Below are 288,358 nucleotides of genomic sequence, written 5' to 3' on the forward strand. Positions count from 1 at the left end.
TGAATACATGGTTCGAGTATGAAAATTAATAGACTAAGCAAATGTTGAGTTGACCAAGATAGTCGCTTGGGGAAAGAAACTGTTCCTGTGTCTAGCAGTTCTCACGAGCCACAGGCTGTACAGCCTTCCAGATGGCAGCCGCCGGCACAGGTCATGAGCGGGGTTGGAGTGGTCATCAATGATCCTTTCCACCCGTTTCCTAACCCTAGCCTGGTAGATATCCTCGATTGCCAGAAGATTTGGCCCTATGATTTTTTCAATAAGTCAAATAAAGCTTAGGGCTGCCATAACACAGCTGCCCTGTGACCATGGTCCGGCTCCTGCCACACCAAACAAGAAACTGATTTGACTGAGTCAGTGGGCGGGATTATATGGACGAGCCCGGTGCATTCTGGGAGGCCAGAAAGCTTGTGATCGTTTGGTGCCAATCCGCTGTCGCTCCATCATATCCCAATGTTATCCTGTGGATAACCTGTGGACCCTGCCAGAGAAAAATACATGTATCACGTGGAACGTACCATGTAAAAAATGAAGAGTTACTGAAATGGTGTACATTACCTAAGGTAAATGCCATTTGTTCTGTAGCCTGGATATCACTAATACCTGCACTGTTACTGTGTCTTGAGGACCAAGGTTGGGAATGTCTGTTAGAAGATGGTGCAGCTTTTACATATACCATGGATAAAAGGATGGGGGGAAAAATCACATGTTTCTACTTCTGTATTTTTAAAGTCTGGTGTGGCCATGGCCTCTGTTTTGCGTGCGTTAAAATTGTGGAGTACGACATTGCATACTGATATTGAAGAAAAGATTTCGACGCATAATCTCTTGAGAAATTGAGAAATTATGCAAAAAGCTGTTGTGTATCTTTGTGGGGCTTCTTTGGATGTCGTGATATTTTCAGCAAGATCTATGGCTACAGGGATAGTAGCAAGGAGGGATTATTGGGTACAGTCATGGATGGCTGATGCAAATTCCAAGAATAGATTGGCAACATTACTGTATGAAGGGGAGGCAGTCAATTTGTCGGGATCCCGGTGGTCAGGATACCGATGCCAGAATCTCGACACACTGTGAAATGCCAGTTGGAATACCAACTGCCTCCCGGAATCCCCACCTGAGGGGGAATAGATAAATGTGGTGACCAAAGGTCGCCACCGGGCCCAAAGCGTGGTGAGCGCAGTGGTTTTCTGGCTGTCAGGATTCCAGCGTCGGTCTGCTGATTGCTGGAATCCCAACAACTGGCATATCATACTGATTCCTACGAGGGCTAATTTTTGTTTGGAAGTCATGTATACTCCATGAGACAGAGAATTAATTACTGCAGGTAAAACTTATTGATTACCACAGAATAAGAGGAATAGATACCAGTTTCCTTTCTCAAGACAACAAGATAGAGAGGCTTCAAAGTTACAGGCCTAGCCGTCAATTATAATAGAAGGTATTCATCAGGTATGACAATCTTTTCGGCAGAACTTTTTAAACTCACAACACTAAGCTTCAATGACTACAAGGCCTCTCCCTCTAGACGTACCAGTAGGAGGAATATTATTGCAGTTTGGAAGGAGTTTGTCTTATTGCAGTGGTGTCTAAAGGATACAAAATAGAATTCAGAAAGGAGTCAAATAGAGACATATTTGTACAGTAAACAATACCAACTGCAAGGTTGGAAAGTATTGCAATGAAAGACAGTCTGGAGAAATTAATCAAGTTACAGGATACTTCAGGACTATTCTGAATCTAAAAGATCTGAACAAATATATTTGAACACAAGAATTTCATATGAAAACGTTAAAGTAAATTTTATAAGGCATAATGAAAACTAACTTCCGTGCCTGAATAGATTTAAAGTATGCTTATTTCCACATATCAGTGAACAAAGATTGTCAGAATATCTGAGGTTCTGTGTTGCAAGAAGAAACTTCCAATTTACATGTTTCCCCTTCGGGTTGTCAGTTTCACCAAGGACATTTGCAAAGGTTCTAGTGACAATAATAGCTCTTTTAAGAAAGCAAGAAATAGCGATTTGGCCTTTTTAGATGGCATATTGGTTTCTGGAAAGACTGAAGAAATAGTACAAGACAGTCTGTGTCAAACATTACAATTTCTTCAGGTGAACAGTTGGTTCATAAATTGCAGTAAAAGTCAGTTAAATCCAGTTCAAAAATTCTAATGTCTATGGGTATAAATAAATATATTTTAAGTATGGAGTCAGTCTTTCAAAGGAGAGATGAAAAAATGTACTGAATATGTATAGAAACACAGAAGAATTTAATTATAAACAGGTTTGAAACTATGACAGATGTGGTCCCATGGCCAAGGTAGCACAAGAGACATCCACAATGGAACATGCTAAAATATATTCGGAAAAGTGTGCCTTATCATATACGACTGAGACAAGAGACAAAAATGTCTCTACACTCATAGAAAAGTGTGGAGCTAAAAAACAGGCCACAGTAACTAATACATACACCAGATGCAAGTTCAGTAGGATGGGGAGCACATCTGTTACAACAGGTAACATAACCATGGTGGATCTCACAAGAAAACCAGTTGTCTTCAAATCTATGAGAAATGAGAGCAGTATGGAAGATATGGTACTTCCAAAATGATTTAAGAGTAACTTATCGAAAAACATTTTCAGACAATGACAGTAGTAACATATGTAAATTGTTAGGGTGGCACCAAAAGTTAGACCCTTATGAAAGAGGTTTCAAAGATCATGAAATGGGTGGAAAAACACCTTTCTCTTTCAATACTTCATATGTCAAGAAAAGGAGAATTTTGTAGCAGACTTTCTAAGCAGAGAAAAACTCCCAAGAAAATTAGTAGAAGAGGATTTGGTGGAAAGATTCTGTCAAGCAATTAAAATAATTCACCCACAGCTCAGATCTGTCATAGCTATATGGGACTTGCGTTTAATACTGAAGGCTTTAATAGTGACACCATTTGAACCTCTAGAGGAATCTGCTTTAAAGCATTTAACTTGGAAGATGGTCTTTTTAAGTGCAATAACATCAGCTAGAACAGTGGGAGAACTATAGGCTACGTGAGTGGAAAAAACATATTTAAATATTAGGCTAGACAGAGTAATACTTTGTAGTAATGTGAGGTACCCTGCACTGAAACCAAACAATTTATTTAAGTATTATGAAACCAGCTATCCAATAATTTTCCCATTGATAATTTGGGATTATTCGGCTGGAGGTGCTCCAACAATCATGTTTAAACCTAATAAACAAACAAAGACCGTCAGTGGCCGGAGAAAGACAGGGATTGCCTTTTTGTGGAGCACTCTTTTAAATAATTTAAATTTAAATTGATATGATTAGTATTTTAAAACGTAACTTTTCATATTATTCTTTAGAATAAATGGGGTAGAAATTAATTCATAACCATCCTAAATATTGTCAAATATCCCCCTAAAAAATTTAATAAGTCCATATGTGACTGTCTTAACAATTCATATGATTAACGTTATGGTAAAAAAAAAAAGTTGTTTTATTTAATTGTGAAAAGAAATATTAATTTTACAATTTAATAAAGTACATATGTTGAATAATTCCCTTATCTTGATTGTCTCAGTCAACAGCCTACCATGACATAATCAAATTGTGCAAAGCTCATTAATACCACTAATGTTTTATATAAATCACACTGCTTCCTTCCATAGGACTCAATGTATACAATTCTTTACTGAGTCCAACACTTCATATACACGTGCTGCATAAAGTACTAATCCATTAAACTTGTCTGTATAAAAGACCACGATATCATTAGCCACAATTCATTACACAAACATATCAATTGATACCACACAATAAAACAGTAAATGTATTAGAATTTTCCAGGCATTCATATGGTAAATACAACACCAGACAATTTAACTTATGTCTCTGAATTCATATCAGTGAACAGCAAAGTTGTTACCAGTTATTTGATACTCTATTTATGGTTACAAATAAAGCAACTGTTATCACTCCTCACTGTCTGTGAGTGTAACAACTTTTACATCTGATACAAAAGTTGCCAATCATGTAGCGTTTATGGTAGATAACATAAATGCAGTCAGTTCTTGCTGATTATAAACACGACACTGTGTACAGTTGTCAATCCTCGTCGTGTTAAGCCAGTGGGTGCACTAGAATTTCACATACACCCAAATGACCAGCACTGAATGTTACCAATCTTATAGCACAGAAAGCGGGTGGTCTTCTGTATGCCGAATGTTGGGATCCTGGCGCACAGTATACCGGTGCCGGAATCCCGACACCCGGCATACCGACAACTATTCTCCCTCGTGGGGGTCCACGACCCCCCTGGAGGGAGAATAAAATAGTGTGGCGCGCGTAGCAGGAAAAAAGGGGGTGTATTATCTATTAACCGCTACTATTAGCTTCATCCAAATTTAGTTCTGTAAGTAGCAAGATGTATTAGAGTATCTACTTACGGAACTAAATTTGGATGAAGCTAATAGTAGCCATTAATAGATAATACACCCCCTTTTTTCCTGCTGATCTGAATTCAGAAAACGAAGGTCTTAATTATACGGCGCTGTACTGATTATCTACGTGCCTGTGATACTTTAATATACTTTTCTGTTCACTGATCTGTCCGGCGCTGTGCTGATCATCAGGGTATTTGTGAAACTCTAATATACTCACAAGCTCAGCACGATAAGGATTGACAATTATGCACAGTGCCGCATTTATAATCAGTATAAATGGACTGCTTTCTGGGGTGTCGTACAGTATGCCGGCGCTCGGGCTCCCGGCGCCCAGCATACCGGCGCTGGGAGGCCGACCGCTGGCATACCGACAGCGTGGCAAGCGCAAAGGAGCCCCTTGCGGGCACGTTGGCGCGCTACGCGCGCCATTGTTAGGATCTCCTGCTCTGTGCTGCCACGTCGCCATGGCAACCGGGAGGCAAGTGTTAGCGAAGTAACTTGAGCGCAGCTGATACTCCGGTCCGGGTTTTTACTGTGTATTGGTTACATGCTCTGTGCACGGCAGGGAATCCGGCGCTGGTTTTGTGCTCACAGTCTGTGAGGTCTGAGTAGGGCGTGGACAGCACCTGCTATATAAACCATCCTCTCAGGCTAGGCAAATGCTGCTGAATCTTTGTTTGTTAGTCAGTTCCAGAGAGTTAGCTAGTACTGTGTGACTTTGTATTTACTTGTTGCTTACTGCGAATAGGCCTTGGGATTCGGTACTTCATTCTGCCAATCCGGACCTAGCAGTAAGACTGGAGTCAGTTGTTTGACCTGCTGGGGTTCTTTTGCTATTCTATGAACCCAGCAGGTTTGCGGCTGTACTCTCAGACCTGCTTGCTTAATCCTCCCTCACTGTGCAGGGCGTCCAGGTGTCAGTTTAGTGGCAGTAAGCTGAACCTGTGCCCTGCAAGTGGGGGTTAGGATTGTGGATACTCTCCATGGGGTATATTTACTAAGATTCATAATTTTCGGAAAAAGGTCAAAGTTCAATCACGAATGACATCGACAGTGTAAAATTGCAACTTTTTGAATTTATTACGACTAATTTACTAAGCTGCCGTATTTTGCCTTTTCGGGTTTTCCGATGTCGATGTCATTCGTTTTTTTTTTTCAGTTTTTTACGGCAGTGATTAGCAAAACACTGCCGACTTTTTCAAAATGAATCTCGGCCGGGTCTGTGTGATCCGTGCTGGGGTTCATTTTTTTTTTTCTTTTCAATAAACACTGTAAAACTTAAAAACAAATTGCGTGGGGTCCCCCCTCCTAAGCATAACCAGCCTCGGGCTCTTTGAGCCGATCCTGGTTGCAGAAATATGGGAAAAAAATTGACAGGGGTTCCCCCATATTTAAGCAACCAGCATCGGGCTCTGCGCCTGGTCCTGGTTCCAAAAATACGGGGGACAAAAAGAGTAGGGGTCCCCCGTATTTTTAAAACCAGCACCGGTCTCCACTAGCTGGACGGATAATGCCACAGCCGGGGGTCACTTTTATATAGTGCCCTGCGGCCGTGGCATCAAATATCCAACTAGTCACCCCTGGCCGGGGTACCCTGGGGGAGTGGGGACCCCTTCAATCAAGGGGTCCCCCCCCCCCAGCCACCCAAGGGCCAGGGGTGAAGCCAGAGGCTGTCCCCCCCCATCCAATTGGCTGCGGATGGGGGGCTGATAGCCTTTTGTGAAAATGACAAGATATTGTTTTTAGTAGCAGTACTACAAGGCCCAGCAAGCCTCCCCCGCATGCTGGTACTTGGAGAACCACAAGTACCAGCATGCGACGGAAAAACGGGCCCGCTGGTACCTGTAGTACTACTACTAAAAAAATACCCCAAAAAAGACAAGACACACACACCTTGAAAGTAAAGTTTTATTACATACATCCACACAAACATACATACATACTTACCTTATGTTCACACGAGGGTCGGTCCTCTTCTCCAGTAGAATCCAAGGGGTACCTGTTGAATAAATTCTACTCACCAGATCCAGGGTCCCAGGCTCCTCGGAGAATCCTTTTGTAATCCACGTACTTGATTTAAAAAAAAAAACGGACACCCGAGCCACGCACTGAAAGGGGACCCATGTTTGCACATGGGCCCCCTTTCCCCGAATGCCAGAAACCCACTCTGACTGATGTCTAAGTGGGTTTCTTCAGCCAATCAGGGAGCGCCACGTTGTAGCACCCTCCTGATCGGCTGTGTGCTCCTGTACTGACTGACAGGCAGCACGCGGCAGTGTTACAATGTAGCGCCTATGCGCTCCATTGTAACCAATGGTGGGAACTTTCTGCTCAGCGGTGAGGTCACTTTCGGTCAACCGCAGGGCAGAAAGTTCCCACCATTGGTTACAATGGAGCACATAGGCGCTACATTGTAACACTGCCGCGTGCTGCCTGTCAGTCAGTACAGGAGCACACAGCCGATCAGGAGGGTGCTAAAACGTGGCGCTCCCTGATTGGCTGAAGAAACCCACTTAGACATCAGTCAGAGTGGGTTTCTGGCATTCGGGGAAAGGGGGCCCATGTGCAAACATGGGTCCCCTTTCAGTGCGTGGCTCGGGTGTCCGTTTTTTTTTTTTAATCAAGTACGTGGATTACAAAAGGATTCTCCGAGGAGCCTGGGACCCTGGATCTGGTGAGTAGAATTTATTCAACAGGTACCCCTTGGATTCTACTGGAGAAGAGGACCGACCCTCGTGTGAACATAAGGTAAGTATGTATGTATGTTTGTGTGGATGTATGTAATAAAACTTTACTTTCAAGGTGTGTGTGTCTTGTCTTTTTTTGGGTATTTTTTTAGTAGTAGTACTACAGGTACCAGCGGGCCCGTTTTTCCGTCGCATGCTGGTACTTGTGGTTCTCCAAGTACCAGCATGCGGGGGAGGCTTGCTGGGCCTTGTAGTACTGCTACTAAAAACAATATCTTGTCATTTTCACAAAAGGCTATCAGCCCCCCATCCGCAGCCAATTGGATGGGGGGGACAGCCTCGGGCTTCACCCCTGGCCCTTGGGTGGCTGGGGGGGGGACCCCTTGATTGAAGGGGTCCCCACTCCCCCAGGGTACCCCGGCCAGGGGTGACTAGTTGGATTTTTGATGCCACGGCCGCAGGGCACTATATAAAAGTGACCCCCGGCTGTGGCATTATCCGTCCAGCTAGTGGAGCCCGGTGCTGGTTTTAAAAATACGGGGGACCCCTACTCTTTTTGTCCCCCGTATTTTTGGAACCAGGACCAGGCGCAGAGCCCGATGCTGGTTGCTTAAATATGGGGGAACCCCTGTCAATTTTTTCCCCATATTTCTGCAACCAGGATCGGCTCAAAGAGCCCGAGGCTGGTTATGCTTAGGAGCGGGGACCCCACGCAATTTTTTTAAAGAAAATAACCACTTTCCCACCCCTTCCCACTGATATACATGCACGGATCTCATGGATCCCTGCATGCCTATACAATCACGGATTAAAAAAGCAGGTCTGGTTTTTTTTAGCACTTTTTTACGAGTTGTAATTTTTCACGGCAGTGTTTGTTTGTTTTTTTGCTTTGCACTTCTTAGTAAATTACCGAGATTCATAGTTAAACAGCCGCGTTTTGACCAATGGTGTATTCATTCGTAATTTTTTTGTTGGACTTCCAAAAAATTACGAATGCCCTCATCACTGCCGTGATTATTGCTTAGTAAATTACCGAGATGACACTTTGATGAAAAAACGGCATCTCGGTCAAAATCGGGACCTTAGTAAATATACCCCCTTGTGTCTATATTTCTATCTCTGACCAAGGAGTTTATTCCCACACCCGTTGGTAACCCTTTGGGTTTTTTTCTGTTGCTCTTAGCAACATCATTTCAGGTGCTCCACATGTTAAATCACTATACATCGCTTCATTGTCCGCTCTATTCCATTTGAGCATTCCTGACACTAGGGAGACACCCAATTCCTGAGCCTTTGGGCTTCTCCGTTCACTTTGTGTTTATTAGTTATTCCATCACCTCCTGTGTATGTTATGTTATACTGTCTGTGAGTTCGTTTGCTTCGCTTCCCTCTCTGTTCATACACCGGTATACTCCTGTTAGCACTGGTGTGCGTAACATATTCAGCAGCCCTACTCCTGTTGAAATTTTGTGGGAATATGGAGCATACCCCTCAAAATACTTTGCAACAGGTGGTCGATCAGGTGCAGGTCTTGACTCGACAATTTAATGAGATGTCCATTAAAATGAACACCCCGCAGGCCGCTAGCGGAGCTCCCGCAGCAGCAGCGGCAAGTTCAGGGGTTAAGGAGCCGAAAGTAAATCTCCCGGATCGTTTTTCTGGAGATCGCTCGCAGTTCTTTTGTGTTTCAAGGAGAGCTGTAAGCTATATTTCAGGCTTAGGCCCCAGTCTTCTGGGTCGGAGATTCAGCGGGTGGGCATGGTGATTTCCTTGCTACAAGGAGACTGATAAAGCTAAATATTTATCTTATTTAAAACCCTTTAAGAGGTCTAAGAACACTGTACGCTATTGACGTACAGAGTACCGTAAGGGTACGCACGTTGCGTAACAATCGCTTAGCCGTGGTCGAGTCGCTCGAGCGTCACGTTCGCTCACGGCCAAGAGATCACAGGCAGGCACGCTATTGGCTGCCGACTAACGTAATGGTTCGCTATAGCGTAGCGGACGCTCGGGACCACGAGGAGATCACCAGCGGCGCAGACGCTCACAATGTTAAACCTTTATATCTAAACCATAAACAATGTACTATGCAGTAAAACCTTAGTGTAGAGATAGGGTGTAGATGCAACACAGTGTAACCTTATTAACTTAAAAGCTGTTCGAGCGTCACCGACGCTCTGAGAATACTTAACACTATAAGAAATACACAACTACCGGGCTTAGGGTCTAACGCCTTATATGAATGTTATACTTGCAAAAAGAATAATACAGTACAAGTCATACACTACAATATAACATAGACTAACTAACCAGATAACTACACAGGAAATACAATACAATACTATTACGTTTAAGGGAATACGAGAGAGAAAGAGGAGGAGAGAGAGAGAGAGAGAGAGAGAGAGAGAGATAGAGAGATATGGCTCACAATAACAAGAAAGACAATATGATTGCGGAGAAAAACTTACGCACAAGGGGAACGATCGCATGCGCCTCGATATCCAGCTCCCGATTATCAGCAATGAGAACCGTTGAAGAGAGTGAGCTGGATATGGTCGGCTTGTCTATTTATGCCCCACACACAATACAGTTCAATGGTCCCTACAATCTCATTGTTCATTGGACACAGGAATTCATCTTCGCATTATAACAAAAGGTCATAGGTTGATTCATACAGGTGGGCTGTGACAATTTCCAACTGCTCAGGTGGGTGGGAAACTAGGTTTCCCGCCGCATGGATAAGTAAGTGCAAATAATAGTAAATGGACATAAACTTCTTATGTCCATAACTATTCGCACGAGCGATTAATTCGCTTCAAACCAACACCGGAATATTGCTAATTAAATACTCTTCCGATGGATACTAAACACCACTGTATAATCCTTGTCTGACCCTTTGTATCAGACAAAGAGGGATCTCTCTGTCCATGAACATGCTACATTAACTAAACTTTCAGAATCTATCAAAGGGACCATGATCTACAAAATACATTATATGGTTAAAATATGTAACGATTGAGTCGCACGCTATGCACACATAAACTCTACCATAAATGCACATCCCGTGCGCCTGCGGGTGCACGTAACAGCGGGTATGCGCACGCACGGGAGAGCGTACGCATGCGCAGAGCGGACATGTATGAGGTGCAAATATGGCAGTGTGCATAGTGATATTTTTCTGACTTTGACAGTCCACCCTTTGGCAGTCAACAATAACTGCCACTTCCTAAAACATTTCAAAACGAGAAAAATATATGTCAAGTGTAAATACATTTCCATGATTGGGTGAGGGAGGAGAGGAGAAGGTAGGAAAAAGGGTATGACCTAGTGAGATAGCAGAAGCATGTGTGTATGAATCCATGTTTGGGGGGTCATGTATCATCGTGCCGTACGTGTTTTAAATCAAGCTTCGAGGTATTGCGAAGTATACATTTGAATTCCTTCTTATCCCGTGGTACGGGTCTGTGGATGGGCTGTCAAACTTTACCGAGCTCTTTTCGGCTGTGGTTGTAACAAAATGGGGAAGCACATTTTAGTTGATGATACATGAATGGGGGAATATGTGATTGCTGATATCTGTGCCTGTATTCCCTATCGACTATGTGTGTCATTACCTGAAGGTTGTAGAGATGAAGATAAGACACAATTATGGTAAATGCAGTGGTGTTCTATGTCAGGTTAATGAACATTTGTCGGTTGAAGTCTTGTTCGGTGTCTGTTGAATGCAGTCTTCTTTGGGCTTTTGCCAATAGGTGTGAGCAAAAGCTTTGTCAATGTCCATAGACTTACAAAAGTGTTGGGCTAGCGTAATTTTACATTTTTCTAGGGAAACTGGGGGTCTATGGCATAGTTCATCAAATATCTGTGTATAAGGTTGTCAAAACTTCTTCTTTAATCCATCAGTTGTCTGTATACAGGATCATCAAATTCCTCGTCCTGGTGGGTCTTTTTACCTTGGAGAAAACGGAAAAACAGGTGAAAGAAACGGACCGTATAATCGCATTTTCATCACATCATTGTTTCTACAGTTGGGTCATAAATCAAATCCATTGGAATTATAATTTCCCCACTCCTTAGACTCATTACCCTGGTACGACGTTTTCACTTCATTAAAGCCTGACCGCATCTAAATATCAAGCCAATCGTTATGACAACACCTAAGATACATAGGAGAAACTTCCCTACATCCATTATGACTCCTTGAGCCCATTCTCCTAAACCAGAGAACCAATTTCGCGGGTTCAACCATGACACCCAACCAGTCAGCTCATTACCCACAGCAGCAAGAGTGAGATTGTGTCTCCTGCGAAATTCCCATTTTAATTGGAGAATATCGTCCATCTTTTGGTCTATGACCTCGACCGGGTCCTCGGTGCTATTCGTTATATATGTGCAGCATTTCACGCCGTACTGCGTTGCCAGTGTGACACAATATCCGCCTGTCACTGCTGTGAGATAATTAAGAACCATTCTATGCTGGACCAGTTCTGTTTTATAAGCTTACAGTTCTCTTCAAGTATACCTAAACGTGTCATCATACATTTCTGTGATATTGTCTAACAAATTTGCGAGCGCAGATATGTATTTATAATTCAACACTCCTCTGGCGGTGCGAGTGAAATCTAACGCGATTAGAAACTGAATCCCGGTGGATTCATGGATCATGTCAGAGGCGGATGCTCTGTTCTTTCTATCAGGTGCCGTTTAACTACGTGCTCGTAATGAGTATGAGTATAAGGAGCTTGGGCAACACGGTGTATATCTTTCATTTTGGCATGTGATACAGTCATTACGTCAGGCAGTACTTTTCCAATATAACACAATCCTTCAGAGTTTGGGGCAAGCCACTTATACGCCTTCCTCCCGCATATGAAATATCCATCATCGGGGAGAACATATGGGACGGAGTAGGACATAACCATATTACACATCCTCCATGTGAAATCTCCTACCCCTAATTCTCCCATCTGTCTAGTACACGTATCAGTTTGTACGATATGTGCACAGTATCCTGGTGATACCTCTCCAACTCTCGTAATCCTACTTCCTAGGGTATACCTATATCGGAAAGATTTTTCTCTACTGGCTATGTGGCGTATAAGCTCTGTATCTGTAGGCATTCTATCTGCTCTATATGAAAAGGTCATGGTTTGGTTACTCCATGACACTTCCCAATTTCCCGGCTTTCGGGGATTGGAAATGTTAAAACATATTAGGGATCTATCCACATGATATTGGTGGAGCTTCAAACTAGGAGGACTGGAGATATTAAACCTCCTGTCCACCGGTCTCCCACCCTTTAGCTCAAGTACCTCCCCTACCGTTAAAGGAAATGGTACTAGTCCTGATTTGCTATGACCTTGAGGTACTTGAGAGCATACCCAACAATCTGTTTGATTTAACACACTACCCACTAAGGAGTGATAGTCACTCAATGGATGCCGGTCCATGTGGATATTAAAACTGGATTGGCATTTCTTAATGCACCCATCCTCAACTACGTTGTCACAGAGCCTACAGATACAGTTTTCTTCAGCTAACAATACTTCACAATTCCTTCTATTGTCAATACTATCGGATCGTTTTCTGATACTCGCCTTTACTTGTTGATTAAGTTGTTCTTGGAAAACTACGCCTCCATCTTTGTCATCAGAACCCATTCCAGAACCTCTCTCGACCTCCATGGTACTCTCGCCGGAACAGACTGCTCTGGTCAACATCATGGTCAACAGGAAAATCCGGATCACAGTCTCTTGGGGCAAGTCCATCTTATAGGAGGAAATGAAGAAGAATGAGAAGGGGGAAAAAAAATAATTTGAGGGAGAGGGGATGGGAAGTGGAGAAAAACAATAAAAGGGAACAGGGAATCGACAACTGCTTTTGATCTTGTGATTTCCAATGCTCAGGTGCCGCCTCAGTCCTCCTGGAACAGACACTCCAGTGATACAACTTCCTCTACCGTCTGTTCCTTATCACGGGACCTCTCTGGATCAGCAACCTTCTTACAATGGGACGAATGAACCCAAGTCTCTCTCTCGGCAACCTTCAATGCTGTAGTGCTAGTCAATAAGACTTGGTATGGTCCTTCCCATCTGTCAATAAGGCAACCTGAGCGTAGAAAATTCTGTATCATTACATAATCCCCAGGTTCAATGTCATGACAATTACTATCTGGTAAATCAGGAATCACCAACTTCAAATTATCATTTTGATTCCTTAGCTGTTTACTCATGTTAACCAGGTACTTTACAGTCACTTCATTGTTACACTTCAAATCATCCTGAGGGTTAATCATAACATGCGGTTGTCGACCAAACAAGATTTCAAAGGGAGACAGATTAAGAGGGGACCTGGGAGTGGTTCTGATGCTGTATAGTACAATGGGTAAAGCTTCTGGCCACGTCAATCCTGTTTCTGCCATAACTTTGCTCAGTTTATTTTTAATAGTGCTGTTCACTCTTTCCACCTTCGCACTCGCCTGTGGACGGTATGGAGTGTGCAGCTTGCTATCAATTCCCATCAACTTACACATTCCTTGAAAGACATCACCTGTAAAATGGGTACCCCTATCACTTTCGATTATTCTAGGGATACCATATCTACATACAAATTCCTGCACAATTTTCTTAGCAGTAAACATAGCGGTATTTGTGGCCGCCGGAAATGCTTCGACCCAATTTGAGAACACATCTATACAAACAAGTACATATTTCAAATTTCGACAAGGGGGTAATTGAATAAAATCAATCTGTATTACCTGAAAAGGGCCGCCTGTCGGTGGGATATGAGATGGTTCTGTTGGTATTGCCTTTCCGATATTCTTTCTCAAACAGGTAAGGCATGACATTGCTCTCTTACTCGCATGAGATGAAAATCCTGGGGCGCACCAATATGCTCTTACCAACTTGCACATTCCCTCCTTGCCCAGATGAGTCAGCCCGTGTGCTGCCTCAGCTAAACATGGAAGATATGCTCTGGGGGCCACTGGTTTACCTTGTCCATCCGTCCAGAGTCCTGAGGACTCCTGGCCATATCCCTTTGCCTTCCAGACTGCCTTTTCCTGTGTGGAACACAAATTTTGCATTTCACACAGCTTCTGTGTGTTGATGGTATTAAATACCATCAATTGTGTGGTGTCTGTCTGTCTGGGGGTACCAGCTGCTAACTTAGCTGCTTCGTCTGCTCGGCTGTTACCAAGTGATACTGGGTCCTGGCTATATGTGTGTGCTTTACATTTGATAACAGCCACTCTGTCGGGTTCCTGTATCGCTGTTAGAAGCCTTTTGATGTGAGCTGCATGCGCTACCGGTGTACCAGCTGCCGTCATGAAGTTTCTGAGGCGCCATAGGGCTCCGAAATCATGGACTACCCCGAATGCGTATCTAGAGTCGGTGTAGATATTGGCTGATTTGCCCTTAGCCAATTCACATGCTCTGGTTAGGGCGACCAGTTCAGCAACCTGGGCTGAGTGAGGTGGGCCTAGTGGTTCTGCTTCTATGGTGCCTTGGTCATCTACGACTGCGTATCCAGTACACAAGTCTCCCGAGTCTGACTGTCTGTGACAACTACCGTCCGTGTAGAAAGTTAGATCTACATCTTCCAGTGGGTTGTCACTGATGTCAGGCCTTGCGGTAAAATTTTGGGTCAAATATTCCATACAATCATGTGTGTCCTCCTTTGTATTAAATCCTCCTTCCCCACCACTCTCATCCTCCACCCTTTGTGCCTGTCCAGGCACACCTGGGAGATATGTTGCAGGATTTAATGCACTGCATCTCCTTATGGTGATGTTTACGGGGGCCAGTAGTGCCAATTCCCATCTTGTAAACCGCGCTGATGAGACGTGACTGGTTTGGGCAGAATTTAGCAAGGCTGACACTGCATGTGGTGTATGAATTGTGAGGTTGTGACCTAGCACTACATCTTCGCTTTTCGTTACTAGCAATGCTATCGCAGCAACGCTTCGCAAGCATGTGGGGAGGGATCGCGCTACCGTATCTAGCTGAGCGCTGTAGTATGCTACTGGCCTGCTGGTATCACCGTGCTTTTGGGTTAGGACGCCTGCAGCACAACCAGCACTTTCTGTTCCGTACAGCTCAAAGGGTTTCCCATAGTCTGGCATACCTAATGCTGGCGCCTGCGTTAGGCACTGTTTAAGTCTCTCAAATGCCATCTCGGACTCGTCTGTGTGCGAAATCCGATCAGGTTTGTTTGAGGAAACCATCTCCTGCAAAGGTAATGCCAGAATGGAAAATCCTGGGATCCAGTTACGGCAATACCCACACATTCCTAAAAACGTTCTGATCTGTTGCTGGGTTTGAGGCAGAGTCATGTCTCTAATTGCTTGAATTCTATCAGCGGTCAGGTGTCTCAGTCCTTGTGTTAGACAGTGTCCCAAATATTTTACTTTAGTTTGGCATAATTGCAACTTGTCTTTGGAAACCTTGTGTCCTGTGTCTGAAAGATGACACAGGAGCTGTTTCGTATCCTTCAGGGAGGCTTCCAATGAATCTGAACACAGTAGTAAATCATCCACGTACTGTATCAATACTGATCCACTCCCTGGTTGGAAAGACTGTAAACAATCATGCAAAGCCTGAGAAAATATACTTGGACTGTCTATGAAACCTTGTGGTAATCGAGTCCATGTGTTTTGGACTCCTCTGTATGTAAATGCAAACAAATATTGGCTGTCAGGGTGCAGAGGTACCGAAAAGAAAGCGGAGCAGAGGTCAATAACAGTGAAAAATTTCGCAGTGGGAGGGATTTGCATAAGGATGACAGCTGGATTTGGCACTACGGGGAACTGACTCTCAACTATTTTGTTAATCCCCCTTAGATCCTGCACTAGCCGGTAACCCCTTCCCCCACTCTTTTTCACAGGGAAGATGGGACTATTGGCAGTGCTGGATGTTCTTACCAGGATGCCCTGTTGTAGCAAGCGCTCTATTACTGGGTAAACTCCTAACTCCACCTCTGGCTTCAGAGGGTACTGTGGGATTTTTGGAGCTATCCTACCATCTTTTACTTGTACAACTACCGGAGCTACGTTTGCCATTAATCCAGTGTCCTGTCCATCTTTAGTCCAAAGTGACTCTGGTATCTGGGATGTCATTTCTTCTATTTGGGATGGAATCTTATTTGTCATAATGGTATGTGACATTAATTTTGATGGGGAGTTTAACATGTCTCGCACTTCCTGAGCGTGATTCTCAGGTATGTCCAAGAATACACCTTCAGGAGTACAATAAATGACGCACCCCATTTTACACAATAAATCTCTTCCCAGGAGATTAGTCGGTGCAGATGCAGCCAGCAAAAAGGAATGCTTGGTATGTAAAGGCCCTATTGTAATCTCGGCTGGTTTGCTAACAGGGTAGTGCTGGACTACTCCCGTTACTCCCATGGCTGGAATTGTCTTACCAGTGGTTCTCATGCCCACTGTCGAATTTATCACTGATTTGGCCGCCCCCGTATCTACAAGAAAGTTTAATGTTTTACCAGCTACATTAATTGCAATTTCAGGTTCACTTCCAAGACTTGCAATCAATTTTACTGGCTGCAGATTACAGGTATGGCCACAACCCTATTGGGTATGGTGACCTCCCTGAATCCCGCTGGCAGCAACTACTTGTGAAGGGGTTAAATGGGAACTACCAGAGGCTTGCCAGTCTCTGTTTGGGGGGTATCTTTTTGTTTCCCCTGCATGTGGCTCATAACTCCGTTTCTGCGGACCCTGCTCCCAATGTCGTGTGTCGTGTCGTTGTCTAGGGGGTTGATATGAGTTTTGTGAATTTTTCACTCTACAATCTCGTGCCATGTGTCCCTGTCTATGACAAGAAAAACAAGTTACCACATTTGACTTACCCACAGGGTTTGGTGATTTATACAAAGGCTGCCTTGTGGTCAGGGCCTGTATACTTACGGCCATTAATTTATCACCTTGTGATTCCCTGTGTCTGGTGATATTCCGATCGTGATCAACAGCTGCCTCTCTCAAAGTAGCCACCGACAGACCTCGCCAACATGGTTGCGTGGTCTGCACCCTTGTCTTTAATGTCTCTTTTAAACCATCCATTAGTACAGATACTGCTACTTCTCGATGGTTTATGTTTGTTTTAATGTCCTCTATGCCTGTGTATTTTGCCATTTCTAGTAATGCCCTGTGAAAATATTCTGCAGCAGTTTCTGACTCCTTTTGTTTAATGGAGAAAATCTTGTTCCATTTAACTACGGCTGGAAAATACTCTTTTAACTGTAAACTTATCCTTTTTACATTATCTTTGTTGTACACATCTGTAAGAGGTACATCCTGATCTAATCCACAGTCAGATAAAAATTGAGCTGCGTCGACATTGGAGGGTAAACATGCCCTCAGCAATATCTGCCAGTCTTTGTTATTGGGCTCTAAAGTGTTCCCTAGGTCTCTGATGTATTTCTGGCTAGCAACTAAGTCTTTCCTAGGGTCAGGGAATTCAGACACTATGGTTCTTAATTCCATTCGGGAAAATGGGCTATACATGGCAATGTTCCTAATGGGAGTGACTCCTGTGGTGTCTGTTTTCCCATTTGGAACAGCTATCACCCTAACAGGATTAAGTCTAGCAACATCATTCTGTGTAGATTCTACAGCCTGTGGTGAAATGGTTTCAGCATAGTGTATGGTGCCGTACTTACCCGTAGATACGACCTCACCTGTCCCTCCGCTAGGGGCCTTTGTTACTAATCTTAAGGGTTGGTCCGTGCCTACTGTAGTTTCTGATGTGGTGGCTGCTAGAGAGAGCGCTGATATTGTTGCCGATTCGTCCTCTTGATCACACTCCTGGGGAAAGTTCAAAACAGGGTACAACTTGCACGGGTTAATACTTGCATTGGTTAACTTATTAACATTTACACAGTTGCTAAGTGTTTGTTTGTTACACCCTAGTGCGTCATTCTCCGCAACCAATTTCTCTCCTGATATGTATGGTGGCGGCGGGGCCGTGGCTATCAATTTCTTGATAGGATTAGATCCCGCCGCCAGAGCCAATCCTCTCTGTATTTCACCCTCCTGTTGCCATAACTGCAAATAATCATAATGTTGGATTCGTCTCTTTGTTGATTTAATGAGACATATCCTCCTCCTTAAATTTTGTAACATTTCTGGGCTAAAGCTACCTACTCTTGGGAATTTCTCCCCGTCATGCATTGTCATTCTTTCCCATTCATCACATAAAACCTCTGTGTGTGAACCATATTTTTCACACATTACGTACCTTGCCGACCCGACTGGTCGGTTCACTGAATCAACCCGAACCGAGGTTGGTCGCCCCCTTCCTGAACAATTGGCCCCCATAACTTGCAGGTGTTGCTTTCACCACCTCTGACCTTCAATCAGGGTCTTCAGCGAACCCTTACAAAAACCAAAATGTTCACGATAGGCTGACGGTGGCGGTTTACCGAGTACCCCACTCACTCGCCCACGCCGACCAATACGACCTACACACTGCCTTAGTGCTGGCGTACTCGACCCAGGGCCCCTAGGAACCTCTATTTACTGGAACATGTGAGTGTGTTCCGCAGAGCATTGACCCTTTCCAGTAACTATTGGTTGTTGGACAATTCCTGAGTGACCAGCGAACTTCCCTTCAGAAAAAAAAAAATTACACAAATCACGTCAGAATGTACAAATAGTGTTTATGACCGGTTTCGTACACAAAATGGTACTGGTCAGACTAACTAATGCACACAATTACGTGCGGTACAATCGTTCAGCACATAAGCAACTAATCTTATGTGCAGAGCGACCAGTGGAATCGAAAATTTCGGCTGCGAATTCCTTCAGCCAGAGCTTTATTGGCCTATATGGGTTCTGCACCAACCCCCTGGGTTGTGCTACTTATCTCTATCTATAGCGGACTTCTTTGTCTGCTGTACCTGGACCTCCTGGTCTGTTCTGGACCTCCTGGTCTGTGCTACAGTATGACCTCCTGGTCTGCTATACTCTACTGCTCAAATTTTATATTTAACAAGGGATGCCTCCCTAGCCACCATGTACGACACTTACATGCATGTACCTCTGCGAGAACTCGACTTCTTGTGGTTCAACCTTGAAAATTGTATAAACTTATATATACAAAACACTCACTCATCACATGTACACTTTTGTTTCTATTTCTATTTCTGCGCAGAAATTTTCTTTAAACCAGATGTGTTGTAAATTTGGAGAAGGATCTGTTAGTCTAAATTTCGGACACTAAAATAAACTTGCGCTATTTATCGCGTTGCCACCTTTTCGCCTGGTAAAAATATAACACTAGCGTGTGATTTGAGTTACGTGGGCGTACCCGGACGCTCCGTTGCGTAATTTACGCTGCGTGCGTCGGCCTTTGCGTACGCGAGTCTCAGCCCTTTGTTAGAGACACGTGTACACAAAGCCAATGTCCACCGTAACACAACTAACACATTTATCAATGTAGATGATCCTCGATCATCTACCGAGCACCACACCAATCTCTCCTTGTACCTTTAGGTAGAGCTGCGTGTGCGCTTTACTTTACACCTTAATGCATTACTTTTACACTTTAACTATGAAATAGCGACAAATCTCTCTTAGCACGTTTTATCAATTATAAAATGGCAAACAGGAGAGTGATATGAAAATACACGAATGAAAAAGAAATGCAGATATGTGCGTGCGTACGCAAGACAGAAATAAACAGTTTTAAAAGACACTAGCGTGTTGTTCTTACCTCCGGTTCCGGATTCCCTCAGCACCCTTTACTAAGCGAAGCAGACGCTTATCCAGAAAGCACTACGAGGAATATGATCTCCCGCCCTTTGCTTGATGGATAATGTCTGCTGAAATTACCTAGCAGAGATATGTGAAGGACTGGACGAGCCGCCAATTGATAAAGCTAAATATTTATCTTATTTAAAACCCTTTAAGAGGTCTAAGAACACTGTACACTATTGACGTATAGAGTACCATAAGGGTACGCACGTTGCGTAACAATCGCTTAGCCGTGGTCGAGACGCTCGAGCGTCACGTTCGCTCACGGCCAAGAGATCACAGGCAGGCTCGCTATTGGCTGCCGATTAACGTAATGGTTCGCTATAGCGTAGCGGACGCTCGGGACCACGAGGAGATCACCAGCGGCACAGACGCTCACAATGTTAAACCTTTATATCTAAACCATAAACAATGTACTATGCAGTAAAACCTTAGTGTAGAGATAGGGTGTAGATGCAACACAGTGTAACCTTATTAACTTAAAAGCTGTTCGAGCGTCACCGACGCTCTGAGAATACTTAACACTATAAGAAGTACACAACTACCGGGCTTAGGGTCTAACGCCTTATATGAATGTTATACTTGCAAAAAGAATAATACAGTACAAGTCATACACTACAATATAACATAGACTAACATACCAGATAACTACACAGGAAATACAATACAATACTATTACGTTTAAGGGAATACGAGAGAGAAAGAGGAGGAGAGAGAGAGAGAGAGAGAGAGATATGGCTCACAATAACAAGAAAGACAATATGATTGCGGAGAAAAACGTACGCACAAGGGAAACGATCGCATGCGCCTCGATATCCAGCTCCCGATTATCAGCAATGAGAACCGTTGAAGAGAGTGAGCTGGATATGGTCGGCTTATCTATTTATGCCCCACACACAATACAGTTCAATGGTCCCTACAATCTCATTGCTCATTGGACACAGGAATTCGTCTTCGCATTATAACAAAAGGTCATAGGTTGATTCATACAGGTGGGCTGTGACAATTTCCAACTGCTCAGGTGGGTGGGAAACTAGGTTTCCCGCCGCATGGATAAGTAAGTGCAAATAATAGTAAATGGACATAAACTTCTTATGTCCATAACTATTCGCACGAGCGATTAATTCGCTTCAAACCAACACCGGAATATTGCTAATTAAATACTCTTCCGATGGATACTAAACACCACTGTATAATCCTTGTCTGACCCTTTGTATCAGACAAAGAGGGATCTCTCTGTCCATGAACATGCTACATTAACTAAACTTTCAGAATCTATCAAAGGGACCATGATCTACAAAATACATTATATGGTTAAAATATGTAACGATTGAGTCGCACGCTACGCACACATAAACTCTACCGTAAATGCACATCCCGTGCGCCTGCGGGTGCACGTAACAGCGGGTATGCGCACGCACGGGAGAGCGTACGCATGCGCAGAGCGGACATGTATGAGGTGCAAATATGGCAGTGTGCATAGTGATATTTTTCTGACTTTGACAAGACCCACAGGTCTGGGCATATGGGTTACAGCCTGACTGTCCGTTGCTTGAAAGTGTTGATGCTTTTTTTTACGGCACTGGGCATTTTGTATGATGACCCTGACAAGATGGCTTCAGCCGAGGCTCAGATTACGGTTCTTAAGCAAGGGCGACGGCCAGCTGAGGTTTATAGTACGGAGTTTCGGAGGTTGGCTCATGATACCCAGTGGAATGACCCAGCCCTGAGAAACCAGTACCGAAGGGGCCTTTCTGACCAGATAAAGGACCAACTGGTACAATATCCCTCGCCTGATAGCTTAGATCAGCTCATGCAGTTATCCATCCGGGTGGATAGACGGCTGAGAGAGCTTAGGCTTGAAAGGGAGACCACAGTTTCCTTTTTTCCCAAGGGAACCTCAGACTCTGAGGAATATTCCGAGGAGCCTATGCAGATTGGGGCTACCCGCCTCTCCTCGCGTGAGAAGACGTGGAGGAGATAGCAGGGTTTGTGTTTGTACTGTGGGAATAAAGGTCATGTTGTAGTATCATGCCCAAAAAAACGGAAAACTTCAGGGCCTGAGGGTGATGAGAAATATCCTGTCAGGCCAGAAGTCAGAATTTCCCAAAAAGACTTTTCTCATTCCGGTGACTTTGGAGATCCTCGGTCAAACTGTCAAGACTGAGGCCTTTGTTGACAGTGGGGCCGATGGGGTTTTCATGGACCATCAATTCGCCCTGGAACACTCTATTCCCTCAGTACCTTTGGCATCAGAGATTGAGATATGTGGGTTAAACGGGGAACCATTGTCCCAGGGTAAAATTACCTCCTGCAAAAGCCAAATTCCTTTGTTTATTGGAGCCACACACTCTGAAAAATTGTCTTTTTATGTGACTGTCTGTTCTTTTGCCCCATTGGTTTTGGGGTTACCCTGGTTAAGGGCCCATAACCCTCAATTTGACTGGGTCTCTGGGGAGATTCTTAGTTGGGGTAGTGATTGTTTCAGGAGTTGCTTGAGCCTTCCAGTCAGGCTCTCGCAGCTAAATTTGCCAGGATTGCCAGGATGTTATGCAGATTTTGCGGATGTGTTCTCCAAAAAAGTTGCGGAGGTACTACCTCCCCATCGCCCCTATGACTGTGCCATTGATTTGTTGCCGGATGCTAAGCTTCCCAAGAGCAGGTTGTACTCCCTGTCACGTCCTGAGACTCAGGCTATGGCAGAGTACATTCAGGAGAACTTGGCTAAAGGATTTATCAGACCCTCACAGTCCCCAGTTGGGTCGGGGTTCTTCTTCGTGGGTAAAAAGGACGGTTCGTTGCGACCCTGCATCGACTTCAGGGAATTGAACCGTATCACGATTAAAAACTCGTACCCACTGCCTCTCATTTCGGTTTTGTTTGAGCAGCTTCGTACTGCCACCATTTTTTCTAAGATTGACCTACGCGGTGCTTACAATCTAATCCGAATAAGAGAGGGGGATGAATGGAAGACTGCCTTTAATACCCACTCAGGGCATTATGAATATTTGGTGATGCCTTTTGGGCTCTCTAATGCCCCGGCAGTCTTCCAGGAATTCATGAACGATGTGCTCAGGGAATATTTGGATAGATTCTTAGTTGTTTATCTAGATGACATCCTAATCTTCTCTCATTCCCTGGAGGAACATCGGAAGCATGTACGCTTAGTCCTCCAGAAACTCAGAGACCACCAGCTTGGGGCGAAGCTGGAGAAGTGCGAGTTTGAAGTCCAGCAAATCGCATTTCTAGGGTATATTATCTCCTCAGAAGGTTTCCAAATGGAGGGTTCTAAGGTACAGGCAGTCCTGGATTGGGTGCAGCCCACTAGTTTGAAGGCGCTTCAGCGTTTTCTGGGCTTTGCGAATTTTTATAGACGGTTTATCGCTGGATTTTCGTCTATAGTGGCCCCCTTGGTGGCACTCACTAAGAAAGGGGCGGATGTTGCTCACCGGTCTTGTGAGGCCAAAGCGGCCTTTGCCCGTCTCAAAAGGGCATTTGTCTCGGCCAAGGTGCTGCGACACCCAGATCCAGAGCGTCCTTTTGTGGTAGAAGTGGATGCCTCTGAGATAGGTATTGGGGCAGTGCTCTCTCAGATTGGGGTGTCTGATAATCGCCTTCATCCCTGTGCTTACTTTTCCCGTAAATTTTCGTCTGCCGAGATGAATTATGATGTGGGTAACCGGGAATTGTTGGCTATAAAGGATGCACTCGGGGAGTGGAGACACTGGCTTGAGGGGGCTAAGTTTGTAGTCTCAATTCTCACCGACCATAAGAATCTGGCATATTTAGAGTCAGCGAAGCGGCTCAATGCCAGGCAGGTACGATGGGCTTTGCTTTTTGCTCGCTTTAATTTTTTGATAACATATCGCCCTGGGTCAAAAACATCAAGGCTGATGCGCTCTCGCGGAGTTTTGCTCCAGTTCAAGAGACCACCGAGGAGCCATTGCCCATTGTGTCCCCATCATGTATTAAAGTGGGCATTACCCAGGACCTCTTGTCATTAGTCCTTAGAGCACAGGAGCAGGCTCCTCCAGACCTTCCGGTAGGTCACTTGTTTGTGCCTCCTAGGTTAAGACAGCGAGTGTTCCTGGAATTCCATGCCAAGAGGTCGGCAGGGCATCCGGGTGTTAGGGTCTCCTGCCCTGTGCTGCCACGTCATCATGGCAACCGGGAGACAAGTGCTAGTGGAGTAACCTGAGCGCAGCTGATACTCCGGTTCGGGTCTTTTACTGTGCAGTGGTTATAGGCTCTGTGCACGGCAGGGGATCCGGTGCTGGTTTTTGTGCTCACAGTCTGTGAGGTCTGAGTGGGGCGTGGACAGCACCTGCTTTATAAGGCCTCTTTTCAGGGTAAGCAGATGCTGCTGAATCTTTGTTGGTTAGTCAGTTCATGAAAGTTAGCCAGTACTGTGTAGCTTTGTATTTGTTTGTTGCTTACTGCAAATAGGCCTGGGGATTTGGCATTACACTCTGCCAATCCAGACCTAGCAGTAAGACTGGAATCAGTCGTTTAGCTTGCTGGGGTTCTGTTACTACTCTGTGAACTTAGCAAGTTTGCGGCTGTATTCTAAGACTTGCCTGTCTAATCCTGTCTCACTGTGCTAGGTGTCAGGGGTCAGTTTAGTGGCAGTAAGCTAAAACCTGTGCACTGCAAGTGAGAAATAGGATTGTGGAGACTCTCCTTGTGTCTATCATTCCATCTCTGACCAAGGAGTTTACTGCCACACCCGTTGGTAACCCTTTAGGGTTTTGCTGTTGCCCTTAGCAACAGCATTTCGGGTTCTCTACGTATTAAAACACAACATCTTGCTTTTTACATCTGAGCAGTTCTAATACAAGGGAGATACCCAGTTCCTTAGCCTCTGGGCTTCTCTGTTCACTTTGTGTGTATTTTGTTACCCTATCACCTTCTGTGTACGTTATGTCATATTCCCCAGTTTTTCTGTGAGTCCATTTGTTTTGCATAACAGTTCAAACACCAGTACATTCCTGCAGACATTGGAGTGCATAACAGTTCTGACACCAGTACTTTCCTGCAGGCACTGGTGTGCATAACATATTCAGCAGCCCAATACTCCTGTTGAAATTTTGTGGGAATATGGAGCATACCCCTCAAAATACGTTGCAACAGGTGGTCGATCAGGTGCAGGTCCTGACTCGACAATTTAATGATTTCTCCATTAAAATGCACACCTCCCAGGCTGCTGGCGGAGCTCCCGCAGCAGCAGCACCTGCAGGGGTTAAGGAGCCGAAAGTAAATCTCCCGGATCGTTTTTCTGGAGATCGCTCGCAGTTCTTTTGTTTCAAGGAGAGCTGCAAGCTATACTTCCGGCTTAGGCCTCAGTCTTCTGGGTCGGAGATTCAGCGGGTGGGCATAGTGATTTCCTTGCTACAAGGAGACCCACAGGTCTGGGCATATGGGTTGCAGCCTGACTGTCCGTCGCTTAAAAGTGTTGATGCTTTTTTTACGGCACTGGGCATGTTGTATGATGACCCTGACAAGACGGCCTCAGCCGAGGCTCAGATTTCGATCCTTAAGCAAGGGCGAAGGCCAGTTGAGGTTTACTGTACGGAGTTTCGGAGGTTGGCCCATGATACCCAGTGGAATGACCCAGCCCTGAGACACCAGTACCGAAGAGGTCTTTCAAACCAGATAAAGGACCAACTGGTACAATATCCCTTGCCTGATAGCTTGGATCAGCTCATGCAGTTATCCATCCGGGTGGATAGACGGCTGAGAGAGCGTAGGCTTGAAAGGGAGACTGAGATTTCCTTCCTTCCCAAGGGAACCTCAGACTCTGAGGAATTTTCTGAGGAGCCTATGCAGATTGGGGCTACCCGCCTCTCCTCGCGTGAGAAGACGCGGAGGAGACAGCAGGGGTTGTGTTTGTACTATGGGAATAAAGGTCATGTGGTAGTATCATGCCCAGAAAAGCCTGAAAACTTCAGGGCCTGAGGGTGATGGGAAATATCCTGTCAGGCCAGAAGTCAGAATTTCCCAAGAAGTCTTTTATCATTCCGGTGACCTTGAAGATCCTCGGTCAAACTGTCAAGACTGAGGCCTTTGTGGACAGTGGGGCCGACGGGGTTTTTATGGACCGCCAATTCGCCCTGAAACACTCTGTTCCCTTAGTACCCTTGGCATCGGAAATTGAGATTTGTGGGTTAAACGGGGAACCATTATCCCAAGGTAAAATTACCTCTTGCACTAGCCAGATTTCTTTGTTTATTGGAGCCACACACTCTGAAAAATTGTCCTTTTATGTGACTGTCTGTACTTTTGCCCCATTGGTGTTGGGGTTACCCTGGTTAAGGGCCCACAATCCTCAATTTGACTGGGTTTCTGGGGAGATTCTTAGTTGGGGTACTGATTGTTTCAGGAGTTGCTTGAGCCTTCCAGCCAGGCTCTCGCAGCTAAGTTTGCCAGGATTGCCAGGGTGTTATGCAGATTTTGCGGACGTGTTCTCTAAAAAAGTTGCAGAGGTACTACCTCCCCATCGCCCCTATGACTGTGCAATTGATTTGTTGCCAAATGCTAAGCTTCCCAAGAGCAGGTTGTACTCCCTGTCACGTCCTGAGACTCAGGCTATGGCAGAGTACATTCAGGAGAACTTGGCTAAGGGATTTATCAGACCTTCACAGTCTCCAGTTGGGTCGGGGTTCTTCTTCGTGGGTAAAAAGGACGGTTCGTTGCGACCCTGCATCGACTTCAGGGAATTGAACCGTATCACGATTAAAAACTCATACCCACTGCCTCTCATTTCGGTCTTGTTTGACCAGCTTCGTACTGCCACCATTTTTTCTAAGATTGACCTACGCGGTGCGTACAATCTAATCCGAATAAGAGAGGGGGATGAATGGAAGACTGCCTTTAATACCCACTCAGGGCATTATGAATATTTGGTGATGCCTTTTGGGCTCTGTAATGCCCCGGCAGTCTTCCAGGATTTCATGAATGATGTGCTCAGGGAATATTTGGATAGATTCTTAGTTGTATACTTAGATGACATCCTAATCTTCTCCCATTCCCTGGAGGAACATCGGAAGCATGTACGCTTAGTCCTCCAGAAACTCAGAGACCACCGGCTTGGGGCAAAGCTGGAGAAGTGCGAATTTGAAGTTCAGCAAATCGCATTTCTAGGATATATTATCTCCCCAGAAGGTTTCCAAATGGAGGGTTCCAAGGTACAGGCAGTCCTGGATTGGGTGCAGCCCACTAGTTTGAAGGCGCTTCAGCGTTTCCTGGGCTTTGCGAATTTTTATAGACGATTTATCGCTGGATTTTCGTCTATAGTGGCGCCCTTGGTGGCACTCACTAAGAAAGGGGCGGATGTTGCTCACTGGTCTTGTGAGGCTAAAGCGGCTTTTGCCCGTCTCAAAAGGGCATTTGTTTCGGCCAAGGTGCTGCGACACCCAGATCCAGAGCGTCCTTTTGTGGTGGAGGTGGATGCCTCTGAGATGGGTATTGGGGCAGTGCTTTCTCAGATGGGAGTGTCTGATAATCGCCTTCATCCCTGTGCTTACTTTTCCCGTAAATTTTCGCCTGCCGAGATGAATTATGACGTGGGTAACCGGGAATTGTTGGCTATTAAGGATGCACTGGAGGAGTGGAGACACTGGCTTGAGGGGGCTAAGTTTGTGGTCTCAATTCTCACTGACCATAAGAATCTGGCATATTTAGAGTCAGCGAAGCGTCTCAATGCCAGGCAGGCACGATGGGCTTTGTTTTTTGCTCGCTTTAATTTTTTGATAACATATCGCCCTGGGTCAAAAAACATCAAGGCTGATGCGCTCTCGCGGAGTTTTGCTCCAATCCAGGAGACCACCGAGGAGCCGTTGCCCATTGTTTCCCCATCATGTATTAAAGTGGGCATTACCCAGGACCTCTTATCATTAGTCCTTAGAGCACAGGAGCAGGCTCCTCCAGACCTTCCGGTAGGTCTTTTGTTTGTGCCTCCTAGGTTAAGACAGCGAGTGTTCCTGGAATTCCATGCCAAGAAGTCGGCAGGTCACCCGGGTATTGCCAGAACTCGGGAGTTGCTATCTAGGGCGGTGTGGTGGCCCTCGGTGGCTAAGGATGTGGATCAGTGGGTTCGGGCATGTGACATCTGTGCCCGAAATAAGACTCCTAGAGGGGTTCCTGTTGGCCCATTACATCCACTCTCTATCCCATCTAAGCCATGGACCCACATTTCAATGGATTTTGTGGTGGACTTGCCCAAATCCTCGGGGATGACAGCCATCTGGGTTGTCGTTGACAGGTTTTCGAAGATGGCGCACTTCGTTCCACTGGTTGGGCTGCCATCAGCCAGACGCCTGTCTGAATTATTTATGCTGCATGTTGTGCGTCTCCACGGGTTGCCACTTGATGTGGTCTCTGACCGCGGATCCCAGTTTGTGGCCAAATTCTGGAGGGCATTTTGTTCCGATCTCCAGATTTCTGTCAGCTTGTCGTCAGGCTACCATCCGCAGTCTAATGGGCAGACTGAAAGGGTGAACCAGTCCTTGGAGCAGTTCCTCAGGTGTTATGTCTCCAAGTGTCAGACTGACTGGGTTGCTCATCTGTCCATGGCGGAGTTTGCCTATAACAACGCGGCTCACTCTGCTACAGGGATCTCTCCCTTCCTTTGTGTGTATGGGCATCATCCTAAGGCCAATTCTTTTGACCCCCTGGACTCCACGCCTGGTGGTTCCTCTGTGGTTTCGGTCCTTAGAGGTATTTGGCGGAAAGTGAAGAAAGCCCTTGTGTCTGTGTCATTAGTGACCAAAAGGGTTTTTGATAAGCGGAAAAGACCCTGCAGCTTCAAATTAGGAGACTTCGTCTGGTTGTCTACCAAGAATTTGAAGTTGAGACAGCCATCTCATAAGTTAGGGCCCCGGTTCATCGGCCCTTATAAGATCACCAGGGTTATCAATCCGGTGGCATTTCAGTTAGATCTGCCCCGTTCTTTGGGTATCAATAAAACATTTCATTGTTCCCTTTTAAAACGGGCGATTAGTAATCCTTCTTCCAGTGGAAGACCTTCCCCTCTTCTGATACGTGGCCAGAGGGAGTTTGTTGTTGAAAGGATTCTTGACTCCAAGGTGGTTCGGGGTCGGCTGTCATTTTTGGTGCACTGGAAGGGGTATGGCCCGGAGGAGCGGTCGTGGGTGCGCAGTTGTGATCTTCATGCCCCCAGACTGAACGCTCTTTCTTCTCGCAGTTCCCCGATAAACCCGGTGGTAGGGGTTCTTTGACCCCTCGTCAGAGGGGGGGTACTGTTAGGGTCTCCTGCCCTGTGCTGCCACGTCATCATGGCAACCGGGAGACAAGTGCTAGTGGAGTAACCTGAGCGCAGCTGATACTCCGGTTCGGGTCTTTTGCTGTGCAGTGGTTATAGGCTCTGTGCACGGCAGGGGATCCGGTGCTGGTTTTTGTGCTCACAGTCTGTGAGGTCTGAGTGGGGCGTGGACAGCACCTGCTTTATAAGGCCTCTTTTCAGGGTAAGCAGATGCTGCTGAATCTTTGTTGGTTAGTCAGTTCATGAAAGTTAGCCAGTACTGTGTAGCTTTGTATTTGTTTGTTGCTTACTGCAAATAGGCCTGGGGATTTGGTATTACACTCTGCCAATCCAGACCTAGCAGTAAGACTGGAGTCAGTCGTTTAGCTTGCTGGGGTTCTGTTACTACTCTGTGAACTTAGCAAGTTTGCGGCTGTATTCTAAGACTTGCCTGTCTAATCCTGTCTCACTGTGCTAGGTGTCAGGGGTCAGTTTAGTGGCAGTAAGCTAAAACCTGTGCACTGCAAGTGAGAAATAGGATTGTGGAGACTCTCCTTGTGTCTATCATTCCATCTCTGACCAAGGAGTTTACTGCCACACCCGTTGGTAACCCTTTAGGGTTTTGCTGTTGCCCTTAGCAACAGCATTTCGGGTTCTCTACGTATTAAAACACAACATCTTGCTTTTTACATCTGAGCAGTTCTAATACAAGGGAGATACCCAGTTCCTTAGCCTCTGGGCTTCTCTGTTCACTTTGTGTGTATTTTGTTACCCTATCACCTTCTGTGTACGTTATGTCATATTCCCCAGTTTTTCTGTGAGTCCATTTGTTTTGCATAACAGTTCAAACACCAGTACATTCCTGCAGACACTGGAGTGCATAACAGTTCTGACACCAGTACTTTCCTGCAGGCACTGGTGTGCATAACACCGGGTATTGCCAGAACTCGGGAGTTGCTGTCTAGGGCGGTGTGGTGGCCCTCGGTGGCTAGGGATGTGGATCAGTGGGTTCGGGCATGTGACGTTTGTGCCCGAAATAAAACTCCTAGAGGGGTTCCTGTCGGCCCATTACATCCACTCTCTATTCCGTCTAAGCCATGGACCCACATTTCCATGGATTTTGTGGTGGACTTGCCCAAATCCTCGGGGATGACAGCCATTTGGGTTGTCGTTGACAGGTTTTCGAAGATGGCGCATTTCGTTCCACTGGTTGGGTTGCCATCGGCCAGACGCCTGTCTGAGTTATTTATGCAGCATGTTGTGCGCCTCCACGGGTTGCCACTTGATGTGGTCTCTGACCGTGGATCCCAGTTTGTGGCCAAATTCTGGAGGGCATTTTGTTCTGATCTCCAGATTTCTGTGAGCTTGTCGTCAGGCTACCATCCACAGTCTAATGGGCAGACTGAGAGGGTGAACCAGTCCTTGGAGCAGTTCCTCAGGTGTTATGTCTCCAAGTGTCATACTGACTGGGTTGCTCATCTGTCCATGGCGGAGTTTGCCTATAACAACGCGGCTCACTCTGCTACAGGGATCTCTCCCTTCCTTTTTGTGTATGGGCATCATCCTAAGGCCAATTCTTTTGACCCCCTGGATTCCACGCCTGGTGGTTCCTCTGTTGTTTCGGTCCTTAGGGGTATTTGGAGGAAAGTGAAGAAAGCCCTTGTGTCTGTGTCATTAGTGACCAAAAGGGTTTTTGATAAGCGGAGAAGACCCTGCAGCTTCAAATTAGGAGACTTTGTCTGGTTGTCCACCAAGAATTTGAAGTTGAGACAGCCATCTCATAAGTTAGGCCCCCGGTTCATCGGCCCTTATAAGATCACCAGGGTTATCAATCCGGTGGCATTTCAGTTAGATCTGCCCCGTTCATTGGGTATCAATAAAACATTTCATTGTTCCATTTTAAAACTGGCGGTTAGTAATCCTTCTTCCAGTGGAAGACCTTCTCCTCTTCTGATACGGGGTCAGAGGGAGTTTGTGGTTGAAAGGGTTCTTGACTCCAAGATGGTTCGGGGTCGGCTGTCATTTTTGGTGCACTGGAAGGGGTATGGCCCAGAGGAGCGGTCGTGGGTGCGCAGTTGTGATCTTCATGCCCCCAGACTGATACGCTCTTTCTTCTCGCAGTTCCCCGATAAACCCGGTGGTAGGGGTTCTTTGACCCCTCGTCAGAGGGGGGGGTACTGTTAGGATCTCCTGCTCTGTGCTGCCACGTCGCCATGGCAACCGGGAGGCAAGTGTTAGCGAAGTAACCTGAGCGCAGCTGATACTCTGGTCTGGGTTTTTACTGTGTAGTGGTTACAGGCTCTGTGCACGGCAGGGAATCCGGTGCTGGTTTTGTGCTCACAGTCTGTGAGGTCTGAGTGGGGCGTGGACAGCACCTGCTATATAAACCATCCTCTCAGGCTAGGCAAATGCTGCTGAATCTTTGTTTGTTAGTCAGTTCCAGAGAGTTAGCTAGTACTGTGTGACTTTGTATTTACTTGTTGCTTACTGCGAATAGGCCTTGGGATTCGGTACTTCATTCTGCCAATCCGGACCTAGCAGTAAGACTGGAGTCAGTTGTTTGACCTGCTGGGGTTCTTTTGCTATTCTGTGAACCCAGCAGATTTGCAGCTGTACTCTCAGACCTGCTTGCTTAATCCTCCCTCACTGTGCAGGGCGTCCAGGTGTCAGTTCAGTGGCAGTAAGCTGAACCTGTGCCCTGCAAGTGGGGGTTAGGATTGTGGATACTCTCCTTGTGTCTATATTTCTATCTCTGACCAAGGAGTTTATTCCCACACCCGTTGGTAACCCTTTGGGTTTTTTTCTGTTGCTCTTAGCAACATCATTTCAGGTGCTCCACATGTTAAATCACTACACATCGCTTCATTGTCCGCTCTATTCCATCTGAGCATTCCTGACACTAGGGAGACACCCAATTCCTGAGCCTTTGGGCTTTTCCGTTCACTTTGTGTTTATTAGTTATTCCATCACCTCCTGTGTATGTTATGTTATACTGTCTGTGAGTTCGTTTGCTTCGCTTCCCTCTCTGTTCATACACCGGTATACTCCTGTTAGCACTGGTGTGCGTAACAGCCACACTATTTTATTCTCCCTCCAGTGGGGTCGTGGACCCCCACGAGGGAGAATAGTTGTCGGTATGCCGGGTGTCGGGATTCCGGCGCTGGTATACATGTGCGCCGGGATCCCAACATTCAGCATACAGAAGACCACCCGCTTTCTGTGCTATAAGATTGGTAACATTCAGTGCTGGTCATTTGGGTGTATGTGAAATTCTAGTGCACCCACTGGCTTAACACGACGAGGATTGACTACTGTACACAGTGTCGTGTTTATAATCAGCAAGAACTGACTGCATTTATGTTATCTACCATAAATGCTACATGATTGGCAACTTTTGTATCAGATGTAAAAGTTGTTACACTCACAGACAGTGAGGAGTGATAACAGTTGCTTTATTTGTAACCATAAATAGAGTATCAAATAACTGGTAACAACTTTGCTGTTCACTGATATGAATTCAGAGACATAAGTTAAATTGTCTGGTGTTGTATTGACCATCTGAACGCCTGGAAAATTCTAATACATTTACTGTTTTATTGTGTGGTATCAATTGATATGTTTGTGTAATGAATTGTGGCTAATGATATCGTGGTCTTTTATACAGACAAGTTTAATGGATTAGTACTTTATGCAGCACGTGTATATGAAGTGTTGGACTCAGTAAAGAATTGTATACATTGAGTCCTATGGAAGGAAGCAGTGTGATTTATATAAAACATTAGTGGTATTAATGAGCTTTGCACAATTTGATTATGTCATGATAAGCTGTTGACTGAGACAATCAAGATAAGGGAATTATTCAACATATGTACTTTATTAAATTGTAAAATTAATATTTCTTTTCACACTTAAATAAAACAACTTTTTTTACCATAACGTTAATCATATGAATTGTTAAGACAGTCACATATGGATATGAATTGTGAAGACAGTCACATATGGATTTATTAAATTTTTTAGGGGGATATTTTTACAATATATATGATGGTTATGAATTAATTTCTACCCCATTTATTCTAAAGAATAATATTAAAAGTTACGTTTTAAAATACTAATCATATCAATTTGAATTTAAATTATTTAAAAGAGTGCTCCACAAAAAGGCAATCCCTGTCTTTCTCCGGCCACTGCCGGTCTTTGTTTGTTTATTAGACAGAGTAACATTAAGAACAAATTCAAAATACTGTATGTGCCAAAAGTAGTTTCTGCTTTTCATCTCAATTAGGATATTATACTAGCATTTTCATTCCCAATCTGAAAGATTACAAAGAGGAAGAATTGTATACATAAGACCTCGTAAAGGCAATCTCTATTTATCTATCGAGAGTGGAAGAATTTAGAGGAACAAAACATGTAATTGTTTTAACAGCTAGAATGAGGAGAGATCATGCACCACTAAAAAGACCATTGCTAGATGGTTAAAAGAAGTCATTTTCTTCGTTTATGAAAGAGAAGATCTTAAAGTATCAGAAATCCTTAGAGCACACTCGACAAGAGCAGTAGCAACTTCGTGGACAAAAAAGGTGTGGTCTTCCATCCATACGTTTACAAGCCACTACGCTTTGGATGTATCAGATGCTCATTTTGAAGATAAAGTTCTGTGGAAGCACTTAAATAAACAAATATGGTTATGTAGAAATACTGATTATTACCCTCCAGGTATTTGGCTTTGGTATGTCCCAAGTTGTGGTTGCCATGGAATAACGAAAAAGACAACATCAGATTATACACACAAATAATTCTGTTTCTTTGAGATACTCCATGGCAACCTATAGAATACCCTCCCTTGAGTGTGGTTTTTTTTCTAGGAACCAAAATATGAGTAGACACTCAAAAAGACAAAGGACAAGAAGGAGAGGCTGGAATGTATACAGCAGGAGTGTCAGTCAAGGTAGTCTCTCACGTCTAAGCCTTGTTTGCCAGCACTCGTCAATGATCCATTTGTGGCTGGTTTCCATCAGCTGCTAGAAGGACACTCCAGCGTGGGTTATTGTGACCATGGATGCAAGTATCCACAGGGTGCCTTGACATCACATCTTTGGCTCCAAGTTGGACAATGCCATGGCTGTGGCATATGTCAATCATCAGGGTGGCACCAAAATCATGGGAGCAATGGCAAAGGCGGACCGAATTTTTTCCTGAGTGGAGTTCCTATGCAGAACCACGTTTCCCCCAGGGGAGTGTTCACTCCATCCAGAGGTCTTCCAACAGTTGGTGAACATAATGGCTTCCATGAATTTGTGGGAAATTTGGGGATTCAATGGCTTTCACGGTGGATGCCATTACGGTTTCATGGGGCTTTCATTTAGTGTAGCTCTTTCCTCCAATCCCAATATTGCCTCAGGTACTCAAGTGGAACAAGGATCAATGTGTGACAGTAATCCTAATAGCTCCAGAATGGCTGTGCAGGTCTTCGGACACCAACGTTCTCAAACTGTCAGTATGTCTTGGGTGTCATCTTCCACTACTGCCAGATCTGCTGCTACATGATCTGTTTCTGCACAAAGACCTTCTTCAGTTTGCTTTAATGGATTAGCTTTTAAACCAAGCTTTTAAAGGCTAGAGGTTTTTATCTCTCAGTGGTCTGTACTATGGTGTGAGCCTGAAACTGGCTACCTTAGCCACCCAAAGCATAATCTGGAATAAGCAGCCATTGGAGCCACAATAACACATGTGATTGGGAATTTTTCCCGGATCCCATGTGTCATTGCACAATCTTAGGTCCTTTTTAGGCAGATAAAAATAGTGTATAATTGGATATTGTAGTATTGACCATCGCCCAGTTTTGATGGCTGACAAAGGTTTGCACTTAACCAGCCATAGGCCCCTAAGTAAGATATATTCAAGTTATGTCTATTAAGATGACATAACTGTTAAACCCTGGTTGTAATAAAATGTAATGTAATATGCTGAATTAATAATGTTGTGCAAAATAAGATTATTTTATCATTGAATCCCTTAAATATATATATATATATATATATATATACACAGTATATATATATATATATATATATATAAATAGATAGATAGATAGATAGATAGATATAGATATATAAAATCATATAACTTTTTCTCTGTGATGCTTTAATATGAAAAATGTTTTGCAACATGTATTTTAAGATCTTAAAGTGTTGATTAAATATGCTGTACGCAAATATATTATGTAATTTTTTTAAGTGTATTTCATTCCCTCAGCCCATGCTATTCAATGGATTCAATATCTATTTAGTGATTTGCATCCTTATTCAAACTGGGTTATTTTCAGTTATTGAGGATTATTCTGCAGATTATGGCCCTCATTCCGAGTTGATCACTCGCTAGCTGTTTTTAGCAGCAGTGCACACGCTAGGCCGCCGCCCTCTGGGAGTGTATCTTAGCTTAGCAGAAGTGCGAACAAAAGGTTAGCAGAATTGCTACTAAAAAATTTCATGCAGTTTCTGAGTAGCTCCAGACCTACTCCTATCTTGCGATCACTGCAGTCTGTTTAGTTCCTGGTTTGATGTCACAAACACGCCCTCCGTTCGGTCAGCCACTCCCCCGTTTCTCCAGCCACTCCTGCGTTTTCGTCTGGCATGCCTGCTTTTTTTAGCACACTACCGGAAAACGGTCAGTTACCACCCAGAAACACCCACTTCCTGTCAATCACTCACCGATCAGCACAGCGACTGAAAAGCGTTGCTCGGCCGTGTGTAAAATTGCTTAGATTTGTGTGAAATTACTTAGCGCGTGCGTACTGCGGCCCATACGCATGCGGAAAACTGCCAGTTTTTAGCCTGATCTGCAAAAAACGGCAGCGAGCGAACAACTCAGAATGACAACCTATGAACAAAAGGAAAGCCCTTCCCAAGCTTTGTAGATTGATTTGAAGCTTTGAAATGATTCTTGGATTGCTTAAAGTACAAGATGAGGAGGTCAGAGGTGCTTTAAATTGCATGTATGTAAAACAAAATGCAGTTTTAGGGAGTAAAACAAAAATACAATATTGTAAAACAACTTGAGGGCTGGAAGCGGTAGCAGGGCCAGATTTACTGATAGGCAACCTAGGCACTCGCCTAGGGCCCAGTGGGTCCCCCTGAAATCTGTCCCTGATGGTGAGGTCTCTTGGCTACTAGCTGCACTGGATGATCAGGAGATCCATCATGAACGTGCACAGTGGTGTAAGCAGAAAAAAATTCTTAGTGGTTCTTTGTGCGTGTGCCAAAAAATGGGTGTAGCTACATGTCACATGGGGCGTTGCCAATGAAAATGGGGGCGTGATACACATATGGGAGGCCAGGTACAAATATGCCCTACAGTACCAGATACACACGCCCCACAGTACCAGATACACATGACCCACAGTACCAGATACACATGCCCCACAGTACCAGATACACATGCCCCACAGTACCAGATACACATGCCCCACAGTACCAGATACACATACGCACCCAGTGCCAGGTACAGATACACCCCCCCCCCTTTCCTGATGATGCCGCTGGCTGCTATGTGTGAGGGGAGGACAGCGCAGCGCATGCCTCTCCTGCCTCTTAGTCCAGTCTCTGGTGGCGTGTATCTCCAAACGGGCCCCAGGTCATGAGCCAATCACAGCTCGCGGCCCAGCAGCCAATCGGGAGCCGCAGCTGCCTGTCCGCGAGCTCTGATTTGCTTTTCGAACCAGCAACTCATTAGAAATACACATGCCACCGCCAGAGAAACTGAACACTAAGGGGAGGAGAGGTGTGCACTGATCTCACCTCCCTTCACACACAGCAACGCTCACACACAGGCTGCAAGCATGGAGGTCAGGCCGGTGGTACTGCGTACAGGCTGGCAATTTCTTACCGGTATCGCCATTCACAATCATGCGAAGTATTATGCTGGAATTTTGTCATTGTTTTGCACTATGCACATTAAATTGGATTCAAAATGCATTAACCCTTCTGCTACTAAAGGAGTGGTGTGTTGGTTTATATGTAGGTTTCTGCATATACTATGTTATTAATTAATTACCCGAGCACCCACAAGATTGGATTGGAGGTGTGTCTGATCTTCACTTGCTTATATTATATATATATATATATATATATATATATACAATCAAGCGGTGTGCTTCCAGATGACAATTTTTTGAGTAAAAATTGAAACGTTGAAGACGGACAGATTGTGGTGATCATTTATTCAAATCCTGAGTGCCGCACACCGCTTGATTGTATGTATCCGTTTGGACAGTGAAGGCAACAGGGACATATTACCTTCAGTTATTGGAGTGCCGGACCCACCACAAGCTATATATATATATATATAATTTCCAAAACTAAAATTATTTAGAATCTGCATAATGTTATGATTTTTTTGTTGTGTACTAATAACTTAATGCAGGAGATCTCACAGAAATTTTATGCAGAAGACTAATTTGCTCAAGAAACAGCAGTCCCCTTTATTGTCAATGGGCACTATGATCTGACCCGTATGCACCAAACTCTTAAAAGTGAAGCTTTTCAGAGTTTTGCCTCATTAGTTCCACCATCTTCAGATACAAAATGTTAACAGGTAAATTAATAAAAAAAAATTGGAAAAAAAGTAACTGAATAAAAACTATCTACTTCTGTGCTCTGATTTTTAATTGGGGCCATCTACTGATTATTAAAGTGCATTAAAGAAAACAATTTCATGCTTAAAATTGCTGCTTAAAGGGTAATCAGTGGGTTATTTCAAGAACATAAGAAAATCCAGTCTGTTTTTATCATTGGTTGCGTGGATGTTTCTGTGGGAGAGTTTGTTTACACAAACTCGCAAGCCATAAAGGAAGAGTCTGTTGTACTGTAAGAGGTCCTAATTTGGTAGTCCCTCTCCTCCAAACAAATGGTGATAAAGGACTATTTTATTTATCAAGGATTTTTTTCGTAATATTATGCAGAAACTGTAAAAGTTTATTAGTGCAGCAGATCTCAGTCACCATTATTATTGGCGTATGTATTGGCTCCGCTGGATGGCTTAAATCACATTATGCCTATTTCGGCATTCTTGCAGAAGGGGGATCTAACTATCCCTCTTTCGTAGCTTTTGTTTGGCTCTGGCAACTGTGGAGGCACATTCACAGGAGAGGGATCTTCAGATCCAATGAGGTTCTATTTTCTATACTCCCGTCTAAAACAATTTTTAAAAAGATTACCAACAAAGTCTACCTGGATCAACAAAGTTGCATTCCATATTATAAATTTGTGAGGAAAAAAAAGTTTGAACTGACAAACTTTTTGTTTTCCAATTCCTTTTTTCTCTAAGGTGTTAAAAAAGTAAGCTACATTTGTTTCAAAGGAATCAGTAGGATTTACCGACGACGGGATGCCGGCAGTCAGCATACCGACAACGAAAAATTGTAAGAAGAACTGCTCAAGAACGTTTATGTCTAAGGCTTGAATTCTAAAAATGTAACACTGCTTTATTCACCAATAAAAGGATTTATTATCAGCACTAGATAGACATTTAAATGTGTTACCTCATTTAATAAATAAATGAGTAAACACTGATCCACTTGTTTTAAGTTCCATGTAATATGTTTAAAAAGTGGATACATTTTTAAAGGCTGCATTTTCATTTACTGTCTCTGTTAGCGCAACAGAAAACCCAACCTCCCAAAGCATGCTTGCTACTGTATTTCTCACCACTTCTGGCCTTGTGCAACAAGACTACCACTGCAACCAAACTGATGTGCAATTTTATCGCACCATTAACCCTAGTATGCTGGCTAGTTACAGCATTAAGACTGCAGTATAGTCTATAGTAGAATGTCTGTAGTACATACCGGATTCAGTATGAAAACCCAGCGGTCAGGATGCCTGCGGTCAGTATTCCAACGGCAGCATTCCGATCATGACAATTCCAACACAGGTGATGTCCTAACCTCTAACCCTCCCTGTCCACAGTCTAACCCTAAACCCCCTACCCGCAGCTTAAACCTAACCTCCCCCACCCCGCAGCCTAACCCTATTTCCCCCCCCCCCCCCCCCCCGGAGTTTGCCTAAACCTAACCCCTTCCCCCCAACTCCTCACGCAGCCAAAACTTAACCCAGCCATTAATACTTGCCTTCGGGATCTTGGCTGTCGGGATTCCGTCATCGGGATCTCTTCATCTGTGTTGTAATGTCAGCCGGGATTACAGTGTTGGTATTACGGCTGCCGGGATCCCAACAGCCAGGATCCTGAATGTATACCTTCATACAGTCTTCGCAGGGTATCCAGCAGCTTTACAGTCACGCATAGGTGAGTACTGCTTACAAAGAGGTTAGCATTATGGAGTCTAAGGGCAGGATGTGCTAAAAGCAAAATACATCATTTTCCAAGATCTAGAATGCGATACTTTCTGAAGCATGGACTCATTAGGCAATGCCATCTATAGATGGTGGTGCCTAATAAGACTACGGGCTTCTTTTCACAGTCTTCTCTGAGAACACTATGGATGGTATCAAATTAGTCCAGAGAATTAGTCCAGTGTCCCCAGCGGCATTGAGCGCATGTGTAATAGGTGTAATTTGAATGTTGTTGGTGCGAGTAGTTTTGGTTGTTTATTGGTTATAAGTTTTGGTTATTAGATTGGTTGTTCAGCTGCAAACGTCGATGATGACCTCTTCCGGACCTCACATTACAGGCTTCAGGCAGAAGGATTAAGACCCCCAGGAAACAACCCCCAAAAATCACAACATATAGGACAGTGACTGAATATTTATTTGATGGGAAGAATAACTGGTCACCGCTGTGAGTTAAACTTGGTTAAGCTTTGCAAGAATTGGTGATATAACATTACATATCAAACAGTAACACAATGGGTACATGCACTTTAAATGAACATGACATAACAATAATCACAACAATGCAGGCGAGATATAGTTTCAATAAAAAAATTATGCTGTAGTACTCTAAACTGTCCACAGGGTGGAACACTATGCAATGTTCTAAATGCCCACCAGGTGGCGGCCAGAGCTCTCTATAGCTCAATCCCTATATCTGGGGCCCTTCCAGTGCTCTGTCCACTATTGGCCCTTTAGCAAGTAAGAATAAGACCCTTAAATAATTAAATGTTCCAATTGGCTGTAGTCTGCAGCTTAAGGGGATAACTGTTCTTTCAGCAGGTCTGTATCAAAGACAAAGCGAATTAAGAGGCAGAACAATGCAGTCTAGCTCTTTATAAGTGTGACAGGTATACAGGATGAAGGCGCTCTGGGGACCCGCAGCCACAAACAGAGCCAGAACGGTAAGAATGGCCCCGTTTGCAGGAAGCCGCGACATGGCGGCGATCCCCCCTGCTAGCAGGAGACAGCGGGTGGCAGGTGCAGTGGAGGCCCAGGTAAACTGCGCCTTTTTTCCACTAGACCACCAGGGCATTTGCTACAGGTCAGAGCTGGGTCCCAGGGAGTTTTGCAGCTTGGGGGGGGGGCCGAGGTAAGCCTAGCCTGTAGCCCATCCCTCACCCCTGAAGTTAGGCTTTCTGCCTGGCTCTGGATTACTTCTCTCTATTATTTTGTCCTGCACCTGATAATTAGTGACCTACAGCTACACTCAGTAGCGGATCTTGCCACAGGCAAGCAGGACTGGAAGGTACCGGCGCCATCCGGAGGGCACCACACCATGGCAAGATCCCGCTACCGTGCCTCTCGCTGTGTCCCGCACTGGTCCCCCGCTGTGAAGGGAACTAGACGCTAAGCATCTAGTTTCCCTTTGTGGAGAAGACCTTTGCTGTGCGGTGCACGATGACGTCATCGCGCACCGCACAGCATTGTGGGACTGACACAGACGCTAGGGGTCTTACTTGACCTCTAGTGTCTGTCTATGCTGTGCTATGGGAGAGACGTCATGACGTCTCTCCCATAGATCCGAGGAGAGGAGCGGCGCCGGCGGAGGTCTGAAGCGGTCGGGAATCAGGATCGGGGATTGTAAGTATTATTATTTTTTTCTTTCAGCGGCGCTACAGGGGGCACAAATGGGGGCGTAACTGGCCACGCCCCCATACGAAGCAATGCCTCTATTTTTTGCCTGGGGCGCCACAAGGGCTAGAACCGGCCCTGGCTACACTACACTGCCTTGACCAGTCTCATTTGTTATTGGAAGCTATGCAGTGTTGGGCCTGGTTAGTACTTCAGAATCAGAATCATCTTTATTGCCAAGTGTATCAGTACATATACACAAGGGAATTGTTTCCGATAACCACAGCTCTCAGACAGAAAAGAGAAAAAGAAAACAACGGACATAAACATAGAGAAGGGAATATAATGGATGCTTGAATACATGGTTCGAGTGTGAAAATTAATAGACTAAGCAAGTGTCGAGTTGACCAAGATAGACGCTTGGGGAAAGAAACTGTTCCTATGTCTAGCAGTTCTCATGAGCCGCAGGCTGTACAGTCTTCCAGATGGCAGCCGCCAGAACAGGTCATGAGCGGGGTGGGAGTGGTCATCGATGATCCTTTCCGCCCGTTTCCTAACCCTAGCCTGGTAGATATTCTTTTTTGGCTCCTGTATTATACAAGAACCATACACTTTCCCCAGATATCCCCGATTGCCAGGAGATTTGTCCCTATGATTATTTCCGCTGCCCTTACTATTCGTTGTAGTCTATTCCTGTCGTGAGTTGAGGCCGAGCCAAACCACACTATTATTGAGGTGCAGAGAACAGATTGAAATATTGCCGAGTAGAAGAGGATCAGAAGTTCCTGCGGCAGATTGAGCTTCCTTAGTTGGCGTAGGAAGTACAGTCTTTGCTGGGCTTTTCCCACAATGCGCTCTATGTTAGTCTTCCACCTCAGATCCTTGGTGATCGTGGAGCCTAAAAATCTGAAGGATTCTACCACAGCTACTGCGCTGTCCGCAATTGTGAGTGGGGAAAGTGTAGGGGGAAGCTTCCTAAAATCAACAATCAACAATCATCTCAAACATTTTTGATGTATTTAGCTGAACATTGTTTGTACCGCATTTAAGGAGTTTCACGGAGGTGGACTAATTGAATGGAAGTCCACCTAGGAATGCCAGGTGCTGTAGGTTAAGAACATTACTAGCAGGAGTATTGTGTTGGAGGATTTATACATATTACTACACCAGCACTAAAGAAGAGGGAGGTTTGGGCACTGTCTCCCCTGTACCTTGCTCTTGGAGCCTGTTCCTTACGTCAATCCTTCCTGCTATCTATAGCTGGATAGTTGAGAATAATTGCCCACTAGTTGTGCAGTGAGTTTTTTGTGCCTGTGTAATTTCAGCTGGTGTGCAGTTTGTATGTTCTCCCACTGTTGCGAAGTATGCTTTACTCTCTTGTACTCCTATTTTACTCTCTTGTACTCCTATTTAAGTCAAGATCTTTCTCCTATAGGACTGGTTGTGAGCCCTGTTGTCCAGAAGACGGGCTATCTTCAGTCCTTGGAGAGAGTGTACACAGGAAGGAATCTGTTCAGTTCTGCCCCTGTCCTCTAGCTTGGACCAGATCTCATTGGCACATACAATTTCAAGATCCCGATACTCTCACAAAGGGTTCGCAGGATGGTGTGTCAAGTACGGCCTGGACTATGGTCCCTGTCTTTCAGTATTCAAGACGGGGACTTTATTACCTCTGATGCCAGTCCTCATCACTAGGGTAGAGGTTTCTTATAGTCACAGGTAAACCAGGACACCTCCAGTCCGCTAGCTCACCATTCAGGGCTGGGGGCCATAGGATCATTGCTGAGCGCTTGGCTCAGTCTCTCTACTTGGGGGTCCACTCACGGAGGGGTTTCAACTGTGCGTCGGCCATTGAACTTTTCAGGATTTGACGTGATTCGCTTTCGCAGGTCCTCTAGGAGCCGGGTAACAGTTCCCATGCTGTGATCTTGCACCCTTTCTAGTTTTAAAGACTTACATGAAGTTTCTTCTCTATTCATATCTCAAACAGTAGCCATCCCTCTGTAGGCATGTAGGCATCCACAGGTCCAAACAGATAGAGGACAGGATGTTCAATTGGCTCTGGATTGGCTTCCCTGGTTCACAGGGCCTTGGTCGGCATCCTGGTTAAAACCGTTCTTTTTTTAAAAGGATGGCTATAGTGACCTCCATTCTACAGTCTGGATTTTCTGCAGAGCCTGGTAGACTATCTTCGGCCTGACGTTCTTAGGGCGCTTGGTGATTCTTCTTTGTTTAGGGATCTCCCAAGGGCTTTGTTCTCTGCTCATTCAGTCTTTCAGGCCTGCTGGGTTTTTCCCAGATCATTCTGGACATGGGTCTACAAATTTCATCTTCTAGAATGTTCGGATCTATTGATACTCCCAGTTACTCTGGGGGATGTGTCCCAGGATCCTTGGCCCCTCTACTTGGGTCCTTTTGACCCGTAGGACACAGGACAGCTGACTTTTATCCCCTTGCTACTATTCCTATGGACAGTGCGATTCCTGGCACTGGCTTGAACTTCTTGCTTTGGGTGGTTTACAGGTTCTGGGGTCACCTGGCATGGTCCTTCGGGTCTTTCTGTGACTCCGGTGGTATCCGGATTATCACTGTTTGGTTCACACAGACGGGGCTGGCCAGCTTCTATACAAGGTCCTTTGTACAGTCGAGGAGCATCTCAATCCTTGAGAGGACCGTTTTGGGACATCCCAGTGTAATGAATCCTGTGCCCCCTTGCGGACGAAAAAAGAAAATGGGATTTATGGTCTTACTGGAAGCATCTGTCCTGTGGGAACTTTTTCCTGTATGTGGTGGTGTGTTGCCAGTCATCCTGTGAGTGTATCTTTAGGGGTGATGTGGTTTTCCTGTCATCTCCTTTTCTAGCTCCTGCCCGGGACTTGCTAACTAAAATTGGTAGGCCTTGGGTTGGCGGCGGGATATAGGGGAAAGGAAGGCTTGAGCATGCTGGGATAAATAAGAATTTACTCACCGGTAATTCTATTTCTCGTAGTCCGTAGTGGATGCTGGGACTCCGTAAGGACCATGGGGAATAGCGGCTCCGCAGGAGACTAGGCACAACTAAAAGAAAGCTTTAGACTGACTGGTGTGCACTGGCTCCTCCCACTATGACCCTCCTCCAGACTTCAGTTAGGATACTGTGCCCGGAAGAGCTGACACAATAAGGAAGGATTTTGAATCCCGGGTAAGACTCATACCAGCCACACCAATCACACCGTATAACTCGTGATACAATACCCAGTTAACAGTATGATAACAACTGAGCCTCTCAACAGATGGCTCAACAATAACCCTTTAAGTAAACAATAACTATATACAAGTATTGCAGACAATCCGCACTTGGGATGGGCGCCCAGCATCCACTACGGACTACGAGAAATAGAATTACCGGTGAGTAAATTCTTATTTTCTCTGACGTCCTAAGTGGATGCTGGGACTCCGTAAGGACCATGGGGATTATACCAAAGCTCCCAAACGGGCGGGAGAGTGCGGATGACTCTGCAGCACCGAATGGGCAAACTCTAGGTCCTCCTCAACCAGGGTGTCAAACTTGTAGAATTTAGCAAATGTGTTTGACCCCGACCAAGTAGCTGCTCGGCAAAGTTGTAGAGCCGAGACCCCTCGGGCAGCCGCCCAAGAAGACCCCACCTTCCTCGTGGAATGGGCTTTCACTGATTTAGGATGCAGCAGTCCAGCCGCAGAATGTGCAAGCTGAATCGTGCTACAGATCCAGCGAGCAATAGTCTGCTTTGTAGCAGGTGCACCCAACTTGTTGGGTGCATACAGGATAAATAGCGAGTCAGTCTTTCTGACTCCAGCTGTCCTGGAAACATAAACCTTCAGGGCCCTGACTACGTCCAACAACTTGGAAGCCTCCAAGTCTTTAGTAGCCGCAGGCACCACAATAGGTTGGTTCAGATGAAAGGCTGATACCACCTTAGGGAGAAATTGGGGACGAGTCCTCAATTCTGCCCTATCCATATGGAAAATCAGATAAGGGCTTTTACATGACAAAGCCGCCAATTCTGACACACGCCTGGCCGAAGCCAAGGCCAACAACATGACCACTTTCCACGTGAGATACTTCAATTCCACGGTTTTAAGTGGCTCAAACCAATGTGACTTTAGGAAATCCAACACCACGTTGAGATCCCAAGGTGCCACTGGAGGCACAAAAGGGGGCTGAATATGCAGCACTCCCTTAACAAAAGTTTGAACTTCAGGTAGTGAAGCCAGTTCTCTCTGGAAGAAAATCGATAGAGCCGAAATCTGGACCTTAATGGAACCCAATTTTAGGCCCATAGTCACCCCTGACTGTAGGAAGTGCAGGAAACGGCCCAGCTGAAATTCCTCCGTTGGGGCCTTCCTGGCCTCACACCACGCAACATATTTTCGCCATATGCGGTGATAAGGGTTTGCGGTTACTTCTTTCCTAGCTTTAATCAGCGTAGGAATGACTTCCTCCGGAATGCCCTTTTCCGTCAGGATCCGGTGTTCAACCGCCATGCCGTCAAACGCAGCCGCGGTAAGTCTTGGAACAGACAGGGCCCCTGCTGCAGCAGGTCCTGTCTGAGCGGCAGATGCCATGGGTCCTCTGAGATCATTTCTTGAAGTTCCGGGTACCAAGCTCTTCTTGGCCAATCCGGAACAATGAGTATAGTTCTTACTCCTCTTCTCCTTATTATCCTCAGTACCTTTGGTATGAGAGGAAGAGGAGGGAACACATAAACCGACCGGTATACCCACGGTGTCACTAGAGCGTCCACAGCTATCGCCTGCGGGTCTCTTGACCTGGCGCAATATCTTTCTAGCTTTTTGTTTAGGCGGGACGCCATCATGTCCACCTGTGGCCTTTCCCAACGGTTTACAATCAGTTGGAAGACTTCTGGATGAAGTCCCCACTCTCCCGGGTGGAGGTCGTGCCTGCTGAGGAAGTCTGCTTCCCAGTTGTCCACTCCCGGAATGAACACTGCTGACAGTGCTAACACGTGATTTTCCGCCCATCGGAGAATCCTTGTGGCTTCTGCCATCGCCGTCCTGCTTCTCGTGTCGCCCTGTCGGTTTACATGGGCGACCGCCGTGATGTTGTCTGACTGGATCAGTACCGGCTGGTTTTGAAGCAGGGGTTTTGCCTGACATAGGGCATTGTAAATGGCCCTCAGTTCCAGAATATTTATGTGTAGGGACGTCTCCTGACTTGACCATAGTCCTTGGAAGTTTCTTCCCTGTGTGACTGCCCCCCAGCCTCGAAGGCTGGCATCCGTGGTCACCAGGACCCAGTCCTGTATGCCGAATCTGCGGCCCTCTTGAAGATGAGCACTCTGCAGCCACCACAGCAGAGACACCCTGGTCCTTGGAGACAGGGTTATCAGCCGATGCATCTGAAGATGCGATCCAGACCACTTGTCCAACAGGTCCCACTGAAAGGTTCTTGCATGAAACCTGCCGAATGGAATCGCTTCGTAGGAAGCTACCATTTTTCCCAGGATCCGTGTGCAATGATGCACCGACACCTGTTTTGGTTTTAGGAGGCCTCTGACTAGAGATGACAGCTCCTTGGCCTTCTCCTCCGGGAGAAACACTTTTTTCTGTTCTGTGTCCAGAACCATCCCCAGGAACAGTAGACGTGTCGTAGGGACCAGCTGTGACTTTGGAATATTTAGAATCCAGCCGTGCTGTTGTAGCACCTCCCGAGATAGTGCTACCCCGACCAACAACTGCTCCCTGGACCTCGCCTTTATCAGGAGATCGTCCAAGTACGGGATAATTAAAACTCCCTTCTTTCGAAGGAGTATCATCATTTCGGCCATTACCTTGGTAAAGACCCTCGGAGCCGTGGATAGACCGAACGGCAACGTCTGGAATTGGTAATGACAATCCTGTACCACAAATCTGAGGCACTCCTGGTGAGGATGGTAAATGGGGACATGCATCCTTGATGTCCAGTGATACCATGTAATCCCCTCGTCCAGGCTTGCAATAACCGCCCTGAGCGATTCCATCTTGAACTTGAATTTTTTTATATATGTGTTCAAGGATTTAAAATTTAAAATGGGTCTCACCGAACCGTCCGGTTTCGGTACCACAAACATTGTGGAATAGTAACCCCGTCCTTGTTGAATTAGGGGCACCTTTACTATCACCTGCTGGGAATACAGCTTGTGAATTGCCTCTATCACTGCCTCCCTGCCTGAGGGAGTTGTTGGCAAGGCAGATTTGAGGAAACGGCGGGGGGGAGACGCCTCGAATTCCAGCTTGTACCCCTGAGATACTACTTGAAAGATCCAGGGATCCACCCGTGAGCGAGCCCACTGATCGCTGAAATTTTTGAGACGGGCCCCCACCGTCATGCGGTGGACTTAGAGGAAGCGGGGGAGGACTTTTGCTCCTGGGAACTGGCTGTATGCTGCAGCTTTTTCCCTCTACCTCTGCCTCTGGGCAGAAAGGACGCGCCTTTAACCCGCTTGCCCTTATGGGGCCGAAAGGACTGTACCCGATAATACGGTGCTTTCTTTGGCTGTGAGGGAACATGGGGTAAAAATGCAGACTTCCCAGCAGTTGCTGTGGAAACTAGGTCCGAGAGACCATCCCCGAACAACTCCTCACCTTTATAAGGCAAAACTTCCATGTGCCTTTTTGAGTCTGCATCACCTGTTCACTGCCGAGTCCATAACACTCTCCTGGCAGAAATGGACATTGCACTTATTTTAGATGCCAGCCGGCAAATATCCCTCTGTGCATCTCTCATGTATAAGACTGCGTCTTTAATATGCTCTATGGTTAGCAATATAGTGTCCCTGTCTAGGGTATCAATATTTTCCGACAGGGAATCTGACCACGCAGCTGCAGCACTGCACATCCATGCTGAAGCAATAGCTGGTCTCAGTATAATACCTGTGTGTGTATATACAGACTTCAGGATAACCTCCTGCTTTCTATCAGCAGGTTCCTTTAGGGCGGCCGTATCCGGAGACGGAAGTGCCACCTTCTTTGACAAGCGTGTAAGCGCTTTATTCACCCTAGGGGATGTTTCCCAACGTGACCTATCCTCTGGCGGGAAAGGGTACGTCATTAGTAACCTTTTAGAAATTACTAGTTTCTTATCGGGGGAAGCCCACGCTTCTTCACACACTTCATTTAACTCCTCAGATGGAGGAAAAACTACTGGCAGTTTTCTCTCTCCAAACATAATACCCTTTTTTGTGGTACCGGGGGTAACATCAGAAATGTGCAACACATTTTTCATTGCCTCAATCATGTAACGTGTGGCCCTATTGGAAGTTACATTAGTCTCATCGTCGTCGACACTGGAGTCAGTATCCGTGTCTGCCATCTGAGGTAGCGGGCGTTTTAGAGCCCCTGATGGCTTTTGAGACGCCTGGGCAGGCACAGGCTGAGAAGTCGGCTGTCCCATATTTGGTATGTCGTCAAACCTTTTATGTAAGGAGTCGACACTGTCACGTAGTTCCTTCCACATAACCATCCACTCAGGTGTCGGCCCCGCAGGGGGTGACATCACATTTATAGGCATCTGCTCCGCCTCCACATAAGCCTCCTCATCAAACATGTCGACACAGCCGTACCGACACACCGCATACACACAGGGAATGCTCTGACAGAGGACAGGACCCCACAAAGCCCTTTGGGGAGACAGAGAGAGTATGCCAGCACACACCAGAGCGCTATATAACACAGGGATCCCACTATAAATTAGTGTTTTTTCCCTTATAGCTGCTTATATTATATATATACTGGGCTTAAATTTAGTGCCCCCCCTCTCTTTTTTACCCTTATGTAGCTTGACACTTCAGGGGAGAGCCAGGGAGCTCTAAAATACTTTATTTCTAGGAGCTCAGGAGAGCCCCTAGTGTGTATCCAGCTCAGCCGGGCACAAGATTCTAACTGAAGTCTGGAGGAGGGTCATAGTGGGAGGAGCCAGTGCACACCAGTTAGTCTAAAGCTTTCTTTTAGTTGTGCCCAGTCTCCTGCGGAGCCGCTATTCCCCATAATCCTTACGGAGTCCCAGCATCCACTTAGGACGTCAGAGAAAAGAAAGTAACTTTGGTGCCTGCCTCGACAGTACCAGCCTATACCAGTGTAATGAATCCTGTGCCCCATGGTATCCGTTTGGCAGGTCGACCCTACTTAGGTCGACAGTCACTAGATCAATCACTATTTGTCGACAAGGACAAATTGTCGACACATGAAAATTGACGGCACAGGACATGTCGACATATGTAAAGGTCAATATGGCTTTTTTCTTTTTTCAAATAGATTTTGAACTTTTTCATACTTTACCATCCATGTGGACTACGATTGGGAATAGTAACCTGTGCAGAGCACAGCAGTTTCGTACCGAGGCACCTTGCCCGTTTGCTCGCCATGCAAGGGGACACGGTACACTATTTGGGATTCCTGGTCATGTTACGGAAAAAATTACACCAAAAACAGTTCAAAAATTCCTAGTCGACCTTTCCATGTGTCGACCTGTCCCATGTCAACCATTTTCATGTGTCGACTATTTGTCCATGTCAATGTCGACCAATAGTGGTCTACGTAATAACTGTCGACCGTAACATGGTCAACCATTCATACCGTGCCCCCTATGGACTCAAAGAAAAGAATTTAGCAAGGTAAGACCATAAAACCTTATATAGCCAAATACATGCCTTCATAAAGGTGTGTGAAAATATTAATACAGCTCATGATTTGTAGCTTGTAGAACCACTTTAAGCAGTAATTCATGATTTTTTTTTCTACTTCAGTCTTGTCTCATCTGTAGTTTTGAATCATTTTTTGATATGCCAAGCAAATTGGTGAAAAGGGGGACCTGAGCACTGGTACCAGTACTAAGCAAAAGTATAAAGTAGGGAAATCCACATACTGTAGGAGAACAATCTTACTTTCTGTATATAGGTAAACAAATAGTAATTGCGGAGGTGTACTCTTGAGAGTGATTGGAGTCAGCATATACGAAAAAACAGAAAAATACTCTCTTGTTGGGGCGCTCACCCTGCGACTAGAAAAAAACACCATAACATTTATTGATATGTCAAAATGTGGCATAGGCCAGTATCAAACTAGCAGCAGTAATTTACTGCAGCCTATTAGCCCCAATGCAGTTTTTTTTTCCTGCAATCACAACCCCAAAAATACATAGGTCAGTGACTTTTCAAGGCTCTTATGTATTTTCACACGATAACGGTAAATTTTTTGGGCACAAAAACAATGGACTGATTGGACAAGATGAAAACAACTGGAAATAAAAAAAATTGCCGAAATCCCTCATTTTTTTTTTGCACCCGGTAAGTTTTCTGGACTAATGTGATAGTGTTCTAGACTAGAGATGTGCACTTGAAATTTTTCGGGTTTTGTGTTTTGGTTTTGGGTTCGGTTCCGCGGCCGTGTTTTGGGTTCGACCGCGTTTTGGCAAAACCTCACCGAATTTTTTTTGTCGGATTCGGGTGTGTTTTGGATTCGGTTGTTTTTTCAAAAAACACTAAAAAACAGCTTAAATCATAGAATTTGGGGGTCATTTTGATCCCAAAGTATTATTAACCTCAAAAACCATAATTTCCACTCATTTTCAGTCTATTCTGAAGACCTCACACCTCACAATATTATTTTTAGTCCTAAAATTTGCACCGAGGTCGCTGGATGACTAAGCTAAGCGACCCTAGTGGCCGACACAAACACCTGGCCCATCTAGGAGTGGCACTGCAGTGTCACGCAGGATGGCCCTTCCAAAAAACACTCCCCAAACAGCACATGACACAAAGAAAAAAAGAGGCGCAATGAGGTAGCTGTGTGAGTAAGATAAGCGACCCTAGTGGCCGACACAAACACCTGGCCCATCTAGGAGTGGCACTGCAGTGTCACGCAGGATGGCCCTTCCAAAAAACACTCCCCAAACAGCACATGACGCAAAGAAAAAAAGAGGCGCAATGAGGTAGCTGTGTGAGTAAGCTAAGCGACCCTAGTGGCCGACACAAACACCTGGCCCATCTAGGAGTGGCACTGCAGTGTCACGCAGGATGGCCCTTCCAAAAAACACTCCCCAAACAGCACATGACGCAAAGAAAAAAAGAGGCGCAATGAGGTAGCTGTGTGAGTAAGATAAGCGACCCTAGTGGCCGACACAAACACCTGGCCCATCTAGGAGTGGCACTGCAGTGTCACGCAGGATGGCCCTTCCAAAAAACACTCCCCAAACAGCACATGACGCAAAGAAAAAAAGAGGCGCAATGAGGTAGCTGTGTGAGTAAGATAAGCGACCCTAGTGGCCGACACAAACACCTGGCCCATCTAGGAGTGGCACTGCAGTGTCACGCAGGATGGCCCTTCCAAAAAACACTCCCCAAACAGCACATGACGCAAAGAAAAAAAGAGGCGCAATGAGGTAGCTGTGTGAGTAAGCTAAGCGACCTTAGTGGCCGACACAAACACCTGGCCCATCTAGGAGTGGCACTGCAGTGTCACGCAGGATGGCCCTTCCAAAAAACACTCCCCAAACAGCACATGACGCAAAGAAAAAAAGAGGCGCAATGAGGTAGCTGTGTGAGTAAGATAAGCGACCCTAGTGGCCGACACAAACACCTGGCCCATCTAGGAGTGGCACTGCAGTGTCACGCAGGATGGCCCTTCCAAAAAACACTCCCCAAACAGCACATGACGCAAAGAAAAAAAGAGGCGCAATGAGGTAGCTGTGTGAGTAAGCTAAGCGACCCTAGTGGCCGACACAAACACCTGGCCCATCTAGGAGTGGCACTGCAGTGTCATGCAGGATGGCCCTTCCAAAAAACACTCCCCAAACAGCACATGACGCAAAGTAAAAAAGAGGCACAATGAGGTAGCTGTGTGAGTAAGATAAGCGACCCTAGTGGCCGACACAAACACCTGGCCCATCTAGGAGTGGCACTGCAGTGTCACGCAGGATGGCCCTTCCAAAAAACACTCACCAAACAGCACATGACGCAAAGAAAAAAAGAGGCGCAATGAGGTAGCTGTGTGAGTAAGCTAAGCAACCCTAGTGGCCGACACAAACACCTGGCCCATCTAGGAGTGGCACTGCAGTGTCACGCAGGATGGCCCTTCCAAAAAACACTCCCCAAACAGCACATGACGCAAAGAAAAAAAGAGGCGCAATGAGGTAGCTGTGTGAGTAAGATAAGCGACCCTAGTGGCCGACACAAACACCTGGCCCATCTAGGAGTGGCACTGCAGTGTCACGCAGGATGGCCCTTCCAAAAAACACTCCCCAAACAGCACATGACGCAAAGAAAAAAAGAGGCGCAATGAGGTAGCTGTGTGAGTAAGCTAAGCGACCCTAGTGGCCGACACAAACACCTGGCCCATCTAGGAGTGGCACTGCAGTGTCACGCAGGATGGCCCTTCCAAAAAACACTCCCCAAACAGCACATGACGCAAAGAAAAAAAGAGGCGCAATGAGGTAGCTGTGTGAGTAAGCTAAGCGACTCTAGTGGCCGACACAAACACCTGGCCCATCTAGGAGTGGCACTGCAGTGTCACGCAGGATGGCCCTTCCAAAAAACACTCCCCAAACAGCACATGACGCAAAGAAAAATTAAAGAAAAAAGAGGTGCAAGATGGAATTGTCCTTGGGCCCTCCCAGCCACCCTTATGTTGTATAAACAGGACATGCACACTTTAACCAACCCATCATTTCAGTGACAGGGTCTGCCACACGACTGTGACTGAAATGACGGGTTGGTTTGGACCCCCACCAAAAAAGAAGCAATTAATCTCTCCTTGCACAAACTGGCTCTACAGAGGCAAGATGTCCACCTCATCATCATCCTCCGATATATCACCGTGTACACCCTCCTCACAGATTATCAATTCGTCCCCACTGGAATCCACCATCTCAGCTCCCTGTGTACTTTGTGGAGGCAATTGCTGCTGGTCAATGTCTCCACGGAGGAATTGATTATAATTCATTTTAATGAACATCATCTTCTCCACATTTTCTGGAAGTAACCTCGTACACCGATTGCTGACAAGGTGAGCGGTGGCACTAAACACTCTTTCGGAGTACACACTTGTGGGAGGGCAACTTAGGTAGAATAAAGCCAGTTTGTGCAAGGGCCTCCAAATTGCCTCTTTTTCCTGCCAGTATAAGTACGGACTGTCTGACGTGCCTACTTGGATGCGGTCACTCATATAATCCTCCACCATTCTTTCAATGGGGAGAGAATCATATGCAGTGACAGTAGACGACATGTCCGTAATCGTTGTCAGGTCCTTCAGTCCGGACCAGATGTCAGCATCAGCAGTCACTCCAGACTGCCCTGCATCACCGCCAGCGGGTGGGCTCGGAATTCTGAGCCTTTTCCTCGCACCCCCAGTTGCGGGAGAATGTGAAGGAGGAGATGTTGACAGGTCGCGTTCCGCTTGACTTGACAATTTTCTCACCAGCAGGTCTTTGAACCCCAGCAGACTTGTGTCTGCCGGAAAGAGAGATCCAAGGTAGGTTTTAAATCTAGGATCGAGCACGGTGGCCAAAATGTAGTGATCTGATTTCAACAGATTGACCACCCGTGAATCCTTGTTAAGCGAATTAAGGGCTCCATCCACAAGTCCCACATGCCTAGCGGAATCGCTCCGTGTTAGCTCCTCCTTCAATGTCTCCAGCTTCTTCTGCAAAAGCCTGATGAGGGGAATGACCTGACTCAGGCTGGCAGTGTCTGAACTGACTTCACGTGTGGCAAGTTCAAAGGGCAGCAGAACCTTGCACAACGTTGAAATCATTCTCCACTGCGCTTGAGACAGGTGCATTCCACCTCCTATATCGTGCTCAATTGTATAGGCTTGAATGGCCTTTTGCTGCTCCTCCAACCTCTGAAGCATATATAGGGTTGAATTCCACCTCGTTACCACTTCTTGCTTCAGATGATGGCAGGGCAGGTTCAGGCGTTTTTGGTGTTGCTCCAGTCTTCTGTACGTGGTGCCTGTACGCCGAAAGTGTCCCGCAATTCTTCTGGCCACCGACAGCATCTCTTGCACGCCCCTGTCGTTTTTTAAAAATTCTGCACCACCAAATTCAAGGTATGTGCAAAACATGGGACGTGCTGGAATTTGCCCATATTTAATGCACACACAATATTGCTGGCGTTGTCCGATGCCACAAATCCACAGGAGAGTCCAATTGGGGTAAGCCATTCCGCGATGATCTTCCTCAGTTGCCGTAAGAGGTTTTCAGCTGTGTGCGTATTCTGGAAACCGGTGATACAAAGCGTAGCCTGCCTAGGAAAGAGTTGGCGTTTGCGAGATGCTGCTACTGGTGCCGCCGCTGCTGTTCTTGCGGCGGGAGTCCATACATCTACCCAGTGGGCTGTCACAGTCATATAGTCCTGACCCTGCCCTGCTCCACTTGTCCACATGTCCGTGGTTAAGTGGACATTGGGTACAACTGCATTTTTTTGGACACTGGTGAGTCTTTTTCTGACGTCCGTGTACATTCTCGGTATCGCCTGCCTAGAGAAGTGGAACCTAGATGGTATTTGGTAACGGGGGCACACTACCTCAAGAAATTGTCTAGTTCCCTGTGAACTAACGGCGGATACCGGACGCACGTCTAACACCAACATAGTTGTCAAGGCCTCAGTTATCCGCTTTGCAACAGGATGACTGCTGTGATATTTCATCTTCCTCGCAAAGGACTGTTGGACAGTCAATTGCTTGGTGGAAGTAGTAAAAGTGGGCTTACGACTTCCCCTCTGGGATGACCATCGACTCCCAGCAGCAACAACAGCAGCGCCAGCAGCAGTAGGCGTTACACGCAAGGATGCATCGGAGGAATCCCAGGCAGGAGAGGACTCGTCAGAATTGCCAGTGACATGGCCTGCAGGACTATTGGCATTCCTGGGGAAGGAGGAAATTGACACTGAGGGAGTTGGTGGGGTGGTTTGCGTGAGCTTGGTTACAAGAGGAAGGGATTTACTGGTCAGTGGACTGCTTCCGCTGTCGCCCAAAGTTTTTGAACTTGTCACTGACTTATGATGAATGCGCTGCAGGTGACGTATAAGGGAGGATGTTCCGAGGTGGTTAACGTCCTTACCCCTACTTATTACAGCTTGACAAAGGCAACACACGGCTTGACAAATGTTGTCCGCATTTCTGTTGGAATACTTCCACACCGAAGAGCTGATTTTTTGGGTATTTTCACCAGGCATGTCAATGGCCATATTCCTCCCACGGACAACAGGTGTCTCCCAGGGTGCCTGACTTAAACAAACCACCTCACCATCAGAATCCTCCTTGTCAATTTCCTCCCCAGCGCCAGCAACACCCATATCCTCCTCATCCTGGTGTACTTCAACACTGACATCTTCAATCTGACTATCAGGAACTGGACTGCGAGTGCTCCTTCCAGCACTTGCAGGGGGCGTGCAAATGGTGGAAGGCGCATGCTCTTCACGTCCAGTGTTGGGAAGGTCAGGCATCGCAACCGACACAATTGGACTCTCCTTGTGGATTTGGGATTTCGAAGAACGCACAGTTCTTTGCGGTGCTTTTGCCAGCTTGAGTCTTTTCATTTTTCTAGCGAGAGGCTGAGTGCTTCCATCCTCATGTGAAGCTGAACCACTAGCCATGAACATAGGCCAGGGCCTCAGCCGTTCCTTGCCACTCCGTGTGGTAAATGGCATATTGGCAAGTTTACGCTTCTCTTCCGACAATTTTATTTTAGATTTTTGAGTCCTTTTTTTACTGATATTTGGTGTTTTGGATTTTACATGCTCTGTACTATGACATTGGGCATCGGCCTTGGCAGACGACGTTGCTGGCATTTCATCGTCTCGGCCATGACTAGTGGCAGCAGCTTCAGCACGAGGTGGAAGTCGATCTTGATCTTTCCCTAATTTTGGAACCTCAACATTTTTGTTCTCCATATTTTAATAGGCACAACTAAAAGGCACCTCAGGTAAACAATGGAGATGGATGGATACTAGTATACTTATGGATGGACGAGCGACTGCCGACACAGAGGTAGCTACAGCCGTGGACTACCGTACTGTGTCTGCTGCTAATATAGACTGGATGATAATGAGATAAAATTAAAATATATATATATATCACACTAGTACTGCAGCCGGACAGGTATATATATTATGTAATGACGGACCTGCTGGACACTGTCTGTCAGACTCAGCACTGCAGACTCCTAAAGTAAGCTACTAGTATCAAGAAGATAGAAAAAAAAAAAAAACACGGGTAGGTGGTATACAATTATGGATGGACGAGCGACTGCCGACACAGAGGTAGCTACAGCCGTGGACTACCGTACTGTGTCTGCTGCTAATATAGACTGGATGATAATGAGATAAAATTAAAATATATATATATATCACACTAGTACTGCAGCCGGACAGGTATATATTATGTAATGACGGACCTGCTGGACACTGTCTGTCAGACTCAGCACTGCAGACTCCTAAAGTAAGCTACTAGTATCAAGAAGATAGAAAAAAAAAAAAAACACGGGTAGGTGGTATACAATTATGGATGGACGAGCGACTGCCGACACAGAGGTAGCTACAGCCGTGGACTACCGTACTGTGTCTGCTGCTAATATAGACTGGATGATAATGAGATAAAATTAAAATATATATATATATCACACTAGTACTGCAGCCGGACAGGTATATATTATGTAATGACGGACCTGCTGGACACTGTCTGTCAGACTCAGCACTGCAGACTCCTAAAGTAAGCTACTAGTATCAAGAAGATAGAAAAAAAACAAAAACACGGGTAGGTGGTATACAATTATGGATGGACGAGCGACTGCCGACACAGAGGTAGCTACAGCCGTGGACTACCGTACTGTGTCTGCTGCTAATATAGACTGGATGATAATGAGATAAAATTAAAATATATATATATCACACTAGTACTGCAGCCGGACAGGTATATATATTATGTAATGACGGACCTGCTGGACACTGTCTGTCAGACTCAGCACTGCAGACTCCTAAAGTAAGCTACTAGTATCAAGAAGATAGGGGGGAAAAAAAACCACGGGTAGGTGGTATACAATTATGGATGGATGAGCGACTGCCGACACAGAGGTAGCTACAGCCGTGGACTACCGTACTGTGTCTGCTGCTAATATAGACTGGATGATAATGAGATAAAATTAATATATATATATATATCACACTAGTACTGCAGCCGGACAGGTATATATTATGTAATGACGGACCTGCTGGACACTGTCTGTCAGACTCAGCACTGCAGACTCCTAAAGTAAGCTACTAGTATCAAGAAGATAGAAAAAAAAAACCACGGGTAGGTGGTATACAATTATGGATGGACGAGCGACTGCCAACACAGAGGTAGCTACAGCCGTGGACTACCGTACTGTGTCTGCTGCTAATATAGACTGGATGATAATGAGATAAAATTAAAATATATATATATATATATATATATATATCACACTAGTACTGCAGCCAGACAGGTATATATTATGTAATGACGGACCTGCTGGACACTGTCTGTCAGCACTGCAGACTCCTAAAGTAAGCTACTAGTATCAAGAAGATAGAAGAAAAAAAAACCACGGGTAGGTGGTATACAATTATGGATGGACGAGCGACTGCCGACACAGAGGTAGCTACAGCCGTGGACTACCGTACTGTGTCTGCTGCTAATATAGACTGGATGATAATGAGATAAAATTAAAATATATATATATATCACACTAGTACTGCAGCCGGACAGGTATATATTATGTAATGACGGACCTGCTGGACACTGTCTGCAGAATGCGTTTATAAAAACACCACACAACGAGTGTTTAACTTTTTCAGGCAGACAATCACAATATACTGGTGGTCAGCAGACAATCACAATACTGGTGGTCAGTGGTCACTGGTCAGTCACACTGGCAGTGGCACTCTGGCAGCAAAAGTGTGCACTGTACTTAAGTGCAGTCAGATAATGATATACAGTATATGATGCAGCACACTGGGCTGAGCACAGATATGGTATGTGTGACTGTGTCACACTGTGTATCGTTTTTTTTCAGGCAGAGAACGGATTAATTAAACTGGTGGCACTGGTCACTGGTCACACTATCAGCAGCTAGTAGTACTCCTCCTATATGCTCCCCAAAATTTGTGTCTCTCTCTAGTACTCTAGTCACTCTAAACGGAGAGGACGCCAGCCACGTCCTCTCCCTATCAATCTCAATGCACGTGTGAAAATGGCGGCGACGCGCGGCTCCTTATATAGAATCCGAGTCTCGCGATAGAATCCGAGCCTCGCGAGAATCCGACAGCGGGATGATGACGTTCGGGCGCGCTCGGATTAACCGAGCAAGGCGGGAAGATCAGAGTCGCTCGGTCCCGTGTAAAAAAAACTGAAGTTCGGGCGGGTTCGGATTCCGAGGAACCGAACCCGCTCATCTCTATTCTAGACACACAAATAAAAAATAAAAAAACTAAAATCAAACAGTCAAAAACGGTATATGGTTGTTAGGTCGACAGTCATTAGGTCGACCACTGAAGGTTGACATGCATTAGGTCGACATCGTCGTTAGGTCGACATGGTCATTGGGTCGACAGGTCAAAAGGTCAACATGAGTTTTTCACATTTTTTATTTTTTGTCATCCTTAATAATCTATGTGGACTACGATTGGAACGGTAATCTGCCGAGCGAAGCGAGACACCTTGCCTGAAGCATGGCGAGTGGACACGGTGCACTAATTTGGATTCCCCATCACTTTACAGAGAAAACTACACCAAAAAGAGTAAAAAACCTCATGTCAACCTTTTGACCTGTCGACCTACTACAGTACATGTCAACCTTATGGCAGTGTCGACCCAACGACCCATACCCAATTCATTAATAAACATCTCAAAAATTGAGTAATTTAAGCCTGAACAAACACTATTTTACTCTGTATTTTCACTTATGCTTATTTAAAAAAGGATTGTGTCCTTTTGATATACCCAGCCTATGCTTTATAGGGGGTACTTGACTTCTGGGTCAAATAGACATAGGGAAAACAGAGTAACCAATATTCCTATACTAAAGGGAAGATTTGCCCTATTCTAGCAATTATTGTAATAGAAAGGAATAGGAACGTAATCTGAGCTAATTTATTTTGACTTTAATCCCAGGCTGACAAACACTCATCTTATTTCATGCCTATTATAAAAACATTCTTTTAAACATATGAGAAAAAAAGTTGCGTTTTAATATCATTCACAATACAAAAAAAAGAGTGCGCCACAAATGAAGCCTTCTTAGGCTTGGGCCCACTAGTGGTCTTGCCAAACCCCCTAATTTAGGTGCTGTATTTGTTAGACAAGTAGCAGGTTACTGTATTATGGCCAACATCATGCTGTATGTAATTGTAAGGGTAAATGTAAAAGAACCAAGTTAGATGGGCAAATTATTGCTGCAGATATAGGCACTGTCTTGTTCTGGGAGCTTTTACTTTCCTCTGGAGCAGAAGCCAGCAGCAATGTTAAAGGCAGACTCTGTCTCTCTTGGAAATCAGGAAGGCCTGTTTGTCTTATTCCAGGAAACCTGGGAGCAGGTCTCAAACTGGGGACTGATTTTATCCTCCAGAAATAACAGAACTAGTGCAGACGTTCCTAGTCTCGGCTCAGATTATTTGGGTATATGATAAGTATGCAAAGGTGCCAGTTTCTTCTTACTTATGGTCAACTCCGATGCAGGATAATGCTGGATTTAGGAGCCATTGGCCCAACAACATGTGGCAGTGACTATGGCCAGGCAGGTTCAAATATGCTGGTAAGCTGCCAACTGGGGTGAAGCGGATTTCATTACATGTTAGAGAGCAGCTTCTGTGCATGTATCCTATTTTCAGCAAACTCTGGCGAATTTAGAGGTAGTCAGTCCTTATACACTAGGGTAGAGGTAAGGCTGTAAACATAAACTGTAAAATAAATACTTTGGCACATTTTACACATGAAGGCCGGAATGATCATAGGCAGATAAAACAGCTATTGGCGCTATGCTTATGGGAGATACTTGCCCTTTTATGTAGCACTTGGAGAAAATGGATACAAAACTGATGGAGATTTTAAACTGAGAACTATATGGCATACTGCAGTAGAAGCAGTATGCCATATAGTATATACTTGAAACAGGTCTTGTCATGGAAAATGCTGCAGCAGTTGGGAAAAGGTTAAGATCAGGTGACAAAAAGAAGGACACAATTTAATTGGGTTGGAAGAGGATTGACCCCATCTACTCTGCATTTCCTTCTCCCTTATACTTACCCATTCTCGGCGGGATCTCTTTTCTCCATGGCTGGACTTGGATTGCCATGTAGCATAAATGATTGCTTTGAAATTTAACTTTTATTAATAATTTATAGGCCAGCAAATAAAGTTGCTGTCCACTGTGTAGGTGATTTTTAACTATTCAGATATAAATTGGGTGTAAGAAACTATTGGTTCTGGCAAAGGGAAGGTCATTTCTATCTATTTAAATAGCTTGAGTAATCTTTTGTAAAGAAAACAACCAGAGGAGCCTTTCCTAGCATGTTACTAACCTAATTTGATAAATAATAGCGTTTATGAAGTGGTAATGGATCGCTCATAACTTCTACACATTCATGTTTGTAACCTACCTACACTAACTATGCATTTTAGAAGGGCAACATTTAATCATGTCAGGGGATCATGTGGACTCTGAAAATGAATTGTTGAAAGCACTGAGAGCAAACAGGAAATACACAAATATTTCAAATGGAAACTGCACCATGTACATTTTGTATGATGACTCTTTTAGGAATTGATAATGTAAAATATTATCTTAAAACATAAAGCTATACACTGTTACCGTGGAGCCGCTATGGCCGCTAGACTTATTACACACACTACGGACTAAGTACGCTATTTGCGTACTGAGTACCGTATGGATACACACTTAGCGTATCAGACGCCGTGCCGTGGGTACAACGTACACGCGGCGCGGACGCACACAGAGTAATATACTGTAAACCTTAAGTAATGAAACAATGTAAGGATATGCTTATACTTTAAACCTTAGCAGCCAAGTACTGCAATGATGAAATACCTTTTACCTTAAGTAGCGCTGGCGGTATGAAGTACCCGCAGTGCTTACACCTTATACCGATTAAGATGCTATTAAAGCCCTTTGCAGGAAAGTGAAAACACAACACCGGTTTGTGGTAAACCACTGGGCTCTAACACCGCAGTGGATTATTCAGAGAAAAGGGGTAAACAGATACAAGTTATACACTACAGGCTAACAAGGAAATCTAAACAGAATAATAGAGAATAATGGCTACAGAGAATATACATACGTGGGGAATCGTTCGCAAGCGCGTCCTGGACCAGTCCTCAGCTATCAGGTAGAAAGCCTTCAGAGTCTTTGATAGTGACCTGGCCTGCTGCTCGCTCTTTATTCAGTAGCTCAAGACATAATACAATAGACACTGTGTGCACTTCTTCTATTGGTTAGGGGGTGGGACGTGTCCTGCACCGGGGACCATTAGTTAGTTTAAGAAGTGGGCGATGGCTAGGACTTGGGATGTGGAGTTCCCGCCCCATAATTAGTTTAAATCCATCACATTAAACATAAATCTGGTATTATTAATATCTTAATGAGGTAAGTTTTAACAATGTTCTTATTCCCACCAGATTAATGTTCACGTGACTCTGAACAATATGAACCCACACATGATATTACTATCTATCTCAATCTTCAAGATATTCATATATCCACATATTCATATATATATATATATATATATATATATATATTTATATATATTTATACATATAGAAATAAAGACTACGGCACTTCGGTGCGGCTTTGTGTTGTCTATACCTTAAATTTAAAATCACCTTTTTGTAAAAATATAATTATAGGATAAAAACACTTCTTAAAATATTAAGTGAGTGGCATCTTATAATACATAAAAATGTGCTTGGCATGCACACATAAGGATTTAGAGGAATTGGTGAGAATAAGCGCCCAAGAGTGTGAATTATATAACAAGGTAAATATAAATGAAGGTATCAAGGGTGGGTATATTAGAACCAGTTGAAAAACTTATCTGAAAACCAGAGAAGCTAAATTCAGGCGATGCTTCTTTGATGCTTAATACATGTAGAAAAAAAGAAGAGCGAACATAGTGTGTACTTTTTTTTGTACAATATCAAAATATATCACTGGCTATAAAACATTTAGGCTTAATTAGGGAAATAGCATATTCCCAAGTATGCAATCAATATATAGCATAGGCAGTGTATATATAAAAAATAAATTATTTAATACACAAAATGACATAAAAATACATAAAAATGCATAAAAATATGTGAATAGCTGTATATCATGCGTACAGGATAAAAGATTATATCAAGCTTATCTGTCCATAAATAACTGGAATGCATGCGTACAGAATTCAGAGTGATAAATGTCTTATCTGTCCATAAGAGGAAATGTCAGCACGTAGTCCCAACGCGTTTCGTCCGTCATCAGCAGGACTTCATCAAGGGAATAGAATTCTGTACGCATGCATTCCAGTTATTTATGGACAGATAAGCTTGATATAATCTTTTATCCTGTACGCATGATATACAGCTATTCACATATTTTTATGCATTTTTATGTATTTTTATGTCATTTTGTGTATTAAATAATTTATTTTTTATATATACACTGCCTAGGCTATATATTGATTGCATACTTGGGAATATGCTAAATGTTTTATAGCCAGTGATATATTTTGATATTGTACAAAAAAACAGTACACACTATGTTCGCTCTTCTTTTTTTCTACATGTATTAAGCATCAAAGAAGCATCGCCTGAATTTAGCTTCTCTGGTTTTCAGATAAGTTTTTTAACTGGTTCTAATATACCCACCCTTGATACCTTCATTTATATTTACCTTGTTATATAATTCACACTCTTGGGCGCTTATTCTCACCAATTCCTCTATATATATATACATATATACACACACACTCCTGCTATTACAATTTGTTAGGAATTATATATTTATTCACATACATATATATATATATATATATATATATATATATATAAATGAATACCTCTATCTCCATGGATTTTGGACTAGGAATGTTAGTATTCTAAATTCCTATCTGTCTGGTTTTGTTGTGGTTAGCTATTGTTTCTGATCTTCCAAACATACTCTGCTCCTGGGCATTGTTCACCCTTGTTTGTCCCTTTCTTTCAGTTGAGACAATGACAACTCAGCACTCATTATTCTGGAGAGAAACCTGGCCCTATTCATAAACAAAGGTGTATGCCCTCTTCATAGAATCTCAAAGCTTAGTGTAAACAAGGCCATTGTATCTCAGTCTGTGGGAAATTTATGTGTGACTGAATTCCATTCTCATCCCCTCCCCATTCGTAATATATTTTAAATACACTTTATATCTATTTTCTACTTCTGCGCATAACTATACGCAGGAACATGCGATTCTTTCCTAACTAACACCGGAATGTTACCCTTAAAATACCCTACAGCTGGATACTAGACATCACCTACCAACCTTTATCTGACCCTTCCTATCATGCAAAGAGGAATCTCTCTGTCCAGGAACTGTTTAAACTAATCATTACTCGCTGTCATGGTCTAGGGGAACTATATCTACAAAATGCACTATTTGGGTTAAACATGCTATGTTCGAGTCGCACGCTACACGCTCACAAACTCCGCCGTAAATACACATATCACGTGCAGGGTCGCCGGAGCGACTCCTACGCAAATTGCGTATATGTGCACGCACGGAGGACTGAGTGCACGAGCAGCGGGCATGTGCATGGGGTTAGTGCAAGGCATATGTATAACAATATTTTTCGACTTTGACAGTCCACCCTTTGGCAGTCAACAATAACTGCCACAATCTAAACAATTAAGCAGAAAAATATACAATACAATGAAATACCTATAAATGATTGGGTGGAGGGAGGAGAGGAGTAGGCGGGAAATGTATGACCTAGTGGGATAGTAAAAGCATGTATGTATGAAATTCATGTCTGAGGGGCATGTATCATCGTGCCGTACATGTTCTAGATAAGCTTCGAGGTATTGCGAAGTATACATTAAATCCTTCTTATCCCGTATTAAGGGTCTGTAAGTGGGCCAACAAACACTACCAAGCTCTTTTCGGCTTTTTGTTCCAACAAATGGGGTGCACATTAGTTGATGATACATGGAGGGGGAGAAACATGTGAGTGCTAATATATGTACCTATATCACCTGTCGACTATGTGTGCCACTACCTGAAGGTTGTAGAGATGAAGATAAGAAACATGTCACAAATACATTCACATAATAATGTGTGCAATTGTCCTTGGGTGTCTGTTGAAGTCTTGTCCGGATAGATGTATCCTTGCTGTGGGTGATAATCAAAGTCTTTCAAGTGTCCATAAAAAGTCTTTAAAGTCTCTAAAGTCTTCAAAGTGTCTATCAAAGTCTGTAGAAATGTCCATCAAAGTCTTCTTCCGAATGGATGTGTTTTTGCCTTGGAGAAAAACAAAGGAGAAACGGGTGAAAGAAACGGACCGTGGAATCACGTTTTATCACAGCATTGTCTCAATTGATGGGTCATAAATTAAATCAGTTGTGGTAACAATGCCCCCGCTCCTCAAACTCATCACTTTGGTACTGCGCTTGCACTGCATTAAAATCCGAACACATCTAAATATCAAACCAATCATTATGACAACTCCCAGGATACAAAGGAGAAACTTTCCTACATTCACGATAACATTTTGAGCCCATTCTCCTAAACCTGAGAACCAATTGCGTGGGTTCAACCATGAAACCCAGCCGGTCAGTTCATTACTCACAGCTGTAAGGGTAAGGTTGTGTCTCCTTCGGAACTCCCACTTCAATTGCAAGATATCGTCCATCTTTTGATCTATGACCTCGGTTGGGTCCTCAGTGCTGTTTGTAATATATATACAACACTTCACACCATACTGAGTTGCTAGGGTGACACAATACCCGCCTGTCACCGCTGTGATGTAATTGAGAACCATCCTGTGCTGGATCAGTTCCGTTTTGTAAGCTTGCAATTCCCTCCCAGTATACCTGAAGGTGTCATCATACATCTCTGTGATATTGTCCATCAGGTTCGCTAGCGCATGAATATACCTAAAATTTATAATTCCTCTGGCGGTATGGGTGATATCTAACGCAAGTAGGAATTGAATCCCGGTGGATTCGTGGATCAAATCAGAGGCTGCGTGCTCTGTCCTATCTATAAGGTGTCTCTTAACGATGTGTTCATAGTGAGTGTGAGTGTAAGGAGCTTGAGCATTGCGGTGAACGTCTTTCATCTTATTATGGGTAATGGTCATTACTTCTGGCAACACTCTTCCAATGTAACACAATCCCTCTGAGTTTGGGGCAAGCCACTTATACGCCTTCCTCCCACATATGAAATATGCATCATCGGGGAGAACATATGGGACAGAATATGACATCACCATATTGCAAACCTTCCAAGTGAAAAATCCTATCCCTAACTCTCTCATTTGTTCAGTACACGTATTAGGCTGTATGATATGCGCACAGTACCCTGGAGATACTTCTCCAACCCGCATGGTCCTACTTCCTAGAGTGTACCTGTACCGAAAATACCTCCCACCGTCGGCTATTTGGCGTATAAGTTCTGAGTCTAAGGGCATTCTATCGGCTCTGTGTGAAAATGCCATGGTTTGGTTATTCCATGTCACTTCCCAATTTCCCGGCTTTCGGGGATTGGAAATGTTGAAACATACTAAGGATCTATCCACATGATATTGGTGGAGCTTCAAACTAGGGGGCCTAGAAATATAAAATTTCTTGTCCACCGGACTCCCACCCCTTAATTCAAATACCTCATCTATTGTTAAGGGATACGGTACTAGTCCTGACTTGCTCTGACCTTGAGGTACTTGTGAGCACACCCAGCATTCCGTTTGGTTTAAAACCTTACCCACTAATGAGTGATAGTCACTCAATGGATGACGGTCCATGTTGATATTAAGGCTGGACTGACATCTCTGGATGCACCCATCCCCAACTATGTTTTCACAATTTCTACAGATACAATTTTCTTCAGCCAATAACCCTTCACAATGTCTCCTAGTGTCGTGACTACCAGATCGTTTTCTGATACTCGCCTTTGCTCGGTGAATGTGTTGCTCTTGGAATTCTACTAATCCGTCCCTGTCATCAGAACCCATTCCAGATCCTTTCTCGACCTCTCTGGTACTCTAACCGAAATAGACTGCTCTGGTCAACAACAGGGTCAACAGGAAAACCCGGAATGCAGTCTCTTGGGGTAAGTCCATCTTGCAGGAGGAGAAAGAAAGAGTGGTAATGGGAGGTAAAGAAAATAATAGAAGGGAAAGAAAACTGGTACGATAACCGCCTCTAGTCTTGTTGTTCTTCTTGCTCAGATGCCGTCTCAACAGTGCTGCCTCTCAGTCTTCCCGAAATGGACACTCCAGTGATACGATATTCTTTCCGAATCAGCTACTTTTCTGTAGGGAGCATAAATCTTGCATTACTATTTGTTTAACTGTTGTGTGACATACCATCCGTAGAACATGAAAAAACAAAAAAGAGAGAGAATAATAGAAAAAATTGTCAGATTTCCGTTCACCATCAGGCTATCACACCAACATGTCTATCGGTATCTCTGCACCGTCTTCCCCCACCAGTATTTCCACTCTCCACCCTCTGTGCATGGCCAGGCACAATGATGCTGGTGAGATATACTGGGGTTGGGCAGACCTCTGAATAGACCGAGTAGACATGTGACGTTTGAGCTGTAGTTCTGTCGGTGAACGTCAGAGATGAAGAGGAAACATTTAAAGATAAATCACAGAGTTTACCTGGCCGCCCCTGTATCTACAAGATATGATCTACCAACTATATTCACTGTAACCTCAGGTTCACTTCCAAGGCTATCAATTAACTTCACTGGCTGCAGACTACAGGTGCGGCCCAACATTTTTCCTATATGATCCCTGATTCCAATTACGTGTGTCATAACTTTGATCGTGTTCTGGTCTAGGGGGTCGATATACCTTATGTGGGTCTCTAAAATTACAGTTTCGTGCGTAATGTCCTTCCCTCTGGCAGTTATAACATTTTACCACATACGACTTACCATCAGGGGTCTGGGGTTTAGGCTGATGTGGCTTCGTTGTCAGGACTTTTATACTTACTGTCATCAGCCTATCCCCCTGTGACTCCCTGTGTTTAATGATGTTCCGATCGTGCTTAACAGCGGACTCTCTTAAGGCAGCCACCGAGATACCTCTCCAGTTAGGTTGAGTGGTTTGTACCCTGGTTCTCAACGCTTCCTTTAACCCGTCCATTAATACGGACACAGCTACCTCTCTATGATGCACATTATCCTTAATGTCTTTGATCCCAGTGTATCTAGCCATTTCCTGCAGTGCTCGGTGGAAATAGTCAGAAGCAGTTTCACCTTCTTTTTGTCTAATGGAGAAAATTTTATTCCACTTGACAACAGTTGGGAAATATATTTCTAATTGCAGATTGATTTGTCGTACATTCTCCTGAGTGTATTCCTCAGTGAGAGGTACTTCTGCGTCTAATTTACAATCAGTAATAAATTTTGCAGGGTCAATATTGGAAGGTAGACATACTCGTAGCACTGTTCGCCAATCTTTGTTTGTGGGTTCGGTGGCATTACCTAATTCTTTAATAAACTTCTGGCATGCAACTAGATCTTTCCTGGGATCGGGAAATTCAGACATAATTGTCCTCAATTCTGCCCGGGACCAGGGGCAATGCATAGCAATGTCCTTGACGGGAGTGACTCCCTGAGCGTTAGTCCTCCCATTGGGGACTGCGATCACCCTGACAGGATTTAGTTCAATTACACTATTTTGTGTTGACTCTACAATGTGAGGTGCAATTGTCTGTGCATAATGTACAATACCGTACTTACCTGTGGACACGACCTCACCTGACCCTCCGCTAGGGGGCTTTACTACTGCTCTTACCGATTGGGCCGTGCCCACCTGGGTGTCCTGTATGGTGGCTGCTAGAGAAAGTGCTGACATCGTGCTGGGCTCACTTTCTTGCTTGTAATCCTGAGGGAAGTTTAAAATGGGGTGCAACTTGCACGGGTTAGAATTTATACATTTATCAGTTTTACTCTTATCGTCATTAATACATTTATTAAGTGCACTCTTATCGTCATATATCAGTATGCCATTCTCTGTAGCCATTATCTCTCCTGTAATGTACGGTGGTGGTGCGGTTGCTATCAGTTGCCTGCTAGGGTTGGAACCAGCTGTGTAAGCTAGTTCCCTCTGCATATCAATCTCTCGTTGCCATAAATGTATACAGTTTGTGTGTCTGATCCTCTGTTTTTGGTATTTTATCAGACAGATCCTAAGCCTTAGATTATGCAATACCTCTGAGTCAAAACTACCTATCCCAGGAAATGGTGCTTTATCCCCCCACAGTCATTCGTATCCAGTTATCACAAAAGGTCTCAGTGTGGGGACCATACTTCCCCCACATTACTAACCGAGCTGACCCCCTGGGTCTGAAATCTGCAGTCTGAACCCTGACTGCTGAACGTCCCTGTGTTGTGCACTTGGCTTCCATTGTGGACCTTTTTAACACGGGAAAACTTCCTAAAATGCACCAAACACAGTAGTCTACGGTGGAAATCCTTAAAGCTCTTCCACTGAACTTCTTCTGCTCCGAGTACCACGGATCTGCCTTCTTTAGCAGACACGTGTAGCCGTTGCAGGCCCTACCTCTAGAGATTTTCCTGAGAGACCAACGAAAATTCCCTAAACCTTTACTTTACAAAAATCACGTTTGCATTAGAGATGAGCGGGTTCGGTTCCTCGGAATCCGAACCCGCCCGAACTTCAGTTTTTTTTACACGGGGCCGAGCGACTCGGATCTTCCCGCCTTGCTCGGTTAACCCGAGCGCGCCCGAACGTCATCATCCCGCTGTCGGATTCTCGCGAGGCTCGGATTCTATCGCGAGACTCGGATTCTATATAAGGAGCCGCGCGTCGCCGCCATTTTCACACGTGCATTGAGATTGATAGGGAGAGGACGTGGCTGGCGTCCTCTCCGTTTAGAGTGACTAGAGTACTAGAGAGAGACACAAATTTTGGGGAGCATATAGGAGGAGTACTACTTGCTGCTGATAGTGTGACCAGTGACCAGTGCCACCAGTTTAATTAATCCGTTCTCTGCCTGAAAAAAAACGATACACAGTGTGACACAGTCACACATACCATATCTGTGCTCAGCCCAGTGTGCTGCATCATATACTGTATATCATTATCTGACTGCACTTAAGTACAGTGCACACTTTTGCTGCCAGAGTGCCACTGCCAGTGTGACTGACCAGTGACCACTGACCACCAGTATTGTGATTGTCTGCTGACCACCAGTATATTGTGATTGTCTGCCTGAAAAAGTTAAACACTCGTCGTGTGGTGTTTTTATAAACGCATTCTGCAGACAGTGTCCAGCAGGTCCGTCATTACATAATATATACCTGTCCGGCTGCAGTACTAGTGTGATATATATATATATTTTAATTTTATCTCATTATCATCCAGTCTATATTAGCAGCAGACACAGTACGGTAGTCCACGGCTGTAGCTACCTCTGTGTCGGCAGTCGCTCGTCCATCCATAATTGTATACCACCTACCCGTGGTTTTTTTTTTTTCCCCTATCTTCTTGATACTATTAGCTTACTTTAGGAGTCTGCAGTGCTGAGTCTGACAGACAGTGTCCAGCAGGTCCGTCATTACATAATATATACCTGTCCGGCTGCAGTACTAGTGTGATATATATATATATATATTTTAATTTTATCTCATTATCATCCAGTCTATATTAGCAGCAGACACAGTACGGTAGTCCACGGCTGTAGCTACCTCTGTGTCGGCAGTCGCTCGTCCATCCATAATTGTATACCACCTACCCGTGGTTTTTTTTTTCTATCTTCTTGATACTAGTAGCTTACTTTAGGAGTCTGCAGTGCTGAGTCTGACAGACAGTGTCCAGCAGGTCCGTCATTACATAATATATATACCTGTCCGGCTGCAGTACTAGTGTGATATATATATATATATTTTAATTTTATCTCATTATCATCCAGTCTATATTAGCAGCAGACACAGTACGGTAGTCCACGGCTGTAGCTACCTCTGTGTCGGCAGTCGCTCGTCCATCCATAATTGTATACCACCTACCCGTGGTTTTTTTTTTTCTATCTTCTTGATACTAGTAGCTTACTTTAGGAGTCTGCAGTGCTGAGTCTGACAGACAGTGTCCAGCAGGTCCGTCATTACATTATATATACCTGTCCGGCTGCAGTACTAGTGTGATATATATATATATTTTAATTTTATCTCATTATCATCCAGTCTATATTAGCAGCAGACAGTACGGTAGTCCACGGCTGTAGCTACCTCTGTGTCGGCAGTCGCTCGTCCATCCATAATTGTATACCACCTACCCGTGGTTTTTTTTTCTTTCTATCTTCTTGATACTAGTAGCTTACTTTAGGAGTCTGCAGTGCTGAGTCTGACAGACAGTGTCCAGCAGGTCCGTCATTACATAATATATACCTGTCCGGCTGCAGTACTAGTGTGATATATATATATATTTTAATTTTATCTCATTATCATCCAGTCTATATTAGCAGCAGACACAGTACGGTAGTCCACGGCTGTAGCTACCTCTGTGTCGGCAGTCGCTCGTCCATCCATAAGTATACTAGTATCCATCCATCTCCATTGTTTACCTGAGGTGCCTTTTAGTTGTGCCTATTAAAATATGGAGAACAAAAATGTTGAGGTTCCAAAATTAGGGAAAGATCAAGATCGACTTCCACCTCGTGCTGAAGCTGCTGCCACTAGTCATGGCCGAGACGATGAAATGCCAGCAACGTCGTCTGCCAAGGCCGATGCCCAATGTCATAGTACAGAGCATGTAAAATCCAAAACACCAAATATCAGTAAAAAAAGGACTCAAAAATCTAAAATAAAATTGTCGGAGGAGAAAACTTGCCAATATGCCATTTACCACACGGAGTGGCAAGGAACGGCTGAGGCCCTGGCCTATGTTCATGGCTAGTGGTTCAGCTTCACATGAGGATGGAAGCACTCAGCCTCTCGCTAGAAAAATGAAAAGACTCAAGCTGGCAAAAGCACCGCAAAGAACTGTGCGTTCTTCGAAATCCCAAATCCACAAGGAGAGTCCAATTGTGTCGGTTGCGATGCCTGACCTTCCCAACACTGGACGTGAAGAGCATGCGCCTTCCACCATTTGCACGCCCCCTGCAAGTGCTGGAAGGAGCACCCGCAGTCCAGTTCCTGATAGTCAGATTGAAGATGTCAGTGTTGAAGTACACCAGGATGAGAAGGATATGGGTGTTGCTGGCGCTGGGGAGGAAATTGACAAGGAGGATTCTGATGGTGAGGTGGTTTGTTTAAGTCAGGCACCCGGGGAGACACCTGTTGTCCGTGGGAGGAATATGGCCATTGACATGCCTGGTGAAAATACCAAAAAAATCAGCTCTTCGGTGTGGAAGTATTTCAACAGAAATGCGGACAACATTTGTCAAGCCGTGTGTTGCCTTTGTCAAGCCCACCCCACCAACTCCCTCAGTGTCAATTTCCTCCTTCCCCAGGAATGCCAATAGTCCTGCAGGCCATGTCACTGGCAATTCTGACGAGTCCTCTCCTGCCTGGGATTCCTCCGATGCATCCTTGCGTGTAACGCCTACTGCTGCTGGCGCTGCTGTTGTTGCTGCTGGGAGTCGATGGTCATCCCAGAGGGGAAGTCGTAAGCCCACTTTTACTACTTCCACCAAGCAATTGACTGTCCAACAGTCCTTTGCGAGGAAGATGAAATATCACAGCAGTCATCCTGTTGCAAAGCGGATAACTGAGGCCTTGACAACTATGTTGGTGTTAGACGTGCGTCCGGTATCCGCCGTTAGTTCACAGGGAACTAGACAATTTCTTGAGGTAGTGTGCCCCCGTTACCAAATACCATCTAGGTTCCACTTCTCTAGGCAGGCGATACCGAGAATGTACACGGACGTCAGAAAAAGACTCACCAGTGTCCTAAAAAATGCAGTTGTACCCAATGTCCACTTAACCACGGACATGTGGACAAGTGGAGCAGGGCAGGGTCAGGACTATATGACTGTGACAGCCCACTGGGTAGATGTATGGACTCCCGCCGCAAGAACAGCAGCGGCGGCACCAGTAGCAGCATCTCGCAAATGCCAACTCTTTCCTAGGCAGGCTACGCTTTGTATCACCGGTTTCCAGAATACGCACACAGCTGAAAACCTCTTACGGCAACTGAGGAAGATCATCGCGGAATGGCTTACCCCAATTGGACTCTCCTGTGGATTTGTGGCATCGGACAACGCCAGCAATATTGTGTGTGCATTAAATATGGGCAAATTCCAGCACGTCCCATGTTTTGCACATACCTTGAATTTGGTGGTGCAGAATTTTTTAAAAAAACGACAGGGGCGTGCAAGAGATGCTGTCGGTGGCCAGAAGAATTGCGGGACACTTTCGGCGTACAGGCACCACGTACAGAAGACTGGAGCAACACCAAAAACGCCTGAACCTGCCCTGCCATCATCTGAAGCAAGAAGTGGTAACGAGGTGGAATTCAACCCTATATATGCTTCAGAGGTTGGAGGAGCAGCAAAAGGCCATTCAAGCCTATACAATTGAGCACGATATAGGAGGTGGAATGCACCTGTCTCAAGCGCAGTGGAGAATGATTTCAACGTTGTGCAAGGTTCTGCTGCCCTTTGAACTTGCCACACGTGAAGTCAGTTCAGACACTGCCAGCCTGAGTCAGGTCATTCCCCTCATCAGGCTTTTGCAGAAGAAGCTGGAGACATTGAAGGAGGAGCTAACACGGAGCGATTCCGCTAGGCATGTGGGACTTGTGGATGGAGCCCTTAATTCGCTTAACAAGGATTCACGGGTGGTCAATCTGTTGAAATCAGATCACTACATTTTGGCCACCGTGCTCGATCCTAGATTTAAAACCTACCTTGGATCTCTCTTTCCGGCAGACACAAGTCTGCTGGGGTTCAAAGACCTGCTGGTGAGAAAATTGTCAAGTCAAGCGGAACGCGACCTGTCAACATCTCCTCCTTCACATTCTCCCGCAACTGGGGGTGCGAGGAAAAGGCTCAGAATTCCAAGCCCACCCGCTGGCGGTGATGCAGGGCAGTCTGGAGCGACTGCTGATGCTGACATCTGGTCCGGACTGAAGGACCTGACAACGATTACGGACATGTCGTCTACTGTCACTGCATATGATTCTCTCCCCATTGAAAGAATGGTGGAGGATTATATGAGTGACCGCATCCAAGTAGGCACGTCAGACAGTCCGTACTTATACTGGCAGGAAAAAGAGGCAATTTGGAGGCCCTTGCACAAACTGGCTTTATTCTACCTAAGTTGCCCTCCCACAAGTGTGTACTCCGAAAGAGTGTTTAGTGCCGCCGCTCACCTTGTCAGCAATCGGCGTATGAGGTTACTTCCAGAAAATGTGGAGAAGATGATGTTCATTAAAATGAATTATAATCAATTCCTCCGTGCAGACATTGACCAGCAGCAATTGCCTCCACAAAGTACACAGGGAGCTGAGATGGTGGATTCCAGTGGGGACGAATTGATAATCTGTGAGGAGGGGGATGTACACGGTGATATATCGGAGGATGATGATGAGGTGGACATCTTGCCTCTGTAGAGCCAGTTTGTGCAAGGAGAGATTAATTGCTTCTGTTTTGGTGGGGGTCCAAACCAACCCGTCATTTCAGTCACAGTCGTGTGGCAGACCCTGTCACTGAAATGATGGGTTGGTTAAAGTGTGCATGTCCTGTTTATACAACATAAGGGTGGGTGGGAGGGCCCAAGGACAATTCCATCTTGCACCTCTTTTTTCTTTAATTTTTCTTTGCGTCATGTGCTGTTTGGGGAGTATTTTTTTGAAGGGCCATCCTGCGTGACACTGCAGTGCCACTCCTAGATGGGCCAGGTGTTTGTGTCGGCCACTAGGGTCGCTTATCTTACTCACACAGCTACCTCATTGCGCCTCTTTTTTTCTTTGCGTCATGTGCTGTTTGGGGAGTGTTTTTTGGAAGGGCCATCCTGCGTGACACTGCAGTGCCACTCCTAGATGGGCCAGGTGTTTGTGTCGGCCACTAGGGTCGCTTATCTTACTCACACAGCTACCTCATTGCGCCTCTTTTTTTCTTTGCGTCATGTGCTGTTTGGGGAGTGTTTTTTGGAAGGGCCATCCTGCGTGACACTGCAGTGCCACTCCTAGATGGGCCAGGTGTTTGTGTCGGCCACTAGGGTCGCTTATCTTACTCACACAGCTACCTCATTGCACCTCTTTTTTTCTTTGCGTCATGTGCTGTTTGGGGAGTGTTTTTTGGAAGGGCCATCCTGCGTGACACTGCAGTGCCACTCCTAGATGGGCCAGGTGTTTGTGTCGGCCACTAGGGTCGCTTATCTTACTCACACAGCTACCTCATTGCGCCTCTTTTTTTCTTTGCCTCATGTGCTGTTTGGGGAGTGTTTTTTGGAAGGGCCATCCTGCGTGACACTGCAGTGCCACTCCTAGATGGGCCAGGTGTTTGTGTCGGCCACTAGGGTCGCTTATCTTACTCACACAGCTACCTCATTGCGCCTCTTTTTTTCTTTGCGTCATGTGCTGTTTGGGGAGTGTTTTTTGGAAGGGCCATCCTGCGTGACACTGCAGTGACACTCCTAGATGGGCCAGGTGTTTGTGTCGGCCACTAGGGTCGCTTAGCTTACTCACACAGCTACCTCATTGCGCCTTTTTTTCTTTGCATCATGTGCTGTTTGGGGAGTGTTTTTTGGAAGGGCCATCCTGCGTGACACTGCAGTGCCACTCCTAGATGGGCCAGGTGTTTGTGTCGGCCACTAGGGTCGCTTAGCTTACTCACACAGCTACCTCATTGCGCCTCTTTTTTCTTTGCGTCGTGTGCTGTTTGGGGAGTGTTTTTTGGAAGGGCCATCCTGCATGACACTGCAGTGCCACTCCTAGATGGGCCAGGTGTTTGTGTCGGCCACTAGGGTCGCTTAGCTTAGTCATCCAGCGACCTCGGTGCAAATTTTAGGACTAAAAATAATATTGTGAGGTGTGAGGTGTTCAGAATAGACTGAAAATGAGTGGAAATTATGGTTTTTGAGGTTAATAATACTTTGGGATCAAAATGACCCCCAAATTCTATGATTTAAGCTGTTTTTTAGTGTTTTTTGAAAAAAACACCCGAATCCAAAACACACCCGAATCCGACAAAAAAAATTCGGTGAGGTTTTGCCAAAACGCGGTCGAACCCAAAACACGGCCGCGGAACCGAACCCAAAACCAAAACCCGAAAAATTTCAAGTGCACATCTCTAGTTTGCATGTGCTTCCTACAACGCGTATGATGACCAGATTTACGCACAAATATGCAAAACCTCGTATCACGTTGCGTCACGTGTTGCCCATACAACCGTGCGGTCAAATCATACCGCTTATAGACACTTGTTATCTATAAGTGGTAGGATCACTGGAGTCTCTCTACTGTGCTCCATAACAGCCGGAGCGTAATACCATGAAAACTTTATCACACTCCGTCGCACGTTTTACACCTGACCGTGTTCACCACGTTTTCATCTAGGCCGTGCTTCACCAAGCTTCACCAAGACCACCAAGCGGGGTTCAATATATTCACACCCTATTCAGCCCACACTAACATTCTATAGTTTTCTGATCAGAAAAATCCTTCCCTGTTAACTGATAGCTTTCCCCAGAGGTAATACAGAGAAAAAGGTGTTTTTTTTAAATTAAATATTGGACACTGATCAATTTGTGCTATTATCGCGTGGCTACCGTCTTGCCCAAACTGAAACAATGCTATTGTGTGATTTGTATTTAGTGGGCGCATCTGTTTGCACGTTGCATAAAATACGCCACGTGTGTAGGCCTTTGCGTTGCGTACGCAGTCCCGCACGCTGTCCGAGACACGTGTACAAAGGCCGGATAAGTCCGCAGTAATACAAATACCACACTTCTATAAATGTAAACGATATTTAACTATAATCGCTTACCAAACACCACACAGTATCTCCTGTATAAACCTTTATAACTAGGCCAGGCTGCGTGTGTGTTTTACATGTACTCCATTAAATATTAATCTATATTTTTAACTAAATAGCAACAAATTTCTCAGCACGGGTCAAAATGTATCTAATAATCAATGCTAATGGCAACAAGCGAGTAGATATCCAGAATACACAAATAAAATACAGGTGTGTGCATGTGTTACGTGTGTTGCGTGCGCAGTTGGCACCAAACAGAAATTTAACAGATTTAAAAAACAATAGCATTACGTTCTTACCTTTTCGGATCCCACCAGCATCCCTACAAACCGTGCGGAGCAGACGCTTATCTAATCAGCATCAGTGTATCCACCTGACCATGAGAAGGCTAACAGGGGATACCTTTATACCTTCCCGCCCTTTGCTGATAGATAAAGTCTGCCTTGTCCTGCTAGGCTGCGGATATGAGGAGGACCGGACGATGCCCTCTATTGATAATGTCAAATATTATCTTAAAACATAAAGCTATACACTGTTACCGTGGAGCCGCTATAGCCGCTAGACTTATTACACACACAACGGACTAAGTACGCTATTTGCGTACTGAGTACCGTATGGATACGCACGTAGCGTATCAGACGCCGTGCCGTGGGTACAACGTACACGCGGCGCGGATGCACACAGAGTAATATACTGTGAACCTTAAGTAATGAAACAATGTAAGGATATGCTTATACTTTAAACCTTAGCAGCCAAGTACTGCAATGATGAAATACCTTAAACCTTAAGTAGCGCTGGCGGTATGAAGTACCCACAGTGCTTACACCTTATACCGATTAAGACGCTATTAAAGCCCTTGGAAAATGAAAACACAACACCGGTTTGTGGTAAACCACTGGGCTCTAACACCGCAGTGGATTATTCAGAGAAAAGGGGTAAACAGATACAAGTTATACACTACAGGCTAACAAGGAAATCTAAACAGAATAATAGAGAATATACATACGTGGGGAATCGTTCGCAAGCGCGTCCTGGACCAGTCCTCAGCTATCAGGTAGAAAGCCTTCAGAGTCTTCGATAGTGACGTGGCCTGCTGCTCACACTTTATTCAGTAGCTCAAGACATAATACAATAGACATTGTGTGCTCTTCTTCCATTGGTTAGGGGGTGGGACATGTCCTGCACCGGGGACCATTGGTTAGTTCAAGAAGTGGGCGATGGCTAGGACTTGGGATGTGGAGTTCCCGCCCCATAATCAGTTTAAACCCATCACATTAAACATAAATCTGGTATTATTAATATCTTAATGAGGTAAATTTTAACAATGTTCTTATTCCCACCAGATTAATGTTCACGTGACTCTGAACAATATGAACCCACACATGATATTACTATCTATCTCAATCTTCAAGATATTCATATATCCACATATATATATATATATATATATATATATATATACACACACACACACACATATATATACACACACTCCTGCTATTACAATTTGTTAGGAATTATATATTTATTCACACATATATATATATATATATATATAAAAGAATACCTCTATCTCCATGGATTTTGGACTAGGAATGTTAGTATTCTAAATTCCTATCTGTCTGGTTTTGTTGTGGTTAGCTATTGTTTCTGATCTTCCAAACATACTCTGCTGCTGGGCATTGTTCACCCTTGTTTGTCCCTTTCTTTCAGTTGAGACAATGACAACTCAGCACTCATTATTCAGGAGAGAAATCTGGCCCTATTCATAAACAAAGGTGTATGCCCTCTTCATAGAATCTCAAAGCTTAGTGTAAACAAGGCCATTGTATCTCAGTCTGTGAGAAATTTATGTGTGACTGAATTCCATTCTCGTCCCCTCCCCATTCGTAATATATTTTAAATACACTTTATATCTATTTTCTATTTCTGCGCATAACTATACGCAGGAACATGCGATTGTTTCCTAACTAACACCGGAATGTTACCCTTAAAATACCCTACAGCTGGATACTAGACATCACCTACCAACCTTTATCTGACCCTTCCTATCATGCAAAGAGGAATCTCTCTGTCCAGGAACTGTTTAAACTAATCATTACTCGCTGTCATGGTCTAGGGGAACTATATCTACAAAATGCACTATTTGGGTTAAACATGCTATGTTCGAGTCGCACGCTACACGCTCACAAACTCCGCCATAAATACACATATCACGTGCAGGGTCGCCGGAGCAACTCCTACGCAAATTGCGTATATGTGCACGCACGGAGGACTGAGTGCACGAGCAGCGGGCATGTGCATGGGGTTAGTGCAAGGCATATGTATAACAATATTTTTCGACTTTGACAGAATAAAAATAAGGTACTTTAAATAAGAAAGTATTTGAGGTAAGAGGAAAATAGATAATTTGTTGACTAGAAGAACTGAAACACCATAATGGAAATACAAGAAATGCAGCAAAATATGTAAAAAAGAAAGCAAATCAGTCAAGGAAAGATTGGTGCTGAAAAACAATATCGGCCTATTGACTGTCGACCTAAGTTGTGTCTACCCAATGACCCATACCCATCAAAAACATATTTACTATCGTGTTGTTTACCTGTTTGTTTTTAGCTTTATGTTTTGTATCTGGGTGTGTATGGAACACTATCACTTTCTAACATATCAATAAATGTTATGTTACATGTAGGGTGAGTTCCCAAACAAGAGAGTAATTTACTGGTTTTCCCTGCATTTTGATTAGTTTTCTGTAAGACTTTCAATCTATTGCATTTGAGTAATTTGCAACCACTTTACAACTGTTTTAGTTAATTGATGTATAAATACATTTGTTAATACAACGTTCTTAATGTTATGTCACAGCCAGGGCTGTCTTTTCGCATGGGCTCAAAGTTGCCCAAGGTCCCCAGGAATATAAGGGCCATAGGCTGATAGCTGAGCATCTCCTTTTTCCAAGGGTACCAGAATTTTGAAAATTGGCCCCGGGGAACCGGAGATAACGGACTTCAAAATAATGGTCCCCATGCGAGCCTGTTAATTACTCTTCCCAGCCAGATATCTTGCGTTCTGTCTGACTTAACCACTTAACTGACAATTTTGTCCCCCACAAAACTGCTCAGAATTTATAACTTTTTTTAAATTACTTAATAAAGTTTAAAAAGATTTTTAAAAATATATTTAAATATATATATATATATATATATATATATATATATATATAGAAAAACCGTAGTACCGGCACTCACTTACTGCCCAGGAACACATGCTGCTCAGGTGCCCTCCATGAGACTGGAAAGACTCAACAAATATACACTCCAAATGGCGGCACTCACAAGACTTAGTATTGTAGAATAAACAGACGAACTGCGTCTCAGTGTTCAAATATATATAAAAGGGTTTTTTGCACCCCCAACCACCCATGTTCTTAGGCCCCCATTATAAAGTAACTTTGCACCCCCATTGGCAATAGACCCTCCCAGCTGTCTTACATTCTAATAACAGTAACCCCAAACCACTCCATTAGTAGTAAAATAAAAAATCATGTTTTATTTAACAACCCCCCAATACAAAAGCTACCTTTTTTGCACCACTACCCTGTGACAATGTACTTTTTATATTTATTATTTAACCCTTCCTCCTCCAGCATTATGTTATTTTAATTCACTCCTACCCCACTAGTTATAAAATCCCCCATTGAGCATGGGCATCACCCATTATCCATGGGCATATACCCCCTGAAGTGATTTCTATCAATCCCTGCAGCCATGGGTGACAGATAACAATTGAGTAGCCCAGGCAATATCTACAAGGGGAGAGGAGAGAGTGCAGAAGTCAGCTGCAGTGAGTCCTGTGAACTCCTGCAGCCATAGGTGTTTATGTGTGATCACTGCCCGGGTGATCATCACTGTGTGGAGCCGGAGACTGGGGGTGGAGATGCGGCTACAGTGAGCTCCTGCAGCCGCAGGCAGGGTGATCATCACTACTATGTGTTAACACCCGCTGAGAGCTGGAGACTGTGGATGGAGATGAGGCTGTAGTAGTGAGTCCTGTGCGCTTCTGCAGCTGCCGATGTGGACACTGTCATTGCGGCCATTCTGTTTTGTTGGGGATGGGAGGAGGAGCATGGCAGTGAAGTCGGGGCTACAGAGAAGCACACTTAGCTGTGTGATCCCACTGGCTGCCAAAAGATTCTATTCAGGCAATCGCGGGTGGGCGACCATGTCAGGTAAAGCCCGGCTTGGCATGGTCACATCAGATGCAACCATGCCAGGCAAGTGGTTAAGGCCCATACACTAAACGATATGATCAAGGAACTATATTCCCTTGAGCTTCCAGGCATACTTGATGAAATATATTGTGCATACACCCAGAACGATTTTTCAAACTATATGAACGATGAACAATATAGCTAGCAGCATCTGGGACACTAATGGTGGCTAATGTAAATAATGAGCTGGCATTAGAGTGGCTATTATGATGAATATCGTTCACCATGTACACACTGAACGATATACACTTTTGCATGAACGAAATGGGCAAAATTGAGCTGCAAATTTAGACAACAGAACCCCTAGCTCAGCGATACAGTTCACAATATCGTCTAGTGTATATGGGCCTTTAAAGTTTTTCTGAGGGAATATTCCAAAATGGACTCTCCCCTTTTGGTGGACACTGGCAGCTTCTCTTTACTATGCCCAGAACCAGAGATATCAGCCTTCAAGCAGCTGGTCCCTGCTCCAGCCCCACACACCTGGTGTGCAATTTTATATTTTCATTGGTGATTGCTCTGACTCCTTCATTCTGTTACCCAAGTCCCCAAAACCTCCTGAAAGGGGGGACTCTCTAGTTTTTTTTTATCCCATTGAAAGCTAAGAAATCTATTTATAAATCAGAAAGTGGAGATATCTGCAGTCAAGCAAGCTGCCCACCGACAGAATAATTATGAATATTAAGCCCACTCCACTATCCACCCCTCCCCTGCATATTAAACATACCCTTACCACCCTGGAAGTCATGTACCGGGGCCCCTTCATTCAGCCAAATGCCCCTTCTACAGTTTAGTGTTCTCCCTCCCACCCCATCTCTCACTATCTGTGCCATAAAGGAGTAATTAGCAGAAATTACTGACTTGTGTCCTACATGCTGAGCAGGACATCAAAGCTGCCACTGATACCACCCCCCACCCCTACCTCTGCCCAGGGGTCTACACTGTTGTTAAGATGGCCCTGGTCACAGCCTCTGAAAAGGGTTGAGGTAGGGCCTTTAATTTTGCCTTTGTAAAAGAGCAGCATAATGTGCTGCCTTACAGTGCTTTAGCCAGGGGATCTATCAGGGCACACACTTCATGGGGTTTGAATGCATTCTCTTGTTTCTGTGCATTTCTTCTAGGTGCGCTTCCTTCACCCCACAATCCTGGTAGGTTAAGAGGTGGTGGATAAAATGGAATCTAGTGTGGATATGGGTGGTAGTGAATAAACATTCTCTGTAAAGTGCTGTACAATATGATGTCACTTTATAAATTATAATTCCTAAACCGTGATCCTTTTCTTTTTGGGCCATTCAGGTATACATTTGGTGTGCTTAGAGTCAATGGCCAGTTGCATGATCCAATTAAAGTCTTATGCTAAGTACACACTATACAATTAATGGCCCGATTTGCCAATAATACAAGTTATTGTATAGTGTGTTCAAACAATCATTCGGGAAAATCTTGCGAACACACATGAATGACTGATTTTGCAATCTGTCATCCCAAACCAAAAATCTCGGCCACAATCTCCTGCTACTGAGGTGTGTGTGTGTGTGTGTGTGTGCATTCTCAATGATCTGCCCATATTTTCTATGTTTTCCTGTCACCGTCAACCTCCTTGTGGGCAAATGTAGAGTGGTGTGGCAGAAAATTTGTAAAAATTCTTGGTGTGCAGCTCAGATATTGGTGCCTACAATTTCTCGAAAAAAACGTCCGATTGCTGGGCCGACTCAAAAAAAATCTGACAGTGTATACCTAGCTTTAGGGGTTGTTGAAGAATCAGCACTGGAAGGAATAATTATTAGAACAATAATTTGAATTACCAGCCTATTTCGAAATAAGTTCCCCAACCTTTAACTAAATCTAAGCAAGCACAGGTTATGGTAGACTTACTTAGATAACTTCTTTCTCTGAAGTCCACAAAGTAAGGAAGCGACAGAGGAAGAGGCACCAAACAGTTAAGCTTTTCAGACTCCCAGTATGCAATGGGCCAGCGCCCTATATCCCCGCCTCCTGGCTCAGGCAATTCAGTTGGTTCAAAAGCAGTTCAAACAAGAGGGAGACCTTTTCAGGCGAGTACATACATACATACATACATACATACATACATACATACACACACATATATATATATATATATATATATCTCCATACCCAAGGACAGGAAGTGGTTAGTAAGTGTACAGAATCTCAAATCAGGTGCGTCCGGGTGGGATCCCTGTGGACTTCAGAGAAAGAAGGTTATCTAGGTAAGTCTACCATAACCTGTGCTTTCTCTAACAGGATCTACCTTGGGACTTCCCAAAGCAGTACTAAAGGAGGGAATGCTCCTGATTAGACAGGATAATCTTTCGCACAAATGCAGCATCCTGAAAGGCAAATGTGTCAAAGGCATAATGTCCAATGAATGTGTTAATGGATGACCATGTGGCTGTCTTACCGATTTGTTCAGCTGAGGCACCATGGTGGGCTGCCCATGACGGACCTACCTTACGAGTAGAGTGGGCAGATCAGCTTGGCTGTAGCTGATCTGTTTGGGTGTATGTTTCTGATATAGTAATTCAAAGCTATCTCGTGTCTGTTTATTAGCAGGCCATCCTCTCTTATGAAATACGAAGAGAGTATCCGTTCTTCTGATGGCATTGGTACAATCCACATAGATCCTTAGAGCACAAACTACATCTAATGATGCATCTCCCGCAGAGAAGTCCAGTCCCTGAAAAGCCGGAACTACTATTTCTTCATTAAGATGGAACTTGGAGACCACCTTAGGAAGATAGCCAAATTTAGTTTGAAGAACTGCTCTATCTGGATAAAATATCATAAAAGGAGGGTGACACAACAGTGCCCCTAAATCTGATACTCTTCTAGCTGAAGCAATAGCCAGAAGAAAAAGCACTTTAGCTGTCAACCATTTGAGATCCACACAGTTCAATGGTTCAAATGGGGCAACTTGAAGTGCCCTGAGAACTATTTCTAAGTCCCAGGAAGCTGTGGGGGTGAACTAAAGGAGGTTGAATGTGAAGCATTCCTTGAAAAAAAAAAAAAAAAAGACGAACATCCTGTAGGTCTGCAATTTTCTTTTGAAACCATACAGATAATGCAGACACTTGAACCTTCAAGGAAGCTATGCTAGGACTCCTGTCCATTCCTGCTTGAAGGAAAGCTATAGTTCTAGAAACTTTGAAAGACTTTGGGTCAAAACCTTTGGCAGCACACCACTGAAAATATGCATGCCATTATGGGTAGAAATTGCATGCGGGGAAAAAGGAATAAAAAAGTTAGTATTGGGTGTATGCTATAGGCCGCCTGGTATCAACGCATCTGATGAGGAATTGTTACTAAAGCAAATTGAAAGAGCAGCAGGAGTAGGAGACATAGTAGTGATGGGAGATTTTAACTATCCAGAGGTAAACTGGAAAAACGATTCATGTGATACTGCTAGGGGCAATATGTTTTTAAACACACTTAATGATAACTACTTAGTTCAACTAATTGAGGAACCAACTAGGTACAATGCAATCTTAGACCTGGTATTAACAAACAATGGGGATTTGGTATCAGGTATTATAGTAGGGGAACCCATAGGAAACAGCGACCACAATATGGTCACATTCAATAAACAGCCCTATACTGGCTCAACTAGAACTCTAAACTTTAGAAAAGCAAATTTTGAAAAGATGAGGGTATTTTTCAGGGATATTGAATGGGAAGGTTTGTTTTTAGGAAAAAATACTACAGAGAAATGGGAGGTACTAAAATTCCTGCTAGCTAAAAATACACTAAAATTTATTCCTACGAGCAGCAAAAAAAGGAATAAAGGGGGTAATTCCAAGTTAATCGCAGCAGGAAATTTTTTAGCAGTTGGGCAAAACCATGTGCAGTGCAGGGGGGGCAGAGATAACATTTGCAGAGAGAGTTAGATTTGGGTGGGTTATTTTGTTTCTGTGCAGGGTAAATACTGGCTGCTTTATTTTTACACTGCAAATTAGATTGCAGATTGAACACACCCCACCCAAATCTAAATCTCTCTGCACATGTTACATCTGCCCCCCCTGCAGTGCACATGGTTTTGCCCAACTGCTAAAAAAAATTCCTGCTGCGATCAACTTGGAATTACCCCCAAAAATCATAAACCGATGTGGCTTAACAAAAATATTAAGGAAATTATGGGCAAGAAAAGGCAAGCATTTTAAAAAATACAAATCTGACGGGGAAGCAGAGTCATTTCAGCACTATAAGGAATGTAACAAAATATGCAAAAAGGAAATAAGAGCGGCTAAAGCAGAAACTGAAAAACTAGTAGCAAAGGAAAGCAAAGCGAATCCCAAAAAATTATTTAAATACATTAATAGCAAGAGATTAAAGAAGGAGAGTATAGGCCCTTTAAAAGACAAGTTGGGAGTCTTAAGCAAAAATGATAATGACATAGCGGACACACTAAATGAGTTTTTTTCAACAGTATTTACTAGAGAATATCCCACTGATAGGTACTTATTTAAGCGAGGAAGTAGTCTGTGACCGATTAAAACATTTAAAGATTAATAAGTCACCAGGTCCCGATGGTATTCACCCAAGGGTTCTAATGGAGCTTCATTCTGAACTTGCAAAACCGCTATTTTTGATCTTTAAGGATTCAGTAATATCAGGTATGATTCCCAAAGACTGGCGTATAGCTGAAGTAGTGCCTATATTCAAAAAGGGAAGTAAAGCTCAACCAGGTAATTATAGACCAGTTAGTCTTACATCTATAGTGGGGAAAGTATTGGAAGGTATTCTAAGAGATAGTATTCAGAAGTTCCTTGAAGTCAATAAGGTCATTAAAAGGAATCAACATGGGTTTATGAAGGACAGATCCTGTCAAACCAACTTACTTGGCTTTTATGAAACAGTAAGCGCAAACCTAGATCAGGGTAAAGAGGTGGATGTAATCTTTTTAGATTTTGCCAAAGCGTTCGATACTGTACCACACATGAGACTTATCTACAAGCTACAAGAATCAGGGCTAGGAAGCACAATATGCACTTTGGTCAAAAACTGGTTAGATAATAGGGAGCAGCGCGTTGTGGTTAATGGATCTTTTTCAAATTGGACTGAAGTGCTAAGTGGTGTGCCGCAAGGCTCAGTATTAGGACCGCTATTGTTCAATATTTTCATTAACGACCTAACAGAAGGTCTAGAGAGCATGGTGTCAATTTTTGCAGATGATACCAAATTGTGTAAAGTTATAAATGCGGAGGGGGATGCTGAGTCGCTTCAGAATGACTTAGTTAATTTAGAAGCTTGGGCAGCGAAATGGAGAATGCGCTTCAATACAGACAAGTGTAAGGTAATGCACTGTGGTAACAAGAACAAAAATAACACCTACCTACTAAATGGGGTAAAATTAGGGGATTCTGTACTGGAAAAGGACTTAGGTGTCCTCATAGATAGCAAACTAAGCATTAGTACCCAAAGTAGGACTGCAGCAAAGAAGGCTAATAAGATATTAGCATGCATAAAACGGGGAATTGATGCTAGGGACGAGAGTATTATACTCCCGTTATATAAATCACTTGTGAGGCCACACCTTGAATACTGGGTACAATTCTGGGCACCTTACTACAAAAAAAGATATCCTGGAGCTAGAAAAGGTTCAAAGGCGGGCGACCAAACTAATTAAGGGTATGGAGACGCTGGAATACGAGGAAAGGCTTGCAAGACTAGGCATGTTTACACTGGAAAAGAGGAGATTAAGAGGGGACATGATCAACATTTACAAATATATAAGGGGACAATATACAGATCTTGCACAGGACCTGTTTTTGGTTAGATCAACACAGAGAACTCGTGGACACTCGCTCAGGTTAGAGGAGAGGAGATTCCACACAATATGGTGTAAAGGCTTTTTTACGGCAAGGACGATACGTGTTTGGAATTCCCTGCCTGAGGGAGTTGTAATGGCCAACTCAGTCAACACCTTTAAGAATGGGTTAGATAAATTCCTAATGGATAAGGATATCCAGGGTTACGGGGCATAGTCACACACTATGGTTATTATAAAAAAGAGGGGTTAATCGGAACGGCAGTCAGCAACTTCAGTCAAAATTTTATACAAAATAATCGTGCATAGGAGACCACAAATAGGTTGAACCCGATGGACAATTGTCTTTTTTCAACCTTAGATACTATGTTACTATGTTAAATCTGGTGATAGATGCGAGCAGATGATGGGTTTCTTTCTTTAAGCATCGTCTGTATTACTTGAAAAACCTTTTGTTTTTAAGACGGATGTTTCAAGAGCCATGCCGTCAAAGATAGTCGATCCAGTAGGTAGTAGAACGGAGCGTCCCCAGACAGCCTCTGCATATCTGTGTACCAGTTTCTTCTGGGCCACGCCGGAGCTATTAGTATCACGGCGCCACCTTCCTGTTTGAATTTTCGAATCACTCGGGGTACCAGAGAGATTAGTGGAAACATGTAAGGCAGATTAAAATTCCATCTCACTGACAGAGCATCCATGAAAATTGCTTCTGGATCCTGTGTTCTTGACCCGTATGCGGGAACTTTGTTGTTCCGACGGGATGCCATGAGATCCATCTCCGGCAGTCCCCACTTGTTTACCAGAATCTGGAAGACTTCAGGGTGTAAGGCCCATTCGTTTGCATGAATGTCATGCTTGCTGAGAAAGTGCGCTTCACAATTTAGGACTCCTGGTATGAAAACTGCTGACACGGCTCGATGATGAAGTTCTGCCCACCGTAATGTGTGGCTTACCTCCTTCATTGCCATTTGACTTTGAGTGCCTCAAAGTCAAACCTGAATCGGCTAGCCGTGAAGTATTTATTTTGCTTGGGTGAATGCCATGTATATGGCTCGAAGCTCCAGAATATTGATTGGCAGACAACTTTCTTCCTTGATATAGTGTCCCTGGAACAAGTACTGTTCCGTCACAGCTCCCCAGCCCTAAAGACTTGCATCTGTTGTCAAAACCTCCCAATCTGAAATCCAAAAAGGTCACCCTTTGTCCAGATGGGCCGTCTGTAGCCACCAGGCTAATGACCAACACACTTCCTGATAAAGAACTATTTTGTCTGAATTTTTATCGTCTGATGCTGTCCGTTCCATTTGGACAGGATCAGATGTTGAAGGGATAAAATTGACCATACTCTACCACGTCGAATGTCGAGACCATTGATCCTAGAACTCGCATTACTGCCTGGATGAATATTCTCCGACTGTGTAATCAATTTCTGAACCCTCGTCTGCAATATGGTTACTTTGTTCAGAGGCAGAAATATTCTCTGAAAACTGGTGTCCAATACAGCCCCCAGATGCATCATCCTTTGTGATGTAACTAAAAAGGACTTTGCCCAATTTATAAGCCAGCCATGATTCTGTAGGCAGGCTATAGTCACTTGAAGATGGTGTTGCAGAATTTCCTGAGACAGAGACAGGATAAGCAAGCCATCTAGATATGGGAAAACCATAATTCCCTGATGACGAAGATGAGCTGCCATCACCACCATCATCTAAGTAAATACCCTGCGAGCTGTGGCCAGTTCAAAAGGTAGAGCCTGAAACTGGAAAAGCTGCTGAAGGATAGCAAACCTGAGATGGCAGTTATGAGACAATGCTATAGGTACATGAAGGTAAGCCTCCTGAATATCCAGGGATACCATAAAATGTCCCGGCTCCAAAGCCAGGATATTGGACGGCAAGGTTTCCATACAGAATCGAGGCACCTAGATTTATTTGTTCAGAGTCTTGAGATTGAGAATGGGTGGGTAAGAACTATTTGGTTTCTGAACAAGAAACAGGTTGGAATAGAAACCTCGTCCCATCTGTGCTGTTGGAACTGACACTATTACTCCTGACTGCAGTAGTTTCTGAACTGCGTACTCTAGAGCCATGGCCTTTGATTCCACAGGAGACGGGCTGGAACAAAAGAATGTTTTTCCTGAACGAAAGAGCATAACCGTGTGACACCGCTTCTTGCACCCAGGAATCTGTGGTTGACTGTAGCCAAACCTGCGCAAGATGAAGTCGGCCCCCCACCCAAGAATGTTGTTTAATTCTGTGCCAAACAGAATATCTCCAGAAAAAGGCGATTCCAAAACCTTCTTGGAATTGGAATCAGCCTTCCATGCATGTAACCAAATAGCTCTGCAAGTTGCTATTGATGAAGCTACAGCCTGAGAAGCTGCTGTACCCATATCCAGGGCAGCTTCTCTTGTAGCTGTTGAAAGATCATCTTCCAAAGTTTCTGCTCAGCCTGCCACTGCTTTCGCTACCCAGCCTGAGGCCACTAAAGAGAAAACAAACAGTCTTAAGAAACCCATCAATGTTTCTGTCAGTTACATCATTTAATGATGTTGAAAGCAGAGGTAATATAGATTTATGCACGAGTCAAACTACTTGTGTATCTACCTCGGGAGGAACCTCCCTTTTTAAACGGTCCACAGTAGGAAAAGGATTAAAAAAAACTTGAATCTTAAACTTCATACTGGGTGTAACCCACGCCTCTTGCATAATTTCCTTCAGCTGATTTGATTTAGGAAATTCTGTTTTTACTGTTTTTGGACGTTTAAACACAGGTGTCTTAGACTTCAGCACAGGCTCTGCTGCCTCCTCAATTGACAGAATAGATTTAACTGCCTGGATTAAATCAGGTATATCCTCTGCATTAGAGTGCTCCCCTTCTCTAGATGCAGATTCACAATGGGAAGATGCAGCTTCGTCACCTGAATTATCCTCTGATTCTGTAAATTGTGTAGACAGTGACAGTGGCAAACACAGGATTTAGTAAGGGGGGGTTTCCGTGGAGTGTATTCATGTATACAGAGTATATATATATATATATATATATATATATATATATATATATATATATATATATATATATATATACTCTGTATATATAGTCTCCGTCCAAAAATACTTGGAAACCCCCCCTGTGTGCGCGAGTGAGTAAACATGTAGTTCCCTGCCTAACTGACCACCATTCCTTGGGCCTACCAGCTTTTTGGTTTTGCTGAAAGGCAGCTGACAACTGATCTGAATCTAAGACTGGATGTGGCATGACCCAAGTGGGATGTAGTATGTAAAAGCTAAGTGGGAACCTGGTACTGTAGCAGCTGCCATACAGTCTGCTAATTTAGACGTCTGTGCAAAAGCTGCCCAAGGAGGTTCCTGTGATTGAACAGGTACCTTGACCTGGAGCTGGTTTATTAACCCCGCTTTGCAGGACAAACATGATGTTAATTTAGGTGCCTCATCACTTTTGCCTTTCTTGGACATAGCAACAATTATTACCACAATAATCAGTGTAAGTATGTAGGAAAAAAACATTACTGCATTACCTTAAAACCGGAGATTAACGTATTCAGTCGCACAGCGAATACAGCAGTACATGTTTACAACGCACATTTGCATCAGGCACCTAATTCTTACTCAAAACCCAAAGGGTAGATAGGAGCCCAGTGCTGTATCACCTGCCTCAGGAGAGCAGGATACAGGGAGACTTAAACCTCGCTTCCATATGCGAGCTTGCCGTAAACAAATGGCTGCACTAATTCAGACGCACCAGTGTACCCAGCTGCACATGCGACTCTGACCGGTATAATATGCTAAGCGCCTCAGACGAAAGCGGAAATCAGTTCATGGCGGGAGACTCGACAGAAACTGGTTATGAACTTGGGGGGAGGGATGACCAGAGGAGCGTGTTACTCCCCATTGCTGACATCAACCTCAGGGATGGGGAGCGTCTTACTCCCCATTGTTGACATCAACCTCAGGAATTGTGGCATCTATCCCCTAGAACCTCTAATCCCTGAGGCCTAGGGCTGGTGCACCCAAGGAGGCAGCCGCGTCAGTGACTGTCCGGTAGTCTCCCCCCGGAACAGTAAGGCTGTGGTATGCGTCTTAAACCGCTAACTGGAAAAAGACTCCTTAACTTCTCCCCGTTCTCCACCCGCAGCCTGGAATAGTCAGTACGGACTTGCTAGCGCATCCAGTCTGGCCCCCTTGTGAAACAGAAGTACTCGGAAGTAGCAGTTGTTGCGACCTGGCGGGGAGTTGTTGGAGCGTCTTTTCTATTTTGCATTTAAGACGCACAGAAAGCTCACTCAGAAAAAAGAAAAATTCTATAAAATAAAGCTTGTAGCTACTAAAAATGGAGCCCAAACGTTCTAGCAGTCCGGTTCCTGCCGCACGAAACAAAAACTGAATTGCCTGAGGCTGGGATATAAGGGGCTGGCCCATTGCATCCTAGGAGTCTGAAAAGCTTACCTGTTTGGTGCCCGTTCCGCTGTTGCTTCCTTATATCCCAAGGTAGATCCTGTGGATTACTGTGGACCCCGATAGGGAAATGTATGTAAATCTCAAATTTAAAACGTAACTTTTAATCATATGTACATAGGGACAGGTCATACAAAATACACAACATAATTACTGTACAAATGTGCACAAAGGCTCTCAGTGTCCACGTACTAGATATGTAGTTCTTTGGTCTCTTATCCTTATATATGACCCAGTTAGAGCCATGTTTCTCTCTCGAAAATACTGTGGTATTAAGATAAGTTCCTGTTGGACACAGTGATTGTGAATTGTCCAGTTCCTGCAAAACCATTTAAAACCATTACTGAAACCCACCACAGTGCTTAAGGATTGGTATGAGATTCTTCTAGTGATACGCAGCATTTAGACTCTTCTTCAGCCTTTTGTCACTCCAGCAATCTGGTTTCATTCAGCTTTCATTTTGCAAACTGAAACCATAATTATAATTATAATTTTTATGGCGGAAATGGGCTCTCTCATTCCTTCACTGCTATGTGCTACTTGTCCAGCCCTGTTCGCATCATAATTAGTGTAAAACTTGTGTGTGCTGAATGTAACTTTCAGCCTCCTAACCATTTATAATTCACGAAAGGCCGAACCTTATGGATCGGTATGTTTTCAATCTTGTGGGAGGAAAGTAAGCCTTTTATGTTTGATGGAGGGAACAGTCATATTAAAGGAAAGAGCAGAACTAATACCCCTTTGTATGCTAACATGGATGACAGCATGGAAGGATAAATTTACTTTTCAGAAAAGATAGTAACGTAATGTCTTAGTATTGTCTGCAATAATATGTGCTCAATAAAGCCTAAACTAGTAATGAATATCAATAAGTGCATGATAACCCATACAGGTTTGTGAAGGTAATACAGTGTTATCTAAAAGAGTACGGCTGAGGGGGTTTAATACAGTATGCCGGCATTTGGGATGCCATTGGTCCATAAGAGTGACACCAGCATCCCGCTGCTCAGCATCCTGACGGGGTCTGGTAAGTATGCATACCCTGCCCCCCCCGTACCTTCCCTTCCCCCACAGCCTAATCCTAACCTCCCCAGTGCAACCCTCTTCGTTGTTGCCTAAACCTACCCCCTCCCCTCACAGGTAAAATCTAGGAGACTCCAGCATACTTACATTCGCGATGTCAGTGGTCGAGATTCCGGCATTTGTGAAAAACTCATCTGAGGGATTCTGAGCTTTGCATGCACAGTGTCAGTTTCCAGAATAGGAGCCGATGTTGGAGTGAGGCTGCGGGAGGGGGATCAGAAGATCTCTCTCCTGTTACTATGCCTCCAAGGGCTTAAAGCAGTTTACACCATCTGGTGTAAATGAATGTGGGCAAACTGAAAAGTTTTGCTTTGTTTTGTTTGGTGTATAAGGATCAGATCGCAGTACCCATTGATAATAGGGACTGCGATCTGCAGTGAAAATTTAGCCTGTGAAATCTCCTGCATTAGGTTGTTAATACATAGCAGAAATACATAACATTGGTGGTCATTCCGAGTTGTTCGCTCTGTAATTTTCTTCGCATCACAGCGATTTTCCGCTATTTGCGCATGCGCAATGTTCGCACTGCGACTGCGCCAAGTAAATTTGCTATGAAGATTGGTATTTTACTCACGGCATTACGAGGTTTTTTCTTCGTTCTGGAGATCGGAGTGTGATTGACAGGAAGTGGGTGTTTCCGGGCGGAAACTGGCCGTTTTATGGGAGTGTTTGAAAAAACGCTACTGTTTCTGGGGAAAACGGAGGAGTGTCTGGGCGAACGCTGGGTGCGTTTGTGACGTCAAACCAGGAACGACAAGCACTGAACTGATCGCACTGGAAGAGTAAGTCTCGAGCTACTCAGAAACTGCACAGAGAAGTCTTTTTTGCAATATTGCAAATCTTTCGTTCGCAATTTTGATAAGCTAAGATTCACTCCCAGTAGGCGGCGGCTTAGCGTGTGCAAAGCTGCTAAAAGCAGCTTGGGAGCAAACAACTCGGAATGACCACCATTATGCAGAAACTACCTTTTCTACATCATTTTATGAAAAAAAAATTTATATGTAGGTCCCTAAGGGAGATATTTACAAAAGTTTGGAGAGCGAAAATGGAGAGATATAGAGCACCAAACAATTAGCGCCTAACTCAATTTCAAATACAGCCTGTAAAATGACAGAAGCTGATTGATTGGTACTTTCTCTCTCTCTACCCTTTCATAAATACCCCCTTAATCTTGCTTAAAAGGTGTAAATGTGCACTAAAATAAAGGCTGGTCTCCGTATCGAGATTGTGGAATTATTTGTTCTAAATCATATAGGCAATTTGATTTATTAATCTATATTGCACCAGATTCCTAAAATGTAATTGTGTACTGGTTGCTATGAAATACGACACATCCGAGTCATTTCAGCGATGTTAGCAAATAACACTCACTGTCATGTCCAACCAAACAATGTATTTTAATGACATATAATAAATTAACTGGTTCAACATCTTTTACATGGTGATAAGGGGTTTTTACTTCCATTGTGGTTCGCACAGTGACAAAAGCTAAACTTCATTCACACTGTTTATAAAATAACTTAAGTTTAATTACAAAATATTAATCTCCATCAGCAAATTAAGGAAAATAGAACATTAGACCATAATAAGACAAATAATGACACATCTGATTAGGATAGTGGAGAAGTAATTGTGCTGCCTGGAATTGAGGGGCAGATTGAGAGGGAGAGTACAGATATACCCTTGAGAAATGAAGGCAAATTGAGGATTTTTTTCCATAATTTATATTAATTATGCAAAAACCTTGATTACGTTTCCTCTTTCCACAAAATGGCATATGGACAAAGTTGATTGCAAAACAAAATTTTCCTCTAATGGGCAAAACCATGTTGTACTGCAGGTGGTGCAGATGTAACATGTGCAGAGAGTTAGATTTGGGTGGGTTATATTGTTTCTGTGCAGGGTAAATACTGGCTGCTGTATTTTTACACTGCAATCTAGATTTCAGTTTGAAAAAAAAACCCCACCCAAATCTAAATCTCTGCACGTTACATCTGCTCCACCTGCACTCCACATGGTTTTGCCCATTAGAGGAAAATGTTGTTTTGTAATCAACCTTGAATTAGGCCCTGTATGCGTTGCATTTCTTGTATATTAGTACGTCACATTTCCGTACATGACTTGTGTACACAAGCAGCTCAGCAGGAGCTTGCAGGATACAGGCATTGTTCTGCTGTGGCCGGGGCCTTTGATAAGAAACGTTGCACATTTTCTGATAAGGCACTAGCATCCTTTACTATCACCTACATCATAAGACGGGATAACGGAGCAGAGAATAAATAAATAAAACCACAGCCTAGGCTGTGATAACTGTGCTTCAGCAAACTGAGCACAGGGCACATACTCTACCGAGAACTCATTTGCTGTAACCATGAATTCGGCATTGTACCTCTTACAGAAGCAATTTAATTTTCACTAGAAGTTGTCTTTATAACGTGACCCATTGGATGCACATAAGACAGCTAAGGAACCTTCTGAGCCTAATAAATAGCCTATGCAGATGCTTTTGCATATGAATATAAAATTGAGTATATAGATAAAACATATCTCACTTCATATATTCAAATGCAAACACTCTAACATATGTGAACATTTTTTATGGACATAATATATTAATTATTAAAACCGCTTTAAATAAAGAATAGCCATTTGTTTTTTGACAGGACAGAGGCAGTGTTCTTCTCAGACCATGTCCAGATAGCTTCAGTGAGAGAGGCTCATGCCGTCACATCCCTTAACGATGCCCTTTTATACTGATGATATCCACTTGTCCAGCCTTGTACTACCTGGAATAAATAAGGTAGAGAAGCATGAATCATGAAATATCAAGCAGTCATCTGCTCCTAACAACATCCATCATACAGTTATTCATCTCTACTCCGGTATCCGGTCCTTAGGTCGACACTCATTAGGTCAACCACTATTGGTCGACATGCATTAGGTCTACATGGTCACTAGGTCGACATGATTTTTTCCCCTTTTTTTCCCATACTTTACGATCCACGTGGACTACAATTGGGAACGGTAACCTGTGCCAAGCGCAGTGGTAGTGGAGCGAGGCACTTTGCCTGAAGCATGGCGAGCCATGCGAGGGGACACAGTGCACTAATTGGGGTTCCCGGTCACTTTATGAAGTAAACGAAGAGGTAATGTCAACCTTTTTCCATGTCTGCCTTGTTCATGCTGACTTAGTGACCATGTCGACCTATTTCAGGTGTCGACTTAGTCACTGGCGACCAACAGTGGTCGACCTAGTTACTGTCTTTGCTATGACCCACACCCCTCTATTCCTCATTTGCCATGTGTTCAGTTTCTTTGCATCCTTCATGTGGTACAATTTAGCTTATTTGGGTCACAACGGTGTTCTCGAGTCTATTCAGATATCATTAATATGGATTCTATATTTATCAATGGCCCAGTTATTTATTTCCCTTCTAGCTGCTGTTGTATTTTACTTGAACAATACAAAATTAAGTGTGTGTAGGTGACAATAAAATCTTAAGCGCAATAGGAATAGCCAAAGGCTTAGTGACTGACACATGGATGTCTACAGTTCTTGGGACTAGGTGGGAAATCTTATCTACTGAACAAGAAACTGCCACATTAGTCACAAAGCATAAATAGAATAGAAACGTATGCACAGTTGGAAGCATTTGCATCCCATAAGTAAGTAGAAAAGACGAAGAGGTGAAAAAGTGCATAAATGTTTATGGGGGTAATTCTGAGCTGATCGCAGCAGCAAATTTGTGAGCAGTTGGGCAAAACCATGTGCACTGCAGGTGGGGCAGATATAACATGTGCAGAGAGAGTTAGATTTGGGTGGGTTATATTGTTTCTGTGCAGGGTAAATACTGGCTGCTTTATTTTTACACTGCAATTTAGGTTTCAGTTTGAACACACCCCACCCAAATCTAACTCTCTATGCACATGTTATATGTACACCCCCCCATCCCCTCCTGCAGTGCACATGGTTGTGCCCAACTGCTAACAAATTTGCTGCTGCGATCAACTCTGAATTACCCCCTATGTTTGGTACAACACATTACAAAATGCATGCAGCTGTACAACACTAGATTCTGTGCAATATTTACATCACAAGAAATAAGTGTATGCGTACTTCCACCAACTGCATAGAGAAGTGGATTAACACTGATAGTAGTAAATGGTAAAGTTACACTGACATTATAATATGGTGTATGAATAAGGTAAAGTGTCATAAACACAATAAAGTAGTGTGTTGGCATTTAAGAAATGTGAAAGTTGCATGTTCCACATAAAATATAATTACAAATGAAGTAAAATAAAACAGAATTATATTTTTTTCTCTTAAGACCTAAATGGCGATTTTCTTTCCCGACTTCTAAATGGAAACATTAAGCAATGTGAACAGATAGCAGAGATTCGGGTGGTCTTCCGGTTGCCGGCTGTCGGGATCCCGGCGCACAGTATACCGGCGCCGGAATCCCGACACCCGGCATACCGACACTTTTTCTCCCTCTTGGGTGTCCACGACCCCCCTGGAGGGAGTATAGATAGCTCATTGGCGCTCGCCCAGCTGTTGGTATGCCGGCGGTCGGGATTCTGGCACCGGTATGCTGGTCGCCGGGAGCCCGGCCGCTGGCATACCCTACTACACCCCAGAGATTCCATATACTATAGCAGCCCACTAAGAAAACAAGATTTATGGTAGACTTACCATGGTTAAATCTCTTTCTGAGAAGTACACTGGGTTCCACAGGGAATACATCGGGGTGTAGAGATGGATCTTGATCCAGAGGCACCAACAGGCTAAAGCTTTAGACTGTCCCAGGATGCATTGCGGGGCCTCCTCTATATAACCCTGCCTCCAGGCACTGTGAGCTCAGTTTTAGTTAACCAGCACAATGCAGAAGCAGGTAAAAGAAAAGGCAGATGTTAGTCACATAGAATCACGTTCTCACGACAGGAGAAGGGATCAGCGGCTAATGCTAAGTGCGTTAGGGTGGGCACCCTGTGGAACCCAGTGTACCTCGCATAAAGACTTAACCATGATAAGTCTACCATAGACCTCCTTTTCTGCAGCGGGGTACACTGTATTCCACAGGGAATACATCGGGGATGTCCTAAAGCAGTTCCTCAAGGGAGGGAAGCGCCTTAGCAGGTATGAGAACCCGGCGTCCAAAGGAAGCATCCTGGGAGGTGGAGGTATCAAAGGCATAGAAGCTAATGAACGTGTTCACTGAGGACCACGTAGCCGCCTTGCACAATTGTTCTGCCGACCCGCCATGGTGGGCCGCCCAAGAAGGTCCAACAGACTGAGTAGAATGGGCCTTAATAGCTGCAGGAGCCGGGAGCCCAGCCTGCGCATAAGCTTGTGCAGTCACCATTCTAATCCATCTGGCCAAGGTTTGCTTATTCGCAGGCCAGCCACGTTTGTGGAAACCAAAAAGTACAAAAAGGGTATCTGACCTCCTGATAGAGGCAGTCCTCTCCACATAAACACGAAGAGCCCTTAACACATCCAAAGACCACTCTTTGGAGGACAAGTCAGAAGAGATGAAGGCTGGAACCACAATCTCTTGGTTAAGGTGAAAAGATGACACCACTTTAGGTAAGTAACCTGGGCGAGTTCTCAGAACTGCCCGGTCACGATGGAATATCAGAAATGGTGGACGACAGGACAAAGCACCTAAGTCCAACACCCTCCTAGCTGAGGCAATAGCCGGCAGAAATAGGACCTTGGCTGTGAGCCATTTAAGGTCCACTGACTCAAGAGGTTCAAATGGAGATTCTTGCAGGGCATTTAGGACAACGGACAGATCCCATGGAGCCACAGGAGGGACATAGGGAGGCTGAATCCACAGTACGCCCTGAGCGAATGTACGAACGTCAGGAATAGACGCAATTTTCCTCTGAAACCACACTGACCAGGCAGATATGTGAACCTTGAGGGAGGCCAGACGAAGTCCTAAATCCAGGCCTTGTTGTAAAAAAAAAGGCAGAAGTTTGGAAGTACTAAACTTGTAAGCATCGTAATTCTTAGCAGCACACCAGGTGAAGTAAGAATTCCAGACCCTATAATAATTCCGTGCAGAAGCCGGTTTGCGGGCCTTTAGCAAGGTTTGGATAACCGCCTCAGAGAATCCTCTGGCCCTCAGGAGTGAAGCTTCAAGAGCTATGCCGTCAAAGCCAGCCTGGCCAGGTCCGGGTAGACACAAGGGCCCTGAACGAGGAGGTCTGGGCGTTGAGGAAGTAGAAGGGGACGCTCTATCGATAGACCCTGCAGGTCTGAGAACCAATGCCGTCGGTGCCACGCTGTAGCGACTAGAAGTAGTATTCCTCCTTCTTGCTTGAACTTCCATAGTACCCTGGGCAGGAGTGACACTGGAGGGAACATGTAGGGCAACCGAAAGTTCCTTGGAATTGCCAGTGCGTCACCGAGTGCTGCTTGAGGATCCCTTGTCCTTGATCCGAAGACCGGAACTTTGTGATTGTGTCGAGACGCCATCAGGTCTACATCTGGTAGGCCCCACTTGTCCACTAGGAGTTGAAAGACTTATGGATGAAGGCTCCACTCTCCAGCGTGTACGTCCTGACGACGGAGGAAGTCCGCTTCCCAGTTGAGGACCCCCGGAATGAACACTGCCGATATTGCTGGCAGATGGCGTTCCGCCCAATAAAGGATTTTTGATACTTCCATCATTGCCATACGTCTTCGACTGCCGCCTTGATGATTTATGTAAGCCACCGTGGTGGCGTTGTCTGACTGTACTTGAACAGGCCTGTTTTGTATCAGAGGCAGGGCAAGAGTCAAAGCATTGAACACTGCCCGCAATTCCAGAATGTTTATCTGGAGGAGAGATTCCTCCCTGGTCCACCGACCCTGGAGAGAGTGTTGCTCCAGCACCGTGCCCCAATCCTCAGACTGGCGTCCGTAGTCAGGAAGACCCAGTTGGGAATCCAGAAGGGACGGCCCCTGCTCAACTGTTGGTCCTGTAGCCACCAGCTCTGTGACAAACGAACCTCCGGAGTCAAAGAGATAATTTGAGATCTGATCCGATGAGGCAGGCCATCCCACTTGGAAAGGATTAACCTTTGTAGAGGGCGGGAATGAAACGGAGCGTACTCTACCATGTCGAACGCCGACACCATGAGGCCTAGTACTTGCATCGCCGAGTGAATCGACACTCTTGGGTGAGAGATGAAGCATTGTATCCTGTCCTGAAGTTTCAGGACTTTCTCTGGAGACAGAAACAGTCTTTGGCTGTGTGTGTCCAGCAGTGCCCCCAGGTGCACCATGCTCCGACCAGGGACCAGAGGGGACTTCTTCCAGTTGACGAGCCTCCTGTGGGCTTGTAGGAAGTTTACAGTCAGTTGTAGATGACTAAGAAGGACATCTTGGGAGTTCGCCAGGATCAGCAAGTCGTCCAGATACGGCAGGATCCTGATTCCCTGACGACACAGATGAGCCGTCATCACGGCCATAACCTTGGTGAAGATCCGAGGGGCCATGGCCAGTCCAAACGGCAGAGCCTGGAATTGATAATGAAGGCTGCCAATAGCAAACCGCAGATACTGCTGATGCGATATGGCAATAGGTATATGCAGATAGGCATCTTGTATATCTAGGGATACCATATAATCTCCGGGTTCCATGACCTGTGCAATCGAGCGCAGCGTCTCCATACGGAAGTGGACACTCTCACGAATTTGTTCAGTGATTTGAGGTTGAGTATAGGCCGGAAAGACCCATTCAGTTTCGGGACTAGAAAAAGGGTCGAGTAGTATCCTCCGCCTCTCTGAGACAGGGGGACCGGCACTACCAGTCCTGTATCCAGGTGGGAACGCACAACCAGGTGTAGAGCTTGAGCATTCAACGGGTCCGAAGGGACAATCGTCGGTCGGAACTGGCGAGGGGGATGTCTCTTGAAAGAGACTGCGTACCCATGAGATAAGACTTCTCGCACCCATGCGTCTGAAGTGGTCTTTAACCAGACCTGGGTGAATTGCAGAAGTTGGCCTCCCACCCTGGGATTCCCCAGGGGGAGGCCCACCCCGTCACGCAGCAGGCTTGTCTTGTTTGGAGGCAGGCTGATGGGCAGCCCAGGATTGTTTTGCTTTGGGCTTAGTGGTTTTGGGAGCACGAGCTTGTCTCGGGTATGCCTGACCTTTTGCTTTCCCTTGAGGTCGAAAGGAACGAAAAGTGGTACTCTTTGCCTTCTGTGTAGAAGGATTAGTATTTGGGAGAAATGCAGTCTGTCCTCCCCAAACAAGATATCTCCCTTAAAAGGGAGTACCTCCAAGGTCTTTTTGGAGTCCAGGTCCACCTTCCATGACATCAACCACAGAATTCGGCGGGCCAGGATGGACGTAGTCGATGCCTTGCCCGCCATTACACCTGCCTAAGAGGACGCCTCCTGAATGTAATGGGAGGCGGTGGCAATATGAGACAGATATTGTCTGGCAGTGTCAGATATATCCTGAGGCAGATCTTCCTCTAGTGCCTGAACCCATATTTCAATTCCTTTGAACCCATGAGGCTGCTATAGTGGGTCTATGTACAGCACCTGTAAGGGAGTAAATAGACTTCAGTCATCCTTCGACACACTTATCTGTCGGTTTCTTCAGTGAGATGACAGTGGTGACAGGCAGAGTAGACAACACCATAAGACAGGTGACATAGGAATCCACCGGCGGTGGATTTTCCCACTTGTTACACAACTCAGCGGAGAGAGGATAACGAGCTAGCATCTTTTTAGACAGGGAGAATCTCTTTCCTGGAGAAGACCAGGGTTCCTGACGTATGTCTACCACAGGCATGTCCAAACTGCGGCCCTCCAGCTGTTGAGAAACTACACATCCCAGCATGCCGTGACACAGCTTTAGCATTCTCTGACAGCAAAACTGTGTCAGGGCATGCTGGGATATGTAGTTTCACAACAGCTGGAGGGCCGCAGTTTGGACATGCCTGGTCTACCAAATGGTCAGAATGTGGCAGGACTACTTTAGTTACCTTCTGATGTTTAAATTTATCAGGCTTCTTAGACGCAGTAGTGGGATCTACATCATCATCGATTTGTAGAATCAGCTTAATAGCCTCCACCAGATCAGACACATAAACTTGCGTTGTAGTTTCCTCGTCAGAAGCGACTGTATCAGTGTATGACGGTTCAGTATACTCCCCATCCTCATCAGAAGTATCATCTGAGATATTAGTGGATTGTGAGGAGGAGGCGGCCCGCTTAGATGAGCCCTTGACCGCAGAGGAACGTGGGGTAGTTTATTGTCTAAGCAAAGATTGATTCAATTGTTGTATCTGGGTAGACAGAGTATCCGCCCAGGGCAGATTAACCATAGGGACAAAATGTGGCTGCAATGGCTGTAAGGCGCGTCACAAGTGTATTACGCATATTGGAGAACGCTACCCAACGTGGCTCCTGATTGGCTACAGGAGCAGCAGGCTGACTGGGAGATGTATGGCACATATTACACAGACCATCATTCAAAGCTTACCCCTTAGGCAAATCCCTGGCGCATGCACTGCATGATACAGGAACATCCCCGGATTTCCCGCCCTTTGTGTTACATTTTAGTGACTGTAACCGCAGAGCGAATGATTACGGTACAGCCAGACAGAGTACACTACCTGCGAATAAATCCCCTAGTATGCGACAGCGTACACAGAACATAACACCAGCGTCTAAATCCGGTACTATGTGACTGCATACACAACAGCAGCTAATAAATCCGGTATAAGGTGACTGAGTACACAGTAGAATACACTTAACGGTAAATAATGTGCAGCATTATATACGAGACCCTGACGCACCTAGTCCTAGGGTACAGAATACAGAGATAGATACAGCTGGGATACACTGAAAGTGAAAATCACACAGCAGATACAGGCACACACAGTCACAGTGACAATGCAGATAATTATTTTAGTCAGACACTAAACCTTCACTGGACTAGATTTTATATATATATATATATATATATATATATATATATATATATATATATATATAAAATAGGATTTTAATACCTACCGGTAAATCCTTTTCTCTTAGTCCGTAGAGGATGCTGGGGTCACATTAGAGCCGTGGGGTATAGACGGGATCCGCAGGAGACATGGGCACTTTAAGACTTTGAAAAGGGTGTGAACTGGCTCCTCCCTCTATGCCCCTCCTCCAGACTCCAGTTAAAGGAACTGTGCCCAGGGAGACTGACATTTCGAGGAAAGGATTTATTGTTAAACTAAGGTGAGATTCATATCAGCTCACACCTCAAGCATGCCGCACAACGTGGCATTCAACAGAACACAAGCCAACGGCATGAACAATTGCAGCAACATGCTGACAATAAACGTAACACAACATGTGTTTAACCACAACTAATAACTGCAGATACAGTACGCACTGGGACGGGCGCCCAGCATCCTCTACGGACTAAGAGAAAAGGATTTACCGGTAGGTATTAAAATCCTATTTTCCCATACATCCTAGAGGATGCTGGGGTTACATTAGAACCATGGAGTTATACCAAAGCTCTAGAACGGGCGGGAGAGTGCGGATGACTCTGCAGCACCGATTGACCAAACTTGAGGTCATCATCGGCCAAGGTATCAAACTTGTAAAACTTAGCAATAGTGTTTGATCCCGACCAAGTAGCTGCTCGGCAAAGCTGTAACGCAGAGATCCCCCGGGCAGCCGCCCGGGATGAGCCCACCTTTCTAGTAGAATGGGCCTTCACCGATTTCGGTAACGGCAATCCTGCCGTGGAATGGCAAGCTGAATCGTACCACAGATCCAGCGCGCAATGGTCTGCTTGGAAGCAGGACACCCAAGCTTGTTGGGAGCATACAGGACAAACAGAGCCTCAGTTTTCCTAATCTGAGCCGTTCTGGCGACATAAATCTTCAAAGCTCTGACCACATCCAGAGATTTTGACTCAGCGAAAGCGTCAGTAGCCACAGGCACCACAATAGGTTGGTTCATGTGGAAAGAGGAAACCACCTTTGGTAGAAACTGCTGACGTGTCCTCAATTCAGCTCTATCTTCATGGAAGATCAAATAAGGGCTCTTGTGAGACAAGGCCGCTAACTCAGACACCCGACTTGCAGATGCCAAGGCCAACAGGATGATCACTTTCCAAGTGAGGAACTTCAACTCCACCTTCTGTAAAGGTTCAAACCAATGTGATTAAAGGAACTGCAACACCACATTAAGATCCCATGGTGCCACTGTAGGCACAAATGGAGGTTGGATGTGCAACATGCCTTTCACGAAAGTCTGAACTTCTGGAAGGGAGGACATGAAAACCGATGTGGCTGAAATCTGTACCTTAATTTAGCCCAATTTTGTCCCTCATTCCGAGTTGTTCGCTCGCTAGCTGCTTTTAGCAGCATTGCACACGCTAAGCCGCCGCCCTCTGGGAGTGTATCTTAGCATAGCAGAATTGCGAACGAAAGTTTTGCAGAATTGCGAATAGAAATTTTCTGAGTAGCTCCAGACTTACTCAGCCATTGCGATCAGTTCAGTCAGTATCGTTCCTGGTTTGACGTCACAAACACACCCAGCGTTCGCCCAGACACTCCCCCGTTACTTCAGACACTCCCGCGTTTTTCCCAGAAACGCCAGCGTTTTTTCGCACACACCCAGAAAACGGCAAGTTTCTGCCCAGAAACACCCACTTCCTGTCAATCACAGTACGATCACCAGAACGATGAAAAATCCTCGTTATGCCGTGAGTAAAACACCTAACTTTTGTGTAAAATAACTAAGCGCATGCGCTCTGCGAACCTTGCGCATGCTCAGTAAGTGACTAATCGCAATATAGCGAAAATCGGCAACGAGTGAACAACTCTGAATGACCCCCTTTAGGTCCGCATCCACACCTGCTTGTAGAAAATGGAGAAAACGTCCTAGTCGAAACTCTTCCGTAGGAGCCTTCTTGGATTCACACCAAGAAACATATTTTCTCCAAATACAGTGGTAATGTTTAGACGTTACCCCTTTTCTGGCCTGAATAAGTGTGGGAATGACTTCACTGGGAATACCCTTACGGGCTAGGATTGTGCGCTCAACCGCCATGCCGTCAAACGTAGCCGCGGTAAGTTCTGATACACGCACGGCCCCTGTTGTAACAGGTCCTCGCGCAGAGGAAGAGGCCAGGGATCTCCTATGAGTAATTCCTGAAGATCTGGATACCAAGCACTCCTTGGCCAGTCTGGGACAATGAGGATCGCCCGATTCTTTGTTCTTCTTATGATCCTTAGAACTTTTGGGATGAGAGGAAGTGGAGGGAATACATACACCGACTGAAACACCCACGGTGTCACCAGTGCATCCACTGCTATTGCTTGAGGGTCCCTTGACCTGGAACAATATCGCTGAAGCTTCTTGTTGAGACGAGATGCCATCATGTCTACTTGAGGTACTCCCCAATGACTTGTCACCTCTGCGAAGACTTCTTGGTGGAGGCCCCACTCTCCTGGATGGAGATCGTGTCTGCTGAGGAAGTCTGCTTCCCAGTTGTCCACTCCTGGAATGAAGATCGCCGACAGAGCGCTTGTATGCTTTTCCGCCCAGCGGAGAATCCTTGTGCCTTCTGCCATCGTCGCTCTGCTTTTCGTTCCGCCCTGGCGGTTTATGTACGCTACTGCTGTTACATTGTCCGACTGGATCAGTATGGGTAGATCTCGAAGAAGATGTTCCGCTTGCAGAAGGCTGTTGTAAATGGCCCTTAACTCCAGAACATTTATGTGGAGACAAGTTTCCTGACGACCATCTTCCTTGGAAGTTTTCTCCCAGCGTGACTGCCCCCCAGACTCGGAGGCTTGCATCCATGGTTACTAGGATCCAGTCCGGGATCCCGAACCTGCGCCCCTCTAGGAGGTGAGAGCTGTGCAGCCACCACAGGAGTGAGACCATGGTCTTGGAAGACAGGATTATCCTCCGGTGTATGTGTAGGTGGGACCCAGACCACTTGTCCAACAGGTCCCACTGGAACACTCTGGCATGGAACCTGCCAAACTAAATGGCCTCGTAGGCCACAACCATCTTCCCCAGCAACCGAATGCATTGATGGATTGACACTCTTGCTGGTTTCAGAACTTGTTTGACCAGACTCTGGATCTCCAGAGCCTTTTTCACTGGAAGAAAAATAAGATTTTACTTACCGGTAAATCTATTTCTCGTAGTCCGTAGAGGATGCTGGGGACTCCGTAAGGACCACGGGGAATAGACGGGCTCCGCAGGAGATAGGGCACTTTAAGAAAGACTTTGGATTTTGGGTGTGCACTGGCTCCTCCCTCTATGCCCCTCCTCCAGACCTCAGTTAGGGAAACTGTGCCCAGAGGAGACTGACAGTACGAGGAAAGGATTTTAGTTAATCCAAGGGCAAGATTCATACCAGCCACACCAATCATACCGTATAACCTGTGATAAACACAGCATGAACAACAACATAGTATCGGTTCAAACCGATGAAACTATAACATAACCCTTATGTAAGCAATAACTATAAACAAGTCTTGAAGAAGAAGTCCGCACTTGGGACGGGCGCCCAGCATCCTCTACGGACTACGAGAAATAGATTTACAGGTAAGTAAAATCTTATTTTCTCTAACGTCCTAGAGGATGCTGGGGACTCCGTAAGGACCATGGGGATTATACCAAAGCTCCCAAACGGGCGGGAGAGTGCGGATGACTCTGCAGCACCGATTGAGCAAACAGGAGGTCCTCCTCAGCCAGGGTATCAAACTTATAGAACTTTGCAAAGGTGTTTGACCCCGACCAAGTAGCAGCTCGGCATAGTTGTAGTGCCGAGACCCCTCGGGCAGCCGCCCAAGAAGAGCCCACCTTCCTAGTGGAATAGGCCCTAACCGATTTAGGCAATGGCAATCCTGCCATAGAATGCGCCTGCTGAATCGTGTTACAGATCCAGCGAGCAATAGTCTGCTTTGAAGCAGGAGCGCCAACTTCCCGGGGAGTTTGGAATGTTATGCTCCAGTAAGATTAACCCCTCAACTGACTGTTGTTAATGTTCTTGTCTAACATGCATTAACTAATTAAATATAAGTAATTCCGCTGTTGCACAGAGAAGTGTTTAGATCATATCGCTGCAGTGCTTCAGCTCTCATATAAATCAGTCCGGAATGTGTAGCAAGTTAGGACTACAAAAATAAAATCATCACTTATTAAGACATGGTACTTTATTAATTTGTCTACATGAGTAACAATCACAAGTGTTTCAGAACTTTACCTACCCATGGCATCAGTACGAGAATTGCGGATTGTGATTGTCGTACACTGTGACCAATATTAAAGTGGATCTCCCAATTCACATACCTTAACAATAAGCCCATATATTCCAATGAGGGGAGCGCACAATTTATGTATATAACCATATAGGTCAATATTGATAATAAGCACAACGATACAGTTGTATAATTATTATAGGAGAGAATTATCTAGCGGATTGATTATATTTGAGATTAGTGTGTGTTCTATTTCTATTTTTAATTTTTCTTCTACACTATTCACTTTTCACATATTTTCTTCTAATACAGGTTGAGTATCCCATATCCAAATATTCCGAAATACGGAATATTCCGAAATACGGACTTTTTTGAGTGAGAGTGAGATAGTGAAATCTTTGTTTTCTGTGGCTCAATGTACTCAAACTTTGTTTAATACACAAAGTTATTAAAAATATTGTATTAAATGACCTTCAGGCTGTGTGTATAAGGTGTATGTGAAACATAAATGAATTTTGTGAATGTACACACACTTTTTTTAGTGCACAAAGTTATTAAAAATATTGGCTCAAATTACCTTCAAGCTGTGTGTATAAGGTGTATATGAAACATAAATGCATTCTGTGCTTAGACTTGGGTCCCATCACCATGATATCTCATTATGGTATGCAATTATTCCAAAATACGGAAAAATCCGATATCCAAAATACCTCTGGTCCCAAGCATTTTGGATAAGGGATACTCAACCTGTACTTCGCTAGCTACCCATGACTGGTATTTTATACTAATTACAATAAAGGTTACGTTTTATAGGGAGTCGTCCTGCACCTAGATTTAGAATTATCATTACAGCCAGTTACAGATGAGTGCCCCAATGTGGAATACTTTTTCTTTTTGTGTTCTAATATTATTAATTTATTCCAGGGAGCACCCCCAAATTAATGGTTAATACTAAGAATTTTTTCTAGGAACTGTTTTTGACTATAAACAATGGGAAGTAACTGATTGATATGAATATATGACCTATGTGATCTGTGCGGATTTTTTCTTTGTTTGGAATGCATACAGAACAAACAGAGCTTCAGTCTTCCTGATCCTAGCTGTTCTGGTCACATAAATCTTCAAAGCCCTGACCACATCCAGGGACTCAGAATCCTCCAAGTCCCGTGTAGCCACAGGCACGACAATAGGTTGGTTCATATTAAAAGATGAGACCACTTTTGGCAGAAACTGAGGACGCGTCCTCAACTCTGCCCTATCCACGTGAAAAACCAGGTAGGGGCTTTTATGTGATAAAGCTGCCAATTCCGAAACACGCCTTGCCGAAGCCAAGGTCAACAACATGACCACTTTCCAAGTGAGATATTTCAACTCCACTGTTTTGAGTGGCTCAAACCAAGGTGACCTGAGGAAACTTAATACCACATTAAGATCCCACGGCGCCACCGGAGGTACAAAAGGAGGCTGAAGATGCAGCACCCCCTTCACGAATGTCTGTACTTCAGGAAGAGAAGCCAATTATTTTTGAAAGAAATGTTTCAATGTCACGTCCTTCCTAGCCTTTATTAGCGTAGGAATGACCTCCTCCGGAATACCTTTTCACGCTAGGATCCGGCGTTCAACCGCCATGCCGTCAAACGCAGCCGCTGTAAGTCTTGGAACAGACAGGGCCCCTGCTGCAGCAGGTCCTGTCTTAGAGGAAGAGGCCACGGATCTTCTGCGAGCAACTCTTGCAGATCCGGATACCAAGTCCTTCGTGGCCAATCTGGAACAATGAGGATTGTTCTGACTCTGCTTAGTCTTATTATTCTCAACACCTTGGGTATGAGAGGTAGAGGAGGGAACACATAGACCGACCTGAAAACCCAAGGTGTCACTAGAGCATCCACCGCTACCGCCTGAGGGTCTCTTGACCTGGCGCAATACTGCTTTAGCTTTTTGTTGAGACGGGACGCCATCATGTCTATCTGAGGCAGTCCCCACCGACCCACGATCTGTGCGAAGACTTCTGGATGATGTCCCCACTCTCCCGGATGCAGGTCGTGTCTGCTAAGGAAGTCCGCTTCCCAGTTGTCCACCCCCGGGATGAATACTGCTGCTAGGGCGCTTACATGGCCTTCCGCCCAGCGAAGAATCCTGGTCGTTTCTGCCATGGCCACTCTGCTCCTTGTGCCGCCTTGGAGATTTACATGAGCCACTGCTGTGACATTGTCCGACTGAATCAGAAGCGGTTTGTTCCGAAGCAATGCCTCCGCTTGGCGTAGGGCGTTGTATATAGCCCTCAACTCCGGGACGTTGATGTGGAGACAAGTCTCTAGATTTGACCAGAGACCTTGGAAATTTCTTCCCAGTGTGACTGCTCCCCAACCTCGGAGGCTTGCGTCCGTGGTCACCAGGATCCAGTCCTGAATTCCGAACCTGCGGCCTTCTAGGAGGTGAGCACTGTGCAGCCACCACAGGAGAGATACTCTGGCTCTGGAAGACAGGGTGATCCTTTGATACATTTGTAAATGGGACCCGGATCATTTGTCCAGTAGATCCCATTGAAAGGTCCTCGCATGGAACCTTCCGAAAGGGATGGCCTCGTACGATGCCACCATCTTCCCCAGGACACGCGTGCAGTGATGCACTGAAACCTTTTTTTTTTAGCTTTAATAGGTTCCTGACCAGGACTATGAGCTCCTGAGCCTTTTCCATCGGAAGAAAAACCTTTTTCTGGTTTGTGTGTAGAATCAGGCCCAGAAAGGTCAGACGCGTTGTAGGGACTAGCTGGGACTTCGGTATATTGAGAATCCAGCCGTGCCTTTGCAACATTCTCACCGACAGCGACACGCTGTCCAGCAACTTCTCCTGAGATCTCGCCTTTATGAGGAGATCGTCCAAGTATGGGATAATTGTGACTCCTTGCTTCTGCAGGAGTACCATCATCTCCGCCATTACCTTGGTAAATATTCTCGGTGCCGTGGAGAGACCAAACGGACACGTCTGAAATTGGTAATGACAATCCTGTACCACAAATCTGAGGTACGCCTGATGAGGTGGATAAATGGGGACATGAAGGTATGCATCCTTGCGCAGGAGCACCATCATTTCCGCCATTACCTTGGTGAAAATTCTCGGGGCTGTGGAAAGCCCAAACGGCAACGTCTGAAATTGGTAATGACAGTCCAGTACTCAGGAACAAACTCAGGAACGCCTGGTGAGGAGGGAAAATCGGAACATGAAGGTATGCATCCTTTATGTCCAGGGACACCATCCAATCCCCCCCCCCCCCCTCCAGGCTGGCGATGACCGCTCTGAGCGATTCCATCTTGAACTTGAACTTTTTCAAGTACAAGTTCAGGGATTTTAGATTCAAAATGGGCCTGACCGAACCGTCCGGTTTCGGGACCACAAACAGGGTTGAGTAATACCCCTTTCCTTGCTGGAGAAGAGGAACTTTGACTATCACCTGTTGAAGATACAATTTTTGAATTGCAGACAACACTAACTCCCTCTCTGACGGGGAAGCTGGCAGAGCCGATTTGAAAAACCGGCGAGGAGGCATGTCTTCGAATTCCAGCCTGTATCCATGGGAAACAATCTCTATAGCCCAGGGATCCACCTGTGAGTGAACCCAGACCTGGCTGAAAAAGTGAAGACGCGCCCCCACTTGAGCCGACTCCCCCCGGGAAGCCCCAGCGTCATGCGGTGGACTTTGCAGATGTAGGGGAGGACTTCTGCTCCTGGGAACTAGCTGCATGCAGCTTTTTTCCCTTGCCTTTTCCTCTGGCAAGGAAGGACGATCCCCGTACCTTCTTGCTTTTATTGGAACGAAAAGGACTGCATTTGATAGTGAGGTGCCTTTTTAGTATGCTGCGGGGGGACATAAGGTAAGAAATTCGATTTACCGGCCGTAGCAGTAGAGACAAGGTCCGAGAGGCCTTCTCCAAACAACTCCTCCCCCTTATAGAAGAAAGGGGCAACTGGGCACTGGTGTGTGATAGGCTGTTGCTGATAATGAATATATTGAGAAAAAAAACAAAAGCGGACAATTAAACTATAGGAAAGAGAGATACAATCTTTCGATAGTAGTCCTTATTGGTGGTGCGCCCAGAGCTAGGGAGTACAAGTACTGGCAATGGGAGAGAGAGAAAGCTCTTGTGTGGGCGCACTCTTGGAAAAAAGAAAGAATTTTTCAATTAGAGAAAGATAATGTTAAAACATATATTTATTAATCACTTATAAATTAAAACAAAATACCCTTCTATGATCCAATGAATACACAAGAATTTATAAGTATGCAAAAGAATGCTCAAAAGTATTAAAATGTTCTGGTCATTAAATCGTGAGAGAGAGATTAGAAAGGTTGCAGACACTGGATAGTCTGACAGCCGTTTCTCCTGACCAGTACAGTTGTTCTGAATTAATGGGACCCAGAGAGGAGGTCAGTGTACATATTTTAACATAGAAAGACCACTGAATTAGGTCAATTACTATGTACTTTACTGATTACCATTGGCGCCGACAGGCATGCATACAGAATGTATGTCAAAAAAGTCCTAATGAGGAAAGGGATATGAGAAGAAAGAGCAGAAATAGATACAATTAGTGGTGATACTGCTGTTGGTGTCCTCGGAAGTGAACAAGCCCACGGGCGAAACGCGTTGGTTGCTGTTGGTGTCCTCGGAAGTGAACAAGCCCACGGGCGAAACGCGTTTTCTACGGACTCTACAGCGGGACCTTCCCATGGAGGCTTCACTGGTTACCATCCACTTACTGCATTTGACTCTCTGAGTATATTGGCTCTTATCTTTATATATCAATCATTGCATGGTTGACCCTATGTGTATATAGGTTTCTACTTTCACTATAAGCTATAACTGTGCTGTTTTTGTGTTATAGGCACTTATTTGATTTCTTCATTGCATGCACAGTATAGGTCAGAGGAGACAGTCACACACACACAAAATAACAAAACAAGTTCCTTGTGTACATAAACCCAGTTCATTTACCTGAGTAACTATAGGGTGATTTCACCTGTGGTATACTGCATGTCTATATCTGACTTAGACAGTATGTCCTATTCAATGTGTGTGTTGGGCTAGCTGGCATTACCTATCCACTGAATTTGACTCAAACCTATTGTACACAGCATTTTTCAGAAGCATTTTTTCTTACCTATAATGATTTTAGGTTTTTTTCAGCCATATACTCAGGGTATGTGTATACTAAGAATGTATAGTCATTTTGCATCATGATTATGAACTCCTTTTGACCTATTTATCCCGTTATTGGACATTGGTTCCCTTAATATTATAACAGTCAATTAACCTTACATTTTTCTATCTTTATCCTACTTTTCTTTCCTATCTGCCTATCATCTAGTGGACTCTCATCCACGATCCAGGGTACACGGCGCCACTGAGTGACAGCTGTTCTACCCTGCCTAACGTGGAAAGTAGATCCACGCACTACACATTCTATCTTTTCTGTTACTCTTCATTTTCATACATAGGTGCACTCTCATTGGTAGATATCCTCCCTACTATCATACCACGCTGCCCATGCCCGATCTCGTCCGATCTTGGAAGCTAAACAGCGTTGGGCTGGGTCAGTACCGGGAGGGGAGACTCCCTGGGAATACCCGGTGTTGTAGGACAGGAACTATTCCCCTTTCCCTGAAGGGAGGACACCAACAGCAGTATCACCACTAATTGTATCTATTTCTGCTCTTTCTTCTCATATCCCTTTCCTCATTAGGACTTTTTTGACATACATTCTGTATGCATGCCTGTCGGCGCCAATGGTAATCAGTAAAGTACATAGTAATTGACCTAATTCAGTGGTCTTTCTATGTTAAAATATGTACACTGACCTCCTCTCTGGGTCCCATTAATACAGAACTGTACTGGTCAGGAGAAACGGCTGTCAGACTATCCAGTGTCTGCAACCTTTCTAATCTCTCTCTCACGATTTAATGACCAGAACATTTTAATACTTTTGAGCATTCTTTTGCATACTTATAAATTCTTGTGTATTCATTGGATCATAGAAGGGTATTTTGTTTTAATTTATAAGTGAATAAATATATGTTTTAACATTATCTTTCTCTAATTGAAAAATTCTTTCTTTTTTCCAAGAGTGCGCCCACACAAGAGCTTTCTCTCTCTCCCACTGCCAGTAACTCCTCCCCCTTGTAAGGCAACGACTCCATATGCCGCTTTGAGTCGGCATCCCCCGTCCACTGTCGGGTCCACAAGAGTCGCCTAGCAGAAATAGACATAGCATTTATTCTGGAGCTTAGTAAACAAATGTCTCTTTGAGCATCCCTCATATATAAAGCAGCATCTTTGATATGCTCTAGGGTCATTAGAATGGTATCCTTATCTAGGGTGTCAAGTTCCGTAGATAAGGAATCTGTCCATGCTGCGACAGCACTACAAACCCAGGCCGATGCCATATCCGGTCTAACGATAGTACCGGAATGTGTGTAAATGTGCTTCATGGTAACCTCCTGCTTACGATCAGCAGGATCCTTGAGGGAAGCTGTATCCTGAGAAGGCAGTGCCACCTTCTTGGATAAGCGTGTCAGCGCCTTGTCTACCTTAGGCGAAGATTCCCATCGTATCCTGTCCTTTTGTGGAAAGGGATACGCCATAAGAATCCTTTTGGGAACTTGTAGTCTCCTATCTGGAGATTCCCAGATTCCCAAGCCTTTTCGCACAAGTCGCTTAGCTCAAATGAGGACGGAAAAGTGACCTCAGGCTTTTTCCCTTTATACATGTGTACCCTCGTGTCAGGGACAGGGGGTTCCTCAGTGATATGCAAAACCTCTTTAATGGCCATAATCCTGTAACGAATGCCTTTTGCCACCTTTGGTTGCAATTTTGCATCCTCATAGTCGACACTAGAGTCAGTATCTGTGTCGGTATCTGTGTCAGTGATCTGGGATATGGTGCGTTTTTTGAGACCCCGACGGTCCTGGTGCCACAGGGACAGGCATGGTCTGACCACCTGACTGATCCCTAGCTTCAGCCTTGTCTAACCGTTTATGCAGTAAATTTACATTCGCATTCAAGACATTCCACATATCCACCCAGTCCGGTGTCGGCATTGCCGACGGCGACCTGACAATCATGCACTCCCCCTCCTTCTTAGGTGAGCTTTCCTCGTCAAACATGTCGACACACATACCGACACACTTCACACACACACAGGGAATCTCTTTTCTGAAGACAGGTTCCCCCTGAGGCCCCTTGGAGAGACAGAGAGAGAGAGAGAGAGAGTATGCCAGCACACACCCCAGCGCTATATATGACCCAGGAGAAACACACAAAATGTTTACCCAGTAGCGCTGCTTAATGTGTAAACACCAATAATGTGCCCCCCATCTACTTTAAAACCCCCTTACACTGTGTGCCAAGCAGGGGAGAGTCCGGGGAGCTTCCTCTCAGCGGTGCTGTGGAGAGAAAATGGCGCTGGTGAGTGCTGAGGGAGAAGCCCCGCCCTTTCAGCGGCGGGCTTCTGTCCCGCTCAAACTTACTAAAAAATGGCGGGGGCTCTTTTACATACATGTACAGTGCCCACCTGTACATGTATATAGACTTTTGCCATATGAGAGGTGTTTTATTGCTGCCCAGGGCGCCCCCCCTGCGCCCTGCACCCGTACAGTGACCGGAGTGTGTGAGGTGTATGGGAGCAATGAGAGCACAGCTGCGGTGCTGTGCGTTACCTCTGTGAAGCACCGAAGGCTTCTGCAGCCTTAGACGTCTTCTGGCTTCGTTTCTTCTGGCTCTGTGAGGAGAACGGCGGCGCGGCTCTGGGGGTGAACGCCCAGGACGAACCTGTGTTCACTCCCTATGGAGCTAATGGTGTCCAGTAGCCGAGGAAACAGAGCCTATCATTTAAGTAGGTCTGCTCCTCTCTCCTCAGTTCCTCGATGCAGGGAGCCTGTTGCCAGCAGTGCTCCCTGAAAAAGAGAAAAAAATCCAAACAAAAATGCTTTCTAAGCAGAAAACTCAGGAGTGCTCCCTGCAGTGCACCCATTCTCCCCTGGGCACAGTCTAAAACGGAGGTCTGGAGGAGGGGCATAGAGGGAGGAGCCAGTGCACACCCAGAATCCAAAGTCTTTCTTAAAGTGCCCTATCTCCTGCGGAGCCAGTCTATTCCCCATGGTCCTTACGGAGTCCCCAGCATCCTCTAGGACGTTAGAGAAAACTCTCTGAAGTTCTGTGTCCAGTATCATTCCCAAAAACGACAATTGCGTTGTTGGAAGCAACTGCGACTTTGGCAAGTTTAGGAGCCAACCATGTTGTTGAAGAACTGTCAGGGAGAGTGCAATGTTTCGCACCAACTGGTCCTTGGATCTCGCCCTTATTAGGAGATCGTCCAAGTACGGGATAATAGTGACTCCTTGTTTGCGAAGGAGAATCATCATTTCCGCCATCACCTTGGTAAAAATCCTCGGAGCCATGGATAGACCAAACAGCAACGTCTGAAATTGGTAATGACAATACTGAATCGCAAATCTCAGGTAAGCCTAATGCGGAGGATAAATGGGAACATGTAAGTAGGCATCCTTTATGTCCACCGAAAACCATGAAATCTCCTTCCTCCAGACTGGAGATCACTGCCCTGGGAGATTCCATTTTGAATTTGAACTTCTTCAGGTAGAAATTTAGAGATTTCAGGTTTAGGATTGGTCTGACCGAGCCGTCCGGCTTCGGGACCACGAAAAGGCTTGAATAAAAGCCTTCTCCCTGTTGTGATGGGGGAACCAGGATAATGACTTGATACTGACACAACTTTTGTACAGCTTCGCTTACTACCTCCGGAGGAGAAACTGGTAAGGCCGATTTGAAAGATCGGCGAGGGGGAACGTCTTGAAACTCCAGTTTGTACTCTTGGGACACTATTTGTAAAACCCACGGGTCTAGGCCCGAACGGATCCAGACCTGACTGAAGAGTTTTAGACGTGCCCCCACCGGTGCGGACTCCCGCAAGAGAGCCCCAGCGTCATGCGGTGGATTTGGCAGAAGCAGGGGAAGACTTCTGCTCCTGCGAATTCGACAAGGTTGTTGATCCTTTACCTCTTCCCCTCCCTCTACTAGCAAGGAAGGAAGAGCCTCACCCTCTTCTGTATTTATTGGGCCGAAAGGACTGCATTTGATAGTAGTGCGTTTTCTTTTGTTGCTGAGGAACATAAGGCAAAAAAGATGACTTCCCCGCGGTAGCCGTAGATACCAAATCATCGAGGCCATCCCCAAACAAGACACCACCTTTATATGGGAGAGACTCCATATTTTTCTTGGAGTCTGCATCAGCATTCCATTGGTGAATCCACAATGCTCGCCTAGCCGAGATCGCCATGGCATTGGCTTTTGTTCCCAAAAGGCCAATATCTCTCGCAGTTTCCTTTAGGTATGCTGCAGCGTCCTTGATATAACCCAGCGTCAAGAGGATGCTATCCCTATCCAGTGTATCTATAGCAGATGACAAGTTATCTGCCCACTTTTCAATAGCACTACTCACCCATGCAGATGCAATGGCAGGTCTGAGCAGCGTACCCGTGGTTGCATAAATGGATTTTAACGTAGTTTCTTGCTTACGATCTGCTGGGTCCTTAAGGGACGCCGTGCCCGGTGCTGGGAGAGCCACTTTTTTAGACAAACGTGACAGGGCCTTGTCCAAAATGGGGGGTGACTCCCACTTTTTCCTGTCCTCAGTGGGAAAAGGATAAGCAACCGTAATCCTTTTGGGGATTTGAAACTTTCTGTCAGGGTTTTCCGTTTTCCCAGACTTTTTCAAATAGAGCTTTCAGTTCATGAGAGGGAGGAAACGTCACCTCCGGTTTCTTTTCTATATGCATACAGACCCGTTTATCAGGAACAGCAGGGTCCTCAGTGAAATGTAATACATCTTTAATAGCCACAATCATGTACTGAATGCTCTTTGACAATTTTGGATCCAATCTGGAATCACTATAGTCGACACTGGAATCAGTGTCCGTGTCGGTATCAGTGTGCATCAACTGGGCAAAAGAACGTTTTTGTGACCCCGAGGGATTCTGGACTTGCAATAACATATACTCCACAGATTTTTTCCACGCCTGGGTCTGAGACTCAGACTTATCTAATCTCTTACTGATAAGAGCCATATTCGCATTCAAGACATTCACTCAGTCAGGAGTCGGCGGTGCAGACAGGGTCACCCCCACAGTCGTCTGTGTCCCTAATACAGCCTCCTCCTGGGAAGAGCACTCAGCCTCAGACATGTCGACACACGTGTACCAAACACCCACAGGCACACCGGGCTTATAGGGGACAGACCCACAGTAAAGTCTGTCAGAGGGACACAGAGAGGATTTGCCAGCTCACAACCCAGCGCCAAACTAACAACCCTGAAAACACAAAAAAATGCCTCAGACCTGTAGCGCTTTTAAATGCCAATATACTGCACCAATATGTACTGCGCACCCCCCCCCCCCCCCCGTTTTGCACCCTGATACTTGTCAGCAGTGTAAGGAAGGACCAGCGTCTCTGCAGCCTTGTGGAGAGGAAATAGCGCCGAGCAGTGAGCTGTGTGAGGAAGAAGCTCCGCCCCCGTAATGGCGCGCTTCTGTCCCGCTCAAATTAAACAAATAATTATACTGGCGGGGGTTAGGGCAGTGCCCAGGCACTAATGTCCCCTCTTGCCAGTTAACTTTTAATGAGAATTTATGCTGCCCAGGGCGCCCCCCCACGCCCTGCACCCGGCAGTGCCTGTGTATGTGTGGGAGCATGGCGCGCAGCGTTCCGCTCGCTGCGCGGTACCTCAGAATGCCGTCACTGGAGAAGGCTTCTGATCTTCTGCTACTCACCTGTCTTCTGGCTCTGTAAGGGGGTGACAGCAGGCTACGGGAGGGAGCATCCGGGAGCGCCCAGCGATCATCACCCTCAGGAGCGAATGGTGTCCTGTCAGCCAGAAGCAGAGCCCTGGAACTCACCAGAAGTTGGTCATACTTCTCTCCCCTAAGTCCCACAAAGCAGGGAGACTGTTGCCAGCAGTCCTCCCTGAAAATAAAAAACCTAACTTAAGTCTTGTCAGAGAAGCTCAGTAGAGCTCCCCTAGAGTGCATCCTGTCTGCCTAGGCACAATTCTACAACTGGAGTCTGGAGGAGGGGCATAGAGGGAGGAGCCAGTTCACACCCTTGTCAAAGTCTTAAAGTGCCCATGTCCTGCGGATCCCGTCTATACCCCATGGTTCTAATGTGAGCCCAGCATCCTCTAGGATGTATGAGAAATATTATATTATATTATACGTAGAGGGTAGGTGCGGCACTCCAATAAATCAGTCAGAGCTTAGTAGATCACAACGTTTCAATGCCGTTTATTTAGGCATTTTCATCAGGATATAGATATATATATATATATATATATATATATATATATATATATATATATACACATATACACAATATATTCTGGTAGAGGTAAACTTGTTCTTAACTAACGCTGTCTTAAAATGACTTGTAGAATACTTAAGTGTCTGTAGAATCACAGCACTGATAAATCAGGCGGATTTACAGAGGAGACCTTGCCCTGCAGACCCGGAGACCAGTCGTAGCTACCGTTAGAAGATGGCACCCAGCGTCTCATTCAGGGAGTGAGGGAGAGAGTGTGAGGCAGCTCCAGGGCGAGAACACCAGCAGTAGATGGCGCCCATAGCTGGGGAAAGGGCTACAGGTCAAGCGCCTTATTCCCTATGCTGGTCCTCACCACCTGGTACTATGGAGCATTATTAAAAATGGATAATGTATTATCCGACCTGTGCTCCCCTGCCCTGGTGATATAGTGGGGTCCCTGTACTGCCACAGTGTACACGCCAGCATCGCGGTCCGTCTCCTAAAACCGCGACCGGAACGAGATTTAATGGCGGGTCCCGCCTGGGGGACCCTCTTATCTCCTCCCTGAGAAGCAGCCACGCGATCCTGGAGAGCATCTGCGGTGGTGTGCCTAGGAACTGGACCGTCTCCGCTGCAAGTAACCGGGAACAGAGCCAGCGGGAGTATGCGACGCTGCTGGGGAGGTGACGGAGCCGCAGCACAGTATGTCACACTGACATACGAAGTTATTCAGCCCTTGGAAGTCTTCTAAATAGCTTTTACAGGGCTGCCTGCGTAGCCCCCCCTGTTAAGTGACCTGCTTATGCAGGCACCAACTCTAAAACTGAGCTCACAGTGCCTGGAGGCAGGGCTATATAGAGGAGGCCCCGCAATGCAACCTGGGACAGTCTAAAGCTTTAGCCTGTTGGTGCCTCTGGATCAAGATCCATCGCTACACCCCGATGTATTCCCTGTGGAACACAGTGTACCCCGCTGCAGAAATTAAACAATATTAGAAAGAGCACCAACCAGCTAATTGCAAGCTAGGCTGCTATGCATCACCATTGCATCTCATTACACCAGTCCCCTAGCACAGGCAAGACATACACCTCCTGAAAGGTGTGTATCATCTGCATTAGGTCATCCCTGAAATCAGTTACTGCTGGCCACAAGTAATACTGTAACAGCTGTCATTATTTTTTGCTCTGTAATCCCACACTCTTTATGTGAAGTAAAGGGTGCACGGGAGTTCTGTTTAGGGATCACTACAGAGTGGAGATTGGGATCCGGTCTCTAGGTCGACAAGACTTATATAGTTACATAGTTAATGAGGTTGAAAAGAGGCAAAATGCCCATCGGGTTCAACCTGTAATCTGTTTTAAACCGAGTTCATTATAATGTCCTAATTGAAGTAATGTATTATGTTTAGTTACCAACTGTAAATCATGTTCCTCCCAGATTAAAACTGTCACTATTTTAAATGCTATAACCTTGGATATCTTTTTCAGTCAGAAAATTATCCAATCCGTTTTTAAATGCATATATAGAGTCCACCATTACCACCTTCATTGGCAGGGAATTCCAGATCCTTATTGCCCTAACAGTGAAGAACCCTTTCCTATGTTGAGTATGGAATTTTCTCTCCTCTAGCTTCAGCGAGTGACCTCGCGTCTTATACAGAGTTCTTTTAACAAACAATTCCTCTGATAACTATTTGTAATTTCCCTTTATATATTTGAAGATATTGATAATCTTAGACGCCTCTTTTCTAGTGGGATCGGTATGAAATCCCGCCAATCATAATCCCGACGGTCTATATACCGACACCCATTGACCGATGGTCGAAATCCCGACAAGGTCTAAATACCGACACGGACTAAATACCGACATGTAAAATACCGACAAGGTCTAAATACCGACATGTAAAATGCCGACAGGTCGAAATACCGACATGCATTTTTTGATGTTTTTTTGTGTGTATGTCGACATAAATCAACATGGACACCATATAAAGTGTACCGCGTCCCCTCGCATGGCTCGCTGCGCTCGCCATGCTTCGGGCACGGTGCCTCGCTGCGCTCGGCACACTATTATATTCCCCCTCCAGGTCCACTGGGACGGTAAAGTATGAACAAGTCGGTTTTAATGAAAAAAATCATGAAAAACTTGTGTCGGTATTTCGACCTGTCGGCATTTTACATGTCGGTATTTAGACCTTGTCGGTATTTTACATGTCGGTATTTAGTCCGTGTCGGTATTTAGACCTTGTCGGGATTTCGACCATCGGTCAATGGGTGTCGGTATATAGTCCGTCGGGATTATGATTGGAGGTAAAGTGACTGCATCCCTTTCTAGTGTATACAATTTCAACCTAGTGAACCTTTCCTCATACTCCAGTCCCTCTAGCCCTTTAATCAATTTAGTAGCTCGCCTTTGAATCCTTTCGAGTTCACAGATATATTTTTTATAATGTGGTGCCCAAAATTGAACACAATATTCCAGGTGTGGATGTACCAATGATTTGTACAGCGGCAGGAATACACTCTCGTCCCTTGTCTCAATTCCCCATTTTATGCACACTAGCACCTTATTTGCCTTCTTTACTGCGCTTTGACATTGTGTACGGTTGTTTAGCCTATTATCAATGATTACCCTCAAATCTTTTTCCAATACTGTTACCCCTAGATTTTCCCCATTTAATATATAGGTTGCAAGTTTGTTTTTAGTCCCGAAGTGCATAACTTTGCATTTTTCTATATTGAATCCCATTTTCCATTTAGATGCCCAGATTTAAAATTTAGATAAGTCATTCTGTAGAGACTCCACATCTATTTCCGAATTAATCAGACTTGGACTTAGGTTGACAATGTCTAGGTCAACCACTATTGGTCGACAGTAAGTAGGTCGACAGGGACTCTAGGTCGACCTGCACTAGGTCGACATGACTAAAGGTCGACATGAGTTTTTTTATTATTATTCATTTTTTTTAACCTTTTCATACTTTTCAATCCACGTGGACTACAATTGGGAACAGTAACCTGTGCCAAGTGCAGCGGTAGCAGAGCGAGGCACCTTGCCCGAAGCATGACGAGCAAAGTGAGCCATGTGAGGGGACACAGTGCACTAATTGAGGTTCCTGGTCACTCTAAGAAAACGACACCAAAAAAATTAAAAAAATTCATGTCAACCTTTTTTCATGTCGACCTAGAGTCCCTGTTGACCTAGAAAATAGGATTTTAATCACCTACCGGTAAATCCTTTGCTCGCAGTCCATAGAGGATGCTGGGGGTCCACATTAGTACCATGGGGTATAGACTGGTCCCTTGGGAGCTATGGGCACTTTAAGAGTTTAATACTGTGGGCTGGCTCCTCCCACTATGCCCCTCCTACCAAACTCAGTCTAGAAACTGTGCCCGAGGAGACGGATATACTTCGAGAGAAAGAAATACACAGATAGTGGTGAGATTCACACCAGCTCACACATAACAGAAAATCAAGCAACCAGCTTGAAACAAGTCAGCAACAGCTGAACAACAGTACTTAACCAAGTAACAATGCAGTACTCAACCAAGTAACAACTGCAGGAAAACGAAGAGCTGGGTGGGCGCCCAGCATCCTCTACAGACTACGAGAAAAGGATTTACCGGTAGGTAATTAAAATCCTATTTTCTCTCACGTCATAGAGGATGCTGGGGTCCACATTAGTACCATGGGGATGTACCAAAGCTCCCAGTAGGGGAGGGAGAGCGCGGAGGCTCCTGCAGAACCGATTGACCAAACTTTAGGTCCTCAGAGGCCAAAGTATCGAACTTGGAGAACTTAGCAAACGTGTTTGACCCTGACCAAGTAGCTGCTCGGCAAAGCTGTAAAGCCGAGACACCCCGAGCAGCCGCCCAGGAAGAACCCACTTTACGAGTAGAGTGGGCCTTAACGGATTTCGGACACGGCAATCCTGCCGTTGAATAAGCATGCTGTATAGAAAACCTGATCCAGCGAGAAATCGTCTGTTTAGAAGCAGGCCACCCAACCTTTTTGGGATCATAAAGGACAAACAGAGCGTCCGACTTTCTGTGACGAGAAGTTCTCTTCACATAAATCTTCAAAGCCCTTACAACATCCAAGGCTCTTGAAGTAATTGAGGAGTCAGTAGCCACTGGCACCACAATAGGTTGGTTGATATGAAAAGCCAACACAACCTTCGGAAGAAATTGCTGACGCATCCTGAGCTCAGCTCTATCTTCATGGAAAATCAAGTAGGGGCTCTTGTAGGACAATGCCCCCAATTCTGACACACGTCTAGCAGATGCCAATGCCAACAGTGTGACAGTCTTCCAAGTAAGAAACTTGACCTCAATCTCCTGTAAAGGCTCGAATCAATCCGATTGCAGGAACTGCAGCACCACGTTAAGATCCCAAGGTGTCGTAGGAGGCCCAAAGGGAGGTTGGATGTGCAGAACCCCTTTCAAGAAAGTCTGAACCTCAGGGAGGGCAGCCAATTGTTTCTGGAAGAAAATGGAAAATGGCGAAATCTGGACTTTTATGGAGCCCAGGCGCAGGCCCACATCCACTCCTGCTTGCAGGAAGAGGAGAAACCGTCCAAGTTGAAATTCCACCATAGGAAACTTCTTGGACTCACACCAAGACACGTACTTTTTCCAAATCCGATGGTAGTGTTTTGACGTTACTCTACTAGCCTGTATCAGGGTAGGGATAACTTTGTTCGGAATGCCCTTCCGAGCTAAGATCTGGCGTTCAGCCTCCATGCCGTCAAACGTAGCTATGGTAAGTCTTGATAAGCAAACGGCCCCTGTTGCAGAAAGTCCTCTCGAAGAGGAAGAGGCCTCGGATCTTCCAGCAGTAACTCCAGAAGATCCGCGTAACAAGCCCTTCTTGGCCAGGCTGGAGCAATGAGTATCACCTGAACTCTTGTTCTTTTGATCATTCTGAGAATCCTTGGGATGAGTGGAAGTGGAGGGAACACATACACTGATTTGAACACCCACGGAATTACCAGGGCGTTCACCGCCACTGCCTGTGGATCCCTCGACCTGGAACAATACCTTCGAAGCTTCTTGTTGAGGCGTGAGGCCATCATGTCTATTTGAGGTATGCACGTCGCTCCCCACGAGTATCCGGAAGCACTTTACTTCCGGTGTTGTCATATCCCTTTTTGTACGTGGAACGCACCATGCGCTCCACGAGCTCACCGGCGCCGGCCGCCAATACATATCACCCTACAAACATAAAAACAAATCCATGAAAAAATACAAAGGATAGAGGAACCATCCGTAGTATAAAACTTCATAGATGTTAAACGTCAAAATGCTCTACAAGGGTTTCAGGCCAGACGGCATATCCGCCTTCCTCAGTTCCCCTGGAACGCACTTTGCGCTTCACATCTCTATAATTCATATACTTCCTCTTCCGCTGATAAACACATTAGAGAGATCAATTTAAAGGGACAAATGTGATTTATTAATTCTAATTTTCCAGGAAACATTTAAACGCTTAGGTAATAAAGTACCCAGGTTGAATACCCATTTCATTTCAGTTTTTGATAAAATAATCTCTAAATCTCTGGACCTCCAATTTGGGGTGATCTGTTCAATTGCCCAAAATGATAGAATACTTTGTTCATCACAGTTATGTTTCTCTTTAAAGTGGCCAGACAAAGAATGGGTTATTAAGCCTTTTCTGATGTTATAAATATGCTCTGATAGGCGCTTTTTCAGCGGTCTAGAGGTTTCCCCACATATAGAAGACCGCACATACATTTGATAACATAACCAACATTTTTTGAATCACATGTTAAAAAATGTTTGATTTTGAGCATAATGGAAAGAAATATAAGATTAGTCATTTTCTTATTGTTTTTATTTTTGTAGGTTGTTCTACAAGGCAAACAGTTTCCACATCTATGGAATCCCATATTCCTAGAGCTGCCCCTCTTATCTTCATAAATGGCGCTCTTTACCACTTTATCCCTCATTGATGGTGCCTTCCTGTAAATAAAGGATGGACAGTCGGGAAGGTGTTTCCCTAAGATCTTATCTTCTTTCAGAAGATGCCAGTTTTTTCTAAAGGCTTTTTCTATTCTTCCATGGAAATGTCCATAACGGGTTATGAAAGCCCATTTGAATCTATCATTCATATCTGGTTTTGCCCCTTTTTCTTTTAGAAGGTCATTTCTATCTAAATCATTGGTCTTTTTAATTGCCATATTAATGGAGTTTTCCTGATATCCCTTTCTTTTAAATCTCTTTTTCATTTCACACTTCTGTGTTTCTAAAACTTCTGGTTGTGGGCAATTTTGCTTCAATCTTTTGAATTGCCCTAATGGCAATATTTTCTAACCAATTTTTACGGTGCTCACTTTGTCTTTCAATATATGAATTTGAATCTGTACTTTTTCGATAAGTTTTTGTTTCTAGTTTGCCATCTTCTTTATATAAACATAAATATGCAGACAGTCGGTACTGCGATGGGGACCAGATTCGCCCCCAGCTATGCCAACCTGTTCATGGCCTATTGGGAGGGCATGGAGGTGTGGCGGGGAGGCGAGCTGGGGGAGAATCTGGTTTGCTAGTATCGCTTTATCGATGATATTTTGTTTCTTTGGAAGGGAAATCTGGAGAATTTAGTTTTATTTTGCAAAGGTTTAAATGAAAATACTATGAACATCAAAACTAATTTTTTCCATTAGTCAGGAAGAAATCAATTTCCTTGATTTATGTTTATATAAAGAAGATGGCAAACTAGAAACAAAAACTTATCGAAAAAGTACAGATTCAAATTCATATATTGAAAGACAAAGTGAGCACCATAAAAATTGGTTAGAAAAAGTGCCATTAGGGCAATTCAAAAGATTGAAGCGAAATTGCTCACAACCAGAAGTTTTAGAAACACAGATGTGTGAAATGAAAAAGAGATTTAAAAGAAAGGGATATCAGGAAAACTCCATTAATATGGCAATTAAAAAGACCAATGATTTAGATAGAAATTACCTTCTAAAAGAAAAAGGGGCAAAACCAGATATGAATGATAGATTCAAATGGGCTTTCATAACCCGTTATGGACATTTCCATGGAAGGATAGAAAAAGCCTTTAGAAAAAACTGGCATCTTCTGAAAGAAGATAAGATCTTAGGGAAACACCTTCCCAACTGTCCATCCTTTATTTACAGGAAGGCACCATCAATGAGGGATAAAGTGGTAAAGAGCGCCATTTATGAAGATAAGAGGGGCAGCTCTAGGAATATGGGATTCCATAGATGTGGAAACTGTTTGCCTTGTAGAACAACCTACAAAAATAAAAACAATAAGAAAATGACTGATTTTGATCATAATGGAAAGAAATATAAGATTAAACATTTTTTGACATGTGATTCAAAAAATGTTGTTTATGTTATCAAATGTATGTGCGGTCTTCTATATGTGGGGAAAATCTCTAGACCACTGAAAAAGCGCCTATCAGAGCATATTTATAACACCAGAAAAGGCTTAATAACCCATTCTTTGTCTGGCCACTTTAAAGAGAAACATAACTGTGATGAACAAAGTATTCTATCATTTTGGGCAATTGAACAGATCACCCCAAATTGGAGGTCCAGAGATTTAGAGAATATTTGATCAAAAACTGAAATGAAATGGGTATTCAACCTGGGTACTTTATTACCTAAGTGTTTGAATGCGGATTTCGAAATAAAATGTTTCCTGGAAAATTAGAGTTAATAAATCACCTTTGTCCCTTTAAATTGATCTCTCTAATGTGTTTATCAGCGGAAGAGGAAGTATATGAATTATAGAGATGTGTAGCGCAAAGTGCGTTCCAGGGGAACTGAGGAAGGCGGATATGCCGTCTGACCGGAAACCCTTGTAGAGCATTTTGACGTTTAACATCTATGAAGTTTTATACTACGGATGGTTCCTCTATCCTTTGTATTTTTTTATGGATTTGTTTTTATGTTTGTAGGGTGATATGTATTGGCGGCCGGCGCCGGTGAGCTCGTGGAGCGCATGGTGCGTTCCACGTACAAAAAGGGATATGACAACACCAGAAGTAAAGTGCTTTCGGAAACTCGTGGGGAGCGACGTGCGTTCCACGGACACCTGAGCCGGATCCGTCATCAGTTTGTCAATTAGTTAGCCCTATAAGAATGGACTTTTTGGGACTAGACAGATACCGGAAGCCTGAGGAAGGGAAACCAAAACGCGTAGCTGACGGCGGGGATATCTGGAGAACCAAACGGACCTACCATCGGTGAGCACTACTGATTTTGCCCCAAGGAGTAACCGGGACTCTGAGAGGATCTATCAGTCTACATCTTTATGCACTGAACTTTTGTCATCTGGTAGGCATTTTTTGGCTCACTAGAATCCCCCTTTTTAAATTTTAACTGTCTGTCTATTTTATGTGGATACCTTCATTAAAACAGTATTATGCTATGTCGAGTATCCTACATTTTTTACATGCCACTTTCTGGAGGAGTTTAATAAAGAAACCTGCTTTTTAAGAAGTCTCTTGTGATCCGCCTCTGCTTGGTGAAATATTCTCACGCATAGACCTCATTTGTTTGAGGGGTGTCTATAGGTAATTATATTACCATAAGGTGATCTCCACAAGTTTAAAGAACATTCCCTCACTCTATTCTGGGTATTTGTGTGTATGAACCCCCTTCTTTGGGGACCTATTGGAGGTAATTACACCACCAAAAGGTGCCCTCCACCTGAGAATAAAGATCCTTAGGAGATATTCTTAATAATCTCTAAATTAGGATGGAAGCTGTTTTGTTGTTTCTTATTTAAGAAATTGTTTTGTGGAGGGATATATTACACATCACGTTTTTAAGAAACCCCCCATTTCTAGAGGTGTAATTACAAATATAGAACATACTACGCAATGATCTGTTTAATTCTTTCTTTTTGTGGAACATTACGAACAGAAAGGAGCGCCATTCTCATTTGTCATATTGTGTCCTTTGAAGTCTGTGTCTGAAAGAACGGTGGTATTCTTTCCTTGTCATTTGTAGACTGTCACCATATTTCTGTTCCTAGGAGCGCTAAGAGTTGTCACCGTATGCAATTGTGTTATTTGAGGTATGCCCCAAAGACTTCTCACCTCTGAGAACACCTCTGGATGGAGGCCCCACTCTCCCGGATGGAGATTGTGTCTGCTGAGGAAGTCTGCTTCCCAGTTGTCCACTCCCAGAATGAAGATTGCCGATAGCGCCACCGCGTGCTTTTCCGCCCAGAGGATGATTCTTGTTACCTCTGACATTGCAGCTCTGCTCTTCGTTCCACCTTGTCGGTTTATGTAGGCCACTGTTGTTACATTGTCCGACTGAACCTGAATGGCCTGATCTTTTAGAAGATGTGCCGCTTGTAGAAGACCGTTGTACCAGTTCCAGTACTTAGTTCCAGAATGTTTATCGAAAGGATGGATTCCAGATTTGACCACCTTCCTTGGAAGTTTTCCCCTTGGGTGACTGCCCCCCAACATCTGAGACTTGCATCCGTGGTTAGGAGGATCCAATTCTGAATCACGAACCTGCGGCCCCCTATCAGGTGAGAGGTTTGCAGCCACCAGAGGAGCGATATTCTGGCTTTCGGTGACAGACGTATCCTCTGGTGCATGAGAAGATGAGATCCCGACCACTTTTCCAGGAGGATCCAGTTGGAAAGACCGTGCATGAAATCTTTCGTACTGTACAGCCTCGTAGGAGGCAACCATCTTCCCTAGAAGGCAAATGCACCGATGAACCGATACTCGGGCTGGCTTCAGGACATCCCGGACCATTGTTTGTATCACCAACGCTTTCTCCTCTGGCAGAAACACCCTCTGTACTTTCGTGTCGAGGATCATCCCCAGGAAGGACAGTCTCCTTGTCGGCTTCAGATGCGGCTTTAGAAGATTCAGGATCTATCCATGATCCCGGAGTATTTGAGTAGAGAGAGCAATGCTCTGCAATAGCTTCTCCCTGGAAGACGCTTTTATCAGCAGATCATCCAGATAAGGAATTAGGTTTACACCCTGCTTGCGGAGGAGTAGCATCATCTCCGCCATCACCTTGGTGAACACTCTTGGTGCTGTGGAGAGGCAGCGTCTGGAACCGATAGTGATAGGCCAGCAGCGCAAATCTGAGATAAGCCTGGTGAGGCGGCCAGATCGGGATGTGAAGGTACGCAACCTTGATATCCAGGTATGCCAGGAATTCCCCCTCCTCCAGACCTGAGATCACCGCTCTCAGAGACTCCATCTTGAATTTGAATTCCCTCAAGTAGGGGTTCAATTACTTTAGGTTTAATATCGGTCTCACGAACCGTCCGGTTTCGGTACCACAAACAGGTTTGAATAATAATCTTTGTGTCGTAGGTGAGGTGGAACTGGAACAATGACATTTGACCATAGCAATTTTTGAATGGCTTCCTGCAGGATAGCACTTTCTGTCAGCGAAGCTGGCAAGCCTGATATGAAGAATCTTTGAGGTGGGAGTTCTAGAATCTCCAGTCTGTACCCCTGGGTAACAATATCCTGTACCCAGGAATCCAGGCATGAGGACGCCCAGACATGACTGAAATTTCTTAGTCTTGCTCCCACCTGCCCGATCTCCAGGCTGGGAGGTCCACCCTCATGCCGAGGATTTAGAGGAAGCAGAACCAGGTTTCTGTTCCTGGGAACCTGTGGGTGCAAGTTTTCGGGATATCCCCCGACCACCTCTAAAGAAGGTGGAGGGGGATTTGGACTTTTTAACCTTAGCGGTCCGAAAGGACTGCATTGCAGACATAGGATATGATTTCCTAGTCGGTGGTGTAGCAGCAGAGGGAAGAAAAGTTGACTTACCAGCAGTTGCCGTGGAGATCCACGCATCTAACACTTCCCCAAACAGAGCCTGACCTGTGAATGGTAGGTTATCCACACTCTTCTTGGAATCCGCAGACCATTGGCGCAGCCAGAGTCCTCTGCATGCCGAGACAGCCATGGAAGAAGCTCTCGCATTCAGATGTCCAAGGTCTTTCATGGCTTCTACCATGAAACCTGCAGAATTCTGTATGTGAAGTAAAAACAATTCAATGTCACTTCTATCCATAGAATCTAACTAATCTAGTAAAGTGCCTGACCACATTACTATGGCTTTAGAAATCCAGGCACAAGCAAAAGTGGGTCTTAAAGCTACGTCATTTGCTATGTATAAAGATTTGAGTGTAGTCTCAATCTTGCGGTCGGCCGGCTCTTTTAAAGCGGTGGACCCAGGGATAGGCAAAACCACTTTCTTAGACAATCTAGAAACAGAAGCGTCTACTACCGGCGGGTTTTCCCACTTTTTCCTATCCTCAGGAAAAGGAAAAGCAATAAAGAACCCTTTTGAGGATCAGGAATTTTTTCTCTGGGTTTTCCCAGGATTTTTCAAACAATGCGTTTAATTCCTTAGACGCAGGGAATGTAAGGGAGGATTTCTTAGTGTCAGTAAAATAAGCCTCCTCTACCTGCTCAGGTACCTTATTAGTAATGTGGAAATTGTCCCTAATAGCCTCAATCATGAGTTGCACCCCCTTAGCACGGGATGCTTCACCCCCCAGGATATCCCCCTCACCGTATCCTGTATCAGAGTCGGTATCCGTGTCGATTTGCATTATTTTGGAAAGAGCATGCTTTTTAGGATATACATCAGGAGTTTTGGATGAGGTAGCGGGAGCAGAAAACGACAAAACCTCTACAGATCTTTTCAAAACCTGTGTTTCAGTCTCATTATGAGCTCTCCTAAATGAAATCTGGGATATCATTCCCTTAATAGAAGCCACCCACATGAGGGTTTGGATTCAGAAGGCTGAGACAGTACATTGCATTCCTGAGTACATGGAAAAGACTCCTCTGGAGAGGACATACACTCTGCAGCACAAGATACAGAGTACCTAGACATGGTAATGTGAGATATAGAACATACACACACAGGAAAATATCAGACAGTTTCCCCCAAGTACCTTCAGAGACACACAGAGTATAAGGAGCCAGCACACAAAGCGCCCTAGTAGGCAGTTATTATGACAAATGCCTGGCGATGACTGAGTAACCTTAATAGATTAAACAGTGAATAACACTCCCCCCCCCCCCCCTTCTATAACACCCTGGTACCGCAGAGGATACCTGGAGTGAAGTGGAGGCTAGCGCTTCCTGTCAGCGTCTCTGTAGTGTGATCTGCACTGGTGAGTGCTGGATCCGCTCTGAGGAGAAGCCCCACCCCCTGTAATGGCGTGTCTTCCCGCTCTTGTTATTTTATACTGGCCAGAGGTTGCTTGTTGCGAACAGTGGGATTAGCCCGTTAGCTGAGATGACCAGTGTTAAGGTATTGCGCTGGCCCAGGGCGCCCCTCACAGCGCCGCACAACAGTTCCTCTGAGCCCTCCGGAGTGCAGAATCAGTGCTGCGCTCTCACTCTTGTGCCGCCATTCCCGGCAGCGCCCCGCTTACCGGGGACCCGGCGTCATACTCACCACCGCATCTTCTGGTTCTGTTACGGGGTGGCAGCAGTGCTGCGGGAGCGAGCGGGAGCCTCGTGGGCTTGCGATCGACACCCTCAGGAGCTCAGTGTCCTGTCAGCGGAGATAGGAGCCATTAACCTCAAGGGTTAGATCCTACTCCCCGCCCCCCCCCCCCTAAGTCCCACGAAGCAGGGAGGCGGTTGCCAGCAGCCTCCCTGTGCCTTGCATTTCTTAAAAAATAATAAAACTAGAAAAGCCCCTAGGAGCTCCCCTAGCTGTGACCGGCTCCACCGGGCACATTTTCTAAACTGAGTCTGGTAGGAGGGGCATAGAGGGAGGAGCCAGCCCGCACTATTAAACTCTTAAAGTGCCCATGGCTCCCATGGGACCCATCTAAACCCCATGGTACTAATGTGGACCCCAGCATCCTCTAGGACGTAAGAGAAACTGTCGATCTACTTACTGTCGACCAATAGTGGTTGACCTAGACACTGTCGACCTAAATCTAGTCTATCTAACATACCACACCTGTGGAGATTATAGAGGATGCAGACAGTGACAGAGCGGGATCAGTACTAAATGCCGCCGGTCGGAAACCCGGCGGTCGAAATACCGACGCCGGAATCCCGACCACACAATCCCGACAGGGGTGGTGAGCGGAACGCAGCCCCTTGCGGGCTCGCTTCGCTCGCCACGCTGCGGGCACGGTGCCTCGCTACGCTCGGCACACTATTATATTCTCCCTCCATGGGTGTCGTGGACACCCACGGAGGGAGAATATGTCGGGATTCCGGCGTCGGTATTTCGACCGCCGGGATTCCGTCCGGCGGCATCCTGACCGCATCCCGACAGAGCTATTGCCATTGATGAGGGGCAGCAGCTACAAGCCCCTGCTAATCTTGAGATGTGGTTTACCCTGCTATAGTTAGTTGTTCATCCTCTACTGCTGGCAGGAATTTTCACTTTGAGCAATAAGTAGGATTTTAATACCTACCGGTAAATCCTTTTCTCTTAGTCTGTAGAGGATGCTGGGGATGCTTCAAGAACCATGGGGTATAGACGGTATCCGCCGGAGACATGGGCACTTTAAGATTTTAAAAGCGGTGTGAACTGGCTCCTCCCTCTATGCCCCTCCTCCAGACTCCAGTTATAGGAACTGTGCCCAGGGAGACGGACATTTCGAGGAAAAGGATTTATTTAATTTATTTTTAAAACTAAGGTGAGATACATACCAGCTCACACCTCAAACACGCCGTACAACATGGCATTCAACAACAACGCATGCAACGGCATGACCAACATCAGCCACAGACGGACTGTACTGAACTCAACAGGAGTGTAACCGTAACCAACTGCAGATACAGCCCGCACTGGGACGGGCGCCCAGCATCCTCTACAGACTAAGAGAAAAGGATTTACCGGTAGGTATTAAAATCCTATTTTCTCATACGTCCTAGAGGATGCTGGGGATGCTTCAAGAACCATGGGGTTTACACCAAAGCTCTAGAACGGGCGGGAGAGTGCGGATGACTCTGCAGCACCGATTGACCAAACAAGAGGTCCTCCTCAGCCAGGGTATCAAACTTGTAAAACTTCGCAAAGGTGTTTGAACCCGACCAAGTAGCAGCTCGGCAAAGCTGTAATGCCGAGACCCCTCGGGCAGCCGCCCAGGAAGAGGCCACCTTTCTGGTAGAATGGGCTTTCACAGATTTCGGTAACAGCAATCCTGCCGTAGAATGAGCCTGCTGAATTGTATTACAGATCCAGCGTGCAATAGTCTGCTTGGAAGGACAAACAGAGCCACTGTTTTCCTAATCTGTGCCGTCCTAGCGACATAGATTTTCAAAGCTCTGACCACATCGAGAGACTTCGATTCCGCCAAGGCGTCAGTAGCCACTGCCACCACGATAGGCTGGTTTACGTGAAATGATGAAACCACTTTTGGCAGAAATTGCTGACGAGTTCTCAACTCTGCCCTATCAGCATGGAAGATTAAATAGGGGCTTTTGTGAGACAAAGCCGCCAGCTCAGATACCCGCCTTGCGGATGCCAAGGCCAACAACATGACTACTTTCCAAGTAAGGAATTTCAACTCAACCTTACGTAAAGGTTCAAACAATGTGGTATTGCAGTTCCTGCAATCTCATTGAAGATCCCACGGTGCCACAGGAGGCATAAATGGAGGTTGGATGTGCAGCACGCCTTTCACTAAAGTCTGAACTTCTGGAAGGGAGGCCAATTCTTTCTGAAAGAAGATTGATAAGGCCAAAATTTGTACTTTAATAGAGCCTAACTTTAGGCCCGCATACACACCTGCTTGCAAAAAATGGAGCAAGCGCCCCAGCTGGAATTCTTCCGTAGGAGCCTTCTTGAATTCACACCAAGACACATATTTCCTCCAAATACGGTGGTAATGCTTTGCAGTTACTTCTTTTCTAGCCTGAAGAAGTGTGGAAATGACTTCACTTTCGGGCTAGGATTTGGCGTTCAACCGCCATGCCGTCAAACGCATCCGCGGTAAGTCATGATACACGCACGGTCCTTGTTGTAACAGGTCCTCCCGTAGCGGAAGAGGCCAGGGATCTTCTATGAGCAGCTCCTGAAAATCTGGATACCAGGCCCTCCTTGGCCAGTCTGGAACAATGAGTATCGCCTGAACCCTTGTTCTTCTTATAATCTTTATCACCTTTGGAATGAGTGGAAGTGGAGGGAACACATAGACCGACGGAAACACCCACGGTGTCACTAGGGCGTCCACCGCTATTGCTTGAGGGTCCCTCGACCTGGAACAATATCTCTGAAGTTTCTTGTTGAGGCGGGACGCCATCATGTCTATTTGAGGAATTCCCCAACGACTTGTCACTTCTGCAAAGACCTCTTGATGAAGACCCCACTCTCCTGGATGGAGATCGTGTCTGCTGAGAGGAAGTCTGCTTCCCAGTTATCCCTCTCCTGGAATGAAAACTGCTGACAGAGCGCTTGCATGTCTCTCCGCCCAGCGAAGAACTTTTGTGGCCTCGGCCATCGCCGCTCTGCTCCTTGTTCCGCCCTGGCGGTTTATGTACGCCACTGCTGTTATGTTGTCTGACTGAATCAAGACGGGCAGACCGCGAAAATGTTCCGCTTGCAGAATGCCGTTGTAAATGGCCATTAATTCCACAATGTTTATGTGCAGACAAGCTTCCTGGCTTGACCGTTTTCCCTGAAAATTTCTCCCCTGTGTGACTGCTCCCCAGCCTCAGAGACTTGCATCTGTGGTCACCAGGATCCAATCCTGAATCCCGAACCTGCGTCCCTCCAGAAGGTGAGAACTGTGCAGCCACCACAGGAGGGAGATCCTGGTCCTAAAAGATAGGAGTATTTTCCGGTGCATGTCCAGGTGAGACCCGGACCACTTGTCCAACAGGTCCCACTGAAACACCCTGGCATGGAACCTGCCATACTGAATGGCCTCGTAGGCCGCCACCATCTTCCCCAGCAACCGAGTGCATTGAAGAATCGATACACTTGCTGGTTTCAGAATCTGTTTTACCATGTTCTGTATTTCCAGAGCCTTTTCCACTGGAAGAAAAACTCTCTGTAATTCTGTATCCAGAATCATGCCCAGGAACGACAGCCGTGTCGTCGGAACCAACTGTGATTTTGGCAAGTTTAGGAGCCAACCGTGTTGTTGCAGAAACGTCAGCGATACCGCAACATTTTTCATCAATTGCTCCTTGGATCTCGCCTTTATGAGGAGATCGTCCAAGTACGGGATAATGTGATTCCCTGCTTGCGCAGGAGAACCATCATTTCCGCCATAACCTTGGTGAAAATCCTTGGAGCCGTGGACAGACCAAACGGCAACGTCTGAAATTGGTAATGACAATCCTGAACAGCAAACCTCAGGTATGCCTGATGTGGAGGATATATGGGGACGTGTAAGTAGGCATCCTGTAATGTCGACCGACACCATATAATCCCCCTCCTCCAGACTGGAGATCACTGCTTGGAGGGATTCCATCTTGAATTTGAATTTTTTTTTGGAAAGAAATTGAGGGATTTTAGGTTCAGAATCGGTCTGACTGAGCCGTCCGGCTTCGGGACCACGAACAGACTCGAATAAAAACCCTCCCCCTGTTGTGACGGGGGTACCGTGACAATTACTTGATTTTGACACAGCTTTAGTATTGCAGCGCATACTACCTCCCTTTCTAGAAGAGAAGCTGGTAAGGTCGATTTGAAAAATCGGTGAGGGGGCACGTCTTGAAACTCTAATTTGTACCCTTGGGTAACTATTTCTAATATCCAAGGATCCAGTTCTGAGTGCACCCAAACCTGACTGAAGAGTTTGAGACGTGCCCCCACCGGTGCGGACTCCCGCAGAGGAGCCCCAGCGTCATGCGGTGGATTTGGTAGAAGCCGGAGAGGACTTCTGTTCTTGGGAACTTGCCACAGCCTGCGACCTTTTTCCCCTTCCTCTTCCTCTCGCAGCAAGGAAGGAGGACCCTCGTCCTTTTTTGTATTTATTGGGCTGAAAGGACTGCATCTGATAGTGCAACGTTTTCTTCTGTTGTGCAGCAACATAAGGTAAAAATTACGACTTACCCGCGGTAGCCGTAGATACCAGGTCAGTGAGGCCGTCACCAAACAAGACACTACCGTTAAACGGTAAAGACTCCATCGCCTTCTTAGAGTCAGCATCAGCATTCCATTGATGAATCCACAATGCTCTCCTAGCTGAGACTGCCAAGGCATTGGCCCATGATCCGAAAAGGCCATCCCTTACAGCTTCTTTTAAATATGCTGCAGCATCCCTGATATGACCCAGAGTCAAAAGCACGCTATCCCTGTCTAGGGTATCTATCTCAGATGACAAGTTATCTGCCCACTTTTCAATAGTGCTACTCACCCATGCCGAAGCAACGGCAGGCCTGAGTAGCGAACCCGTAGTGACATAAATGGATTTTAGTGTATTTTCCTTCTTACGATATGCAGGATCCTTTAGGGCTGCAGTGTCAGGAGACGGAAGCGCCACCTTCTTGGATAGACGCGACAGAGCTTTGTCTACCGTGGGGGTTGACTCCCACTTTTCCCTGTCCCCAGAAGGAAACGGATATGCCACTGGAATTCTTTTGGGAACCTGTACCTTCTTGTCAGGATTTTCCCAAGCCTTTTCAAAAAGAGCGTTCAGTTCATGAGAGGGAGGAAACGTTACCTCAGGTTTCTTTCCTTTATACATACAGACCCTAGTATCAGGAACAGCAGGGTCCTCTGTTATATGCAACATTTCTTTTATCGCCACAATCATGTACTGAATACTCTTAGCCAGTTTAGGATTCAATCTGGCATCACTATAGTCGACACTGGTATCCGTATCTGCTATCTGGTAGCCGTGTCGGTATCCGTAATGCTATCTGGGTAAATGCACGTTTCTGTGACCCCGAAGGGGTCTGAGCTTGTGACAATGCATCCTCCATGGATTTCCTCCATGTCTGGTTCTTAGACTCAGATTTATCTAATCTCTTAGTTAACCGAGCCACATTTGCATTCAAAACACTCAACATATTTACCCAATCAGCCGTCGGCGGTGCCGACACGGTCACTCCCACAGCCTTTTCTGTCCCCACTCCAGCCTCCTCCTGGGAAGAGCACTCAGCCTCAGACATGTCGACACACACGTACCGACACCCACAACCACACTGGGGCTATAGGAGACATACCCACAACAAAGCCTGTTCGAGAAACACAGAGGGAGTTCTGCCAGCTCACAACCCAGCGCCTATCCCGGTTCGGAAACGAGTAAAATACTGCCCAGACCTGTTAGCGCTTTTACTTTCAAATAATTAGCACCAAATCCCTTGTGCCCCCCCCCCCCGTTTTGCACCCTGTTACTTGTACAGCAGTGTAGGATGCCAGGCTCAGCGTCTCTGCCGCTTCTGTGAAGAGAAAATGGCGCTGGTCAGAGCTGTGAGGGCTAAGCCACGCCCCCTTAATGGCGCGCTTCAGTCCCGCTTAATTTTACATCTTTATACTGGCAGGGGGCTGGAGTTAGTGCACAGGCACTTTATACACTTCTGCCAGTCGCTATTTGAGGATTTATGCTGCCCAGGGCGCCCCCCATGCGCCCTGCACCCTGCAGTGCCATTCTGTATGTGGGAGCATGGCGCGCAGCGCGGTACCTCAAAAGCAGTCTTCTACCGTCACTGAAGATCTTCTTTTACTCACCCGGCTTCTTTCTTCTGGCTCTGCAAGGGGGGAGCAGCTAGGCGTACCAAGTGATCGGACCCTCTGGAGCTAATGGTGTCCAGTAGCCTAAGAAGCAGAGCCTTTGAACTCACAGAAGTAGGTCTGCTTCTCTCCCCTCAGTCCCACGATGCAGGGAGCCTGTTGCCAGCAGGTCTCCCTGAAATAACAAACCTAACAAAGTATTTTTTCTGAGAAACTCTGGAGAGCTCCTCAGTGTGCATCCAGTCTCACTGGGCACAGAATCTAACTGGAATCTGGAGGAGGGGCATAGAGGGAGGAGCCAGTTCACACCCCTTTTAAAGTCTTAAAGTGCCCATGTCTCCTGCGGATGCCGTCTATACCCCATGGTTCTTGAAGCATCCCCAGCATCCTCTAGGACGTATGAGAAAGCAACATTGTAAAGCGCAACGGAATTTGCTGCACTATATAAGAAACTGTTAATAAATAAATAAATAAATAAACATGTACTTCAATATCTGTTCCCTTTCCCAGATTAAAGTTAGATCATTTTTATGAAATATACCACTTTATCAAGCACTGAACTATAATTTAGTGTTCTAGTAATTCTCAGTTTTGAAAGATGATTTCAGATGAATTTCAAAGCAAAGTCTTCAAAAACTCATCTGGCATAGCAGCAGTACTTTATTTACAGTTTGTCTTTGGGAAGTGGACAACTTTCTGGGACTAACACAGATCAAGGCTTTAGCCAGTCACACACTATGGGGGTAATTCCAAGTTGATCGCAGCAGCAATTTTGTTAGCAGTTGGGCAAAACCATGGCCCTCATTCCGAGTTGTTCGCTCGTTATTTTCCTTCGCATCGGTGCGATTTTCCGCTAACTGCGCATGCGCAATGTTCGCACTGCGGCTGCGTCAAGTAAATTTGCTAAGAAGTTTGGTATTTTACTCACGGCATTACGAGGTTTTTTCTTCGTTCTGGTGATCGGAGTGTGATTGACAGGAAGTGTGTGTTTCTGGGCGGAAACTGGACGTTTTATGGGTGTGTGTGAAAAAACGCTGCCGTTTCTGAGAAAAACGCGGGAGTGGCTGGAGAAATGGGGCAGTGCCTGGGCGAGCGCTGGGTGTGTTTGTGACGTCAAACCAGGAGCGAAACTGACTGAACTGATCGCAGTGGCAGAGTAAGTCTCGAGCTACTCAGAAACTGCTAAGAAATTTCTATTCGCAATTTTGCGAATCATTCGTTCGCAATTCTGCTAAGCTAAGATTCACTCCCAGAGGGCGGCGGCTTAGCGTGTGCACTGCTGCGAAAAGCGGCTAGTGAGCGAACAACTCGGAATGAGGGCCCATGTGCACTGCAGGGGAGGCAGATATAACATGTGCAGAAAGAGTTAGATTTGGGTGGGTTATTTTGTTTCTGTGCAGGGTAAATACTGGCTGCTTTATTTTTACACTGCAAATTAGATTGCAGATTGAACACACCACACCCAAATCTAACTCTCTCTGCACATGTTAAATCTGCCTTCCCTGCAGTGCACATGGTTTTGCCCAACTGCTAAAAACAATTCCTGCTGCGATCAACTTGGAATTACCCCCGATGTAATTATCAGCCTGATTCGCAGATCATCAGTGGATCGGGCTGATAAATGATAGTCTATAGGTGCAACCGATCAGCAATGATTGGACAATTGGGAAAGAAAAATCTCCCAACATGCCCAAATGATTGGCTGCATCGCCTGTTCTTGCTTAAAATCCCAAATAAAGTGCATTTGTTTTTAAAACTGTGCTTGGATCTGGTCCTGGATTTTTACAGAAGCTGCAATGTCTTGTCCTATGTTCCACATATACCTATGCGTTTTGGTTGTCAGTGTAGTGACAGACCTTTGTGTCTTGTCCCAATAGCTCTTGCTCAGCTTCATGTATCTCTTCCGCAGGATCATAGCTGTACAGGGGAAGTAAATGATGTCTAAGTCGGTCCACTCTGGAACGGGGAGAAACATATGGCAGTTCAATAAAATACAATACATTAACCTGCCTGGTTTATAGAAACAAAAAGAAAAATAGTGCCCATACATTGTTCCAACCTGTTACATGATACAATAAAGGGAATTGTAGCAGGTGCTTCTATAGTAGGAGTAAGAAAGGGAAGCAGAGGTGTGTTTGGTAATTTTAACACCTGAGGTGGGACTGGAAATGTTGCCTCTTCCTCGCTTGCACAAGCACTGGAAGAACAGTTGTGTGCACTTTATAGTATTATCTTTCCCAAATAAGTAATTATCGCTCACTAAATTACACTTTGTATCAATAAAAATGCAATTATTTATATCAATTCCTTTCCACCTAATGTCCCCAAATGCATACAAACACCCCTAGACAAATATACGGGATGTGGTCGGGATCCCGGCGGTCAGAATGCCGGCAGCGCTGCCAGAGATATTCCCACTCCTGGGTGTCCACTACACCCATGGAGCGGGAATAGGACCTCGTTGCGTTCCCCCCATCCTGCCGGCATTATGGCGGTCGGTATCCCGGCATCGGTATTCTGACCGGCGGGATCCCGTACTCAACCCAAATATACTGTATACCATTATGAAAGGGAAGACTACAAGCAATGTAACATAGTATTTCTCTGGGTATATATGGCAATCTAATGCACACAACTTCTTTGTTGTTATTATTGCTATTACCTTTTCCTCTTCTTTACATACATGATCTGTAAGTGGAGAAAAAAATAAAATAAGAATTAACTCACCGGTAATTCTATTTCTCGTAGTCCGTAGTGGATGCTGGGACTCCGTAATTACCATGGGGAATAGCGGCTCCGCAGGAGACTGGGCACAACTATAAAGAAAGCTTTAGGTCTAACTGGTGTGCACTGGCTCCTCCCACTATGACCCTCCTCCAGACTTCAGTTAGGATACTGTGCCCGGAAGAGCTGACACAATAAGGAAGGATTTTGAATCCCGGGTAAGACTCATACCAGCCACACCAATCACACCGTATAACTCGTGATACAATACCCAGTTAACAGTATGATAACAACTGAGCCTCTCAACAGATGGCTCAACAATAACCCTTTAGTTAAGCAACAACTATATACAAGTATTGCAGACAATCCGCACTTGGGATGGGCGCCCAGCATCCACTACGGACTACGTGAAATAGAATTACCGGTGAGTAAATTCTTATTTTCTCTGACGTCCTAAGTGGATGCTGGGACTCCGTAAGGACCATGGGGATTATACCAAAGCTCCCAAACGGGCGGGAGAGTGCGGATGACTCTGCAGCACCGAATGGGCAAACTCTAGGTCCTCCTCAGCCAGGGTGTCAAACTTGTAGAATTTTGCAAATGTGTTTGACCCCGACCAAGTAGCTGCTCGGCAAAGTTGTAGAGCCGAGACCCCTCGGGCAGCCGCCCAAGAAGAGCCCACCTTCCTCGTGGAATGGGCTTTCACTGATTTTGGATGCGGCAGTCCAGCCGCAGAATGTGCAAGCTGAATCGCACTACAGATCCAGCGAGCAATAGTCTGCTTTGAAGCAGGTGCGCCCAACTTGTTGGGCGCATACAGGATAAATAGCGAGTCAGTTTTCCTGACTCCAGCCGTCCTGGAAACATATATTTTCAGGGCCCTGACTACGTCCAACAACTTGGAAGCCTCCAAGTCTTTTGTAGCCGCAGGCACCACAATAGGTTGGTTCAGATGAAACGCTGATACCACTTTAGGGAGAAACTGGGGACGAGTCCTCAATTCTGCCCTATCCATATGGAAAATCAGATAAGAGCTTTTACATGACAAAGCCGCCAATTCTGATACACGCCTGGCCGAAGCCAAGGCCAACAACATGACCACTTTCCACGTGAGATATTTTAAATCCACGGTTTTCAGTGGCTCAAACCAATGTGACTTTAGGAAATCCAACACCACGTTGAGATCCCAAGGTGCCACTGGAGGCACAAAAGGGGGCTGAATATGCAGCACTCCCTTAACAAAAGTCTGAACTTCAGGTAGTGAAGCCAGTTCTCTCTGGAAGAAAATCGATAGAGCCGAAATCTGGACCTTAATGGAACCCAATTTAAGGCCCATAGTCACCCCTGACTGTAGGAAGTGCAGGAAACGGCCCAGCTGAAATTCCTCCATTGGGGCCTTCCTGGCCTTACACCACGCAACATATTTTCGCCATATGCGGTGATAATGGTTTGCGGTTACTTCTTTCCTAGCCTTAATCAGCGTAGGAATGACTTCCTCCGGAAAGCCCTTTTCATTCAGGATCCGGTGTTCAACCGCCATGCCGTCAAACGCAGCCGCGGTAAGTCTTGGAACAGACAGGGCCCCTGCAGCAGCAGGTCTTGTCTGAGCGGTAGAGGCCATGGGTCCTCTGAGATCATTTCTTGAAGTTCCGGGTACCAAGCTCTTCTTGGCCAATCCGGAACAATGAGTATAGTTCTTACTCCTCTTCTCCGTATTATCCTCAGTACCTTTGGTATGAGAGGAAGAGGAGGGAACACATAAACCGACCGGTACACCCACGGTGTCACTAGAGCGTCCACAGCTATCGCCTGCGGGTCTCTTGACCTGTCGCAATACTTTTCTAGCTTTTTGTTTAGGCGGGACGCCATCATGTCCACCTGTGGCCTTTCCCAACGGTTTACAATCATTTGGAAGACTTCTGGATGAAGTCCCCACTCTCCCGGGTGGAGGTCGTGCCTGCTGAGGAAGTCTGCTTCCCAGTTGTCCACTCCCGGAATGAACACTGCTGACAGTGCTAACACGTGATTTTCCGCCCATCGGAGAATCCTTGTGGCTTCTGCCATTGCCGTCCTGCTTCTCGTGCCGCCCTGTCGGTTTACATGGGCGACCGCCGTGATGTTGTCTGACTGGATCAGTACCGGCTGGTTTTGAAGCAGGGGTTTTGCCTGACTTAGGGCATTGTAAATGGCCCTTAGTTCCAGAATATTTATGTGCAGGGAAGTCTCCTGACTTGACCATAGTCCTTGGAAGTTTCTTCCCTGTGTGACTGCCCCCCAGCCTCGAAGGCTGGCATCCGTGGTCACCAGGACCCAGTCCTGTATGCTGAATCTGCGGCCCTCTTGAAGATGAGCACTCTGTAGCCATCACAGCAGAGATACCCTTGTCCTTGGAGACAGGGTTATCAGTCGATGCATCTGAAGATGCGATCCGGACCACTTGTCCAACAGGTCCCACTGAAAGGTTCTTGCATGAAACCTGCCGAATGGAATCGCTTCGTAGGAAGCTACCATTTTTCCCAGGATCCGCGTGCAGTGATGCACCGACAACTGTTTTGGTTTTAGGAGGCCTCTGACTAGAGATGACAGCTCCTTAGCCTTCTCCTCCGGGAGAAACACTTTTCTCTGTTCTGTGTCCAGAACCATCCCCAGGAACAGTAGACGTGTCGTAGGGACCAGCTGTGACTTTGGAATGTTTAGAATCCAGCCGTGCTGTTGTAGCACTTCCCGAGATAGTGCTATCCCGACCAACAACTGCTCTCTGGACCTCGCCTTTATCAGGAGATCGTCCAAGTACGGGATAATTAAAATTCCCTTCTTTCGAAGGAGTATCATCATTTCGGCCATTACCTTGGTAAAGACCCTCGGAGCCGTGGATAGACCGAACGGCAACGTCTGGAATTGGTAATGACAATCCTGTACCACAAATCTGAGGTACTCCTGGTGAGGATGGTAAATGGGGACATGCAGGTAAGCATCCTTGATGTCCAGTGATACCATGTAATCTCCCTCGTCCAGGCTTGCAATAACTGCCCTGAGCGATTCCATCTTGAACTTGAATTTTTTTATATATGTGTTCAAGGATTTCAAATTTAAAATGGGTCTCACCGAACCGTCCGGTTTCGGTACCACAAACATTGTGGAATAGTAACCCCTTCCTTGTTGAAGTAGGGGCACCTTTACTATCACTTGTTGTGAATACAGCTTGTGAATTGCCTGTAACACTGCCTCCCTGCCTGAGGGAGTGGTTGGCAAGGCAGATTTGAGGAAACGGCGGGGGGGAGACGTCTCGAATTCCAGCTTGTACCCCTGAGATACTACTTGAAGGATCCAGGGATCCACCCGTGAGCGAGCCCACTGATTGCTGAAATATTTGAGACGGGCCCCCACCGTACCTGGCTCTGCCTGTGGAGCCCCAGCGTCATGCTGTGGACTTAGAGGAAGCGGGGGAGGACTTTTGCTCCTGGGAACTGGCTGTATGCTGCAGCTTCTTTCCCCTACCTCTGCCTCTGGGCAGAAAGGACGCGCCTTTATCCCGCTTGCCCCTATTGGGCCGAAAGGACTGTACCTGATAATACGGTGCTTTCTTTGGTTGTGAGGGAACATGGGGTAAAAATGTAGACTTCCCAGCTGTTGCTGTGGATACGAGGTCCGAGAGACCATCCCTGAACAACTCCTCACCCTTATAAGGCAGAACTTCCATGTGTCGTTTGGAATCTGTATCTCCTGTCCACTGCCGAGTCCATAACCCTCTCCTGGCAGAAATGGACATTGCACTAATTTTGGATGCCAGCCGGCAAATATCCCTCTGTGCATCCCTCATGTATAAAAGTGCGTCTTTTATATGCTCTACGTTTAGCAATATAGTGTCCCTGTCTAGGGTATCTATATTTTCTGACAGGGAATCTGACCACGCAGCAGCAGCACTGCACATCCAGGCTGAAGCAATAGCCGGTCTCAATATAACACCTGTGTGTGTATATATAGATTTCAGGATAGCCTCCTGCTTTCTATCAGCAGATTCCTTCAGGGCGGCCGTATCCGGAGACGGTAGTGCTACCTTCTTTGACAAGCGTGTGAGCGCTTTATCCACCCTAGGGGATGTTTACCAGCGTGCCCTATCCTCTGGCGGGAAAGGGTACGCCATTAGTAACCTCTTAGAAATTACCAGCTTTTTATCAGGGGAAGCCCACGCTTCTTCACACACTTCATTTAACTCTTCAGATGGAGGAAAAGCTACTGGTAGTTTTTTTTTTCCAAACATAATACCCTTTTTTGTGGTACCGGGGGTAACATCAGAAATGTGCAACACATTTTTCATTGCCTCAATCATGTAACGTGTGGCCCTACTGGAAGTTACATTAGTCTCATCGTCGTCGACACTGGAGTCAGTATCCGTGTCGACATCTGTGTCTGCCATCTGAGGTAGCGGGCGTTTTAGAGCCCCTGATGACTTTTGAGACGCCTGGGCAGGCACAGGCTGAGAAGCCGGCTGTCCCACATTAGGTATGTCGTCAAACCTTTTATGCAAGGAGTCGACACTGTCGCGTAATTCCTTCCACAGCACCATCCACTCAGGTGTCGACCCCGCAGGGGGGGACATCACGTTTACAGGCATCTGCTCCGCCTCCACATAATCCTCCTCATCAAACATGTCGACACAGCCGTACCGACACACCGCAAACACACAGGGAATGCTCTGACAGAGGACAGGACCCCACAAAGCCCTTTGGGGAGACAGAGAGGGAGTATGCCAGCACACACCAGAGCGCTATATAACACCGGGATCCCACTATAAAATAAGAATTTACTTACCGATAATTCTATTTCTCGGAGTCCGTAGTGGATGCTGGGGTTCCTGAAAGGACCATGGGGAATAGCGGCTCCGCAGGAGACAGGGCACAAAAAGTAAAGCTTTAGGATCAGGTGGTGTGCACTGGCTCCTCCCCCTATGACCCTCCTCCAAGCCAGTTAGGTACTGTGCCCGGACGAGCGTACACAATAAGGGAGGAATTTTGAATCCCGGGTAAGACTCATACCAGCCACACCAATCACACCGTACAACTTGTGATCTAAACCCAGTTAACAGTATGATAACAGCGGAGCCTCTGAAAAGATGGCTCACAACAATAATAACCCGATTTTTGTAACTATGTACAAGTATTGCAGATAATCCGCACTTGGGATGGGCGCCCAGCATCCACTACGGACTCCGAGAAATAGAATTATCGGTAAGTAAATTCTTATTTTCTCTATCGTCCTAGTGGATGCTGGGGTTCCTGAAAGGACCATGGGGATTATACCAAAGCTCCCAAACGGGCGGGAGAGTGCGGATGACTCTGCAGCACCGAATGAGAGAACTCCAGGTCCTCTTTTGCCAGGATATCAAATTTGTAGAATTTTACAAACGTGTTCTCCCCTGACCACGTATCTGCTCGGCAGAGTTGTAATGCCGAGACCTCTCGGGCAGCCGCCCAAGATGAGCCCACCTTCCTTGTGGAATGGGCCTTAACCGATTTAGACTGTGGCAGGCCTGCCTCAGAATGTACAAGTTGAATTGTGTTACAAATCCAACGAGCAATCGACTGCTTAGAAGCAGGCGCACCCAACTTGTTGGGTGCATACAGTATAAACAGCGAGTCAGATTTTCTGACTCCAGCTGTCCTGGAACATATTTTCAGGGCCCTGACAACTTCTAGCAACTTGGAGTCCTCCAAGTCCCTAGTAGGTGCAAGGCACCACAATAAGCTGGTTCAGGTGAAACACTGACACCACCTTAGGGAGAGAACTGGGGACGAGTCCGCAGCTCTGCCCTGTCCGAATGGACAAACAGATATGGGCTTTTTTGAGAAAAAACCACCAATTTGACACTCGCCTGGTCCAGGCCAGGGCCAAGAGCATGGTCACTTTTTATGTGAGATGCTTCAAATCTACATATTTGACTGGTTTTAAACCAATGTGATTTGAGGAATCCCAGAACTACGTTGAGATCCCACAGTGCCACTGGAGGCACAAAAAAGGGGTTTGTATATGCAATACTCCCTTGACAAACTTCTGGACCTCAGGAACTGAAGCCAATTCTTTCTGGAAGAAAATTTACAGGGCCGAATTTGAACCTTAATGGACCCCAATTTGAGGCCCATAGACACTCCTGTTTGCAGGAAATGCAGGAAACGACCGAGTTGAAATTTCTTTGTGGGGCCTTCCTGGCCTCACACCACGCAACATATTTTCGCCACACGTGGTGATAATGTTGTGCGGTCACCTCCTTTCTGGCTTTGACCAGGGTAGGAATGACCTCTTCCGGAATGCCTTTTTTCCCTTAGGATCCGGCTTTCCATCGCCATGCCGACAAACGCAGCTGCGGTAAGTCTTGGAACAGACATGGTACTTGCTGAAGCAAGTCCCTTCTTAGCGGCAGAGGCCATAAGACCTCTGTAAGCATCTCTTGAAGTTCCGGGTACCAAGTCCTTCTTGGCCAATCCGGAGCCATGAGTATAGTTCTTACTCCTCTACGTCTTATAATTCTCAGCACCTTAGGTATGAGAAGCAGAGGAGGGAACACATACACCGACTGGTACACCCACAGTGTTACCAGAACGTCCACATCTATTGCCTGAGAGTCTCTTGACCTGGCGCAATACCTGTCCCGTTTTTTGTTCAGACGGGACGCCATCATGTCCACCTTTGGTATTTCCCAACGGTTTACAATCATGTGGAAAAAACTTCTCAATGAAGTTTCCACTCTCCCGGGTGGAGGTCGTGCTGAGGAAGTCTGCTTCCCAGTTTCCATTCCCGGGATGAAAAACTGCTGACAGTGTTATCACATGATTTTCCGCCCAGCGAAAAGTCCTTGCAGTTTCTGCCATTGCCCTCCTGCTTCTTGTGTCGCCCTGTCTGTTTACGTGGGCGACTGCCGTGATGTTTTTCCCACTGGATCAATACCGGCTGACCTTGAAGCAGAGGTCTTGCTAAGCTTAGAGCATTATAAATTTACCCTTAGCTCCAGTATATTTATGTGGAGAAAAGTCTCCATACTTGATCACACTCCCTGGAAATTTTTCCCTTGTGTGACTGCTCCCCAGCCTCTCAGGCTGGGCTCCGTGGTTACCAGCATCCAATCCTGAATGCCGAATCTGCGGCCCTCTAGAAGATGAGCACTCTATAACCACCACAGGAGAGACACCCTTGTCCTTGGATATTGGGTTATCCGCTGATGCATCTGAAGATGCGATCCGGACCATTTGTCCAGCAGATCCCACTGAAAAGTTCTTACGTGAAATCTGCCGAATGGAATTGCTTCGTAGGAAGCCACCATTTTTACCAGGACCCTTGTGCAATGATGCACTGTTTTTAGGAGGTTCCTGACTTGCTCGGATAACTCCCTGGCTTTCTCTTCCGGGAGAAACACCTTTTTCTGGACTGTGTCCAGAATCATCCCTAGGCACAGCAGACGTGTCGTCGGGATCAGCTGCGATTTTGGAATATTTAGAATCCACCCGTGCTGATTGTAGCAGTATCCGAGATAGTGCTACTCCGACCTCCAACTGTTCCCTGGACTATGCCCCTATCAGGAGATCGTACAAGTAAGGGATAATTAAGACGCCTTTTCTTCGAAGAAGAATCATCATTTCGGCCATTACCTTGGTAAAGACCCCGGGGTGCCGTGGACAATCCAAACGGCAGTGTCTGAAACTGATAGTGACAGTTCTGCACCACGAACCTGAGGTACCCTTAGTGAGAAGGGCAAATTTGGGACATAGAGGTAAGCATCCCTGATGTCCCGGGACACTATATAGTCCCCTTCTTCCTGGTTCGTTATCACTGCTCTGAGTGACTTCATCTTAATTTGAACCTTTGTAAGTGTTCAAAAAAAAATTTTTAGAATAAGTCTCACCTAGCCTTCTGGCTTCAGTACCACAATATAGTGTGGAATAATACCCCTTTTCTGTAGTAGGAGGGGTAATTTAATTATCACCTGCTGGGAATACAGCTTGTGAATTTTTTCCCATACTACCTCCTTGTCGGAGGGAGACTTGGTAAAGCAGACTTCAGGAGCCTGCGAAGGGGAAACGTCTCGACATTCCCATCTGTACCCCCGGGATACTACTTGTAGGATCCAGGGGTCCTGTACGGTCTCAGCGCCATGCTGAGAACTTGTCAGACGCGGTGGAACGCTTCTGTTCCTGGGAATGGGCTGCCTGCTGCAGTCTTCTTCCCTTTCCTCTATCCCTGGGCAGATATGATCTTATAGGGACGAGAGGACTGAGGCTGAAAAGACGGTGTCTTTTTCTGCAGAGATGTGACTTAGGGTAAAAAACGGTGGATTTTCCAGCAGTTGCCGTGACCACCAGGTCCGATGGACCGACCCCAAACAAGTCCTCTTCCTTTATACGGCCATACTGTGCCGTTTGGAATCTGCATCACCTGACCACTGTCGTGTCCATAACATCTTCTGGCAGTTATGGACATCGCGTTTATTCATGATGCCAGAGTGCAAATATCCCTCTGTGCATCTCGCATATATAGAAATGCTCTATAGTCAATAAAATACTGTCCCTGTCAAGGGTATCAATATTTTTAGTCAGGGAATCCGACCAAGCCACCCTAGCTCTGCACATCCAGGCTGAGGCGATCGCTGGCCGCAGTATAACACCAGTATGTGTGTATATACTTTTTATTATATTTTCCAGCCTTGTCAGCTGGTCCTTGAGGACGGCCCTATCTATAGACGGTACCGCCACTTGTTTTGATAAGCGTGTGAGCGCCTTATCCACCTTAAGGGGTGTTTCCCAACGCGCCCTAACTTCTGGCGGGAAAGGGTATACCGCCCATAATTTTCTATCGGGGGGAACCCACGCATCATCACACACTTTATTTAATTTATCTGATTCAGGAAAAACTATGGTAGTTTTTTCACATCCCACATAATACCCTCTTTTGTGGTACTTGTAGTATCAGAAATACGTAACACCTCCTTCATTGCCTTTAACGTGTGGCCCTAATAAGGAATACGTTTGTTTATTCACCGTCGACACTGGATTCAGTGTCCCTGTCTGTGTCTGTGTCGACCGACTAAAGTAAACGGGCGTTTTAAAAACCCTTGACGGTGTTTTTGAGACGTCTGGACCGTACTAATTGTTTGTCGGCCGTCTCATGTCGTCAACCGACTTTGCAGCGTGTTGACATTATCACGTAATTTCCTAAATAAGCCATCCATTCCGGTGTCGACTCCCTAGAGAGTGACATCACCATTACAGGCAATTTGCTCCGCCTCCACGCCAATATCGTCCTCATACATGTCGACACACACGTACCGACACACAGCAGACACACAGGGAATGCTCTATACGAAGACAGGACCCACTAGCCCTTTGGGGAGACAGAGGGAGAGTCTGCCAGCACACACCAAAAAGCGCTATATATGACAGGGATAGCCTTATGATTAAGTGCTCCCTTATAGCTGCTTTTATATTAATATATATATATAGCCATTTATTTTGCCCCCCCTCTCTGTTATACCCTGTTTCTGTAGTGCAGTGCAGGGGAGAGACCTGGGAGCCTTCCTGACCAGCGGAGCTGTGACAGAAAATGGCGCCGTGTGCTGAGGAGATAGGCCCCGCCCCTTTTCCGGCGGGCTCGTCTCCCGCTATTTAGTACATTTAGGCAGGGGTAAATATCTCCATATAGCCTCTGGGGCTATATGTGAGGTATTTTTAGCCTTTTTAAAGGTTTTCATTTGCCTCCCAGGGCGCCCCCCCCCAGCGCCCTGCACCCTCAGTGACTGCCGTGTGAAGTGTGCTGAGAGGAAAATGGCGCACAGCTGCAGTGCTGTGCGCTACCTTAAGAAGACTGCAGGAGTCTTCAGCCGCCGATTCTGGACCTCTTCTTGCTTCAGCATCTGTGAGGGGGCCGGCGGCGTGGCTCCGGTGACCATCCAGGCTGTACCTGTGATCGTCCCTCTGGAGCTTCATGTCCAGTAGCCAAGAAGCCAATCCATCCTGCACGCAGGTGAGTTCACTTCTTCTCCCCTCTGTCCCTCGTTGCAGTGACCCTGTTGCCAGCAGGAATCACTGTAAAATAAAAAACCTAAGCTAAACTCTCTAAGCAGCTCTTTATGAGAGCCACCTAGAATTGCACCCTTCTCGGCCGGGCACAAAAATCTAACTGGCTTGGAGGAGGGTCATAGGGGGAGGAGCCAGTGCACACCACCTGATCCTAAAGCTTTACTTTTTGTGCCCTGTCTCCTGCGGAGCCGCTATTCCCCATGGTCCTTTCAGGAACCCCAGCATCCACTAGGACGATAGAGAAATGAGTGTTTTCCCTTATAGCTGCTTTTTTATATAATATAATATATATATATATATATCCTGCGCCTAAATTTAGTGCCCCCCCTCTCTTTTTTTACCCTTCTGTAGTGTTCAGACTGCAGGGGAGAGCCAGGGAGCTTCCTTCCAGCGGAGCTGTGAGGGAAAAATGGCGCCAGTGTGCTGAGGGAGATGGCCCCGCCCCTTTTTCGGCGGACTTTCTCCCGCTTTTTCTGGAATACTGGCAGGGGTAATTTTACATCTATATAGCCTCTAGGACTATATATGATGTAGATTTGCCAGCCAAGGTGTCATATATTGCCCTCAGGGCGCCCCCCCCCCCAGCGCCCTGCACCCATCAGTGACCGGAGTGTGAGGTGTACATGAGGAGCAATGGTGAAGACCGAAGTCTTCTGCCGCCGATTTTCCGGACCTCTTCGTGCTTCTGGCTCTGTAAGGGGGGCGGCGGCGCGGCTCCGGGAACGAACACCAAGGTCGGGTCCTGCGGTCGATCCCTCTGGAGCTAATGGTGTCCAGTAGCCTAAGAAGCCCAAACTACCACCTGTTAGGTAGGTTCGCTTCTTCTCCCCTTAGTCCCTCGCTGCAGTGAGTCTGTTGCCAGCAGATCTCACTGTAAAATAATAAACCTAAATATACTTTCTTTCTAGGAGCTCAGGAGAGCCCCTAGTTTGCATCCAGCTCAGCCAGGCACAAGATTCTAACTGAAGTCTGGAGGAGGGTCATAGTGGGAGGAGCGAGTGGACACCAGTTAGACCTAAAGCTTTCTTTATAGTTGTGCCCAGTCTCCTGCGGAGCCGCTATTCCCCATGGTCCTTACGGAGTCCCAGCATCCACTTAGGACGTCAGAGAAATGGGAATTTGTTAGTATAAAACAGTGTTACCAGGACAGGTGCATTGAAGGTGAAAGCTGTGTGTACAGTGCAGGAACACTAAATGTACCAAAGGAAAATGTGGATTCCTAGCAGAGTTTGTATGGTCAGTACAGGGTAGTTGTGAGGATCAGTACAGGGTAGCAGGGTATTTCTGAGGGTACAGTACAGGGTAGCAGGGTAGTTGTGAGGTTCAATACGGAGTAGTTGTGAGGCTCAATACAGGGTATCAGGGAAGTTGTGAGGGTCAGTACAGGGTAGCAGAGTAGTTGTGAAGGTCAGTACAGGGTAGCGGGGTAGTTGTGAAGGTCAGTACAGGGTAGCGGGGTAGTTGTGAGGGTCAATACAGGGTAGCAGAGTAGTTGTGAGGTTCAGTACAAGGTAGCAGGGTAGTTGTGAGGTTCAGTATAAGGTAGCAGAGTAGTTGTAAGGGTCAGTACAAGGTAGCAGGGTAGTTGTGAGGTTAAGTACAAGGTAGAAGGGTAGTTGTAAGGGTCAGTATAAGGTAGCAGGGTAGTTGTGAGGTTCAGTACAAGGTAGCAGGGTAGTTGTGAGGTTCAATAAAGGTTAGTTTTGATGGTCAGTACAAGGTAGCATGGTAGCTGTGAGGGTCAGTACAATGTAGCAGGGTAGTTATGAGGCTCAATACAGGGTAACAGGGCAGTTGTGAGGGTCAGTAGATAGTAGCAGAGTAGTTGTGAAGGTCAGTACAGGGTAGCAAGGTAGTTGTGAGGTTCAGCAAATGGTAGCAGGGTAGTTATGAGGCTCAATACAGGGTAGCAGGGTACTTTTGAGGGTACAGTACCGGGTAGCAGGGTAGTTGTGAGGTTCAATATGGAGTAGTTGTGAGGCTCAATACAGGGTAGCAGGACAGTTGTGAAGGTCAGTACAGTGTAGCATAGTAGTTGTGAAGGTCAGTACAGCGTAGCAAGGTAGTTGTGAGGTTCAGTAAAGGGTAGCAGAGTAGTTGTGAAGGTCAGTACAAGGGTAGCGGGGTAGTTGTGAGGGACAGTACAGAGTAGCAGGGTAGTTTTGAGGTTCAGTACAAGGTAGCAGGGTAGTTGTAAGGGTCAGTACAAGGTAGCAGGGTAGTTGTGAGGTTCAGTACAAGGTAGCAGGGTAGTTGTAAGGGTCAGTACAAGGTAGAAGGGTAGTTGTAAGGGTCAGTACAAGGTAGCAGGGTAGTTGTAAGGGTCAGTACAAGATAGCAGGGTAGTTGTGAGGTTCAATACAGGTTAGTTTTGATGGTTAGTACAAGGTGGCAGGGTATTTGCGAGGGTCAGTACAATGTAGCAGGGTAGTTATGAGGCTCAATACAGGGTAACAGGGTACTTTTGAGTGTACAGTACAGGGTAGTTGTGAGGTTCAATACGGAGTAGTTGTGAGGCTCAATACAGGGTAGCAGGACAGTTGTGAAGGTCAGTACAGTGTAGCAGAGTAGTTGTGAAGGTCAGTACAGAGTAGCAAGGTAGTTGTGAGGTTCGGTACAAGGCAGCAGGGTAGTTATGAGGTTTAATACAGGGTAACAGGGTATTGTAAAGGTATTGGGGTAGTTGTGAGGGTCAGTACAGAGTAGCAGGGTAGCTGTGAGGTTCAGTACAAGGTAGCAGGGAAGTTGTAAGGGTCAGTACAAGGTAGCAGGGTAGTTATGAGGCTCAATACAGGGTAGCAGGGCAGTTGTGAGGGTCAGTAAAGGGTAGCGGGGTAGTTGTGAGGGTCAGTATAGAGTAGCAGGGTAGTTGTGAGGTTCAGTACAAGGTAGAAGGGTAGTTGTGAGGGTCAGTACAGGGTAGCAGGGTAGTTGTGAGGGTCAGTACAGGGTAGCAGGGTAGTTGTGAGGGTCAGTACAAGTTAGCAAGGTAGTTGTGGGGGTCAGTACAAGTTAGCAGGGTAGTTGTGGGGGTCAGTACAAGTTAGCAGGGTAGTTGTGGGGGTCAGTACAGGGTAATTGTGAGGGTCAGTACAGGGTAGCAGGGTAGTTGTGAGGGTCAGTACAGGGTAGCAGGGTAGTTGTGAGGGTCAGTACAAGTTAGCAGGGTAGTTGTGAGGGTCAGTACAAGTTAGCAGGGTAGTTGTGAGGGTCAGTACAAGTTAGCAGGGTAGTTGTGGGGGTCAGTACAAGTTAGCAGGGTAGTTGTGGGGGTCAGTACAAGTTAGCAGGGTAGTTGTGGGGGTCAGTACAGGGTAATTGTGAGGTTCAGTACAAGGTAGCAGGGTAGTTGTGAGGTTCAGTACAAGGTAGCAAGGTAGTTGTGAGGGTCAGTACAGGGTAGCAGAGTAGTTGTGAGCGTCAGTACAGGGTAGCAGAGTACTTTTCAGGGTACAGTACAGGGTAGCAGGGTAGTTGTGAGGTTCAGTACAAGGTAGCAGGGTAGTTGTGAGGGTCAGTACAGGGTAGCAGGGTAGTTGTGAGGGTCAGTACAGGGTAGCAGAGTGAAAGATAAATGCAGTGATACTGTACATGAGAAAATCATACAAAACAGTCCTGGGATTTGAAAGAGTAAAGAAGAAAGAAAGTGGAGTTTTAGCACTCACCACAGCCACAACTACACCAAGCACAGTGATAAGGAAGAAAGGAACCAGAACAATCCCTCCCATTGAATCAGCATTCATATCACTTGATCCAGAATCCGTGGAGTTACTCATGGCAGCAGTGAGGGGAGCATGAGGGTGATAAAGAGAATGTGCCGCAGCAAACAATCTAACACAGAGAGAAGTAGCAAAAATTAGTTTAATATCATTATATAAACCACCCGAATCACATGCAGTGCAAATGTGACAATCTAATACCTAAATTAATGAATTGACCAATGTGTAATAGGAGGCAGCCTACCATACACAAAACGGGGAAATAGTGGGACAACAAAATTATATTCTGAAAAATATTTTACTAGCTTTAATAATGAATGTTGCATATAATAAGAAAGACAAAATGTATTCATAGAGGTGCAAGGGAAAACTTGCAATTTTAGCATTACCACAACCAGTGGTACCAAATTCACCACAAATGAGAATCATAACACATTATTGCTCTCCTTGCATAGGACAGTGAGCCCCAAAATTAATTGGAATTAAAAGTATGCAAAAGTTATGTAAACGCATTTCCTGTGAAGGATCTGTCTGGAAGGCAACTCATACGTGAGTTATAGACGATTTTATGAATTCTGGAATACAGTGCCTTATAGATTTGTTTAAGTTAGAATAATAAACAAATCAGTCTGGAGGGATTCGGTATGATACACCGATGGGTGGGATGCCGGTGGTCAAAATACAGACAGCGGTATCCCGTCCATCAGAATCCCGAGAAAGTAGCCTAACCCTAACCCTCCCTTCCCCGCTGCCTAACCCTAACCTCCCCTTGTAAGTGCTTAACCCTAGCCCCCCCTCCCTAACCATCCCATTCCCATCCCTGCACTCTAACCCCCCTTTTAATGCCTAAACATAACCTCAGCCCCTCCCCGTGGCCGGACGCGAGTGTGTCCCGCTAAAAGACCGTTCAGGATTCCAGGAATCGGTATTTTGACGCCTGGCTCCCGAGCGCTGTCTGGCTTTTGATGCCAGCATTATGCTGCTGTTCAGGGATTCCGGCGTCAGTATATGGGCTGCCAGGATCCAGTCTGGCGGTATTTTAACTACATTCCGTCTGGAGGGGTGCACCAGAGATAATCTTGCCGTGATACAAAATAACTGGCCGAATTTACTAAAAATATCTTTAAAAAACAAACAAAAACAAAACACTGTGCAGTGAGCCCAGTGATAATTACGCCAGCTTTGGCTGGCGTAATAACAGGGCTCACTGCAGATTGTGTACTTTTGTACAGCTTTCTCTGCCCGTCGACCCGGCAGCGGTGATGTCGGCAGTGGCGCATGCGCAGCAGGACCCGGTCATTTGCGGATCAACGCAGTTATTTCGCTTGTGTGAAAGGTTCAACCCGGGTAGAAATTCCTGGGTCTCTGACCCTGGTAGATTTCTGGGTCGAAGTCCCGGGAATTTCAACCCGAGTTGACCCTTTCACACAGAAAAAGGACCAGTGTTTATCGGCAAATTACCGAGTAGAACTGCTTCACCCGGTATTTTCATTTTCTGTGAAAAGGGTGTATAAATGTGAAATGTGGAAAAACAATCCCTACATAAATGGTTAATTGAATACTACAAACCAAAACAGAATATAAAGTAATGCCTGAGGAGGGACTCGTAGGTCCTAAGAGCTTGCAACAGCTATGAAATGATTTACAGCACATATGCAACTTTAAACCGAATTAAAAATAGATACTATAATGCTCTTCGTTGAACCATAGAAAAGTACGTATCCACACTTCTTTATTTATACAATTTCACCTACATGTCTGTACTGTGCAATTTAAGAAGCGTCCAATTCTAGCTCCTTTAACTGCCTAGCTTTGCTGATATACCCGAAAAATAAGATTTTACTTACCGGTAAATCTATTTCTCGCAGTCCGTAGTGGATGCTGGGGACTCCGTAAGGACCATGGGGATAGACGGGCTCCGCAGGAGACATGGGCACTTTAAGAAAGAATTTAGGTTCTGGTGTGCACTGGCTCCTCCCTCTATGCCCCTCCTCCAGACCTCAGTTAGAGAAACTGTGCCCAGAAGAGCTGACAGTACAAGGAAAGGATTTTGGTAATCTAGGGCAAGATTCATACCAGCCACACCAATCACACCGTATAACAAGTGAAAACAACCAGTTAACAGTATGATAAACAACAGAGCATCAGGTCAACCCTGATGCAACCATAACATAACCCTTATTGAAGCAAGAACTATATACAAGTATTGCAGAAGAATTCCGCACTTGGGACGGGCGCCCAGCATCCACTACGGACTACGAGAAATAGATTTACCGGTAAGTAAGATCTTATTTTCTCTAACGTCCTAGTGGATGCTGGGGACTCCGTAAGGACCATGGGGATTATACCAAAGCTCCCAAACGGGCGGGAGAGTGCGGATGACTCTGCAGCACCGATTGAGCAACACAAGGTCCTCCTCAGCCAGGGTATCAAACTTGTAGAACTTTGCAAAAGTGTTTGAACCTGACCAAGTAGCCGCTCGGCAAAGCTGTAATGCCGAGACCCCTCGGGCAGCCGCCCAAGAAGAGCCCACCTTCCTAGTGGAATGGGCTTTTACTGATTTTGGCAGCGGCAATCCAGCCGCAGAATGAGCCTGCTGAATCGTGTTACAGATCCAGCGAGCAATAGTTTGCTTTAAAGCAGGAGCACCAAGCTTGTTGGAAGCATACAGGATAAACAGGACTGTTTTCCTGACCCTAGCCGTTCTGGCTACATAAACCTTCAAAGCCCTGACCACATCAAGTAACTCGGAATCCTCCAAGTCAGTAGTAGCCACAGGCACCACAATAGGTTGGTTTATATGAAAGGATGAAACCACTTTCGGCAGAAATTGTGGACAAGTCCGCAATTCTGCTCTATCCGCATGGAAAACCAGATAGGGGCTTTAATGTGACAAAGCCGCCAACTCTGACACACGCCTAGCCGAAGCCAGGGCTAATAGCATGACCACCTTCCACGTGAGATATTTCAACTCCACCGTTTTGAGTGGTTCAAACCAGTGGGATTTCAGGAAACTCAACACCACGTTAAGATCCCAAGGTGCCACTGGAGGCACAAAAGGGGTCTGAATATGCAGCACTCCCTTTACAAACGTCTGAACTTCAGGTAGAGAAGCCAACTCTTTTTGAAAGAAAATGGATAGGGCCGAAATCTGGACTTTAATGGAACCCAATTTTAGGCCCAAATTCACTCCGGACTGTAGGAAGTGAAGGAAACGGCCCAGCTGGAATTCCTCCGTAGGAGCATTCCTGGCCTCACACCAAGCAACATATTTTCGCCATATACGGTGATAATGTTGAGCTGTCACGTCCTTCCTAGCCTTTATCAGCGTAGGAATGACCTCATCCGGAATGCCTTTCTCTGCTAGGATCCGGCGTTCAACCGCCATGCCTCAAACGCAGCCGCGGTAAGTCTTGGAACAGACAGGGCCCCTGTTGCAACAAGTCCTGTCTTAGAGGAAGAGGCCACTGATCCTCTGTGAGCATTTCTTGCAGATCTGGATACCAAGTCCTTCTTGGCCAATCTGGAACAATGAGTTTTGTTCTCACTCCTCTTTTTCTTATTATCCTCAGCACCTTGGGTATGAGAGGAGGAGGAGGAAATACATAGACCGACTGGAACACCCACGGTGTCACCAGGGCATCTACAGCTATCGCCTGAGGGTCTCTTGACCTGGCGCAATACCTCTGTAGCTTTTTGTTGAGGCGGGATGCCATGATGTCCACCTGTGGCAGTTCCCACCGACTTGTAATCTGTGCAAAGACTTCCTGATGAAGTCCCCACTCTCCCGGGTGGAGGTCGTGTCTGCTGAGGAAGTCTGCTTCCCAGTTGTCCACTCCCGGGATGAACACTGCTGACAGTGCGCTTACGTGATTCTCCGCCCAGCGAAGAATTCTGGTGGCTTCCGCCATCGCCACTCTGCTTCTTGTGCCGCCTTGGCGGTTTACATGAGCCACTGCGGTGATGTTGTCTGACTGAATCAGAACCGGTTGGTAGCGAAGCAGGGTCTCCGCTTGACGTAGGGCGATGTATATGGCCCTTAGTTCCAGGATGTTGATGTGAAGGCAAGTCTCTTGACTTGACCACAGACCTTGGAAATTTCTTCCCTGTGTGACTGCACCCCAACCTCTGAGGCTTGCGTCCGTGGTCACCAGGACCCAGTCCTGAATGCCGAATCTGCGGCCCTCGAGAAAGTGAGCGCTCTGCAGCCACCACAGGAGTGATACCCTGGCCCTGGGGGATAGGGTGATTAACCGATGCATCTGAAGATATGATCCGGACCACTTGTCCAGTAAGTCCCATTGAAAAGTCCTCGCATGGAACCTGCCGAAGGGAATGGCCTCGTATGATGCCACCATCTTTCCCAGGACACGAGTGCAGTGATGCACTGACACCTGTTTTGGTTTTAATAGGTTCCTGACCAGTGTCATGAGTTCCTGAGCTTACTCCATCGGGAGATAAACCCTTTTCTGGTCTGTGTCTAGAATCATGCCCAGGAAAGGCAGACGAGTCGTAGGAACCAACTGCGACTTTGGAATATTTAGAATCCAGACGTGTTGCCGTAACACTTCCACAGAAAGTGCTACGCTGATCAGCAACTGCTCTCTTGATCTCGCTTTTATGAGATCGTCCAAGTATGGGATAATTGTGACTCCTTGCTTCCGCAGGAGTACCATCATCTCCGCCTTTACCTTGGTAAATATTCTCGGTGCCGTAGAGAGACTAAACGGCAACGTCTGAAATTGGTAATGACAATCCTGTACCACAAATCAGAGGTACGCCTGATGAGGTGGATAAATGGGAACATGAAGGTATGCATCCTTTATGTCCAGAGACACCATAAAATCCCCCCCTTCCAGGCTTGCGATGACCGCTCTCAGCGATTCCATCTTGAACTTGAACCTTTTCAGGTATATGTTCAGGGATTTTAAATTTAATATGGGTCTGACTGAACCGTCCGGTTTCGGGACTACAAACATGGTCGAATAATAACCCCTTCCTTGTTGAAGGAGGGGAACCTTGACCACCACCTGTTGAAGATACAATTTGTGAATTGCAGTTAACACTATTTCTCTCTCGTGGGGGGAAGCTGGCAGGGCCGATTTGAGGTATCGTTGCGGGGGCATCTCCTCGAATTCCAGCTTGTATCCCTGAGACACAATATCTATTGCCCAGGGATCCAACTGGGAGTGAACCCACTTGTGGCTGAAATTTCGAAGACGTGCCCCCACCGGGCCTAGCTCCGCTTGTTGAGCCCCAGCGTCATGCGGTGGATTTTGTAGAGGCCGGGAAGGACTTCTGTTCCTGGGAACTAGCTGTGTTGTGCAGCTTCTTTCCTCTGCCCCTGCCTCTGGCAAGAAAGGACGCACCTCGGACTTTCTTGTTTTTCTGTGATCGAAAGGACTGCATTTGATAATACGGTGCTCTCTTAGGCTGTGAGGAAACATATGGCAAAAAATTTGACTTTCCAGCAGTAGCTGTGGAGACCAGGTCCGAAAGACCCTCCCCAAACAATTCCTCACCCTTGTAAGGTAAAACCTCCATATGCCTTTTTGAGTCGGCATCACCTGTCCATTGCCGAGTCCACAGGACCCTTCTGGCAGAAATCGACATAGCATTTATTCTAGAACCCAGTAGACTAATGTCTCTTTGAGCATCTCTCATATATAGGACGGCGTCTTTAATATGCCCCAGGGTCAATAATATAGTATCCTTGTCTAAGGTATCAAGTTCCTCAGACAGGGTGTCCGTCCACGCTGCTACAGCACTACACACCCAGGCCGACGCGATCGCCGGCCTCAGTAAGGTACCTAAATGTGTATAAATGGACTTCAGGGTACCCTCCTGTTTTCTATCCGCAGCATCTTTGAGGGTAGCCGTATCCTGTGACGGCAGGGCTACCTTCTTGGATACAGGGGCGGATCTAGACTTCTCCTATAGGGGGGGCGGTTTTAAAATTAATCTGGACTCCTCCCCCTTCCAGTCCGCTAGGCCGTAGTGATACACAATACATACACTACTAACACACACACATGCACACACACACAGACACTAGTGATACACCATACATACACTACTAACACACACACACTAGTGATACACCACACACACACACACACTAGTGATACACTACTATAACACACACACACACACACACACTATTGATACACCATACATACACTAACACACAGACACTAGTGATACACCATACATACACTACTAACACACACACACACACACACTAGTGATACATGGCATACACAACCCCTAGTAACACTCCATGCACATAGACACTAGTGATGTACCATACAGTACATACACAGGCACAATAGGATACAGTAGAGTCCCGTCCACCCAGCGCTCCTCCATCTGCCGGGACAGGCCGCCTGTCTCTGCTGCCCTGTCTCGCCGCAGGACAGAACTCTCCACACCAGCCAATCGCCTCCCCCTCCTCTCCCCGCCCCTCACCTGTTGTGCGTCCTTGCGGTTCCTGATCTGACAGACATGGCGGCGGCAGCTCCTCCGCAGCTGAAGGAGCGAACTAGGCTGCGGTGCGGGGAGTTGTGCTGCTGCTGCCACTGGTAGCTGGGGCACACTGGGTGGTCCAGCCCAGCGCCGTGTCAGTTGCCCTGTCAATGCGGCCAGATCCCGGCCGTCACACTCAACTTCCCCCATCTCTGCTGCCCGCAGGAACAAGTGGGCGGGTCTAGGTCGCTGAGTTACGGGGGGCGATCGCCCTCATCGCCCCCTGCTGGATCCGCCACTGCTTGGATAAGCGTGTTAAAGCTTTGTCCACCCTAGGGGAGGATTCCCAGCGTAACCTGTCCGTTGGCGGGAAAGGATACGCCCTAAGAATCCTTTTGGAAATCTGCAGTTTTTTATCTGGAGATTCCCAAGCCTTTTCACATAACTGATTTAGCTTGTGTGAGGGGGGAAAGGTTACCTGTGGCTTCTTTTCCCCATACATATGTACCCTCCTGTCAGGGACTGGGGTTTCCTCTGTGATGTGCAACACATCCTTAATTGCTATAATCATATAACGGATGGATTTAGCCAATTTTGGTTATAACTTTGCATCATCGTAATCGACACTGGAGTCAGAATCCATGTTGGTATCCGTGTCAACAATTTGGGATAGTGGGCGCTTCTGAGACCCTGTCGGCCTCTGCGACATAGGATCAGGCATGGGTTGGGACCCCGACTGTCCTGAGGCTTCAGCTTTTTCTAACCTTTTATGTAAGGAATTAACATTATCATTTAAAACCTTCCACATATCCATCCAATCAGGTGTCGGCGCCATCGGCGGAGACTCCACATTCATTTGCTCCCGCTCTGCTTCCACATAGCCTTCCTCATCAGACAGGTCGACACAAGCGTACCGACACACCACACACACACAGGGAATGCCCTTTTTGAAGACCGTTCCCCCACAAGGCCCTTTGGAGAGACAGAGAGAGAGAGTATGCCAGCACACACCCCAGCGCTATAACCAAGGAATAACACAGTAACTTAATGTTAACCCAGTAGCTGCTGTTTATATCGTGTTTTTGCGCCTAATTTATGTGCCCCCCCCTCTCTTTTTACCCTCTTCTACCGTGAATCTGCAGGGGAGAGCCTGGGGAGCTTCCTCTCAGCGGAGCTGTGGAGAAAAAATGGTGCTGGTGAATGCTGAGGAAGAAGCCCCGCCCCCTCGACGGCGGGCTTCTGTCCCGCTTAAATATGCATTTTCTTGGCGGGGGCTCATACATATATACAGTGCCCAACTGTATATATGTTTACTTTTGCCAAAAAAAGGTATCAAATGCTGCCCAGGGCGCCCCCTCCTGCGCCCTGCACCCTTACAGTGACCGGAGTATGTGAGGTGTGTGGGAGCAATGGAGCACAGCTGCAGTGCTGTGCGTTACCTCAGTGAAGAACGGAGTCTTCTGCCGCCGATTTGAAGTCTTCTTGCTTCTCATACTCACCCGGCTTCTGTCTTCCGGCTCTGCGAGGGGGACGGCGGCGCGGCTCTGGGATCGGACGGCGAGGGTGAGATCCTGCGTACGATCCCTCTGGAGCTAATGGTGTCCAGTAGCCTAAGAAGCAGGACCTAGCTTCAGAGAGTAGGGCTGCTTCTCTCCCCTCTGTCCCACGATGCAGGGAGTCTGTTGCCAGCAGAGCTCCCTGAAAATAAAAAACCTAACAAAATACTTTCTCTCAGCGAACTCAGGGGAGCTCACTGAAAAGCACCCAGCTCGTCTGGGCACAGTATCAAACTGAGGTCTGGAGGAGGGGCATAGAGGGAGGAGCCAGTGCACACCAGAACCTAAATTCTTTCTTAAAGTGCCCATGTCTCCTGCGGAGCCCGACTATCCCCATGGTCCTTACGGAGTCCCCAGCATCCACTAGGACGTTAGAGAAATGTGCATAGAGGAAGCAGTAAAACTTTGCTTCAAAGTCCAACTTATTGCCATTGTAAGACCTTCTCCTGTTATATTTTTCCCCCTTAACCACTTGCCTGGGATGGTCGCATCAGATGCGACAACACCAAGCTGGGCTTTCCCTGACATGGTCACATCTTGATGCGACCAGCCAGAAAGACCACGGTGCGGCTGCAGGAAGAGTTTCTTCCTTCAGTTGCTGCTCTCCGGAGTGACCTCATGGCCCCTCTGCTTCCTGGTTCCCTCTCATTTGTGTCCCCCCGTACTGCCGACCACTGCTGAACTGGCAGTCTGGCAGCACCCCCTACGCCGCCTCTGCAGACATTGGCAGCTGCTGGGGAATGTTAAAATGCAGCCCCTTACCTTCCCTTTTGACCCCCAGAGCCTACAGAAAGCAGCTGGCACCAAAAATGCAAAGTGATGTTCCAACCATCAATGCTTGTACTGATGTTTCAATAAAATTATTTATTTATTTTTATTTTTTTTGATAACCTAATTCAATCATAAAAAAACCACAACAATTTCTGGGCAGTTTTTAAAAAAAAATATTAGCCATTTAAGTGGTTAAATACTGCTTGGTTTAGCTTAAATTAGGTTTTAAATGACTCATAAGCAGATATAAGGACTGTCACATGATAACGGTCAAAGGTTGACTACAAATGTGCTTTTCTGTGGAAGCGCGAAATGTGCACCACTAAAGTGAGACCCAATCTCTGCTTCCTCAAGTGATCTAGACAAAAAAAGCCCTTTAATTTGGAAAAATAGTCTGACACTTTTTTGAAGGTAAAATTCCCTTAAATGTGCCCTCCCTGCCACTTTAATTCATTTAAATAACCTCATCAAAAATGTTATTTTTTGCTTGCAAATACTAAATGCACCTAACCTAGGGCCATATGCAGGTTTGTTAGTGAACCAAAACAAGCACAATAATGGGCAAAACCATGGGGGTAATTCCAAGTTGATCGCAGCAGGAATTTTGTTAGCAGTTGGGCAAAACCATGTGCACTGCAGGGGAGGCAGATATAACATGTGCAGAAAGAGTTAGATTTGTGTGGGTTATTTTATGTCTGTGCAGGGTAAATACTGGCTGCTTTATTTTTACACTGCAAATTAGATTGCAGATTGAACACACCACACCCAAATATAACTCTCTCTGCACATGTTAAATCTGCCTCCCCTGCAGTGCACATGGTTTTGCCCAACTGCTAACAAAATTCCTGCTGCGATCAACTTGGAATTACCCCCCATGTGCAGTGCATATGGGGGTCAGATATAACATGTGCAGAGACATTTACATTTGGGTGAGATGTGTTCAAACTGACATCTAAATTGCAGTGAAAAAATAAAACAGCCAGTATTTACCCTGCACAGAAACAATATAACCCACTCAAAGCAAAAAATCTCTGCACATGTTCTATCTGCCACACCTGTAGTACAACACGGTTTTGCCCATTAGTGTGCTTTTTAGTTCCTAACAAACCTGAATAACCCCCCCAAATCCACACCCAGTAAGGAACACCCTCCTAAACTGTCAATCTTCACTCAAATGCCAATTCAAAGTTTGCACCCACATACATTTAGTTGGTAAAACAACATACTCCCCACTAACAATTTGTATTTAAAAGAAAAAAAGGAGAGTTATGGTTGACTTACCATTGTTAACTCTCTTTCTGCAAGGTACATTGGGTTCCACAGGGAAACATCGGGGGTGTAGAGTCAGCGGCGTTTCTAGAGAGGAGGGGACCCGTGTGCAGATTCCGTGTGTGGGCCCCATCCTCTCCTGTAGCAGTCACTGCCGCTGTCAGCGCTGAGACTCTGGCACTGTGCCAGAGTCTACAGCGCATGCGCAGGACTCCGAAAAATGTCCGCCGCGCCATCTATACGGAGTCCTGCGCATGCGCTGTGGATTCTGTCACTGTGCCAGAGTCTCTAGCGCTCAGTGCGCTAGCAGCAGCGGTGACGGCACACACAGTCACCGATGGACGCCGGAAAGGTAAGTATAGAACTAATGGGTGCAGTGTGTGCGGTGTGGGCCCCCCTCTGTACTCAGGGGCCCGTGTGCACTGCACACACTGCACCCATTATAGATACGCCAGTGTGTAGAGTGGATCTGGATCCAGAGGCACCAACAGGCAAAGCTTTAGCTGTCCCAGGATGCATAGGGGCCTCCTCTAAAACTCCGCCTCCAGGCATTGAGAGATCAGCTTTGATAACCAGTCCAATGCAGGAGCAGGCAAGAGAGAAGACAGATGTTAGTCACATAAGAACACAATCTCACGAAAGGAGAAGGTACCAGTGGCTAATGCCATACAAACCCAAAGAAGCTAGGTGCGTTAGGGTGGGCGTCCTGTGGAACCCAATGTAACTCGCAGAATGAGTTAACAATGGTAAGTATACCATAACTCTCCATTTCTGCAGTAGGTTACATTGGTTTCCACAAGGAAACATCGGGGCTGTCTTAAAGCAGTTCCTCAAGGGGACGCACCTTAGCGGATGTGAGAATCCGGCGTACAAAGGAAGCATCCTGGGAGGCGAAGGTATCAAAGGCATAGAACCTAAGAAACTTGTCCATGGAGGACCACGTAGCCACCTTGCACAATTGTTCTGCGGACACACCACGGCGGGACACCCAGGAAGGTCCAACAGACTGGGTAGAATGGGCCTTAATCGCAGCAGGATCTGGAAGTCCAGCTTGTGCAATCACCATTCTAATCCGTCTAGCCAAGTTTTGCTTTATCGCAGGCCAGCCATGTTTGTGGAATCCAAACAGGACAAATAGGGCATCAGACTGTCTAATAGAGGCTGTCCTGTCCACATAGACACGGAGAGCCCTAACCACATCTAAAGACCGTTCTTTAGCCAACAAGTCAAAAGAGAAAAAGGCTGGGATCACAATTTCTTGGTTCAGGTGAAGAGATGACACCACCTTAGGTAAGTAACCGGGCCTGGTTCGAAGAACTGCCCTTTCACGGTTGAAAATCAGAAAGGGCAGACGACAGGACAGAGCGCCTAAGTCCGAGACCCTTCTTGCGGAGGCAATAGCCAGCAAGAACAGGACCTTGGCCGTGAGCCATTTGAGGTCCACCGATTCAAGAGGTTCGAAGGGAGACTCTTGAAGAGCTTTCAATACAATAGACAGGTCCCATGGAGCCACTGGAGAAACATAGGGAGGCTGAATACGTAGAACACCCCGAGTGAATGTATGAACATCAGGTACAGAGGCAATCTTGCGTTGAAACCATACCGACAAGGCAGAAATGTGAACCTTGAGGGAGGCCAGATGCAGACCTGAGTCTAAGCCCCTTTGTAGAAAAGCCAGAATTCTGGACAGATCGTCAGAACGAACCTATAAGCGTCATAATTTTTATCAGTAGACCAGGTGAAGTAAGAATGCCAAACCCTGAAATAAATCCGGGCAGAAGCCGGTTTGCGGGCCTTCAGCATAGTCCGAATGACCTCCTCAGTAAATCCTTTGGCCCTTAGGAGTGATGCTTCAAGAGCCACGCTGTCAAAGCCAGTCTGGCCAGGTTCTGGTAGATACAAGGGCCCTGTACGAGGAGGTCTTGACTCTGAGGAAGTAGAAGGGGATGCTCTCTATTGATAGACCCTACAGGTCTGAGAACCAATGCTGTCTGCGCCACGCTGGAGTGACTAGAATTAATATTCACCCTGCTTGCTTAAACTTCCACAGTACTCTGGGCAGGAGTGACACCGGAGGGAATATGTAAGGCATCTGAAAGTTCCACGGAACTGCCAGTTCGTCCACAAATACTGCCTGAGGGTCCCTGGTCTTTGATCCGAAGACCGGATCCTTGCGATTGTGTCAAGACACCATGAGGTCCATGTCTGGTAGATACCCCCAGGAGTTGGAAGACTTCGGGATCCCAGTTCAGGATGCCTGGAATGAAGACTGCCGATATAGCCAGCAGATGGCGTTCCGCCCAACATAGGATTTTGGACACCTCCAACATTGCCATGCGGCTTTGAGTGCCACCCTGATGGTTTATGTAAACCACTGTGGTGGCGTTGTCTGATTGTACCTGAACAAGCCTGTTCTGTACCAGAGGCAGGGCGAGAGACCGTGCATTGAACACTGCCCTCAGCTCCAGAATATTCAATATTGATAGGAAGTAGTGATTCTTCCTTGGTCCAACGACTCTTAAACGAGTGTTGCTCCAACACCACCACCCCATCCCCGCAGACTGGCGTCCGTTGTCAGTAGGACCCAGTTGGGGATCCAGAAGGGACGGCCCCTGCTCAATTGCTTGTCCTGGATCCACCAGGACAGTGACAGACGAACCTCCGGAGTCAAACAGATCAACTCCACGGTCTGAAGTGGCTCAAACCAATGTGATTTTAGGAAATCCAACACTACGTTGAGATCCCAAGGTGCCACTGGAGGCACAAAAGGGGGCTGAATATGCAGCACTCCCTTAACAAACGTCTGAACTTCAGGCAGTGAAGCCAGTTCTTTTGGAAAGAAAATAGACAGGGCCGAAATCTGGACTTTAATGGATCCCAATTTTAGGCCCATAGTCACTCCTGACTGTAGGAAGTGCAGAAATCGACCCAGCTGAAATTCCTCTGTTGGGGCCTTCATGGCCTCACACCAAGCAACATATTTTCGCCATATGCGGTGATAATGTTTTGCGGTCACATCCTTCCTAGCTTTTATCAGGGTAGGAATGACTTCAACCGGAATGCCCTTTTCCATTAGGATCCGGCGTTCAACCGTAATGCCGTCAAACGCAGCCGCGGTAAGTCTTGGAACAGACAGGGCCCCTGCTGTAGCAGGTCATGTCGGAGCAGCAGAGGCCAAGGGTCCTCTGAGATCATTTCTTGTAGTTCCGGGTACCAAGTTCTTCTTGGCCAATCCGTAACGATGAGTATAGTTCTTACTCCTCTCTTTCTTATTATCCTCAGTACCTTTGGTATGAGAGGAAGAGGAGGGAACACATAAACCGACTGGTACACCCACGGTGTCAATAGAGCGTCCACAGCTATCGCCTGAGGGTCCCTTGACCTGGTGCAATATCTTTTTAGCTTTTTGTTGAGGCGGGACGCCATCATGTCCACCTGTGGCCTTTCCCAACGATTTACAATCAGCTGGAAGACTTCTGGATGAAGTCCCCACTCACCCGGGTGGAGGTCGTGCCTGCTGAGGAAGTCTGCTTCCCAGTTGTCCACTCCCAGAATGAACACTGCTGACAGTGCTATCACGTGATTCTCCGCCCATCGGAGAATCCTTGTGGCTTCTGCCATCGCCATCCTGCTTCTTGTGCCGCCCTGTCGGTTTACATGGGCGACCGCCGTGATGTTGTCTGACTGAATCAGCACCGGCTGGTTTTGAAGCAGGGGTTCTGCTTGACTTAGGGCATTGTAAATGGCCCTTAGTTCCAGAATATTTATGTGTAGGGAAGTCTCCTGACTCGACCATTGTCCTTGGAAGTTTCTTCCCTGAGTGACTGCCCCCCAACCTCGAAGGCTTGCATCCGTGGTCACCAGGACCCAGTCCTGAATGCCGAATCTGCGGAAGATGAGCACTCTGCAGCCACCACAGCAGAGACACCCTGGCCCTCGGGGACAGGGTGATCAACCGATGCATCTGAAGATGCGATCCGGACCACTTGTCTAACAGATACCACTGAGAGATCCTTGCATGGAACCTGCCGAAGGGAATTGCTTCGTAAGAAGCTACCATCTTTCCCAGGACTCGCGTGCAGTGATGCACCGACACCTGTTTTGGTTTCAGGAGGTCTCTGACCAGAGATGACAACTCCTTGGCCTTCTACTCCGGGAGAAACACCTTCTTCTGTTCTGTGTCCAGAATCATGCCCAAGAACAGCAGACGTGTCGTAGGAACCAGCTGCGACTTTGAGATATTCAGAATCCAGCCGTGCTGTTGTAGCACTTCCTGAGATAGTGCTACTCCGACCAACAACTGCTCCTTGGACCTTGCCTTTATCAGGAGATCGTCCAAGTACGGGATAATTATAACTCCCTTCTTTCGAAGGAGTATCATCATTTCGGCCATTACCTTGGTAAATACCCTCGGTGCCGTGGACAGACCAAACGGCAACGTCTGGAATTGGTAATGGCAGTCCTGTACCACAAACCGGAGGTACTCCTGGTGAGGTGGGTAAATGTGGACATGTAGGTAAGCATCCTTGATGTCCAGTGATACCATAAAATCCCCCTCTTCCAGGCTTGCAATAACCGCCCTGAGTGATTCCATTTTGAACTTGAACTTCCTTATATAAGTGTTCAAGGATTTCAAATTTAGAATGGGTCTTACCGAACCGTCTGGTTTCGGTACCACAAACATTGTGGAATAGTAACCCAGTCCCTGTTGAAGGAGGGGAACTTTGATTATCACCTGCTGGAGGTACAGCTTGTGAATTGCCGCCAGTACTACCTCCCCTTCCTTGGGAGTAGCTGGCAAGGCTGATTTGAGGTAACGGCGAGGGGGAGACGTCTCGAACTCCAGCTTGTATCTCTGAGATACCACTTGTAGAACCCAGAGATCCACCTGTGAGCGAACCCACTGGTCGCTGAAGTTCCGGAGACGGGCCCCCACCGCACCTGGCTCCATCTGTGGAGCCCCAGCGTCATGCGGTGGACTTAGTGGAAGCAGGGGAGGATTTTTGTTCCTGGGAACTGGCTGTCTGGTGCAGCTTTTTCCCTCTACCCCTGCCTCTGGGCAGAAAGGACGCGCCTCTGACCCGCTTGCCTTTCTGGGGCAGAAAGGACTGTACTTGATAATACGGTGCTTTCTTAGGCTGTGAGGGAACCTGAGGTAAAAAAGTCGACTTCCCAGCTGTTGCTGTGGATACGAGGTCCGAGAGACCGTCCCCAAACAATTCCTCACCCTTATAAGGCAAAACTTCCATGTGCCTTTTAGAATCAGCATCACCTGTCCCCCGCGGCTCCGGGAACGGAAGATCGAGGTCGGGCCCTGTGTTCGATCCCTCTGGAGCTAATGGTGTCCAGTAGCCTTAGAAGCACAAGCTAGCTGCAAGCAGGTAGGTTTGCTTCTCTCCCCTCAGTCCCTCGTAGCAGTGAGTCTGTTGCCAGCAGATCTCACTGAAAATAAAAAACCTAACAAATACTTTCTTTTTTAGTGAACTCAGGAGAGCCCACTAAGTGCATCCAGCTCTGGCCGGGCACAGATTCTAACTGAGGTCTGGAGGAGGGGCATAGAGGGAGGAGCCAGTGCACACCAGATGTAGTACCTAATCTTTCTTTAAGAGTGTCCAGTCTCCTGCGGAGCCCGTCTATTCCCCATGGTCCTTATGGAGTACCCAGCATCCACTAGGACGTCAGAGAAAACCTCGTAATGCCGTGAGTAAAATACCAAACTTCTTAACAAATTTACTTGACGCAGCCGCAGTGCGAACATTGCGCATGCGCAGTTAGCGGAAAATCGCACCGATGCGAAGGAAAATAACGAGCGAACAACTCGGAATGAGGGCCTAAGTGCAGGGGCTGCAGACTTACTGGAAGGTGCATGGAACACAGTACAGGGACCCTCATGCAATACATCCCCCTCTGATAAATCCGCGGATCATTCTCTGCATGATGCAGGAGCTTCCGTAGATTTGCTGCCCTTTTTGTTAGACATCGCACTTACACAGTACGATGAAATAGCCAGACAAATACAATAACCTGTGGAATAAAACAACAGGGTATATATAATGTGACTGTAACACAGGAATAATATACTCAAATAAGTATATCAATAAACTCTGTACACAACTATATTGTTTGACCCAAACGCACCTAGCCCAGGGTACAGAATATAGTGACAGTAATATCTGGGAAACACTGAAAGTGAAACCACACAGCAGATATAGCCACAAGCAATGCAGAAACTATATACAGGGTGATTCAAAATTCGCAGTACACCCTTTTGTTTCAAAAACTGTGCAGGAAATGGAAAACAACTGAATACTGTAGCAAGGTATGGGTGAGGTGGGCTATCTTTTAAGGTATGTACCAAACATGGGCACCAGCTTGAAATCGGCCATTTTGAATCTAAGTCCGTTTTTTCAATTGGAAAGAGGGTCGTGAAACATGTCAAACAACATCAGAATTTGCTGAAAAAAGTTAATTGCTTCAGATGGCTTTGACAAAAGAGGAGAGAACTTAGGTAATTTTGATGCAGGAGAACGAAGTTTCCGTGTCATAGCTGTAGATTTTAACAACCGTCACCCAGAAAGACCTCCAATTTCACATAACACTGTCAGGTGCCTAATTTCCAAATTCAGAGAAACTGGGACTGTGGCTGACAAGTCACGGAGTGGTCGTCCAACAAGTGCTACTGACGAGACCACCTCAACAATGGTTTTGGCATCCTTCGTAAAGAGCCCACAACGCAGCACACGACGTTTGACAGCAGAATGTGGAATCAGCCAGTCATTGATCGTACGCATCCTTCATGCCCATTGATGGCATCCATTCAAGATCCAGCTACTCCAGTACTTAGCCGAGGATGACCCAGACAGATGTATGCAGTTTTGCACGTGGGCCTTAGAGCAACATCAACAGGATCCCTCTTTTGCACGTGGCATCTTGTTCAGTGATGAGGCAAACTTTTATGTAAGTGGTGAAGTTAACTGTCACAACCACAGGTACTGGAGTGACCAGAATACACACTGGATGGAACCTTCCAAGGTTGTTGTAACATAAAGGTTACGGTGTGGTGTGGGATATGGGATACCTGTGTAATTGGACCCATTTTCACTGACCAGAACCTAAATGCACAATGCTACCTCGAAATGCTGCAAGAAGTGGTGTTCCCCTAAGTTCTGAATGAAGATGGCAGCTTCCCTTGTTACTTTTAACAGGATGAGGCTCCACCACACTACAGAGCAGTTGTTCTTCAGTGGTTAGATGGTCAATTTCCTGGTCATTGGATTGGCTGACGTGATTCTGTGGAATGGCCACCCAGATCACCTGACCCCACACCACTTGAATTTTATCTGTGAGGCCATTTAAAGCAACTCGTGTATGCGAAGAAATTAAGAAACAGACATCATCTCCAGCAACGCATTGAAGAAGCGTGTGCCAGCATTTCTTCAGAAATCCTTCTGTGACTGCATGACGATTGGATCCAGCACCTTCGAATTTGTGTTGACCAAGAGGGACAACATGTTGAACACATTAAATGACTGTCCTTTATGGAGAACAGTTCAGCCTGCAATTCCAACAAAAAAAAGTGTTGTAACTATTGAACCATAATTGTGATTTCAAATCTGTTTGCAGCAATAAACTTTTCAACAAATTCTGATGTTGTTAGACATGTTACACGACCCCCTTACCATTTGAAAAAACTGACTTAGATTCAAGACGGCCGATTTCAAGATGGCACCCATGTTCAGTATATTCCCTAAATGATAGCCCACCTCATCCATACCTTACTGGAATATTCAGTTTTCCAAGTTGCTGCACAGTTTTTGAAACAAAAGGGTGTACTGCGACTTTTGAATCACCCTGTACAATAATGTTGCGGTCTCAGACCGGAGGATATAGCAGAATACGCTGCAATGTAGACCTATTCTCAACTAACGCTGTCTCTAAGACATGTAGGATACTCAAGTGAATGTAAAAGGCACAGCGCTGTACACAGGCGGCTTTACATGGGAGTCCTTGATCAGCAATCCTGGAGACCTGCTGCTGCTATGCTGTTAAGATGTTGCCCAGAGTCTCTGTGAAGGAGAGTGAGGCAGCTTCACGGAGGGAAATCTGCAGGAGATGGCGCCCTCGGTCGGGGGAGGGGCTACAAGTCAAGCGCGACCTCCCCAATGCTGATCTTCCACCTCGGGTACTATGGAGCCCCATTAAACTGGTGTTAATATACCTGACCTGTGCTCCGATGCCCTGGTGGTGTAGTGGGGTCCCTGCCCAGTGAGTGTCCACATCAGCATCACGGTCTGTCTCCCCAGACCGTGGACGCATCGCGGTTTAATGATGGGTCTCGCCTAGGAGACCTTTTTACCTTCCCCTAGTAGCAGCCATGTGATCCAGGAGTGCAGTCTGCGACTGTGCCTACATGGAAACCAGGCCAACAGGAGTGTGCGACGCCGCTTGAGAGGTGATGGAGCTGCAGCACTGAATGTCACACGGACATTCAGTGCTGCCAGCTCAAATAGCAAAGTCAATTTCTTTGTCAGATGAAAAGCTTTTATGGCTGCACAGCGCATACCCTCCCTGTTCAGTGACCTGCTGCCTCAGGCACCAACTCAAAACTGAGCTCTCAGTGCCTGGAGGCGGGGTTATAGAGGAGGCCCGTATGCATCATGGGACAGCTAAAGCTTTGCCTGTTGGTGCCTCTGGATCCAGATTCACTCTACACCCTTGATGTTTCCCTGTGGAAACCAATGTAACCTGGTGCAGAAAAAGTGTTCAACAGCCAGCGCAGGTTCAGTGCTTAACACTGCCTACGATGGAAGCACAATTACAGCCTGCATCTCTGTCTCTGCACAGTTCCTGGGGACCGCTGTGCAGTAAGCGGGTAGGGGGAAGCTTTGCTGTTGCCAGTGCCCTGTTCTATGCCGCAGACTTCACTATACAATAAGAAAACCATTCGGGCTGTGGGAGAAGTCTCTTTGCCAGGAAGGGACAGGGCCTGGTAGTAGCTGGGGACTCGGAATCACAGAACTGGCTCAGGCGGGATACAGAGCTGGATCTTCAATGCTAGCAGCCCAGGAACATCATGACTGCAGCCACAGCTGAGGAGCTGGTGGGTGAGTCCAGCAGTTGACAATCACTGCTGTTGTATAGGGACTGTGTGCCAGTATATAGGGGCTAAGGTGTTATAGAGGGCTGTGGTGCATGTTATAGAGGGCGGTGGTGTGTAGTTTTCTCTCCTAATATAATTTTGTGTATTTGTATAGTTTCATATATTCAAATAGATTGACATGTTATAATAACACCCCCTCACAGCCCAAACTTTGAATTTGTTTTTTCAGCAGGTTTATACACAAATTGATGCCGCACTCACATTGTAGCTCCATCCACAATATGCACAGTGAGGGGCACCAAAATCTATATTTGCTTACCTGGCCATAGCTAATGTGCATCTGTTCTGGGCAACAATTGAATAGCGCCAATAGATATCCATTCCTATAGACACCCAGCATGGGGCGCAGGAAACAATTTAATCGGACCCATAGATTCCTGCATTTTACTGGCGTATTTACTGTGCAGGAAAAATGCTAAAAGGACATTTATGGTAAGACTTACCATTGTTAAATCTCTTTCTGTGAGGTACATTGGATTCCACAGGGAATAACATCGGGGGTGTAGAGTTGGATCTTTATCCGAGGCATCAACGGGCTAAAGCTTTGACTGTTCCCAGGATGCACTGCCCCGCCTCCTCTATATCCCCGCCTCCAGGCACTGGAGCTCAGTTTTGTTAACCAGTTCAATACAGTAGCAAGAGACAACAGTAGTTAGGAGCCACAGACAACCACATTCTTACGACAGGAGAAGGTACCAGCAGCTAATGCCATACAAACCCAAAGAACCTAAGTGTGTCAGGGTGGGCGCCCTGTGGAATCCAGTGTACCTCGCAGAAAGAGATTTAACAATGGTTAAATTCTGCAGCGGGGTAAACTGGTATTCCACAGGGAGTAACAACAGGGATGTCCTAAAGCAGTTCCTCATGGGAGGGGACGCACTGTAGCGGGCACAAGAACCCGGCGTCCAAAGGAAGCGTCCTGGGAGGCGGAAGTTTTAAAGGCATAGAACCTGATGAACATGTTCACTGAGGACCACGTAGCCGCTTTGCACAATTGTTCTAGGTACGCGCTACGGCGGGGCGCCCAAGAAGGTCCAACAGACAGAGTAGAATGGGCCTTGATAGTAGCAGGAGCTGGAAGTCCAGCCTGTACATAAGCTTGTGCAATCACCATTCTAATCCATCTGGCCAAGGTCTGCATATTCGCAGGCGAACCACGTTTGAGAAAACCAAAAAGGACAAAGAGGGAATCAGATCTCCTAAGAGAGGAGGTTCTCTTCACATATATATGGAGAGCCCGTGACCACATCCAAAAACCGTTCTTTGGAGGACAAACCAGGAGAGATAAATGCCGGAACCACATTCTCTTGGTTAAGGTGGAAAGACAACACCACCTTAGGCAGATAATCAGTGCTAGTTCTAAGGGTATGGTATGGTTTGCCGGCGACCAGCATACCGGCGCAGGAATCCCGGCCGCCAGCATACCGACAGCTGGGCGAGCGCAAATGAGCCCCTTGCGGGCTCACTGCGCTTGCCACGCTGAGGGCACGGTGGTGCGCAGCTATCTATTCTCCCTCCAGGGGGGTCGTGGACCCCCAAGAGGGAGATAATATGTTGGTATGCCGGCGGTCGGGATTCCGACGCCGGTATGGTGGTCGCCGGGAGCCCGGCCGCCGGCAACCTGAAGTCCACCCAGTTCTAAGAACCACACGGTCATGGTGAAAAATCAGAATGGGTGACTGACAGGATAAGGCACCCAAGTCTGAAACGCTTCTAGCAGAGGCAATAGCCAGCAAAAATAAGACATTTAAGGTCCACAGACTCAAGAGGTTCAAACGGAGACTCTTGTAGGGCATCCAGAACAACTGACAAATCCCAAAACGCCCTGAGTGAAAGTATGAACGTCAATTTTTCTTTGAAACCATACAGACGAGGCTGAAATACGAAACTTCAGGGAGGCCAGACGAAGGCCTAAGTCCAGGCCCTGTTGCAGAAAAGCCAAAAGTTGGGCAGTACTGAACTTGTACGCATCATAATTCTTAGCCGCACACCAGGTAAAGAATTCCAGACCCTTTCATAAATCCGAGCCGAAGCTGGTTTACGGGCTTTCAACATAGTTTGAATGACCACCTCAGAAAATCCCTTGGCCCTAAGAACTGAAGCTTCAAGAGCCATGCCGTCAAAGCCAGTCGGGCCAGATCCTGGTAGACACAAGGGCCCTGAACGAGGAGGTCTGGGCGTTGCGGAAGTAGAGGAGGACGCTCTATCGAGAGACCCTGCAGGGCTGAGAACCAATGCCGTCTGGGCCATGCTGGAGCGAATAGAAGTAGTAATCCTCCTTCCTGCTTGAACTTCCTTATTACCCTGGGCAGGAGTGACACCGGACGAAAACGTATAGCAGCCGAAATTTCCATGGAATAGCCAGGGCGTCCACGAACGCTGCTTGAGGATCCCTTGTCCTTGCTCCGAAGACCGGAACCTTCTGATTGTGTCGAGACGCCATCAGGTCTACATCGGTAGGCCCCACTTGTCCATTAGGAGTTGAAAGACTTCCGGTGTGTACATCCTGACTGAGGAAGTCCGCTTCCCAGTTGAGGACCCCCGGAATGAACACTGCCGATATGGCTGGCAGATGGCGTTCCGCCCATAGAAGAATCTTTGACACTTCCATCATTGCCATGCGGCTTAGAGTGCCGCCTTGATGATTTATGTACGCCACCATGGTGGCGTTGTCCGACTGTACTTGAACAGGCCTGTTCTGTACCAGAGACAGGGCCAGTTTCAGAGCATTGAACACTGCCCGCAACTCCAGAATGTTTATCGGAAGGAGAGATTCCTCCCTGCTCCACCGACCCTGAAGAAAGTGTTGCTCCAACACCGCGCCCCGACCCCGCAGACTGGCATCCGTCGTTAGGAGGACCCAGTTGGAGATCCAGAAGGGACGACCCCTGCTCAATTGTTGGTCCTGGAGCCACCAGCTCAGAGACAGACGAACTTCCGGAGTCAAAAAAATCATGTGAGGCAGGCCATCCCACTTGGAAAGGATTAACCACTGTAGTGGGCGAGAATGAAATTGAGCGTACTCTACCATGTCGAAAGCCGACACCATGAGGCCTAGTACTTGCATCGCCAAGTGTATCGACACACAAGGGTGATAGAGGAAGCATCGTATCCTGTCCTGAAGTTTCAGGACCATCTCCGGCGACAAGAACAACCGTTGGTTGTGTGTGTCCAGTAACGCCACCAGGTGTACCATGCTCTGAGCAGGATCCTGATACCCTGACGGTAGAGAAGAGCCGTCATGACCTTGGTGAAGATTTGCGGAGACGTGGTCAGTCCAAAAGGAAAGGCCTGGAATTGATAATGTAGGTTGCCAATAGCAAACCGCAGATATTGCTGATGCGACATGGCAATAGGTATATGTAGGTAAGCATCCTGTATGTCCAGGGATACCATATAGTCCTTGGGCTACAAAGCCAGAATAGAGTGAAGAGTTTCCATATCGAATTTGGATACCTTCACAAATTTGTTCAAAGACTTGAGGTTGAGAATGGGCCTTGAGGATCCATTCGGTTTCGGAACTAGGAACAGCATTGAATAGTACCCCCTGCCTCTTTGAGCCAGAGGCACCGGCACTATTACTCCTGTGTACCACCAATTGTAGAGTTTTTGCTTTCAACGGATCCAAAGGGATATTTGTCGAGCAAAACTGGCGAGGAGGACGTTTCTTGAAAGAGATGGCGTATCAGTGAGTGACGACCTCTCTCACCCAGGCATCTGAAGTGGTCTGTAACCATATCTGGGTGGACCGCAGAAGTCGGCCTCCCACCCTGGGGTCCCCCAGGGGGAGGCCCGCCCCGTCATGCAGCAGGCTTGTCTGGTTTGGAAGCAGGCTGACGGGCAGCCCAGGAACGTTTAGGTTGGGGCTTAGAAGTGTTGGAAGTGCAAGCCTGTTTCGGGTACGCCTGACCCTTTGCTTTACTTGGAGGTCAAAAGGAACGAAAGGTGGTACTTTTAGCCTTCGGAGCCGAAGGATTAGTATTCAGCAGACATGCAGTTTTAGCAGACGATAAGTCAGCAACAATCTACAGATCTTCCCCAAAAAGGATGTTTCCCTTAAAAAGGATCACCTCCAAGGTCTTTTTAGAGTCCAGATCCACAGACAAGGACCGCAACCACAGAATTCAGCGATCCAGAATAGACGTAGTAGATGTTTTGGCTGCCAGCACACCGGCATCAGAGGCCGACTCCTTAATGAAATGAGAAGCTGTGGTAATATATGAAAGACACTGTCTGGCATTATCAGAAAAATTAGGAGGTAGCTCCGCTTCAACTTCCTGAACCCAGGCTTCAATAGCTTTTGCAGCCCAAGAAGCCGCTATAGTAGGTCTATGCACAGCACCCGCAAGAGTGTAAATAGACTTCAAGCAACCCTCCTCCACACGCTTATCCATCGGTTCCTTCAGAGAGGTGAAGGTAGTGACAGGCAGAGTAGAAGACACCACCAGACGTGTCACATGTGAGTCCACCGGAGGCGGTGTTTCCCAATTTTTACTTAACTCTGCAGCGAGGGGATAACTAGCTAGCATCTTTTTAGACAGGGAGAATTTCATTCCTGGAGACTACCAGAATTCCTGACGTATGTCAACTAAATGGTCAGAATGCGGCAAAACGAATTTAGTAACCTTCTGACGTTTGAACTTATCAGGTTTCTCAGACGTATCTGGAGGTTCAATTTCATCATCGATCTGAAGAATCAGTTTGATAGCCTCCAAGAGGTCAGGAACATCCACCTGTGTTGTAGATTCCTCATCAGAAGCATCTGCATCAGTGTCTGCTGGGTCAGTATATACGCCATCTTCATCGGATGAAGTATCCGAAACATGCGTGGATTGTTAGGAAGAAATGGCCCGCTTAGATGACCCTTTGGTCCTAGGGGGCAAGGGTCAGGCTTTTGTTTAACCATGATTTAACTGCTGTAACTGAGTAGACAGAGAATCCACCCATGGTGGATTTACAACAGGGACAATGTGTGATTGTACAGGCACAAGAGGTCCCACAGGGGGCGAAAGTCTTGTTTCTAGCGTAGTCAGTAAATTAGAAAAAGCAGCCCAAGGTGGGTCTTGGTGTGCCACCGGTGCTGCAGGCTGACCGAGGGGTACAGAACCGCCAATACCTGGACCCTCAGCTGGAATATTTTACTCTGATAAATCCGCAGCGTCAGCACTGCATGACGCAGGATCAGCTACAGATCTCCCGCCCTGTGAGGCAGACATTATTGGAGAATGTAGCTCTAGGGCGTAACAGTGCAATATAGCCAGACACAGTACCTGACAAAAACCACCTATGGAGTGTGACTGCAATGCAGATCACAAACAGAGGATTTAAGTGGTGACTGAAATACAGAGAGAAAAATACCAAAACAGTATATCCTGTGAATATATATTATATATATATATATATATATATATATATATATATGACCATGGTGCACTTGGCCCCTGTCAGAGTACAGAATATAGGGAAAGCAATATGTGTGAGATACACTGAATAGGAACCGCACAGCAGCTATTGGCACACACAGTCACATGTACAATGCAGAAATTATTACAAACAACAATAAAACTGCACTGGACTAGCATGCTAAGTAAAGCTATGTATGTATACAGATGTAACAAAGCACAGTAAATACTGGATGTATATCACAGGATACTTGTACTTGTTCATAACTAACGCTGTCTAAACGACATGTAGAATACTTAAGTGTCCTGTAAATGCACAGCGCTGATGAGGCAGGCAGCTTTACAGAGGAGAGTGCCCAGCAGTCCCAGAATCAGCGTAGCTCTGTGTAATGGCGCCCAAACGCTGACAGGGAGTGAGGGAGAGAGAGATGCAGCTCCAGGGTGGAAATATATGCTGTAGATGGTGCCTGGGGGAGGGGCTACAGGTCACAGCCTTAACCCCTCTGCTGGACTTCACCACCTTACTAAAGGGATTTTAGTAAATCCTACCTGTGCTCCTTGCCCTGGTGGATATAGTGGGGTCCCTGCACGGCCAGTGTCCATGCCAGCGGCGCGGCCCGTCTCCAGAGACCGAAACCGGATCGAGATTTTGGCGGGTCCCACATGGGTGACCCTTTTACCTCCTCCTTATCTTGCGGCCACGCGATCTAGGAGAGCAGCGGCGATATGTGTGCCTGATGAGACCGAAGCGCCTCCGCTGTAAATACCTGGCAACCAGGGCGTGTGAGTATACAGCGCCGCTGGGGGAGGTGAGGGAGCCACAGCACGATATGTCAGTATGACATATAGCACCAAGTGCCTATGCTGCGGCCCTTAAAGTCTTTTTTCTTGTCAGAAAAGCCCTGTTAGCTGCCTGCACTGCAGGCACCAACTTACAAACTGAGCTCCAGTGCCTGTAGGCGGGGATATAGAGGAGGCGGTGCAGTGCATCGTGGGAAGAGTCAAAGCTTTAGCCTGTTGGTGCCTCGTATCAAGATCCAACTCTACACCCCCAATGTTATTCCCTGTGGAATACCAGTGTACCCCACTGCAGAAATAAGTGTTTCCTTCCCTGAGTTTTCAATTAGAATGAAACAATTAGTGGCATATTCAAAGGCATACTGCATAATAGCCATATTACAAAATGTATAACTCTTTCAGCTTATAACCCGGGTTACTGCACATGGGCGCGCACTAACCTGGGTTGCTGTTCGGTCAGAAAGGACCCAGGAGAAATATTCCGGGTCAAGTGACCCGATATTTCAACCCTGGTAGCGACCAGGGTCGAATATGTCTTCAGAGAAAAAGTGGGGTCTTTTGTGAAGGCAAAAGACAGAAGCAACTATGCGTCTTTTCCAAAGCACACTTATGAAATTGATAATGAAATTTGTTAAAATTTAACTTTTAATGTAATACACTTAAAAAGAAGGGAGCAGACGCTAGTATATATTCATAGCCGCAAAAATGCTAGGATTCTAGGCGAAGAATTAAGTATAAGCGAAAATATATTTTCCCTTTATGTGTAAATTCTCTGGTAAATCCCTGTATCAGGGAATAATTTAGGGAAAGATTGCTCACTTAGGCTCAGAGTGGTAAAATATTCCAATTCGGTCTATAGTCTATACAGAGTCTGGGTGTCAAAAATTGTGTTCTGTGTGAAAGAGTAAAATACCTACGATACCTACAATTCCCTGGTGGTCTCCCATCCAGGTACTAACCAGGCACTGCAGTGCATAGCTTCCAAGATCAGACGAGATTGGGCATGCCCAGTGCGGTTTGACCGTAGGTCAATGGGTTCTTACACACAACATCAATCTAAGCACACAGACACATGCAAAGCTTGTATACAGGTTTTGGTTAAACTGGAACAGACATAGGTTTCTTTCCTTTGGATAGTTAATGCAGTGAATATATGATGGTAATATATGTCTGAGATTATATTTTACACATATTTATACATGTGCGCGCACTAATCTGGGTTGCTGTTCGGTCTGAAAGGGCCCAGGGGAAATATTTCAGGTCAAGTGACCCGAAATTTTAACCCTAGTAGCGACCAAGGTTGAATATGGCTGCAACCCGGGTCATTGTGCGGTGTGAACGGGTTGCCGGGTCAATGCGACCCGTTTCCCATTCACACTATGGATGGGCGGTGCTGGAGATCAGGCCGCCTCTGCACGCATCACCACTGACGTCAGCAACCAGGCAATATGCCGGGCTGGGGACGCCAGTGTGAAAGTGGCCTCACACGGGTCGGTATCCTGCATACCTCCGCCTCTATCCAAGCAGCGGAATGCCGGCAGGGGTGGGGGCAAGTGCAACAAGCTCCTTGCAGGCTTTCTGCGCTCGCCTCGCTGCGGGCTCAGCCCCACTCTATGGGTTTCGTGGACACCCACGAGTGGGAATAGACCCAGCTAGACAGCATGCCAACTGTCAGGATTCTCAGGGGGTGGGATGTAGGGGAAGGTGTTGTGACCAGCGGTCTCCTGACCACCAGTCACATAACTACATCCTGGTATCCGGATGATAGACAGTGTCTAGTTAGACAGCCAATAGAGAGACACCAGATAGAGACCATTTCCTTTTTTCATGTTTACCTTTTGACTGTCTAACATGAGGTGCCTATCTATTGACTGTCTAACTAGACACTGTCTATCTATTATACCACACCCAGGCGGGTTGCACCCGGGAAGCAGCCGTGCGCACCACATTAAGGAATCTTTTGATATTTAGTTTTGCTGCTTTATACTACTTAATAGACCCAATTAAAGATTTACAAAAGTATTAAATAGTGCTGAAAATAGAGGAGTACAGTACAGAGTAAAGACAAATCTGCCTGCAACAGCCATGATCCCACTTCAGCCTGTAACATGCCTACTAATGGTCTTAAATGTTGTGATCTCCGACATGGTAAGTATCCTGGCACACCAGACTGGTCTGGTTCAATGAGCAAACTGTGTCACTCTAGAGCAGTGGTTCCCAACCGCGGTCCTCAAGTACCCCCAACAGTTCATATTTTCCAGGTCTCCTCACAGGATTGCAAGTGAAATAATTTGCTTCATCTTTGGGTCTTTTAAAATGTGTCAGTGAATAATGAATACACATGTTCAACTGATAGGTGACCTGAAAAACATGAACTTATGGGGGTACTAGCTTGTAGTGCGCATCCCTGTCCAGGGGGTGTCCCTTCTGGAGGGTACCTGTAACAGGTGTCACCAGGGAGAATGGGAAGGGCGAGAGTACAGCCTCCCTGTACGGTCTAGATTGTTCCGGTTTTTAACCAATACCCGGAGCATACAGGGAGGCTGTAATCTCTCCCTCCCCATCTCCCTGGTGACACATCACAGGCACCCTCTGGAAGGGACACCCCTTCGGACAGGGACGCACTCTACGAACAGGGAGTCGGTCTGGCATTCCGGGGTCCAGACCGTTGTGATTTTATTAAACCCCCCTAATATCTCTCTCAAAGGCGAAGTACAGTACATATAAACCTATGTCATGTAATCATTTCAAGCTTGTGGCATTTAACTACACATGTGGTTAAGTGCGGATATTTGTCTTAATTATAAAGCTAAAAATAAGAATTTACTCACCGGTAATTCTATTTCTCGTAGTCCGTAGTGGATGCTGGGCACTCCGTAAGGACCATGGGGAATAGACGGGCTCCGCAGGAGACTGGGCACTCTAAAAGAAAGATTAGGTACTATCTGGTGTGCACTGGCTCCTCCCTCTATGCCCCTCCTCCAGACCTCAGTTAGGGAAACTGTGCCCGGAAGAGCTGACACAACAAGGAAAGGATTTGGAATCCAGGGTAAGACTCATACCAGCCACACCAATCACACTGTACAACTTGTGATAACCATACCCAGTTAACAGTATGAACAACAACTGAGCCTCATTTAACGGATGGCTCATAACAATAACCCTTTAGTTAAGCAATAACTATATACATGTATTGCAGAGAGTCCGCACTTGGGACGGGCGCCCAGCATCCACTACGGACTATGAGAAATAGAATTACCGGTGAGTAAATTCTTATTTTCTCTGACGTCCTAGTGGATGCTGGGAACTCCGTAAGGACCATGGGGATTATACCAAAGCTCCCAAACGGGCGGGAGAGTGCGGATGACTCTGCAGCACCGCATGAGCAAACTCAAGGTCCTCCTCAGCCAGGGTATCAAACTTGTAGAACTTAGCAAACTTGTTTGACCCCGACCAAGTAGCAGCTCGGCAAAGCTGTAAAGCCGAGACCCCTCGGGCAGCCGCCCAAGAAGAGCCCACCGTCCTTGTGGAATGGGCTTTCACCATTTTGGATGCGGCAATCCAGCCGCAGAGTGAACCAGCTGAATCGTGCTATAGATCCAGCGAGCAATAGTCTGCTTCGAAGCAGGAGCGCCATCCTTGTTGGCTGCATACAGAATAAACAGCGAGTCAGACTTTCTGACTCCCGCCGTTCCGGAAACATAAATTTTCAAAGCCCGGACTACGTCCAGCAACTTGGAATCCTCCAAGTCCGTAGTAGCCGCAGGCACCACAATAGGCTGGTTCAAATTAAACGATGATACCACCCTAGGGAGAAATTGGGGACGAGTCCTCAATTCTGCCCTGTCCATATGGAAGATCAGATAAGGGCTTTTACATGACAAAACCGCCAATTCTGACACACGCCTAGCCGAAGCTAAGGCCAATAGCATGACCACTTTCCACGTGAGATATTTTAGCTCCACGGTGTCACGATCCGGGTATCTGGACGCCATTTCTTACCCATCAGATGCCTCCTAAGGCTGGCTCAGCGCTCCAGGACCGGATCCCATCTGTTATCCTGATGTGTACATTCCTGTATCCTCTCCTGTCAGTCTGGGACGCTGTCACAGTAAACGCCATATTACACCTGGCATGGCGTCTCCCGCGGCCTCCGCCGCCGTCCCTGAACTTCTGCATGTAGAGTGTCTGAGTGGTGATTACGTCAGCCGCGGCCTCCGCTGTGTCCGCGTGGTTGGATGTGCATCTGTCAGCCTGGCGCCTCCTGTCTCCGGTGGCCGGCGCCGCCATTACTGTTTTCATTACCACATGGATTACAAACCAAACTTCCCTCCAAGTGTCTGCATGGGCGCAGCCATCTTGGATTCTGTCAGCTGATCATTTCCACCAATCTGTTCTCAGTATTGATAATCTGCATAATTGCCTAGCCAATCCCTTCCTTGCTGCAGGTATAAATACACTGTGCCTGAGCAAGGAAGGCGTCAGTGCTTTGGTTGTCAAACCTAGTTCCTGTTTGTCTCTCTCCTGTGATTGTCTTCCAGATTCCAGCTCCTGTCTCAAGACTTCCACCATAGAGACCCGCACCAGCATTCCACCTGCGGTGTAGCCTGACTCTCCAATCCATTGTGGATTCATCTGTTTCCAGCTACAGCATTACCTGCTTCCAGCTCAGCTTCCAGCAGAGTACAGCTTCCCTTAAAGGGCCGGTGTCCTTTCTACACTTTACCACTCTCCACCGGTATTATTATTTCTCCGCTCTCAAGTTCTACATTTCAGTTCATATTTCATCGCTCCCAAGTTCATTTATTATTTAACTGGTTCCAGCCAGTATCCACTCCGTGCTAACAACAGTCTGGTTCCAGCCAGTATCCACAGCAGCTGTTTTATCTTCAGCAACCCAGCTTTTCCTGGAACACCAGCTGGCACAATCCTGGGTTATCTCCATTGCTACAGTCGGGCCTGGTAAGGACTTTCCATCTAGAAGATCATAAGAACTATCTCACACTACCAGTGCCCTGTGGCTCCTGCCATCCTGTAGTACCCAGGAACTGTATTTATTCTTTGCTGACTTTTACGTTTTCTTTTACTGCTGCTGTGTTGCGGAGTTGTCATAATAAACATCATTGACTTTTATCCAAGTTGTCGTGGTCACGCCTTCGGGCAGTTATTATTCATGTTACTTACATGTCCAGGGGTCTGATACAACCTCCCAGGTTCCGGTACATCTCAGCCCCTACTACTGAGGCTGCCTCCCGTCAGCTCAGGCCCTCAGTTGTGACAGTAAGCACTGACCTAATGAATCCAGCCGGAGACCAGGATCAAGCGGCCAGGCCGATGCAAGAACTGGCAGCCCGACTAGAACATCAGGAGGCTGCACAGGGCCACATCATCCGCTGTCTCCAGGATCTCTCTACTCGGCTGGATGGGATTCAGACAACTCTCCGTGGATCAGGCGCGTCTGGTGCGTCAACCACAGTGACTCCAGCTATAACCCCACCCACCTTACCCATTTCTGCTCCACGTCTTCATCTTCCAACGCCAGCAAAATTTGACGGATCTCCAAGATTCTGCAGGGGATTTCTCAACCAGTGTGAGATTCAGTTTGAGCTACAACCTGGCAATTTTCCCAGTGACCGTACAAAAATTGCCTACATTATTTCTCTTCTCAGTGGCTCAGCCCTTGATTGGGCATCACCGTTATGGGAGAGGTCCGACACCCTGCTATCTTCCTACACTGCCTTCGTGTCAACATTCAGGCGCATCTTCGACGAGCCAGGCCGGGTAACCTCAGCTTCATCCGAGATTCTCCGTTTACGCCAGGGGTCACGTACTGTAGGACAATATCTGATACAGTTCCAGATCCTGGCATCCGAACTGGCATGGAACGACGAGGCCCTGTATGCTGCATTCTGGCATGGCTTATCTGAGCGTATTAAAGATGAGTTAGCTACCAGAGACTTACCTTCTAAGTTAGATGAGCTAATCTCACTCTGCACGAAAGTTGATTTACGTTTCAGAGAGAGAGCAACTGAGCGTGGAAGATCATCTGCTCCAAAATCTTCTGCTCCTCCTCCTCGTCAACTGTCACCATCTAAAGATGAGCCCATGCAACTTGGCCGTTCCCGTTTAACTCCTGCTGAGCGCCGAAGACGTCTCTCCGAGTTTCTCTGTCTCTATTGTGCAGCTCCGTCTCACACCATTAATGCCTGTCCCAAACGTCCGGGAAACTCCAAATCCTAGCTCGCCAAGGAGAGGGCCGGCTAGGAGTAATGATCTCCTCTCCATCTCCTCAAGATTGTAATCTCCCAGTCTCGCTTCAAGTTGCTCAACGTTATCGGAACGTCATTGGCCTCCTTGATTCCGGAGCAGCTGGGAACTTTATTACCGAAGCCTATGTTAAACGGTGGTCCCTACCCCCCGAGAGACTTCCTTCGTCCATTTCTTTAACTGCCGTGGATGGCAGCAAAATTTTTGATGCAGTTATTTCTTTAAGGACTCTACCAGTTCGTCTGAGAGTGGGAGTTCTTCATTCCGAACTTATTTCTTTTTTAGTGATTCCAAGAGCCACACATCCTGTGGTCCTGGGCCTTCCATGGCTCCGTCTTCACAATCCTACAATTGATTGGACGACTACGCAAATCCTGGCATGGGGTTCCTCCTGTGCTGAGACATGTTTGTTTAAAGTATTGCCTGTCTGTTCTTCCTCCCCCAGGTCGTCTGATGTTCCACCTCCTCCATATCAAGATTTCACGGATGTGTTCAGTAAAGCTTCTGCTGATATCCTTCCTCCTCATAGAGAATGGGACTGTCCGATTGATCTCGTTCCAGGGAAGGTTCCACCTCGAGGCCGAACTTATCCGTTGTCTCTGCCTGAGACGCATTCTATGGAGGAATATATTAAAGAGAACCTAGCAAAGGGGTTCATTCGACCTTCTTCTTCTCCAGCCGGCGCAGGCTTCTTTTTTGTAAAAAAGAAAGATGGTGGTATGCGGCCGTGCATCGACTACAGAGGTTTGAACGACATTACCATCAAGAACCGTTATCCTTTACCCCTGATTACTGAGCTCTTTGACAGAGTTAGCGGAGCTACCATCTTTACAAAGCTGGACTTGCGAGGTGCATACAATCTCATCCGGATCCGTGAGGGTGACGAGTGGAAGACCGCCTTTAACACCCGTGACGGACATTATGAGTACCTCGTCATGCCCTTCGGATTGAGCAATGCTCCAGCTGTCTTCCAGCATTTTGTCAATGAGATCTTCAGAGACATTCTATACCGTCATGTCGTGGTCTATCTAGACGATATCCTCATTTTTGCCAACGATTTAGAGGAACATCGTTTTTGGGTTAAAGAGGTTCTGTCCCGTCTCCGTGTCAATCATCTCTATTGCAAATTAGAAAAATGCGTCTTTGAAGTCAAGTCCATTCCGTTTCTAGGGTACATTGTGTCCGGTTCCGGACTAGAGATGGATCCTGAGAAACTACAAGCAATCCAAAATTGGCCGGTACCCTTAACCCTCAAAGGGGTCCAGAGGTTCTTAGGGTTCGCCAACTATTACCGAAAGTTTATACGAGACTTTTCCACCATTGTGGCGCCTATTACTGCTTTCACTAAGAAGGGTGCTAACCCGTCCAAGTGGTCTGAAGAAGCCATGCAAGCATTTCATCTTTTAAAACAAAGGTTCATCTCTGCGCCTGTTCTGAAACAGCCTGACATCGACTCTCCTTTCATCTTAGAGGTGGATGCCTCCTCCGTTGGAGTAGGAGCGGTGTTATCTCAGAGGGCTAAAGATGGCCATTTACACCCTTGCAGTTTCTTCTCCCGGAAGTTCTCCCCAGCTGAGCGCAACTATGCCATTGGCGACCAGGAGTTGCTAGCCATCAAGCTCGCTCTAGAAGAGTGGAGGTATCTGTTGGAGGGAGCTTCTCATTCAATCACCATACTTACAGACCACAAGAACCTTTTATACCTGAAGGGCGCACAATGTCTCAACCCCCGTCAGGCCAGATGGGCACTTTTCTTTTCCAGGTTCGACTTTAAACTCCAGTTCTGTCCGGGCTCTCAGAATCGCAAGGCCGATGCCCTTTCCCGCTCATGGGAGCAAGAAAATGAGTCAGAGTCTTCAGACAAGCATCCTATTATAAATCCGTTGGCATTCTCCACGGTAGGGATGGACTCTACGCCCCCATCAGGGAAAAGTTTTGTGAAGCCGATGCTAAGGAAGAAGCTCATGCATTGGGCCCATGCTTCCCGTTTTGCCGGACATACAGGTATCCAAAAAACCCTGGAGTTTATCTCTAGGTCCTATTGGTGGCCAACTCTGAAAAAGGACGTCTTGGAGTTTATTGCATCTTGCCCAAAGTGTGCCCAACATAAAGTATCCCGCCAGTCGCCTGCGGGGCAACTGGTTCCACTATCCGTTCCCCGTCGACCATGGACCCACTTGTCGATGGATTTCATTACAGACTTACCCATGTGCAACAAGTTCAATACCATCTGGGTGGTAGTTGACCGGTTCACCAAGATGGCACACTTCATTCCTCTCACCGGTCTTCCGTCAGCTTCCAAGTTGGCTCAAGTATTCATACAAGAGATCTTCCGACTCCACGGTCTTCCTGAAGAAATTATCTCAGATCGAGGAGTTCAATTCACAGCCAAATTCTGGCGAAGTTTATGTCAAGTCCTCCAAGTCAAGCTAAAGTTTTCCACGGCTTACCATCCTCAGACCAATGGTCAAACCGAGAGGGTGAATCAGGACTTGGAGGCCTTCCTCCGCATCTATGTGTCCGCCTCTCAAGATGACTGGGTTCAATTACTTCCCTGGGCCGAGTTCTGTCATAACAACCAGTATCATTCTTCATCTGCTTCAACACCATTCTTCACTAACTTTGGATTCCACCCTAAAGTCCCCGAGTTCCAACCGCTTCCAGCAACTTCTGTTCCCGCAGTGGATATCACCTTGCATCAGTTTGCCAATATCTGGAAGAGCGTACGATCAGCTCTGCTCAAGGCATCGTTCAGGTACAAGAAGTTTGCGGATAAGAAGCGTCGAGCAGTTCCTGCTCTCAAGGTGGGTGATCGGGTATGGTTATCCACGAAGAATTTGAGGTTAAGAGTTCCCAGTATGAAGTTTGCACCTCGCTATATCGGTCCTTTCAAGATTGAACAAGTCATCAATCCTGTTGCTTACAGACTCCAGTTGCCTCCCTTCTTAAAAATACCCAGGACATTCCATGTTTCCCTGTTGAAACCGCTGATCTTGAATCGGTTTCATTCCTCACTTCCTCCAACTCCGAAAGTCCAAACTCAACGAGGCGTTGAGTATGAAGTGGCCAAGATCTTGGACTCACGTCACCGTTACGGTCAACTACAATATCTTATTGACTGGAAGGGTTATGGTCCTGAGGAACGTTCATGGACCAATGCTTCTGATGTCCATGCTCCTGCCTTGGTCCGGAGATTCCATTCCAAGTTTCCTCAAAAGCCAAAGAAGTGTCCTGGGGCCACTCCTAAAGGGGGGGGGTGCTGTCACGATCCGGGTATCTGGACGCCATTTCTTACCCATCAGATGCCTCCTAAGGCTGGCTCAGCGCTCCAGGACCGGATCCCATCTGTTATCCTGATGTGTACATTCCTGTATCCTCTCCTGTCAGTCTGGGACGCTGTCACAGTAAACGCCATATTACACCTGGCATGGCGTCTCCCGCGGCCTCCGCCGCCGTCCCTGAACTTCTGCATGCAGAGTGTCTGAGTGGCGATTACGTCAGCCGCGGCCTCCGCTGTGTCCGCGTGGTTGGATGTGCATCTGTCAGCCTGGCGCCTCCTGTCTCCGGTGGCCGGCGCCGCCATTACTGTTTTCATTACCACATGGATTACAAACCAAACTTCCCTCCAAGTGTCTGCATGGGCGCAGCCATCTTGGATTCTGTCAGCTGATCATTTCCACCAATCTGTTCTCAGTATTGATAATCTGCATAATTGCCTAGCCAATCCCTTCCTTGCTGCAGGTATAAATACACTGTGCCTGAGCAAGGAAGGCGTCAGTGCTTTGGTTGTCAAACCTAGTTCCTGTTTGTCTCTCTCCTGTGATTGTCTTCCAGGTTCCAGCTCCTGTCTCAAGACTTCCACCATAGAGACCCGCACCAGCATTCCACCTGCGGTGTAGCCTGACTCTCCAATCCATTGTGGATTCATCTGTTTCCAGCTACAGCATTACCTGCTTCCAGCTCAGCTTCCAGCAGAGTACAGCTTCCCTTAAAGGGCCGGTGTCCTTTCTACACTTTACCACTCTCCACCGGTATTATTATTTCTCCGCTCTCAAGTTCTACATTTCAGTTCATATTTCATCGCTCCCAAGTTCATTTATTATTTAACTGGTTCCAGCCAGTATCCACTCCGTGCTAACAACAGTCTGGTTCCAGCCAGTATCCACAGCAGCTGTTTTATCTTCAGCAACCCAGCTTTTCCTGGAACACCAGCTGGCACAATCCTGGGTTATCTCCATTGCTACAGTCGGGCCTGGTAAGGACTTTCCATCTAGAAGATCATAAGAACTATCTCACACTACCAGTGCCCTGTGGCTCCTGCCATCCTGTAGTACCCAGGAACTGTATTTATTCTTTGCTGACTTTTACGTTTTCTTTTACTGCTGCTGTGTTGCGGAGTTGTCATAATAAACATCATTGACTTTTATCCAAGTTGTCGTGGTCACGCCTTCGGGCAGTTATTATTCATGTTACTTACATGTCCAGGGGTCTGATACAACCTCCCAGGTTCCGGTACATCTCAGCCCCTACAACTGAGGCTGCCTCCCGTCAGCTCAGGCCCTCAGTTGTGAAACACGGTCTTAAGTGGCTCAAACCAGTGGGATTTCAGGAAATACAACACAACGTTAAGATCCCAAGGTGCCACCGGTGGCCCAAAAGGAGGCTGAATATGCAGCACCCCCGGAACAACGTCTGAACTGCAGGCAGTGAAGCCAGTTCTTTTTGAGAGAAAATGGATAGGGCCGAAATCTTGACCTTTATGGATCCTAATTTTAGGCCCATAGTCACTCCTGACTGTAGGAAGTGCAGGAATCGACCCCGCTGGAATTCCTCTGTAGGGCCTTCCCGGCCTCACACCAAGCAACCTATTTTCGCTATATGCAGTGAAAAAGTCTTGCTGTCACGTCTTTCCTAGCCTTTATCAGCGTAGGAATAACTGCATCCGGAATGCCCTTTTCCGCTATGATCCGGCGTTCAACCGCCATGCCGTCAAATGCAGCCGCGGTAAGTCTTGGAACAGACAGGGCCCCTGTTGCAACATGTCCTGTCTGAGAGGCAGAAGCCCTGAGTCCTCTGAGAGCATTTCTTGCAGTTCCGGGTACCGAGTCCTTCTTGGCCAATTCGGAGCAAAGAATATTGTTCTCACTCCTCCTTTTATTACAATTCTCAGCCCTTGGGTATGAGAGGAAGAGGAGAGAATACATAGACCGACTGGAACACCCACGGTGTTACTAGTGCGACCACAGCTATCACCTGAGGGTCCCTTGACCCGGCGTAAAACCTTTTTTAGCTTTTTATTGAGGTGGGACGCCATCTAGTCCACCTGAGGCAGTTCCCATCAATTTGCAAACTGCGTGAAGACTTCCTGATGAAGTCCCCACTTTCCCGGGTGGAGGTCGTGCCTGCTGAGGAAGTCTGCATCCCAGTTGTCCACTCCCGGAATGAACACTGCTGACAGTGCGCTTACTTGATTCTCCGCCCAGCGAAGAATTCTGGTGGCTTCTACCCTCGCCACCCTGCTCCTTGTGCCGCCTTGGCGGTTTACATGAACCCCTGCGGTCTGACTGGATCAGAACCGGTTGGTCGCGAAGCAGGATCTCCGCTTGACTTAGGGCGTTGTATATGGCCCTTAGTTCCAGGATATTGATGTGGAGGCAAGTCTGTTGACTTGACCACAGACCTTGGAAATTTCTTCCCTGTGTAACTGCCCCCCACCCTCGGAGGCTTGCATCCGTGGTCACCAGGATCCAGTCCTGAATGCCGAATCTGCGGCCCTCGAGAAGGTGAGCACTCTGCAGCCACCACAGGAGAGACACCCTGGCCCTGGGGGATAGGGTGAGTAACCGATGCATCTCAAGAGGTGATCCGGACCACTTGTCCAGTAAGTCCCATTGGAAGGTCCTCGCATGGAACCTGCCTAAGGGGATGGCCTCGTATGATGCCACCATCCTTCCCAGGACTTGAGTGCAGTGATGCACTGACACCTGTTTTGGTTTTAATAGATTCCTGACCAGTGTCATGAGCTCCTGAGCTCTCTCTATCTGGAGATAAACCCTTTTCTGGTCTGTGTCTAGGATCGTGCCTAGGAGAGGCAGATGAGCTGTAGGAACCAACTGCGACTTTGGAATATACAGAATCCAGCCGTGTTGCCGTTACACTTCCAGAGAAAGTGATACGCTGTTCAGCAACTGCTCTCTTGATCTCGCTTGTATGAGGAGATCGTCCAAGTACGTGATAATAGTGACACCTTGCTTCCGCAGGAGCACAATCATATCCGCCATTACCTTGGTTATGACAATCCCGTACCGCAATTCTGAGGTACGCCTAATGAGGTGGATAAATGGGGACATGAAGGTATGCATCCCTTATGACCCGATTCACGATAAAGTCTCCCTCTTTTTAGGCTTGCCCTGACCGCTCTTAGCGATTCCATCTTGAACTTGAACCTTCTCAGGTATATGTTCAGGGATTTTTAATTCAATATGGGTCTGACCGAAACGTCTGGTTTCGGGATTACAACATGGTCGAATAATAACACCCTCTTGTTGAAGGAGGGGACCCTTGACCACCACCTGTTAAAGATACAATTTGTGAATTGCAGTTAACACTTGCTCCCTCTCTTGGGGGGAAGCCCGCAGGGCCGTCGGTGAGGGGGCATCTTCTCACAGTCCAGCTTGTATCCCTGAGACACAATATCTATTGCCCAGGGACCTAACAGGGAGTGAACCCACTTGTGGCTGAACTTACGAAGGCGTGTCCCCACCGGGCCTAGCTCTGCCTGTGGAGCCCCAGCGGCATAGGTAGATTTTTGTAGGGGCCGGGGAGGACTTCTGTTCCTGGGAACTAGCTGTGTTGATCCCGGCTCTGACAAGAAAGGACGCACCTCAGACTTTCTTGTTACTATATTCGAAAGGCTGCATTTAATAATGTCGTGCTTTCTTAGGCTGTGCAGGAATATAAGGCAAACTAGCAGAATTACCAGCTATAGCTGTGGAGACCAGGCCCGAGAACCCTTCTCCACACAATCCTCAGCCTTCCATATGCCTCTTAAGTCGGCATCATCTGTCCAATGCATATTCTACAGGACACGTCAAGCAGAGATCGACATAGCTTTGACTCTAGGACCCAGTATACTCATGTCTCTTTGGGCATGCTTTATAACTATATATCTATCACTTAAGACAGCATCTTTAATATATTTACTAGGGTCTCAATCTCTGCTGATAAGGTACCTGTCCACACTGCCACAGCGCTATAAACCCATGCCGACACAATCGCCGGTCTGGGTAGTATACTAGAATGTGCACGCTATCTGCAGGATCCCTGAGAATAGCAAGTGCTACCATCTGTGCAAACAGGACACACTAGGGGAAGATTCTCAACACATCCTGGCCATAGTGGGGAAAGGATACAGCCTGAGAATTCTCTTGTGGGAAGCTGCCGTCTCTTGTCTGGAGATTCCCGCTCTTTTTCCTCATGAGAGGAGGGAAATTTACCTCAGCATTCTTCCCCTTAAACATGTGTACTCTCGTGTCAGGGACAGATGAGTCATCAGTGATATGCAAATCATCTTTTATTTCAATAATCATATATTGAATACCTTCTAGCCATCTTGGCTGTAACTTTGCATTATCGTAGTCGACAGTGGAGTTAAACTCTGTGTCGATACCAGTGTTTGTTATTTTGGATAGTGAGCATTGTGAGACTCTGAAAGTCTCTGTGACATAGGGACAGACATGGGTAGATTTCCTGTCTGTTCCCTAACCATTTGTGCAATAAATTCACCTTAGCACTTACACATATCCAAACAGGTGTCGGCGTTGTCGACGGAGACACCCTCTCACACACATCCGCTCTATCACCTCCTTAGAGGAGCCTTTTACCTCAGACATGTCGACACACGCGTACCGACACACCACACACACAGGGGATGCTCTATTTGAGGACAGTTCCCCCACAAGGCCCTTTGGAGAGACAGAGAGAGAGTATGCCAGCACACACCCCAGCGCTATATAACCCAGGGATTACACTACAACTCAGTGTTTACCCAGTAGCTGCTGTATATACAATTTTTGCGCCTAAATTTATGTGCCACCCCCCCTCTCTTTTCACCCTTTGTGTACCAGGATACTGCAGGGGAGAGCCTGGGGAGCTTCCTTCCAGCGCAGCTGTGAAGAGAAAATGGCGCTGGTGTGCTGAGGAAGAAGGCCCCGCCCCTCAGCGGCAGGCTTCTGTCCTGTTTCTGACTAAAAATGGCGGGGGTTTTACACATATACAGTCACAGACTGTATTATGTGTATTTTTATGCCAAAGGTATTTTTATTGCTGCCCAGGGCGCGGCGCGGCGCGGCGCGCCCCCCCCCCCCCCCCCGCGCCCTGCACCCTACAGTGACCGGAGTGTGTGGTGTGCTGTGGGAGCAATGGCGCACAGCTGCGGTGCTGTGCGCTAGCTTAATGAAGACAGGAGTCTTCTGCCGCCGATTTCATCGCTTCTCTTCTGTCTTCTGGCTCTGCAAGGGAGACGGCGGCGCGGCTCCGGGAACGGACAATCGAGGTCAGGCCCCGTGTTCGAACCCTCTGGAGCTAATGGTGTCCAGTAGCCTAAGAAGCACAAGCTAGCTGCAAGCAGGTAGGTTTGCTTCTCTCCCCTCAGTCCCACGTAGCAGTGAGTCTGTTGCCAGCAGATCTCACTGAAAATAAAAAACCTAACAAATACTTTCTTTCTAGCAAGCTCAGGAGAGCCCACTAGGAGCACCCAGCTCTGGCCGGGCACAGATTCTAACTGAGGTCTGGAGGAGGGGCATAGAGGGAGGAGCCAGTGCACACCAGATAGTACCTAATCTTTCTTTTAGAGTGCCCAGTCTCCTGCGGAGCCCGTCTATTCCCCATGGTCCTTACGGAGTGCCCAGCATCCACTAGGACGTCAGAGAAATAGAGAGAATTCTATATAAATGAAATTCCCCCACACGTCTTTTGAACCTGTATATATTCCTATTTAATGAATTCACGCTTCCTTCCTCATTACAGGGCTGACTTCAGCTGCTGACACATCGTGGTACAATCTAATCACAATCGGATAATAAAGCGGGTTGACTGGCAGCAGACTTCTGTATATACAGTATACACACACACTGCTCACACACAGCAGCAGAGGTGACTGTAATAATAGACCCACAAGAAGGGGGGAAAGGGTGAGATGTCTCACTGGAGGATGGGAGACACACATACAATAGGGAGAGGAGCAGCGACCTATACAGTATAATGTTTGAGGAAGAAGAAGCAGCAACAACAACACCACCGCGCCCAGCCGGCGGCAGCAGCCTAATAATAGCGCATAAAGCTGGCCCCGCAGCCTCACCCACATACAGCAGCAGCGGCGGCGGCGCTCTCCTCTCCCCGTCTCCCTTGCTGTGTACCCGGAAGAAAATGTCAGGAAGCTTTAGCCAATCAAAACTAAGGGGCGGGCCTAGAGACAGACATTACTAGATGTGGGCGCCGCGCTGCGGCAGCCTGAGGAACAGAACAGCTGAGCCGTCGTCGTCGTCCCGTTACACAATCAGACCTGGCCACTAATTTTAGAAACGTGTTTAGTTTAGGCAGCCGCACTATAATAATCTGTGCGTTTGTGCCATCTGTGTCACATTACACTGATGTTACAGTGCGAATATGTGCTAGAATGATTTTGTCTGTTCACTCAATGGAGTCTCTATCATTAAATGCTTGTGGTATCGGCAGAGCCTGCTCGAGGCTACGTTCCTTAGGAGCGGGGGCGCTGAGCTCCTAGGGGGGGCCGTCAACCATCAGGCATCTGAAATATGGCGCAGAGTCCTCAGCACATCAGAGCTCGCAGACCGGCATCGGCAGCTCCAGATTGGCTGCCAGACAACAAGGTTTGATTGGCTCACAAACCAGCGCTATTATTTGAAATGCCCGCCATCGTGTCCAGCACCCGCCACCCCGGCTCCCTGCATCCATGTCCGGACACTCAGACAGCGTTCATGCCGCCACTCAGGGGCTCCTCCCAGGGGCGTTTCTACAGAGGAGTGGGCCCCCTCCTCTGTACGGCGCTGTAGACTCCAGCATTGTGTCTACTGCGCATGCGCAGGTCTCTGGAAACATGGCGCCCGCCATGATCCGGAGACCAATTTGGCTACCGCACATGCGCAGTGGCCATTTTGGCAGCCATTTCCGCCACAAGTGCAGGTCCCGGCGCTGGACTCCGGAAAGGTAAGTGTTAAAATGGGTGCGGTGTGACCCCCCCCCCCCCCCCCCCTGGACCCATTATAGAAATGCCAATGTCTCCTCCTTAATGCTGCTCCCACGCCTCTGTGCTTATCTCTCTCCAGCTGACCTTATAGCGCTCTCAAACTTTCGGAACTCCCACAGGAACACCCCGGCCGTGGCAGAGCAGACTGTTTGTGCGCAACAGCCTCTTCCCTCTGCTATTTCCTGCCAGAAGACAGATCATACGGTAGATGACGGGAAGGATCAGAGACTGCTGGGGGTCCAGGTACCCTGGCTGGTAACAACAACCCAGCAGTAGTAGCAGCATCAGCTGGGATAGGGAGACACTGACTGGGGTAAGGGAACAGCGTAGGAAACAATGGGATAAAGTTAAGGTGCCAGCTGTGGTGCACGCACTGTTATCTTCCAGGGGCAGGTGCTGGATCCAGGGTCTGCTCTTCTCCCTTCAACTCTCCTGTGCTGGCAGTGGCAAGTAACACATGCTTCTGAAGAAGGACCGTTATACTTCAGGTACGAAATGTGTTAAGCAGGTGGTTCGTGTGACTCTAAGTGCTGGGACACACATAGCGGCCAGGCGGGTCACGTTCAGCGAGAATTTGAGATTTTTGCTAAATTTATTAATAATAAAAAACTAATAAATCACATGTACTTAAGTATTCACAGCCTTTGCTCAATACTTTGTTGATGCACCTTTGGCAGCAATTACAGCCTCAAGTCTTTTTGAATATGATGCCACATGCTTGGCACACCTATGGGCAGTTTTGTCCATTCTTCGTTGCAGCACCTCTCAAGCTCATTCAGGTTGGATAGGAAACAACGGTGCACAGCCAGTTTCAGATCTCTCCAGAGATATTCAATCGGATTCAAGTCTGGGCTCTGGTTGGGCCACTCAAGGACATTCACAGAGTTGTCCTTTAGCCACTCCTTTGATATCTTGGCTGTGTGCTTAGGGTCATTGTCCTGCTGAAAGATGAACCGTCGCACCAGTCTGAGGTCAAGAGCGCTCTGGAGCAGGTTTTCATCCAGGATGTCTCTGTACATTGCTGCATTTATCTTTCCCTCTATCCTGACTAGTTTCCCAGTTCTTGCCGCCGAAAAACATCCCCACAGCATGATGCTGCCACCACCATGCTTCACTGGCCTGGTGATGAGCGTGCCTGTTTCCCTCCAAACATGATGCCTGGCATTCACGCCAAAGAGTTCAATCTTTGTTTCATCAGACCAGATAATTTTGTTTCTAATGATCTGAGAGTCCTTCAGGTGCATTTTGTCAAACTTCAGGCAGGCTGCCATATGCTTTTTACTAAGGAGTGGCTTCCGTCTGGCCACTCTACCATACAGGACTGATTGGTGGATTGCTGCAGAGATGGTTGTCCTTCTAGAAGGTTCTTCTCTCTCCACAGAGGAATGCTGTAGCTCTGACAGAGTGACCATCGGGTTCTTGGTCACCTCCCTGACTAGGGCCCTTCTCCCCTGATTGCTAGATGGCCGGACAGCTCTAGGAGGCCACTGTGCTCATTGGGACCTTCAAAACAGCAGATATTTGTCTGTACCCTTCCACAGATTTGTGCCTCTAGACCACAGGTTCTCAAACTCGGTCCTAAGGACCCCACACAGTGCATGTTTTGCAAGTCTCCTCACAGATCACAAGTGAAATAATTAGCTCCACCTGTGGATATTTTCAAATGTGTCAGTGAGTAATTAATACACATGTGCACTTGCTGGGTTACCTGCAAAACATGCACTGTATGGGGTATGAATGCCATTTTTAGATTTCTCACAAATATTTAAAATGCCCGCTCTAATATATATTGTAAATGCCTGCACATCTTATTACCAAATCCCATAAATGTGTGCTGTACATCACACAACACTGCATCCCTTATGAGAAAACAATACACCCACACATTATCTGAGTTCCAAAGCTCATCGATATATATATTTGTTATTAAAAAGGATATGGATTCAATATATATTACAAAGTACAGTATACCTATAGTTACAACTCATACAGTAAGCAGTTAATACATAGTTACATACAATTTCAGTTACATGCCAGCGATACAATTACCATTCCCTCCAATGTAGCTTATGTCTCCCTCTCTCTGTAAATAAATACAGGAACTGATCTGCCAGCAAGTCCTCCATCTCCCTCTCAGACCAAAAGCAACTAACTCTCACACTAGACAGGAACTACTTTCCTGTGTGACTAGTTCCTGGGGGAGGGGTCTCTCTCTCTCCTTCATGATTGAGTCACTATTCTCTTTGTATATGCTGATCAGGTTCAGCCCTGAAAACTGCCAAAAGGGTTGGCTTGAGTTCCATGTTCACTGTATCATTCATTGTTCTAACAAAGTGATTTTAGCTTTTATACATATAATCATAACTATCCGCTGCAATGTCCCACAACTTCACAACAAGTATCAAATCAATCTACACACCAATCTGCTTGTTTTAATAGTAAACTTGACAGGTGTATCTGGTTCCGTTCAAATAATACACATTCATGACATTAATTCATTAGGTAATTTTAAATCACCATGATGTCTGGCGCTTGATATTATTATAATTATGTACTGTATGAAATAAGTGTCGAATCCATCTCTGTGGCATGTCCGTGTAAATGCGTGTGTTACCATATATTGCTGCGCATATTTGCAAGTATAGCGACTTAAATGTGTGTAGTTTGTATGTTCTCTTTATGTAATATTTTTGACTTTGACAGGGGTCCTGAGGACCGAGTTTGAGAACCACTGCTCTAGACAATCCTGTCTCTGAGGTCTTGACGTCATGCTTGGTTTGTGCTCAGACATGCACTGTCAAGTGTGGGACCTTATATAGACAGGTGTGTGCCTTTCCAAATCATGTCCAATCAACTGAATTTACCACAGGTGGACTCCAATTAAGCTGTAGGAACATCTCCGGAAACAGGATGCACCTGAGCTCAATTTTGAGATTCATGGCAAAGGCTGTGAATACTTATGCACATGTGATTTCTTAGTTTTTTGTTTTTAATAAATTTGAAAAAAATCACCAAATGAACTTTTTTCACGTCATTATGTGGTATTGTGTGTAGAGTTTATAGGAAAAAAATAATTTATTCCATTTTGGAATAAGGCTGTAACATAACAAAATGTGGAAAAAGTGATGCGCTGTGAATACTTTCTGGATGCACTGTATATCACTGATGTGTATTATTTTTATTGTTATACAATAATCAGCCATAACATTAAAACCACCTTCATATTGTGCAGATCCCCCTCTTGCCACCCAAACAGCTCTGGACCATAAGGCATGGACTCCACAAGACCACTGAAGGTGTTCTGTGGTATAGGACAACTAGACGTTAGGAGTTCAGTAAGCTGCGAGGTGGGGCCTCCAGATACTCGATTAGACTGAGTTCTGTGGAATTTGGAGGCCAAGTCACCTTGAACTCTTTGTCATGTTCATCAAACCATACCTGAACAATTATTCAGAGCATATTAACCTGCTGAAGGAGGCCACTGCCATCACTGCCATGAAGGGGTGTACTTTGTCTGCAATAATGTTTAAGTAGGTGACACATGGCAAAGTAATAGCCACATGAACAACAGGACCCAAAGTTTCCTAGCAGAACACTGCCCAGAGCATCACACAGCCTCTGCGGGCCTTCCTTCTTCCAATAGTGCATCCAGGTGCCATCTCTTCCTCAGGTAAACAATGCGCATACACACACCTGACCATCCAAATCATGTAAAAAAAAAAAAAAAAAAGATTCATCAGACCAAGCCACCTACCTCCATTGTTCTGTGGTCAAGTTCTGAAGCTTACGTGCCCATTGTAGACACTTTTGGCGGTGGACAGAGGTCAGCAGGGGCACTCTGAAGCTCTGCTGCTACACTGAATGCACTGTATGTTCTGACACCTTTGTATCATAGCCAGCGTTAACTTTTTCAGCAATTTGTGCTACAGTAGCTCTTCTGTGGAATAAGACCAAATTGGCTAGCCTTCGCTCCTTATGCACATAAATGAGCCTTGGGCACCTATGACCCTGTTGGCGGTTCACCGATTGACCTTATTGGGCCACTCTTGGTAAGTACTAACCACTGATATGAGCAGAACACCCTTCAAGACCTGCCATTTTGGAGATGCTCTCAACCAGTCATCTAGCCATCACAATTTGGCCCGTGTCAAAATCATGTAGATCCTAGCTCAGGTGACTTAATTAGTACCTCAGTTTGATTATGCTATCTGTGCACAAGCAGTGATATACCTAAAAGCTGGGCTGTTGGGGTGCCTTGAGGACTGCGTTTGGGAACCACTGGTCTAATATATCGCACCCCTTGATAGGTGCCATTATAACAAGATAATTTATTATTCACTTCACCTGTCAGTGGTTTTAATGTTATGGCTGACTGGTTTACACATTGCTAGTGTAAAGTACTGCGCAAGCACAAGCTCAAGTCCGACACAGCCACTGTTCGTTTTATTTCCCTCTCTTCTGCCCCTACATACTGGCCAAGTCCTCTCCATAGACATATTTCGTCACTGTTATGCATTTTTCATTTGGACAAGCAGTGAGATATTGTTTACCTTCTGGTTCTTACCGCAACATTTTTGTGTCTTAATGTTTCTCTGACGTCCTAAGTGGATGCTGGGGACTCCGTCAGGACCATGGGGAATAGCGGCTCCGCAGGAGACAGGGCACAAAAGTAAAAGCTTTAGGATCAGGTGGTGTGCACTGGCTCCTCCCCCTATGACCCTCCTCCAAGCCTCAGTTAGGTTTTTGTGCCCGGCCGAGAAGGGTGCAATCTAGGTGGCTCTCCTAAAGAGCTGCTTAGAGTAAAAGTTTTGTTAGGTTTTTTATTTTCAGTGAGTCCTGCTGGCAACAGGCTCACTGCAACGAGGGACTTAGGGGAGAAGAAGTGAACTCACCTGCGTGCAGGATGGATTGGCTTCTTAGGCTACTGGACACTAGCTCCAGAGGGACGATCACAGGTACAGCCTGGATGGGTCACCGGAGCCGCGCCGCCGACCCCCTTGCAGATGCTGAAGAGAGAAGAGGTCCAGAAATCGGCGGCTGAAAACTTCTCAGTCTTCATGAGGTAGCGCACAGCACTGCAGCTGTGCGCCATTGCTCTCAGCACACTTCACACCAATGGTCACTGAGGGTGCAGGGCGCTTGGGGGGGCGCCCTGGGCAGCAATGAAAGTACCTATACTGGCTAAAAATACATCACATATAGCCCCTGGGGCTATATGGATGTATTTAACCCCTGCCAGGTTGTCAGAAAAACGGGAGAAGAAGCCCGCCGAAAAGGGGGCGGGGCCTATTCTCCTCAGCACACAGCGCCATTTTCCTACACAGCTCCGCTGCTAGGAAGGCTCCCAGGCTCTCCCCTGCACTGCACTTCAGAAACAGGGTTAAAACAGAGAGGGGGGGCACTTATTTGGCGATATTATTATATATTAAGATGCTATAAGGGAAAACACTTATATAAGGTTGTCCCTGTATAATATAGCGTTTTGGTGTGTGCTGGCAAACTCTCCCTCTGTCTCCCCAAAGGGCTAGTGGGGTCCTGTCCTCTATCAGAGCATTCCCTGTGTGTGTGCTGTGTGTCGGTACGTGTGTGTCGACATGTATGAGGACGATGTTGGTGAGGAGGCGGAGCAATTGCCTGTAATGGTGATGTCACTCTCTAGGGAGTCGACACCGGAATGGATGGCTTATTTAGGGAATTACGTGATAATGTCAACACGCTGCAAGGTCGGTTGACGACATGAGACGGCCGGCAAACAAATTAGTACCTGTCCAGGCGTCTCAAACACCGTCAGGGGCTTTAAAACGCCCATTTACCTCAGTCGGTCGACACAGACACTGACACTGACTCCAGTGTCGACGGTGAAGAAACAAACGTATTTTCCATTTGGGCCACACGTTACATGTTAAGGGCAATGAAGGAGGTGTTACATATTTCTGATACTACAAGTACCACAAAAGAGGGTATTATGTGGGGTGTGAAAAAACTACCTGTAGTTTTTCCTGAATCAGATAAATTAAATGAAGTGTGTGATGATGCGTGGGTTTCCCCCGATAGAAAATTATTGGCGTTATACCCTTTCCCGCCAGAAGTTAGGGCGCGTTGGGAAACACCCCTTAGGGTGGATAAGGCGCTCACACGCTTATCAAAACAAGTGGCGTTACCGTCTCCAGATACGGCCGCCCTCAAGGAGCCAGCTGATAGGAGGCTGGAAAATATCCTAAAAAGTATATACACACATACTGGTGTTATACTGCGACCAGCGATCGCCTCAGCCTGGATGTGCAGCGCTGGGGTGGCTTGGTCGGATTCCCTGACTGAAAATATTGATACCCTTGACAGGGACAGTATTTTATTGACTATAGAGCATTTAAAGGATGCATTTCTATATATGCGAGATGCACAGAGGGATATTTGCACTCTGGCATCAAGAGTAAGTGCGATGTCCATATCTGCCAGAAGATGTTTATGGACACGACAGTGGTCAGGTGATGCAGATTCCAAACGGCACATGGAAGTATTGCCGTATAAAGGGGAGGAGTTATTTGGGGTCGGTCCATCGGACCTGGTGGCCACGGCAACAGCTGGAAAATCCACCTTTTTTACCCCAAGTCACATCTCAGCAGAAAAAGACACCGTCTTTTCAGCCTCAGTCCTTTCGTCCCCATAAGGGCAAGCAGGCAAAAGGCCAGTCATATCTGCCCAGGGATAGAGGAAAGGGAAGAAGACTGCAGCAGGCAGCCCATTCCCAGGAACAGAAGCCCTCCACCGCTTTTGCCAAGTCCTCAGCATGACGCTGGGGCCGTACAAGCGGACTCAGGTGCGGTGGGGGGTCGTCTCAAGAGTTTCAGCGCGCAGTGGGCTCACTCGCAAGTGGACCCCTGGATTCTACAAGTAGTATCCCAGGGGTACAGATTGGAAATTCGAGACGTCTCCCCCTCGCAGGTTCCTGAAGTCTGCTTTACCAACGTCTCCCTCCGACAGGGAGGCAGTATTGGAAACAATTCACAAGCTGTATTCCCAGCAGGTGATAATCAAAGTACCCCTCCTACAACAAGGAAAGGGGTATTATTCCACACTATATTGTGGTACTGAAGCCAGACGGCTCGGTGAGACCTATTCTAAATCTGAAATATTTGAACACTTACATACAAAGGTTCAAATCAAGATGGAGTCACTCAGAGCAGTGATAGCGAACCAGGAAGAAGGGGACTATATGGTGTCCCTGGACATCAAGGATGCTTACCTCCATGTCCCAATTTGCCCTTCTCACCAAGGGTACCTCAGGTTCGTGGTACAAAACTGTCACTATCAGTTTCAGACGCTGCCGTTTGGATTGTCCACGGCACCCCGGGTCTTTACCAAGGTAATGGCCGAAATGATGATTCTTCTTCAAAGAAAAGGCGTCTTAATTATCCCTTACTTGGACGATCTCCTGATAAGGGCAAGGTCCAGAGAACAGTTGGAGGTCGGAGTAGCACTATCTCAAGTAGTTCTACGACAGCACGGGTGGATTCTAAATATTCCAAAATCGCAGCTGTCTCCGACGACACGTCTGCTGTTCCTAGGGATGGTTCTGGACACAGTCCAGAAAAAGGTGTTTCTCCCGGAGGAGAAAGCCAGGGAGTTATCCGAGCTAGTCAGGAACCTCCTAAAACCAGGAAAAGTGTCAGTGCATCATTGCACAAGGGTCCTGGGAAAAATGGTGGCTTCTTACGAAGCGATTCCATTCGGCAGATTTCACGCAAGAACTTTTCAGTGGGATCTGCTGGAAAAATGGTCCGGATCGCATCTTCAGATGCATCAGCGGATAACCCTGTCTCCAAGGACAAGGGTGTCTCTTCTGTGGTGGCTGCAGAGTGCTCATCTACTAAAGGGCCACAGATTCGGCATTCAGGACTGGGTCCTGGTGACCACGGATGCCAGCCTGAAAGGCTGGGGAGCAGTCACACAAGGAAAAAATTTCCAGGGAGTGTGATCAAGTCTGGAGACTTCTCTCCACATAAATATACTGGAGCTAAGAGCAATTTACAATGCTCTAAGCTTAGCAAGACCTCTGCTTCAAGGTCAGCCGGTATTGATCCAGTGGGACAACATCACGGCAGTCGCCCACGTAAACAGACAGGGCGGCACAAGAAGCAGGAGGGCAATGGCAGAAACTGCAAGGATTATTCGCTGGGCGGAAAATCATGTGATAGCACTGTCAGCAGTGTTCATTCCGGGAGTGGACAACTGGGAAGCAGACTTCCTCAGCACGACCTCCACCCGGGAGAGTGGGGACTTCATCGGGAAGTCTTCCACATGATTGTGAACCGTTGGGAAAGACCAAAGGTGGACATGATGGCGTCCCGCCTGAACAAAAAACTGGACAGGTATTGCGCCAGGTCAAGAGACCCTCAGGCAATAGCTGTGGACGTTCTGGTAACACCGTGGGTGTACCAGTCGGTGTATGTGTTCCCTCCTCTGCTTCTCATACCTAAGGTACTGAGAATTATAAGACGTAGAGGAGTAAGAACTATACTCGTGGCTCCGGATTGGCCAAGAAGGACTTGGTACCCGGAACTTCAAGAGATGCTCACAGAGGACTCATGGCCTCTGCCGCTAAGAAGGGACTTGCTTCAGCAAGTACCATGTCTGTTCCAAGACTTACCGCGGCTGCATTTGACGGCATGGCGGTTGAACGCCGGATCCTAAGGGAAAAAGGCATTCCGGAAGAGGTCATTCCTACCCTGGTCAAAGCCAGGAAGGAGGTGACCGCACAACATTATCACCACATGTGGCGAAAATATGTTGCGTGGTGTGAGGCCAGGAAGGCCCCACGAAGAAATTTCAACTCGGTCGATTCCTGCATTTCCTGCAAACAGGAGTGTCTATGGGCCTCAAATTGGGGTCCATTAAGGTTCAAATTTCGGCCCTGTCGATTTTCTTCCAGAAAGAATAGGCTTCAGTTCCTGAAGTCCAGAAGTTTGTCAAGGGAGTACTGCATATACAACCCCCTTTTGTGCCTCCAGTGGCACTGTGGGATCTCAACGTAGTTCTGGGATTCCTCAAATCACATTGGTTTAAACCGCTCAAATCTGTGGATTTGAAATATCTCACATGGAAAGTGACCATGATGTTGGCCCTGGCCTCGGCCAGGCGAGTGTCAGAATTGGCGGCTTTGTCTCACAAAAGCCCATATCTGATTGTCCATTCGGACAGGGCAGAGCTGCGGACTCGTCCCCAGTTTCTCCCTAAGGTGGTGTCAGCGTTTCACCTGAACCAGCTTATTGTGGTACCTGCGGCTACTAGGGACTTGGAGGACTCCAGGTTGCTAGATGTTGTCAGGGCCCTGAAAATATAGGTTTCCAGGACGGCTGGAGTCAGGAAAACTGACTTGCTGTTATCCTGTATGCACCCAACAAACTGGGTGCTCTTGCTTCTAAGCAGACGATTGCTAGTTGGATGTGTAGTACAATTCAGCTTGCACATTCTGTGGCAGGCCTGCCACAGCCAAAATATGTAAATGCCCATTCCACAAGGAAGGTGGGCTCATCTTGGGCGGCTGCCCGAGGGGTCTCGGCTTTACAACTTTGCCGAGCTGCTACTTGGTCAGGGGCACACCCTGGTTGAGGAGGACCTGGAGTTCTCTCACTCGGTGCTGCAGAGTCATCCGCACTCTCCCGCCCGTTTGGGAGCTTTGGTATAATCCCCATGGTCCTGACGGAGTCCCCAGCATCCACTTAGGACGTCAGAGAAAATAAGAATTTAGTTACCGATAATTCTATTTCTCGTAGTCCGTAGTGGATGCTGGGCGCCCATCCCAAGTGCGGATTGTCTGCAATACTTGTACATAGTTATTGTTACAAAAATCGGGTTATTATTGTTGTGAGCCATCTTTTCAGAGGCTCCGCTGTTATCATGCTGTTAACTGGGTTCAGATCACAGGTTGTACAGTGTGATTGGTGTGGCTGGTATGAGTCTTACCCGGGATTCAAAATCCTTCCTTATTGTGTACGCTCGTCCGGGCACAGTATCCTAACTGAGGCTTGGAGGAGGGTCATAGGGGGAGGAGCCAGTGCACACCACCTGATCCTAAAGCTTTTACTTTTGTGCCCTGTCTCCTGCGGAGCCGCTATTCCCCATGGTCCTGACGGAGTCCCCAGCATCCACTACGGACTACGAGAAATAGAATTATCGGTAAGTAAATTCTTATTTTATGTATGACGTTTTTTATTATTGTCAAGGTTTTTATGATGTGTATCTTACTTTGAGGTTGTTGTTTTTTTTTTTATAATTTCCAAGTGCAAAGGATGATTTGTTCTTTTATCATTCATTTCCATTTGGCAGATTGCATCCCAAAATTTCCACTTATACACTCTCTACTACCTTTATACCATTGAAACTAATCATCTGGAATGTTGGTGGATTAAATTCTACCATTAAGGAATGTGCTGTTACTCATCTTCAACAACTGAATTCTATAATATTTTCCTTCTGGAAAGTCACTGGGTTGAGGGAGCTGGATCTGCACTCATGGGGGTAAATTTACTAAGGTGGGAGATTTTTAGAACTGGTGATGTTGCCCATAGCAACCAATCAGATTATATCTATTATCTGCTAGAAGCAGCTAGATAAATGGTAAGTAGAATCTGATTGGTTGCCATGGGCAACATCACCAGTTCTAAAAATCTCCCACCTTAGTAAATTTACCCCATGGTCTGGGACGTGTGACTCTGCCTCTTTATACCGCTCTTTTTCTAGAGGTGTGGTTATGGTTTTCACCCAAGTTATTGATCCAGAAGGTTGATATGTAATTGTAGATGTGGAAAAATAGGATTTTGGTACCTACCGGTAAATCCTTTTCTCGTAGTCCGTAGAGGATGCTGGGGTCCACATTAGTACCATGGGGTATAGACGGGTCCACCAGGAGCCATTGGCACTTTAAGAGTTTAAGAGTGTAGGCTGGCTCCTCCCTTTATGCCCCTCCTACCAGACTCAGTCTAGAAACTGTACCTGAGGAGATGACATACTTCGAGAGAAGGACTTAACACAGATAGTGGCGAGATTCATACCAGCTCACACATACAAGGCACGTCAAGTCAACTAGCTTGAACTAATCAGCAAACGGCTGAAACATTACTTACCCAGTAACTATGCAGTACGCAACTAAACTAAGTGGTACTGAACCAAATAACAACAGCAGGAAAACAAATCGCTGGGCGGGCGCCCAGCATCCTCTACGGACTACGAGAAAAAGAATTACCGGTAGGTACCAAAATCCTATTTTCTCTAACGTCCTAGAGGATGCTGGGGTCCACATTAGTACCATGGGGATGTACCAAAGCTCCCAGAACGGGAGGAGACCGCAGAGGCTCCTGCAGAACTGATTGACTGAACTTCAGATCATCAGAGGCCAAAGTATCGAACTTGTAAAACCTTACAAACGTGTTCGACCAAGACCAAGTTGCCCCTCGGCTAAGCTGCGTTGCCGAGACACCCCGGGCAGCCGCCCAGGAAGACCCCACCTTACGAGTAGAGTGGGCCTTAACATATTTTGGACACGGCAGTCCTGTCGTAGAATAGGCATGCTGGATAGTGAACCTAATCCAGCGAGAAATAGACTTCTTAGTAGCAGGACACCCAATCTTCTTGGGATTGTACAGGACAAACAAAGAGTCCGACTTCCTGTGACGAGAAGTTCTCTTCACATAAATCTTCAGAGCCCTCATCCAAGGACTTTGAAGTAATCGAGGAGTCAGTAGCCACTGGCACCACAATAGGTTGGTTGATATGAAATGCCGACACAACCTTTGGAAGGAACTGCTGACGAGTCCGGAGCTCAACTCTATCCTCATGGAAGATCAAGTAAGGGCTTTTGCATGACAAAGCCCCCAGCTCAGAGACACGCCTAGCAGAAGTTAAGGCCAACAAAGTGACCGCCTTCCATGTAAGAAATTTGAGCTCCACCTCCTGTAGAGGCTCAAACCAATCCGACTGGAGAAACTGCAACACCACGTTAAGGTCCCAAGGCGCCGTAGGCAGTACAAAGAGAGGTTGGATATGCAGAACTCCCTTCAAAAAGGTCTGAACCTCAGGGAGGGCAGCCAATTGTTTCTGAAAGAAAATGGACAGGGCTGAAATCTGGACCTTCACAGATCCCAATCTCAGCCCCATATCCACTCCTGCCTGCAGGAAGAGGAGGAAACGTCCAAGTTGAAATTCCACCGCAGGAAACTTCTTGGACTCACACCAAGAGACATATTTCTTCCAGATACGATGGTAATGTGTAGACGTTACCCCTTTCCTAGCCAGTATGAGGGTAGGAATCACTTCTTTCGGAATACCCTTCCGAGCAAGAATCAGACGCTCAACTTCCATGCCGTCAAACGTAGCCGCCGTAATTCTTGATAGGCGAACGGACCCTGCTGCAGCAGGTCCTCCCTAAGAGGAAGAGGCCTCGGCTCTTCTTGCAGTAGATCCAGGAGGTCCGCGTACCAAGCCCGTCTTGGCCAGTCTGGGGCAATGAGGATCGCTTGAACCCTTGTTCTCCTTATGAGCTTTAGGATTCTTGGGATGAGTGGGAGTGGTGGAAACACGTACACTGACTGGAACACCCACGGAGACACCATGGCATCCACCGCTACTGCCTGAGGGTCCCTCGACCTGGAACAATAACACCGAAGCTTCTTGTTGAGACGAGAGGCCATCATGTCTATTTGGGGTAGACCCCAAAGATCTGTTACCTCCTTGAACACCTCCGGATGGAGGCCCCACTCTCCCGGATGGAGATCGTGTCTGCTGAGGAAGTCTGCTTCCCAGTTGTCTACTCCTGGAATGAAGATGGCTGACAGCGCCAACGCGTGTTTTTCCATCCAGAGGAGTATTCTTGTGACCTCTGACATCGCCGCTCTGCTCTTCGTTCCGCCCTGTCGGTTTATGTAAGCCACTGTAGTTACGTTGTCCGACTGTACTTGAATGGCCCTGTTTTTTAGAAGAGGGGCCGCCTGAAGAAGACCGTTGTAGACGGCTCTTAGTTCCAGAATGTTGATGGGCAGGCTGGCTTCCAGGCTCGACCATCTTCCTTGGAAGGTCACCCCTAGAGTGACTGCTCCCCAGCCCCGGAGGCTCGCATCCGTCGTTAGCAGGACCCAGTCCTGAATTCCGAACCTGCGGCCTTCCAGGAGGTGAGGCAATTGGAGCCACCAGAGGAGTGAGATCCTTGCCCTTGGCGACAGACAAATTCTCTGATGCATGTGGAGGTGAGATCCCGACCACTTGTCCAGGAGGTCCAGTTGGAAGGTCCGAGCATGAAACCTCCCATACTGGAGAGCCTCGTAGGAGGCCACCATCTTTCCCAATAGGCGAATGCATTGATGAACCGACACCCGGGGTGGCTTCAAGACACCCCGGACCATGGATTGGATCACCAATGCCTTGTCCCGCGGAAGGAACACCCGCTGTACTACCGTATCCAGGATCATTCCCAGAAACGACAATATCCGGGTCGGTTCCAAATGTGACTTTGGAAAATTCAGAATCCACCCGTGACTCTGAAGTAGCCGTGTTGTGAGAACAATGGATTGCAGCAACCTTTCCCTGGACGATGCCTTTATCAGGAGATCGTCCAGATAAGGAATGATGTTCACGCCCTGTTTTCGGAGTAGCATCATCATCTCTGCCATCACCTCGGTAAACACCCTCGGTGCTGTGGAGAGGCTGAACGGCAGAGCCTGAAACTGAAAATGACAGTCCAGCAACGCGAATCGGAGATAAGCCTGATGCGGTAGCCAGATCGGAATGTGAAGGTACGCATCCTTGATATCCAGGGATACCAGGAATTTCCCCTCTTCCAGACTTGATATCACCGCCCTGAGAGACTCCATCTTGAACTTGAACTCCCTTAGAAAGGGGTTCAATGATTTTAGGTTCAGGATGGGCCTGACCGAACCATCCGGTTTCGGTACTATGAAAAGGTTCGAATGTGCAGTGGTACTGGCACAATGACTTGTGCCTCTACCAGCCTTTGAACAGCCTCTTGTAGCACTGTGCTGTCCTCCAACAGAGTTGGTAAGCCCGACTTGAAAATACGATGAGGAGGGAGACTTTGACATTCCAGCCTGTATCCCTGAGAGACAATATCCACCACCCAGGGATCCAGGCCGGAGGAGACCCAGACATGATTGAATTGTCTGAGTCTCGCTCCCACGGGCCCCACCACCAGGCCATCCCATCCACCGTCATGCGGAGGACTTAGGGGTACCTGAAGCAGGCTTTTGTTCTTGGGAACCTGCAGCACAGGTTTCTTGGACTTAACCTTACCTCCCCTGAAGAAGGTACCTGATGATTTGGCCTTTCTGGACTTGCTGGGCCGAAAGGACTGCTGCGAAGCTGAGGAGAAGGACCTCTTCAGAGCAGGAGCTGCTGAGGGAAGATACGGAGACTTACCCGCTGTAGCGGTAGCTATCCACGCATCTAGGGCTTCCCCAAAGAAAGCTTGACCTGTATAGGGCAGCGACTCCAAACTTTTTCTGGATTCCGGGTCGGCCGACCACTGGCGGAGCCACAGTCCCCGACGAGCTGAAACAGACATGGAAGAAATTCCCGCAGCCATGAAACCCAGGTCTTTCATAGATTCTACGATGAAACCTGCAGAATCATGAATGTTGCGTAAATACAATGCAACGTCATCCCTATCCATTGTATCCAAATCCTCCATCAAGGCAGCCGACCACTTCACTATAGCCTTAGCAATCCATGTACTAGCAATAGTGGGACGTAAAATAGCCCCTGAAGCAGTGTACACTCAGAGTATTACCAATTTTTCTATCCACCGGCTTCTTTAAGGCGGTAGATCCCGGTACCGGTTAAACCACCTTTTTTGAGAGTCTAGATACAGATGCGTCAACAATTGGCGGGTTTTCCCACTTTTTCCTATCCTCCTCAGGGAAAGGAAAAGCTACCAGAATCCACTTAGGGATCTGAAACTTCTTTTCAGGATTCACCCAGGCCTTTTCAAATATAGCCTTCAGCTCTTTTGACGCAGGGAAGGTTAGCGAGGCTTTCTTGTTTTCCGTGAAAAAAGCCTCCTCAACCTGCTCAGGTGTGGTATCATTAACATTTAACACATCCCTGATAGCCTCTATCAACAACTGCACCCCCCTTGCAAGAGATGCGGACCCCCGCAATACATCCCCATCACCATCTGTAGTGTCAGAATCGGTATCCATGTCGTGTGTTACTTGCACAAGAGCACGTTTGTGGGGGTATATAGAGGGGTGACCTGAGGTACCTGACAAGGGCCACACAGCCATAGAGGACTGCTATACCTGGGTTGCCACTCATTACTGGTAACCCTGTCAGAAATCTGAGTAATCCAAGTCCTGATAGAGGAAAACCACTCCGGTTCCCTTGCTGGAATCTGTGCTAAACCAGTGCTAACCTGATTACATGGAACGGGATCATCCTGGGAGGAAAAATCCTCTGCAGCATATGACACTGTATCCCTGGACATTGCTGCTGGTGACCACCAAACACACCACACACACACACACACAGGATGGGGTAAGACACAGTTTCCCCCCCAAGAATGGCAAGAGAGAGACAGAGATTGGAGCCAACCCACACCAGCGCCTAACAACAGGAGAAAACCCCCTTACCAGCGCTAACTTGTGCACCTTAATAGGACACACAGTCAAACAATTAGCCTCCCCTTCCTTTTACAACCCCCTGGTACCGTTACAGTAATCTGGAGCTGCTGTGGAGGGACCAGGATCTTCCTTCAGCAAACAGCATGCAGGAAAATAGCGCTGGAACGCTGCAGGGTCCGCTCTGAGGTGAAGCCCTGCCCCCTTCATGGCGCTGTCTTCCCGCTCATCTGGGTTTGAAAATGGTCTGAGGAGTTGTGCTGGCTGGGATCCCTGGGGCCCGACAGGCTTGCTGACCAATTGTGAGGGGTAGGCGCTGGCCCAGGGCGGCCCTCACAGCACCGCACCGTGTGCCTCTGGAACCAACCTGGAGCACGGTCAATACTGCGCTCCAACCCCTGTTGCCTCCATCTTCACACCGGCCCCCCGCTTGCTAGGGGGGTCGGTGACTAACTCACCACTTGCTTCAGCTCTGTAAGGGATCGGCGGCATGCTGCTGGGGTGAGCGGTTCCCCTGCGGCGGCGAACGATCAACCCCTCTGGGGCTCATTGTCCAGTCAGCGGAGTCAGTGGCTCAGACCCCGCAGGGCGGACACTGCTCCCCCCTTAGTCCCACGCTGCAGGGAGGCTGTTGCCAGCAGCCTCCCTGTAAAATAAAAAACTATAAAACTAAACTTTATTAGGAAAGCTCAAGAGAGCTCCCCTATCTGTGACCGGCTCCTCCAGGCACATTTTCTAAACGGAGTCTGGTAGGAGGGGCATAGAGGGAGGAGCCAGCCCACACTCTTAAACTCTTAAAGTGCCAATGGCTCCAGGTGGACCCATCTATACCCCATGGTACTGTGAACCCCAGCATCCTCTAGGACGTTAGAGAAATGATAACACTAAATATGGGGTGTATTCAATAGCTTGTTGGAAAGACAGCAGCTTCCGACAGATTTCGGTCGGAAGGGGTTCCAACCTATTCAAAAAGTGCATTTTTTTTTCCAACAAGTCGGGAATTCCGGACTTGTCGGAAAACACGTGGATTGGCGGAACAGTCGCCGATCCGCGTGCTTCTGTTGGAAACGAGGCCAAATCCGACAGGCAAAAAAGTCGGATTGAGGTGAGAAGATGGAGAGCGGTGCAGCAGTCTATGGGTAGCGGGGGATGAGAGGTACCTTGACCCTTGACGGCCATCCCCGGCCAGGCACCTCTCTCCCTGGGCACTGGGCGGCCCTGATGTGCTGCTCCAGCAGATCTCTGTGTTCTCACACACGACAGTCGGATTTGGCCACTCTATTGAATAGGGGTTGTCGGATCCATTCCGACAAATGCATGTCGGAATGGATCCGACTCTTATTGAATATACCCCTATATCTTGTTTATTATTTATGCTACTAATGTGGATTCATAAACTGTTTCTTTTTTACCAAACTTCAGCAGGTTATACATCAGGGCTCCTACTTTTCTTTATTGTTTGCGCGGGATTTCAACACGGATGATAATCCGGCCCTAAACAAATCACCTCCATCATAGAGATTGAATACCTGTTCTTGGAGATGTATTCACTCTCTTGAAACCCATCATCATCTGATCCATGGCAACAGTTTAACCCTACCAATTCCAAATGGTTTACCATTCTTTTTCCTGTATTGAGTATGTTCTCCCATTGATGCTCTTGTTTCTCTTGAACAGCTGATATATAACCTTGATACCTTCATGCCCACGATCATCCAACTATCTTTGGTGATTCCTGCATTATTTAACTGAATCAGAGGACTTCAAGTAATTTTTACGTTATCGCTGGGCAGAATGTCTTCATGATAATAACAATCATTCGGACAATATCCAGCTTTTTTGGGAAACTTCTAAATCGGTCACTTGGTAACTTATTATTATGTTGTCCCCCCAAAAGGAAGCTACAATTGCTTGTAACAACCTCCAGAGGTCGACTGACTAGAACTTTAATGCGTATGCTTCCCAGCCCAGTTACGGCTTCCTTCAGGCATATAAACAGGCCAGGCAACTTTTGGAACAATTTCTCCTACTGTACCTCAGGCTAATAAGGATATAGTTTTGCCAAAAACAAGTATAGATCGTGAAATGAAACTTGTAAATTATTTGCATCTATGCTTAAACCGGGAAGGAAGCTGTATTATATTGTAGGCGTTAGGGACCCTGCTTCTAACGCATTACGGGCCTAATTCAGTAAGGATTGCAACTTCTGCTAATTAACAGAATTTGCAATCCTTTGGATCGCATGCTGGGGGGCCGCCCATCGCTGGGCAAGGCCGCCCAGCATGCTGACCTGAGCCTCCCCCATTCAACAAGCAGAGATTGTGAACACATCGCAATTTCTGCTTGTTAGCAGAAACTGAGGAAGCCTCCTGCCAGCGCAGCTTAGCAGCGCCCGCAGGAGGCCCGCTGCCATGTTCTCAATCATGGCGGCTGCGTTTGACGTCATGCAGCTGCCATGATCACGTCCCTGACACGCTCCCATTTGGCCGCCTCCGCCCCCCATTCGCGCCACTCCCGCAACAATCTGTCTCCATCCTGGAAAAGGAGCGTTGCCGCCCCCCCCCTCGCAGTCTCTGCCTGATTGACAGGCAGAGGCTATCGCATTTTCTGCAGCCCCCCCAAGCTGCGCATGCGCCCGCGGGGCGATCGTAATAATTCCGGTTGGTTTGCGATTTGCGATCGAACCTGAATTAGCCCCTACTTGCCTGATTCAGGTCACATCGCAAACGCAATTTTTGAGGAGGCCCTGCTGTGTCATCCTGCGTGAGCAGTTAATGCAGTTGTGCCACACTAACTGCAAATGCCTCCGTCTGATTGACAGCAGAGGCGTTCGGGGGGCAGCAATGGAGCGTTTTCGGGGTGGTGCCGGGGAAACATGGGCATGTCGGTGGTGTTTTCGGGGCAGCTGCATGTTGTCACACACCGATTGAAAAAATTATGGCGGGACTCCTGCCGTCACAACCAGGCTACCGCGGCAGGAGGCTTCCATAGTTTCTGCGACCACGCTCTAATTGCGGCACATTCGCAATTAGAGCGTGATCGCAGTGGTTGGTGGGAAGCTACTATGGCGGCGATATTCCCCTCTGCTATTACTAAAACCTCTGATGACTCACCGCTGCCCCTTTCCTCCTGTGCCCGCTTCATCAGGTTGGGCTGCCGTGAACAGCCCTCCCTGCAGCACAGAGCCGTTAGCCTATGGCAGTGCGATATTAGGCACATTACTTAGCACAGGCAGATAACAGTCAGTGAAAATGCTTTAGTACATGCAGAGAAGCGATATGTACAAGCATTTTCACTGAATTTTTCGTTGTGGAGGCTTATCTCCGTTTAGTACATGGACCCCTTAGTCAGCTATGCTTCTAAATTCTCTCACATGCCGATATTGGGGAAGCTCTGTTCCTTTACAATGGGTCACTACAAGCCTTCTATACTTGGGGATCACGAGCCCTAAAAATCCATTTAAACTTTATGATTTAAATATTAGCAGCGCAATTAAAGACCTAGAGCATGGGCCTTCAACCTGCAGCCCTTCAGCTGCTGTGGAACTACACATCCCAGCATGCCCTGCCTCAGTCTTAGCATACCTTAATAGCAAAACTGTGGCAGGGTATGCTGGGATGTGTAGTTTCACAGCAGCTGGAGGGCCGCAGGTTGAAGACCCATGACCTAGAGCAATAATTAAAGTTAGAACCATCTATTACTTTTCTTTCTTAGCAGATCCAATCTAATTAAAATGGTCTCATTCACAAAACTGCTATTTTTATTCCAGCCCCTTCCTATTTTCTTTAAACAAATTCTTTATTTCTGCAGCAGGGTACACTGGTATTCCACAGGGAATAACATCGGGGTGGATCTTGATCCGTGGCACAAACAGGCTAAAGCTTGGACTGTTCCCAGGATGCACTGCACCGCCTCCTCTATAGCCCCGCCTCCAGGCATTGGAGCTCAGGCCCTCATTCCGAGTTGATCGCTCGCAAGGCGATTTTAGCAGAGTTACACACGCTAAGCCGCCGCCTACTGGGAGTGAATCTTAGCTTCTTAAAATTGCGACCGATGTATTCGCAATATTGCGATTACTAACTACTTAGCAGTTTCAGAGTAGCTTCAGACTTACTCTGCCTGTGCGATCAGTTCAGTGCTTGTCGTTCCTGTTTTGACGTCACAAACACACCCAGCGTTCGCCCAGACACTCCCCCGTTTCCCCGGCCACTCCTGCGTTTTTTCCGGAAACGGTAGCGTTTTTTCCCGCACGCCCATAAAACGGCCTGTTTCCGCCCAGTAACACCCATTTCCTGTCAATCACATTACGATCGCCGGAGCGATGAAAAAGCCGTGAGTAAAAATACTATCTCCATTGTAAAATTACTTGGCGCAGTCGCAGTGCGAATATTGCGCATGCGTACTAAGCGGAATTTCACTGCGATGCGATGAAAAATACCGAGCGATCAACTCGGAATGAGGGCCTCAGTTTGCAAGTTGGTGCCTGCAGTGCAGGCAGCTAACAGGTGGGGCTGCGGAAGGCAGCCCTGAAAAGAGCTTTTTAAAGAAGAAAGAAGACTTCAAGGGCTGCAGCACAGGCATGTCAGTCTGACATTCTGTGCTGCGGCTCCATCACCTCCCTCAGCGCCCTGGTTGCCGGGTACTTGAAGCGGAGGCTCTCTGGTTCCCTTAAGGCACACTTCACCGCTGCTGCTCTCCTGGATCGCATGGCCGCACTTCAGGGAGGAGGTAAGAGGGTCCCCTAGCTGGGACCCACCGAAATCGCAATCCGGTCGCGGCCCCAGGAGACGGACCGCACCGCTGGCTTGGACACTGTGGCCGTGCAGGGACACCACTATATCCACCAGGGCAGGGAGCACAGGTCGGATTTACTAAAATCTGTTTAACATAGGCTCCATAGTACCTAGTGGTGAAGTCCAGCAGAGGGGATAAGGCGCTGACCTGTAGCCCCTCCCCCATCTCCAGGCGCCATCTACAGCAGGTGTTCCCGCCCTGGAGCTGCATCTCTCTCTCTCTCCTTAGTCAGTGTTTGGGCGCCATTTCACAGAGCTGCGCTGATCCTGGGACTGCTGGGCACTGTCTCCTCTGTAAAGCCGCCCGCCCGTCTCATCAGCGCTGTGCATTTACAGGACACTTAAGTATTCTACATGTCATTTAGACAGCGTTAGTTAAGAACAAGTGCACTCTATATGAATATTTAGTACAAGTATTCTGTGAAATACATCCAGTGTTTACTCTGCATTGGTATATCTGTATACATACATAGCTATATGTAGTATTACTAGTCCAGTGCAGTTTTATTGATTATATGTTATAATTTCTGCATTGTACCTGTGACTGTATGTGCCTAGAGCTGCTGTGTGAATTATTTTCTGTGTATCACACATATCACTATATTCTGTACCCTGGGGATCTAAGTGCGTCAGGGTCTCATATACCATATAGTGTTCCACAGGATATACTATTTAGTATTTTTCACTGTGTGTTTCAGTCACTTGATACCACTTAAATCCACTGTTGTGCTGTGAATTTGTGGTCACATACCACAGGGGTTTTTTGTCAAGTATTGTGTTTGTCTGGCTATATTGTACTGTTACGCCCTACGGCTACATTCCCAATAATGTCTGCTACACAGGGCGGGAAATCCGCAGACGCTCTTGCATCATGCAGTGCTGACGTCACGGATTTATCTGAGGAAAAGATTTCTGCTGAGGGTTCAGGTAGTGGGTGTTCTGAACCCTCCCCCCTAAGTCAGCCCGCAGCACCTGTGGCACATCAAGACCCACCTTGGGCTGCTTTTTCCAATATGCTGACTACGCTTGTAGCACAGCTTACGCCCCCTGCGGGATCTCCTGTGCCATTACAGCCACATATTGTCTCTGTGGTTAATCCACCATGGGTGGATACTCTGTCAACCCAGTTACAGCAATTAAATTAGTCCTTGGTTAAACAAAAACCTACTCCTCGCCCTCCTGGGACCAAAGGGTCATCTAAGCAGACCATTTCTTCCTCACAATCTACTAATATTTCGGATGATTCTTCCGATTCGGATGGGGAATATACTGATCCATCAGCTGCTGATACTGCTGCTTCTGATGATGATGATTCTACGACACAGGTTGATGCCCCTGACCTAGTGGAGGATATCAAGCTGATTCTTCAGATTGATGACCAACCTGACACGTCTAAGAAACGTGATAAGTTCAAACGTCAGAAGGTTACTAAATTAGTTTTACCACATTCTGACCATTTAATTGACATACATCAATAATCCTGGGGGTAAATTTACTAAGATGGGAGTTCTATTTAAGATGGGATGTTGCCCATAGCAACCAATCAGATTCTATGTATTATCTTCTAGAAGGTGCTAGATAAATGAGAAGTGGAATCTGATTGGTTGCTACGGGCAACATCCCATCTTACATAAAACTCCCATCTTAGTAAATTTACCCCTTGGTCATAGAAGCATAGAAACATAGAATTTGACGCAGATAAGAACCACTTGGCCCATCTAGTCTGCCCCTTTTTTTTATCCTTTAGGCAATCTCAACCCTTTTTGAACCTTAATTCTTTGTAAGGATATTCATATGCCTATCCCAAGCATGTTTAAATTGCTCTACAGTCTTAGCCTCTACCACCTCTGATGGGAGGCTATTCCACTTATCCACTACCCTTTCTGTGAAGTAATTTTTCCTTAAATTTCCCCTGAACCTCCCCCCCTCCAGTCTCAGTGTATGTCCTCGAGTTCTAATACTTCTCTTCCTTTGAAGAATGTTTCCCTCCTGAAGTTTGTTAAGACCCTTGATATATTTGAAAGTTTCTATCATGTCCCCCCTTTCCCTTCTCTCCTCCAAACTATACATATTAAGATCTTTTAGCCTTTCCGGGTAAGTTTTGTGATGTAGGCCATGCACCATTTTAGTTGCCCTTCTTTGTACACTCTCTAATGTATTTATATCTTTCTGGAGATATGGTCTCCAGAACTGGACACAGTATTCCAGATGGGGACGCACCAATGACCTATACAGTGGCATTATCACTTATTTTTTCCTGCTACTGATTCCTCTCCCTATGCAACCAAGCATCTGACTTGCCTTCTTCATTGCTTTGTTGCATTGCTTTCCTGCCTTCAAGTCACTTGAAATAGTGACTCCTAAATCCCTTTCCTCCTCAGTAGTTTCCATTATAGTACCCTTGATACTATATTTAGCCTTTGGGTTTTTGAGCCCCAAGTGCATGATTTTGCATTTTTTAGCATTAAACTGTAGTTGCCACATTTTTGACCATTTCTCAAGCCTACCTAGGTCATCAATCATTTGTTTTACCCCTCCCGGTGTGTCTACCCTGTTGCATATCTTTGTATCATCTGCAAAAAGGCATACCTTCCCTCCAATACTATCTGCAATGTCACCAACAAAGATATTAAAGAGAACTGGACCAAGTAGAGATCCCTGGGGTACTCCACTGGTAACATTTCCCTCCATAGATTGAACTCCATTCACTACAACTGTCTGTTTCCTATCCTGCAACCAGGTTCTTATCCATTTAACCATTTTATAATCCACCCCCACGCTTTCAAGTTTATTTAGCAGTCTGAGATGTGGGACAGTGTCAAATGGTCTTCTCCAGGAAAAATTTTTTCCCTGTCTAAAAAGATGCTAGCTCATTATCCTATTTCTGCGGAGTTGAGTAACAAGTGGGAAACCCCGCCACCAGTGGAGCCTGTCTTGTGGTGTCATCTACTCTGCCTATCACCACCGTCACCTCTTTGAAAGAGCCGGCGGATAAACATGTGGAAGGTTGCTTGAAGTCTATTTACACCCTTACAAGTGCTGTACATAGACCCACTATGGTAGCCTCTTGGGCTGCAAAAGGCATTGAAGCATGGGTTCAAGCTATTGATGAAAAGCTACCTCTTAATTTCTGCGGCGTGTAGAGTAGGATCTTGATCCGAGGCACCAACAGGCTCAAAGCTTTGACTGTTCTCAGAATGCCTAGCGCCGACTCCTCTATAGCCCCAAACCCAAACGGGCCTGGGCTGCCCATCAGCCTGCTTCCAAGACTGACAAGCCTGCTGCATGACGGGGCGGGCCTCCCTCTGGGGGATCCCAGGGTGGGGGGCCGACTACTCGGGTTTACCCAGGAATGGTTGAAGACCACTTCCGATGCCTGGGTACGGGAAGTCGTCACTCGAGGTTACGCCGTCTCCTTCAAGAATCGCCCCCCTCATCAATTTTGCCTGACAGATATCCCTTCGGATCAGGTGGAGGCAAAGATTCTTCATTCGGTGGTACAGTCCCTCCTGGACACAGGAGTGGTAGTACAGGTGCCTCTGGCTCAGAGAGGCAAGGGATTCTATTCACCGCTGTTTCTAGTCCCGAAACCGAATGAGTCTTCCCGGCCCATTCTCAATCTAAAGTCCTTGAACAAGTTTGTGAAGGTCTCCAAGTTTCGTATGGAAATTCTTCGCTCTATTGTTCTAGCCTTGGAGCCTGGGGACTATATGGTCTCACTGGACATACAGGATGCTTACCTTCATATTCCCATTGCAGTGTCCCATCAGCAGTACCTGAGGTTTGCGGTTGGCAACCTCTATTACCAGTTTCAGGCATTACCTTTTGGTTTGACCACGGCTCCGCGGGTCTTCACCAAAGTTATGGCGGTAATGACGGCTGTACTCCGCCGTCAAGGGGTCAGGATCCAACCGTACCTGGACGATTTGTTGATCCAGGCAAATTCCCCAGAGATTCTCCTACGTCATCTAGATTTGACTATCCGGTTTCTGCAAGCCCACGGGTGGCTCATCAACTGGAAGAAATCCTCCCTGGTCCCTGCTCAGAGCATGGTGCACCTGGGAGCATTGTTGGACACACAACCAGCGGTTGTTCTTGTCTCAGGAGAAAGTCCTGAAGCTTCAGGACAGGATTCGATGCTTCCTATCTCGTGCGCAAGTGTCGATACATTCGGCAATACAAGTGCTAGGTCTCAATTCCATTCCCGCCCTCTCCAGAGGCTGATTCTAGCCAAGTGGGATGGCCTGCCTCACCGGATCAGGTCTCATATCATCTCATTATCTCCGGAGGTCCACCTGTCACTGAGCTGGTGGCTTCAGGACCAACGATTGAGCAGGGGTCAACCCTTCTGGATCTCCAACTGGGTCCTTCTGACGACGGACGCCAGTCTGAGGGGTTGGGGCGCGGTGTCGGAGCAACACTCCCTTCAGGGTCGGTGGACCAAGGAGGAGTCTCTCCTCCCGATGAACATTCTGGAATTGCGGGCGGTGTTCAACTCATTGAACTTGGCCCAGCATCTAATACAGAACAGATCCGTTCAAGTACAGTCGGACAACGCCACCACGGTGGCGTATATAAATCATTTAGGCAGTACTCGAAGCTGCATGGCAATGAGGGAAGTATCTCGGATTCTTCAGTGGGCGGAATGCCATCTACCAGCCATATCGGCACGGTTCATTCCGGGAGTCCTCAACTGGGATGCGGACTTCCTCAGTCGTCAAGACATACACGCCGGAGAGTGGAGTCTTCATCCGTAAGTCTTTGAACTCCTAGTGGACAAGTGGGGCCTACCAGATGTAGACTTGATGGCAACTCGACACAATCACAAGGTTCCGGTCTTCGGAGCAAGATCAAGGGATCCTCAAGCAGCATTCGTGGACACACTGGCAATTCCATGTAACTTTCGGCTGCCATACGTGTTCCCTCCGGTGTAATTTCTGTCCAGGGTGATACGGAAGTACAAGCAAGAAGGAGGAATACTACTTCTACTCGCTCCAGCATGGCCCAGACGGCATTGGTTCTCAGACCTGCAGGGTCTCTCGATAGAGCGTCCTCTTCTACTTCCTCAACGACCAGACCTCCTCGTTCAGGGCCCTTGTGTCTACCAGGACCTGGAACCACTGGCGTTGAAGGCGTGGCTCTTGAAGCTTCACTCCTAAGGGCCAAAGGATTCTCTGAGGCGGTCGTTCAAACTATGTTAAAAGGGCATACACCGGCTTTTGCTCGGATTTATTATAGGATCTTGAATTCTTACTTCACCTGGTGTGCTACTAAGAATTATGATGCATACAAGTACAGCACTGCCCAACCTTTGGCTTTTCTTCAACAAGGCCTGGACTTAGGCCTTCATTTGGCCTCCCTCAAAAATTGCGTCTCTTACTGACATTCATACATTCACTCAGTGTATTTTACGGATTCAGCCTCCCTATGTCCCTCCTGTGGCTCCATGGGATCTGTCTGTTGTTCTGAATGCCCTGCAAGAGTCTCCATTTGAACCTCTTGACTCTGTGGACCTTTAATGCCTCATGCTTAATGTCGTTTTTCTGTTGGCTATTGCTTCTGCTAGGAGGGTGTCAGACTTAGGCGATTTGTCCTGTCATCCACCCTTTCTGATTTTTCACCATGACCGTGCAGTTCTTAGAACTCACCCTGGTTATCTACCCAAGGTGGTGTCATCTTTCCACCTTAATCAAGAGATTGTGGTTCCGGCCTTTATCTCTCCTGGTTTTTCTTCCAAAGAGCGGTCTTTGGATGTGGTACGTGCTCTCTGTATATATGTGGAGAGGACTGCCTCCATCCGGAGGTAAGATTCTCTTTTTGTCCTTTTTGGTTTTCACAAATGTGGCTGGCCTGCGAATAAGCAAACTTTGGCCAGATGGATTAGAATGGTGATTGCACAAAGTTATACGCAGGCTGGGCTCCCAGCTCCTGCTGTTTTACAGCCCATTCTACTCAGTCTGTTGGACCTTCTTGGGCGGCCCGCAGCGGTGCGTTCCCGGAACAATTGTGCAAGGTGGCTACGTGGTCCTCAGTGAACACGTTCATCAGGTTCTATGCCTTTGATACTTCCGCCTCCCAGGATGCTTCCTTTGGACGCCAGGTTCTTGTACCCGCTACAGTACATCCCCTCCCATGAGGAACTGCTTTAGGACATCCCCGATGTTATTCCCTGTGGAATACCAGTGTACCCCGCTGCAGAAAAGGAGATGTATGGTAGACTTACCATAGTTAAATCTCTTTCTGCGAGGTACACTGGATTCCACAGGGCGCCCACCCTGATGCACTTAGCTTCTTTGGGTTTGTATGGCGTTAGCCGTTGGTACCTAGAATGTGGTTCTATATGGCTAACTTCTACAGTCTTTATTTTACCTGCTACTGCATTGGACTGGTTAACGAAACTAAGCTCCAGTGCCTGGAGGCGGGGCTATAGAGGAGGTGGTGCCATGCATCCTGGAAACAGTCAAAGCTTTAGCCTGTTGGTGCCTCGGATCAAGCTCCAACTCTACACCCCCAATGTTATTCCCTGTGGAATCCAGTGTACCTCACAGAAAGAGATTAAACTATGGTAAGTCTACCATAAATCTCCTTATCATAACTTTATTTGGAAGGGTGGATGTGCTAGGATTAGCCTTCAGAGTTATATCAACCCAGGAAAAACAAAGGTATTAGCTTTCCTCATATTATATAAAACCATGCAGCCATTTTACATTACTTGTGGTATTGGCTGAATAACACTGACATATACACATCTAGTTTGTTAATGCAGAGCTTTGTTCTCCCACTGAACTTTATTAGTTTAATGCCACCAGTATGGCCAGTAGATAGACCTCTGGGATAATCCTTTATTGTGGTGCACTCGTAATCTTTGGTATATTCTTAGACATAAGACCAACTTGAACATACACATATCACTCCGTGCATCATTCCAGACTTATTAGGCAGCATGACTTCTTAACCCCTTTAGAATATGGCATGTGGGAGGTGTGTATTCTGTTTCCCACCTAGTCAATACCAAAGGTAAATGCCCACTTACATTTGCTGAGGCCTCAGTCACGTTTGAGGTCTGAAGAGCCTATCCTATGATTTTCAGGAAGTGGAGAGTCCCCATGTCAGAAAGCCTCATGTTACTGAAAGGGGTCTTAGTATATCTGACCAAAATAAGAGTTGATCTGAGGTAGCATTGTAAAAAGATGTTCAACTGTCATATGGGACATGTAAGAACATTCATATTCTACTGGAGGAAGAAGGAATAGAGAGTTTATTTCAGAATAAGAGATGGCCTGTGTCACATGCGTGTTCTTCTATGAGATATGTACATTAAAATGTTTGTGAAATGAACTGGACATACACACACAAGTCAGGCTTACAATGGCATCGTTAGCAGTTTCAAAAAATTTAGAAAATGCATGTGAAACGCAAACATATTGAGCACAAATTTGCTACTAGTGTTATTCATAGTGTTTAGATATCCCTCTAGTGTTCAAAAATGGTATTACTTGTGGTAATAATTAGAGAACAAGGGGGGTAATTCCAAGTTGATCGCAGCAGGAATTCTGTTAGCAACTGGGCAAAACCATGTGCACTGTAGGGGAGGCAGATATAACATGTGCAGAGAGAGTTAGATTTGGGTGTGGTGAGTTCAATCTGCAATCTAATTTGCAGTGTAAAAATAAAGCAGCCAGTATTACCCTGCACAGAAATAAAATAACCCACCCATATCTAACTCTCTCTGCAAATGTTATATCTGCCACACCTGCAGTGCACATGGTTTTGCCCAACTGCTAAAAAATTTCCTGCTGCGATCAACTTTGAATTACCCCCAAGATGCATTACATGATCCGGAATGCAGAATAAACACTACTGATAATGTCAATTATTATCTTTAAACATAAAGCTATACACTATTACCGTGGAGCCGCTATGGCCGCTAGACCACGTGCTACGCACTTTGTACGCTATTTGCGTACAGAGTCCCGCACGTGGTACGCACTTGGCGTACACACGCTGCGCTGGGTATACGGAATACACACAGCGGGCGCACACACACAGTAGATAACCTTTAAACCTTGTTAATAAAATACAGTAAGAATATACTTATACTCTAAACCTTAATAACCAAGTACTGTAATGATGTAACGTTTAAAACCCTTAACAATGTGTATGCTGTTTGAGCGATTGAGACGCTAAGAGAGCCCTTTGCAGGAAAGTGAAAACACAACACCGGGTTTGGTTATAACCGCAGCAGCTCTAACACTGTCGTGGATTATTCAGAGTAAAAGGGGAAAAACAGTACAAATCATACACTACAAACTAACATAATTACAGAGAATAACATGAACAATGGCGAACAATGGCTACAGAGAATATACATACGTGGGGAGTCTTTCGCATGCGCGACCTGGAATCCAGTCCTCAGCTATCAGGCAGAATGCCTTCAGAGACATGAGGCTGGCCAGGCAACAGTGGTCTTTATATACACAACATACATTCACAATACAATGGTACCTGTATCTCATTGTTCATTGGACACAGGGATGTATCTCTACATTACAGCAAAGGTCATAGGTGGATTTGAACAGGTGGGCTGTGTCTTTCCCCAACTGCTCTGGTGGGAGGTATCCTCAGGATTCCCGCCGCATGTGTAATTTACAGCAAATACAGTTAATGTTCATAATCTACTTCTGTATATAACTATACGCAGGAGCGAGCGATCCTTTCCTAACTAACACCGGAATGTTACTCTTAAAATACCCTACAGCTGGATACTAGACACCACCTTTCAACCTTTATCTGACCCTTCCTATCATGCAAAGAGGAATCTCTCTGTCCAGGAACAGTTTAAACTAATCATACTCGCTGACATGGTCTAAGGGAATATTAACTACAAAATGCACTATTTGGGTTAAATATGCTACGATCGAGTCGCACGCTACACGCTCACAAACTCCACCGTAAATACACATCTCATGCGCACGATCGCCGGAGCGATCCTACGCAACTTGCGGGTATGTGCACGCACGGGGGAACAAGTGCACGAGCAGCGTGCATGTGCATGAGGGGTTAGTACAAGGGGCATGCATCATGATATTTTTCGACTTTGACACTACTGAAATATTGGTAATAGTGGTAGTGGGCATGATGACACTAGAAATAAAGTTACCTCTTTACAAACATTTTACTACAGATGTAATCAACACCACAGGGAATTCGGCCTTAAGGTCATTGGCGAAGGGGCAAACGTTTAAACACAAAGCTTTCACATGTACACTTAAGGTCACTTCCTCACCTCAGTTTTGTGAACTGTGCATAGAAAATGTATCAGTTTGCTAGTCTGACTGGAACGGATATGGGTCATAGGGTCGACCACACTTAGGTCGACCACTATTAGTCGACAGTGACTAGGTCTACACATGACATAGGTCGACACGGGGGGAAAGGTCGACATGAGTTTTTTAAACAATTTTGGCACAGGTTACTATTCCCAATCACAGTCCACGTGGATCGTAAAGTATGAAAAAGAAAAAAAAATTGAAAAACTCATGTCGGCCTTTTTCCATGTCAACCTAGTAACCATGTCAACCAAATGGTCGACCTAACGACCGTCTACCGACTGGAACAGTGTAGAGTGGAAAAATTCACTTCTTAATCCATCCTACCACCACTTTCATTAATTGCAACTTTTTGCTTTTACTACCAGAATACTGCTTGGTTTCACCTCATAAATTGATCATGAAAGTGTAGAACATGGGTCTTCAACCTGCGGTCCTCCAGATGCTGTGGAACTACACATCCCAGCATGCCCTGCCTCAGTTTAGCATACCTTAATAGCAAAACTGTGGCAGGGCATACTGGGATGTGTAGTTTCACAGCAGCTGGAGGGCCACAGGTTGAAGACCCATGGTGTAGAACATTGGGATTGTAGCATTCGACACTGTACCACACATGAGACTTATCTACAAGCTACAAGAAACAGAGCTAGGAAGCACAATATGCACTTGGGTCAAAAACTGGTTAGATAATAGGGAGCAGCGCTTTGTGGTTAATGGATCTTTTTCAAATTGGACTGAAGTGCTAAGTGGTGTGCCGCAAGGCTCAGTATTAGGACCGCTATTGTTCAATATTTTCATTAACGACCTAACAGAAGGTCTAGAGAGCATGGTGTCAATTTTTGCAGATGATACTAAATTGTGTAAAGTTATAAATGCAGAGGGGGATGCTGAGTTGCTTCAGAACGACTTAGTTAAATTAGAAGCTTGGGCAGGGAAATGGAGAATGCGCTTCAATACAGACAAGTGTAAGGTAATGCACTGTGGTAACTAGAACAAAAATAACACCTACCTACTAAATGGGGTAAAATTAGGGGATTCTGTACTGGAAAAGGACTTGGGTGTCCTCATAGATAGCAAACTAAGCAGTAGTACCCAAAGTAGGACTGCAGCAAAGAAGGCTAATAAGATATTAGCATGCATAAAACGGGGAATTGATGCTAGGGACGAGAGTATTATACTCCCGTTATATAAATCACTTGTGAGGCCACACCTTGAATACTGGGTACAATTCTGGGCACCATACTACAAAAAGGATATCCTGGAGCTAGAAAAGGTTCAGAGGCGGGTGACCAAACTAATTAAGGGTATGGAGACGCTGGAATACGTGGAAAGGCTTGCAAGACTAGGCATGATTACACTGGAAAAGAGGAGATTAAGAGGGGACATGATCAACATTTACAAATATATGAGGGGACAATATACAGATCTTGCGCAGGACCTGTTTTTGGTTAGATCAACACAGAGAACTCGTGGACACTCGCTCAGGTTAGAGGAGAGGAGATTCCGCACAATACGGCATAAAGGCTTTTTTACGGTAAGGACGATACATGTTTGGAATTCCCTGCCTGAGGGGGTTGTAATGGCTGACTCAGTCAACACCTTTAAGAATGGGTTAGATAAATTCCTAATGGATAAGGATATCCAGGGTTACGGGGCATAGTCACGCACTATGGTTATTATAAAAAAGAGGAGTAAAACATGACGGCAGTCATCAACTTCAGTCAAAATTTTATACAAAATAATCGTGCATAGGAGACCACAAATAGGTTGAACTCGATGGCCAATTGTCTTTTTTCAACCTTAGATACTATGTATGTTACTATGTCTATTAACCATTATAATGAGATTTATCTATTGAAGAACAGACTGTGCTGATTACATACAGTAGAAAAACGTTTTAATCATTAACAAATATGCTGCTTACAAGTAATAACTTATAAGTAATAACTTTGCCTAAAAAGCACACCATACTATGATGCTCTTACTTAGCACAATTTGTTGGTATACCTCAAATGAAAATGAACCAGATTAAGCCATTTACTATTACACACTGCTTGCACTCTACTTACCTTATGCTGCAGCTCAAACTGGTTTATGCGCACAATGGGGGTAATTCAGATCTGATCGCTGTGCTGCGTTTTTTGCTGACCTGCGATCAGATAGATGCCACCTACAGGAGGAGGGGAAAAGCCTGTGCAAGTGCGCAATAGCTTTGTTAGCAGAGCTGCACAAAAATCAGTTTGTGCAGTCTCTGCACAGCCCAGGACTTACTCAGCCGCTGCAATGTAATCCTGCTTATCGGGGCCAGAGCTGACGTCAGACACACTCCCACAAAACGCCTGAGCCCGCCTGCGTTTTTCCGGACACTCTTGGAAAACGGTCAGTTGCCACCCACAAATGGCATCCTGTCAGTCACCTTGCAAACACCCGTGCGTTCTGATTTTTTGCACCATCCCATCACTAGGCGCCGATGCCTGTCACTTGTGCGACACACCAGCGCATAGCGGTGCATACGCATGTGCAGATCAGATCTGATCGCTCACTGTGCGAAAACGCACAGAAGCGATCAGATCTGATTTACCCCCAATGGCCTATTCCCTGATAACGAACTGGAACACTAAGGACCTGATTCAGAGATGGATGCAGATCGCTGCATATGCAGCCAGGTCTGCATCCATCTCTTCACATGCTGGGGGCTGCCCAGCACAGGCCAAAGCCACCCAGCATGTGTGGCGCCACATCCCGATGCGTCCGCAATGCATCGAATTAAGGTTGACCCCTGGCAGCACCGCCTGGCTCAGCTTTCAGAAGGTCCGCAGCCATTTTTATAATCGGAGCGGCTGCATGTGACATCACGCAGCTGCCCCAAAAATGCTCCCGATCCGCCCCACCTGTGAAATGCTGCGCCACCGCCTCCCTGACGGCCACCGCGTGCGCAGACCACCCGAATACAGCCATTGTGTACAGACACACGGCTGCACTCAGTTCTGAAGGACCCCCTATGTGCACAGAGTATAATACAAGTACACATCCTGCAGGGGGGGAGCTGAATGTGGGAGACTAGGTTACTGTCCACATATGACTGCAGAGGAAACCAGTAGTATAGGTGCTGGTCTTCATAAGCTCGGACATCAAGTCACTGTCTTTGATCACTGCACAACAGAAACACGTACCTACTTCCAGGAGCTCTTCAGCATGTTTGCCTGTGCACTCTGCATCATCAGGTATTCCTTACTGTTTGATCCCCTTGATGAAGTCCTGTTGCTGACGGATGATTCGCGTTGGGACTACCTGCGGACATCTCCTCTTATGGACAGATAATCCATATACAATTTGAACTCTGTACGCATGTTTTCCAGCTATTTATGGACAGATAAGCTTGATATAATTTCTTATTCTGTACGCATGCTATACAGCTATTTATGTACTTTTATGTATTTCTATGTATTTTTATGTCATTACTTGTATTAAATATTTGTATCTTTTTATATATACACTGTTCAGGCTATACATTGATTGTGTTCTGGGAATATGCTGGTTCCCTACTTGAGCCTATGGAATCTTTGCAGTGATACGATTAGAAATTTTAAACGGTACACACTATGGGGTATATTTACTAAGCTCCCGATTTTGACCGATTTTGCATTTTTTCTTCAAAGTGTCATCTCGGGAATTTACTAAGCACAAATCTCGGCAGTGATGAGGGCATTCGTATTTTTTTTTGAAGTGCAAGAAAAAAAATATGAATGAATACACCCTCGGTCAAATACGCCTGTTATTTTATAGAACTGGGTAATTTACTAAAATTTGTATTTCACAAACACTGCTGGCAATAGCCAAACACTGCCGTGAATAAATACAAACCGTAAAAAAAAGCAGTTTTAAAATAGACCTGCTTTTTTTTACCGTGTTCTGATAGGCATGCACGGATCCGTGAGATCCGTGCATGTTTATCATTGGGAAGGGGTGGGAAAGTGTTAATTTTTTTTTTTTTAAATCCGTGGGGTCCCCCCTCCTAAGCAAAACCAGCCTCGGGCTCTTTGAGATGGTCCTGGTTGACAAAATATGGGGGGAAAAATGACAGGGGTTCCCCCATATTTCATCAACCAGCACTGGGCTCTGCGCCTGGTCCTGGTTCCAAAAATATGGGGGACAAAAAGCGTAGGGGTCCCCCGTATTTTTGAAACCAGCACCGGGCTCCACTAGCCAGGTACATAATGCCACAGCCGGGGGACACTTTTATAGTGGTCCCTGCGGCCCTGGCATTACATACCCAACTAGTCACCCCTGGCCGGGGTACCCTGGAGGAGTGGGAACCCCTTAAATCAAGGGGTCCCCCCCTCCAGCCACCCAAGGGCCAGGGGTCAAGCCCGAGGCTGTCCCCCCATCCAAGGGCGGCGGATGGGGGGCTGATAGCCTTTTGTAAAAAATTTGAATATTGTTTTAGTAGCAGTACTACAAGTCCCAGCAAGCCTCCCCCGCAAGCTGTACTTGGAGAACCACAAGTACCAGCATGCGGAGGAAAACCGGGCCCGTTGGTACCTGTAGTACTACTACTAAAAAAATACCCCCAAAAAAACAGGACACACACACCGTGAAAGTATAATTTTATTACATACATGCACACCTCCAAACATACATACTTACCTGTGTTCACACGAGGCTCGGCCCTCTTCTCCATGTAGAATCCTTGGGGGACCTGTGGAAAAAATTATACTCACATAATCCAGTGTAGATTCTGTCCTTTGTATAATCCACGTACTTGGCAAAACAATAAAACGGAAACCCGACCACGCACTGAAAGGGGTCCCATGTTTACACATGGGACCCCTTTCCCCGACTGCCAGGACCCCCCCTGACTACTGTCAAAGAGGGTCCCTTCAGCCAATCAGGGAGCGCCACGCCGTGGCACTCTCCTGATTGGCTGTGTGCTCCTGTAGTGTCTGTCAGGCTGCACACGGCAGAGATACAATGTAGCGCCTATGCGCTCCATTGTATCCAATGGTGGAAACTTTGCGGTCAGCGGTTGACCGAAAGTAACCTCACCGCTGACCGTAAAGTTCCGAGGCTGGTTTTGCAGGTTTTTTTTTTACGAAAGGTGCCCAATGAAGGCCTGCACGGATCTCACAGATCCGGCCGAGATTCATTGTGTTAATGTCGGCAGTGTTTTACTATTCACTCCCGTAAAACACTGCCAAAAAATACGACATCGGAAAAACACAAAAATGCGGAATACGACAGCTTAGTAAATTAGTCGTAATAAATTCAAAAAGTTGCAAATTTACACTTTCGATGTCATTCGTGTTTGAACTTTAACCTCATTCGGAAAAATACGAATTTTAGTAAATATACCCCATTGTTTGCTTTCTTTTGCTTTATTCACATGTATTAAGCGACAAAGAAGTACCGCTTGAGCAAAGCTTCTCTGGTTATCAGATAAGTGTTCTAAACCAGTTTTTACCATACCCTTTCTTGACACCTTCATCCACCTTGATATACAAACCACACTCTTGGGCGCTTGTATTCACTAATTCCTACAATTCCTTACTGTTTATTTAACTTTGGACCACTGTTATTAAACCTTAAGGGCCGGATTCAATTTAGAATTTACAGCACTGGGAAATGGTGGTAGCCTCAGGCTTTAATGCCAATGACAAGTCAATTACAGCTCCTTTTCCTTGTGCGATAAATTATTTGCTAACGTGTTAATCCATGGAATATGGGATCAGTTCCCAGAGCTATGTGTTAACAAAAGCGGGGGCTGCTGTCCCTGTGCTGCAGCACTGACCAAAGTTTGCAGGGGGGAGCTGGCCAGCACATATGAACATACATGTGAAGTTGTATGTAACATGTGCTGGTGAACTTTCCCCGAATCTGCAGCCGCCACATGCACAGAAAGCCAGGCATACACACTGCTCAGCCTGTATCTCTTCAATAACCCGCCCCCAGACTCCCACTGGCTGGTTTCACAGGAGTCTGGGGGTGGGCTTATTGAAGGTTGGCTGAGCGCAGTGTGTGTGCCTGTGTTCCATGTGTGCGGTTGCTGATCCTGGGTAAGGAAGCCAGCACTTATGTTACATATAACTTCACACATATGTTTATATGTGCTGGCCAGCTCGCCCCCGCAGACTTGGGTCGGCGCTGAAATCCAGGGGCAGCTGCCGCTGGTTAACACATTCGTGGCACCCACAATCAGGGCATTTTATGTGGATTTCTGTTCAAGTCTGCCTCAGGCTCGAGCAAAAATCCAAGTTAAGTGCAGGCTGCCTTGGGCTCTAATTGAATAGCCCCGGCAGATCAATTAGACAATGGTAATTAACTGCAGCTACTTGAATCCAGCCCTAAGAATGCTTTCTATGAAAAGTCTATTGTCACTGCAATATTTTTTATTGTGAGGCCTGCAACTTATTAAACCTGAATATAACTATTTCTTCTCTGAGCTAAACCTGCCATTAACCCTAACTAATAGGCCCTACACACTGGCCGATCCGCCGCCAAGCTGCCCGACGACAGATACGGGCGACCCGGCGGCGGGGGTGGAGGAGTGAAGTTTCTTCCCTCCCCCTGTCACCCGGCTGCATTGAAGTGCAGGCAAATATGGACGAGATCGTCCATATTGGCCTGCATGTACAGCCGACGGGGGACCAGCGATGAATGAGTGTGTGGCCACGCATCGTTCATCGCTGGAGCCTCCACACTGCACGATATGAACGTTATCTCGTTCATTAATGAATGAGATCGTTCATATCGTGCAGTCATGTCGGCCAGTGTGTAGGGCCCTTAAGCCTGCTTTATTTTATCTTCACTGATTTCATGCAATACTTTTAAGCCTACACCTACATGCTTTATTTGTTAACTCTTCAATACTACAATTACTGTAAAGGTGCATACATACAGTGCAATGTTTTTGCTTACGATTATGACTATATATCGCACAGTGTGTACACAGCTTGCGATACCGATGTGCGCTCCCGTGGGGTCGGTATCGCACGAAAAAAATAGACTGTGCAGGCAAGGCAATTTTAACTATATTGTGTACAGTTTCTAGTATAGTCAAAATTGCCACTTAGCCAAAATCGAAGTAAAAATAGTCAAAATCAGTAGTTCTGGGCTCCGCGGAGTTCAAGGGAAATCACAAAGTCAAAAGCGGCACTTAGTCAATATCTCACCGTGAATGCACCTTTAGACTGCAACCTATTAATCTTATCTCTGCAATAGTACTATTCCTGCAAATTATTAACCCTAAATCTATTATGAATGCTGTCCAGATGCACTTATACAATACCTGCTCTGTAATGCACAATACTTAAGTGTACAAACTAGTGATGTGCACCGGACATTTTTCGGGTTTTGTGTTTTGGTTTTGGATTCGGTTCCGCGGCCGTGTTTTGGATTCGGACGCGTTTTGGCAAAACCTCACCGAAAATGTTTTGTCGGATTCGGGTGTGTTTTGGATTCGGGTGTTTTTTTTACAAAAAACCCTAAAAAACAGCTTAAATCATAGAATTTGGGGGTCATTTTGATCCCATAGTTTTATTAACCTCAATAACCATAATTTCTACTCATTTCCAGTCTATTCTGAACACCTCACACCTCACAATATTATTTTTAGTCCTAAAATTTGCACCGAGGTCGCTGGATGGCTAAGCTAAGCGACACAAGTGGCCGACACAAACATCTGGCCCATCTAGGAGTGGCACTGCAGTGTCAGGCAGGATGGCACTTCAAAAAAATTGTCCCCAAACAGCACATGATGCAAAGAAAAAAAGAGGCGCACCAAGGTCGCTGTGTGACTAAGCTAAGCGACACAAGTGGCCGACACAAACACCTGGCCCATCTAGGAGTGGCACTGCAGTGTCAGGCAGGATGGCACTTCAAAAAAATTGTCCCCAAGCAGCACATGATGCAAAGAAAAATTAAAGAAAAAAGAGTTGCAAGATGGAATTGTCCTTGGGCCCTCCCACCCACCCTTATTTTGTATAAACAGGACATGCACACTTTAACGAACCCATCATTTCAGCGACAGGGTCTGCCACACGACTGTGACTGAAATGACTGGTTGGTTTGGGCCCCCACCAAAAAAAGAAGCAATCAATCTGTCCTTGCACAAACTGGCTCTACAGAGGCAAGATGTCCACCTCATCATCATCCTCCGATTCCTCACCCCTTTCACTGTGTACATCCCCCTCCTCACAGATTATTAATTTGTCCCCACTGGAATCCACCATCTCAGGTCCCTGTGTACTTTGTGGAGGCAATTGCTGCTGGTGAATGTCTCCATGGAGGAATTGATTATAATTCATTTTGATGAACATCATCTTCTCCACATTTTCTGGAAGTAACCTCGTACGCCGATTGCTGACAAGGTGAGCGGCTGCACTAAACACTCTTTCGGAGTACACACTGGAGGGAGGGCAACTTAGGTAGAATAAAGCCAGTTTGTGCAAGGGCCTCCAAATTGCCTCTTTTTCCTGCCAGTATACGTACGGACTGTCTGACGTGCCTACTTGGATGCGGTCACTCATATAATCCTCCACCATTCTTTCAATGGTGAGAGAATCATATGAAGTGACAGTAGACGACATGTCAGTAATCGTTGGCAGGTCCTTCAGTCCGGACCAGATGTCAGCACTCGCTCCAGACTGCCCTGCATCACCGCCAGCGGGTGGGCTCGGAATTCTTAGCCTTTTCCTCGCACCCCCAGTTGCGGGAGAATGTGAAGGAGGAGATGTTGACGGATCACGTTCCGCTTGACTTGACAATTTTCTCACCAGCAGGTCTTTGAACCTCTGCAGACTTGTGTCTGCCGGAAAGAGAGATCCAACGTAGGTTTTAAATCTAGGATCGAGCACGGTGGCCAAAATGTAGTGCTCTGATTTCAACAGATTGACCACCCGTGAATCCTGGTTAAGCGAATTAAGGGCTCCATCCACAAGTCCCAGCGGAATCGCTCTGTTTTAGCTCCTCCTTCAATGTCTCCAGCTTCTTCTGCAAAAGCCTGATGAGGGGAATGACCTGACTCAGGCTGGCAGTGTCTGAACTGACTTCACGTGTGGCAAGTTCAAAGGGTTGCAGAACCTTGCACAACGTTGAAATCATTCTCCACTGCGCTTGAGTCAGGTGCATTCCCCCTCCTTTGCCTATATCGTGGGCAGATGTATAGGCTTGAATGGCCTTTTGCTGCTCCTCCATCCTCTGAAGCATATAGAGGGTTGAATTCCACCTCGTTACCACCTCTTGCTTCAGATGATGGCAGGGCAGGGTCAGGAATGTTTGGTGGTGCTCCAGTCTTCTGTACGCGGTGGCTGAATGCCGAAAGTGGCCCACAATTCTTCGGGCCACCGACAGCATCTCTTGCACGCCCCTGTCGTTTTTTTAAATAATTCTGCACCACCAAATTCAATGTATGTGCAAAACATGGGACGTGCTGGAATTTGCCCAGATGTAATGCACGCACAATATTGCTGGCGTTGTCCGATGTCACAAATCCCCAGGAGAGTCCAATTGGGGTAAGCCATTCTGCGATGATCTCCCTCAGTTTCCGTAAGAGGTTGTCAGCTGTGTGCCTCTTCTGGAAAGCGGTGATACAAAGCGTAGCCTGCCTTGGAACGAGTTGGCGTTTGCAAGATGCTACTACTGGTGCCGCCGCTGCTGTTCTTGCTGCGGGAGGCAATACATCTACCCAGTGGGCTGTCACAGTCATATAGTCCTGAGTCTGCCCTGCTCCACTTGTCCACATGTCCGTGGTTAAGTGGACATTGGGTACAACTGCATTTTTTAGGACACTGGTGAGTCTTTTTCTGAGGTCTGTGTACATTTTCGGTATCGCCTGCTTAGAGAAATGGAACCTAGATGGTATTTGGTACCGGGGAAACAGTACCTCAATCAAGTCTAGTTGCCTCTGAATTAACGGTGGATACCGGAACCACGTTTCTCACTGCCCAGGCTGCCAAGGCCTGAGTTATCTGCTTTGCAGCAGGATGACTGCTGTGATATTTCATCTTCCTCGCAAAGGACTGTTGGACAGTCAATTGCTTACTGGAAGTAGTACAAGTGGTCTTCCGACTTCCCCTCTGGGATGACGATCGACTCCAAGCAGCTACAACAGCAGCGCCAGCAGCAGTAGGCGTTACACTCAAGGATGCATCGGAGGAATCCCAGGCAGGAGAGGACTCGTCAGACTTGCCAGTGACATGGCCTGCAGGACTATTGGCTTTCCTGGGTAAGGAGGAAATTGACACTGAGGGAGTTGTTGGTGTGGTTTGCAGGAGCTTGGTTACAAGAGGAAGGGATTTAGTTGTCAGTGGACTGCTTCCGCTGTCATCCAAAGTTTTTGAACTAGTCACTGACTTCTGATGAATGCGGTCCAGGTGACGTATAAGGGAGGATGTTCCTAGGTGGTTAACGTCCTTACCCCTACTTATTACAGCTTGACAAAGGCAACACATGGCTTGACACCTGTTGTCCGCATTTGTGTTGAAATAATTCCACACCGAAGAGCTGATTTTTTTTGTATTTTGACCAGGCATGTTAATGGCCATATTCGTCCCATGGACAACAGGTGTCTCCCCGGGTGCCTGACTTAAACAAACCACCTCACCATCAGAATCCTCCTTGTCAATTTCCTCCCCAGCGCCAGCAACACCCATATCCTCATCCTGGTGTACTTCAACAGTGACATCTTCAATTTGACTATCAGGAACTGGACTGCGGGTGCTCCTTCCAGCACTTACAGGGGGCGTGCAAATGGTGGAAGGCGCAAGCTCTTCCCGTCCAGTGTTGGGAAGGTCAGGCATCACAACCGACACAATTGGACTCTCCTTGGGTATTTGTGATTTAGAAGAACGCACAGTTCTTTGCTGTGCTTTTGCCAGCTTAAATCTTTTCATTTTTCTAGCGAGAGGATGAGTGCTTCCATCCTCATGTGAAGCTGAACCACTAGCCATGAACATAGGCCAGGGCCTCAGCCATTCCTTGCCACGCCGTGTCGTAAATGGCATATTGGCTAGTTTACGCTTCTCCTCAGACGCTTTTAATTTTTATTTTTGGGTCATTTTACTGAACTTTTGTTTTTTGGATTTTACATGCTCTCTACTATGACATTGGGCATCGGCCTTGGCAGACGACGTTGATGGCATTTCATCGTCTCGGCCATGACTAGTGGCAGCAGCTTCAGCACGAGGTGGAAGTGGATCTTGATCTTTCCCTATTTTAACCTCCACATTTTTGTTCTCCATATTTTAATGTGTGGAATTATATGCCAGTATCAATAGCAATGGCCTACTACTATATATACTGTGCACAACTTAAATGCACCACAGGTATAGAATGTAGATGGATAGTATACTTAATGACGACACATAGGTAGGTACAGCAGTGGCCTTCCGTACCGTACTGCTATATATAGTATACTGGTGGTCACTGTGTCAGCAAACTGCAAAACTAAAATGCACCACAGGTATAGAATGTAGATGGATAGTATACTTAATGACGACACAGAGTTAGGTACAGCAGTGGCCTTCCGTACCGTACTGCTATATATAGTAAACTGGTGGTCACTGTGTCAGCAAACTGCAAAACTAAAATGCACCACAGGTATAGAATGTAGATGGATAGTATACTTAATGACGACACAGAGGTAGGTACAGCAGTGGCCTTCCGTACCGTACTGCTATATATAGTATACTGGTGGTCACTGTGTCAGCAAACTGCAAAACTAAAATGCACCACAGGTATAGAATGTAGATGGATAGTATACTTAATGACGACACAGAGGTAGGTACAGCAGTGGCCTTCCGTACCGTACTGCTATATATAGTATACTGGTGGTCACTGTGTCAGCAAAACTCTGCACTGTACTCCTCCTATATAATATTATACTGGTGGTCCCGACTCCCCAGTCCCCACAATAAAGCAGCACACTGAGCACAGATATGGAGTGTTTTCAGGTAGACAACGTATAATGGTGGTCACTGTCAGCAAAACTCTGCACTGTACTCCTCCTATATAATATTAATTATACTGGTGGTCCCCAGTCCCCACATTAAAATAAAGCAGCACACTGAGCACAGATATGGAGTGTTTTTCAGGCAGACAACGTATACTGGTGGTCACTGTCAGCAAAACTCTGCACTGTACTCCTGCTATATAATACAGCTGCTCCCCAGTCCCCACAATTAAGCAGTGTGAGCACAGATATATATGCAGCACACTGAGCACAGATATAGAGCGTTTTTTTCAGGCAGAGAATGGATAACTGGTGGTCACTGATCAGCAAAACTCTGCACTGTACTCCTCCTATATTATACAGCTGCTCCCCAGTCCTCCCCACAATGAATTAAGCAATAATGCACAATCAAATTCAACAATAACGGAGAGGACGCCAGCCACGTCCTCTCCCTAACATTTGCAATGCACGAGTGAAAATGGCGGCGACGCGCGGCTGCTTATATAGAATCCGAATCTCGCGGGAATCCGACAGCGGGATGATGACGTTCGGGCGCGCTCGGGTTACCCGAGCCATACGGGAGAATCCGAGTATGGCTCGGACCCGTGTAAAAAGGGTGAAGTTCGGGGGGGTTCGGTTTCTGAGAAACCGAACCCGCTCATCACTAGTACAAACTAACCGTAATTTCTCTCTCCATACTTTCTATAAATGTTCCATGTTTTCTGTTCACCATTGTTTTTTCGGGTTCAGTATGATTTGCCGATGAACAGGATGCCGGCGCTCAGAATACCGACAGTGGCATCCCATCCTATAGAATCCTGACAACCCCTTCTAAAGTACCCTAACCCTCCCCTGCCAGCCCTACCCTAACCCTCCCTTGTGGGTGCCTTAACCTAACCCTTCTCGGTGGTGCCTAACCCTAACCTTCCTCCCTGCCTATATCTAACCCTCCCCACTTTGTGTCTAACTCTAACCTCCCCTTCTATGTGCCTAAACCTAACCCTCCTTCCCCGGACCATAACTTTAATCTTTCTGGCCCTGCACCCTAAACCTAACCCCCATTCTTCTGCATAAACCTAAAAACCCGCACCAGCGGGCGGATGCCAGGCCATCCCGGTGGATGGAGGTTCGGGATTCCGGCTGTCGGTATTGCAACCGCCGGTATCCTGAGGGCATTGGTATTTAGACGCCGAGCTTGTGGCGTCTGTGTTTTAGGAAGGTGTGGAAAAAATGCTGCAAAGTAAGAATGCTTTAAACAAGAGAAGTGTTAATAGTTCATTTTAATCAATTAACAAAATGCTAAGTGAAGGAACAGAAGTCTAAATCAAATAAATATTTGGGGTGACCACCCTTTGCCTTCAAAACAGCATCAATACTTGTAGGTACACATGCAAACAGGTTTTGAAGGAACTCGGCAGGGAGATTGATCCAAACATCTTGGAGAACTAACCACAGATCTTCTGTGGATATAGGCTTGCTCAAATCCTTCTGTCTCTTCATGTAATACCAGACAGAATCGAAGGATTTGAGCAAGCCTACATCCACAGAAGATCTGTGGTTAGTTCTCCAAGATGTTTGGATCAACCTCCCTGCCGAGTTCCTTCAAAACCTGTGTGAAAGAGTACGTAGAAGAATTGATGCAGTTTTGAAGGAAAAGGGTGGTCACACCAAATATTAATTTAGATTCCACTTCTGTTCATTCACTTTGCATTTTTTTAATTGATAAAAATACACTATGACACATTTTTTAAAGCATTCTTACTTTGCAGCATTTTTTCCACACCTACCTAAAACTTTTGCACAGTACTGTACATACACCAGGGAACTCCAGGCATAATATACACAAGAAATTCTTAATCAAATCGGCTTAACACATTATCAGCATATTCAAGTATGAGAATGATAATATGTATTTTGTATCTTGCCTGGTGAACTATACTGTATTTTTGTACTACATGAAATAATTATTATGTTGGTGTCATGATAAACACAGAGAAAAAAATGACTTTATGGTTAATCTGTATTTCGAATACATTCTATAAGGCTACTTGACAGATTTGTCAAGCTGTGATACTTAGAAGACGTATGCCTGGTCAAACAGGTGGATAAAGTTTGTATCTTGCACAGAACAAGCAAATGTGTAACAAATGGCACATTCTGTCTAGGATTGACATGATAAAAGATGGACATTTAGTGGCCTATGTATCAAGCTTTGTTTCCATAAAATTATGTAGTTTCTGCATAAGTGTATGTTTGTTGCTATGTACTATTAAGCATAATGTAGGAGATTTCACAGAAATCTCCTACAGAATACTAATTAGCCATTATTATCAATGGGGGCAACAACTGACCCCTATGTACTAAACCCTGAAAACATCTTCAGATGTTGTAAACTCCTTTAAGCCTACGGAGGCATTGAAGCAGAAGACAGATCTTTTGATTCCCCTCCTACAGCCTCCATCCGATTCCAGAAAATGACACTGTGCACATGCGTAGTGGCAGATTTCCCTGGTGGAATCTTTACAAACGTGAAAAACTCCTCCAAAATGCTGGGGATAAAAGTCCTAGGGAGAGGGGTTATTGCTACCGCTGTCCCTGCGGGTTTCCCTAAGTACATAGCAGGGATATGTTCATTAAAAATTAAAATATCTGCTGCGACTATTAATACATAGCCCCTAATTAAGAAGATAAAACACACCTTAAGAATATCTGAGAGGTCACACAGATGTAACAAAAATAAGGTTGTGGTGCAAAAAGTCTATATTCAGAATCATGACATAACAGAATCTCGACATGGTCACAATGTTGATATGGACAGAATGTTGACACGGTCATAATGTTGACATTGCCAGAATGTTGACAGTTAGCAAGGCACCCTAAACACAGCTTAACACTAACATCAGCTGTTCACATTATATCAGTGTTGACATTTTGTATGTCATAATGCTGCAAATTTACCTAAACCTAGAATCAAGAGAAAAATAATAATAAAAGCATTAATAGCTATGTCTGAAAAAAAGTGAAAAATTAAATTACTCTCTATAGAATTTACATTTCCCGTCGTATTCATTTCTAAAATACTAATAAAATTATTATAACGCTTAAAAACTGCAGAAACTATCTCCAGAAACTCTTAACAATCCAAAAGATAAATTGTAAAGTCACTCAGCAATAGTCCACATCATTGCAGGGTCCCAGGGTCCTTGGCAGCGATGCTCCATTGTCAGAATGTCTTGGTGAAAGATGTTACCCCCGTTCATCACTTACACTAAATAGGTTGTAAGGGAAAAGTCTAGATAGGTATTTAAAAGGTGAATTTTAAGTGACATTCTACAATCCTTATTCTTTTAGTTGTCCAACAGTTCATTCGTGATGGACACGTAGTTGGCCTCTTTTCTGTTCCCTAAGAATCCACACACAGCAGCCTTGAAGGAAGATCAAGCAGCAGGCTCAATTTCCTTTTAACTTAGCATTAAATATTTCATCTGTAAGCAATTTCAATATGCCTTCTTTTAGCTTTGCTTAACTTCAGAACCTTTTCCTTCAGACACGGCTCATGCGGAGGTAAACTGATTCTGTGCAGCTCAACCAATGGAGTATACTTGACATTGTTCTCTCCAGCAACATAGGTTTCTCTCACTGGCCACTCCTATGTGATACAGTGATTTTTAGTGTCTCTGCTGCCCCATAAACAAAGACAGCAGCAAACAACATGGCATCCAATGCTAAGAGGAGGGCTCTAACTCAGGACTAGAACATGAAACAGAATGAGGAAGATGAGGAGGGGGTCTCTGATGACAGAGGTTGAGGAGTCTGGGCAGGATGTGTACCTCACAGCGCAGGCAGAAGGGAGTCTTGCAATGCACTTACTGTACTTACTTTTCTCATACGTCCTAGAGGATGCTGGGGTCCACTTCAGTACCATGGGGTATAGACGGTTCCGCAGGAGCCATGGGCACTTTAAGACGTTTCAAGGGTGTGAACTGGCTCCTCCCTCTATGCCCCTCCTCCAGACCTCAGTTTAGAAAATGTGCACAGGCAGACTGGCTGCACTCCAGGGGAGCTCTACTGAGTTTCTCTGAAAGACTTTATGTTAGGTTTTTTATTTTCAGGGAGGACTGTTGGCAACAGTCTCCCTGCTTCGTGGGACTTAGGGGGCAGAAGTAGTAACCAACTTCCTGAATAGTTTCATGGCTCTGCTTCTGGCTGACAGGATACCATTAGCTCCTGAAGGGTACTGAACACTAGCTGCGGCTATGCGCTCACTCCCAGAGCCCACCGTCACCCCCCTTACAGAGCCAGAAGTCAGAAGACAGGCGAGTGTACAGAAGAGGATCTTCAGTCATCGTGACGGCTAAAAGGTACCGCGCAGCGGGCGGGAACGCTGCGCGCCATGCTACGCTTCAACACAGGCACAGCAGTGTGCGGGCACCATGGGCAGCATTAAACCTAATCAAAACTGGCTAATAAGGGGACATAAGTTGCTGAGGCACAGTCCTACCCCCACCAGTATAAAAATTAGCATTGAAATTGCTGAGGAGAAACGCGCCATTGCGGGGGCGGGGCTTCCTCCTTAGTCAGCCAGCACACGGCTCAGCTGCATTTTCTCTCCAAGCAAGCTGCAGAGAAGAACGCTGGTCCTCCTCCACCTCTGAACAAGTATCAGGGTGCAAAACAGGGGGGGACACAGTATAAATTGGTGCTGTATTGTGAATTTATCATTATAAAAGCGCTACAGGTCTCTGGGCAGTTTTGTGTTACACAGGGTTTTTATCACTAGCGCTGGGTTGTGAGCTGGCAAATCCTTTGTGTCCTTCTGACAGATTTTACTGTGGGTCTGTCCCCTATAAGTCCCGGAGTGTCTGCGGTGTGGTTGTGCACGTGTGTGACATGTCTGAGGCAGGGAGCTCTTCCCCTGAGGGAGCCATTTTAGGGACACAGAGTTGTAATGTGGTGGCACTGCCGGCACACCACGAGCCTGAATGGGTGAAAGAATTACGTGATAGTGTGAATCATATCAGTAAGAGACTGGATAAGTTTGAGTCTCATGCAGAAAACTGGAGAAAATCAGCGGAGGATGTGATTTTTTTCATAGTTCTGCCTTTTCATCCAAAGGCAACCCCTCTGGGTCACATAAGAGACCATTTGCACAAATAGTACAAACTGATACCGACACGGACTCTGATTCCTGTGTCGACACTAGTGATTCCAGGGGAATAGATTCTAAATTGGCAAAAAGCATTCAATACATGATTGTTGCTATAAAGGAAGTTTTGGAAGTTACAGAAGCCCCTCCTTTACCTCAGGAGAAGGCTTATTTTTATAAGGAAAAGAAAATCAATGTAACTTTCCCTCCTTCTAACGAGCTAAATACTTTCTTTGAGGGAGTTTGGGCAAACCCTGAAAAGAAATTTCAGATTCCCAAAAGAATTCAGGCAGCTTACACTTTCCCTGCAAAGGACAGGAAAAGGTGGGAGTCACCCCCTGTTTTAGACAGTGCCCTGCCACGTTTAACTAAAAAGGTGATTCTCCCTGCGCCTAGGATGGCTTCACTAAAGGAGCCGGCAGACCGCAAGTTGGAGACTACGTTAAAATCTATTTATGTGGCCAATGGTACGCTACTCAGGCCCACCATTGCTTGTGCGTGGGTGAGTAGTGCTATCGAAAAAATGGTCAGACAACTTGTCATCTGAAATTGACAAGATAGATAGAGACGAGATACTCCTAACGTTAGGTCATATTAAAGACGCTGCTACATCACTCTCAGATGCCGTTCTTTCGGCCCAACAAATACAAAAAGGGTAAAGGTTCCCCTTTCTATGCAGGTAGAGGGGGGGAGGGGAAGAGGAAAAAAGTCCACAGCATCTCCAGGAACGCAGGAGCAGAAATCAACCCCTGCTTCTGCCAAATCTGCAGCATGACGCTGGGGCTCCCGTGCGGGAGTCCGCTCGGGTGGGAGCACGTCTAAAACTTTTCAGTCAGCTCTGGGTTAAATCTGGCCTGGACCCATGGGTCTTGCAAATAGTGTCCCATGGATACAAGCTGGAGTATCAAGACGTCCCCCAATGCCGATTTTTCAAATCGACCTTGCCAGCTTCTCTTCCGGACAGAGAAGTAGTAACAGCTGCAATTCAAAAATTATGTCAGGATCAGGTACCCGTCATTATGTCAGGTCCTGGTACCTGTGTCACAACAGGGAGAAGGTTTTTATTCAAGCCTCTTCGTAGTTCCGAAGCCTGACGGCTCGGTCAGACCAATTTTAAACCTGAAATCTCTGAATCTAACCTGAAAAGATTCAAGTTCAAGATGGAATCTCTGAGGGCAGTGATTTCCAGTCTGGAGGAAGGGGACTTCATGGTGTCAGTAGACATAAAAGATGCTTACTTGCATGTTCCCATTTATCCTCATCAAGCTTATCTGAGATTCGCAGTTCAGGATTGCCATTACCAGTTCCAGACGTTGCCGTTCCGACTTTCCACGGCACCGAGGGTATTCACCAAGGTGATGGCAGAGATGATGGTCCTCCTTCGACAACAAGGAGTCAATATAATTCCTTACCTGGACGATCTCCTGATAAAAGCGAGATCCAGGGAACGGTCAGTATAGAACATTGCACTCTCCCTGTCAGTACTCCAACAACACGGTTGGATCATGAATTTTCCGAAGTCGCAGTTGGAACAGACGACAAGATTGTACTTTCTGGGGATGATACTGGACACAGAAGTATAGAGGGTATTTCTTCCAGTAGAAAAGGCTCTGGAAATCCAGAGAATGGTCAAACAGATTTTGAAGCCAACAAGAGTGTCGATCCATCAATGCATTCGGTTGTTGGGAAAGGTGGTAGCAGCCTACGAGGCCATACAGTTTGGCCGATTCCATGCCAGAGTATTCCAGTGGGACATGTTGGACAAGTGGTCCGGATCCCACCTACACATGCAACAGAAGATAATCCTGTCCTCCAAAGCCAGGATTTCACTCCTGTGGTGGCTACACAGTTCTCACCTATTAGAGAGACGCAGGTTCGGGATTCAGGACTGGGTCCTAGTAACCACGGACGCAAGTCTCCGAGGCTGGGGAGCAGTCACACAGGGAAAAAGCTTCCAAGGAAAATGGTCAAGTCAGGAATCCTGTCTTCACATACATGTTCTGGAGTTGAGAGCCATTTACAACAGCCTTCTACAAGCAGGGCATCTTCTTGAAAATCAACCTGTGCAGATCCAGTCGGACAATGTAACAGCAGTCGCATACATAAACCGTCAGGGCCTCCACTGATACCAAAAGTTCTCAAGCTCATAAGAAGAACAAGGGTTCGAGCGATCCTCATTGTCCCAGACTGGCCAAGGAGGGCGTGGTATCCAGATCTTCAGGAGTTGGCCATCCTCGGCCTCTTCGCGAGGACCTGCTGCTGCAGGGGCCGTGCGTGTATCAAGACTTACCGCGGCTACGTTTGACGGCATGGCTGTTGAGCACCGGATCCTAGCCTGAAAGGGTGTTCCCAAAGAAGTCATCCCCACTCTTGTCAGGCCAGGAAAGGAATAACGTCTAAACATTACCACCGTATTTGGAGAAAATGTGTGTCTTGGTGTGAATCCAAGAAGGCTCCTACGGAAGAGTTTCACTTGGGACGTTTTCTCCATTTTCTGCAGGCGGGTGTGGAAGCGGGCCTAAGATTGGGTTCAATCAAGGTCCAGATTTCGGCCTTATCGGTTTTATTTCAAAAACAATTGGCCTCCCTTCCAGAAGTTCAGACGTTCGTGAAAGGGGTGCTGCACATCCAACCTCCACTTGTGCCTCCGGTGGCACCACGGGACCTTAATGTGGTGTTGCAATTCCATCAATCGGATTGGTTTGAACCTCTACAGGAGATAGAATTGAAGTTTCTCACTTGGAAAGTGGTCATGCTATTGTCCTTGGCATCCACAAGGTGGGTGTCTGAGTTGGGGGCCTTGTCTCACAAGAGCCCTTACCTGATCTTCCATGAAGATAGGGCAAAGTTGAGAACTCGCCAACAATTTCTTCCGAAGGTGGTTTCGTCTTTCCATATAAACCAGCCTATTGTGGTGCCAGTGGCTACTGACACCTTCACTGTGTCAAAGTCTCTTGATGTGGTCAGAGCTTTGAAAATTTATGTCGCAAGAACAGCTAGGATTCAGAAAACAGAGGCTCTGTTTGTCCTGTATGCTCCCAACAAGATTGGGTGTCCTGCTTCTAAGCAGACCATTGCGCGCTGGATCAGAGGGACGATTCAGCACGCTCATTCCACGGCAGGATTGCTGATACCGAAGTCAGTAAATACCCATTCTACTAGAAAGGTGGGCTCATCCTGGGCGGCTGCCCGGGGGGTCTCGGCGTTACAACTTTGCTGAGCAGCTACTTGGTCAGGGGCAAACACGTTTGCAAGTTTTACAAGTTTGACACCTTGGCCGATGAGGACCTCCAGTTTGGTCAATCGGTGCTGCAGGGTCATCCGCACTCTCCCACCCGTACTGGAGCTTTGGTATAACCCCACGGTACTGAAGTGGACCCTAGCATCCTCTAGGACGTATGAGAAAACAGGATTTTAATACCTACCGGTAAATCCTTTTCTCCTAGTCCGTAGAGGATGCTGGACACCCGACCCAGTGCGTACTTTACCTGCAGTTGTTAGTTTTGTAGTTACACGAATGTTGTGTTACGATTATTTTCAGCATGTTGCTGCAATTGTTCATGCCCGTTGGTATGTGTTAAGTTGAATGCCATGTTGTGCGGCATGGTTGATGTGTGAGCTGGTATGAATCTCACCATTAGTTTAAAAGTAAATCCTTTCCTTGAAATGTCCATCTCCCTGGGCACAGTTCCTATACTGAGGTCTGGAGGAGGGGCATAGAGGGAGGAGCCAGTTCACACCCTTGAAAAGTCTTAAAGTGCCCATGGCTCCTGCGGAACCGTCTATACCCCATGGTACTGAAGTGGACCCCAGCATCCTCTACGGACTAGGAGAAAAGGATTTACTGGTAGGTATTAAAATCCTGTTGTTTTTTTTCCCAAAATATCTCAAAACTGTTACATGATATCAAATTTCTGATGGCATATTTGGATTCTACGCACAAAATTACATGGAAATTGATATATATCATGTTGAGTAGTGTAATTAATGACTTTTGTCATAAATGGTCAATTGCACATTTGGTGTTACTATTAGACACTCAGGGCCTTATTTAGATTTGCCAGTAAACCAAAAACCATGTGCACTGCAGGGGGGCAGATATAACATGTGCAGAGAGTTAGGTTTGGGTGGGGTGTGTTCAAACTGAAATCTAAATTGCAGTGTAAAAATTAAGCAGCCAGTAATTACCCTGCACAGAAACAATATAACCCACCCAAATGTAATCTTTCTGCACGTTACATCTGCCCCCCCCCCCCCCCCCCTGCAGTGCACATGGTTTTGTTCATTTGCATGTATTTTTGGTTTGCTAACAAACCTGAATAACCCCCACAGCGCTATCAGAGCAGAAATAGCTCAAGAACACAACTATCAACCAGTAAAAAACCTAAATTTTGCTATTCTATTTGTACATAGAATAAGCATCTCAGTTAAGCACATCTCCTATATGTTAGCCCTGTGACTCTGTGCCTGCATTTCTAACGCTGGGTGGAGTCACAGGCACAGATCTGGGTGGCACCAGGAACAGTCCCCTCCCTCGGTCCGCCCATCCCTGCCCAGTCCCCTCCCCATCTCCGCCCACTCCCCTCTCTCCCCCCTCCCTGTACACTCCCTGCACCCTGGTGACACTGCAGCCGATGACTGCTCAGCTGCCGCACAGTCCGGAGGAGAATGCCGTGGACGAACTCTGACTGCGGCACCCACAGCCTCCACAACATCCACCGCCCACCCACCCGCGGCACACGCCCCGCAACCTCCCACCCGCGGCACCCACACCTGCAGCACCCCCCACCCGCGGCACTCACTCCCCCACCCATGGCACCCACATCTGCAGCACCCCCCGCTCTTCTACCACCCACGGCACTTCCGCCCCTCCCCCACCCATAGCAGCCACATCTGCAGCACCCCCCACCCCTCCCCCACCCGCGGCACTCCCGCCCCTCCCCCACCCATAGCACCCACATCTGCAGCACCTCCGCCCCTCCCCCACCCATAGCAGCCACATCTGTAGCACCCCTCACCCACCCGCGGCACTCCCGCACCTCCCCCACCCATAGCAGCCACATCTGCAGCACCCCCCGCCCCTCCCCCACCCGCGGCACTACCGCCCCCTCCCCCACCCATAGCAGGCACATCTGCAGCACCCCTCCCCCACCTGCGGCACTCCCGCCCCCCCACCCATAGCACCCACATCTCCAGCAACCCCCGTCCCTCCCCAACCCGCGGCACTCCCACCCTCTCCCCCAACAGCACCCACATCTGCAGCACCCCCCACCCCTCCCCCACCCGCGGCACTCCCGCCCCCTCCCCCACCCATAGCACCCACATCTGCTGCACCCCCCACCCGCGGCACTCCCGCCCCTCCCCCACCCACGGCACTCCCACCCGTAGCACCCACACCTGCAGCACCACCCGCCACACTCCCGCACCCTCCCCCATCCGCAGCACCCCCCACCCCTCCCCGACCCGCGGCACCCACAGCACCCACCACATCTGTCCCCCACCCACGGTACATGCCCCTCCCCCACCCACACCACTCCCACCCCCTCCCCCACCCGTAGCACCCACAAACCGCGCCGCCCCCTCCTCTCCCACCCGTGGTAGCCCCGCCCATCCCCCACCTCCATACCCACCTCTCCCCCCTACACCCCCACACCTCCCCCCCCCCCCCCCCGCACCTTCCCCACCCGTGGCACCCACAGCATCCACCACATCTGCCACCCACACGTGGCACATGCCCCTCCCCCACCCGCTGCACTCCCTCCCCCACCCATGGCACACGCCCCTCCCCCACCCGCTGCACTCCCTCCCCCACCCATTGCACCCCCTCCCCACCTGCAGCACCCCCGCACCTCCCCCACCCCCACCTGCTCCTCCCCCACCCGCGGCACCCACCACATCCCCCCCACCCATAGCACCCACCCGTGGCACCCCCATACCCACCTCTCCCCCCTGCACCACCGCTCCCTCCACCCCTCCTGCCCCGCCCCTCCCCTACCCGTGGCACCCACAGCATCCACCACATTCGCCCCCCACCCTCTGTACTCCCGCCCTCTCCCTCACCCATAGCACCCACACCCGCAGCACTCCCTCCCCTGCCCACAGCGCATCCATACCCCACCACACCCCCGCAGCCGCACCTCTCCCACCTCTCCCTCCACCTCACCCGCACCTCCCCCACCCGCAGCACTCACAGCATCCACCCCCCACCCGCGGCACATGCCCCTCCCCCGCGCACTGCACTCCTGCCCTCTCCCCCACCCGCAGCACCCCCGCACCTCCCCCCCGCTACACCCCCGCACCCGCCACCCCACCCGCGGCACCTACCACATCCATCCCCCACAGCACACGCCCCTCCCCCACCCATAGCACCCACAACCCACGGCACCCCCTGCCCCTCCCCCACCCGCAGCACTCCCCCCCATACCCACCACTCCCCCCCGCACCATAAAACCCGCCCGCCCCTCCCCCACACACGGCACCCACAGTATCCACCACATCCGCTCCCCACCCGAGGCATCCACCACATCCGCCTCACACCTCCTACCCCACCCGCAGCACCCCCCCACCCCTCCCCTCCCACGGCACTCCTGCCCCCACCCGCAGCACCCCCCGCCCCTCCTCCACCCACGGCACCCACCACATCGGTCCCCCGCACATGCCCCTCCCCCACCTGCAGCACTCCCTCCCCCACCCGTATCACCCACAACCCGCAAACCCCTTGCCCCTCCCCCATCCGCAGTACCCCCCCACCTCTCCCTCCGCTACACCCCCGCACCCTCCCCTCCCCCAATCCACCCCCACTCCCACCTCTCCCACCCCCCGCACCCTCCACCCCACCCGCGGCACATACAGCATCCACCACATCCGCCCCCACCCGTAGGTCCCACACCCGCAGCACCCACCACCTCTCCCCCACCCGTGGCACCCCCCGCACCCCCATACCCACCTCTCCCCCCGCTACACCCCCGCATCCTCTACTCCACCCGCCGCACCAACAGCATCTACCACATCTGCCCCCCAACCACTGCACATGCCCCCCCCCTCCCACCCACAGCATCCACCACATCCCCCTCCTACCCACGGCACTCCCGCTTCCTCCCCCACCCCTAGCACCCACACCCGCAGCACCCCCCCCCCGCTTCCTCCCCTGCGCACAGCGCATCCGGACCCCACCACACCCCCGCAGCCGCCACTCCCCCAACCACATCATCTATAGACACCTTCCCCCATTGGTGGACCTACCACAACTCCCCCACCGCAGCACCTCCGGACCCCATCCATGGCTCCCCTGCAGCCACCCCTTCACCCGCAGCACTTCTATAACCTATCACCCATCCTCACCCCCCGCAACCCTACCTCCCCAAACACCCCCCCACTACATCGCCCCTCCCCCATGCACACCACCTCCAGACCCCCTCCTTCATCCACAGCCCCCCGCACCCACCCCTTTCCCACCAACAGCATCTACACTCCCCTTCCGCACCCGCACCTCCCCCACCCGCAGCACCTCTAGACCCCCTCCCCCATCCGCGCCCCCTCCACACCTACCCCTCCCCCACCCACAGCACCTCTGCACCCTTTCCGCCATCCGTGCCACTGCACCCACCCCTCCACCACCCGCAACACCTCTGGACCCCCTCCCGCACCCACCCATCCACCACACGTAGCACCTCGGATACCATCCGCAGCCGCTACAAGTGATTCCCTGAATCGGGGTGATCAGTGGCACGGATAGGCACCTCCACCTCACTGAACCCACCCTCTTTCCAAACCCCCCACACACACTGAACTTCTGTGAGTATAGTTGCTACCAATGGACATTGGATTAATAAAAAAAAAGTAATACTGTGGCCATTATGTGTCTAAGCGACACTGCTACCTGTGGCCATTGTGTGTATACGCGGCTCTGGTACCAGTGGCCATTGTGTGTATAAGTGACACTGCTACCTGCGGCCATTGTGTGTATAAGCGCCACTGCTACCTGTGGCCATTGTGTGTATAAGTGGTGCTGCTACCTGTGGCCGTTGTGTGTATAAGTGACACTGCTACCAGTGGCCATTGTGTGTATAAGCGGTGCTGCTAAAAGTGGCCATTGTGTGTATAAGTGGTGCTGCTACCTGTGGCCATTGTGTGTATAAGCGGTTCAGCTACCTGTGGCCACTGTGTGTATAAGTGCCTCTGTTACCTATGGGAATTGTGTGTAGAAGTGGCACTGCTACCGGGGTCCATTGTGTGTGTAAGCAACACTGCTACCTGCGGTCATTGTGTGTATAAACTGCTTTGCTACCTGTGGGCACGTTGTGTATCAACGTCTCTGCTACCTGTGGGCACTGTGTGTATCAACGTCTCTGCTACCTGTGGGCACTGTGTGCATCAGCGGCTCTGCTACCTGTGGGCACTGTGTGTATAAGCGGCTCTGCTACCTGTGGACGCTGTGTGTATAAGCTGCCCTGCTACCTCTGGCCACTGTGTGGATACGTGGCTCTGATACCTGTGGCCACTGTGTGTATAAGCTGCGCTGCTACCTGTGGGCACTGTGTGTATAAGCGGCTCTGCTACCTGTGGGTATTGTGTGTATAAGCGGCTCTGCTACCTGTGGGTATTGTGTGCATAAGCGGCTCTGCTACCTGTGGGTATTGTGTGTATAAGGTGCCCTGCTACCTCTGGCCACTGTGTGGATACGTGGCTCAGTTACCTGTGTCCAGTGTGTGTATAAGCTGCGCTGCATACACTGGCAGTATATACTACACTATGTTATTCATTGTGCCCTGCGGCCACTCTTTACGCCCTCACAAAGGGCTACGCCCCCTTGACAATCGCACGCCCTTCCCCCTTGCAATATTTACCTAATAGCATAAACTTTTTTGCAGGTAATACTACATATAATAACAATTATAGCACAGCTGAAGCCCGTGCAGGGGTTAACGGGTCGTAGCCTCTTGCAATGGTATTTTCTGTCTAACACCTTGCCTCACTTTATCCTCTCCCTACCACCCTGCCTCTCCCTATCCTTTACCGATCGCACAGCGTTTCTGTACATTCCCTTTCTCCCCCCCCCCCCCCTACGCCTCTCTATCTTTTCTCAACCGGACACCATTTCTGTATGCCCTCTATACTGCCCTGTGTTTCTGATTCTGTTATCTACCGGCCTGCGTATGTCCAAAGGTGTGCAGGGGTAAATGGGGCGTAGCCCCTACCAACGGTGTGAAGAGCGGGCGCAATGAATCACCTAGTCTTTATATAAAATGGAAAACTTTCCTTAAAGGAACACCTGCATCCCAATGTTCTCATTTAACACCCTGGGGTCAATGAGTCAAGGCATAAGATCCAGCCTCTCTCTGCAACAACTTAGTGCAGGCATGTCCAAACTGCGGCCCTCCAGTTGTTCAGAAACTATGCATCCCAGCATGCCCTGACACAGCTTTAGCATTCTCTGACAGCAAAACTGTGTCAGGGCATGCTGGGATATGTAGTTTCAAAACAGCTGGAGGGCTGCAGTTTGGACATGCCTGACTTAGTGGATCTGTCCCCACCTCTAGAAAGAGGGGGGCACATGATCTATAATGCGATATCTCAAAGAAGATTGTGTTTAGCCTTGATAAAATGACGCGCCACTGGTTGTATACTGGATCCAGTACTAATAGCGGCCCGTATGGCCGTGTGGTGTTGTGCCATCCTTTCACGGAAGGTGACCTCAGTTTTTCCTACATAAATTCTGGAACATGGGCATGGTATCACATATACGACGTACCGTACCAACTGGTACATGTAAGACGATGCCGAATGTAATATTTAGTTCCTGAATATGGATGGTGAAAAGTTGCTCCTGTTTGTAAGAAGCTACAGGTAGTACAATTGGGGCATTTAAAACAACCATTTTTAGGTTTGCCCAAAAATAGGATTTTAATACCTACCGGTAAATCCTTTTCTCCTAGTTCGTAGAGGATGCTGGGGTCCACTCCAGTACCATGGGGTATAGACGGTTCCGCAGGAGCCATGGGCACTTTAAGACTTTTTCAGTGTGAACTGGCTCCTCCCTCTATGGCCCTCCTCCAGACCTCAGTATAGGAACTGTGCCCAGGGAGACGGACATTTCGAGAAAAGGATTTACTTTTAAGTTACTGGTGAGATTCATACCAGCTCACACCTCAACCATGCCGCACACATGGCACTCATCAAAATACATGCCAACGGGCATGAACATTACAGCAAACGTGCTGAAAACATTGTAAACAAATTAACAGGTAAAAGTACGCACTGGGTTGGGTGCCCAGCATCCTCTACGGACTAGGAGAAAATAGGATTTTAATACCTACCGGTAAATCCTTTTCTCTTAGTCCGTAGAGGATGCTGGGGACACCATTAGAACCATGGGGTATAGACGGGATCCGCAGGAGACATGGGCACTTTAAGACTTTGAAAGGGTGTGAACTAGCTCCTCCCTCTATGCCCCTCCTCCAGAATCCAGTTATAGGAACTGTGCCCAGGGAGACGGACATTTCGAGGAAAGGATTTATTTTTAAACTAAGGTTGAGATTCATACCAGCTCACACCTCAACCAAGCTGCACAACGTGGCATTCAACAGCACACAGGCCAATGGTATGAATAATAGCAGTAACAGGCTGACAATAAACGTAACACAACATATGTGTAATCATAACTATTAACTGCTGTGAATGCCAAATTGCTTTCTCACAAATATTTAAAATGCCCACTCTAATATATACTGCAGACGCCAGGCGCATCTTATTACCATGTACGATAAAAGTGCGCTGTACATCGCAAAACACTGCATCCCATAAGAGAAAACAATACACCCACACATTATCTGAGTTCCAAAGCTCATTGATGTATATATTTGTTATTAAAAGGATATGGATTCAATATATTACAAAGTACAGTATACCTATAGTTACATGGTTACACTCACACAGTAAGCAGTTAAAACATACAGTTATATACAGTTACATACCAGCATACAATACCATTATCCTTAAGTTATATAAATTCGTCTTTCCATATCACTCTCTCTCTCTGTAAAATCATGCAGGCACTGGTCTGCCAGCAACTCCATCATTCTCTGGTACAAAACAGGAACTGGCTTCCTGTGTGATCAGCAATGTGTTATCTAGTTTGGGGGAGGGAACTTACTCATTCATGATGAGTCACTAGTCTCTTTGTATATGCTAATCAGGTTCAGCCTTGAAGACATCCAAAGGGCTGGCCTGAGCTTCCTATCCACTACCTGTTTGGAATATCTATTGTTCTAATAAAAGTAATTTTAGCTTTTATACATTTAATCATAATTATTTGTTGCAATGTCCTACAACTTAATAACAAGTATCAAATGAATCTACACATAAATCTGCTTGCTTTAATACCAAATATGACAGGTGTATCTGGTTTCGTTCAAATAATACACATACCTGACATTACTTCATTATATAATTTTAAATCATCATGATGTCTGGCGCTTGATATTATTATAATTATGTACTGTATGAAATAAGTGTCGAATCCATCTCTGTGGCATGTCCGTGTAAATGCGTGTGTTACCATATATTGCTGTGCTCGCTGCGCGTATTTGCAAGTATAGCGACTCATAATGTGTGTAGTTTGTATGTTCTTTTTATGTAATATTTTTGATTTCGACACTGCAGATACAGTACGCACCGGGACGGGCGCCCAGCATCCTCTACGGACTAAGAGAAAAGGATTTACCGGTAGGTATTAAAATCCTACTTTCTCATACACCAAAGCTCTAGAACGGGCGGGAGAGTGCGGACGACTCTGCAGCACCGATTGACCGAACTTAAGGTCTTCATCGGTCAAGGTGTCAAACTTGTAGAACTTTGCAAATGTGTTTGACCCCGACCAAGCAGCTGCTCGGCAAAGTTGCAATGCCGAGACCCCCCCCGGGCAGCCGCCCAGGATGAGCCCACCTTTCTAGTAGAATGGGCCTTCACCGACTCCGGTAACGGCAATCCAGCCGTGGAATGAGCATGCTGAATCGTGTTACAGATCCAGCGTGCAATGGTCTGCTTGGAAGCAGGACACCCAACCTTGTTGGGAGCATACAGGACAAACAGAGCCTCAGTTTTCCTAATCTGAGCCGTTCTGGCGACATAAATCTTCAAAGGTCTGACCATATCCAGAGATTTCAATTCCGCAAAGGCGTCAGTAGCCACAGGTACCACAATAGGTTGGTTTATGTGGAAAGAGGAAACCACCTTCGGTAAAAATTGCTGACGTGTCCTCAATTCAGCTCTATCTTCATGGAAGATCAAATAAGGGCTCTTGTGAGACAAGGCCGCTAACTCAGACACCCGCCTTGCAGATGCCAAGGCCAACAGGATGACCACTTTCCAAATGAGGAATTTCAACTCCACCTTCCGTAAAGGTTCAAACCAATGTGATTGAAGGAACTGCAACACCACATTAAGATCCCATGGTGCCACTGGAGGCACAAATGGAGGTTGGATGTGCAACACGCCTTTCACGAAAGTCTGAACTTCTGGAAGGGAGGCCAATTGTTTCTGAACGAAAACTGATAAGGCTGAAATCTGTACCTTAATCGAGCCCAATTTTAAGCCCGCATCCACACCTGCTTGTAGAAAATGGAGAAAACGTCCTAAGTGAAACTCTTCCATAGGAGCCCCCTTGGATTCACACCAAGAAACATATTTTCTCCAAATACGGTGGTAATGTTTAGACGTTACCCCTTTTCTGGCCTGAATAAGTGTGGGAATGACTTCACTGGGAATACCCTTATGGGCTAAGATTTTGCGCTCAACCGCCATGCCGTCAAACGCAGCCGCTGTAAGTCCTGATACACGCACGGCCCCTGTTGTAACAGGTCCTCGTGCAGAGGAAGAGGCCAGGGATCTCCAATGAGTAATTCCTGAAGCTCTGGATACCAGGCCCTCCTTGGCCAGTCTGGGACAATGAGGATCGCCCGGATCTTTGTTCTTCTTATGATCTTTAGAACTTTTGGAATGAGAGGAAATGGAGGGAATACATACACCGACTGAAACACCCACGGTGTCACCAGTGCATCCACTGCTATTGCGTGAGGGTCCCTTGACCTGGAACAATATCTCTGAAGCTTCTTGTTGAGACGAGATGCCATCATGTCTATTTGAGAAACTCCCCAACGACTTGTCACCTCTGCGAAGACTTCTTGGTGGAGGGCCCACTCTCCTGGATGGAGATCGTGTCTGCTGAGGAAGTCTGCTTCCCAGTTGTCCACTCCCAAAATGAAAATTGCCGACAGAGCTTTTGCATGTCTTTCTGCCCAGCGGACGATCTTTGACACTTCTGCCATTGCCGCTCTGCTTTTCGTTCCGCCCTGACGGTTTATGTACGCTACTGCTGTTACATTGTCCGACTGGATCCGTACAGGCAGATCTCGGAGAAAATGTTCCGCTTGCAGAAGGCCGTTGTAAATGGCCCTTAACTTCAGAACATTTATGTGGAGACAAGTTTCCTGCCTTGACCATCTTCCTTGGAAGTTTTCTCCTCTTGTGACTGCCCCCCAGCCTCGGAGGCTTGCATCCGTGGTCACCAGGACCCAGTCCTGTATCCCGAACCTGCGCCCCTCTAGGAGGTGAGAGCTGTGCAGCCACCACAGAAGTCATACCCTGGTCTTGGAAGACAGGATTATCCTCTGGTGCATGTGTAGATGGGACCCGGACCACTTGTCCAACAGGTCCCACTGGAACACTCTGGCATGGAACCTGCCAAACTGAATGGCCTCGTAGGCCGCAACCATCTTCCCCAGTAACCGAATGCATTGATGGATTGACACTCTTGCTGGTTTCAGAATGTATTTGACCAGACTCTGAAGTTCCAGAGCCTTTTCCACAGGAAGAAAGACTCTCTGTAGTTCTGTGTCCAATATCATTCCCAAAAACGACAACCGCGTCGTCGGAATCAACTGTGACTTTGGCAAGTTTAGGAGCCAACCATGTTGTTGAAGAACTGTCATGGAGAGTGCAACATTTTGGACCAACTGGTCCCTGGACCTCGCCTTTATTAGGAGATCGTCCAAGTATGGGATAATTGTGACTCCTTGCTTGCGAAGGAGGACCATAATTTCCGCCATCACTTTGGTGAAAATCCTCGGAGCCGTGGATAGACCAAACGGCAACGTTTGCAATGGATAATGACAATTCTGAATTGCAAATCTCAGGTAAGCCTGATTCGGAGGATAAATGGGAACATGTAAGTAGGCATCTTTTATGTCCACCGACACCATAAAATCCCCTTCTTCCAGACTGGAGATCACCGCTCGGAGAGACTCCATCTTGAATTTGAATCTCCTTAGGTAGAAATTCAGGGATTTCAGGTTTAGGATTGGTCTGACCGAGCCGTCCGGCTTCGGGACCACAAACAGGCTCCAATAAAAACCTTCTCCCTGTTGTGACTGGGGAACCTTGATGAGAACTTGATTTTGACACAATTTTCAATCATCAAGGTTGTCTCCAAATAAGGCCTTACCTTTATACAGTATGGTAGAGATTCCATACTTTGTTGGAGTCGGCATCAGCATTCCATTGGTGAATCCACAACGCACGCCTAGCTGAGACAGCCATGGCATTGGCCTTTGATCCCAAAAGACCAATATCTCTCGCAGCTTCCTTAAGGTATGCTGCAGCGTCCTTGATATAACCCAGTGTCAGGAGGATGTTATCCCTGTCTAGGGTATCTATATCAGATGACAAGTTATCTGCCCACTTTTCGATAGCACTACTTACCCACGCAGACACAATGACAGGTTGGAGTAGTGTACCAGTGGTCACATAAACGGACTTCAACGTAGTTTCTTGTTTACGATCCGCAGGATCCTTAAGGGCCGCCGTGTCAGCAGAGCCGGTTTAAGAGGGGGGCCCCGGGGATAAGTACCCCGGGCCCCCTTTTTTCAAAGGGCCCCCCGTCGCCGCCGCAGATCGGATATCTGTTCCGATCTGCTGTATTTCGCTGCGCTCCCGGGAGCCGGCGCCACATGCAGCGGCAGGGCAGCTCAGCGATTGCTGTCCCTGGCGGCTCTGGCTCCCGGCTCCACTGAAGAGGCTGGCGCCGCGCGGCCGCACGCAGTTAGTCACTGTCTGTAAGTTCTAGAGGCGTCGGAATGGGGGGGGGCAAGGGGGTTTCTCGCTCCCCCCAAAGATGAGAGAGGCGCCGATTACACTGTGGCACAGTGGCAGAGGAGGTGAAGTACCGCTGCCGCACTCAATGCCTGCCCAGCCATAACATGCACAGCCCGTCCTCCCCTATGCTGCGGCAGTAACTCTGCCCTTGCTTGTAACCCTGTGTACTAGCCTGTCTGCCCCCCGCTCACAGCCTCACACCAGCACTTGGAGCGCTGGACACATGACATCACCTTATCCTCCTCCATCCCTCCTTCCACCATGTTCTCCGCCCAAATCCCGGACATGGAGGCAATACAGTCTCCAGCTGTCAGGGGGACAGACCCAGCGACACAGCCAGGTGCGGGTTATACATTGAGACAAGGGAATATGCCCCGCCCCCCGGGGATGGCCATACACTGTACATGCGAAGTCCCACAATGAGCCAGCATCTGGAGTGAGCAGAGCAGCACTGCATGCTCCCTCACTCTTTCTCACTGTCACTGTATGTATGTGTAGAGTCAGTGACAGACAGGCTTGCTAGCAATGTCTGTAGGAAGCCCCACCCCCTAAGTCGCGGGCCCCGCCCCCAATCGTGAGCTTCACAGTCACACTGTATAGTATGGTGACCTGCTTCTACAGATCACAAACAGGTCACCACAGGGATCAACAATGGCTGACTATATGAAGTTAGGAGTGTTTCCCCCCTCTCTCACATTGCAGGTCCCCACCCACTCTCAGGAATCAAAACGAATCCCTTCAGCTCTGTCTCAGTTGCCCGGCCCGTCCCCTGCTCTCCTTCACTCCTCCCCCCTGCTCCCATTCCCCGGGCATAATGTGGTGCTCTGCTGCCCTGCACAGTGCACTGCAGACACACAGTAAATGCCATTGTGAGTGGGACAGCACTGTAGAGTAGAGATGGCTACTGACTCACTGTCTCAACACAGTGACTCGAATCATCAGGAAGTGTGAATGATTCGAGTCACTCACTGTTTAATGAGTTGAGACAGCTGCAGCAGCAGCCTCAGCCAGAGGGAGGAGACTCAGTGTGTCCTTCAGACAGTGTGTTCTGCTGTGTCTTTAGCTGTGATTGGCCAGAGGCTATACCAGGTGACACCCAGTGGGAGGGGGGAGGGAGCAGTCACGACTCACCAGTCAGTCAGTGAGTGCTGTGCTGCTGTGCCTGAGTCATGTCATGAATCATGATTCATCCTGAGTCTGCCAGTGAGTTGAGACAGTTGTACACTGTGTAGACTCAGTGACTCAGTGACTGGATCTGATTCATGCAGCATAAGCCTGCAGGAGGTGGAGCCCCTGTGGTACAGGGCTCTCGGCTCAGTGCTCACTGATCCTGCTCAGTGTGATTGTGGGTGGCAAACTCCCTGGAGCCTAGATAGTGGATAATATAATAAATCCAAGCCCACCTAAAATCATCAAATTAGCAAAGTATGCAAAGTAAAAAAAAAATTTTTTATTTGGTTTAGTGACAGACGGAATTATGTGTTTCGTGGCTGTTAAGCTTTCTCTCCTCAGCCAGAAGTAATGTGCATATTCTGTAACTAGTATGCAATAAGTGCTTATTAATAATATATCAACATAACAGTGAATCTATGTTAATATATTATTAACAATTAGTGCATAAGCAGCTGCCTCCCCCAGATACACTGCACAATCACTGCAGCTGAATAACTCCCTCCATGAGTCCAGCACTGATCTGCCAGCACTGGCAACTCACTGATTCATGTGCAGTCTCTGCAATACATTCCACTACAAATGAGTCATGACTCATGTGCCGAGACACTGACTCGAGACACTTCACTGAACTGAGTCATGTGTCTCAGCTCAGTTCAGTGAATCACTTTGCCCATGACTACTGTAGAGCACACAGATTCCCCATCCCTTCTCTGCTATAGACTCTGTCACTGTCCTCCTTACCATTCCTGCCTCTGCCCCTTCCCCATATCTGTACCTCTGCCCCCTCTCACTTCTGTTCCTATGGCCAATCCCAGTCTGTGTGCCCCTGCCCCATATCTGTGCCTATGCCCTCTCTTTATATGTGCTTTTACCCTTTCCTATCTTTCCTTTGCCCCCTCCCCATATCCATGACTCTGCCCCCCCTCATATCTGTGCCTCTGCCCCACCCTCCTATGTGTGCCTCTGCCCCTCCTCATCTGTGCCCCTGCTCACTCCCTATACGCCTGTCCCCTGTGTGCCTTTGCCCCTTTATCCATGTGTGCCTTTGCTGCCTCACAAAATGGCTTTGCTGGCTGCCGATCAGAAGATGCATGACGGAATGGACGACCAACCACACTCAACACCACTTAAGAATGCTAGGTAAGTATTGTTTTAATTTATTAATATATATATAGATATGGGATGTCATTGACATAGAATACATATGTTTTACCAGCGGACGGGATGCTGGCTGTCGATATCCCGACAGCGGCATCCTGCCAGCCAGAATGCCGGCAGGGGGCGAGTGCTATGAAGCCCCTTGCGGGCTCGGTGGCTCGCTTTGCGCGCCACAGGTTCTATTCCTACTCTATGAGTGTCGTGGACACCCACGAGTGGGTATAGCCCCTGTGAGCTGGTATTCCAGCTGCTGGCTGTCGGAATTCCACCGTTGGTATCCTAACCGTCGGGATCCCAACAGCCGGCAAACTGATTGCCTCCCATTGACATTCTAGCTTACAGGATCCCATGGCTGGAGGGAAGGGTGGTAGGGTTAGGCTGCATGAATGGAAGGTTAGGGTTAGGCACATGTGTCAGCTGGAGCCACTGGTGGGGAGGGGGCACCACTGACTATCTTGCCTCCAGGCAGAAACTTATGCCCCTGCTCTCGGCGACTGACATAGACACATGGGCCATGCATTTGATCATGTTCTGACAGGAAGGAGGCAGCGGGGGGCGGGGCAGCTTGCTGCTGACGAGAAGAAAATCATGTCCTACTACTCCAACTGGTTGTATCGAGGGCTGGACCCCAGGCCAGCAATGGGGGCCCGGAGTGCGCGTCCTTCCTGTCCACAGAAGAGCAGCTTAGTGAGAGCCTGGTCCTGCTGCTGGTGTCACGACTGGAGCTCTGTTTTTTTTTCTGCGTAGGATCACCGGGGGAAGCCAGGGAACAGGGACCCCCCCCAGCTGACGCTGCCCGCCTGGATAGCCTGGGCAAGAACCTGCTGCTCGTGGTGCTCTGCCTGATGTTTGGAGTAAAAGTTGGCTTTGAATTTGTCATATACCTGCTGAACCTGTCATGTGGTCACCATGCTGCAGGTAATGCTAATTATACAGTAATGATGCACCCACACATATGATTAGCATGTCACCACTGTTGCAGTGTGCTGGGAAGCTAGGGGCGCCAAACTGAAATTATATCTTGCCTCCCCAACCTAAAAACGTTCTGACGCCCCTGCCTGTAACGGAAGGACAGCTGAGCGATAGCTCAGCTGTCCAATAATGTGAGGAGCAGCAGCCTGCGGCTCAGTCATTGGCTGGGCGCGCAGGCTGCAGGGAAGGAGGAGGACAGCGCGTGGAGGCTGGAGCCTGCACCCATTCTCAGCCAGCTCTCCTAGGCTACCTGTGCAAAAGCACATAAAAACGTAAGGCTGCATTACAGTATGTACTGGGTTTTAATATATATATATATATATATATATATATATATATATATATATATATATTGTGACAAGAACACTTGGATAGTGTTTGAGGGCAGGTATGTTTGTCCCAGGTTCTTGTCTTACATGTATTAGAAAAATGAAAACTTCTAGGAATATGTTTTTGTTTTGTTTTGTCAGAACCTTCTCAGTTTGTTGGAAAAGCTGGGTAAGGACCCTGAAAGAGAGATGGGGCAAGTTCCAGACATTGGGCCCAGTTCGGGTCTTTGGCCTCACAGAAGGCTAATCAGGCTTTCAGCTGTGTAAGAGTGTTATAGAGCTGCTGGCCTGATTAGGGTGTGCAGACTGCCTGGGAAGACTGCAGGATCTCTGTGAGAGAAACACGCTTCCTGATACAAGTGAGCTATACAGTGTTTACTGGAGAACTCTGTGTTTTTGTTTAGTGATAGTTAGGAACATCTTGTGTTTAGTTAGTGCCGGACAGGCAAGGTATTTTCTTTTGCTGTTTGTTTAATTTTCTGTCTAATAAAAACTAGCCGGGGCCAGTTGTACCGGAAACTGGACTTGTGTGGTTCCTCAACTGCTGCAGGCTGCCATTTATCCCAGGAAACGGCACCTTGTACCCTTACAGCGTTACAACTTGGTGAAGAATGCGAGCATGCCGCTCTGCGCATAAGTGAAAGCAGCAGCTTTATGAGGCCTGCAGAAAACGGTGGTTTATGCAGATACAGCACAGTGTGAAGTTGCTGAGACTCACCCCGAGGGTTTGATATATGTCCTGGGTGAAAGCAGCTACCAAGCCGCCTGAAAAATCTGTCGACATGGAGGAACTGCTTAAAGCCCTGCTGCAAGCTACAGTGGCTCAGCAAGAGGCCAACAGACAGCAGCAGATGGCTATGGAGGAAAATTGGAGGCAACAGCGTCAGGATAGAGAGGCCTTAGCAGAAGTGGTGCAGAGACTTGCAGCTCGGGTTGGAGATGTGGCCGTCAGTGCTCCGACCAGCTCTAGTTCTATACGGGCCAGTCACTTCCTGCAGAAAATGACAGAGGCTGATGATGTGGAGGCCTATCTGACCACGTTTGAAAGGACTGCCGAGCGTGAGAACTGGCCGAAAGCACAGTGGGCCAGTCTGCTGGCACCTTTCCTGTCAGGTGAGCCCCAAAAAGCTTACTTTGATTTAAGCCCTGCTGAGGCTCGGGACTATGATAAACTAAAGACTGAGATCCTGGCCCGCCTGGGAGTCACGCTGTCAGTACGAGCACAACGGGTGCACCGTTGGGTGTACGCCATGGAGAAGCCTCCGCGCTCCCAGATGCACGACCTTATTCAGCTAACAAAAAATGGCTACAGCCAGAGACATTAACTGGTCCCCAGATGGTTGAAAGAGTCGTCATGGACCGCTACTTGAGATCTTTGCCCATGGTCCTGCGCAAGTGGGTGAGCCATGGAAACCCGGGTACTGCTGACCAATTAGTGGACATGGTAGAGAGGTATTTGGCAGCAGAGGAACTACTGATGACCACCCAGCAACCCATAGATCCTCGACAGCGCCCTTCAGTAAAGACTGGTAAGACTGTTCCGTGGGAAAACGTTGCTGGGCGGTTAAGAGAACGCAAGGCTGGAGAGACTGTAAACACTGGCCCTGGAGACAGGCCAATGGGGCTAGAACGGTCTATGCTGCCCAAACGGGTTGATAATCGTGTGGTTAAATGTTTTAGGTGTGGTATGCCAGGTCATGTTATTGCCAATTGCCCAGTCACGCAAGAACCCATGCAATGTGATGCTGCCTTTGAATGTCGCAGAATGTCTTTCTTTGCTAGGTTAGCCTGTACTGTGGTACCTTCACCTGAGCTGGAAAAACAAATGTGTGATGTGTTCTTAGAGGGTAACCGGGTAGAGGCCTTGCTAGATTCAGGAAGTTTAGTTACCCTCGTGAAAGCTGGGTTAGTGAACCCCTTAAAGGTCCAGCAAATACCTATTGGGGTAACTTGCATACATGGGGATACCCAACATTATGTCACTGCTGAAGTGAATATAGAAACTTGTTGTGGGTCAGCAATGGTTAAAGTTGGACTGGTGCCCACCTTGGTGCATGAGGCCATAATAGGGAGGGATTTTCCTCATTTTTGGAAACTGTGGGAATCACGGTTATCAACAGATGTGAGAAGTAAAGAGCCAGTTGATAATACCGGTGATTTTATGGATGTACGTGTGTCTTCGGAACTTTCTGACCCTGTGCCTTTTGCTAGTTTGGCTGGGGAAGTGACAGATGGGGAGTCCAGTGAGGACCCTCTTGCTGGGAACAGAGACATAGTAGTTAGAACTGAAAGCGTGCCTGACCTGGAGGTAAAGAAGGATCTGTTTGCGTCTGAACAGTTAAAGGATCCTACCTTAATAAAGGCTAGAGAGAATGTTAAGATTGTTAATGGGGAACCTGTGGTACCAGGTGACAGGGTTACGTATCCCCACTTGGCCATCTGTAATGAGCTCTTGTACCACATTGTCAAAAAGGGTGAGGATGTGGTGGAACAGCTGGTAGTTCCCCAGCCTTATCGGAGAACGGTACTAGATTTAGCTCATAGTCACGTTACCGCAGGACATTTAGGGGCAGAAAAAACCACTGAAAGAGTTTTACAAAGGTTCTTTTGGCCAGGGGTTTATAAAGAAGTGTCTGAATATTGTTCTTCCTGTCCTGAATGCCAGTATCATGCCCCTAGACCCCATTTCAGGAGCCCACTAGTTCCCATGCCTATTATAGAGGTCCCGTTTGACAGAATAGCCATGGATCTCGTGGGGCCCTTGTTAAAGTCTGCTCGGGGTCATCAGTATATCCTGGTAATTATGGACTATGCCACTCGATATCCTGAGGCTGTCCCTTTACGCACTATCACAACCAAGGCGATAGCTAGGGAGCTGGTGCAGGTTTTTAGTAGAGTGGGAATACCAAAAGAAATTTTGACTGACCAAGGTACTCCATTTATGTCAAGGATCATGAAAGAATTGTGCAAATTATTTAAGGTCACTCACCTCAGGACGTCCATCTACCATCCCCAAACTGACGGGTTGGTGGAAAGGTTTAATAAAACATTAAAAAGTATGTTAAAAAAGGTTGTTGAGAGAGATGGGAAAAACTGGGATTGTTTGTTGCCCTACTTGTTAATGGCCATCAGAGAAGTTCCTCAGTCCTCTACGGGGTTTTCTCCATTTGATTTGTTGTATGGTAGACACCCCAGAGGGCTGTTGGACATTGCCAAAGAGACGTGGGAAGGACAGCCCACTCCTTACAGAAGCGTTATTGAACATGTAACACAAATGCAGGATAGGATTGCAGCCGTGGTACCTGTTGTCAGAGAGCACATGGAACAGGCCCAAAGTGCTCAACAGAGGGTCTATAACCGGAGTGCCAAGATACGGGAATTTGCTCCTGGAGATAGAGTTCTTGTTTTGGTACCCACTGTGGAAAGCAAATTCCTAGCTAAATGGCAGGGTCCATTTGAGATTAGGGAAAAAGTGAATGAGGTTAATTACAAAGTATACCAGCCGGGAAAGAGAAAACCCGAACAGATTTACCATGTTAACTTAATCAAACCCTGGAAAGATAGGTTGTCTCTGTCAGCGGAGCCTTGCCCATCGGTGTCTTCACCCCGGTTGCTTCCCGCAGTGAAGGTGTCAGAGACATTATCAGCTGATCAGAACAATCAGGTTAAAGAATTTCTCATCCAAAATAGGGAGATATTTTCAGAGCTGCCTGGCCGAACGACCATAATAAAACATGACATTGTCACAGAACCAGGGGTCAAGGTTCATTTAAAGCTATATAGGATTCCTGAAGCTCAGCGAGAAGCTATTTCTAAAGAAGTTAAAACCATGTTAGAACTTGGAGTCATAGAAGAGTCTAACAGTGAGTGGTCCAGTCCCATAGTGCTCATCCCGAAGCCCGACGGTAGCATACGCTTCTGTAATGACTTTCGTAAGTTAAATGAGGTGTCCAAGTTTGACGCATACCCCATGCCCCGTGTGGATGAGCTTGTAGAAAGGCTGGGAACAGCCAGGTTTCTCACCACGTTGGACCTGACCAAAGGTTACTGGCAAATACCTTTATCTGATAGCGCCAAAGAAAAAACAGCCTTTTCGGTTCCGGAGGGGCTGTACCAGTATAAGATGTTACCCTTTGGGTTGCATGGGGCTCCAGCAACCTTTCAACGGGCGATGGATAAAATTTTGAGGCCCCATAGAAAATATGCAGCTGCCTATTTGGATGATGTGGTAATTCACAGTACAGACTGGGGGTCCCATTTGGTTAAAGTACAAGCAGTACTGGACTCAATCAGAGAGGCAGGGTTAACTGCTAACCCAAAGAAGTGCTGCCTCGCAATGGAGGAGGTCAAATACTTGGGCTTCACTATAGGCAGAGGTCTGATTAGGCCCCAATTGAATAAAATTGATGCTATTCAAAACTGGCCTCGTCCAGTGAATAAAAAACAGGTAAGGGCTTTTTTGGGAATTACTGGGTACTATAAACGGTTTATTCCCAATTTTGCGACCACAGCGGTGCCGTTGTCAGACCTTACCAAAGGGAAGCAGTCAAATATGGTGAAATGGAACCCTGATGCAGAAAAAGCGTTCCAAGCGTTAAAAGTGGCTTTGTGTTCACAACCGGTGTTGATAACACCAGATTTTTCAAAAGAATTTGTGGTACAGACAGATGCCTCAGAGGTAGGGATAGGTGCTGTGCTGTCCCTAACCAGAGATGGGGACGAACACCCTATCATTTATTTGAGTAGGAAACTCAATGAGCATGAAAAAAAGGTATGCCATTGTGGAAAAGGAGGCTTTGGCCATTAAGTGGGCACTAGATACCTTGAGATATTACCTCTTGGGTAGACAATTCAGACTAGTGACGGATCATGCCCCTTTAAAATGGATGTATGTAAATAGAGGCAAGAATGCTCGGGTAACTAGATGGTTTCTAGCGTTGCAGGATTTTAAGTTTACTGTCGAACATAGACCGGGTACACAATTGGCCAACGCAGATGCATTGTCCCGCATCTTCTGTCTGGGGGCTACAAGTGTTCCGGCCCCTAGGTCGAAACAGGGGAGGGGGATATGTGACAAGAACACTGGGATAGTGTTTGAGGGCAGGTATGTTTGTCCCAGGTTCTTGTCTTACATGTATTAGAAAAATGAAAACTTCTAGGAATATGTTTTTGTTTTGTTTTGTCAGAACCTTTTCAGTTTGTTGGAAAAGCTGGGTAAGGACCCTGAAAGAGAGATGGGGCAAGTTCCAGACATTGGGCCCAGTTCGGGTCTTTGGCCTCACAGAAGGCTAATCAGGCTTTCAGCTGTGTAAGAGTGTTATAGAGCTGCTGGCCTGATTAGGGTGTGCAGACTGCCTGGGAAGACTGCAGGATCTCTGTGAGAGAGACACGCTTCCTGATACAAGTGAGCTGTACAGGGTACTGGAGAACTCTGTGTTTTTGTTTAGTGTTAGTTAGGAACATCTTGTGTTTAGTTAGTGCCGGACAGGCAAGGTATTTTCTTTTGCTGTTTGTTTTATTTTCTGTCTAATAAAAACTAGCCGGGGCCAGTTGTACCGGAAACTGGACTTGTGTGGTTCCTCAACTGCTGCAGGCTGCCATTTATCCCAGGAAACGGCACCTTGTACCCTTACAGCGTTACAATATATATATATATATATATATATATATATAATCACCACAATTTTTAAAAACTGCGCATAGGAAGATACTCTCAGTCCAATTCCGACTGTAGTATAATCAGTCCTTTTAATAGATGTACTTGCTGCCAATTCCTAAAAAGCCGATCCACCGGCTGAGTGCATGTAAAAGAACAGAAATAGGAAGGCGCAATAGTGAGTAAAATAGAAATTCTTTACTAATAAAAATGCATAGGCTCACGTACATCAAAGTAAAATAATACCGGCTCCCATCTCCAGGCCCCCGCAAGAATGCCTCCGGATAGCACTTGGCAGTGCTCAGGACAGGGAATCCACAACGGTTCTTATTCAGCTGTTTAAACCACCGCGGCTCTCGTTCAGCTGTTTGTTGTGTACGGCTGTTCATCCAGTATTGTGTCTGAGCGTCCCGACCGGTTTCGTCACAATTGACTTCGTCAGGGGGTGTGGCCACACATCGTATCCGTGCAATATTTATAGCACGTACTTCCTACCAGATTTTTCGCTAGAAATGATTTTTATCATCTTATAGTTACATCATACATACACTTATTTCCTATAAAACACTACAGTACAGATATATTATAGCAATTCCTATTTATCAGCACAGAGGGTAAGTTCCGAAACACCAGGCAGTAATTAGCTCATTGGTAACTCAGGTCATTAGACCGGCTGCACATGTTCTAAATCTCGGATTCACTCTATACATTAAAAAGTGCTAACATATATGTTTACTTAAACATCAATATAATTTCTTTTGCGGCCAGCTGTTTAAGTTATTATCCTCTGCTGTTACATATTATCATAACCAACTTTAATACAATAAATCTCAATTCATAGATATCACAACATATTATTGCAGTTACAGTTTGTTTTCTAATCCAAAAATATTCAATATCACTTTATTCATATAAAAATCCCCCTATACAGAAAGGGTGGCATATATGAAAAAATCCGCATAAACATACAAATCAGTTCATACATATAAAAACCTAAAAAGTCTATGTATTTAGTAACATTAACGCTATACATCGTTAGACATAGAATATTGCACAATGTCGTGTGTCTCATCATGCACCCTTTCGATGCCACTAAGGGATGAAAACACCCAACATACATAGTGGCATCAGTGTACAGGACCAAACACATTTCATCAGTGCAAAAAAGGGACAATGTCGAACGTTTCATTGAGACCATTTGGACTCAATGTTTTTAATTTATGGATCCAATAGGTTTCTCTTTTTCCCAGCTTTTTCAAAAGATCACCACCTCTATCATCTAGCGTTACGTGTTCTATAGGTTTAAATGAAAAGTCATTTAGATTCCCACCTCCACATTCGATGAAATGACGGGGTACACTATGATTAGTTAGTTTATTAGTTATACTTCTCATATGTTCAAGAATCCTAATCTTTAGTGGTCTCTTAGTTCTTCCTATATAACTGACCCCACATTTACATTCCAACTGATATACTACATAAGTGGTTAAACAGTTGGCAAACCCTATTATTTTCCAAGATTCTGTTCGTTCCCTGTTCCAAACTTGCTTTCTATCCTTACTCATAAACTTGCATATTTTACAATGGCTGCACGGTGCACATCCGTTTAGATCTTTTAACCAGTTGTTCTCCTCCTCCTTATGTAAATTACTTGGAGCTAAAGCGGCTTTAAGGGTTTTTGCTCGCTTAAAGATCACTTTAGGTTTATCAGGCACAATTTTATTCAAGATGGGATCTAGCATTAGGACATCCCAATGTTTATATAGAATGCTTTCAATTTGTTTATTTTTAGTATTAAAATTAGTAATAAAAGGGACCATCTCTCTATGTTTTCCATCAGTTTTATCTTTATTTCTATATCTCAATAATTCCTTTCTATCTAGCAAATCTGCTCTGTATTTACATTTTTCAATGATCTCTATAGGATAATTTTTTTCTTTAAACCTCTCCGTATATATTGCAGCCTGCCTCTCATACATATCTTTCTCTCCACAATTTCTACGCAGTCTCAGAAATTGCGAATAAGGGATGTTTCTCAGCCAATTTCTCGAGTGACAACTGTCATAGTGTATATAGCTATTACTATCAACCTTTTTGATGTGGGTGTATGTATTAATTTTCTTTCCAGGACTCCATTCCCCAACATCAAGGACCAAGTCTAGAAACTCAATCTTTTTTTCTTGATAATTAGAAGTAAATCTAAGATTACTGTTGTTATTATTATTAATATATGACATAAATTTTTCAAAACACAGTCGATCACCCCTCCATATTATCAATATGTCGTCTATATACCTATGAAAACTGACTATTTTCTCAGTAAATTCATTTTGCACAAAGATATTTTCCTCTTCCCAACGTCCTAGATATAAATTAGCTAGGCTCGGAGCATATGGGGTTCCCATAGCACAACCGCAAGTCTGGTTATAAAATTCTCCCTGGAAGGTAAAATAATTGTTTTTAAGAATGTATTCCACACATTCCACCAAAAAAAATCTCATCTTGTCACCAACAGTTTTATCTTTAGAGAGAAAATAATGAATCGCCTCAAGCCCTTTATCATGTGGTATGCTGGTGTACAGCGATTCAACGTCCACCGTACACCAGCTCTACCCTTCCTGCCATTCAATTTGGTCCACTATATTCAATATTTGTGTCGAATCCTTCACAAATGACCTCAGCATAATCACATACTTTTTTAAGAAGAAATCGACATATTCGGATAGCTTACATGTGGCGGACTCAATTCCCGCAATTATGGGACGTCCCGGAGGTTTTTCTAAACGTTTATGTATCTTAGGCATATAATAAAATATAGCAATCTTGGGGAACTCGTTATATACATATTCACTTTCCTGCTTGCTAATACAGCCATTATCATGACCTCTTTTTAATAATTCACTAATATCTGCCAATATTCTCTTAGTAGGGTCATTAGATAATTTTTCATATGTGGTTGTATCACCAAGCAGGCGGAACGCTTCATCCAAATATTCTTGTTTATCTAAAATAACAATCCCCCCCCCCCCTTATCTGCCATTCTAATGACAATATTTGCATTCTCCTCTAATTCTTTTATGGCTTTTCTTTCATTCTGTCCCAAATTATCTTTTGATCGTTTGTCCTTTTTACACAGTTCTTCAAAATCTCTCATAATTAGTCGTGAGTATGTGTCTATATTACTCCCACGTGACTCTATGGGATAATAGGACGAATATTTCTTTAAACCAGTTCTATTAATTTCTTCTTCCCTATTAGGTTTTATAGGTGTATATCCATCATTTTTAGCAAAATGTCTTTTTAAAGTCAAAGATCTAGTAAACTTATTAGCATCGATAAAGAGGTCAAAATTATTCGGTCCCACATTGGGTGCATAAGATAACCCTCTTGTAAGAAGTTTTTCTTCATTATGTTTCAATAAATGTTTGGATAAATTAAAAATGCATATACTGCTTTTTAATTCCCTCTCCTTGTTTTTGATCCTCTTTCCTCCTCTCTTTCCTCTTTTTGTTCTTCCTGTTTCTTTCTTTTTGTTCCCATCTTTGGGCTGTTCTGACTTACTCTCTCTTGGAATTCTATCTTTTCCTTCCATCTTTGTCCCTGTTGGCGAAAATCCTGATTGGCTTCCCTTCTGGGTGTGTGGAGTACATTATATCTATTGGATACTGGAATTCTCCATTGTTCTTTCTCTTCATATCTTTTTCTATTTTTATATGGTACATTTTGCCAATTGTTAAATCTTTGTCCATCATTCCTCCTATATGTTTGTGCAAAATACTGGTCATTCCCTTCCTTTATTCTCTCTTTCACTTGATTCCAATTTCTAATTTTACCTTCCTTATAATCATTTAGGTCTCTCTGGAACTTCCGTACCTTGGTCTCTATGATTTCTTTTTCTAATTTCTTTACTTTCATGTCACTCTCTTTCTTTAAATCCTTATACTCTTTCACTTCCCTAATTGGTTCAATCCTCTTTTCTAGTTCACACATTTCTACATCAACTTCGCTAGCTTCTTTTTTTCTTTCTTTGATAATGAGTTTGATCAGTTCGTGGGAGCATGTATCAAGAATCTTATTCCATGCACCAACAAACTCCTCTCTCTCACTACCAAACGTAGGTGTTTTCAACAATCGTAATCCCCGTGGGACTCGACCCGCCTCTAGATAATTCTCTAGAGTAGTTATCTCCCAGCTGAGCTTCATTTCACGAATACATAACTTTTCCACTTGTGCACAAATGGTATCTAAATCAACACATGAACTACTATCATGATCTTCTATATATTTCTTTCCACCTAATTGGTCAGAAAAAATCCTGTGACATTCATCCAGACGCCTTTGGCGTTTTTCCATATTACAACAGATATTAAGTGGCCACACTACAAAAGCTCTTATCAACACCGGACTATACAACACATACACAAATAACAACTTATTTTTTAAAATTCTCTTATATCAGGAGTATACTCCACTGCTGCAATTAAATCAGAACATATAATCACCACAATTTTTAAAAACTGCGCATAGGAAGATACTCTCAGTCCAATTCCGAATGTAGTATAATCAGTCCTTTTAATAGATGTACTTGCTGCCAATTCCTAAAAAGCCGATCCACCGGCTGAGTGCATGTAAAAGAACTGAAACAGGAAGGCGCAATAGTGAGTAAAATAGAAATTCTTTACTAATAAAAATGCATAGGCTCACGTACATCAAAGTAAAATAATACCGGCTCCCATCTCCAGGCCCCCGCAAGAATGCCTCCGGATAGCACTTGGCAGTGCTCAGGACAGGGAATCCACAACGGTTCTTATTCAGCTGTTTAAACCACCGCGGCTCTCGTTCAGCTGTTTGTTGTGTACGGCTGTTCATCCAGTATTGTGTCTGAGCGTCCCGACCGGTTTCGTCACAATTGACTTCGTCAGGGGGTGTGGCCACACATCGTATCCGTGCAATATTTATAGCACGTACTTCCTACCAGATTTTTCGCTAGAAATGATTTTTATCATCTTATAGTTACATCATACATACACTTATTTCCTATAAAACACTACAGTACAGATATATTATAGCAATTCCTATTTATCAGCACAAAGGGTAAGTTCCGAAACACCAGGCAGTAATTAGCTCATTGGTAACTCAGGTCATTAGACCGGCTGCACATGTTCTAAATCTCGGATTCACTCTATACATTAAAAAGTGCTAACATATATGTTTACTTAAACATCAATATAATTTCTTTTGCGGCCAGCTGTTTAAGTTATTATCCTCTGCTGTTACATATTATCATAACCAACTTTAATACAATAAATCTCAATTCATAGATATCACAACATATTATTGCAGTTACAGTTTGTTTTCTAATCCAAAAATATTCAATATCACTTTATTCATATAAAAATCCCCCTATACAGAAAGGGTGGCATATATGAAAAAATCCGCATAAACATACAAATCAGTTCATACATATAAAAACCTAAAAAGTCTATGTATTTAGTAACATTAACGCTATACATCGTTAGACATAGAATATTGCACAATGTCGTGTGTCTCATCATGCACCCTTTCGATGCCACTAAGGGATGAAAACACCCAACATACATAGTGGCATCAGTGTACAGGACCAAACACATTTCATCAGTGCAAAAAAGGGACAATGTCGAACGTTTCATTGAGACCATTTGGACTCAATGTTTTTAATTTATGGATCCAATAGGTTTCTCTTTTTCCCAGCTTTTTCAAAAGATCACCACCTCTATCATCTAGCGTTACGTGTTCTATAGGTTTAAATGAAAAGTCATTTAGATTCCCACCTCCACATTCGATGAAATGACGGGGTACACTATGATTAGTTAGTTTATTAGTTATACTTCTCATATGTTCAAGAATCCTAATCTTTAGTGGTCTCTTAGTTCTTCCTATATAACTGACCCCACATTTACATTCCAACTGATATACTACATAAGTGGTTAAACAGTTGGCAAACCCTATTATTTTCCAAGATTCTGTTCGTTCCCTGTTCCAAACTTGCTTTCTATCCTTACTCATAAACTTGCATATTTTACAATGGCTGCACGGTGCACATCCGTTTAGATCTTTTAACCAGTTGTTCTCCTCCTCCTTATGTAAATTACTTGGAGCTAAAGCGGCTTTAAGGGCTTTTGCTCGCTTAAAGATCACTTTAGGTTTATCAGGCAAAATTTTATTCAAGATGGAATCTAGCATTAGGACATCCCAATGTTTATATAGAATGCTTTCAATTTGTTTATTTTTAGTATTAAAATTAGTAATAAAAGGGACCATCTCTCTATGTTTTCCATCAGTTTTATCTTTATTTCTATATCTCAATAATTCCTTTCTATCTAGCAAATCTGCTCTGTATTTACATTTTTCAATGATCTCTATAGGATAATTTTTTTCTTTAAACCTCTCCGTATATATTGCAGCCTGCCTCTCATACATATCTTTCTCTCCACAATTTCTACGCAGTCTCAGAAATTGCGAATAAGGGATGTTTCTCAGCCAATTTCTCGAGTGACAACTGTCATAGTGTATATAGCTATTACTATCAACCTTTTTGATGTGGGTGTATGTATTAATTTTCTTTCCAGGACTCCATTCCCCAACATCAAGGACCAAGTCTAGAAACTCAATCTTTTTTTCTTGATAATTAGAAGTAAATCTAAGATTACTGTTATTATTATTAATATATGACATAAATTTTTCAAAACACAGTCGATCACCCCTCCATATTATCAATATGTCGTCTATATACCTATGAAAACTGACTATTTTCTCAGTAAATTCATTTTGCACAAAGATATTTTCCTCTTCCCAACGTCCTAGATATAAATTAGCTAGGCTCGGAGCATATGGGGTTCCCATAGCACAACCGCAAGTCTGGTTATAAAATTCTCCCTGGAAGGTAAAATAATTGTTTTTAAGAATGTATTCCACACATTCCACCAAAAAAAATCTCATCTTGTCACCAACAGTTTTATCTTTAGAGAGAAAATAATGAATCGCCTCAAGCCCTTTATCATGTGGTATGCTGGTGTACAGTGATTCAACGTCCACCGTACACCAGCTATACCCTTCCTGCCATTCAATTTGGTCCACTATATTCAATATTTGTGTCGAATCCTTCACAAATGACCTCAGCATAATCACATACTTTTTTAAGAAGAAATCGACATATTCGGATAGCTTACATGTGGCGGACTCAATTCCCGCAATTATGGGACGTCCCGGAGGTTTTTCTAAACGTTTATGTATCTTAGGCATATAATAAAATATAGCAATCTTGGGGAACTCGTTATATACATATTCACTTTCCTGCTTGCTAATACAGCCATCATCATGACCTCTTTTTAATAATTCAGTAATATCTGCCAATATTCTCTTAGTAGGGTCATTAGATAATTTTTCATATGTGGTTGTATCACCAAGCAGGCGGAACGCTTCATCCAAATATTCTTGTTTATCTAAAATAACAATCCCCCCCCCCTTATCTGCCATTCTAATGACAATATTTGCATTCTCCTCTAATTCTTTTATGGCTTTTCTTTCATTCTGTCCCAAATTATCTTTTGATCGTTTGTCCTTTTTACACAGTTCTTCAAAATCTCTCATAATTAGTCGTGAGTATGTGTCTATATTACTCCCACGTGACTCTATGGGATAATAGGACGAATATTTCTTTAAACCAGTTCTATTAATTTCTTCTTCCCTATTAGGTCTTATAGGTGTATATCCATCATTTTTAGCAAAATGTCTTTTTAAAGTCAAAGATCTAGTAAACTTATTAGCATCGATAAAGAGGTCAAAATTATTCGGGCCCACATTGGGTGCATAAGATAACCCTCTTGTAAGAAGTTTTTCTTCATTATGTTTCAATAAATGTTTGGATAAATTAAAAATGCATATACTGCTTTTTAATTCCCTCTCCTTGTTTTTGATCCTCTTTCCTCCTCTCTTTCCTCTTTTTGTTCTTCCTGTTTCTTTCTTTTTGTTCCCATCTTTGGGCTGTTCTGACTTACTCTCTCTTGGAATTCTATCTTTTCCTTCCATCTTTGTCCCTGTTGGCGAAAATCCTGATTGGCTTCCCTTCTGGGTGTGTGGAGTACATTATATCTATTGGATACTGGAATTCTCCATTGTTCTTTCTCTTCATATCTTTTTCTATTTTTATATGGTACATTTTGCCAATTGTTAAATCTTTGTCCATCATTCCTCCTATATGTTTGTGCAAAATACTGGTCATTCCCTTCCTTTATTCTCTCTTTCACTTGATTCCAATTTCTAATTTTACCTTCCTTATAATCATTTAGGTCTCTCTGGAACTTCCGTACCTTGGTCTCTATGATTTCTTTTTCTAATTTCTTTACTTTCATGTCACTCTCTTTCTTTAAATCCTTATACTCTTTCACTTCCCTAATTGGTTCAATCCTCTTTTCTAGTTCACACATTTCTACATCAACTTCGCTAGCTTCTTTTTTTCTTTCTTTGATAATGAGTTTGATCAGTTCGTGGGAGCATGTATCAAGAATCTTATTCCATGCACCAACAAACTCCTCTCTCTCACTACCAAACGTAGGTGTTTTCAACAATCGTAATCCCCGTAGGACTCGACCCGCCTCTAGATAATTCTCTAGAGTAGTTATCTCCCAGCTGAGCTTCATTTCACGAATACATAACTTTTCCACTTGTGCACAAATGGTATCTAAATCAACACATGAACTACTATCATGATCTTCTATATATTTCTTTCCACCTAATTGGTCAGAAAAAATCCTGTGACATTCATCCAGACGCCTTTGGCGTTTTTCCATATTACAACAGATATTAAGTGGCCACACTACAAAAGCTCTTATCAACACCGGACTATACAACACATACACAAATAACAACTTATTTTTTAAAATTCTCTTATATCAGGAGTATACTCCACTGCTGCAATTAAATCAGAACATATAATCACCACAATTTTTAAAAACTGCGCATAGGAAGATACTCTCAGTCCAATTCCGAATGTAGTATAATCAGTCCTTTTAATAGATGTACTTGCTGCCAATTCCTAAAAAGCCGATCCACCGGCTGAGTGCATGTAAAAGAACAGAAATAGGAAGGCGCAATAGTGAGTAAAATAGAAATTCTTTACTAATAAAAATGCATAGGCTCACGTACATCAAAGTAAAATAATACCGGCTCCCATCTCCAGGCCCCCGCAAGAATGCCTCCGGATAGCACTTGGCAGTGCTCAGGACAGGGAATCCACAACGGTTCTTATTCAGCTGTTTAAACCACCGCGGCTCTCGTTCAGCTGTTTGTTGTGTACGGCTGTTCATCCAGTATTGTGTCTGAGCGTCCCGACCGGTTTCGTCACAATTGACTTCGTCAGGGGGTGTGGCCACACATCGTATCCGTGCAATATTTATAGCACGTACTTCCTACCAGATTTTTCGCTAGAAATGATTTTTATCATCTTATAGTTACATCATACATACACTTATTTCCTATAAAACACTACAGTACAGATATATTATAGCAATTCCTATTTATCAGCACAAAGGGTAAGTTCCGAAACACCAGGCAGTAATTAGCTCATTGGTAACTCAGGTCATTAGACCGGCTGCACATGTTCTAAATCTCGGATTCACTCTATACATTAAAAAGTGCTAACATATATGTTTACTTAAACATCAATATAATTTCTTTTGCGGCCAGCTGTTTAAGTTATTATCCTCTGCTGTTACATATTATCATAACCAACTTTAATACAATAAATCTCAATTCATAGATATCACAACATATTATTGCAGTTACAGTTTGTTTTCTAATCCAAAAATATTCAATATCACTTTATTCATATAAAAATCCCCCTATACAGAAAGGGTGGCATATATGAAAAAATCCGCATAAACATACAAATCAGTTCATACATATAAAAACCTAAAAAGTCTATGTATTTAGTAACATTAACGCTATACATCGTTAGACATAGAATATTGCACAATGTCGTGTGTCTCATCATGCACCCTTTCGATGCCACTAAGGGATGAAAACACCCAACATACATAGTGGCATCAGTGTACAGGACCAAACACATTTCATCAGTGCAAAAAAGGGACAATGTCGAACGTTTCATTGAGACCATTTGGACTCAATGTTTTTAATTTATGGATCCAATAGGTTTCTCTTTTTCCCAGCTTTTTCAAAAGATCACCACCTCTATCATCTAGCGTTACGTGTTCTATAGGTTTAAATGAAAAGTCATTTAGATTCCCACCTCCACATTCGATGAAATGACGGGGTACACTATGATTAGTTAGTTTATTAGTTATACTTCTCATATGTTCAAGAATCCTAATCTTTAGTGGTCTCTTAGTTCTTCCTATATAACTGACCCCACATTTACATTCCAACTGATATACTACATAAGTGGTTAAACAGTTGGCAAACCCTATTATTTTCCAAGATTCTGTTCGTTCCCTGTTCCAAACTTGCTTTCTATCCTTACTCATAAACTTGCATATTTTACAATGGCTGCACGGTGCACATCCGTTTAGATCTTTTAACCAGTTGTTCTCCTCCTCCTTATGTAAATTACTTGGAGCTAAAGCGGCTTTAAGGGTTTTTGCTCGCTTAAAGATCACTTTAGGTTTATCAGGCAAAATTTTATTCAAGATGGGATCTAGCATTAGGACATCCCAATGTTTATATAGAATGCTTTCAATTTGTTTATTTTTAGTATTAAAATTAGTAATAAAAGGGACCATCTCTCTATGTTTTCCATCAGTTTTATCTTTATTTCTATATCTCAATAATTCCTTTCTATCTAGCAAATCTGCTCTGCATTTACATTTTTCAATGATCTCTATAGGATAATTTTTTTCTTTAAACCTCTCCGTATATATTGCAGCCTGCCTCTCATACATATCTTTCTCTCCACAATTTCTACGCAGTCTCAGAAATTGCAAATAAGGGATGCTTCTCAGCCAATTTCTCGAGTGACAACTGTCATAGTGTATATAGCTATTACTATCAACCTTTTTGATGTGGGTGTATGTATTAATTTTCTTTCCAGGACTCCATTCCCCAACATCAAGGACCAAGTCTAGAAACTCAATCTTTTTTTCTTGATAATTAGAAGTAAATCTAAGATTACTGTTATTATTATTAATATATGACATAAATTTTTCAAAACACAGTCGATCACCCCTCCATATTATCAATATGTCGTCTATATACCTATGAAAACTGACTATTTTCTCAGTAAATTCATTTTGCACAAAGATATTTTCCTCTTCCCAACGTCCTAGATATAAATTAGCTAGGCTCGGAGCATATGGGGTTCCCATAGCACAACCGCAAGTCTGGTTATAAAATTCTCCCTGGAAGGTAAAATAATTGTTTTTAAGAATGTATTCCACACATTCCACCCAAAAAAATCTCATCTTGTCACCAACAGTTTTATCTTTAGAGAGAAAATAATGAATCGCCTCAAGCCCTTTATCATGTGGTATGCTGGTGTACAGTGATTCAACGTCCACCGTACACCAGCTATACCCTTCCTGCCATTCAATTTGGTCCACTATATTCAATATTTGTGTCGAATCCTTCACAAATGACCTCAGCATAATCACATACTTTTTTAAGAAGAAATCGACATATTCGGATAGCTTACATGTGGCGGACTCAATTCCCGCAATTATGGGACGTCCCGGAGGTTTTTCTAAACGTTTATGTATCTTAGGCATATAATAAAATATAGCAATCTTGGGGAACTCGTTATATACATATTCACTTTCCTGCTTGCTAATACAGCCATCATCATGATCTCTTTTTAATAATTCACTAATATCTGCCAATATTCTCTTAGTAGGGTCATTAGATAATTTTTCATATGTGGTTGTATCACCAAGCAGGCGGAACGCTTCATCCAAATATTCTTGTTTATCTAAAATAACAATCCCCCCCCCCTTATCTGCCATTCTAATGACAATATTTGCATTCTCCTCTAATTCTTTTATGGCTTTTCTTTCATTCTGTCCCAAATTATCTTTTGATCGTTTGTCCTTTTTACACAGTTCTTCAAAATCTCTCATAATTAGTCGTGAGTATGTGTCTATATTACTCCCACGTGACTCTATGGGATAATAGGACGAATATTTCTTTAAACCAGTTCTATTAATTTCTTCTTCCCTATTAGGTCTTATAGGTGTATATCCATCATTTTTAGCAAAATGTCTTTTTAAAGTCAAAGATCTAGTAAACTTATTAGCATCGATAAAGAGGTCAAAATTATTCGGTCCCACATTGGGTGCATAAGATAACCCTCTTGTAAGAAGTTTTTCTTCATTATGTTTCAATAAATGTTTGGATAAATTAAAAATGCATATACTGCTTTTTAATTCCCTCTCCTTGTTTTTGATCCTCTTTCCTCCTCTCTTTCCTCTTTTTGTTCTTCCTGTTTCTTTCTTTTTGTTCCCATCTTTGGGCTGTTCTGACTTACTCTCTCTTGGAATTCTATCTTTTCCTTCCATCTTTGTCCCTGTTGGCGAAAATCCTGATTGGCTTCCCTTCTGGGTGTGTGGAGTACATTATATCTATTGGATACTGGAATTCTCCATTGTTCTTTCTCTTCATATCTTTTTCTATTTTTATATGTTACATTTTGCCAATTGTTAAATCTTTGTCCATCATTCCTCCTATATGTTTGTGCAAAATACTGGTCATTCCCTTCCTTTATTCTCTCTTTCACTTGATTCCAATTTCTAATTTTACCTTCCTTATAATCATTTAGGTCTCTCTGGAACTTCCGTACCTTGGTCTCTATGATTTCTTTTTCTAATTTCTTTACTTTCATGTCACTCTCTTTCTTTAAATCCTTATACTCTTTCACTTCCCTAATTGGTTCAATCCTCTTTTCTAGTTCACACATTTCTACATCAACTTCGCTAGCTTCTTTTTTTCTTTCTTTGATAATGAGTTTGATCAGTTCGTGGGAGCATGTATCAAGAATCTTATTCCATGCACCAACAAACTCCTCTCTCTCACTACCAAACGTAGGTGTTTTCAACAATCGTAATCCCCGTGGGACTCGACCCGCCTCTAGATAATTCTCTAGAGTAGTTATCTCCCAGCTGAGCTTCATTTCACGAATACATAACTTTTCCACTTGTGCACAAATGGTATCTAAATCAACACATGAACTACTATCATGATCTTCTATATATTTCTTTCCACCTAATTGGTCAGAAAAAATCCTGTGACATTCATCCAGACGCCTTTGGCGTTTTTCCATATTACAACAGATATTAAGTGGCCACACTACAAAAGCTCTTATCAACACCGGACTATACAACACATACACAAATAACAACTTATTTTTTAAAATTCTCTTATATCAGGAGTATACTCCACTGCTGCAATTAAATCAGAACATATAATCACAATTTTTAAAAACTGCGCATAGGAAGATACTCTCAGTCCAATTCCGAATGTAGTATAATCAGTCCTTTTAATAGATGTACTTGCTGTCAATTCCTAAAAAGCCGATCCACCGGCTGAGTGCATGTAAAAGAACAGAAATAGGAAGGCGCAATAGTGAGTAAAATAGAAATTCTTTACTAATAAAAATGCATAGGCTCACGTACATCAAAGTAAAATAATACCGGCTCCCATCTCCAGGCCCCCGCAAGAATGCCTCCGGATAGCACTTGGCAGTGCTCAGGACAGGGAATCCACAACGGTTCTTATTCAGCTGTTTAAACCACCGCGGCTCTCGTTCAGCTGTTTGTTGTGTACGGCTGTTCATCCAGTATTGTGTCTGAGCGTCCCGACCGGTTTCGTCACAATTGACTTCGTCAGGGGGTGTGGCCACACATCGTATCCGTGCAATATTTATAGCACGTACTTCCTACCAGATTTTTCGCTAGAAATGATTTTTATCATCTTATAGTTACATCATACATACACTTATTTCCTATAAAACACTACAGTACAGATATATTATAGCAATTCCTATTTATCAGCACAGAGGGTACGTTTCATTGAGACCATTTGGACTCAATGTTTTTAATTTATGGATCCAATAGGTTTCTCTTTTTCCCAGCTTTTTCAAAAGATCACCACCTCTATCATCTAGCGTTACGTGTTCTATAGGTTTAAATGAAAAGTCATTTAGATTCCCACCTCCACATTCGATTAAATGACGGGGTACACTATGATTAGTTAGTTTATTAGTTATACTTCTCATATGTTCAAGAATCCTAATCTTTAGTGGTCTCTTAGTTCTTCCTATATAACTGACCCCACATTTACATTCCAACTGATATACTACATAAGTGGTTAAACAGTTGGCAAACCCTATTATTTTCCAAGATTCTGTTCGTTCCCTGTTCCAAACTTGCTTTCTATCCTTACTCATAAACTTGCATATTTTACAATGGCTGCACGGTGCACATCCGTTTAGATCTTTTAACCAGTTGTTCTCCTCCTCCTTATGTAAATTACTTGGAGCTAAAGCGGCTTTAAGGGTTTTTGCTCGCTTAAAGATCACTTTAGGTTTATCAGGCAAAATTTTATTCAAGATGGGATCTAGCATTAGGACATCCCAATGTTTATATAGAATGCTTTCAATTTGTTTATTTTTAGTATTAAAATTAGTAATAAAAGGGACCATCTCTCTATGTTTTCCATCAGTTTTATCTTTATTTCTATATCTCAATAATTCCTTTCTATCTAGCAAATCTGCTCTGTATTTACATTTTTCAATGATCTCTATAGGATAATTTTTTTCTTTAAACCTCTCCGTATATATTGCAGCCTGCCTCTCATACATATCTTTCTCTCCACAATTTCTACGCAGTCTCAGAAATTGCGAATAAGGGATGCTTCTCAGCCAATTTCTCGAGTGACAACTGTCATAGTGTATATAGCTATTACTATCAACCTTTTTGATGTGGGTGTATGTATTAATTTTCTTTCCAGGACTCCATTCCCCAACATCAAGGACCAAGTCTAGAAACTCAATCTTTTTTTCTTTATAATTAGAAGTAAATCTAAGATTACTGTTATTATTATTAATATATGACATAAATTTTTCAAAACACAGTCGATCACCCCTCCATATTATCAATATGTCGTCTATATACCTATGAAAACTGACTATTTTCTCAGTAAATTCATTTTGCACAAAGATATTTTCCTCTTCCCAACGTCCTAGATATAAATTAGCTAGGCTCGGAGCATATGGGGTTCCCATAGCACAACCGCAAGTCTGGTTATAAAATTCTCCCTGGAAGGTAAAATAATTGTTTTTAAGAATGTATTCCACACATTCCACCCAAAAAAATCTCATCTTGTCACCAACAGTTTTATCTTTAGAGAGAAAATAATGAATCGCCTCAAGCCCTTTATCATGTGGTATGCTGGTGTACAGTGATTCAACGTCCACCGTACACCAGCTATACCCTTCCTGCCATTCAATTTGGTCCACTATATTCAATATTTGTGTCGAATCCTTCACAAATGACCTCAGCATAATCACATACTTTTTTAAGAAGAAATCGACATATTCGGATAGCTTACATGTGGCGGACTCAATTCCCGCAATTATGGGACGTCCCGGAGGTTTTTCTAAACGTTTATGTATCTTAGGCATATAATAAAATATAGCAATCTTGGGGAACTCGTTATATACATATTCACTTTCCTGCTTGCTAATACAGCCATCATCATGACCTCTTTTTAATAATTCACTAATATCTGCCAATATTCTCTTAGTAGGGTCATTAGATAATTTTTCATATGTGGTTGTATCACCAAGCAGGCGGAACGCTTCATCCAAATATTCTTGTTTATCTAAAATAACAATCCCCCCCCCCCTTATCTGCCATTCTAATGACAATATTTGCATTCTCCTCTAATTCTTTTATGGCTTTTCTTTCATTCTGTCCCAAATTATCTTTTGATCGTTTGTCCTTTTTACACAGTTCTTCAAAATCTCTCATAATTAGTCGTGAGTATGTGTCTATATTACTCCCACGTGACTCTATGGGATAATAGGACGAATATTTCTTTAAACCAGTTCTATTAATTTCTTCTTCCCTATTAGGTCTTATAGGTGTATATCCATCATTTTTAGCAAAATGTCTTTTTAAAGTCAAAGATCTAGTAAACTTATTAGCATCGATAAAGAGGTCAAAATTATTCGGTCCCACATTGGGTGCATAAGATAACCCTCTTGTAAGAAGTTTTTCTTCATTATGTTTCAATAAATGTTTGGATAAATTAAAAATGCATATACTGCTTTTTAATTCCCTCTCCTTGTTTTTGATCCTCTTTCCTCCTCTCTTTCCTCTTTTTGTTCTTCCTGTTTCTTTCTTTTTGTTCCCATCTTTGGGCTGTTCTGACTTACTCTCTCTTGGAATTCTATCTTTTCCTTCCATCTTTGTCCCTGTTGGCGAAAATCCTGATTGGCTTCCCTTCTGGGTGTGTGGAGTACATTATATCTATTGGATACTGGAATTCTCCATTGTTCTTTCTCTTCATATCTTTTTCTATTTTTATATGGTACATTTTGCCAATTGTTAAATCTTTGTCCATCATTCCTCCTATATGTTTGTGCAAAATACTGGTCATTCCCTTCCTTTATTCTCTCTTTCACTTGATTCCAATTTCTAATTTTACCTTCCTTATAATCATTTAGGTCTCTCTGGAACTTCCGTACCTTGGTCTCTATGATTTCTTTTTCTAATTTCTTTACTTTCATGTCACTCTCTTTCTTTAAATCCTTATACTCTTTCACTTCCCTAATTGGTTCAATCCTCTTTTCTAGTTCACACATTTCTACATCAACTTCGCTAGCTTCTTTTTTTCTTTCTTTGATAATGAGTTTGATCAGTTCGTGGGAGCATGTATCAAGAATCTTATTCCATGCACCAACAAACTCCTCTCTCTCACTACCAAACGTAGGTGTTTTCAACAATCGTAATCCCCGTGGGACTCGACCCGCCTCTAGATAATTCTCTAGAGTAGTTATCTCCCAGCTGAGCTTCATTTCACGAATACATAACTTTTCCACTTGTGCACAAATGGTATCTAAATCAACACATGAACTACTATCATGATCTTCTATATATTTCTTTCCACCTAATTGGTCAGAAAAAATCCTGTGACATTCATCCAGACGCCTTTGGTTTTTTTCCATATTACAACAGATATTAAGTGGCCACACTACAAAAGCTCTTATCAACACCGGACTATACAACACATACACAAATAACAACTTATTTTTTAAAATTCTCTTATATCAGGAGTATACTCCACTGCTGCAATTAAATCAGAACATATAATCACCACAATTTTTAAAAACTGCGCATAGGAAGATACTCTCAGTCCAATTCCGAATGTAGTATAATCAGTCCTTTTAATAGATGTACTTGCTGCCAATTCCTAAAAAGCCGATCCACCGGCTGAGTGCATGTAAAAGAACAGAAACAGGAAGGCGCAATAGTGAGTAAAATAGAAATTCTTTACTAATAAAAATGCATAGGCTCACGTACATCAAAGTAAAATAATACCGGCTCCCATCTCCAGGCCCCCGCAAGAATGCCTCCGGATAGCACTTGGCAGTGCTCAGGACAGGGAATCCACAACGGTTCTTATTCAGCTGTTTAAACCACCGCGGCTCTCGTTCAGCTGTTTGTTGTGTACGGCTGTTCATCCAGTATTGTGTCTGAGCGTCCCGACCGGTTTCGTCACAATTGACTTCGTCAGGGGGTGTGACCACACATCGTATCCGTGCAATATTTATAGCACGTACTTCCTACCAGATTTTTCGCTAGAAATGATTTTTATCATCTTATAGTTACATCATACATACACTTATTTCCTATAAAACACTACAGTACAGATATATTATAGCAATTCCTATTTATCAGCACAGAGGGTAAGTTCCGAAACACCAGGCAGTAATTAGCTCATTGGTAACTCAGGTCATTAGACCGGCTGCATATGTTCTAAATCTCGGATTCACTCTATACATTAAAAAGTGCTAACATATATGTTTACTTAAACATCAATATAATTTCTTTTGCGGCCAGCTGTTTAAGTTATTATCCTCTGCTGTTACATATTATCATAACCAACTTTAATACAATAAATCTCAATTCATAGATATCACAACATATTATTGCAGTTACAGTTTGTTTTCTAATCCAAAAATATTCAATATCACTTTATTCATATAAAAATCCCCCTATACAGAAAGGGTGGCATATATGAAAAAATCCGCATAAACATACAAATCAGTTCATACATATAAAAACCTAAAAAGTCTATGTATTTAGTAACATTAACGCTATACATCGTTAGACATAGAATATTGCACAATGTCGTGTGTCTCATCATGCACCCTTTCGATGCCACTAAGGGATGAAAACACCCAACATACATAGTGGCATCAGTGTACAGGACCAAACACATTTCATCAGTGCAAAAAAGGGACAATGTCGAACGTTTCATTGAGACCATTTGGACTCAATGTTTTTAATTTATGGATCCAATAGGTTTCTCTTTTTCCCAGCTTTTTCAAAAGATCACCACCTCTATCATCTAGCGTTACGTGTTCTATAGGTTTAAATGAAAAGTCATTTAGATTCCCACCTCCACATTCGATGAAATGACGGGGTACACTATGATTAGTTAGTTTATTAGTTATACTTCTCATATGTTCAAGAATCCTAATCTTTAGTGGTCTCTTAGTTCTTCCTATATAACTGACCCCACATTTACATTCCAACTGATATACTACATAAGTGGTTTAACAGTTGGCAAACCCTATTATTTTCCAAGATTCTGTTCGTTCCCTGTTCCAAACTTGCTTTCTATCCTTACTCATAAACTTGCATATTTTACAATGGCTGCACGGTGCACATCCGTTTAGATCTTTTAACCAGTTGTTCTCCTCCTCCTTATGTAAATTACTTGGAGCTAAAGCGGCTTTAAGGGCTTTTGCTCGCTTAAAGATCACTTTAGGTTTATCAGGCAAAATTTTATTCAAGATGGAATCTAGCATTAGGACATCCCAATGTTTATAGATTGAGTTTCTAGACTTGGTCCTTGATGTTGGGGAATGGAGTCCTGGAAAGAAAATTAATACATACACCCACATTAAAAAGGTTGATAGTAATAGCTATATACACTATGACAGTTGTCACTCGAGAAATTGGCTGAGAAACATCCCTTATTCGCAATTTCTGAGACTGCGTAGAAATTGTGGAGAGAAAGATATGTATGAGAGGCAGGCTGCAATATATACGGAGAGGTTTAAAGAAAAAAATTATCCTATAGAGATCATTGAAAAATGTAAATACAGAGCAGATTTGCTAGATAGAAAGGAATTATTGAGATATAGAAATAAAGATAAAACTGATGGAAAACATAGAGAGATGGTCCCTTTTATTACTAATTTTAATACTAAAAATAAACAAATTGAAAGCATTCTATATAAACATTGGGATGTCCTAATGCTAGATTCCATCTTGAATAAAATTTTGCCTGATAAACCTAAAGTGATCTTTAAGCGAGCAAAAACCCTTAAAGCCGCTTTAGCTCCAAGTAATTTACATAAGGAGGAGGAGAACAACTGGTTAAAAGATCTAAACGGATGTGCACCGTGCAGCCATTGTAAAATATGCAAGTTTATGAGTAAGGATAGAAAGCAAGTTTGGAACAGGGAACGAACAGAATCTTGGAAAATAGGGTTTGCCAACTGTTTAACCACTTATGTAGTATATCAGTTGGAATGTAAATGTAGGGTCAGTTATATAGGAAGAACTAAGAGACCACTAAAGATTAGGATTCTTGAACATATGAGAAGTATAACTAATAAACTAACTATTCATAGTGTACCCCGTCATTTCATCGAATGTGGAGGTGGGAATCTAAATGACTTTTCATTTAAACCTATAGAACACGTAACGCTAGATGATAGAGGTGGTGATCTTTTGAAAAAGCTGGGAAAAAGAGAAACCTATTGGATCCATAAATTAAAAACATTGAGTCCAAATGGTCTCAATGAAACGTTCGACATTGTCCCTTTTTTGCACTGATGAAATGTGTTTGGTCCTGTACACTGATGCCACTATGTATGTTGGGTGTTTTCATCCCTTAGTGGCATCGAAAGGGTCCATGATGAGACACACGACATTGTGCAATATTCTATGTCTAACGATGTATAGCATTAATGTTACTAAATACATAGACTTTTTAGGTTTTTATATGTATGAACTGATTTGTATGTTTATGCGGATTTTTTCATATATGCCACCCTTTCTGTATAGGGGGATTTTTATATGAATAAAGTGATATTGAATATTTTTGGATTAGAAAACAAACTGTAACTGCAATAATATGTTGTGATATCTATGAATTGAGATTTATTGTATTAAAGTTGGTTATGATAATATGTAACAGCAGAGGATAATAACTTAAACAGCTGGCCGCAAAAGAAATTATATTGATGTTTAAGTAAACATATATGTTAGCACTTTTTAATGTATAGAGTGAATCCGAGATTTAGAACATGTGCAGCCGGTCTAATGACCTGAGTTACCAATGAGCTAATTACTGCCTGGTGTTTCGGAACTTACCCTCTGTGCTGATAAATAGGAATTGCTATAATATATCTGTACTGTAGTGTTTTATAGGAAATAAGTGTATGTATGATGTAACTATAAGATGATAAAAATCATTTCTAGCGAAAAATCTGGTAGGAAGTACGTGCTATAAATATTGCACGGATACGATGTGTGGCCACACCCCCTGACGAAGTCAATTGTGACGAAACCGGTCGGGACGCTCAGACACAATACTGGATGAACAGCCGTACACAACAAACAGCTGAACGAGAGCCGCGGTGGTTTAAACAGCTGAATAAGAACCGTTGTGGATTCCCTGTCCTGAGCACTGCCAAGTGCTATCCGGAGGCATTCTTGCGGGGGCCTGGAGATGGGAGCCGGTATTATTTTACTTTGATGTACGTGAGCCTATGCATTTTTATTAGTAAAGAATTTCTATTTTACTCACTATTGCGCCTTCCTATTTCTGTTCTTTTACATGCACTCAGCCGGTGGATCGGCTTTTTAGGAATTGGCAGCAAGTACATCTATTAAAAGGGCTGATTATACTACATTCGGAATTGGACTGAGAGTATCTTCCTATGCGCAGTTTTTAAAAATTGTGGTGATTATATGTTCTGATTTAATTGCAGCAGTGGAGTATACTCCTGATATAAGAGAATTTAAAAAAATAAGTTATTTGTGTATGTGTTGTTTAGTCCGGTGTTGATAAGAGCTTTTGTAGTGTGGCCACTTAATATCTGTTGTAATATGGAAAAACGCCAAAGGCGTCTGGATGAATGTCACAGGATTTTTTCTGACCAATTAGGTGGAAAGAAATATATAGAAGATCATGATAGTAGTTCATGTGTTGATTTAGATACCATTTGTGCACAAGTGGAAAAGTTATGTATTCGTGAAATGAAGCTCAGCTGGGAGATAACTACTCTAGAGAATTATCTAGAGGCGGGTCGAGTCCCACGGGGATTACGATTGTTGAAAACACCTACGTTTGGTAGTGAGAGAGAGGAGTTTGTTGGTGCATGGAATAAGATTCTTGATACATGCTCCCACGAACTGATCAAACTCATTATCAAAGAAAGAAAAAAAGAAGCTAGCGAAGTTGATGTAGAAATGTGTGAACTAGAAAAGAGGATTGAACCAATTAGGGAAGTGAAAGAGTATAAGGATTTAAAGAAAGAGAGTGACATGAAAGTAAAGAAATTAGAAAAAGAAATCATAGAGACCAAGGTACGGAAGTTCCAGAGAGACCTAAATGATTATAAGGAAGGTAAAATTAGAAATTGGAATCAAGTGAAAGAGAGAATAAAGGAAGGGAATGACCAGTATTTTGCACAAACATATAGGAGGAATGATGGACAAAGATTTAACAATTGGCAAAATGTACCATATAAAAATAGAAAAAGATATGAAGAGAAAGAACAATGGAGAATTCCAGTATCCAATAGATATAATGTACTCCACACACCCAGAAGGGAAGCCAATCAGGATTTTCGCCAACAGGGACAAAGATGGAAGGAAAAGATAGAATTCCAAGAGAGAGTAAGTCAGAACAGCCCAAAGATGGGAACAAAAAGAAAGAAACAGGAAGAACAAAAAGAGGAAAGAGAGGAGGAAAGAGGATCAAAAACAAGGAGAGGGAATTAAAAAGCAGTATATGCATTTTTAATTTATCCAAACATTTATTGAAACATAATGAAGAAAAACTTCTTACAAGAGGGTTATCTTATGCACCCAATGTGGGACCGAATAATTTTGACCTCTTTATCGATGCTAATAAGTTTAC

General features: G+C 45.9%; 1 protein-coding gene and 2 pseudogenes across 3 annotated transcripts; 1 reads left to right on the plus strand and 2 right to left on the minus strand.

The window, feature by feature from the left end:
• Nucleotides 1–93,298: 93,298 nt before the first annotated feature.
• On the minus strand, nucleotides 93,299–193,851 carry SMIM29 (small integral membrane protein 29). 3 transcript variants are annotated; one of them, XM_063954871.1, is made up of 5 exons: nucleotides 193,751–193,851; nucleotides 152,643–152,808; nucleotides 138,852–138,877; nucleotides 138,046–138,145; nucleotides 93,299–94,706 (listed from the first exon to the last, which is right to left on the minus strand). In XM_063954871.1, the coding sequence occupies exons 2-5, from the start codon at nucleotides 152,751–152,753 to the stop codon at nucleotides 94,638–94,640; spliced, it is 306 nt and encodes a 101-aa protein (XP_063810941.1). In that variant the 5' UTR covers nucleotides 152,754–152,808; nucleotides 193,751–193,851; the 3' UTR covers nucleotides 93,299–94,637. The 3 variants fall into 3 exon arrangements, with proteins under 3 accessions (XP_063810941.1, XP_063810942.1, XP_063810938.1); XM_063954872.1 differs by having other exon boundaries at nucleotides 138,013–138,145; nucleotides 193,743–193,848; XM_063954868.1 differs by having other exon boundaries at nucleotides 193,743–193,847.
• On the plus strand, nucleotides 111,682–111,800 carry LOC135054093 (5S ribosomal RNA; annotated as a pseudogene).
• Nucleotides 179,028–179,146, minus strand: LOC135052116 (5S ribosomal RNA; annotated as a pseudogene).
• Nucleotides 193,852–288,358: the final 94,507 nt, after the last annotated feature.

Source organism: Pseudophryne corroboree, chromosome 2, assembly GCF_028390025.1.
Source record: "Pseudophryne corroboree isolate aPseCor3 chromosome 2, aPseCor3.hap2, whole genome shotgun sequence".
Classification (NCBI taxonomy): domain Eukaryota; kingdom Metazoa; phylum Chordata; class Amphibia; order Anura; family Myobatrachidae; genus Pseudophryne; species Pseudophryne corroboree.

What these genes read in the sequence shown, in the direction of transcription:
- SMIM29 (XM_063954871.1), bottom strand. Translation starts at nt 152,753, where the DNA reads ATGAGTAACTCCACGGATTCTGGATCAAGTGATATGAATGCTGATTCA. An exon ending in TTGGTGTAGTTGTGGCTGTG is followed by an intron (nt 138,878 to 152,642) that starts GTGAGTGCTAAA and finishes CTCCACTTACAG; the next exon opens with ATCATGTATGTAAAGAAGAG. An exon ending in TATTGGGACAAGACACAAAG is followed by an intron (nt 94,707 to 138,045) that starts GTCTGTCACTAC and finishes TATTTATTCCAG; the next exon opens with GTAGTACAAGGCTGGACAAG.